At 42.7% G+C, this 288,358-nt stretch overlaps 2 protein-coding genes across 2 annotated transcripts in view; one reads left to right on the top strand and one right to left on the bottom strand.

Moving 5' to 3' along the window:
- CEP83 (centrosomal protein 83) overlaps window positions 1-102,664 on the top strand; it is a 134,128-nt gene extending 31,464 nt beyond the window's left edge. Inside the window, exons 2-16 of the mRNA XM_052640012.1 lie at window positions 14,161-14,434; window positions 14,848-14,998; window positions 43,680-43,772; window positions 46,433-46,564; window positions 52,660-52,908; window positions 55,511-55,642; window positions 61,388-61,502; window positions 62,731-62,875; window positions 62,989-63,138; window positions 72,403-72,478; window positions 74,564-74,721; window positions 77,525-77,654; window positions 99,349-99,452; window positions 101,422-101,611; window positions 102,560-102,664. Coding sequence (XP_052495972.1) covers window positions 14,262-14,434; window positions 14,848-14,998; window positions 43,680-43,772; window positions 46,433-46,564; window positions 52,660-52,908; window positions 55,511-55,642; window positions 61,388-61,502; window positions 62,731-62,875; window positions 62,989-63,138; window positions 72,403-72,478; window positions 74,564-74,721; window positions 77,525-77,654; window positions 99,349-99,452; window positions 101,422-101,611; window positions 102,560-102,664 — 2,103 coding nt within the window. The 5' untranslated portion in view covers window positions 14,161-14,261. The remainder of the gene's footprint in view (window positions 1-14,160; window positions 14,435-14,847; window positions 14,999-43,679; window positions 43,773-46,432; window positions 46,565-52,659; window positions 52,909-55,510; window positions 55,643-61,387; window positions 61,503-62,730; window positions 62,876-62,988; window positions 63,139-72,402; window positions 72,479-74,563; window positions 74,722-77,524; window positions 77,655-99,348; window positions 99,453-101,421; window positions 101,612-102,559) is intronic.
- A 3,612-nt stretch (window positions 102,665-106,276) lies between these two features.
- Window positions 106,277-258,838, bottom strand: PLXNC1 (plexin C1). The gene is made up of 31 exons (XM_052640383.1): window positions 257,768-258,838; window positions 234,742-234,882; window positions 222,934-223,068; window positions 218,446-218,546; window positions 195,725-195,839; window positions 186,812-186,959; window positions 183,352-183,439; window positions 180,981-181,083; window positions 180,737-180,838; window positions 170,174-170,313; window positions 167,146-167,325; window positions 164,637-164,718; window positions 161,035-161,238; window positions 160,733-160,918; window positions 158,239-158,341; window positions 154,777-154,878; window positions 154,373-154,476; window positions 151,024-151,062; window positions 150,681-150,805; window positions 149,508-149,706; window positions 144,604-144,750; window positions 130,616-130,793; window positions 128,115-128,218; window positions 117,543-117,597; window positions 115,189-115,220; window positions 114,982-115,089; window positions 113,682-113,845; window positions 111,297-111,444; window positions 107,625-107,765; window positions 107,467-107,541; window positions 106,277-106,381 (listed from the first exon to the last, which is right to left on the bottom strand). Exons 1-31 carry the CDS (start codon window positions 258,836-258,838, stop codon window positions 106,277-106,279), a joined length of 4,725 nt encoding a protein of 1,574 aa, XP_052496343.1.
- Between the last annotated feature and the right edge of the window lie 29,520 nt (window positions 258,839-288,358).

The raw sequence follows: 288,358 nt of genomic DNA, 5'->3' as shown, positions 1-288,358 counted from the left end.
ATCAAATTGCCAACATCAAATTGCTGGTTGGGACCAGCCCAACAACAAACCAACCTGAGGGACTGGTGCTGCATAAGAATAAGGAAAAATAAGGCTCAGAAATAAAGTGGGGATCGGGGCTGATGCCATTCATAGGCAAAAGACCATATCCTAATCCTGCATGCCTTTTATTTTTAACATCTACCTGTACATGCTCTAGAGATATCTGTTCTATAATATCTGATATCAATATCTGTTCTTTGATACTGATATCTGATATCAGTCTCAGATTGGGGATAAAGATATACATTGCACAGTTCTTAATGTCAAACCTTCAGGCCTTTCAGTACTCTGTTTAGCCCTTTAGTGATGCCCTTTCTCAGCAACTCCCTCAAGGCTCTGGTTACAGGAACAGTCACTAATGGTTTTCCATCAGTCACATCAGTACTTCAACATCTTGTTTTCAAGATGTCTTTCCATGATGTACTTTTTACTGCTCCCAGCCCTTTGCCTGGGGGTAATGAGAAAGTCATTCTTATTTTTCAAAGAAGCCCTATTAATTATAGTATAGGCATAACATATTCCCTACATATCTCCCTTTTTTATTTTTTTAGGCTTACTTTTTGTGGTTACTGACCAAAGTGATAGTCATAGAAGCCAGAGCTTCTATGCTGTTTGCCAACTGCTAATTTGCTTGTCGCTAATTGCTGTTGTTGTCTGTTGACTTTCTTGGTGAGTCGCCCGCAGACTATGTAGAAACAGAAAAAAAGACATATAAAAATTAACATAAAACCAGCCATTGATCCTCCGATAGTTTTCAAGTGAGGAATGGGGTTTAATTGAGAAATCCCATCTGCTGCTGCATCCAGCAGGTTAAGATCCTTGCAAAAGGTGTAGTTTCTGAGAGAACGTTTCCAAGATGTCTTTCCATGATGTGCTTTTTACTGCTCCCAGCCCTTCCCCTGGGGGTGATGAGAAAGTCATTCTTATTTTTCAAAGAAGCCCTGTTAATTATAGTACAGTCCTGTGCATAGCATATTCCCTACATGTTGGATCATTGAAAAAGCAAGAGAGTTCCAGAAAAACATCTACTTCTGCTATATTGACTATGCCAAAAAGCCTTTGACTGTGTGGATCACAACAAGCTGTGGAAAATTCTTCAAGAGATGGGAATACCAGACCTCCTTACCTGCCTCCTGAGAAATTTGTATGCAAGTCAAGAAGCAACAGTTAGAACTGACATGAAACAACTGGTTCCATATAGGAAAAGGAGTACGTCAAGGCTGTATATTGTCACCCTGCTTATTTAACTTATATGCAGAGTACATCATGACAAATGCTGGACTGGCATGAAGCACAAGCTGGAATCAAGATTGCCGGGAAAAATATTGATAACCTCAGATATGCAGATGACACCACCTTTATGGCAGAAAGTGAAGAAGAACTAAAGAGCCTCTTGATGAAAGTGAAAGAGGAGAGTGAAACAGTTGGCTTAAAGCTCAATGTTCAGAAACTAAGATCATGGCATCTGGTCCCATCACTTCATGGCAAATAGATGGAGAAACAGTGACAAACTTCATTTTTTGGGGCTCCAAAATCACAGCAGATGGTGACTGCAGCTGTGAAATTAAAGGACGCCTGCTCCATGGGAGAAAAGTTATGACCAACCTAGAGAGCATATTAAAAAGCAGAGGCATTACATAGCCAACAGAGGTCCATCCAGTCAAAGCTGTGGTTTTTCCAGTGGTCATGTATGGATGTGAGAGTTGGACTATAAAGAAAGCTGAGCACCGAAAAATTGATGCTTTTGAACTGTGGTGTTGGCGAAGACTCTGGAGAGTCCCTTGGACTGCAAGGAGATCCAACCAGTCCATCCTGAAGGAAATCAGTCCTGAATATTCATTGGAAGGACTGATGCTGAAGCTGAAACTCCAATACTTTGGCCACCTGATGCAAAAGATTGACTAATTTGAAAAGACCTTGATGCTGGGAAAGATTGAAGGTAAGAGGAGAAGGGGACGACAGAGGGTGAGATGGTTGGATGGCATCACTGACTTGATGGACATGAGTTTGAGCAAGCTCCTGGAGTTGGTGATGGACAGGGAGGCCTGGCGTGCTACAGTCTATGGGGTCGCAAAGAGTCAGACAGGACTGAATGACTGAATTGAATTGAATTGCTATGGAGGGTTCCCCCGGTGGCTCCAGATGGTAAGGAATCTGCCTGTAATGTAGGAGATCCGGGTTTGATCCTTTATGCTCCTATAAACTTGAAAATTTTAATGTGCCTCAGTTTTTCTTTTAACAACTGACAACACCAAATGTTGGCCAAAATGTGGAGGAAAGAACTCTTACGTTGGTTGAAATGGAAAACAGTACGACTACTTTGAAAAAGATTTGTCAGTTTGCTATAAACATATACTTCATAATCTTGCAGTTCCGCTTATATATTTACACCTCTCCCCAACTGAAAATATGTCCACAGAACGTCTTGTTACAAGCAACTTTATTCATAATAACTGGAAACAATCCAAATGCGCATCGGTAAAAGAACAAAATGTGCTTTTGTTTAAATATAACAGTGTAATACTCTTGGGTTCTTCCTTTGTGAGCTCATGGAATTGTATACTTAAAATTTATGCCTTTCATTATATGTAAATTTTAACCTTAAAAACAAAAACTGTAAAGAAATTAAACAGAAGAGAATTAGTAAAAGAAATAGTCCTTCACACATGTTATTGTGTATCCATGTGATGTCTGAAGTTGTGGTGCTGTCACAGCTGTGAGGATAATTAAGACAACATTATGCTGGCAGGGCAGCGGAAAAGACCAGGGTCCTTGGCGATGCTGAGACCAGGTTTTGAATGAAAGTTAAGAAATTTGAGTTTTAAAATTCAAAATTAAATCTGTTTAAAAAACGTTGATTATAATAAAGTTTAAAAAAGATAAGTACACAAAAGTACACATCTGGGTGATTTACAAAGCAAACCCCAGTGTAACCACAACCGAGATCGAGAGTTAGATTACTAGCAGCCTTCCTCAGGTAACGTTATCCTGACTTCTGTGTTAATCACTTCCTCTTTTTTTTTCCCCCTGAATTGTTTCACAACCCAGACATGTCTAAGTGTATGTTCTCTAAATCTCATTTTGTCCTCTTTTCATTTTTTCTGAACTTTGGATGTCTGGAATAGACGAGTATATGTTCTTTTGACTCTCTCTTGTTTGGATAGTGTATTTGTGATACCTATGTAGAGTGTATAGCTTTCATTGCCATATAGTGCTGATTCCTTTATATCACAGTTTGTCTCTTCAGCTGTTAATGGCAGTATGATTTGTTTCTAGGTTTCAGTTGGGAATAATACTGCTGGGAACAGTATCTCGTGGTATACTTGTATTAATTACTCACATTTTAATTAGATATATATCAAGTAGCGAATTGCTGTGTCATAATATATATTCATTTCTTTAACTTTAGATATTGCTTTGTGGTGCCGTCACTTGGTCGTGTCTGACTTTGGGATCCCATGGACTGCAGCATGCCAGGCCTCCCTGTCCTTCACCATCTCCCAGAGTTTGCTCAAACTCATGACCATTGAGTCGACGATGCCATCCAGCCATCTCATCCTCTGTAGCCCCTTTCTCCTCTTGCCCTCAATCTTTCCCAGCATCAGCATTTTTTCCATTGAGTCGGCTCTGTGCATCAGGTGGCCAAAGTATTGGAGCATCAGCATCAGTCCTTCCAGTGAATATTGAGGGTTGATTTCTTTTAGGATTAACCAGAATGATCTCCTTGCAGTCCAAGGGACTCTTAAGTGTCTTTTCCAGTATCACGGTTGAAGGGCATCAATTCTTCAGTGATCAGCCTTCATTACTGCCCAGCTCTCACATCCATACATGAATACTGGCAAAACCAATGCTTTGGCTAGACAGAGATCTTTGTCAGCAAAGCCTGGCTTTTTAATATGCTGTCTAGGTTTGTCATAGCTTTTCTTCCAAAGAGCAAGTGTCTTTTAATTTCATGGCTGTAGCCACTGTCTGCAGTGATTTTGGAGCCCAAGAAAATAAAGTCTTTCACAGTTTCCATTCCACCCCCCCACCCCATCTATTTGCCATGAAGTGATGGGACTGGATGCCATGATAGTAGTATTTTGAATCTTGAGTTTTAAACCAGCTTTTTCACTCTCCTCTTTCACCTTCATCAAAAGGCTCTTTAATTTCTCTTTGCTTGCTGCCATTAGGGTGGTGTCATCCGCATATCTGAGGTTATTATTATTTCTCCCGGCAGTCTTGATTCCAGCTTGAGCTTCATCCAGCCTGGCATTTTCCATGCTGTACTCTGCATATAAGTTAAATAAGCAGAGTGACAGTATACAACCTTGACGTACTCCTTTCCTGATTTGGAACAGGTCTGTTGTTCCATGTCTGGTTCTAACTGTTGCTGCTTGACCTGCATACAGACTCCTCAAGAGGCAGGTCAGGTGGTCTGGTATTTCCATGTCTTTCAGAATTTTCCATGTTTTGTTATGATGTCAAAGGCTTTAGTGTGGTCAGTGAAGCAGAAATAGATGTTTTTCTGGAATTCTCTTGCTTTTTATGTGATCCAGTGGATGTTGGCAATTTGATCTCTGGTTCCTCTGCCTTTTCTAAATCCAGCGTGAACATATGGAAGTTCTTAGTTCATGTACTGTTGAAACTTAGCTTGAAGGATTTTGAGCATTACTTTGCTAGCATGTAAAATGAGTGCAGTTGTGTGCTAGTTAGAACATTCTTTGGCATGGCCCTTTTTTGGGATTGAAATGAAAACTGACCTTTTCCAGTTCTGTGGCCACTGCTGAGTTTTCCAAATTTGTTGGCATATTGAGTGCAGCACTTTAACAGAAAAGATAAATACACCCATCTGAATGCAGAGTTCCAAAGAATAGCAAGGAGAGAGAAGAAATCCTTCTTAAGTGAACAATGCAAAGAAATAGAGGAGAACAGTAGAAGGGGAAAGACTAGCGATCTCTTTAGGAAAATTAGAGATATCAAGGGACCATTTCATGCAAAAGTGGCCACAATAAAAGACAGAAACTGTATGGACCTAACAGACGCAGAAAATATCAAGAGGTGGCAAGAATACCCAGAAGAACTGCACCAAAAAGGTCTTAATGACCTAGATCACTACAATGGTGTGATCACTCACCTAGAGTCATTTTTTGAGTGTGAAGTCAAATGGGACTTAGGAAGCATCACTACGAACAAAGCTAGTCTATTTCAAATTCTAAAGATGAGTTTTTTAAAGTGCTGCACTCAGTATGCCAGCAGATTTAGAAAACTCAGCAGTAACCACAGGACTAGATACTACTTGTTTTTCCCAAAAGTGGATATACTATCACTTGTCTCTTCTGTTTTCTCCAAACTTATTATCATCAGTCTTTTTGGTTTTCTCATTGTGATTTTAATTTTATAAGAATTCTTACGCATATTCAGTTCAGTTCAGTCACTCAGTGGTGTCTCACTCTTCGTGACTCTGTGGGGTATAGCTCATCAGGCTTCCCTGTCTATCACCAACTCCCAGAATTTGCTCAAACTCATGTCCATTGAGTCGGTGATACCATCCAACCATCTCATCCTCTGTCGTCCCCTTCTCCTCCTGCCTGTTATCTTTCCCAGCATCAGGGTCTTTTCCAGTGAGTCAGTTCTTTGCATCAGGTGGCCAAAGTATTGGAGCTTCAGCATCAGTCCTTCCAATGAATATTCAGGACCGATTTCCTTTAGGATGGACTGGTTTCATCTCTTTGCAGTCCAAGGGATCTCAAGAGTCTTCTCCAACACCACAGTTCAAAAGCATCAATTCTTCAGTGCTCAGCTTTCTTTATAGTCCAGCTCTCACATCCATAGATGACTACTGGAAAAACCATAGCTTTGACTAGACAGACTTTTGTCGGCAAAGTAATGACTCTGCTTTTTAGTATGCTGTGTAGCTTGGTCATAGCTTTTCTTCCAAAGAACAGGTGTCTTTTACTTTCATGGCTGCAGTCACCATCTGCAGTGATTTTGGAGCCCCCCCAAAAAAGTCCCTCACTGTTTCTGTTGTTTCCCCATCTATTTGCCATGAAGTGATGGGACTGGATGCCATGATCTTAGGTTTCTGAATGTTGAGTTTTAAGCCAGCTTCTTCACTCTCCTCTTTCACTCTCATCAAGAGGCTCTTTAGTTCTTCTTCTCTTTCTGCCGTAAGGGTGGTGTCATCTGCGCAGCTGAGGTTATTGATATTTCTGCTAGCAATATTGATTCCAGCTTGTGCTTCATCCAGCCTGGCATTTCACATGAGGTAATAACTCCTACACATTAGTACATTAAAAAGATAATTCAGAAGAAATAGGACAAAAGATTCAAAGAAAGATTTCATAACATAAAAGGAGATATCAAGAGGACCCATGAACAAAGACTATCTTTTAAAATATTCTGTTGCTGGTATGTAGAATACAGTTAGTTTTTTTGTGTTAATCTCCTTAGCAGTCCTTCTTCCTTCCTCTAATCATTTCTCTATAAATTCTTCTGTACTTTATATACATACTATCAGAACTTCTGTATATAAGTTTTTTTCTCTCCTTTTGTTTTTGACCTTTTATACCTTTGTCTTTTTCCAGATCTTCGGTACAAAGTTGAGTAAAATTGGTGATAATGGACATCCTTGTCTTATTAATCAGATTCTCAAAGGCAAGCATTGAAGAGTTTGAAATCAAGCATGGTTTTTATTATATTCTTTTTGAACACACCTTGTATCAAATTGATGTGCCTTTCAGTTCTTGGTTTGCTTTAAGGTTTTTAAATTGAGTTGAAATTTATATAACAAAATTAGCCATTTGAAAGTGTGCAATTCAGTGCAATTTAGTACATTCATGATGTTGTACAACTACCATTTCTGGTTTCAAAACGTTTTTATCACCTTCAAAGAAAACTGTGTACCCATTAAGCAGTCATTCCCTATTCCCTACCCCAAGCTCTTTGCAACCAACAATCTACTTTGTCTCTGTGGATTTACCTATTTTGGATAATCATATAACTGGAATCAGACTTTGACACAAATGGTAAATGTTTTATTTTCTTACAAGTCCCTGAGCATCTGTTATTTTAATCTGTTGTCTTTTCAAAGTGAGTAATTTCTTTTCTAGTTAATTCTTTGTTCTTTATCTTTTCATACGTTGAGCTCATACTTAGATTTTTATTTTGGTCATTGTATTTTTAATTTCTAAAATTTCCACTTGGTTCTTCTTTATATCTTGAATTCTTTGTTGAGACATTTGTTTGTTGTGACTTTCTCTTTTTTCATGTATTTCAAGCTCGTTTGTGATTGCTCACTGAAGCATTTTAATCATAACTTCTGCAAAATCTTTGTCAGATAACTTTAACATCTCTGTCATCTCAGTGTTGGCATCTTGCAGTTGTCTTTTTACATTTGAGATCTTTCTCATTCTGGATATGACAGTGATTTTCTTTTGAAACCTGGAACTTTGAGGTTTATGTTAATGAGACTTTGGATTCTACTTAAACCTGTTTTAGCTGGCTTTTCCGGACATCTCTTTGATGGGGGGAGAAAGAGGGGAAATACTATCTCATTATTGCCAATTGGGGATGAAAGTCCAGTTTTTCCATTTAGCCTCTGTTGGCACCTGAGTTGTGGAAGATTATCACTTTATTGTTGGGTGGCGAGGCCTCTGGCTTCTCAGGGGGTCTCTACTGACACAGCAGAAAGGGTGGCCTTGTTATTGCTGAGTGTAGTGCCGGTCCTCACTCTCCACTAGGCCTTCTCTGACAGCAGTTAAGCAGACTGAGGGCTGTGCTAATGCTTACTCTTGGTGGAGTGAAAGTTCAGGTGACCCACGTGGTCTCCATTGACATTCAGGAACTTGAGGCTTAACTACTTTTCAGCAGAGATGAAAAGTGCCAACCTCCTGATTGCTTGTGTATCATCCCTGATAGGATGTTGGGATTACAGCCTGGCTTTGGCTTTTGCTTGTGTGGAAGTGGTACACGACTTTCTCCATAGTATTTGCTTGTAGTAGGTCATTATTGTCTTAAATTTTTTTTTTTTTAATCTTGCTGGGCTTCCCCTTTCTTGTTAGTTTGGCTAAAGAAGAGGGTTAAAACATTTTGTGGGATTGGGAGAGGGGTCTGAACTCACTGCCAGCTTCTTCACCTCCAAGTTGGGCATAAATGAGGAAAAAAGAAAATCCAGGAAGCCTGCCGCTGTGTTGGTTCTTTTCTCCCAGGGTTCTTAGCTGATTTTCCTTCTAGTCTCCATTTTTCAGAGTCATGTTATATGTCATATCATAACATAACATTTGAGACTTTTGTTGTATTACTGGGCTTAGGGAAATGTACATCTGCTCCATCTTCCTGGAAGCAAATATCTTTATCCCTCAAGTTTTAATAATCGATTTTCCTTTGGTTCTAAATATTTTCTGACTTTTACAGTCACTTTTCTTTAGTTTGTAAGTTATTTAGAAATGTTTTCTTTCTAAGCATATGTAACTTTTCCAGTTACCTTTTTGTATTGAGTTTTAGTTAAATTATAGTCAGAAGACATATTCTGTATAATTTTTTAATGTGAGATATGTATATTTTTAATGTGAGATATCCAGCATGTTCAGTTCAGCTCAGTCGTGTCCAGCTCTTTGCGACCCCATAGACTGCGGCACGCCAGGCCTCCCTGTCCATCACCAACTCCCGGAGCTTACTCAAACATATGTCCATTGAGTGATGCCCTCCAACCATCTCATCCTCTGTCGTCCCCTTCTCCTCATGCCTTCAATCTTTCCCAGCATCAGGGTCTTTTCAAATGAGTCAGCTCTTTGCATCAGATGGCCAAAGTATTGGAGTTTCAGCTTCAACATCAGTCCTTCCAATGAACATTCAGGACCGATTTCCTTTAGGATGGACTGGTTGGATCTTCTTGCAGTCCAAGGGACTCTCAAAAGTCTTCTCCAACACCACAGTTCAAAAGCATCAGTTCTTCGGCACTCAGCTTCCTTTATAGTCCAACTCTCACATCTATACATGACTACTGGAACAACCATAGCCTTGACTAGATGGACCTCTGTTGGCAAAGTAGTGTCTCTGCTTTTGAATATGCTGTCTAGGTTGGTCATAACTTTCCTTCCAAGGAGTAAACGTCTTTTTATTTCATGGCTGCAGTCACCATCTGCAGTGATTTTGGAGCCCCCCAAAATAAAGTCTGTCACTGTTTCCACTGTTTCCCCATCTGTTTGCATGAAGTGATGGGATCAGATACCATGATCTTTGTTTTCTGAATGTTGAGCTTTAAGCCAACTTTTTCACTCTCCTCTTTCACTTTCATCAAGAGGCTCTTTAGTTCTTTTTCACTCTGTGTCATAAGGGTGGTGTCATCTGCATATCTGAGGTTATTGATATTTTCCCTGGCAATCTTGATTCCAGCTTGTGCTTCTTCCAGCCCAGCGTTTCTCATGATGTACTCTGCTTAGAAGTTAAATAAGCAGGGTGACAATTTACAGCCTTGATGTACTCCTTTTCCTATTTGGAACCAGCCTGTTGTTCCATGTCCAGTGGTAACTGTTGCTTCCTGACCTGCATACAGATTTCTCAGGAGGCTGGTCAGGTGGTCTGATATTCCTCTCTCTTTCAGAATTTTCCATAGTTTATTGTGACCCACACAGTCAAAGGCTTGGACATAGTCTTATAGTCATTTATAAATGATCCAGCATGTAATTATTTATAAATGTTCCATGCATGCTTATAAGGAATTTATTCTATACTTATTGGGTACAGTTTTCTATAAATGTCAGGTCAGGTTGGTTAATTATGTTGTTTAAGTTGTTTGTATTTCTTACTGATAATTTTTTTCTGCTTGTTCTATCAGTTACCAACAATAATGGTTAAATTCTCTCCCTAATATTGTGAATTTGTCTGTTTTTCCTTGTAGTTCTGACTATCTCATTTGTTGTATGTAAATTAAAATTATGACATCTTGTTGGTGTACTTAACCTTTTGTGATGAAAGAATGTGTCTTTTCATCTTTACTAGTATTTTTTTGGTCTGAAAATCAACTTTGTTTGCTATTAATATTAGTTCTAACATCTCTTTTTATTAGTGCTTGTATTATTTTCTCTGATTTTAATTTCAACTTTTCTGCACCCTTGTGTTTTAAAAATGGCTTATAAAAAAAGCATATGGCTATATTTTTCCTTTTAAACTTCTCTTTTATGTTGAGAAACCGTTTTTTAGAGTGTTTTAGTAATTTTAATTTCTCCACCCTTTTAGCATTCTTTAATGCTTCATGGGAAATAGATGGGGAAACAGTGGAAACAGTGTCAGACTTTATTTTTTGGGCTCCAAAATCACTGCAGATGGTGATTGCAGCCAGGAAATTAAAAGATGCTTACTCCTTGAAAGGAAAGTTATGACCAACCTAGATAGCATATTCAAAAGCAGAGACGTTACTTTGCCAACAAAGGTCCGTCTAGTCAAGGCTATGGTTTTTTCCAGTAGTCATGTATAGATGTGAGAGTTGGACTGTGAAGAAAGCTGAGTGCTGAAGAATTGATGCTTTTGAACTGTGGTGTTGGAGAAGACTCTTGAGAGTCCCTTGGCCTGCCAGAAGATCCAACCAGTCCATTCTGAAGGAGATCAGCCCTGGGATTTCTTTGGAAGGAATGGTGCTAAAGCTGAAACTCCAATACTTTGGCCACCTCATGCAAAGAGTTGACTCATTGGAAAAGATCCTGATGCTAGGAGGGATTGGGGGCAGGAGGAAAAGGGGTCGACAGAGGATAAGATGGCTAGATGGCATCACTGACTCGATGAACGTGAGTTTGTGTGAACTCTGGGAGTTGGTGATGGACAGGGAGGCCTGGCATGCTGTGAGTCATGGGGTCGCAAAGAGTCGGACACGATTGAGCGACTGAACTGAACTGAGAAGTGAAACAAAATTTCTGACTGCTGATTTGGCAGTGCTTTGGTAGACTAGAGAGAAAATATTGGAAACAGGGACAATAAAAAGTTCTAGTAGTCTAGGTGATACAAGTCTGGCTTTTTGTAGTCAAGAAGGAATGGAGAGAATGGAGTGCATTTTAAAGAGAGTATTTGTTGTCTGTGCATGGGAAATTGAGTGAGAAAGCAGAGAAGACTTTGGGGTTGTAAGTTTGGATGAATGGTAGCATAATACTGGTATCAGTACCAAAAGCTGGAAAGTAAGGATGTTGAAGGTAGAGTGAAAGCAAAGTAGTTGAATTTGGTTGAAGGTAATTTGAATATAGTGATAGAATTGTTCATTACCTGAAAAAAAAAAATTTGTAACTTTTAAAAATAAAATATAACAATAAAATTGAAAGTAGAAGTTTTCCTGTCAGAGAGTCTCCCAGTTATTATTTCCCCAGAAATTACCACTATTCTCAGCTTGCTGTACCACTAATTGACTGTGTGTATGTAAACACGGGTGTGTATCTGTCATTCATGCTCTTCACCGTACTGTGGAGCCAAATCTTCACCATACTGTGCAGCCAGATCTAACTTACAATGATAGGGTAGATACACCTTCCTTTATTTATGGAAGTTTAGCTTATTTCTGATTTTTTCATTTTTTTAATTAAAAACAATGTCACAGAGAAAATTCTTATGTCGTAATTACATTTGGGTACTCATCCAGCTATTTTCAGAAGATTGGGCAGGAAATAAGCAGATTTGGGCACCTGATGCAAAGAGCCAACTCATTGGAAAAGATCCTGATGCTGGGGAAGTTTCGAACAGCAGAAGAGGGTGGAAGAGGATGAGATGGTTAGATAGCATCACTGACTCAGTGGACACGAATCTGAGCAAACCCTGGGAGACAGTGAAGGACAGGTTAGCCTGATGTGCCGCAGTCCATGGGGTCGCAAAGAGTCAGACATGACAGCCACTGAACAAAAATAACAGCTTTCCAGAAAGCTTAGTATAGATTCGTGTGCGTGTACATGCATGTACATGTGAACATATATGCACACATGGAAATTAGCAACGTGATTTTTTTGTGTTTCATGTAGGTTTGGTTAGTTGCTCAGGTGTGTCTGACTCTTTGTGACCCCATGGACTGTAGCACGCCAGGCTCCTCTGTCCATGGGATCATCCAGACAAGAATACTGGAGTGAGTTGCCATTTCCTTCTTCAGAGGATCTTCCTGGCCCAGGGATCGAGCCCATTTCTTCTGTGTCGCCAGGATTTGCAGGCAAATTCTTTACCACTGAGCCACCTGGGATAGCCCCTTCGTGTACGAGGGGAAAGTGTATCGTGTGTTTCGGTGTGGTACTTACTGGTAATGTGTGTTGGTATATTCTAGCTTTATTAGTCAATAAAGTTTAAACATATAAAAAGGTAATGAATTTGCAAACATCATCTTGGAGCAGAGAAATCCTCCTGGTTTGGGAAAATATAAGAGGGCAATTATACATATGTTTGCATAGAAGCTAGAATTGGAGATGAGGTAATGTGGTGGTGAATGAGAATGGGATTTTCTAAAATTAGTTAAATCCTAGAAAGTAAGTACTTCTAGTGAATATTTCAATTCCCAAGAGGAAAGTTTTATTTCTGTGAGGACTTAACTAATTTTTGGGTAGGGGATCAGTGAGAGTATTTACCTTACTGTCAAGTTAACTGGAATACAAAAAAAAACAAAAACAAAAACTCAGTTTGGAAATCTTTCTTTCACTAGTAGTAGGACTAAAGGGTAGCCTTTGATTTTTCTAATATAGTTTAAGCTTTTGGCTATTTAAAATCAAAGCCTTATAATGCATTTTGGTGATATTAATAGAAAATACGAGATACATTTATTGTATGCTTCTGTCTCTTAAAAACTAATTTGGATCAAAGAGCAGAATCAAAATTACATGCCAGTTTTATGATCTAGTTTATAAATTCCATGGCAAATGTAAAATATATACTCGTAACAGGATAATGTCGAGGTAGCTGCTACAAACAGTTCACTGTGCATTTTCAAAGGTTGAATCCTTGTGCACATTAAACCTAAGAATAAGAAGTAAAGCGTCCTTGAAAGACTTTTGTTGTTCTTTCATTGCTAAGTCATGTCTGACATTTTTGTGACCCTGTGAACTGTAGCCTGCCAGATTCCTCTGTTCATGGGATTTCCCACAAGAATACTGGAATGGGTTGCCATTTCCTTCTCCAGGGTATCTTCCCAACCCCAGGGATTGAACTCATGTCTCCTACATTGGAGGCAGATTCTTCATAGACAAAGCAGGAAACCAAAGTGACCTCATTTTTAGTTTAAAAGTCTTCTTATGTAATATGTAGACATCACATTAATTTATCAGAAATGATGTATTTCAAGCAAGATTCAGCAATCGAATGGTTGGTTTGTGTAGGCTAAAGATTGTCTCTTGTAGTAAGGAAAGGTAATTCATAATTACCCATGACTAAGAGAGAGAGGAAAATATATATATATATATATATATATATAATAGTCTTGAGAAAGATAAATGAAGTTAAAAGTAGCAGAATTATTTTGATTAAAATTTTTGTTTTTATTTACAGTAAGAACACTGTTGTCAGTTTTTTACTTCTAGATAAAGCACGCATTCAGTTACTTTCATAATCCTGAATTGGTGATTGAGTTTCCTGTCCTTAGCACAGTGCATAATACATAGATGATCAATATTTATGTGTCAGCTGATTTCTCCTCTGAATCTGCTGCCCAAGTGCAGTCACCTTGTGTCAAGTAAAACACCCTTTGTAACATTAATCACAGACATAATTACATGTTCAAGCTCATCTTTGTGAAGACTGTGACTCTCACTAGTCACTTACCAAGATCCAAATGGCTTTTCCCCTGGTTTCAGAGTATGGATTTTGTGCCAGAATCCACCCTTGAAATTTACCTCAGTAGCTTTAGAAAATGTTGGTGATATGTGAATCTAGGACTACTTATAGTGGAAGAATCAATACTTCTAGTTAGGTTACTACTTGGAGATGTGACCTTGATAGTCACAGAAACTGCATGGAAGTAAAGAAAATTTAAGGTATGATTCAACTTTATTTTTGAATTTTGTTTTATGAACAATTGAAAATGTGAAAATTGAGTTTTGTTATAGAAATGATAAGGAGGATAGTAAGTGATAAAAATATATAACACTGAAGAAGTTCACTGATCATTAAGTGTATGTCTCTCTACAGGTATAATTTGACCTCCTGAGATTCTGTCTTAGCAAGAAGAAAGTGGAAAATACTCTTGGAAAGAAAACTAAGACATTAAGAAAGCCAGAACTTATTTTTACATGGTTGTCCACTCAGTTACCAATATGGACACTTTTCCCACCATTTTTCCTCCTGGTGGAGACAGTGAACTGAGACATTCTCAATCTGAGCTCCAAAAAATGTTAACTGATGAACGATTACGATGTGAACATCATAAAACTAATTATCAGACTCTGAAAGCTGAACACACAAGGTAATTATTTAAATTTGGAGGTGAGAGGCTTGACTACAAAGTTTTATTTTGTCTGAATATTTGCCCTGGAACATACAGTATAATTTTGTTATAATGTACAATATACATTTAAAACTTTTTGAATACAGTAAATGTTCTTTAAATCAAGTGGATTATAAATTTATTAAAGTCTTATTTTGAAAGTGGGATATAAAATTTATGTATCTCAGTGGCTAAATATTTTTTCCTTCAAAGTAAAGTTGTATTCAGAAATTACAGTGTTAATAGTTAAGTGACACTTGGTAAAGCAATGATATTTGGAAGTTTAAATAGAATCTGTGGTGTTGATCTTGTTCTGTAGTGTTGGTTGACTTTAAGGTCATACAATTAAAAGGCAATGGATACACTTAAATTCTTCTTTTTCTAAAAATTAGGTTGCAAGATGAGTACATAAAGTTGCAAAATGAACTCAAGCGCGTTTTAAATGAAAAGCAAACTCACCAGGAAAAATTTCAGCTGCTGCTTGAAGAGGTACGAGGAGAATTAGTTGAGAAAACTAAAGACTTAGAAGAGATGAAGCTGCAGGTAAGAAAATACATTCAAATTAGTATAAATTAGTCAGATGTTTAATGGAGATACATATGTAATTTTGGTAAATTTGGTAAGTTCTCTCTATATCCATAATGAGTATTTTGTTGTATCTCCAGTGGTATAATTTAATCTTCTTTCATATGCTTTCGAATGTTAGCTACTCGTACAATTCAGCCACAAAACTTTTATTTTATGTAAATTTTAATTATATTTTCTGTTCTGATTTAAATAATATCTTACTCTTTAGAATAATTGGAGGAAAGGCCAGTCCGAATTGATAAAAATTCACAATTAAACATACTTTAAAAATGAAGATTTTTTGAATTTCTGAGGAGTTGCTCAAGTAACAGATAGTTGATACTAAAGTACTAACTACAGTTTCTTTTGACTTTTTTTTTTTACACTATTCACATTTCTATTTGCTCAAAAAGTAGAGCAAAGCTACCTGTCAGATTTTAAATTAGGTATTAGTTGAGATATCTTACTGTAATCGCTCAGTAGCACTAGCTGTTTATTTCTGCTTATCTCACGCTTGTCACTTAGACCAGAAAAGATGTCCATTCCATCTTAGGGGACAGGAATGCAAAAGTAGGAAGTCAAGAGATACCTGGAGTAACAGGTAAGTTTGGCCTTAGAGAGTACAGAATGAAGCAGGGCAAAGGCTAACAAGAGCTTTGCCAAGAGAATGCACTGGTCATAGCAAACACCCTCTTCCAGTAACACAAGAGACAACTCTACACATGGACGTCACCAAATGGTCAATATCGAAATCAGATTGATTATATTCTTTGTAGCCAAAGATAGAGAAGTTCTTTACAGTCAGCAAAAACAAGACTGGAAACTGACTGTGGCTCAAATCATGAACTCCTTATTGCCAAATTCAGACTTAAATTGAAGAAAGTAGGGAAAGCCACTAGACTATTCAGGTATGACCTAAATCAGATCCCTTAGGATTATGTAAGAGGAAGTGACAAGCAGATTCAAGGGGTTAGATCTGATAGAGTGCCTGAAGAACTATGGACAGAGGTTTGTGACATTATACAGCAATCGTAAAGCAAAGGAGAAAAGGAAAGATATACTCATTTGAATGCAGAGTTCCAAAGAATAGCTTGGAGAGAAAAGAAAGCCTTCCTCAGTGATCAGTGCAAAGAAATCGAGGAAAACTATACAATGGTAAAGACTAGAGATCTCTTCAGGAAAATTAGAGATCCCAAGGGAACATTTCATGCAAAGATGGGCTCAATAAAGGACAGAAATGGTATGGACTTAACGGAAGCAGAAGATATTAAGAAGAGGTGGCAAGAGTACACAGAAGAACTGTACAGAAAAGATCTTCATGACCCAGATAATCACGATAGTGTGATCACTCACCTAGTGCCAGACATCCTGGAATGTGAAGTCAAGTGGGCCTTAGGAAGCATCACTATGACCAAAGCTAGTGACAGTGATGGAATTCCAGTTGAGCTGTTTCAAATCCTAAAAGATGATGCTGTGAAAGTGCTGCACTCAATGTGTCAGCAGATTTGGAAAATGCAGCAGTGAGAGAAATCTCACATGCTAGCAAAATAATGCTCAAAATTCTCCAAGCCAGGCTTCAGCAATACGTGAACCGTGAACTTCCAGATGTTCAAGCTGGTTTTATAAAATGCAGAGAAACCAGAGATCAAATTGCCAACATCCACTGGATCATAGAAAAAGCAAGAGAATTCCAGAAAAACATCTATTTCTACTTTATTGGCTGTGCCAAAGCCTTTGACTGTGTGGATCTCAATAAACTGTGGAAAATTCTGAAAGAGATGGGAATACCAGACCACCTAACCTGCCTCTTGAGAAATCTGTATACAGGTCAGGAAGCAACAGTTAGAACAAGACATGGAACAACAGACTGGTTCCAAATAGGAAAAGGAGTACGTCAAGGCTGTATATTGTCACCCTGCTTATTTAACTTATATGCAGAGTACATCTTGAGAAATGCTGGACTGGAAGAAACACAAGCTGGAATCAGGATTGCTGGGAGAAATATCAATAACCTCAGATATGCAGATGACACCACCCTTATGGCAGAAAGTGAAGTGGAACTAAAAAGCCTCTTGATGAAAGTGAAAGAGAAGAGTGAAAAAGTTGGCTTAAAGCTCAACATTCAGAAAACAAAGATCATGGCATCTGGTCCAGTTACTTCATGGAAAATAGATGGAGAAACAGTGGCAGACTTTGTTATTTTGGGCTCCCAAATCACTGCAGATGGTGACTGAAGCCATGAAATTGAAAGACGCTTGCTCCTTAGAAGAAAAGTTATGAGTAACGTAGACAGCAAATTAAATACCAGAGACATTACTTTGTCAACAAAGGTCTGTCTAAGACTGTAGTTTTTCCAGTAGTCATGTATGGATGTGAGAATTAGACTATAAACAAAGCTGAGCACTGAAGAATTGATGCTTTTGAACTGTGGTGTTGGAGAAGACTCCTGAGAGTCCCTTGGACTGCAAGGAGAGCCAACCAGTCCATTGTAAAGGAGATCAGCCCTGGGTGTTCTTTGGAAGGAATGATGCTAAAGCTGAAACTCCAGTACTTTGGCCACCTCATGCGAAGAGTTGACTCATTGGAAAAGACTCTGATGCTGGGAGGGATTGGGGGCAGGAGGAGAAGGGGATGACAGAGGATGAGATGGTTGGATGGCATCACTGACTCGATGGACATGAGTTTGAGTAAGCTCTGGGAGTTGGTGTAGGACAGGAGGTCTGGAGTGCTGCAGTCCATGGGGTCACAAAGAGTCGGACACAACTGAGGAAATGAACTGAAGATGGCAGGAAAATGATACTGATAGAAAAATGTCTCCACAAAGGAAAAAACAACACTGAAATCGGTCTTGTGAGGTCTCTAACTGTGGTTAAAGACTACTTCATAAGCAACTTATTAACAAGCAGACACATTAAAAAAAAACAACTATCTTCCTTCCTTCTCCCTCTTTCTCAAAGCCGACATACACCAAAGACAGAATTAGAGGGTTAAAGTGATACCAAATTAGGAGGAAATTATGCTGTGTTAGATTTTTAATGGGATTACTGCTGCTACTTGTCTGAAAACAAACCTAAAAGAATGCTTCATCATACAACCATCGATGTTTCATTACCTACATAAAGTCTATAAAAGCAAATCTTCAACACTCCAACATTTGTCCTATTAAATATTATAATACTATACAGACCAGTTTTTTCAAAGAATGCTTTGATTTAATGGGGCAAATATCTCTGTACCAGAGATTCTTAAGAAATTAATGACAAACTGAGTAATAAATTTTGCTCTGAGCTTCCTAGCAGGCAAATAATATGGGAAACATGGGTTATACAATTTGTATTACCAGGTGCAAAGAAAGCATATATGTTTGGTAATTATCAGAAATATATAAAATGACTCCCACTTTTTTAAGAAAAGATTTTGTTAACATGTTACATGATAACAGTGTAATAGCTAACTTCCTCTAACCACTCATGACATCAAAGCACTGTATGAACAATTTCTATGCATTGACTCTCTGTACCTTTAAAAGTATCCTATGAACTAGGCACTATTTTCATCCCCAATGACTACAACTACACTAGTGATGCAGAATGTTCTTTAAATGAATGTCTTTTATATTGTTGTTCCATGAAAGCCAAAGAGATAATAAATCTTAAATCAGAAAAGGCATTTTGTAAGTAGACAATGTAATACATGTGTATTTTTAAAATAATCACCTTTCATAAAACCTTCACTGAAGTATTTCTTGGTGATTTTACTTGTTGAATTTACTTACCTTTACTCAACTCACAATTTGTACAGATTGCAAATATCCATTAAGCAAATAGCTAAATTGCTTCAATATTGTGTTTATGTATAGATGTTTCTTTCAGTTATTTTTCCCAGGTAGATATCACACAGAAACCAGATATGTTTATCTTGAAGAACAGAAACTTTACCAGATAAATTTTATTTATCAGCAAACATTTGGGAAGTTATCATGTGGATAAATACCTAGAGTTTTTTTGTGTAAATGTCAACCCACTCCGGTACTCTTGCCTAGAAAATTCCATGGATGGAGGAGCCTGGTGGGCTACAGTCCATGGGGTGGCAAAGAGTCGGACACGACTGAGCAACTTCACTTCACTTCACTTCACTTCAAGGAACACAGGTGGCGCTAGTGGTAAAGAACCTGCCTGCCGATGCAGGAGACATAAGAGATGCAGGTTCATTCCTTAGTTTGGGAAGATCTAGTGGAGGAGGGCATGGCAACCAACTCCAGTATTCCTGCCTGGAGAATCCGCTGGTCGGGGGGTCCTGGTGGGTTACAGTTCATAGAGTTGCAAAGAGTTGGACAGGAAGGAGGCGAGTTATCACACACACACGTAGGCAAGGAACACTGCAAGAAGCAATAGGAAGGCTATACGGAGGATGATTGTATTTCAATCTGAAAGAAAATGCTTAACATACTCCAATCCATACATGGAAGTGGGTCACTTTACAAGTTCCCTAGGTTCTCTAACACTGAGAGCAGTGAAGCACAGAACAAAGAGCCCTGTGTCATAGACGTTTGAAATAGGAATTCTGCTTTGAAATTTACTGCCTCACAGTTCTGGAGGCCAGAAGTCCAAAATCAAGTTGTCAGCTAGGCCATGTTGCCTCTGAAAACTGTAGGACGAGTACTTCCCTGCCTTGTCCTAGCTTCTGTTGATGTGCTGACAGTCCTTGGCGTTGCCTGGCAGCTTGCAGGGCTTCAGCTGCTACTTCTGTCATCATGGGACATTCTCTCTGCCCCACCCGACTCCCCACCCACCTGTTTCTGTCTACCCGCATCTTATAAGGACATCAGTCATATTTGATTAACAGGCCATCATACTTCAGTATTACCTTTTCATCTGCAAAACTCCTTATTTCCAAATAAGGTCACATTCTGAGGCACTGGGAATTAAAACTTATCTTTGGAGAGGACACAACTCAACTCACAGCAGATACGAAAGAGAACTAGACTATCAGCTCTAAAATACTAAGGCTCTGTCTGTCTCAGTACCTATGGAACAACAAGTGCAACATACATGAATAGAACAATTCTGACTCGCTCATTTGTTCATTCATGTCATTCATATAAAAAATGCTTGCTAGGCACCATCTTAAGCACTACAGAAACACTAAAAACAATTCCTGCCCTCATGGAGTCCATATTCAAACAGAATAAAAATTGCCATCGTTTATGAGTATCTACTATGTGCCAGACACTATACTAAAAATATACAGGTTATTTTTATCTCATCAGTCTTTAGAACAATCCCTGTTAGAAAACAACATTTATGCCCTTTCAGTTCAGTTCAGTTCCTTAGTCATGTCTGACTCTCTGCGACCCCATGAATTGCAGCACGCCAGGCCTCCCTGTCCATCACCCACTCCCGGAGTTCACTCAAACTCACGTCCATCGAGTTGGTGATGCTATCCAGCCATCTCATCCTCTGTTGTGCCCTTCTCCTCCTGCCCCCAATCGCTCTCAGCATCAGGGTCTTTTCCAATGAGTCAACTCTTCGCATCAGGTGGCCAAAGTACTGGAGTTTCAGCTTTAGCATCATTCCTTCCAAAGTACACCCAGGGCTGATCTCCTTCAGAATGGACTGGTTGGATCTCCTTGCAGTCCAAGGGACTCTCGAGTCTTCTTCAACACCACAGTTCAAAAGCATGAATTCTTCGGGGCTCAGCTTTCTTCACAGTCCAACTCTCACATCCATACATGACCACTGGAAAAACCACAGCCTTGACTAGACAGACCTTTGTTGGCAAAGTAATGTCTCTGCTTTTGAATATGCTATCTAGGTTGGTCATAACTTTCCTTCCAAGGAGTAAGCGTCTTTTAATTTCATGGCTGCAATCACCATCTGCAGTGATTTTGGAGCCCCCCCAAAAAAGTCTGACACTGTTTCCACTGTTTCCCCATCTATTTCCCATGAAGTGATGGGACCAGGTGCCATGATCTTAGTTTTCTGAATGTCGAGCTTTAAACCAACTTTTTCACTCTCCTCTTTCACTTTCATCAAGAGGCTTTCGAGTTCCTCTTCACTTTCTGCCCATAAGGGTGGTGTCATCTGCATATCTGAGGTTATTGATATTTCTCCCAGCAATCTTGATTCCAGCCTGTGCTTCTTCCAGCCCAGCATTTCTCATGATGTACTCTGCATAGAAGTTAAATAAGCAGGATGACAATATACAGCCTTGATGTACTCTTTTCCTATTTGGCACCAGTCTGTTGTTCCATGTCCAGTTCTAACTGCTGCTTCCTGACCTGCATACAGATTTCTCAAGAGGCAAGTTAGGTGGTCTGGTGTTCCCATCTCTTTCAGAATTTTCCACAGTTTATTGTGATCCACACAGTCAAAGGCTTTGGCATAGTCAATAAAGCAGAAGTCGATGTTTTTTCTGGAATTCTCTTGCTTTTTCCATGATGTTGGCAATTTGATCTCTGGTTCCTCTGCCTTTTCTAAAATCTTTATCACATGAGAATGAGGGCATAAAAATGTAACTATTTGCTGAAGGTCATCACCTTCCTGATGAAATGACCTTTTTGGGGTTATAAAATATTCTTTTTATCTTTATTAATAATCTTTGTCTTGAAGTCTATTCTATCTGATAGTAATATAGCTACTGCAGTCGTTTTAGGCTATTTTGTATGTGCTTGTTACAAATAAGCATGTCTGTATTGTTGCTTTCAAGAAACAGAGTTATTACATTTTCAATGTCTGAAAACAGTAATTTGAATACCTTTGGTTTAGTGCCCACAGATTGCATTCATGTAGCACTCAATCTTTGCAAAACAAATTAATCTAACAATTGTAAAGGTTCAAATTTTATTTCCCTCTTCAACTCACATTTCTGAGGTTTTAAAATACTACACCAAGGAATGAAACAGTAGGCATGGTGGAGGCTAAAGTGGTGGTTTTCCCGACAATGGAAGATTTCAAGAAGATACGGAACAACAAACACTGCTGTCAAAGGAAGCCATGCATTTGATGATACTGGCATACTGTACTGCGTGATTTGAAAGATGGCTTTTGCCTCTATCAACCCATGCCTCCAACATTAATAAAACCTTACTGTAACAAGCACTAGAGAAGCAGAAATAAACAATTGGTGCTATTGAGTGATTGCAGGAAAATATCACAACTAATACCTACTAATTTGAAATCTGATGGGTGTTGTTACTGTGTAGCTGCTCAGTTATGTCCGACTCTCTGCTGTGCCATGGACTGCAGCACGCCAGGCTTCCTTGTCATTCACCATCTGCTGGAGCTTGTTCAAACTCAAGTCCCTTAAGTTAGTGATGCCAACCAACCATCTCATCCTCTGTCGTCCCTTTCTCCTCACAGACTTCAGTCTTTCCCAGCATCAGAGTCTTTTCCAGTGAGTTGGCTCTTTGCATCAGGTGGCCAAAGTACTGGAGCTTCAGCTTTAGCATCAATCCCTCCAATGAATATTCAGGTTGATTTCCTTTAGTATTAACTGGTTTGATCTCCTAGCAGTCCAAGGGACTCTCAAGAGTCTTCTGCAACACCACAATTCAAAAGCATCAAGTCTTCGGTGCTCAGCCTTCTTTACGGTCCAACTCTCACATCCATACATGACTACTGGAAAAACCATAGCTTTGACAAGATGGACCTTTGTCAGTGAAGTAGTGTCTCTGCTTTTTAATACGCTGTCTAGGTTGCTCGTGACTTTTCTTCCAAGGAGCATCTTCTAATTACCTGGCTGCAGTCACCATCTGCAGTGATTTTGGAGCCCAAGAAAATAAAGTCTCTCTCAAGGTGTCTATTTTCCCCCCATCTATTCGCCATGGAGTGATGGGACCAGATGCCATGATCTTAGCTTGTTGAACATTGAGTTTTAAGCCAGTTTTTTCACTCTCTTCTTTGACTTTTATCAAGAGGATCTTTAGTTTCAATTCGCTTTCTGCTGTAAGGGTGGCGTCATCTACACATCTGAGCTAATTGATATTTCTCCCAGAAATCTTGATTCCAGCTTGTGCTTCATCCAGCCCAACATTTTGCAAGATGTACTCTGCATATAAGTTAAATAAGGGCAACAATACAGAGTCTTGACGTACTCCTTTCCCTATTTGGAAACAGTCTGTTGTTCCGTGTCTTGTTCTAACTGTTGCTTCTAGAACTACATACAGGTTTCTCAGGAGGCAGATCAGGTGGTCTGATATTCCCATCTCTTTCAGAATTTTTCAGTTTGTTGTGATCCATACAGTCAAAGACTTTGGCATAAAAGCAGAAGTATATGTTTTTCCGGAACTCTCTTGCTTTTTCGAAGATCCAATGGATGCTGGCAATTTGATCTCTGGTTCCTCTGCCTTTTCTAAATCCAGCATGAACATCTGAAAGTTCATGGTTCACGTACTGTTGAAGCCTGGCTTGGAGAATTTTGAGCATTGCTTGACTAGTGTGTGAGATGAGTGCAGCTGTGCAGTAGTTTGAGCATTCTTTGGCATTGCCTTTCTTTGGGATTGGAATGAAAACTGATCTTTTCCAGTCCTGTGGCCACTGCTGAGCGACATACTGAGTGCAGCGCTTTCACAGCACCATCTTTTAGGATTTGAAATAGCTCAACTGGAATTCCATCACCTCCACTAGCTTTGTTCATAGTGATGCTTCCTAAGGCCCGCTTGACTTCACATTCCAGGATGTCTGGCTCTAGGCGAGTGATCACACCATTGTGGTGATCTGGCTCATGAACATCTTTTTTGTACAGTTTTTCTGTGTATTCTTGCCGCCTCTTCTTAATATCTTCTGCTTCTGTTATATCCACAACACTTCTGTCCTTTATTGTGCCCATCTTTGCCTAAAATGTTCCCTTGGTATCTCAAATTGTCTTGAAGAGGTCTCTAGTCTTTCCCATTCTGTTGTTTTCCTCTATTTCTTTGCATTGATCACTGAGGAAGGCTTTCTTATCTCTCCTAGCTATTCCTTGGGACTCTGCATTCAAATGGGTATATGTTTCCTTTTCTCCTTTGCCTTTCGCTTCTTTTCTTTTCACAGCTATTTGTAAGGCCTCCTCAGACAACCATTTTGCCTTTTTGCATTTCTTTCTCTTGGGAATGGGCTTGATCCCTGTCTCCTGTACAGTGTCACGAACCTCCATCCATAGTTCTCAGGCACTCTGTCTATCAGATCTAATCCTTTGAATCTATTTCTCACTTCCACTGTATAATCGTAAGGGATTTGATTTAGGTCATACCTGAGTGGTCTAAGTGCTTTTCCCTACGTTCTTCAATTTAAGTCTGAATTTGGCCATAAGGAGTTCATGATCTAAGCCACAGTCAGCTCCTGGTCTTGTTTTTGTTGACTGTATAGAGCTTCTCCTCTTTGGCTACGAAGAATATAATCAATTTGATTTCGGTATTGACCATCTGGTGATGTCCATGTGTAGAATCTTCTCTTGTGTTGTTGAAAAAAGGTGTTTGCTATGACCAGTGCGTTCTCTTGGCAAAGCTCCATGAGCCTTTGCCCTGCTTCATTCTGTACCCCAAGGCCACATTTGCCTGTTACTCCAGGTATCTCTTGACTTCCTGTTTTTGCATTCCAGTCCCCTATAGTGAAAAGGACATCTTCTTTTGGGTATTAGTTGAACGTCTTGAATGTCTTCATAGAATGGTTTAACTTCAGCTTCTTCAGCATTACTGGTCTTGCGCACAGATTTGGATTACTTGGATACTGAATGGTTTGCCTTGGAAACGAACAGAGATCATTCTGATGTTTTTGAGATTGCATCCAAGTACTGCATTTTGGACTCTTTTGTTGACTATGATGACTACTCCATTTCATCTAAGGGATTCCTGCCCGCAGTAGTAGATATAATGGTCATCTGAGTTAAATTCACCGATTCCAGTCCATTTTAGTTCACTGAGTCGTAAAATGTCGATGTTCACCCTTGCCATCTCCTGTTTGACCACTTCCAATTTGCCTTGATTCATGGACCTGACATTCCAGGTTCCTATGCGGTATTGCTCTTTACAGCATTGGACTTTATTTCCATCACCAGTCACGTACACAACTGGGTGGTGTTTTTGACATCTTAAGGACTTAAAAATTTCATCTAATACAGAAATACTGGTGAGAATTTTTGCAGCCTCTGTTATTTGTTTGACTGCAGTGACTTTTCATTGCTTAGTGCAGGCTTTGTCTGCTTGCAGAGAGCAGGGGTGACTTTTGGTTGCAGTGCTTGGACTTCTCATTGTGGTGGCTTCTCATTTTGGTGGCTTCTCTTGTTGTGGAGCACAAGCTCTGGGCACATGGGGCTCAGTAGTTGTGGCCTGCGGCCTCTAGACCTCAGGCTCAGTATTTGTAATGCATGGGCTTAGTTGCTCCATGGCATGTGGAATATTCCTGGAATAGGGCTCGAACCCGTGTCCCTTGCCTTGACAAGCAGATTCTTTTCCATTGCACCACCAGGGAAGTGGTGTCCTTTATCGAGCCCATCTTTGCAAGGGAACATTTCATGCAAAGATGGGCTCGATAAAGGACAGAAATGGTATGGACCTAACAGAAGCAGAAGATATTAAGAAGAGATAGCAAGAATACACAGAAGAACTGTACAAAAAAGATCTTCATGACCTGGATAATCATGATGGTGATCACCTAGAGCCAGACACCCTGGAATGTGAAGTCAAGTGGGCCTTAGAAAGCATCACTACAAACAAAGCTAGTGGAGGTGATGGAATTCCAATTGAGCTATTTCAAATCCTGAAAGATGATGCTGTGAAAGTGCTGCACTCAATATCCCAGCAAATTTGGAAAACTCAGCAGTGGCCACAGGACTGGAAAAGGTCAGTTTTCATTCCAATCCCAAAGAAAGGCAATGCCAAGGAATGATCAAACTACCACATAATTGCACTCATTTCATATGCTAGTAAAGTAATGCTCAAAATTCTCCAAGCCACGCTTCAGCAATATGTGAACCGTGAACTTCCTGATGTTCAAGCTGGTTTTAGAAAAGGCAGAGGAACCAGAGATCAAATTGCCAACATCCGCTGGATCATGGAAAAAGCAAGAGAGTTCCAGAAAAACATCTATTTCTGCTTTATTGACTATGCCAAAGCTATGCCAAAGCTTTGACTGTGTGGCTCACAATAAACTGTGGAAAGTTCTGAGAGAGATGGGAATACCTGACCACCTGACCTGCCTCTGGAGAAATCTGTATGCAAGTCAGGAAGCAACAGTTAGAACTGGACATGGAACAACAGACTGGTTTCATATTTGAAAAGAAGTATGTCAAGGCTATATATTGTCACCCTGCTTATTTAACTTCTATGCAGAGTACATCATGAGAAACACTGGACTGGAAGAAACACAAGCTGGAATCAAGATTGCCGGGAGAAATGTCAGTCACCTCAGATATGCAGATGATACCACCCTTATGGCAGAAAGTGAAGAGGAGCTAAAAAGCCTCTTGATGAAAGTGAAAGAGGAGAGTGAAAAAGTTGGCTTAAAGCTTAACATTCAGAAAACGAAGATCATGGCATCCGGTCCCATCACTCCGTGGGAAATAGATGGGGCAACAGTGGAAACAGGGTCAGACTTTATTTTTTGGGGCTCCAAAATCACTGCAGATGGTGACTGCAGCCATGAATTAAAAGACGCTTACTCCTTGGAAGAAAAGTTATGACCAACCTAGATAGCATATTCAAAAGCAGAGACATTACTTTGCTGACTACGGTCCATCTAGTCAAGGCTGTGGTTTTTCCAGTAGTCATGTATGGATGTGAGAGTTGGACTGTGAAGAAGGCTGAGTGCCGAAGAATTAATGCTTTTGAACTGTGGTGTTGGAGAAGACTCTTGAGAGTCCCTTGGACTGCAAGGAGATCTAGCCAGTCCATTCTGAAGAAGATCAGCCCTGGGATTTCTTTGGAAGGAATGATGCTAAAGCTGAAACTCCAGTACTTTGGCCACCTGATGCGAAGAGTTGACTCATTGGAAAAGACTCTGATACTAGGAGGGATTGGGGGCAGGAGGAGAAGGGGACGACAGGGGATGAGATGGCTGGATGGCATCACAGACTCGATGGACGTGAGTCTGAGTGAACTCCGGGAGTTGGTGATAGACAGGGAGGCCTGGCGTGCTGCGATTCATGGGGTTGCCAAGAGTCGGACACGACTGAGCAACTGAACTGAACTGAACTGAACCAGGGAAGTCCTCAACTTTTATATATATAAAAGAAATGGTGTTTAAAGATACTTCTGTTGAGCTTTGAATTCTGGGTTGACAGTTTTTCCCTTAATACTTTAACATGTTTTTCTTCTGTCTTCTCACTTAAGTGTTACCTAAGACACTTTTGCTGTCATTTTTATCTTTGTTCTGTTTATCTAATATATCTTTTTTTCTTGTCAGCTCTTAAATTTTTTTCTTTATTGCTGTTTTTCAGTGATTTGGTTGACTTCCCGTTGAACATTTCTCCATGTTTCTGGTACTGAGGTTTATTGAGCTTCTTGGGTCTGTGACTTTATAGTTTTCATCAAATTTAGAAAAATTTTAGATACTGCTTTTCGAAATATTTTTTTCTGCCTCCTATTTGATTTCCTTTGTGAACTGCTTTTAGTCCTCTTAAAGTTCTCCCATAATGCACTGATGTCTTTATCTTTCATCTTTCTTGTCTCTCTGTTTCATTTTGGATAGTTTGTTTCCATGTCTTTCAAGTTCTCTGATCTTTTTTCCTGCAGTGTCTAATATGCTAGTAATTTCACAGTGCATTTGGTGTCCCAGAATTCGTAGTTTTTATCCTGAAGTCCAATTTTGATCTTTTTCATGTTTTCCTTGATATGTTTATTCTTTATTGTAACTTTATGTGGAATTCAGTTATAATGACTGTTTTAATGTCTTTGTTGATGTTAAGATCTCTATCACTCTGTGTTGTTTTGATTGGCTTTCTTTTCCTATTGTAGGTATTATTAGACTGGTGCAAAAGTAATCGCGGTTTTGCATTGTTGCATTTGCTGTTTGATATTGGAGTACATTCTTAAATGTGGTTATGTTATACATTATTGTGCATTTCTTGCTTAATGTTTATTTTAATGAATTATTGCTTGCTGTTTATTTTATATGTATTTTAGACTATGGAAATAATGTTAGACAAAAACAAATTCCAGTGATTTTCTTATTCAAGTTCAAAATGGGTCATAAGCAGTGGAGATAGGTCACAACATCAACAACACATTTGGCCCAGAAACTGCTAATGAACATGTAGTGAAGCAGTGATTCAAGAAGTTTTGCAAAGATAATTAGCCTCTTGAAGATGAGGAGAGTAGTGGTCAGCCATTGGAAGTTGACCAACAGCCAGATGAGAGAATCATCCAAGCTGATCCTCTTACAACTACACGAGAAGTTGCCCGAGAACTTAGCGTCGCCCATTCTTTGGTCGTTTGGCATTTGAAGCAGACTGGAAAGGTGAAAAAGCTTGGTAAGTGGGTGCCTCATGAGCTGACTGTAGATCAAAAAAATTGTCTTGAAGTGTCATGTTCTCTTGTTCTAGACAGCAACAAACTATTTCTTGATCAGATTGTGACGTGCAATGAAAACTGGATTGTATACCTCAGTTGGTGACGACCAGCTCAGCAGTTGGACTGAGAAGAAGCTCTAAAGTCCCTTCCAAAGCCAAACTTGCACCAAGAAAAGGGTCATGGTCACTGTTTAGTGGTCTGCTGCTGGTCTGATTCACTACAGCTTTCTAAATCCCAGCAAAACCATTACTTCTGAGAAGTATGCTGAGCAAGTTGCTGAGATGCACCAAAAACTGCGGTGCCTGCAGCCAGCATTGGTCAACAGAAAGGGCCCAGTTCTTCTCTGTGACAGTGCCCAATCACATATTGTACAACCAATGCTTCAAAAGTTGAACAACCTGGGCTACTAAATTTTGCCTCATCTGTACCTGTATTCACATGACCTCTTGCCAACTGACTACCACTTCTTTAAGCATCTTGACAACTTTTTGCAGGGAAAATGCTTCCACAACCAGCAGGACGCAGAAGATACTTTCCAAGAGTTCATCGAATCCTGAAGCACTGATTTTTTTTTGCTGCAGGAATAAGTGTATTTCTCATTGGCAAAAGTATGTTGATTGTAATGGTTCCTGTTTTAATTAATAAAGACGTGTTTGTGCCTTGTTATACTGATTTAAAATTCAGGGTCCAAAACCACAATTACTACTGCACCAACCTAGTGTGGTTTTTCAGGCTTCTTTACATGTCTGCTAAATTTAAAAATATTTTTTATTTGTATTTAAGTTCCACATGTACAACATTATGGTTCAACATCTGTTTGCACTACAAAGTTATTACCCCCCACAAGTCTAGTTACCATTCATCATCATACAGTTGATCCCCTTGGTCCAAATCACCCATCTCCCAACCCCTTTCTTTTCTGATAACTAGTAATCTGTCCTTTGAATCTGTTTGTTTTTGTTTTGTTTACCCATTGGTATAATCCAAGTCTATGCCCCAACCAGTAACGCTGAAGAAGCTGAAGTTGAACGGTTCTATGAAGACCTACAAGACCTTTTAGAACTAACACCCCAAAAAGATGTCCTTTTCATTATAGGGGACTGGAATGCAAAAGTAGGAAGTCAAGAAACACCTGAAGTAACAGGCAAATTTGGCCTTGAAATACGGAATGAAGCAGGGCAAAGACTAATAGAGTTTGCCAAGAAAATGCACTGGTCATAGCAATACCCTGTTCCAACAACACAAGAGAAGACTCTACACAAGGACATCACCAGATGGTCAACACTGAAATCAGATTGATTATATTCTCTGCAGCCAAAGATGGAGAAGCTCTATACAGTCAACAAAAACAAGACCAGGAGCTGACTATGGCTCAGATCATGAACTCCTTATTACCAAATTCAGACTTAAATTGAAGAAAGTAGGGAAAACTGCTAGACCATTCAGGTATGACCTCAATCGAATCCCTTATGATTATACAGTGGAAGTGAGAAATAGATTTAAGGGACTAGATCTGATAGATAGAGTGCTTGATGAACTGTGGACAGAGGTTTGTGACATTGTACGGGAGACAGGGATCAAGACCATGCCCGTGGAAAAGAAATTCAAAAAAGCAAAATGGCTGTCTGAGGAGGCCTTACAAATAGCTGTGAAAAGAAGAGAGGCGAAAAGCCAAGGAAAAAAGGAAAGATATAAGCATCTGAATGCAGACTTCCAAAGAATAGCAAGAAGAGATAAGAAAGCCTTCTTCAGTCATCAATGCAAAGAAGTAGAGGAAAACAACAGAATGGGAAAGACTAGAGATCTCTTCAAGACAATTAGAGATACCAAGGGAACATCTCATGCAAAGATGGGCTCAATAAAGGACAGAAATGGTATGGACCTAACAGAAGCAGAAGATATTAAGAAGAGGTGGCAAGAATACACAGAAGAACTGTACAAAAAATCTTCACGACCTGGATTATCACGATGGTGTGATCACTCATCTAGAGCCAGACATCCTGGAATGTGAAGTCAAGTGGGCCTTAGAAAGCATCACTACGAACAAAGCTAGTGGAGGTGATGGAATTGCAGTTGAGCTATTTCAAATCCTGAAAGATGATGCTGTGAAAGTGCTGCGCTCATTATGCCAGCAAATTTGGAAAACTCAGCAGTGGCCACAGGACTGGAAAAGGTCAGTGTTCATTCTAATTCCAAAGAAAGGCAATGCCAAAGAATGTTCAAACTACTGCACAATTGCACCCATCTCACACGCTAGTAAAGTAATGCTCAAAATTCTCCAAGCCACACTTCAGCAATACGTGAACCGTGAACTCCCTGATGTTCAAGCTGGCTTTAGGAAAGGCAGAGGAACCAGAGATCAAATTGCCAACATCCGCTGGATCATGGAAAAAGCAAGAGAGTTCCAGAAAAACATCTACTTCTGCTTTATTGACTATGCCAAAGCCTTTGACTGTGTGGATCACAATCAGCTGTGGAAAATTCTGAAAGAAATGGGAATACCAGACCACCTAACCTGCCTCTTGAGAAATCTGTATGCAGGTCAGGAGACAACAGTTAGAACTGGACATGGAACAACAGACTGGTTCCAAATAGGAAAAGGAGTACGTCAAGGCTGTATATTGTCACCCTGCTTATTTAACTTATATGCAGAGTACATCATGAGAAACGCTGGGCTGGAAGAAACACAAGCTGGAATGAAGATTGCCTGGAGAAATATCAATAACCTCAGATATGCAGATGACACCACCCTTACGGCAGAAAGTGAAGAGGAGCTAAAAAGCCTCTTGATGAAAGTGAAAGAGGAGAGTGAAAAAGTTGGCTTAAAGCTCAACATTCAGAAAACGAAGATCATGGCATCCGGTCCCATCACTTCTTGGGAAGTAGATGGGGAAACAGTGAAACAGTGTCAGACTTTTTTGGGGGGCTCCAATATCACTGCAGATGGTGACTGTAGCCATGAAATTAAAAGATGCTTACTCCTTGGAAGAAAAGTTATGACCAACCTAGATAGTATATTCAAAAGCAGAGACATTACTTTGCTGACTACGGTCCGTCTAGTCAAGGCTATGGTTTTTCCTGTGGTCATGTATGGACGTGAGAGTTGGACTGTGAAGAAGGCTGAGTGCCAAAGAATTAATGCTTTTATCCTGTGGTGTTGGAAAAGACTCTTGAGAGTCCCTTGGACTTCAAGGAGGTCCAACCAGTCCATTCTGAAGGAGATCAACCCTGGGATTTCTTTGGAAGGACTGATGCTAAAGCTGAAGCTCCAGTACTTTGGCCACCTCATGCAAACAGTTGACTCATTGGAAAAGACTCTGATGCTGGGAGGGATTGGGGGCAGGAGTAGAAGGGGATGACTGAGGACGAGATGGCTGGATGGCATCACGGACTCTATGGTCGTGAGTCTGAGTGAACTCCGGGAGTTGGTGATGGACAGGGAGGCCTGGCGTGCTGCGATTCATGGGGTCGCAAAGAGTCGGACACGACTGAGCGACTTAACTGAACTGAACTTGGGTAGCATGCATATTTTAACTATTATTTCAATCCATGAGCATGAATTATCTTTCCATTTTTTAGTATCTGCATTTTTTCTCATCTTTGCCTTACAGTTTTCAGTGTACAGGTTTTTCAACCCCTTGGTAAAATTTATTCTTAGATCTTTTGCCTGGTAAAAATTTATTGGTTGCTAGACAGTATAAATTTTATTTTGTTGAATGCTAGATATTTTTGTATTCTGGTAAATATTCTTGATCTTTGTTTTGGGACACAGTTCTTTGGAAACAGTTTTGTCATTCTGGGTCTTGCCCTTAATATTTGTTAAGGGAGAGAAGTTTAGTGTTTAGTGCTGACTATTTGTCACTGCTGAGACTCTTCTGAGTACTCTGCTCATATCTCTGTGAAATGAAGTTTTAAATGTGCCTTCTGGGAAAGGGAACTCTACACAATCTCTGAGTACTCATTCTTCTAATCCTTTCAGGTGGGTTTCTTCCTGACCTTAGGTATTTTCCTCACATGCATGTACTGATCAATACTGAGTGAGTCGAGAGGGTCATTTTGCAGAGCTCCATCATTTTCTTTCCCTGCTACCCTCTTCTCTGTTACTCAGTCGTTGACTCTAGCTACACTAGTCTCCCTGGAGTCTTGCTTCTGTCTCCTTAAGTTGGGGTCCATCAGACTCTTCCTTTGTCACAGCCTGGAAGCTTTTACCAAAGCTCAGCTTCTGTGTTTTCTGTCTCTTGGGGATATCTGTTGCTTCATCATGTCCAGCGTCTTGAAAACCATTGTTTGATTTTTGTTCAGTCTTTTATTTGTTTCAGACAAGGGAGTAAAGTTGATCTCTATTCCATCTGCTGGAAGTGAAAGGACTTTTGTTTTAATTAACTTTTAATTATAGAAATCTGAAGCAACTACAAAAATATAGAGATTGGGGTGATGCATCCCCATGTACCCATCACCGATTACAGATGTAAGCATCTGTAATTACCCTCTCAGAGCCAGTGTTGTGTTGTCTTCTAACATTTTTCCTCTCTCTCTCAACCCTTCTGAATTATTTTGAACCTAATCATATCATCTCAACCCCAGATATGTTAGTACATATCTCTATTATATACCCGAGCAGTTCCTCACAGGTGTAGCCACAATACTATTTCCATACCTAAAAGTGCTTATTTCTTAGAACCTTTTAATGTTATGTTTTCTTTAAGATATTCCCAATAGTCTCACAGTTTTGCTTTCTTGTTTTTAAAGTTGGTTTGTTTGAAAAAGGATCCAAATAAAATTTACATATTCTTTTTAAATTATTGGGCTAGCCAAAAAGTTCATTTGAGTTTTTCTGTTACAACTTACAGAAAAACCTGAATGACCTTTTTGCCCAGCCCTACAGCAAGATGTTAGGAGGGGTGAAATTGCATTTAGAAGCAAACCCCATACCTGCCAGAGATGCTCAGAGGGCTCAAACAAACCCCAGGACCCAGAGACTGAGACAGAACTGTGTTTGAGTGTCTCCTGCAGAGGTCCAGGTCAGCAGTGGACTGCCGCAGAGGCAGGGGCTCTGGGTGCAACAGACCTGGGTGTGGCAGAAGCCCTCTTGGAGGAGGTCACCATTAACCCCACCATAGAGCCTCCAGATCTTACACAGGATTGGGGAAACAGATTCTTGGAGGGCACAAAGAGAAACTTGTGTGCACCAGGACCCAGGAGAAAGGAGCAGTGACTTCACAAGAGACTGACTCAGACTTACCTGTGAGTGTCCAGGAGTTTCTGGCAGAGGCTGGGGTTGGTGGCAGCCTACTGCAGGGTTGGGGGCACTGAGTGTAACAGTGCATACATGGGACCTTTTGAAGGAGGTCACCATTATCTTCATTATCTCCACCATAGTTTGGCCCCAGGTAAATAATAGGGAAAGAACACAGCTCCACCCATCAACAGAAAATTGGATTAAAGATATACTGAGCGTGGCCCTGCCCATCAGAATAAGACCCAGTTTCTCCCTCAGTCAGTCTCTCCCATCAGGAAGCCTCTTATCTTTCTCCATCAGAGGGCAGACAGACTGACAACCACAGTCATAGAAAACTAACCACTCTTATCACATGAACCACAGCCTTGTCTAACTCAGTGAAACTATGAGCCATGCCGTTTAGGGCTACCCATCCAAGATGGACAGGACATGGTGGGAAATTCTGACAAAACGTGGTCCACTGGAGAAGGGATGGCAAACCACTTCAGTATTCTTGCCTTGAGAACCCCATGAACAGTTTGAAAAGGCAAAAAGATAGGACACTGAAAGATGAACTCCCCAGGTCAATAGGTGCCCAATATGCTACTGGAGATCACTGGAGAAATAACTCTAGAAAGAATGAAGAGATGGAGTCAAGGTAAAAACAGCACCCAGTTGTGGATGTGACTGGTGATGGAAGGAAAGTACAATGCTGTAAAGGGCAATATTGCATAGGAACCTGGAATGTTAGTTCCATGCTGCTCCTGCAGCAATCGAGGCAAATTGGAAGTGGTCAAACAGGAGATGGCAAGAGTAAAGGTCGACATTTTAGGAATCAGCGAACTAAGATGGACTGGAATGGGTGAATTTAACTCTGATGACCATTATATCTACGACTGTGGGCAAGAATCCCTTAGAAGAAATGTAGTAGTCATCATAGTCAAGGAAAGACTTCGAAATGCAGTACTTGGATGCAGTCTCAAAACCGACAGATGATCTCTATTCGTTTCCAGGGAAAACCATTCAATATCACAGTAATCCAAATCTGTGCCCCACCAGTAATGCCAAAAAAGCTGAAGTTGAATGGTTCTATGAAGACCTACAAGACATTCTACAACTAATACCCCAAAAAAGATGTCCTTTTCATTATAGGGGACTTGAATGCGAAAGTAGGAAGTTAAGAGATACCTGGAGTAACAGGCAAATTTGGCCTTGGGGTACAGAATGAAGCAGGGCAAAGGCTCATGGAGCTTTGCCAAGAGAATGCACTGGTCATAGCAAACACCTTTTTCCAACAACACAAGAGAAGACTCTACACATGGACATCACCAGATGGTCAATACCGAAATCAAATTGATTATATTCTTCGTAGCCAAAGTGGAGAAGCTCTCTACAGTCAGCAAAAACAAGACTGGGAGCTGACTGTGGCTCAGATCATGAACTCCTTATGGCCAAATTCAGACTTAAATTGAAGAAAGTGGGGAAAACCATTGACCACTCAGGTATGACCTAAATCAAATCCCTTATGATTATACAGTGGAGGTGAGAAATAGATTCAAGGGATTAGATCTGATAGAGTGCCTGAGAACTATGGATAGAGGTTTGTGACACTGTATAGGAGACAGGGATCAAGACCATTCCAAAGTTGAGTTCAGTTGCTCAGTCGTGTCTGACTCTTTGCGACCCCATGAATTGCAGCACGCCAGGCCTCCCTGTCCATCACCAACTCCCGGAGTTCACTCAGACTCATGTCCATCGAGTCAGTAATGCCATCCATCCATCTCATCCTCTGTCATCCCCTTATCCTCCTGCCCCCAGTCCCTCCCAGCATCAGAGTCTTTTCCAATGGGTCAACTCTTCTCATGAGGTGGCCAAAGTACTGGAGTTTCAGCTTCAGCATCAGTCCTTCCAAAGAAATCCCAGGGTTGATCTCCTTCAGAATGGACTGGTTGGATCTCCTTGCAGTCCAAGGGACTCTCAAGAGTCTTCTCCAACACTGTGGTTCAAAAGCATCAATTCTTCGGCACTCAGCCTTCTTCACAGTCCAACTCTCACATCCATACATGACCACAGGAAAAACCATAGCCTTGACTAGACGGACCTTAGTCGGCAAAGTAATGTCTCTGCTTTTGAATATGCTATCTAGGTTGGTCATAACTTTTCTTCCAAGGAGTAAGCATCTTTTAATTTCATGGCTGCAGTCACCATCTGCAGTGATTTTGGAGCCCAAAAAAGTAAAGTCTGACACTGTTTCCCCATGATTTAAAGACTCTGATGCTGGGAGGGATTGGGGGCAGGAGGAGAAGGGGATGACCCAGGATGAGATGGCTGGATGGCATCATGGACTCGATGGACGCAAGTCTGAGTGAACTCCAGGAGATGGTGATGGACAGGGAGGCCTGGTGTGCTGCGATTCATGGGGTCGCAAAGAGTCGGACACAACTGAGCAACTGAACTGAATGGGACCAGATGCCATGATCTTCGTTTTCTGAATGTTGAGCTTTAAGCCAACTTTTTTAGACTCTGCTTTCACTTTCATCAGGAGACTTTATAGTTCCTCTTCACTCTCTGCCATAAGGGTGGTGTCATCTGCATATCTGAGGTTATTGATATTTCTCCCGGCAATCTTCATTCCAGCTTGTGCTTCTTCCAGTCCAGCATTTCTCATGATATACTCTGCATATCAGTTAAATAAGCAGGGTGACAGTATACAGCCTTGACGGACTCCTTTTCCTATTTGGAACCAGTCTGTTGTTCCATGTCCAGTTCTAACTGTTGCTTCCTGACCTGCATATAGGTTTCTCAGGAGGCAGGTCAGGTGGTCTGGCATTCCCATCTCTTTCAGATTTTTCCGCAGTTTATTGTGATCCACACGGTCAAAAGGCTTTGGCATAGTCAATAAAGCAGAAATAGATGTTTTTCTGGAACTCTCTTGCTGTTTCCATGATCTAGCGGATGTTGACAATTTGATCTCTGGTTCCTCTGCCTTTTCTAAAACCAGCTTGAACATCTGGAAGTTAACGGTTCACGTATTGCTGAAGTCTGGTTGGAGAATTTTGAGCATTACTTTACTAGCATGTGAGATGAGTGCAGCTGTGTGGTAGTTTGAGCATTCTTTGGCATTGCCTTTCATTGGGATTGGAATGAATAGTGACCTTTTCCAGTCCTGTGGCCACTGCTGAGTTTTCCAAACTTGCTGGCATATTGAGTGCAGCACTTTCACAGCATCATCTTTCAGGATTTGAAATAGCTCAACTGGAATTCCATCACCTCCACTAGCTTTGTTTGTAGTGATGCTTTCTAAGGCCCACTTGACTTCACATTCCAGGATGTCTGGCTCTAGATGAGTGATCACACTATTGTGATTATCTTGGTTGTGAATATCTTTTTTGTACAGTTCTTCTGTGTATTCTTGCCACCTCTTCTTAATATCTTCTGCTTCTGTTAGGTCCATACCATTTCTGTCCTTTATTGAGCCCATCTTTGCATGAGATGTTCCCTTGGTATCTCTATTTTTCTTATAGAGATCTCTAGTCTTTCCTATTCTGTTGTTTTCCTCTACTTCTTTGCATTGATCGCTGAAGAAGGCTTTCTTATCTCTTCTTGCTATTCTTTGGAAGTCTGCATTCAGATGCTTATATCTTTCCTTTTTTCCTTTGCTTTTTGCTTCTCTTCTATTCACAGCTATTTGTAAGGCCTCCTCAGACAGCCATTTTGCTTTTTGCATTTCTTTTCCATGGGGATGGTCTTGATCCCTGTCTCCTGTACAGTGTCACAAACCTCCGTCCAAAGTTCATCAGGCACTCTTATCTATCAGATCTAGTCCCTTAAATCTATTTCTCACTTCCACTGTATAATCATAAGGTATTTGATTTAGGTCATACATGAATGGTCTAATGGTTTTCCCTACTTTCTTCAATTTAAGTCTGAATTTGGCAATAAGGAGTTAATGATCTGAGCCACAGTCAGCTCCTGGTCTTGTTGTTTTTGACTGTATAGAGCTTTTCGATATTTGGCTGCAAAGAGTATAATCAGGCTGATGTCGGTGTTGACCATCGGTGATGTCCATGTGTAGAGTCTTCTCTTGTGTTGTTGGAGAAAGGTATTTGCTATGACCAGTGCATTTTCTTGGCAAAACTCTATTCGTCTTTGCCCTGCTTCATTCCGTATTCCAAGGCCAAATTTGACTGTTACTTCAGGTGTTTCTTGACTTCCTACTTTTACATTCAAGTCCCCTATAATGAAAAGGACATCTTTTTTGGGTGTTAGTTCTAAAAGGTCTTGTAGGTCTTCATAGAACCATTCAGCTTCTTCAGCGTTACTGGTTAGGGCATAGACTTAGATTACTCTGATATTGAATGGTTTGCCTTGGAAAGGAACAGAGATCATTCTGTCATTTTTAAGATTGCGCACAAGTACTGCATTTCGGACTCTTTTGTTGATCGTGATGGCTTCTCCATTTCTTCTAAGGGATTCCTGCCCGCAGTAGTAGATATAATGGTCATCTGAGTTAAATTCACCCATTCCAGTCCATTTTAGTTCGTTGAGTCGTAAAATGTCGATGGTCACTCTTGCCATATCCTGTTTGACCACTTCCAATTTCCCTTGATTCATGGACCTGACATTCCAGATTCCTATGCAATATTGCTCCTTACAGTATCGGACCTTGCTTCTATCACCAGTCACATCCACAACTGGGTAATGTTTTTGCTTTGGCTCCATCCCTTCATTCTTTCTGGATATTTCTCCAGAAAATCTCCACTGATCTCCAGTAGCATACTGGGCACCTATTGACCTGGGGAGTTCCTCTTTCAGTATCCTATCATTTTGCCTTTTCATACTGTTCATGGGATTCTCAAGGCAAGAATACTGAAGTGGTTTACCATTTCCTTCTCCAGTGGACCACATTCTGTCAGACCTCTCCACCATGACCCGCCCATCTTGGGTGGCCCCACGGGCATGTCTTAGTTTCATTGAGTTAGACAAGGCTGTGGTCCTAGTGTGATCAGATTGATTAGTTTTCTGTGATTATGGTTTCAGTGTGTCTGCCCTCTGATGCCCGCACAGCCACCGCTCCTTGGACGTGGGGTTGCTCTTCCTGGCTGCCGCCCCTGACCTTGGGCGTGCGGTAGGCCCTCCCCTCCACTGCCCCTGACCTCGGATGTGGGGTAGCTTCTCTTGGCTGCTCCTGTGCTATGGCAGCCTGGCACTCTCGGCCGCTGTCCCTGACCTCGGAAAAAGAAATGCAAAAAGGCAAAATGGTTGTCTGAGAAGGCCTTACAAATAGCTGTGAAAAGAAAAGAAGCGAAAGACAAAGGAGAAAAGGAAACATATACCCATTTGAATGCAGAGTCCCAAGGAATAGCTCGGAAAGATAAGAAAGCCTTCCTCAGTGATCAATGCAAAGAAATAGAGGAAAACAACAGAATGGGAAAGACTAGAGATCTCTTCAAGACAGAGATACCAAGGGAACATTTTAGGGAAAGATGCGCTCGATAAAGGACAGAAATGGTATGGATTTAACAGAAGCAAAAGGTGCTGAGAAGAGGTGGCAAGAATACACAGAAGAACTGTACAAAAAAGATCTTCATGAGCCAGATCACCACGATGGTGTGGTCACTCACCTAGAGCCAGACATCCTGGAATGTGAAGTCAAGCAGGCCTTAGAAATCTTCACTACACACAAAGCTAGTGGAGGTGATGAAATTTCAGTTGAGCTATTTCAAATCCTAAAAGATGATGCTGTGAAAGTACTGCACTCAATATGTCACTCAGCAGTGGCCACAGGACTGGAAAAGATCAGTTTTCATTCCAATCCCAATGAAAGGCAGTGCCAAAGAATGCTCAAACTACTGCACAGCTGCACTCATATCACACACTAGTTACGTATTGCTCAAAATTCTCCAAGCCAGGCTTCAGCAGTATATGAACCGTTAACTTCCAGGTGTTCAAGCTGAATTTAGAAAAGGCAGAGGAACCAGAGATCAAATTGCCAGCATCCATTGGATCATCGAAAAAGCAAGAGAGTTCCAGAAAAACATCTACTTCTGCTTTATTGACTATGCCAAAGCCTTTGACTGTGTGGATCACAATAAACTGTGGAAAATTCTGAAAGAGATGGGAATACCAGACCACCTGACCTCCCTCTTGCAAAATCTGTATGCAGGTCAAGAAGCAACAGTTACAAGTGGACATGGAATAACAGACTGGTTCCAAATTGTGAAAGCAGTCATGGCTGTATATTGTGGCCCTGCTTATTTAACTTCAATGCAGAATATGAGAAGCCCTGGACTGAATGAAGCACAAGCTGGAATCAAGATTGCTGGGAGAAATATCAGTTATCTCGATATGCAGATGACACCACCCTTATGGCAGAATGTGAAGAGGAACTAAAAAGCCTCTTGATGAAAGTGAAAGAGGAGAGTGAAAGAGTTGACTTAAAACTCAAAATTCAGAAAATGAAGATCATGGCAGCTGGTGCCGTCACTTCATGGCAAGTAGATGGGATACAGTGAGAAACTATTTTTGAGGGCTCCAAAATCACTGCAGATGGTGACTGCAGCCATGAAATTAAAAAAGACGCTTGCTCCTTGGAAGAAAAGTTATGACCAACCTGAACAGCATATTAAAAAGCAGAGATATCACTTTGACAACAAAGGTCCATCTAGTCAAAGCTGTGGTTTTTCCAGTAGTCATGTATGGGTATGAGAGTTGGAGTATAAGGAAAGCTAATTGCCAAAGAATTGATGCTTTTGAACTGTGGTGTTAGGGAAGACTCTTGAGAGTTTCTTGGACTGCAAGGAGATCCAACCAGTCCATCCTAAAGGAAATCAGTCCTGAATATTCATTGGAAGGACTGATGCTGAAGCTGAAACTCCAGTACTTTGGCTACCTGATGCGAAGAGCTGACTCACTGGAAAAGTCCCTGATGCTGGGAAAGGTTGAAGGCAGGAGGAGAAGGGGACAACAGAGGATAAGTTGATTGGATGGCATCACCGAGTCAATGGATAAGTTTGAGTAAACTCCGGGAGTTGGTGATGGACAGGGAGGCCTGCCATGCTGCAGTCCGTTGGGTCCCAAAGAGTCTGACATGATTGAGTACCTGAACTAACTGAAACAATTCCTTCGCACTTTGGACTCAATTACTAGTCTCTTGACATCATAAACCATATTGTAAGAGGAACTTTCTCTTTGGTTTCTCTAGTCCCATTCATTGCTTCTCCTTCCCATAGCCACCAGTTTTCTCCTACGAGCACTTTTGATCCATGTTGCTTCTTCCTAAAATGTATATGTGGTGATGCCAATCTTAAGCTCAAAAACCTTCAATGAATAAACAAGGTGCAGAAAAATGTGTATGGTATGCCTTTCTTTCTGTAAAAATTTAAAGCAGTATATGTGCTTATGCATCTATAGACTGCCTGAAGAAGACTACGGAAGTTACTGACACTGGTTGCTTTCTAAGAGGGATGCTAGATGACTGAAGTGAGAAAAGGACAGATTTTTCCTATTATATTTTGTTTGAATTCTCTTATTTATGTAATTATGTTTATTCATTTTAAGTAAAAAAAAAATTTAAAGTAAGTACTGAGTAAGTTATAAGAGCATGCACTTGGTATTCAGGAACCTTCTACTCTGTGGGTCCCCTTTCCCTTTTGTTTCCAGCCAGGATGCACCTCACCTGGGCGGTGTTTAACAGGATGTTTCAGCGTGGTCTTGGTTGTTACAAAGTCTGGAGATTACTACCAGTATTGACGCAGGGTCCCAGGATTCTGAATTTCTTGTAGTGCTTAGTGTGGTTCTGCCTAAAATGCCTTTAGGCCACCTTTGAGGATCATTTTTCTCCCCAGGGAATCTAATATTTTATCCATTCTTTGATTTTGTGTTCTGCCTCAGTTTTAGTTTTCCCATTCCTTTGATGTGCCATTCTTTCTATACTAAATATCTTTTTCATTTGTCTTTATCTGTCCGTTAAAACTATATTGCCTGTTTTTAGGTGTTTGTATGTATAAATTATTTTTCACTTGAGATTTGAGCTATTTGGGGGGAGAGATATATTTCCTGGAGTTTTTGTAATCTTTATGAAGTTTGACTCTGTGTGTGTTTTGATAAAAAGGGATATGATAATGTAGCTACTCAATATATTCTGGATTGTTGTGGCAATTAAAATTAATGCTTGTAAGGAATTTAAAACAGTATGTAATGTAGATTACAATGTGTTATATGATGCTTTATATGTAGTAGGCATTCATTCAGTTAAGTTTTTGAAATATTTGGAGTACTGATGAATAAATCAGTGAACATTATTCTTAGTTTTCTGAGATTAATGTAAATACAAACTAGGTTTTATTTTTTTTTCACAACCAGTATTCATTAATCCATTCAAGAAATAATTGTTTCGTGTGCACTAGCCGTGGTGTGAGTTTTCGGAAACACATGGTGACTAAAGGCCGTGTTCTTTTAAGAAGTTTACAGATATACTTCCTTATGAAAATGAGTTCTGTAAGAGTAGAAGAGGGAGGAGCCTAAATTAATTTTGCTGGAACAGTAAATGTCAGCTTTATCTGATTGAAAATAAGTCTGAAGGATGTCCTGTGGTATACCAAATTATTATAATTTATTTTGCTTGCCCTTGACAAAGACTTGGCCACTGTATCCAACATGATAATCTTAGCTGCCAACATGGTTTTTCCTAACAATAGCAATAATAATCAGTGATTGTCTTTACCTCATGTTAATGGGATTTTGTTAATATTTTATCCATTCTTTGGTTTTGTGGTCTACCTAAGGTTTAGTTTTCCCATTCCTTTGATGCACCATTCTTTCTATACTAAATATCTTTTTTGTTCATCTTTACTTGTCTGGTAAACAGTGTCAGACTATTTTTTTGGGTTCCAAAATCACTGCAGATGGTGATTGCAGCCATGAAATTAAAAGATGCTTACTCCTTGGAAGAAAAGTTATGACCAACCTAGATAGTATATTCAAAAACAGAGACATTACTTTGCTGACTAAGGTCCATCTAGTCAAGTTTATGGTTTTTCCTGTGGTCATGTATGGATGTGAGAGTTGGACTGTGAAGAAGGCTGAGCGCTGAAGAATTGATGCTTTTGAACTGTGGTGTTGGAGAAGACTCTTGAGAGTCCCTTGGACTGCAAGGAGATCAACCCTGGGATTTCTTTGGAAGGAATGATGCTAAAGCTGAAACTCCAGTACTTTGGCCACCTCATGCGAAGAGTTGACTCATTGGAAAAGACTCTGATGCTGGGAGGGATTGGGGGCAGGAGGAAAAGTGGACGACGGAGAATGAGATGGCTGGATGGCATCACTGACTTGATGGACATGAGTCTGAGTGAACTCCGGGAGTTGGTGATGGACAGGGAGGCCTGGCGTGCTGTGATTCATGGGGTCGCAAAGAGTCGGACATGACTGAGCGACTGAACTGAACTGAACTGAACTGAAACCTACATTGTCTGTTCTTAGGTATTTATATGTGTAAATTATTTTTCACTTGAGATTTTGAACTAATTGTAGGGAGAGATTTACATCCTGGTAAGTTTTTGTAATCTTGATGAAGTTTGACTGTGTGTTAGTCTGTTAATCTCAGAGAGCTTGAAATTGAGTTTTGTTGTTTCAAGTGATGGTTCTGTTTATATAATGATTACTGTAAAGTTAAGTATATTGCAGCATTTCTCTTAGTTTTTGAACTGTGGTGTTGGAGAAGACTCTTGAGAGTCCCTTGGACTGCAAGGAGATCCAACCAGTCCATTCTGAAGGAGATCAGCCTTGGGATTTCTTTGGAAGGAATGATGCTAAAGCTGAAACTCCAGTACTTTGGCCAGTTTAAGTTTTGAATTTCACTGTTATTAGGAGAGAGGCTTCAAAATTTGTCTAATTCCTGAATTTAATATTTGTGATTTTATATTTAGAATTGTTTGTATTTCTCTACGTATTAGGTATTAACTCCACAGAAGTTGGAATTCTTACGAGCCCAAATACAACAAGAGCTGGAAACTCCAATGAGAGAACGTTTTAGGAATCTAGATGAAGTAAGTAATTTGTATTTATATTTTCATTAGACTGTGAAAGGCTTGATGAGAAAAGCATCATGTTCCTACTCAAAAGCCCTGCAGTGGTTTCCATTCTTACTCTCAGTCCTTATAGTGCCCTTCAAGACTGCACAGGATAAGATCCTGTTCCTCCGTCCACATTAACCTTGTTGGTGTTTCTTTGGTACTCTAGAAGTGGTGCAGTTCGAGACTTTGCCGTAGCTGTTACTCCGGCTGTATATCTCTTGGTTAACTTTCTCATCTTCAAGGCAGCTGAAATTTCACCTTCCCAGCAAGGCCTACTTTGACCTACTGCCTCCATTTAATATTGCAGCCTGCCTTTCCTATCACTCTTAAGATTTTTGGATGCCCATTTACCCTGCTCTACTTTTAATTTTTCTCTAATATTGATAATCTTCTAAATATGCTATATATTTATTGTATTTGTTTTACATTTTTTCTCTTTACAATTGCTAGAATGTAAGTTGCATGAGAAAAGGTAACTTCATTTGTTTTGTTTGACTGTTATACTCCAAATTCCTGAAACTCTTAGCATGCAGCAGGTGCTCAATTAATATTTGTTGAGTAAAAGAATGAAATTCAGGCAACCTCAGAAAAGTGAAAATTTATTAGTTTTTCTTCAAATTGAGATGTTGCGCATATGTAATGTTAGTATAATGTGACTAATTGTTTGGTAAAGGAACAGGAAAAGATGGCAAATACTACCTATATTAGGTACTATGCTAGACATTTTATATATTACATTATTTGATAATTATACTGAACCTTATACATGGAAATGAATATTGTCTCCTTCACAATGGACCCCTTTGGAAAGTTGGAGTCTAGTGATACTGCCATTGAGCAAAATAGTTGTGGAATCCTCTTTTCCTAATGATTTTCTGGCTTGATAAAGTCATTTTTTGAATATCATCCTCGTTGGTAACCAAAGCATTACAGTTTAGTGATAGTAAACTATTTTGGGGGCTCCAAAATCACTGCAGATGGTAACTGCAGCCATGAAATTAAAAGATGCTTACTCCTTGGAAGAAAAGTTATGACCAACCTAGACAGCATATTCAAAAGCAGAGACATTACTTTGCCAACAAAGGTCCATCTAGTTGAGGCTATGGTTTTTTCAATAGTCACGTATGGATGTGAGAGTTGGACTATGAAGAGAGTGCCAAAGAATTGATGCTTTTGAACTGTGGTGTTGGAGAAGACTTGTGAGAGTCTCTTGGACTGCAAGGAGATCCAACCAGTCCAGTCCTAAATATTCATTGGAAGGACTGATGTTGAAGCTGAAACTCCCAATACTTTAGCCACCTGATACGAAGAGCTGACTCATTTGAAAAGACCCTGATGCTGGGAAAGATTGAAGGCAGGAGCAGAAGGGGACAACAGAGGATGAGGTTTCTGGATGGCATCACTGACTCAATGGACATGAGTTTGAGTAAACTCTGGGAGTTGGTGATGGACAGGGAGGCCTGGTGTGCTGCAGTCTATGGGGTTGCAAGAGTCGGACATGACTGAGAGACTGAACTGAACGGAGTAGATTTAATTTGGGGGTATAACAAAATCACTTAACCTGAGTTAGATGATCAAGTTAAGTGAGAGGGTTTTTTGTTTTTTTTTAACTGAGGTATGTCAATAATAAAATCATGAAACCCACTTTCTTGGTCAATAAACTGGCTTAGAAATCTTTCAACTAAAGATGAGCTGAGTATTTTAGAAGATGTGCTTTCGTATTAATTCACTGATGCATGTTGAAATAGTGTCTCCTCCTTGCTCTTTTACCTAAGTTTTTCTTGAGATTCAGAATGCTATCAACTTTTTAGCGTTAGGGAGCAGAATTGGGTCATAGGTATTGCATGTGTTGTTGGTTAGTCAGGAGGGTTGAAGTTATACTTCAGACTGGTGTGTTGACTTGGACTATCATTATAACATTTGATTGAACCTTAGGTTATTATGCTAAGCATTCAGATAACCATTTACATACTTAGAATTCGTCCTTTTTGTCTTTTAAGATGGCATTTCATGTTATAGAATTAGTTTTTATTTTTATTATTTTTAAAAATTTGAATGTAATTGCTTTACCATATTGACTGTACAACAATGTGAATCAACTGTATGTATACACATATAGCCTCCATTTTGAGCCTCCCTTCCACCCCCAGCCCCCATTCCACCTCTTTAGGTCATCACAGAGCACTGAGCTGAGCGCCCTGTGCTGTTTAGCAGCTTCCCACTAACTAGCTATTTTACACATGGCAGTGTAAGTATTTCAGTGCTACTCTCATAGAATTAATGTTTAAAATCTATTTTGAAAGGTGTGCTACATTCTTAAATATTATTTTATTAACCCAGGAAGTCAAAACTCCTGACATGCTACACATTTCTATTACGAAAATCAATGAGGAAATGAGATTAATGATAATTTCCTTTATTAAAACCTTTTCAGGAGTGTGCTAATTCTGTTTGTAGCATTCTTGTCATGAGGACTTTTCCAAAGTTTGTTTATGCTTCTGTTAAGCTTATTTTTTACTTTTAGAATGGCTTTCAGTATAAAACAGTTTAAATTTTTTGCAAAAGTGATTTTTTTAAGTAACTATAAATTTCATTTTAAAATTTGTGATAAATTACAATCTTTTTAAATTTAGGAAGTGGAAAAGTATAGAGCTGAATATAATAAGCTTCGCTATGAACATACATTTCTCAAATCAGAATTTGAACACCAGAAAGAAGAATTTGCACGTATTTTAGAAGAAGAAAAAATAAAACACAAATCAGAGGTGAGTGACTGATTATACTGGTTTAGTCATTATGCTACTAATCAATAAAATTTTATGATTATATATTTTTTGTGAATCTCAACTTAGAGCTGATTGCATAATTATTTTATTGGCTAATAATTATATGGCTAATATTTGTCATTATTTTCATCTGCTCTATAGCAGCATTTTTCTTGTGAATGTTCTTTTTCGACTGTTAATTTTTCTTCTTTCCCTCTTTCCTTTTGCCCCAGTTAATGAAGATGCATAGCCACAGAGACAGACTTCTCTTTGCAAATACAGTTTGTATGATTGCTTGGTTAGCAGTGTCCCCCTCTACTTATTAAAATCAAACCATATTCAGGAGAGCTCTGGCTGTCAGCCCATGCGCCTTATTTCCACTGATAAAAATTAAGGAGTTTATACCTTAGGGAGTGCCTATCACCGTTAACATTGTGCCCCTCACCATCACTGTGTTCTTTCTGAGATCTACAATCGTAACAATGCCTGTAGTCTACAACTGTATTCTGTGTCTGTTGAGTTAGGCGGCCTCTTTTACCATTTTGTGGTTTGTCTCCTAAATTTGCCAAAAATGAAATTTGTGTTTCTTATTCCTCATGGTATTTTTAGGTGATTTTTCAGGATGGAAAGAGAAATAACCGTTTTATCCTGCTATGTTATCTGCTGGCTCAGATAGGAAAGAACCAGCTTGCAATGTAGGAGACCCAGGTTCAATCCCTGCATAGGGAAGACCCCCTGGAGAAGGAAATGGCAACCCACACCAGTAGTCTTGCCTGGAGAATTCCATGGACAGAGGAGCCTAGCAGGCTACAGTCCATGGGGTCACAAAGACTGGGACACAACTGAGCAACTAACACACTTTCATTCAGATAAGAAATCTAATGCTAGTTGAATTTATTAAAAAGAAATTGCTTGCGGTCTGTTGTTATGGGGAGTGTTCTGTGTACAAACACATCTTCATCATATATTTATTGCATTGTCTTTATTTGGAATTAAGAGCCAAAATATACTCTCCTTCCTTTAACATTTACTAGTTAGATCAAACTGATTTCTTTTTATCAGTGAGCAGATTGCTCCATGATTATTTGAAATGTAAGAAGTTGAATGAACCTCAGATCATTTGAGTCCATTAAGAATTTGGTACTGAAAAAACTAAAAATAATTATAATAGTCTTTTTCATTAAAAAATTATTTATGGCCTTTTTTTTTTTTAATTTGATCTCACTTCTATTATGGTCAGTGAAATGGGGCAGGACTGTCTTATTTTCTCCATTTTAAATGGAAACACTGAAGCACAAGATAAGGGACTTGCCCAAAGTTTCACAGAAACTCATTAGCCAAGTTAACTGAACTCCAGTACCCCAACTCCCAGCCCAGAGTTTTAAATTTGAAATTACTAATGATTCGAGGTTGCCATGTTAATTAGGGGCCATCTACCACTGTAATGTTGTAGAGAAATGAATTGACTTATATAAGATTTTGAATCTATAATAATGATAGATTTAAGGGGACTACATATAAAATTTTTCCTCTGGGAAAAGGAATGATAAAAATTTCAAATTTAAAATGTAGATTTAGTATGTTGAAGAGTAACTACTGAGATTAAAGATAATGGTGCTTTATTTTATATTTTGCTTTTAAAATCTAATGTTGGTTGATGTTTATCTGGTAATGATTATTTGTGCTCTCTTAGTTTTATCTTTTTTTTTTTTTAAAAGAATGAAACGTGCATCTGAAATCTGATGGCTATTCTATTTTTCATCGATGAAAGACCAAATGATCATTAAAAATTTTAAGATGCCAGTGGCAAATTAATTTTCTAATTGGAATGTGTTATGACGTTCTTAGAAATCTGGAGATAAATGGCTAGCTCTATGCCATGATTAGTAAAAGCTGGAAAAGCAAAACTTTCTAATAAGGCTGAAATTCTCTCCTTTCTATTTCCCAGTTGATTATGCAGGAGCAGTATTAATTAGTGGATAATTGGTGTCTGCTTTCATTCCATCACTTATCTTTACACTCCAGTTTCTCTATACAATTAAAGTAAAAACTAGTGAGATGATGTGGATTGCAAAACAGTAGTAAAACTTCAAAGTAAGGCCTACCCTTGCCATCTATCAATTTTACAACTTTAACTGGTATATAATATATTATCTTGGTGTATTAAAAATAATTGGATTTTCTTGCATTAATTAAGGACTCACACAATAAGTGTACATTTTCACTTCTACAGATGAAAGAAGTTTTGGTTCATATGGTAATACTTCAGGAAAATTTTGTTATTAGTGTTTTCCTGAGGAGCACGCTAGGAATTCACATTTTCCTCGTTATACTTTAAATTTTAAAAATTACATGAAGGAAGATATCTTATGGAAAAGAGATGTCGTGATTTCTTAGTGCATTTGACTGTAAGCACATATTAAGTGTGGGGTTTTATACAAATGAGATTCTGAAGTTGCATACATTCTTATTTGGAAGTGGTACTACTGTGTTTTCATTTTATTAGGACTCTGATTTTATATTATTCTGCAAATAGTAATGAAGAACAATACAGAGAGTTTTAGGTTCAGGTGATTGTAATGTAGGCTGAATGAGTGAAAGAGTAATCCAGTGCAGAAGTATTAAGATCTTGAGAGAGGGCAGTGAGCATTGCACCATATGAAAAACTGATATAATACATAATGACAGGTCTCTGAGACTGTTCCATCATGTGTCCCAAACTGGCTGTGCTCTGCCTTGGATTATGTAGGGATCATGAGAAGCCAAAGTTCCTGTGGCAAAAAGGAGAACTTCTCTGGGTCTCTGTTACCACACGCTGTTTTCCTTATAGCACTGGTAGCAGGAGAACTGATCATGCCCTCCTTGGTTGGGTCCTTACGCTGACATGTACATAATCACATTGGTAGACATCATGAAACCTCTCAGAACACTTTTGTTCTGGTGGGTTCTAAAGTTCTATCTGAAGTGCTGCTTTAGGTCCAGGTGTTTCCTTTATTTATTATTACGTTTATTATTATTTATTTTTTTAAATTTTACTTTACAATACTGTATTTGTTTTGCCATACATCAACATGAATCCGCCATGAGTGTACACGTGTTCCCAATCCTGAAACCCCCTCCCACCTCCCTCCCCATACCATCTCTCTGGGTCATCCCCATGCACCAGCCCCAAGCATCCTGTATCCTGCATCGAACCTAGACTGGTGATTTGTTTGTTATATGATCTTATACATGTTTCAATGCCATTCTCCCAAATCATACCACCCTCTCCTTCTCCCACAGAATCTAAAAGACTGTTCTAGACATCTGTGTCTCTTTTCCTGTCTTGCATACAGGGTTATCATTACCATCTTTCTAAATTCCGTATATATGTGTTAGTATACTGTATTGGTGTTTTTCTTTCTGGCTTACTTCACTCTGTATGATCGGCTCCAGTTTCATCCACCTCATTAGAACTGATTCAAATGTATTCTTTTTAATGGCTGAGTAATACTCCATTGTGTATATGTACCACAGCTTTCTTATCCATTCCTCTGCTGATGGACATCTAGGTTGCTTCCATCTCCTGGCTATTATAAACCCTAAAGTCAGGAACAAGACAAAGGGCAAGCCCACTTTCACCGCTGCTATTCAACATAGTTCTGAAAGTTTTGGCCACAGCAATCAGAGCAGAAAAAGAAATAAAAGGAATCCAAATTGGAAAAGAAGAAGTAAAACTCTCACTGTTTGCAGATGACATGATCCTCTACATAGAAAACCCTATAGACTCCACCAGAAAATTACTAGAGCTAATCAATGAATATAGTAAAGTTGCAGGATATAAAATCAACACACAGAAATCCCTTACATGCCTATAAACTAATAATGAGAAAGTAGAAAAAGAAATTAAGGAAACAATTCCATTCACCATTGCAACGAAAAGAATAAAATACTTATGAATATATCTACCTAAAGAAACTAAAGACCTATATATAGAAAACTATAAAACACTGATGAAAGAAATCAAAGAGGACACTAATAGATGGAGAAATATACCATGTTTATGGATCAGAAGAATCAATATAGTGAAAATGAGTATACTACCCAAAGCAATCTACAGATTCATTGCAATCCCTATCAGGCTACCAGCGGTATTCTTCACAGAGCTAGAACAAATAATTTCACAATTTGTATGGAAATACAAAAAAACCTCGAATAGCCAAAGCAATCTTGAGAAAGAAGAATGGAACTGGAGGAATCAACCAGCCTGACTTCAGACTCTACTCCTTTATTTGAAATATTCCAAAGTCTCTAACTTACACCCTTCTCAGATTACTCTGAACTACATTATAATAGACAAAAGTGATGGGACCAGTGATGGGACCAGTAATGGGGTCGTGATACCATGATCTTCATTTTTCAAATGTTGATTTTTACGCCAGCTTTTTCACTCTCCTTGTTCACCCTCATCAAAAGGCTCTTTAGTTCCTCTTCTCTTTCTGCCATAAGGGTGGTGTCATCTGCATATCTGAGGTTATTGATATTTCTCCTGGCTATCTTAATTCCAGCTTGAGCTTTATCCAGCCGGGCATTTCTCATGATGTAATCTGCATATAAGCAGGGTGACAGTATTCAGCCTTGATAAATTCCTTTCCAAATTTGGAACCTGCCCATTGATCCATGGAGAAGGAAATGGCAACCCACTCCAGTATTCTTGCCTGGAGAATCCTGTGGACAGAGGAGCCTGGTGGGCTGCTGTCTATGGGTTGCACAGAGTTGTACACGACTGAAGTGACTTAGCATGCATGCATGCATTGGAGAAGGAAATGGCAACCCACTCCAGTATTCTTACCTGGAGAATCCCAGTGACAGAGGAGTCTGGTGGGCTGCCATCTATGGGGTCACACAGAGTCGGACATGACTGAGGGACTTAGCAGCAGCAGTAGCAGCCATTGTTCCATGTTTGGTTCTAACTGTTGCTTATTGACTGCACTTCTTAGATTCATTTATAGCAATGTGAGCAGTCAGTTGTCTCTTGGGCCATTTTGGCCCAGGCTGCAGAGCATTACTTTAAGTCCTTTTGGCTTAAAGTGAGCCTTCTAAGCTCATCCTGGCTAAAACAACCCCAGTGATGTTTATAGCTGTCGTTTTTAACTTTCTTTCTCTCTCTCTCTTTTTTAAACGACTGAATTTTTTTTTAAGTTAAATCATCTAAAGAAACCCCATATATAAAAAGAGGAGCTGGTATAGTTAACAACAAAGATTTGTTAGTAGGGGATAGGGAGTTGGAGAGATCAGCAAAGGGAAAGAATGAGTTTTACTCTGATTACTTGGACCCTCATTCCTGGAGGTGAGAGACCTCTGAAGTGCCTTAGAGGTTAGGAAGCAGCTTGAAATCTCCTGATGCTGAGGTGTGTGGGATCCAGTCGCAGTGGTTGGCATGAATAAGAAGACCATTGGTCTTTCTGTTCAACAAGTTCCCTGGTGATTTGTCATTACCCTGGGGTAGTGATTTTCAGTTCTTTCTTGCATCTGAGAATTAAGAACTAGGCCATCACTACAACTGGGGCTTTAATAAACTCTCAGCTATCATTAAAACTCTCATCAGTCACATTTGTAGTTAGTAATGTGGACAAGCAGCTTTTTTTAATAAATTAATTTGCTTTGGAGTAGATGATTTTATTAGTGTAGATATAGCCAAAGAATTACTGTCAGATGAGGAAAAGCTTAGGAGTAATCAGCATATTGATCTTGCATAAGTCCCTGTAATGTTCTGATGAATTTTAAAAATACTTGACATTTTAAATTATTCTGTAGTATTATTTTTAATTTTGAACTTTAGCCAGCATCTGATGAAGCTCTGTGCTAAACACCATGAGGAGATGGAGGGAGAAAACTAGGACAGGGTCCTTGCCCTCACAGTTCAGTCATGCCAAGTACAGAATGAAGAACGTGAAATTTTAGGATTTTTTTTCCTTTCCTTTTTCATTCACCACCTGAGCTTTTCTGTTTCGTATTGTGCAATTTCAAATTTTAATTTGCTGACTTGTAAAGCATGTTTATGGCTGAAAATTTGATAATTTAAGGTTGTATGTTTTCTTTCAAATTATTATTAGATTACAAGATTGGAGGAAGATAAAGAACTCCTTAACCAGTTGCACAGTGTTGATCCCACAAGAGAGAGCAAACGAATGGAGCAACTTGTTCGAGCAAAAGCCCATTTGCATCAGAAATTAAAAAGTTTAGAAGCTGAAATAGCAGAATTAAGAGCTGAAAAAGAGAATTCTAGTGCTCAGGTAGAAAATGTCCAAAGAATTCAGGTGCGGCAGTTGGCTGAGATGCAGGCTACAGTCAGATCCCTGGAGGTAAGGTTTTAATTGCTTCCCGGTAGACTATGGCATCCTTTTTCTTTTTTTATTTGAAGTGCAGTTGACAGACCTTTGATTTTTAGAGCATAAATATGTGCTCACCACTTTAATGCTGACGCATTTGTGGAATCCCAAGAGTAGATATACTTTCTGTAAAGAAGAAAGCTCTTGATTGAAGCAATAGCTATGCTACCACATTTACAAAGGGATTATTTATTCTTTCGGAGTCATGTCATCTAGCTGAAATGTTTTAACTCTTTTAATGCCACAGAGTAGAATATTAAAAAATATTTTTAAAAAATTGAGTTTCTGAAGACTAAAATCATCTCGAACCAGAAAGAGCAATTTCTTTCTAGTCATTCCCTTACTCTGTGATTTACTATCTTAAAATCATAACTCCTGTTTCAACAGAAATACTGCACTTATGTCTTATGGCAGCTTCGTGCCAGAGTAACAAAATTCAGCTTGGCTGCTAATACATATAAAGCCTTTACTGAAGTATTCCTAAGTTCATTAGGGAAAGAAAAGAGCTGTCAGAGCTACATTAGTACTCTTAGGTATTCTTCTATGAAGTTCTTGGTTTCCATTGTTGGAAAGGAAAAACTTTTACTTTATCCTCTTAGGTTCAGTGTTTGAGGATTGTGAGTTAAACTGACAACAGACAGATTAGCAAGAGAAAAGGCAGATTTTTATTCATGTGTGTAAACAGGAGTTCACAGAAAAATGTGACTCAGAGACAATTTAATTTGGGGCTTATACACCATTTTAATGAGGAAAAGAGATGGGGAGAAAGGACAATTATAGGAAAACAAATGACTTTTAGGAAAGGTAAATGGGCCCTTAGGAAAACAAATGGGAGATGTGACAATTTTGTGATGATGTTTGTGTAGGTGATGTCTTATCTTGGTGATGGTGTCTCCTGTGGTAGAAATTGATCTTCCCTAGTTATGAAACTCCTGGGGAAGGGAATTCTAACACTTAAATTCTTTTTAGAGGCTCTGCTTTTAGACAGATAAGAGGAGTTCAAGAAAAAAGTTTTTCCTGTGTCTCCTGATTCTCAGAAGACTTCAGCTCAAAGTAATTTTTATGTTGCAGTGGCAAATTCTGGACCCCTTTACCATTTTATTCAGATAATGCTTAGTGTCTTACGTGAAGCAAATATACTAGTTTCATAGTTTTTAAAAGTTTATTTATTTGGAGCAATCTGAAATGTTTTGTTTTCAGAATGTTTCAAAATAGTTGTGAAGTGATTTGAACTGGAGGGAAATTAGTGTGCACAAAGTTTTTATTTAAAATCCAATATCCAAATCCAAAATAGTGAGTTTTTTTCCAGGCTACCAACTGGTAAAAGAAGTATATTAGTATGTTTTGAAGAGTAGAAGTCACCTTTTTGTTTTCCGAATGAAACTCCTGACAGTATTTAGTGGATTCCTGAACTAAAGTTGTTATTGGACAGTATCATTGGACCTTAGACACGAGGCAGTTCAGAATGAAGTGTTTATGTTGCCAACCTTCCATCCTTAACGTATCTCCTCAGTGACAGATTAAGTGGGATGATTGTGATTTGAGTATGGTATGTGATCTCTGTGTGAAACTTTGTGTTGAGGTCATTTAGTGATTATTTTTAGGACAAGTTGAATGATGACACAGGGTGGGAAGTTTATTTGTGATGTTTTCAAAAAAGCCTATGTTTTTATTATTTGTCAGATGAAAATAAGTAAATGGCAGTAGCATGCCTTTCTTTGTTGCTGGGTTTTTTGGTGTTTTTTGGCTCTCATTGTGTCTGAAGAGTATCATTTTATATGTGAGGAAAATAAGTTTTTGAATTATTTTTAATGTACTCCTTATCATATTTAAGATATATAGGAAATGAGATGTTATAGAACTGAAGCTTATCCTTTAATTGCAAAATGTTTTCATGTTAGCTATTTTGAATAGAAATATTTTTTAAAAAGTATTCATTTTTCCCTTTCTAATTAAAGAGTACTATGAGTATTACCAACCAGGAATTTTCTTGACAACTTCATTAAGAATTTTTATTATGTGATGAGGTCAGGAACTGTGGAGTTCTTTCCCTGTACTTCCAGAAGCTCCAGATTAGTTGAGGATTTTAAAATTTTCATCTCTTGGGTTTTTTTTTTTTTTCTTAATCTCCATTGATTTTAGATTTTCAGTTCTCACTTCTTAATACCACAAATGAGCCCTCCTGTCTACCTGGTAATATATTTTTTTCATATCTTCTCTGCATTTATAATCCTCCAGAATGTTTATTTGAATTATGTTCACAATAATAGTAAAGAGGTATCAAATGCATGTGTTAGGTATGTATTCTCTGAGAGAAGTATATGAGTTTTAGCTTGGTGGTGGGGGCTGTTGATAAGTAAGTTGTCTAGGTAACCTTGCATATTTCCTGGAACAAATCTCTTTCATTTGAATTCTTCTAATTGCTTTGAGAAAACTTGTTACTTTGGTATATGTTAATGTTGAAGTTTTGAATATTTGAGGTAGTATGATGATTATATTTATTAGCGCTTATTTTATTTTTATATAATTGTGAAAAATCATCAGCAAATTTTAAAATATTTTGTTTTAATAAAAGGCTGAAAAACAGTCAGCTAAACTACAGGCTGAACGCTTGGAAAAAGAGCTACAATCAAGCAATGAAGAAAACACTGCGTTAATTAGTAAATTGCATAAAGCCGAACGGGAAGTAAATACGTTGGCCAGTAAAGTAAGTTGTCCTCAGTATTTACTTTATTCTTTAGAATGCTTGAGACTGTATAATGACAAAGGAATTTTGTGTTTAAGTAGCTTACTTTTCTACGTTGAAGTCTCTTTTTTGGTCTTATTCTACCTTCTAAATACATGTAGAATTTGACCATTCTAACCGCCTTTATTGTGACCACTCTAGTCCAGTTTTTAGATCAGTCTCCTAACTTGGTCTCTTCACTCTACCCTGTCAGAGCTTTGTGTGATCTGGCCTCTGCAGTCTTTCCCCAGTCCTCATAGTCCGTTTTCCCTCCTGTTCACTTTGCTCTAGCCTCACTGGTCTTCTCACTCTTCCTGGATCAGGCTTCTACCTCAGGGCCTTTGTGCTTGCCTGTCTTGCATGATCTTCCCTCACATATGTATATTGCTTTCTTCCTCACCTACTTCTGATGTTGCCTTATCAGAGAGGACTTTGGTTTCTTCACTTAGTGAAATACCATCTTCCCTCTTCCTCCACCTTACTCTCTGTCTTTTTTATCTGCTTTATTTTCCCTCATATGTCTTAATGCCAGGTGATATATTTGTTTATTTTTGTCTTTTCTATCCCTTTTCCTTCAATCAAATATAAGCTCCAGAAGAACCAGGACATTGCTTTTGTTACTGTTAGATCTTAGCTCCTGGAACAGTGCTGGTACAGTAGACACTCAATAAATATTTGTTAAATGAGTGAATCAACAGCATGATCTGCATTTTTTTTAAAGAATATAGTGGTTTGAGCATCTTTAATATACAGTATTCTCAGAAATTTAGATGTTTTTTCCTCCTCCAAAGGCAGTGTATATAAGGAATCCAGTAACCAGAAGTAGGATACCAATGATGAAAGTACTTTATAGAATACTGTAGTGAATATCAGCACTGGGGGGAGTCAGACATATTCAAATTACATTTCTTCCCCTTACTAGCTGTGTGATCTTGGGCAATTTACTTTCTCTGTGAAGACTTTAGCATTTTCTTTTATGAAAGAAGACTAATACTTTATAGAGTGTGGCAGAGATTAAATTCTGCACTGAAATATAAAGCATTTAGCTTTATCACCTGAATATACCTATATTAGCAGTACTTGGGGTAGCTCTAAGAACTTGAAAATAAAACTGATTTCTGTTGATGAGATCATGTATTATATTTCTATTAGAGTAATTAAAATCACCTTGAAAGTTTCTAGACCATAGGGAACTTATCTAGAGGAGTAATGTATTCATCATAAATTCCTTGTCCAGAGTCAAACGGTGTTTATGACAGAAGAAAGAGATAGTTTTAGTTGGCAGAGTGTGAGTATTCTGGTCCCACTGAAGAGATTATTCTTACTGTGGAAAGGAATACCTCAATCTGTTTTAAGTTGTGGCTATGAAATAATCAATTCCTCCCATTCCTTTTGTTCTGATTGCATTATCCTAAGCAGCTTTCTCTGAAATTTTTTGTACAGGGAGAGAATGCACTGGTCCTTCAGGATTAGAATATTCATAGTCCATTACAGTTTTTTCTCATGATTAATAAACTGACCTTCTGGTTTTATAGATCACTTTCTGTAAACTGCAGTAGTGTGAACTTTGTAAACTTTAGTAACCTCTCTCTGACCTTGAGAGCTGTCTTTAAGTGCAGTGACAGAATTGGATTTCTGCGTCTGAAAGGCCAACGCTGTGATATTAGATATATCAGATGCCATCCTTGGAAGAGAGTCTACCCAGTTTTTTCTGTGGCAAATGCATATATTTTCCACTTTCAGACTGTATGTTTATTAACATACATTGCTAAGAGTTGCCTGTTTTGTTAAAGGCACATTTGCATTATTTTGCATATAAATGGTCTATTAGAAACCACCCATCAACTTTAGGCAAATCAAGTTTTCATTTGAGATCTTGCATTATAAAAATATTTTGTTGGAAGGATAAATTTTAAAATAATGTTTTAAGCATTCTCACAGTTTTCTTTGCAACTTGAAATTTTCATCAACATTTTACAGTTCTCACAAATGGTTGTTTGCAATGCAAAGGAACACCTGGGGTGTTTTTGTCTAAATTATTCAGATTTGTAAATGTTTGTTAGGTTTTGAACAGTTATATCATGTAACTATCAATGTCTTGAATTAAAAAGTATTACCAAAGATGGCCTAAAAATAATGACCTTAAAAATATTTTATATTCAGTTAGATAAATTCTTCTGTTACCTCTTGAGGTGTTTGAGCTTTAGGACTCCAATAAAATGTACAGTTTTAAGGAAGTCATCCCACAGAGTTATCCTTATTATGTAAGTTAATAAGGTCATTCCATCTCTGACCTTTGAAAAAGATCAGTTTGAATACTGTCTCTTTGGAATTTACCTGAAGAGCTGCTTGAGTAATACATTTTTTCAACTATATTTGAATTTCTTGCTTATGCATATTGTTTTCTTGTGTGTGTTTGTGTAATTTAACAGATTCTGAACCCTTATAAAATGCCTATTCTTGCTACTTTGTTATACTTCTTAAAGTTTTATTAATACTAGCTAATATTCTCTGAATAGTAATACTTCTGTTGTGTCAAAAACATAAAGCAGATTCACAAAGACTAGAATCTACATGGAAAACACATTGTGGAAAAAACAAACAGGGTAGCTTGGCCCTGGGAAGCTAAGAAGACTGTAAATCTTTTCAAGTTATGTGCAACATTTTAACCCTGTACATTTTATTTAAGAAAAGATTGCTGGTTTTCCTAGAGTTTTTGATGTTTGATTACAAAAGTTAAAAACTAGGAATCTAGAGGCAAAAAGAAACTATTATACCCATTTGGGATTTGGTTCATATTACTCATAGAAAGTACTTTTATTTGTCATATCTCAGTAATTAATATTCATACAGGTTTTTCCATTTTTAATCAAATAATTCCTTTTAATATTTTTTAAGAAGTTAATTAACTGTTAGTATGAGTGCAGTCACTTTAGGATTTTAAAAATGTGGCAGTAAAGGAAAACAAACTCACCAGGGTCCTCAGATAAATTTGAATGCCTATTGCTTGGGCATATACCACTAGTTTAATAATAGTAGTAGTCTGAAGATAACTTCCTGTCCTTTGTTGAAGCTGAAACTCCAATACTTTGGCCTCCTGATGCAAAGAGCTGATTCATTGGAAAAGACCCAGATACTGGGAAAGATTGAAGGCAGGAGAAGGGGATGACAGAGGATGAGATGGCAAAACTGGGCTCTTGTCTAACACTCGGAAAAGAATTGTCCGAGGAGACACGTGCTGACAAAGCAAGAGATTTTATTGGGAAGGGCACGCGAGTGGAGAGCAGTAGGATAAGGGAACCCAGAACTGCTCTGCCGCGTGGCTCACAGTCTCGGGTTTTATGGTGATGGGATTAGTTTCTGGGTGATCTTTGGCCAATCATTCATCTTTCCTGGTGGTGCACACATCACTCAGCCACTATGGATGCTAGCGAGAGGGATTCTGGGAAGTGGACGGACTCCCGATGTTTCCATTCAACCTTTTGGGAACTCTTCCAGTTGGTGGTGGCTTATGAGTTCCCTATGCCTTATCAGGATCTCCTGTCATAAAACAGCTCGTGCAAATGGTTACTATGGTGCCTGGCCAGGGTGGGCGGTTTCAGTCGGTCTGCTTCCCCTAACAGCATCACTGATTCAGTGGACATGGGTTTGGGTGGACTCCAGGAGTTGGTCATGGGACAGGGAGGCCTTGGCATGCTGTGGTTCATGGGGTCACAAAGAGTCGGACATGTCTGAGTGACTGAACTGAACTGTTTATTCCGTTTCATTGATTATAGATTAATTGAAAAATATTTTCTAATTTCAGTAAATCTCTGAATGAATTAAAAATATGATTTTATATATTTTGTAGTTCTTCTCATTGAAATGAAAGATTCTGCAAAATAACATGGCTCTGATTTTCTACCTCATCTATAAAGCAGCTACAATGTGATTTGCTAATGAAGTGTATGTCATTCTTAACCTTCTGCAGTTAGTGTATAATAGCAGGTTATGATTACATTTGTCATACAAATTGGACTTTCGTTATAGCTGTATTTAAATTTTAAAGCATTTATGAATTCTATCCATGAAATTATAAAAACTCAAATCTATAGCAAATTTGAATTTTAAACTGAATACAATTATTTAGCTGCTCTGAAAGCATTTAGAAACAGCTTTGTAAATATTGTTCTTTGAGACTTGCTTTCATAGAAAAGAACCTCAGGAAGATTTAAAAATGCAAATCTGATGTCAGCACGAGGTATTCATTTTGTATAGTGTCATTTGCAAATCTGTGGGTTAATTTGGAGGGCTGTGTCTTAGTGCACAGTACTTTCTTAATTTGTTTCTTTTCAAAGTGAAGATTTTGCGCGAAACCCTGTTACAGTTCCAGGACCTTTCATAGACAGAGTCTTTTCCAGTAAGATACTTCTATTCCTCATCTTTGCTCTCTTTGGCTCTGGCACCTCTTCCTGATTTATTTCTAGCTCCCTTCTCTAGTTTTTATAGACTTTTATTGCACTCAAGTAAATTATCCTTTATCCTCCTATTACCACCATCTTATATTTTACATATTTGCCTTTCTATAGTTGTGATTTTTCTCCTCTAATTTAATAGTTTTATACAATAGTATAATATGTGAGAATGCAGGCTTATCTAACCTTTATGTCTGTATGGTTAAATCCTCAATCTAGCGCTGTACCTAATTTTGGAAACACCTCACCAAAGGGCAGGGATATGGAAACTTAGAGAGTAGTGCAGATGATGAGAGAGACAAAACTTTCTTCTTTGCTGCTGTGTGCCCAAGCTTCTCAGACAGTGCTTGGGCACATAATAGGCGCTCAAGAAATATTTATTGAATAAACAAAGCAATACTACTAATGAACTATAATCATTCAACTTTCAAAAGGAATGTCTCAGAGAAAAAGCTGTGTTGGTTAACTGTATAGAAAATATTAGTTACATTGACCTTGGGTCTTTAAAAGAATCAGATTTTGGCAGTAAAGGTTTAAATTAGATTTATACATTTTGTACTTGTTTAACCTACTAACCAACCTGTGCACACGCACACACACACACACGCAATTTAGTCACCAGATTCAGTAGATTATTTTTTCTTGTCCACTTTGTCCGTCCTTTGCCTCATAATTGGTTCATTTCTTTTCAGTTTCTTGATCCAACACACTTAGAGTTAACTTTCTGAAATAAAGATGATTATATCACCTTTAACAGCTAACAGGATAAACAGTCCTTTTGTATGGCATATAGGTTTATTCCCTGACGGATTTCACACCTTCCTATGCTGTATCTGTAACAAGTTGGTTGTTGTTTTCCGAGCAGACTGTTGATATTCTACTTTTATAATATTTTATATGCTGTGTCTTATACCTAAAATGCCTTCTTGTCACCAGCACTCTTTTTTGGAAGAAGGCATCAATATTTCTTCCCTGAGGATGTTTCAGTCATTGACTGTTAGATTTTAGGTACTTGCAGTTAAACTTCTAAAGGCCAGATTAAGCCAGATGACCCCACCCAGCTATTTAAAGAAGTGACTCGGTTCTGTTATAAGCAGACTGTTTCCTCAGTGCCAAGTACTGTTCTAGGCAATGAAGCATCTCCCCTCCTGGAAGGTGCCTACTCTCTGTACTCTGCTACCAAAGGTTTTCCTCCTTTCTCCTGATGTTTTTGGGTTAGCACTTAGTGGCAAGAAAATGACCAATAGTAATTTCAATTTCTGATTATCAACAGGTAAAGGAGCTTAAGCATTCAAACAAACTAGAAATAACAGACATCAAACTGGAGGCAGCAAGAGCTAAGAGTGAGCTAGAAAGAGAAAGGAATAAAATTCAAAGTGAACTGGATGGTAATATATGATTTCCCGTGCTTTTTACTGTTATTGTCACATATAAATTCAGATTACTAAAATAGATCAAACTGAATTTTTATTTCCAATTTTAAGCTTAATTGAATTTTAATTTTAGAGCACGTATGTACTGTTTTCGTTTGTGTGTTAAATGTCCATTCTGTGATGTAACTTAAAAAATCAATCTTATGGTTATATCATAGTTATTTGATTAGTACGTATATTAAGTGAAACTTTATGGATAGGATTCCATACTTCCAAGGTTTATAACTTAAAATCTCTTTAGATCATGTGATTATTAGTCTCAGATCATTTTAATTCTAAAGAATGTAAGGAATGTAGGTGGGTTTCAGGCCCAATTTTTAAGTCAAAATGTTTTTTAGGTAGATGCTAGGCCAGTTGTTGGGTCTAGTTCAGTCTCAGCTTATTTTTAAACTCCAATTTAGCATCAGAATGTCCTTATCATCAAGATTTCTCAGAATTTATATTGTTCCTGACTTTTCTTCGGTATTTAAATAAGCTGCCTGGACCTGCAGCTCTCATCAAATTGGTCTTTAGTTGAACTAGACTCCAGTTTCAGACAGAGCTTATGATGAATGACTGTTTTCATTATTCATTTCTGCTTGATGTTGACTCATGGATTTTCATAGTGTTAGGGAGCAAATTTTCTTTGGAACTTAGAGTTTGAGAGCCAGCTTTGCATTTTTTTAAACTTTGAGTTAGATATGAATTTGTTTTAATCATTCCATGTACAAAATACTTGTCATTTCATTACAAGGAAAATTTGTGAATTCATTGGACACACTTGAAAGCTTCCAATTTATATTAGAAATCTAACAGTTCTAATAGGTTTTGATTTTATTCACTCTGCTTCCCAGCTAGCTTTCTGTGGGATTTAGATTACAGACCCTTTTAGAAGTATTTAAACCTCTTTTGATATTACCCAGGTCAATGTCCCCAGCTCTCAAGATCCAAATGAGTAAATGTATATACCGTTTATTAAGGCTTTTTTCTGTGCATGCTTGATAAAATGACAAATGAAGTGAGAATGGTAGTCTTTTTCATTAAGAAAAACTTGTCAACGAATGTAAAGATCTTTGAGATGTGTATCTGGAGAGACTTTCTATGTTCTTTTGTCTTACTGACTTACGAATATTTGCTCCTAATTACAATTTTTCTTTTTAATAACATTGAATATAGTAGAGTGTTCTTCTCTAAAAAATACTAGGATTACAGTCAGACAATGAAATTCTCAAATCAGCTGTTGAACACCACAAAGTGCTGTTAGTAGAAAAGGACCGTGAATTAATACGTAAAGTACAAGCTGCCAAAGAAGAAGGTTATCAAAAACTTGTGGAATTACAAGATGAAAAGTAAGTAATTAATTACCTTATTTTGTGTTAAATCTCCTTGCAGATGAAAATGTTTTGCTGTCATATCATGCTTATTGTAGTTCTTGTAATGTAATTATCATTTGTTGTTTTAGGCTAGAACTTGAGAGCAGATTAGCGGATTTAGAGAAAATGAAAGTGGAACATGATGTCTGGAGGCAGTCTGAAAAGGATCAGTGTGAAGAGAAATTGCGAGCTTCACAGATGGCAGAAGAGTCAGCCAGAAGGGAACTACAGAGTATTAGGTTATATATGCACATGTTTTTTAAACTTTATTTTGAAATAATTTCGTAGCTAACAAAACATTGTAAAACTACTGCAGAGTATTCCCATATAATCTTTGCCCATATCTCTCATATATTTGAATTCTTTTGATACCTTTGTTGAAAATCAGTTGGCCTTATATATGTGTGTGTCTGTATTCTGCTCTGTTCTGTTTCATTGATCTGTATGTCTGTCTTGACACCAATATCACTCTCTTGACTACTGTAACTTCATAGTAAGTTTGATTCAAGTAGTGCCTATCTTCTACCTGGTTCTTTTTGTTCAAGATTGTTTTGGTTTCTCTGAGTCCTTTGCCTTTCTACATAAACTTGAAAATCAGTTTATTGCAAAGACTTGTTAAGATTTTGATTGGCATTTCATTGAATCTGTAGCTCAGTTTAAGAAGAGTTGTCATCTCAAGTCTGTCCAGTCAAGTAATATGGCCTATCTCTCCACGTACTGTATTTCTGTTCTAAGTTGCTTCAATTGTGTCCAACTCTTTGTGGCCCCATGGACTGTAGCCTGCCAGGCTCCTCTGTCCATGGAATTTCCCAGGCGAGAATACTCGTGTGAGCTGCCATTCCCTTCTCCAGGGGATCTTCTCGAACAAGGGATTGAACCCCACATCTCTGTGTCTCCTGCATTGGCAGGCGGATTCTTTACTACTAGTGCCACCAGACGATTCAGGTATGACCTAAATCAAATCCCTTATGATTATACAGTGGAAGTGAGAAATAGATTTAAGGGACTAGATCTGATAGATAGAGTGCCTGATGAACTATGGAATAAGGTTCATGACATTGTACCGGAGACAGGGATCAAGACCATCCCTATGGAAAAGAAATGCAAAAAAGCAAAATGGCTGTCTGGGGAGGCCTTACAAATAGCTGTGAAAAGAAGAGAAGTGAAAAGCAAAGGAGAAAAGGAAAGATATAAGCATCTGAATGCAGAGTTTCAAAGAATAGCAAGAAGAGATAAGAAAGCTTTCTTCAACGATCAGTGCAAAGAAATAGAGGAAAAGAACAGAGTGGGAAAGACTAGAGATCTCTTCAAGAAAATTAGAGATACCAAGGGAACATTTCATGCAAAGATGGGCTCAATAAAGGACAGAAATGGTATGGACCTAACAGAAGCAGAAGATGTTAAGAAGAGGTGGCCAGAATACACAGAAGAACTGTACAAAAAAGGTCTTCACGACCCAATAATCATGATGATGTGATCACTCATCTAGAGCCAGACATCTTGGAATGTGAAGTCAAGTGGGCCTTAGAAAGCATCACTACAAACAAAGCTAGTGGAGGTGATGGAATTCCAGTTGAGCTGTTTCAAATCCTGAAAGATGATGCTGTGAAAGTGCTGCACTCAATATGCCAGCAAGTTTGGAAAACTCAGCAGTGGCCACAGGACTGGAAAAGTTCATTTTCATTCCAATTCCTAAGAAAGGCAATGCCAAAGAATGCTCAAACTACACATAATTGCACTCATCTCACATGCTAGTAAAGTAATGCTCAAAGTTCTCCAAGCCAGGCTTCAACAGTACATGAACCGTGAACTTCCAGATGTTCAAGTTGGTTTTAGAAAAGGCAGAGGAACCAGAGATCAAATTGCCAACATCCGCTGGATCATGGAAAAAGCAAGAGTTCCAGAAAAACATCTCTTTCTGTTTTATTGACTATGCCAAAGCCTTTGACTGTGTGGATCACAATAAACTGTGGAAAATTCTGAAAGAGATGGGAATACCAGACCACCTAACCTGCCTCTTGAGAAATCTGTATGCAGGTCAGGAAGCAACAGTTAGAACTGGACATGGAAAAACAGACTGGTTCCAAATAGGAAAAGGAGTGCGTCAAGGCTTTATATTGTCACCCTGCTTATTTAACTTATATGCAGAGTATATCATGAGAAACGCTGGACTGGAAGAAACACAAGCTGGAATCAAGATTGCTGGGAGAAATATCAATAACCTCAGATATGCAGATGACACCACCCTTATGGCAGAAAGTGAAGAGGAACTAAAAAGCCTCTTGATGAAAGTGAAAGAGGAGAGTGAAAAAGTTGGCTTAAAGCTCAACATTCAGAAAACGAAGATCATGGCATCCAGTCCCATCATTTCATGGGAAATAGATGGGGAAACAGTGTCAGACTTTATTTTTGGGGGCTCCAAAATCACTGCAGATGGTGAGTGCAGCCATGAAATTAAAAGACGCTTACTCCTTGGATGAAAAGTTATGACCAACCTAGATAGCATATTCAAAAGCAGAGACATTACTTTGCCAACAAAGGTCCGTCTAGTCAAGGCTATGGTTTTTCCTGTGGTCATGTATGGATGTGAGAGTTGGACTGTGAAGAAGGCTGGGCGCTGAAGAATTGATGCTTTTGAAGTGTGGTGTTGGAGAAGACTCTTGAGAGTCCCTTGGACTGCAAGGAGATCCAACCAGTCCATTCTGAAGGAGATCAGCCCTGGGATTTCTTTGGAGGGAATCATGCTAAAGCTGAAACTCCAGAACTTTGGCCACCTCATGCAAAGAGTTGACTCATTGGAAAAGACTCTGATGCTGGGAGGGATTGGGGGCAGGAGGAGAAGTGGATGACAGAGGGTGAGATGGCTGGATGGCATCACGGACTAGATGGACATGAGTCTGAGTGAACTCCGGGAGTTGGTGATGGACAGGGAGGCCTGGCGTGCTGCGATTCATGGGATCGCAAAGAGTCAGACTCGACTGAGCGACTGAACTGAACTGAAGGTTATGAAAAGTCTAAAGCATATAAAGCAGAAGTATCCATTTATTTACAAAGTGGGATTAATCACTTTGGCAGATGCTTTCAACTATTAATTACATTCCAGTCTCTTGTCTTCATTAACATGGTTTCTTCATTGCTGGGCTAAATAATAAAATGATTATTCTAGTTAGGATTCTGTATTTCAAAAGGCTACCCCCCTACAAGTTTGTAAAATTTATAAAGCTACCTGTAAATTAAAAACATGTTAAAATTACACAATTTTAAATAAGATCGCATACCCAACCAACTTTTGGCTATGGCAGTAACCCAGCTTCAGCTAACTCAGGCATAACAAAAGGTGGTGGTGGGGTGGGGGGGTTACTTTATTGGCTGAGATATATTGTGGACAGGACAGGGATTGTGCTGGTCTCACGGAGAGCTGGATCCAGGAACTCAAATGTGCCAGCTGAGAGTAACTTCTTCCCTCCTTTCACCTGCCTCCTCCCTTTTTCCTAACTCCTGTATCTGCTGCTCTTCTGCTGCTTTCCCTGTGAGGACGAGACTGTCTTTTGAGGTCAGAGGCAGAGTTCTCACGTGATGATTCAAATTAGGAAAGTCTGGAAAGACTTTGTGTATGGTTCATATGCCTGTCCCTGGGCCCACCACTGTGGCCAGAGGGTTAGGGCACTCTGACTCTGCCAGAGTTTTCTTGCCTGTTTCTGAGTGCGTGGGCATGGTGGTGGTATATAGAAGGAGAGGTGGTAAAGTGCAGTTTGTTAGCACAAGTGGGAAGAGGTGTGTTAGAGAAATAGCATCAGTTAACTAACTGAGAGAAAGAGAACTTGATCATTTAAAATTTTTGCAGTGTAAAGCCAGAGCTGTATTTTTCTGTTTGTGGCTTTCTAATTTTTTCTTAAGTTTTTTAGAAACATTTTTAAAAACTTCTCTCCTAATATATCTTCCTTTCTACTTATTATACTGTATCTTGAGATGAATTATCTATTGCATATCATCTTAGTAGGGAGCAGGAAACTTAGACTTGGCCAGTTGAACAAGTTCTTTTACAGAATTTGAACAGCAAAATAAGGGATGGAAAAATACGTGGCAGCTGTTAACAGACCAGACAGTTTGTGTGACATGTCCTTGGTTGTAATTCAGGCCAATTACTCTAGCCCAGTTCTGGCTCTCTAGTTCCCTGTCTATTCATAGAGTCTCGTATATCTTCCCAGGAAGGTCCTTTTCTCTTTGCTAATAATGATCAGAGACGATTTCCATCACTCAGGGCAAAAACCTTGGCTTTCAGGAAAAACTGCCTGTCTCAAAAAACTGATTCTAAGGATCTTAGACAATAGAGAAATCACAACTTCTGTGTGGCAATTGAGACTGACATCAAATGAAGCCAAGAGTTTAAAGTCTAGTTTCTCAGTCATACTAGCCACATTTCAAATGTGCAGTAGCCACATGCAGCTAGGAACTATCACATTGGATGTGCAAATTATAGAACATTTCCATCATTAAAGAAAGCTATCAGACAGTGCTGTTGGGCTGTAAGTTCCTTAAAGACGGGATTTTGTCTGTTATTCTCCAGTGTATCTGCAACACTTAGGACTGGGTTCTGCGTTTGTAGGTACTCAGTAAATAGTTATTGAATGTTGAAATGACATATATCAGCTGCCTGTCGTAGAAAACATAGGCAGTAGTCAGCACAAGAGAACTTCGAAGAGAACTTAGAACAGCTCCATCTCACTGTTACTCCAAATGTTTCCCATTGAACTTTTCTGTAGCTGCATACTCTGTACTTTGGTCTTCCAGTCTGCTTACCAAAGATAGTTTCTTTCATAATTACTTTCAAAATGTAAAGTACTTGATCTCATAGTTTCTCATTCCTCAACTTACCCTTTACCTACAATTTTTGCTGTAGTTTCTGAAATCTGTCCCATTATCAATAAATTTTTTTATAGTCTCCGCATTTTTAAAACACCCCCCCTCACTGATAACTTTGTCCTAATGGTATATTGCCTGGCAGCATTTTTAAGTAGAAATTATTTCTCATCCTGTCTCCTACAACTAGGGACCAAGAAGAGAAATCACTGTTTGTGAATCCCACTCTTGCTTTCAGACCATTGTTTGAGTCAGTTCGGTTCAGTTCCTCAGTTGTGTCCGACTCTTTGTGACCCCATGGACTGCAGCACACCAGGCTTCCCTGTCCATCACCAGCTGTCAGAGCTTGCTCAAACTCATGTCCATCGAGTCGATGATGCCATCCAACCATCTCATCCCCTGTCGTCCCCTTCTCCTGCCCTCAATCTTTCCCAGCATCAGAGTCTTTTCCAGTGAGTCAGTCCTTAGCATCAGGTAGAGTTTCAGCTTCAACATCAGTCCTTCCAATGAATATTCAGGACTGACTTTCTTTGGGATTGACTGGTTGGATCTCCTTGCAGTCCAAGGGACTCTCAAGAGTCTTCTCCAACACCACAGTTCAAAAGCATCAGTTCTTTGGCGCTCAGCTTTCTGGCTCTGCTGGTAAAGAATCCGCCTGCAGTTGTTCGACTAACTTTGGTTAAAATGGCCTCTCCTTTGATGTTCCTTGCATCCATCTCATGCCTGTCTTTTTTGCTACCAGTTACTGACATACAGAATATTCCCCAATGGTCCCTGAGGACCTTCACTTCTGTTTCAGTGTTTCTCTATTTTCTGTCCTTTCCTATCATTCTTATTGACCATACTATTCATATTCTTGACTCTTCTAACACCTTAGCCTTTTGTTTATTTTATCTTAATTCTGGCATTCTTCATCTTTATTCTAAGCCCTTTCACTTAGCTGTGGTTTGGAGACCTTGTCAACTCTTAGAGCCAGTCATTTCAGACACCTATTTTTTTTTTTCCTCTTTCCACCCCATTTTCACTGAAGATAATGAAACTGATAGTTCTTGTACTTAAAAAAAAATTCCTCCAGTCTCTTAGGCTGGTTCCCCTGCTGCCATTCAGCTTGGAAACTGTGTCCACTGTCCCACCGTGCTCTTACTTGTCCCTGAGCAAAGGATCCTAGATATGAATTTTTTCCACTTCCTCCTATCTGAGAATTCCTGTATCTTTATCCATCCCTTCCTCCCTTTCTATTAAGATTCTTTTTTCCCTTTATATACAAAGTAAGTAGTGCTTTTCATCCCACCCTTTATTTCCTCTGGCATCTTGCTTTGGCAGTTACCTTCTTCTTCACCTGTACCTTCTCCTCAGACTCTTATTTTGCCTGAAAGGTTCAGTTCAGATTGCATTTCTCTTATGTAGCCTTTAGTGATCCTTTTATGAAAATTAATTGTACTTTCTTCTGTAGTTTGTACTTTTAAAACTTATTTTCTTTTGGCTTGTGAAACCCTTTGACTATTCAAAACCTTCTAATCATCTTCAGCACTTTTTCAAAATAATATCTTCATGTCTTGAAGTCTTACTGTTACTGAAATTTAAGACCATTGAATTTATCCCTGTTAAGGTTACTTTTTGTTAAATGTAAATATCCCTTAGAATCCTAACTATAATGATCTTAAATCAAGGACTCATTTTCTCCTTAAAGAAATAAAAATCTCCAATCAGTTGTGAATTCTAAGCCAGCACTGCTTCAGCAAAGTGAACTGGAGAGAATTATGTAGATCATCTTTTATAGTCTACCAAGTGATAGTCTTACCTCTTACCTCTTTCATGTTTAATGATTGTCAGATACTCTATCATTTTTTGGTTTCTTTGGCTTTGGTTTTTGTATGTAGGGCACTTTTGTTTCTCTTCATGTCTACATAATTTATTTAGAAAGCGTCATGAGAAACTCTGGGCTGGAAGAAGCACAAGCTGGAATCAAGATTGCTGGGAGAAATATCAATAACCTCAGATATGCAGATGACACCACCCTTATGGCAGAAAGTGAAGAGCTAAAAAACCTCTTGATGAAAGTGAAAGAGAAGAGTGAAAAAGTTGGCTTAAAGCTCAACATTCAGAAAACGAAGATCATGGCATCTGGTCCCATCACTTCATGGGAAATAGATGGGGAAACAGTGTCAGACTTTATTTTTGGGGGCTCCAAAATCACTGCAGATGGTGATTGCAGCCATGAAATTAAAAGACGCTTACTCCTTGGAAGGAAAGTTATGACCAACCTAGATAGCATATTCAAAAGCAGAGACATTACTTTGCCAACAAAGGTCTGTCTAGTCAAGGCTGTGGTTTTTCCAGTGGTCATGTATGGATGTTGAGAGTTGGACTGTGAAGAAGGCTGAGTGCCGAAGAATTGATGCTTTTGAACTGTGGTGTTGGAGAAGACTCTTGAGAGTCCCTTGGACTTCAAGGAGATCCAACTAGTCCATTCTAAAGGAGATCAGTCCTGGGTGTTCTTTGGCAGGAATGATGCTAGAGCTGAAACTCCAGAACTTTGGCCACCTCATGCGAAGAGTTGACTCATTGGAAAAGACCCTGATGCTGCGAGGGACTGGGGGCAGGAGGAGAAGTGGATGACAGAGGGTGAGATGGCTGGATGGCATCACCAACTTGATGGACATGAGTTTGGGTGAACTCCGGGAGTTGGTGATGGACAGGGAGGCCTGGCATGCTGCGATTCATGGGGTCACAAAGAGTCAGACACGACTGAGCGACTGAACTGAATGCTTTCATAACTGGGTCTTATTTCTTAACTGATTTACCAGGTGTATCCAAAATCTTGACAAGAGCCAAGATATATCTGAAGCCGCACTTTAACTCTGGACCTGAGAGAGGACCCACAGTGTTTTCTCCTCTGTTATCATCTTCATGGTTACATAGAAAGAAACCTTTAATAACTCAGTAACTTGGGCTTCCCTGGTGGCTCAGAGATTAAAGCATCTGCCTGGAAGGCGGGAGACCCAGGTTCGATCTCTGGGTCAGGAAGATCCCCTGGAGAAGGAAATGGCAACCCACTCCAGTACTCTTGCCTGGAGAATCCCATGGAGGGAGGAGCCTGGTAGGCTACAGTCCATGGGGTCACAAAGAGTTGGACACGACTAAGCAACTTCACTCACTCACTCAACTTAAAAGTGCCAAGTTAATAACACCATAAACATTTAAGGGAAAAATGCACAAGTTTGAGAGCGTTACGTAAAGCTAGACTTACAGAATCAGAGTGTGACTGGTTCTGTCAAAGGAGCACAGGCAGAGCAAGACTGGCTCTCTTCCTTTAGAGCAGTTGTTTCTGGCTTTGTGTGCACCTATCTCAGGAGCAGTGTATTTTATGGTTTCTTCCATGTCATATTGTCCAGCCACCTTGTGCATTTAAATATTTAATCCAAGATTTGAGTTGGTTCATTTAGTCCATCAGCAAATACTTACTGAATCTTTATTAGTGTTTAAAGCACAACTCTAGGCCCTTGAGAATGTTGTCTTCCCAAGAAGCAGTTTTAATTAGGTTGAAAAGGCATGCTATTAATGCTAAACTATAAAGAGTATGTGCCAAACAAATTATATTTGAGGTAAGTGTTTGAAGGATTTTTAAAAGGGAGGGTTGAGAGCTTATCCTGTCAAAGCTAATTAATGTAAAGTCTTTCTCATGAGGTTAGTCCTTTGGTCACCAGGGATGCACTGTGTTTTTAAGGGTTTGGCTGAGAATGTATCATTCCTTTTGAAGAGGACACAAATTGTGTAAGTGTTCTTTCATCTCAGGGATGAAAACTCAATATATTTTACAGAACATAGCATGTTGTCTTGTACTAGATAGTTTTCTTTTAAATTCTGGATTTAAAATCAGTATAATTGCGGCATAATGAAGTGGGTCACAGAAATATTTAGGTATGAGAAGACCTTTGTCCCATCTTGATTTGACTGCTTGGTAGCCATGTGATTTGGGCCTGACTTAGCTAAGCCTCAGTCTGTCTTTCTGTATTATTTGGAATTATAAAGATAACTTGTTACTTCCATAGAACTATTGTGAGAAATTACTAAACTGACCAACCTTAATTAAAGGTTGTCTGTTATACTCTAGACATCATGGTAGGCTTTAAAGATACATTTAGAAGCTGTATAACCTAGTGGAATGAAAATGAAGAAGCAGTATGTCTGAAAGCATGTTGTAACTTGTGAAACAGTGCCTAGCTGTAAGATGGCTCCTCCTGAACTGGGCTACTTTCTCTTGCCTTACTAACCCATTGTGCTCTTCTCCACCAAAGCCTTTTGTTCAGGCTGTTCCCTGTGTTTGTCAGAACCATACCCATCAGAGTTACATCTCCATGTAGTAATCTCTCATCCTTCTAGATAGAATTGATTTCTCATCTTCTCTGTGCCCATAGTTCATAGATTTTTTTCATAGCAGAAGTAGAAATTTGTTACATTTTACTTATATATGAACACAACTTGGTTGCTTGAAGTCAAAATCTTTACCTTTGAATCTACCATTTTGCATAAAGACAATGGCATGTGTCAATATGAGCACTCAATAAGATGATTGTCTAACTCAGTGAAATATATGAATTATGGATTTTTAATAATATCTTTTGTTGGGTTGTGACTTTTAGGTTAAAACTTCAACAACAAATCGTGGATATTGAAAATGCAGAAAAAGAAAAAAAAGAAAATTCTGACCTGAAACAGGTATTATTTTAGCAAACAAATTGCTTTTATTTTTTTAAGTGCTTCTTTAAATCTGTGTTTTGAATCTATGGGCATTTTATATGTAAGAATTCTGAAAATATTTCAATTGATAATGAATTGATGAGGTTGATATGTAAAGATAAAGTGTTTAAACCTCTTTAAGCTCTAGCTTATTAAGTTTCTTTTGCTGATTGCTGTTTTTCTTAGAATATTTCTATGCTGTGGCCGTGATCAGTCTTTATCACTCTTTACTTCCTTATGGCTGTGCCGAGTCGTCATTGCTGCACACAGTCTTTCTAGCTGCAGTGAGCAGGGGCTGCTCTCTGGCTGTGGTGTGCAGGCTTCTCATTACTGTGGCCTCTCTTGTTGTGGAGCATGGGCCCTAGGGCGCTTGGGCTTCAGTAGTTGTGGTGTGTGGGCTCAGCGCTTGTGGCACGTGGACTTAGTTGCCCCATGGCGTGTGGAATCTTCTGGGACCAGGGATTGAACCCTCTGCCCTGCATTGACAGTCATGTTATTAACCACAGGACCATCAGAGAAGTCCCAAGATCAGTTTTTTAAAATTACATTTTAAAGGACAATATTTTGATATTATGAATTTAAAAAATGAATTAGAAAGATCATCCCTGTTTTGAGTTACTTGGGTGATTGACTTGTAACTTTGCATTTCTTATTCCATGAGCTATGTTTTTATTACATCCTTGTGAAATCTAGAGTCGTATTTATGGAAGGAAATTCATATTTTAATTAAAGTTGTTTGGGTTCAGGAAAGATTTATATGGGCAAAACATATTATGAGAAGTGAAAATTCCATTTTTAGGATTTATGCTTTGCATATATAGTTATGGTTTCTGAGTCTGAAGTAGAAGGGCATAATGTTTAATACTCAGAAGTTATCTAGTTTCATTGGCATTGAGCTTTCTGTCATCCTGAAGATATGGAAAAGTATTAAGCTCTTTGAAGGTTACTTGTTGAGCCATCTATAATGCAGATTTAATATTTACAACTGCAGTTAAAAATACTGAATAGTTCTTCTGGAGAAATTCATTCTAAAATAAAAATCTGAAACATAACCTTTTTACTTTATTTTTCTGACGATTGCTTTTTGTACCTATATAATTCTGTAGGTGGCTTTGCTACCATCAGAAAGTAATGGAATTATTTCTTCTTTATTGCATAAAGAATCTGGTTTCTTTTGACTCTTGAGTCTTATAATGGATTCTTTTGATCTGAAATCACTTAAACTGTCTGCCTCCTAACTTCTCTCAGAGAATGGCTTTTAGAGGTAGAAGAAAGTGAAAGAAAAATGAGAACTTGTTTTTATTAATTGGTAAAAAGGCTTTTGCAAGAAGTAGGTATAAATATGTCCCAAATGTGTTATTTGGATAGAACTTAAGAGCAGTGATGTGAATCTCCTAGCCTGTTAATTTGTAACTAGGTAATCAACTACTTTTCGTGAGAAGTACTCCCAGATAAAGGTAAACTGGGACAGTTTGATAAATGGTTCTAGAGGCAAAGGAATCCCTACCATTCATTAGGTTTCTCAAATTTCTTTCTTCTGCCCAACACCTGATGTATAGAATGCTTGAAAACTACTCAGAAACAATGTGAGAGTGAGCCTTCCTGTATTTATGTTTTTTGACTGTTCAGAAAGCAGAACCCCCTGATGGAGCACTAATCAAAAGGTTTGTGGGAGTATGAGACGGTTTTCTTAGCAGCTTTCCCAGCTCACCTTTTAAAATCTGTTCTTTCCTCGGAGACTAGAAGACTCATATTTGGATTCTCTTTACTCACATTGCTGCTGTCTTTCTAAGGACCCTTCTCCCCGTTTCTAGTACCTCTTCTGGCCTGCTTATTTGGGCAAGAGGAGAGAGGACTCAGTTGCAGATTGAGGAATAAGGTTCTTTATAGTCTCTGGTTATATTAAGAAATGATCCTAATGCTGCTGCTTTTTATTATTTTGTTCCAGGGTATCCCCAAGGGTACGTCAGTTGGGTGGGACATTTGTGAGGGAAGATGCTTAGTGTCTTCTATGTCTCTCATATTCTGTTGCATTTGCTTATGTTTCTCTTCTCCTCTTTTAAGCAAATCAGTGGTTTGCAGATCCAAGTGACCTCACTGGCACAGTCAGAAAATGAGTTGCTGAATTCAAACCAAATCCTGAAGGAAATGGTGGAGAGGTTAAAACAGGAATGCCGAAATTTAAGAAGCCAAGCTGAAAAAGCACAACTAGAAGTTGAAAAGTAGAGTTTGCTTTTTTTATGTACAAATTGTTTCTTCTTTATGCTGTATTCTTTTAATGACGATTCCAGTGTTGAATGTATTTTGATAATTAGTTAAAATACCCCATTGACATGTACAGTGGTTTTAGGAAATGTATTTTCTGTTTCTAGAGATGAGCTTTTAGAACTCTGAGATTGGTTTTTTAAAAAAAGAAGACCTCTTAAAATTCTGCCTGACCACAGTATTCTGAAAACCTTCAGAGAAACACTTCTTTATTCATTGAGTAAATCAATATATTTCTTAGTACTTCAAGTATATAAATTCTTCAGAATGCCAGAAATCAGAAACAAAATTTTTGATGTGTACAGTTTACTTCCTAGAATTAGAATCTTTTGGATTTTCTCTTTGAAAAGCTCATTTATTTGTTTATATTTTTTGATCTTGGAATCTCTTAGTAATAGACAGTCTAGTAAACTGTAGGGAGATGATTGTGGTGATCAAGATTTCCCTGGAAAATTCTGTTTATATATGATAGAAAACTACTGTTTTGTATTTGCTTTGTTATTATAACATGTCATTATAAGCTTTTGAATCTATAAAACATTATTCTTTTCACATTTTTTCTTCTGAAGGCTGTTTGCCCCATAAAATTTTTTTTCTTATTTTCAGTTTTTCATTTTTTAAGGCTTGTCCATGGCTTCATATATGTGGTTGAATTTCAAGAAAAGTAAGGAAGATAATTGTCCATAATGTGTTGTGACATATCACAGAGTCCAAATTATTTTGCTTACATTTTGCTAAAAGAAAAATAGAAATTTGTATCTTGGTATCCTTTAAGTGTTTGTGGAATCCGTTAAATCTTTAAGTGTTTGATTTCACATGTGCTTAAGAATTCTAATAACAGGATAGCTAGCAAATTTAACCAACTTATCATTGGTTTCTAAATGTTATTCATAGGATTGTTGTTTAGTTGCTAAGTTGTGTCCAACTCTTTGCAACCCCATGAATTATAGCCTGCCAGGCTCCCCTTTCCACAGGATTTCCCAGGCAAGCTACTGTCGTGGGTTGCCATTTCCTTCTCCAGGGGATCTTCCCAACCCAGCAGTCAAACCCTCTTCTTCTGCATTGGCAGGCGGATTCTCTACTACTGAGCCACCAGGGAAGCCCATTTATAGGGTTACATAGCAGAAAATAGCTGGACTAGGGGTCCATTGATGTGATTTTGGTCCCAGTGAAGACACTTAAAATCTGTATGACCTTAGTCATGCAGTCTTGACTCCTCAGGGTTTGTATATCTCATTTGTACTGCCTATAGTGAGGATACAAAAAAATCATAAAGCATACCGAAAAGCTTTAAAGATGTAAGTTGTTATGATGTTACTAGAAAATAGCATGTATATGAAATTTACTCTAGCTAGAAAACATCACATTAAGACTTGATAACAAGGCTGATTGCCATCTTTACTGGGCTCAGTTTTTAATAGCTTGGTGGTATCAAAGTGAAGAAGAACTAAAGGCCCTCCTGATGAAAGTGAAAAAGGAGAGTGAAAAAGTTGGCTTAAAACTCAACATTCAGAAAACTAAGATAAATGGCATCCAGTCCCATCACTTCATGACAAATAGATGGGGAAACAGTAGAAACAGTGGCTGACTTTATTTTTCTGGGCTTCAGAATCACTGCAGATGGTGATTGCAGCCATGAAATTAAAAGACGTTTACTCCTTGGAAGGAAAGTTATGACCAATCTAGATAGCATATTGAAAAGCAGAGACATTACTTTGCCAACAGAGGTCCATCTAGTCAAGGCTATGGTTTTTCCAGTGGTCATGTATGGATGTGAGAGTTGGACTATAAAGAAAGCTGAGTGCCGAAGAATTGATGCTTTTGAACTGTGGTGTTGGAGAAGACTCTTGAGAGTCTCTTGGACTGCAAGGAGATCCACCCAGTCCATCCTAAAGATCAGTCCTAGGTGTTCATTGGAAGGACTGATATTGAAGCTGAAGCTCCAATACTTTGGCCACCTGATGAGAACTGCTGACTCATTTGAAAAGACCCTGATGCTGGGAAAGATTGAGGGCAGGAGGAGAAGGGGACGACAGAGGATGAGATGGTTGGATGGCATCACCGACTCAGTGGACATGGGTTTGGGTGGACTCCGGGAGCTGGTGATGGACAGGGACGCCTGTCGTGCTGCAGTTCGTGGGGTCACAAAGAGTCGGACACGACTGAGCAACTGAACTGAATGCATATATATGGAATCTAGAAAAATGGTATTGAAGAACTTATTTACAGACATAGAGAACAGACTTATGGACATGGAGAGAGGGTAGGAGAGGGTCAGATGTATGGAAAGAGTAACATGGAAACTTACATTACCATATGTAAAATAGCTAGCCAACAGGAATTTTCTGTATGGCTCTGGAAACTCAAACGGGCTCTGTATCAACCTAGAGAGGTGGGATGGGGAGGGAGATAGGAGGGAGGTTCAAAAGGAAGGGGATATATGTATACCTATGGCTGAGTCATGTTTAGGTTTGACAGAAAACAACAAAATTCTGTAAAGCAATTATCCTTCATTTAAAAAATAAAAAGATTTTTATGAAGTCTAAACGATGTAGTACATGCACTCTTTTAATAAGCACAGTGGCTGGCTCGTAGGAAACAGTCACTAATGGTGCTGTTAGGAAATATGTGGTCATGCAAGAATGCCTGTGTTGGATAAGGGAGGAGGTGGTGAAGGAGGAGGTAGTGAGTTTGATTATACTTGTGGTAATATCTATTTAATTCTAAGGGTTAATAGGTTTTGCATACATTCTCTGACAGGGCATTGGAAGAGAAGCAAATACAATGGTTGGAAGAAAAGCATAAGCTTCATGAACGTATCACTGACAGAGAAGAAAAGTATAATCAAGCTAAAGAGAAATTGCAGCGAGCTGCAATTGCCCAAAAAAAGGCAAGTGGTTCTTATTAAATTATTTCTGTAGAGTAAAAACATAACTATTTTTAGGAGAATATAATACATAATTAAAGCAGACTTTAGTGGTATGTTACGTTTGATATTTAAACATGACATTTTGCTGTCAACTTTGCAAAGATAAATTGGGAACGTGCAAACTACTCAACAGGTTTATTTCGAAATATGTGTACAAGTCAGTTTTTCAGAACCCACATACGTTTTTCCACAGAGATAGTAGTTTTCATTGATAGTTTCTAGACCAGCCCATACAAGGCTCATTTAACTCATTCTTCACTTACAGTGTGCTTAGGTCTGTTTCAGCTGTACTTAACCAGTTCTTGTAACATTGTTTTTGTGGTTCCAATACTTTTTTGTTTCCAACTCAGGAATATAGGAGCAAGTATCTCCTTGCCCCAGCAGAAGGAACTAGGACTCCCCTGGCTTCTGAAACACCTGTGATAGTTCTCACACTCATGATCTTTTTAAAACTTCATCTTTGCAGGCGTATTTTCTCCAGAACCTAAAAATTTAGTCCAGGGCATCATGGAAGTAATGTAACCAGGTGATTCATCTAAGTCAGTGGTTTTTACAACAGCAGACCCAAGGAATGCAGCATAGCCCCATTAGTAACCATGGCTCACTATGGCAGCAATTCAGCAGTTATTTTTAGCAAGATTGGCACATGTATGTTGGGTGAAGGGGAACGTAGTTAAAAAAAAAAGTCCCATAAATGAGTTGTTATGTCTTCATTTCATAAGTTCCCTTAGTACTGGCATTGGTGTGAGAAAGTGAGAAGGTCTAAAGTGAGACGAAGGTACTTCAGGACATATACAGACTGGTGTCTTAATGTCTGTATGTTTATTGCTAAGTGTAGTTGTTCATATTTGCTTAAGAGAACTGTATATTATATATTCTGAATTTGGAAATAAAGGACGCAGTTCCTAGTGACTTGTTTATGTCATTAGACTTAACTGCCAAATTTGTCCTGATAGTTGGAGTGACAACATGAGAAGCCTAAACATTGTTACTTCCCCACTTTCTTGGTTTATGAATATTGCATTTCTTTTTTTTGTATGCTAAAAGTAGTATAACAGTGAGATTATGAAACAGTACTTAATTATATAGGAATACCAGTGTTTTATACTCAAATATACTTATGTTGCTTCATTGCTTTTTCCTGAGTCTATCACTTCTCTTTCTCTTTCCTTCTGCCCATATGAGTACTGAGCAGTGTATGGGTATTGATGGGGTTTTAGTGAAGCTATTTCACAGCTTGGGATGATTTCAGAAATCCTACTTATGCCTCCGTGTATTGTTTGAAGCCTAAAAGCATCTGAAGCCAGATTTTAGCTGGAAATCATTAGAAATTACAAGGGCTGATTTTATCTTTCACAGAAAAACTTTTATATTGAGGCTTTAGAAGTAAGTATCTTAGAGATCAGATTCTAATTATTGAGGTTAGGTTGGGTTGACTTCCTTTGGCACAAAAGTGACATCCAGTGGTGAGAGAGATTATCAGGTAATCATAGGTAAGAGATACCAAGGGAACATTTCATGCAAAGATGGGCTCAATAAAGGACAGAAATGGTATGGACCTAAGAGAGGCAGAAGATATTAAGAAGAGGTGGCAAGAATACACCGAAGAACTGTACAAAAAAGATCTTCATGACCCAGATAATCATGATGATGTGATCACTCATCTAGAGCCAGACATCTTGGAATGTGAAGTCAAGTGGGCCTTAGAAAGCATCACTACGAACAAAGCTAGTGGAGGTGATGGAATTCCAGTTGAGCTGTTTCAAATCCTGAAAGATGATGCTGTGAAAGTGCTGCACTCAATATGCCAGCAAATTTGGAAAACTCAGCAGTGGCCACAGGACTGGAAAAGGTCAGTTGTCATTCCAATCCCAAAGAAAGGCAACGCCAAAGAATGCTCAAACTACCACACAATTGCACTCATCTCACATGCTAGTAAAGTAATGCTCAAAATTCTCCAAGCCAGGCTTCCGCAATACGTGAACTGTGAACTTCCTGATGTTCAAGCTGGTTTTAGAAAGGGCAGAGGAACCAGAGATCAAATTGCCAACATCTGCTGGATCATGGAAAAAGCAAGAGAGTTCCAGAAAAACATCTATTTCTGTTTTATTGACTATGCCAAAGCCTTTGACTGTGTGGATCACAGTAAACTGTGGAAAATTCTGAAAGAGATGGGAATACCAGACCACCTGACCTGCCTCTTGTGAAATCTGTATGCAGGTCAGGAAGCAACAGTTAGAACTGGACATGGAACAACAGACTGGTTCCAAATAGGAAAAGGTATATGTCAAGTCTGTATATTGTCACCCTGCTTATTTAACTTATATGCAGAGTACATGAGAAATGCTTTACTGGAAGAAACACAAGCTGGAATCAAGATTGGTGGGAGAAATATCAGTAACCTCAGATATGCAGATGACACCACCCTTATGGCAGAAAGTGAAGAGGAACTAAAAAGTCTCTTGATGAAAGTGAAAGAGGAGAGTGAAAAAGTTGGCTTAAAGCTCAACATTCAGAAAACGAAGATCATGGCATCCGGTCCCATCACTTCATGGGAAATAGACGGGGAAACAGTGGAAACATTGTCAGACTTTATTTTGGGGGGCTCCAAAATCACTGCAGATGGTGACTGCAGCCATGACATTAAAAGACGCTTACTCCTTGGATGAAAAGTTATGACCAACCTAGATAGCATATTCAAAAGCAGGGACATTACTTTGCCTACTGAGGTCCGTCTAGTCAAGGCTTTGGTTTTTCCAGTGGTCATGTATGGATGTGAGTGTTCGACTGTGAGGAAGGCTGAGTGCCGCAGAATTGATGCTTTTGAACTGTGGTGTTGGAGAAGACTCTTGAGAGTCCCTTGGACTGCAAGGAGATCCAACCAGTCCATTCTGAAGGAGATCAGCCCTGGGATTTCTTTGGAAGGAATGATGCTGAAGCTGAAGCTCCAGTACTTTGGCCACCTCATGTGAAGAGTTGACTCATTGGAAAAGACTCTGATGCTGGGAGGGATTGGGGGCAGTAGGAGAAGGGGACGACTGAGGATGAGATGGCTGGATGGCATCACGGACTCGATGGTCATGAGTCTGAGTGAACTCCGAGAGATGGTGATGGACAGGGAGGCCTGGCGTGCTGCGATTCATGGGGTCGCAAAGAGTCGGACACGACTGAGCAACTGAACTGAACTGAGCCTGAAAGAGGGGAGAAGGTGGTATTTTAAGAAACTTGCAAAATAACCTTTGATCAGTATTGACCTCGGATGAATGTTTTTCCTACTGAAATAACTGCCAAATGATGCGTATGAATATAGTAAATACCTATTTTACTTTAAAAAATGTAATATGTGGATTATGATTTTAAGTTGTAAAAAGTTGTTAATTCAGTAAATAATTATGACCCAGAGCTGTCCCATCATGTGGAACACTACCCTGTAGGCTTACAACTGTACCTCAGTTAAAGTGAAAAAACAGACAATATATGTGACATGGCAATAGTCAAAAGTATGCAAGTGTGTGTAATTTTAGGGCTGGAAGGTCTTAGTATTCAGATAGAGTTTTGCAGATTAGGAAGCTGAAGTGGCAGGTAGCCAAGATCACGTGACTAGTTAGGAACGCCATGACTGAGACCTGCATCTTTCTATTCTTAGTTCTGTGTTTCTTCTGCACTGTTAGTCTTTTCGTTTCCCCCTTTCTTTGATTCCAGATACTCTACTGCTCTTCTCTGCATTGTAGCCATAATGCACATGAGTCTTATTTCTTGTGGCAAAACAGTCACTATAAAATTAATTTCTTTAACTCAGACCCTTTTCCCATTCAAATTAATGTTTCTGTATGAAAATTTTGGCTTATAAGATAGCATAAAGAGGATTCGTAAAATTGCAGTAGACTTTTAAAATTTCTTTAGATGACAAAAGTCACAACTTTCTTACGTGGTAAGATTTAAAACAGGTCAAATATGTATTAACTCCAGAGCAGAAATCATAATCCTTTAGAGTTACTTTCCTGTGAGAGGTTCTTATAACTGGGGAGTAGCAGCTTGATCTTTTTCCTACAGGCTAGGTGAGATGGCTCACTGCCATCTGACTGTGTTCATTTACAACTCCAACCTCTTTAACCACAAAGCTTATGTCCTTTCTGGTAAGTGACATTACATGAAGATGTAACGACAGTGTGTAATGATATTTTGTTGATTGTTTGGAAAAGCTTGACCAAGTGTCTTGAGTTGAAATGCCCTTCTGTAACTGATGACTTCTCTATATTTTCCTCACATATTCTTTAAGTGTGAGTATGAAGAGCAATCTCTTGGTAGGAGGACAATGATTTGTGCTTTTCCTTTTGAGGCACTTGAAATAACTTGTGATTTTTATTCTAAGGTATATGTCTTTGAAATAATTCTTGGTTGGAGGTTATGAATGGTTTAGAAAAAGAAATGAACCGTAGTCTTAAAGTTGTAAAATATCTATTTAATATGTTTTGTGGCCTGGCATTATGTTATACACTGAGCAGAACATAGAAGCCATGATTGATTCCTGTCCTTTTTGACCATATAATCTAATTGGAGAAATAAAATAACATCCAATACCTAAAGAATCTATTAGTCACTTCCATGTGATCTGTATGGACACTAAAATTTGAGAACCACTCTCTTAGAAGAAAGCTTGAAGACAGACTAGTTAGAAAGCTATTACAATAATCTTAAAATGACGTAAGAGGTCTGGAATTTGGGCTCTCAGTATAGAATGAAGGTGAAGGATGACTCCTAAAAGTATTCCAAAAGAAAAAAAATTACAGACTATTACAGCGCTAAATAAGAAAAAGGAAAATAGGAAGTATTTTAGCTATGAGGGGATATAAGAAGAGTTGTCATAATGAAATAAAGAGCATGTGTCAGTTGAGTACAAAGAGAAGATGTATTTGACTAAACACATGTCCAGTATAAACTGATAACAGTGCATCCATGTAGACAAGTCCTGGACTCTCAAGTGAAGGTATTGTGTAGGTAACCAGAAATAATGGAACGTAAAGCATGAAGGTCAGTAGTTCAGATTAGAGATGTATAATTAGACCCTTCAAATTTGGGGAATGGCTGACAAATAAAAGGACTATGAACTAAGTTGACTGAGAAAGTAGCTGATTTAGTAGAGGAATGGTCAGATGGTCATAGAGGTAGAAGCTCTAGTATGTTGTTATATAAGCCACAGGAAAGAAAGATATCAAAGATAAATGCTCATGATTGTTGAAGAGAGTTCACTGAATTTGGCTAGAATGTGGTAAAAGGAAAATTTTAGCTTTGATTCTTGCATCAATATCTTTTGATTTGTCTTTTCTCTTTTGTGTTGTAATGTTTATAGCACTAAGGCATCCATTTGATTATCCTGTGATTGTATCAGACTAAAATCAAAATTAAAACCATTTCTTACAGCCACTTTCCCCTCTGGACTTTGATTTCTTTCAGTGGAGCACCATTCTTCCAATCACTTATGCTTCAAACCTGTGATTCATCCTGAGGGTTCCCTTTTCCCAAATCTAGTCAATCCCTGTATTAGTTTCCTAGGGTTGCTATAACAAATTACTACAAATTATGTGGCATAAAGCAAGGTGGTTATAACTAGGTATTACAAATTATGTGGCTTAAAGCAACAGAAATGTGTAATGTTATAGTTCTAAAGTTAGAAGTCCAAAACCAAGGTGTCCATCGGGCCATGCTCCCTCTAGGGGCTCTGGGGTAAGGGTCTGCTCCATGCCTCTCTCCCAGCTGCTGGTGGATGGGGCCTCTGTCTTCACATGGTGGTCTCTCTGCACATCTGTCTGTGTGTCCAGATTTCTCCCTTTGTATAAGAACACAAGTCAGTGTTGGATTCAGGGCCTACTCTCATCTTAACTCTACCCTTTTTTAAAAATAACACTCTGGAGTGTTTTCCAGGACCAAGAACCAATTACATAATTTTCTGTATACCAACTGGGTGTCTGACTGTTCAGTTAAATTCTGACACCGCATCAGCTCCTGCAGATTGAAGGGTCCCATCTCATAAGGCTGCCCGCATGCCAGATGACGGGTTCACAGTCCTCTCCACTGTTGACCGAGAGCTGTTAATCGGGGTCCCTGTAAAACCCCTGCCCAGATTCTATGAAAACACTTTATTCATATTTACTGGTTTATTATGATACGACTCAGGAATAGCCAAATAGAAGAGATGTGTAGGGCAAGGTATGGAAGGGATGGGATGTGCCACCTTTCTAGCAAATCAGTGTACTCACTGTGCTGGAGGCTTTCCAGGTATCCTTGTTAAGCCATTTGATAGCTGTTGGTCTCAGTACCCAGCCTCTCAGAAGCTGAGAATGGGAGGTGGGAGGAGGGCTGAAAGTTCCTACCTTCTCACCACTTGTTTTTTCTAGTGACTAGTCCTATTTTAAGACTATCTAGGGATCTCATCCTAAGTTAACTCATTAGTATTAACTCAGAGGGCTAATATTGAAAAGGGCTGATTATGAATAGCAATAGGAAAAAGACCAAATATGTTTCCTTTTATATCACAGTCACATTCTGAGTAAACATATTATGGAGACATTCTTCTAGCCAGTACAGTCACTGGAGCCTGTGAACTCTTCCTTTATAATATATCTCGCACTGTGCCCACCTCATTTCTTTTTACTCCTGTTGCTAACATCTGAGCTCAGGCTCTTCTCTACACAGTTTCTCTGTATTCATTTAGTCAGTTTACTTAACAAATTTATTGAGAACCTGCTATATGCTACGTATTGTTTTATTTGCAGCGATATACAAACAAAGACTGTACTAAGGAGCTTATATGATAGTGGATGGGAGACATGGGGTAAAGAAAGAAATACATATCAGGTGGAGATGTGTGGTAAGAGGAAAACTAGTAGAGATAGAGGGTGGTGGTTTATATAGGTGATCAGGGAAGGCTCTGATAAAGTAACATTGTGCAGAGACCTGGAGGAAAGAAGGGAGAGGCCATCTTTTGTTTGTGGGGAAAGAATGTTCCAGAGGAAATAGAAAGTAAAAGGTGGAGGCAGGAGTTGACTTGGTATGTTGAAGGAATACAAGAAGGGAGACCTGATTAGCTGGAATGGAGAGAAGTAGGAGGAGGCTACGTGATGTTGGGGCTTTTTTTTTTTTTTTGCATTTTATTCTGAATAATAGGAACACACTAGAGAGTTTTGAATTGAGACATGATATAATCTGAATTATGTTTAAAGAGAATTTCTGCCTGTTGTGTAAGCAGGGCAAAGAGGATTCAGGAAGACCACTTTTCTGTAGTCCAGATGAGAGCTGTAGAGAACTAGTAGTAGACTGGTGGTAGGATTCTGGATACATTTTTTAAGGTGGAGCTTACAGTGGTTATAGGGTATTAAGGAGATATATCAAAGGTGACTAAGATGTTGGGCTTGAGTACCTAATTAAAGTAGAATTGCTGTTTACTGACATGGGAAAGACCTTGGATAGGACAGATTCAGGGATAAAACAGAGATGCCCCCTTTGGACACATTAACTCTTTGAGGTGCCCACTAGACTTCCAAGTGGAGACATTAAGTAATCTGGTGATTACATGAATCAGGACTTCAGGGAATAGGACTGGGCTAGAGATAAAGATTTGAGGCTCACCAATGTGTAAATGGTATTGAAAGCAATGGGACTAAATGAGGTCACCTAGAAAGTGAAGGAAGACAGAAAAGAACAGGTTTGAGGATTGAGTTTAGAGGAATTCCAAACTTCAGAAGTTGGGAAGTTAAGGCAGAGTGGCCGGTATGATAGGAAAATAACCAGTAAAGTACTGGATGCCAATTGAAGAAAAATGCTTCAAGAATAATTAGCCATGTCAAATGACATTCATCAGATCAGATCAGTCACTCAGTCGTGTCTGACTCTTTGCAGCCCCGTGGACTGCAGCACACTAGGCTGCTCTGTCTGTCACCAACTCCCAGAGCCTACTCAAATTCATGTCCATCGCATCGGTGATGCCATCCAGTCATCTCATCCTCTGTTGTCCCCTTCTCCCGCCTTCACTCTTTCCCAGCATCAGGGTCTTTTCCAGTGAGTCAGTTCTTTGCATCAGGTGACCAAAGTATTGGTGCTTCAGCTTCAGTGTCAGTCCTTCCAATGAATATTCAGGGTTGATTTCCTTTAGGATTGACTAGTTGAATCTCCTTACAGCCCAAAGGACTCTCAAGAGTCTTCTCCAACACCACGGTTCGAAAGCATCAATTCTTCGGTGCTCAGCTTTCTTCATAGTCCAACTCACACATCCATACATGACTACTGGAAAAACCATAGCTTTGACAACATGGACCTTTATCAGTAAAGTAATGTCTGCTTTTTAATAAGCTGTCTAGGTTTGTCATAGCTTTTCTTCCAAGGAGCAAGCGTCTTAATTTCATGGCTGCAGTCACCATCTGCAGTGATTTTGGAGCCCAGAAAAATAAAGTCTGTCACTGTTGCCACTGTTTCTCCATCTATTTGCCATGAAGCGATGGGACCAGATGCCATGATCTTAGTTTTGAGTTATAAATGTTGAGTTATAAGCCAACTTTTTCACTCTCCTCTTTCACTTTCATCAAGAGGCTCTTTAGTGTCAATGAAAAATTAATCAGTCAATATAAGAAAGAATTGTAAAATATTATTCTAGACAAATTTGAGGATTATAACCGAAGAGCATCTCAGAAAGCTCTGAGAGCTGTTTCCCCCATTAGAAGTCAAGATGCAGCTTATTATTTAAGTTTTTTTTGAGACAGCTGTACATTAAATGATGTATTATTGACAGTTTACACAATCCAGAATTAACCACCATTGTTATATGGGTCGTGTGACCCTTTACAAGATCAAGAGGGAATGTTATCTTTCAAAGAGTTGTCTTATTGATGCTAGGAGAATGTTGCCATTTATGGTTGAGCAGATATTCCTGCTGATGGGGGAGATTTGGTCAATGCATAATGACAGATAACACAGTGAGAGGAGATGAGGCCAAAGGCAGAGAAGAATTTTTATGTTTAAATTTTTCTTGTCTTCCCATAATGTGAAATTTATTTCACAATGGTAAGATGATAAAATAGTAAGATGAAGACAGATTTTCTTTGGCTATGTGAGTATTAAAAAGAAAACTAGAGGAAAACAATATAATGGGAAGGACTAGAGATCTCTTTAAGAAAATGAGAGACACCAAGGGAACATTTCATGCAAAGATGGGCACAGTAAAGGACAGAAATGGTATGAACCTAATAGAAGCAGAAGATATTAAGAAGAGTTAGCAAGAATACACAGAAGAACTATACAAAAAAGATCTTAATAATCTGGATAACATGATGGTGTGATCTGTCACCTAGAACCATATATCCTGGAGTGTAAAGTCAAGTGGGTCATAGGAAGCATTACTACAAACAAAGCTAGTGGTGTGCTTAGTTGCTCAGTCATGTCCAACTCTTTGTGACCCCCGTGGACTGTAGCCCACCAGGCTTCTCTATCCATGGGCATTCTCTAGGAAAGAATAAGTAAGTATAAGTGTGTTAGTCGCTCAGTCGTGCCCAACTCTTTGTGACTGCAGCCCACCAGGCTCCTCTGTCCATGAGATTTTTCCAGGCAAGGATACTGGAGTGGGTTGCCATTTCCTTCTCCAGGGAATCTTCCCAACCCAGGGATCGAACCTGTGTCTCCTACATTACAGGCAGGTTCTTACCAACCCAAGGACCAAACTCAGGTCTCCTGCATTGCAGGCAGATTCTTTACTGTCTGAGCCACCAGGGAAGCCCAGAGCTAGTAAGGGTAATGGAATTCCAGCTGAGCTGTTTCAGATCCTAAAAGATGATGCTGTGAAAGTGCTGCACTCAATATGCCAGCAAATTTGGAAATCTCAACAGTGGCTGCAGGACTGGAAAAGGTCTCATTCCAATTCCAAAGAAGGGCATTGCCAAAAAATGTTCAAACTACTGCACAATTGTACTCAATCTCACACGCTAGCACGGTCATTCTCAAAATCCTTGAAGCTAGGTTTCAACAGTACATGAACCAAAAACTTCCAGATGTTCAAGCTGGATTTAGAAAAGGCAGAGGAACCAGAGATCAAATTGCCAACATCTGTTCGATCATTGAAAAACCAAGGGACTTCCAGAAAACATCTATTTCTGGCTCATTGACTACACTAAAGCCTTTGACTGTGTGGATCGCAACAAACTGGAAAATTCTTCAAGAGATCAGAATACCAGACCACCTGACCTGCCTCCTGAGAAAACTGTATGCAAGTTCAGAAGCAACAGAACTGAATATGGAATGACAGACTGGCTCAAAATTGGGAAAGGAGAGCATCACGGCTATATTTTATCACCCTGTTTATTTAACTTCTATGCAGAGTACCTCATGCAAAATGCTGGGCTGGATAAAGTTCAGGCTGAAATCAAGATTGCTGGGAGAAATATCAATAACCTCAGATATGCAGATGACACCACCCTTATGGCAGAAAGCAAAGAGGAACTAAAGAGTCTCTTGATGAAGGTGAAAGAAGAGAGTGAAAAAACTGACTTAAAACTCAACATTCAAAAAACTAAGATCATGGCATCCAGTCCCATCACTTCATGACAAATAGATGGGGAAACAATGGTAATAGTGACAGACTTTTATTTTCTTGGGCTCCAAAATCACTGCAGATGATGACTGCAGCCATGAAATTAAAAGACGCTTGCTCCTTGGAAGAAAAGCTATGACAAACCTAGACAACATATTAAAAAGCAGAGACATTACTTTGCCAGTAAAAGTCCATCTTATCAAAGCTATGGTTTTTCCAGTAGTCATGTATGGATATGAGAGTTGGACCATAAAGAAGGCTGAGTGCCCAAGAATTGATGTTTTTGAACTGTGGTGTTGGAGAAGACTTCTGAGAGTCCCTTGGACAGCAAGGAGATCAAACCAGTCCATCCTTAAGGAAATCAACCCTGAATATTCATTGGAAGGACTGATGCTGAAGCTGAATCACCAATACTTTGGTCACCTGATGCTGGAAAAGATAGAAGGTGGGAGGAGAAAGGGACAACAGAGGATGAGATGGTTGGATGGCATCACTGATTCAATGGGACGTGTTTGAACAAGCTCCAGGAGATGATGAAGGACAGGGAAGCCTGGCATGCTGCAGCCCATGGGGTCACAAAGAGTCGGCCACAATTGAGCGACTGAACAACAACCTGTGATCGTTGTTGGTGGCTTTTTCCCTAGTTGTTCCTGTGGAATAGTAGGTATGCAGGTCTGATTGAAGTAGAACATAGTTTGTCCAAGGACTTTTGTTGTGAAGAACAGAGAGCTGGGGTGGGAGCAAAGGCTTCTTTTAAGAAGAAGTCATAGGATGATTCAGTTGCAGGGGGAAAACTGATAATGCGGGAGAAAGACGGCCAATGAAGGGACAGTGTGTTTTAGTAGGCAGAAGGGCACTAGATTCAGTTCAGAGAGGGAAGGGATTGGGACACAGTGTCTCTGTTGTAACTGGAAAGACGACAAAATATTTAGTTGTAAATTCCTGATAAATTGATGGATGTAATGGGAATGTGTGGAAATTCTCTACTGATTGCTGCTATTTTCTCAATGTGAAAAAGAATCTGGGTCACCAGCTCAGACTGTGAAGAGTGGAGGTCTAACAGATTTGAGGAGAGACCAGAAGTTGTGAAAGAATACGAGTTTGGGAGAGTGATTGGATTAAGGGAATTAATAGAAATCCCAGGTACCCTCTGGGGCCCATTTGACGTCGTTTAGTCACTAAGTCATGTCTGACCCTCTGGGACCCCATGGACTATACCCTGCCAGACTCCTCTGTCCTTCGGATTTCCACAGCCAAGAGTAGTGGAGTAGGTTGCTATTTTCTTCTCCAGGGGATTGTCCTGACTCAGGGATTGAACCCATGTCTCCTGCTTGGCGGATGGATTCTTTACCACTGAGCCACCTGGGAAGCCCCATTTGAAGTTAGTGCCGGTTAATTTGAGACTAGTCAGCATAATTTTGTGTATGTGTGTGTGCACGTGTACATGCCAGCTATATTTCAGTTGCTATAGGTCCAACTGTGCAGTCAGTAGAGTCGTATTTAACTAAGGTCAGTTGCTCCAGGTGAGTTTGAAGACGGAGACTTGAGTCAATATAATGAGGGATCTGTGAGGAAATTAAGATAATGTTAGAGTCTAAGGCATTCATTGAGTCTACTAGTCAACCAGCCATGCGGCTCTTTTATAACATTCCAGCTCAGTTCCTGGCAAAGAAGAGTGCTCAGTAAATGGCTGTTTGTTTTTACAGTGATGAGGATAACAGTGTCATGACCCTATCTATCTTCAAGAAGCTTATCTCCAGATTTTCCTCTAAAGAGGCAAACTTCAGGGTCCATCTTTTACATTGATGCCATATTAATCTTTTCAAAACAATGTTTTTACCCATCAGTCCACTGCAGGAGAACCTTCAGGGGAATCCACATTCTTATAGAATTATAGATTCTTCTTATTCAATTCTTATCCTTTCTAAAGAGCTTTTTCTCATGTTTTTTGTCCTTATTGATTGGAGTTCCCTCAGAAATCCCTACAGTTTGTATTCCTATGATTAAAATAGGGCCCAATTAAGTGGGTACTCTGTATATGTGTGTGTATATAAATATACATACTTGGTTAAGATTTGGTGAAAGTGAAACATTGCTACAGTTTAAATGAGCAGTAAAAATGGAGAAATATAACTAGATTTTAAGATTAAAGTTTTATATAATCATATAATAATGAAGTATTAAGCATTTCCATCTTTAAAATGTCTCCTGATAGTTGAACTAAAATACCTAAAAGGAGCATATGCTTTTGATAATAACAGACTAGGAAATATGTGGATCAGCTCTCCACATGAGAACTAGAAGAAGCAGACAAAATATTTTTAAAAATATCCCCATGAAGGGCAGTGAAGAATTAAAGAGGCCAAGGTCCTGGAGAGAGAGAAACCTAGAGAGGTGAGCACGGCATTTGGCTGCTTTTCCCTTAGAGGAGACTGCCAGTTCTAGAAGAGAGAGCTGAGAAGTGAAGCAGAGCTTTTGACAACCTCATAGGGGAACAAAAATCAGAGTTCAGAATCTGCTAGAGAGAGGGTCTCAGGTCTGAGTCCACTAGTGCTTTGGGTTGACATTGTGAAGGAATATACCCTTGGACTAAGAGTGAACTGAAAATAGCTTGGTCCTTGCAGGTATTGAAGCACAACTTCAGATAATCTGTCCTTATAACTAGATTAAATTAACCCCTATTTGTTAGTGTTCCTAGCTGCCTGCCAGAAACAAGTATAAATCTTTTCTAAGGGAAACTAACATTGTAGGCTTCAAGTTACTTCCTCAGTTTTTAAATTATAATATCTATCCCTAAATAAAAAATAAACATAGACATCACTGCACATTTATTGGAATGACTAAAATTCAAAACACTGACAGTATCAACTGCTGGTAAGGATATGGAACAATAGGAACTTTTTTACTGGTGGGATTGTAAAACTATACAGCCATTTTGGAAGATACTTTGGCAGTTTCTTACAAAGCTGAAATAGTCTGGCCATACAGTCCAGCAATCACACTCCTAAGTATTTATTCAAACAAGTTGAAGACTTACGTTCACACACGCACACGCACAACACTATGCACAAACATTTATAGCAGCTTTGTTCATTATTGCCAAAAGTTGGAAGCAAGAAATACGTCCTTAAGTAGGTGCATGGTTAGAAAAAACTTTGCTATATCCACACAAGAGAATATTATTCAGTGATAAAATGGAAATGAGCTATTAAGCCATGCAGAGATATGGAGGAACCTTAAATGCATATTACTAAATGAAAAGAGCTGGTCTGAAAAGACTGTTTGCTATGTGATTTCAAATACATGACATTCTAGAAAAGGCAAAACTGTGGAGACAGAAAAAATATCCATGGTTGCCAGACTGTGAGGTGAGGGAGTAGGGATAAACAGGTAGAGCACAGGGAATTTTTATGGCAGTGAAGCTGTGTGTGTGTGATGCCACAGCAGGGGACATGACTGAACAATTAACACACAGTAGTGGATACATGACATTATGCATGTGATGGAACCACAGAACTGAACTACACAGAGGATGACAGTGAAAACTGCGGACCTCAGTTAATAATAATGTATCAATACGGGTTCATCAGTTTTAACAAATTTCTATTAATAATGGTTTAAAAATAGCTGCATGAGGAAATAACACTGAAAATCAAGAGAAGTAACAACCAATGTAAGCAAACCGCCCCCCTCCCCACAGGGGATCCAAGTAATGGAGTTATCAGACATAGACTTTAAAAGTACCATGTTGTGTACGCTCCAGAATAAGTGCTTGAGAATTGGACCAGAAAACTAGAAGACATTTTTTTAAATAGCAAGTTGAGAACTAAAAAACACTGAATTAACTGAATTATGAACTCTGTGGGTAGATTTAGCAGAAGTCAATGAAGAGAAAATATACAATAGAGAAAATTTAACTTGCCAAGGTTGATCAGTCTGAACAGATGGTGATAAAATTGATTCTCCCCAGACTCCTCATAGGTAGATAAGTAAATAAACACGAATGGACAATATAATGGGCCCTGGTAGCTCAGACGGTAAAGATCTGCCTGCAGTGCAGGAGACCCGGGTTCAATCCTGATGAAAGGGGGATATCACTATCCATCTTACAGATATTAAAACAGAATATTATAAAAATAACTATGTTAATATTGCAATTTAGTGAACAAATTCCTTGAACATCTCAATAAAACTAACAAAAATTAGGAAATCTAAATAGTCCTGTATCTATAAGGGAAATGGAATCTTTAATTTAAAACCTTCCATAGAGAAAATTCGATACTTGTATAATAAAATAATTACCACAGTAAGTCTAGTTAATAGTTAACATCCATCACCATACATAGCCACAGAATTGTTTTTCTTGTGATGAGAACTTTTAAGATAAGTCTCTTCAGTTCAGTTCAGTTCAGTCGCTCAGTCGTGTCCGACTCTTCACGACCCAATGAATCGCAGCACGCCAGGCCTCCCTGTCCATCACCATCTCCTGGAGTTCACTCAGACTCACAACCATCGAGTCCGTGATGCCATCCGGCCATCTCATCCTCAGTCGTCCCCTTCTCCTCCTGCCCCCAATCCCTCCCAGCATCAGAGTCTTTTCCAATGAGTCAACTCTTTGCATGAGGTGGCCAAAGTACTGGAGCTTCAGCTTTAGCATCATTCCTTCCAAAGAAATCCCAGGGCTGATCTCCTTCAGAATGGACTGGTTGGATCTCCTCGCAGTCCAAGGGACTCTCAAGAGTCTTCTCCAACACCACAGTTCAAAAGCATCAATTCTGCGGCGCTCAGCCTTCTTCACAGTCCAACTCTCAGGTCCATACATGACCACAGGAAAAACCATAGCCTTGACTAGACAGACCTTAGTCGGCAAAGTAATGTCTCTGCTTTTGAATATACTATCTAGGTTGGTCATAACTTTTCTTTCAAGGAGTAAGCGTCTTTTAATTTCATGGCTGCAGTCACCATCTGCAGTGATTTTGGAGCCCAAAAAAACAAAGTCTGACACTGTTTCCACTGTTTCCCCATCTATTTGCCATGAAGTGATGGGATCAGATGCCATGATCTTCGTTTTCTGAATGTTGAGCTTTAAGCCAACTTTTTCACTCTCCTCTTTCACTTTCATCAAGAGGCTTTTTAGCTCCTCTTCACTTTCTGCCATAAGGGTGGTGTCATCTGCATATCTGAGGTTATTGATATTTCTCCCGGCAATCTTGATTCCAGCTTCTGTTTCTTCCAGTCCAGTGTTTCTCATGATGTACTCTACATAGAAGTTAAATAAGCAGGGTGACAATATACAGCCTTGATGTACTCCTTTTCCTATTTGGAACCAGTCTGTTGTTCCATGTCCAGTTCTAACTGTTGCTTCCTGACCTGCATACAGATTTCTCAAGAGGCAGGTTAGGTGGTCTGGTATTCCCATCTCTTTCAGAATTTTCCAGTTTATTGTGATCCACACAGTCAAAGGCTTTGGCACAGTCAATAAGGCAGAAATAGATGTTTTTCTGGAACTCTCTTGCTTTTTCCATGATTCAGCGGATGTTGGCAATTTGATCTCTGGTTCCTCTGCCTTTTCTAAAACCAGCTTGAACATCAGGGAGTTCACAGTTCACGTATCGCTGAAGTCTGGCTTGGAGAATTTTGAGCATTACTTTACTAGTATGTGAGATGAGTGCAATTGTGTGGTAGTTTAAGCATTCTTTGGCGTTGCCTTTCTTTGGGATTGGAATGAAAACGGACCTTTTCCAGTCCTGTGGCCACTGCTGAGTTTTCCAAACTTGCTGGCATATTGAGTGCAGCACTTTCACAGCATCATCTTTCAGGATTTGAAACAGCTCAACTGGAATTCCATCACCTCCACTAGCTTTGTTCATAGTGATGCTTTCTAAGGCCCACTTGACTTCACATTCCAAGACGTCTGGCTCTAGATTAGTGATCATATCATCATGATTTTCTGGGTCATGAAGATCTTTTTTGTACAGTTCTTCCGTGTATTCTTTCCACCTCTTCTTAATATCTTCTGCTTCTGTTAGGTCCATACCATTTCTGTCCTTTATCGAGCCCATCTTTGCATGAAATGTTCCCTTGGTATCTCTAATTTTCTTGAAGAGATCTCTAGTCTTTCCCATTCTGTTGTTTTCCTCTATTTCTTTGCACTGATCGCTGAAGAAGGCTTTCTTATCTCTTCTTGCTATTCTTTGGGACTCTGCATTCAGATGCTTATATCTTTCCTTTTCTCCTTTGCTTTTCGCCTCTCTTCTTTTCACAGCTGTTTGTAAGGCCTCCGCAGACAGCCATTTTGCTTTTTTGCATTTCTTTTCTATGGGGATGGTCTTGATCCCTGTCTCCTGTACAGTGTCACAAACCTCATTCCATAGTTCATCAGGTGCTCTATCTATCAGATCTAGACCCTTAAATCTATTTCTCACTTCCACTGTATAATCATAAGGGATTTGATTTAGGTCATACCTGAATGGTCTAGCGGTTTTCCCTACTTTCTTGAATTTAACTCTGAATTTGGCAATAAGGAGTTCATGATCTGAGCCACAGTCAGCTCCCGGTCTTGTTTTTGCTGACTGTATAGAGCTTCTCCATCTTTGGCTGCAAAGAATGTAATCAGTCTGATTTCGGTGTTGACCATCTGGTGATGTCCATGTGTAGAGTCTTCTCTTGTGTTGTTGAAAGAGGGTGTTTGCTATGACCAGTGCATTTTCTTGGCAAAACTTAGTCTTTGCCCTGCTTCATTCCGCATTCCAAGCCCAAATTTGCCTGTTACTCCACGTGTTTCTTGACTTCCTACTTTTGCATTCCAGTCCCCTATAATGAAAAGGATATCTCTTTTGGGTGTTAGTTCTAAAAGATCTTGTAGGTCTTCATAAAACCGTTCAACTTCAGTTTCTTCAGCGTTACTGGTTGGGGCATAGACTTGGATAACTGTGACATTGAATGGTTTGCCTTGGAGACGAACAGAGATCATTCTGTCGTTTTTGCGATTGCATCCAGGTACTGCATTTTGGACTCTTTTGTTGACCATGATGGCTACTCCATTTCTTCTGAGGGATTCCTGCCCACAGTAGTAGATGTAATGGTCATTTGAGTTAAATTCACCCATTCCAGTCCATTTTAGTTCGCTGAGTCCTAGAATGTCGACGTTCACCCTTGCCATCTCTTGTTTGACCACTTCCAGTTTGCCTTGATTCATGGACCTGACATTCCACGTTCCTATGCAGTATTGCTGTTTACAGCATCGGATCTTGCTTCTATCACCAGTCACATCCACAACTGGGTGTTGTTTTTGCTTTGGCTCCATCCCTTCATTGTTTCTGGAGTTATTTCTCCACTGATCTCCAGTAGCATATTGGGCACCTAATGACCTGGGGAGTTCCTCTTTTGGTATCCTATCATTTTGCCTTTTCCTACTGTTCATGGGGTTCTCAAGGCAAGAATACTGAAGTGGCTTGCCATTCCCTTCTCTAGTGGACCACATTCTGTCAATAAATAAATCTCTTAGCAGCTTTCAAATCTGCAGTGCAGTGTTATTAACTATAATCACCATGCTGTGCATTACCTCCATAGGACTTACTTATTTTTTAACTGAAAGTTTGTACGTTTTGATCTGCTTCACCCACTTCACCCATCCCTCAACCCCTGCCTTTGGCAACTGCCCAGCTGTTCACTATATCTTTGAGCTTATTTCATTTTAAAGATTACACATATAAGTGAGATTACGTGGTAGTTTTTCTCAGTCTAGTTTATTATACTTAGCAAAATGTCCTCAAGATCCATCCATGTTGTTGCAAATGGCAAGATTTTCTTTATAATGGCTGAACCATATTCTAATGTGTGTGTACCACATTTTCTTTATCCATTTATCCATTGATGGACACTTGCTTCCATGTCTTGGCTATTGTAAGTAATGCTTCAGTGAACGTGGGGTGCATATGCCTTTTCAAGTTAGTATTTTTGTTTTTCTCAGATAAATATCCAGAAGTGGAATTACTGGTAGTTCTACTTTTGATTTTTTGAGGAATCTCCGTACTGTTTTCCATGTGTGCATGCTAGTTGCTAAGTTGTGTCAGACTCTTTGTAACCCCATGCACTAGAGTAGCCCACCAGGCTCCTCTGTCCATGGAATTTTCCGGGCAAGAATACTGGAACGGTTTGCCATTTCTTACTCCAGGAATATTTCAACCCAGGGGTCAAACTCGGGTCTCCTGTGCTTGCTGCATTGGCAAACAGATTCACACTGAGCCACCTGGGAAGCCCACTGTTTTCCATAGTGGCTGCATTAATTTGCATAGTGGCTGCACAGTCCTACCAATAGTGCAAGAGGGTTCCCTTTTTTCCACATTCTCACCAACACTTGTTTCTTGTCTGAGAATATCCATTCTGACAGTTGTGATATCTCATTGTGGATTTTACTTGCATTTCTGTGATGTTCAGTTCTTTACATAGACAACAAACAGAAAATAAAATATTTAAATGCATTTACATTAGCATAAGGAATACAAAGTAGGAACAAATCTAATGAAAGATATGCAAGACTGCACTGAAAACTACAAATATTGCTAAGAAAACTAAAGACCTAGCTAAAGGAAACTATACCATAGTTGATTTGAAAAACTCAATATTATTAAGATGTCAGTTCTTCCCAAACTGACCTACCAATTAAATGCAATTCTAATCAAAATTTCAGCAGTTTTCCTTGTGGAAACTGGAAAGTAGATTCTAAAATTCATATGAAAGTACAAAGGACCAGAACAACCAAGGCAATCTTGAAGAACAACAAAGCTGGAGGACTTAAAGGATGTGGGGTCAATTGGTTATCCTTAACCCAACCTAATTAGATAAAAATGAACCACAGACCCAAATGTGAGGGTAAAAAAACAAAACTGCTAGAAAGAAGCCTGAGGAGAAAATCTTACAGATCTTGGGATAAGTAAAGATTTCTGAAACAGGACATTAAAAAAAGAACTAGTCCTAAGAGATATAATTGATAAAGACATTAAAGTGTCACTTTTTTTTAAAAAATAAAATGACACTCTTAAGAGAAAAAATATTACCATACACTGGGAGGTCAATCTGCCACACATATATCTGACAAAGTATTCATATTCTGAATATGTAAAGAATTCCTACAAATAAACAGATTACTCAAAATATTTTCTTAAACAGGGAAAAGACTATGACAAACATTTTATTTAAAAAGGATATCCAGATTGCCAGTATGCATAAAAAGATACCCTCATTAGACAACAGGAAAATGCAAATTAAAGGTACAGTGACATATTATCCTATTCCACCAGAGCAGCTAAAATTTTAAAAGACTGACCATACCAAGTGTTGGTAAGGATGCAGAGCAGTTAGAACTCTCATATATTGCTGGTGGGCAGGTGATGACTAGGCTTTCCTGATGGCTCAAACGGTAAAGAATCCACCTACAATGCAGGAGACCTGGGTTCAGTCCTTGGGTCAGGAAGATCCCCTGGAGAATGGCATGGCAACCCACTCCAGTATTCTTGTCTGGAAAATCCCATGGAGAGAGGAGCCCGGTGGGCTGCAGTCCATGGAGTCACATAGTCAGACACAGCTACGCATGCACACAAGATGTGATTAATAATTTGTTAGAACCACTTTAGAAAACGGCCAGTTTATTAAAGTTAAAACATATATATTCTGTATGACTCATTCCTGAATATGTACTCAAAGAGAAATGAGGACATATGTCTACCAAAAGCATATTCAGCAGTGTTCATAAAAACTTTATTCGTAGCAGCTTCAAACTAGAAACAATTCAAATTGTTATCAAGAGGAGAATGGATAAAATATGAGGTATTTGTAAAATGGATAATGGGATAACAATAGAGAACTGTGCAATAAACACAACTTAATCATAGAGATGAAATGTTGAACAACAAAAAATCGAGAGATGGAAGTATATACACTGTATGATTTCTTTGATGTGTGTGGGTGAATAGAGTCCCGAATCACCTGTCAATACATAAATATATACTTGCGCTAATAAAGGACAGAAACGTGGTTTTAGTGCCAGGGTAGGCAGTGAGGGAACTCTGCCTATAAGCAATACCATGAATAAATCTCCCAGTATTGAGTAAAAGAAAAAAGCCATCTGTAAAAGAATGTGCGCTATGATTCTGTTTGCATGAAGTTCAAAAACAGGCAAAACTAAACTGCAGCTTTAGAAGTAGATTAGTTGGTTATGTTTTCAGAGGACAGGGAGAGTAGAGATTCAAAGGAGGGAATGGTAGGGGCCCTTTTGGTATGCCAGTGCTCTTGACCTGTGAGATGACACCAGTGTTTGCTTTGTGGGTTTACATTCTGCTGTACATTTATATTCTACTCATTCTTCAGTAAGCCTGTTATCCTTTAGTAAAGAGTTAGAAACCAAAAACCTAAAAGGTCTATAGCTACTAAATGAGTGTCAACATTTATAGGTGTTTTTCTGTTGGTTTTTTTTTTTAAGGCAAACTTTTTATAAAATTAATAAGGTATTACCTTTTTCATTTACTTGTTTTGCATTATACATAGATTTTTCCATATTATTAGAAAATTTTTCCGTTTAGAAAGGCATGCTTTCAAACTGAGATGCATCCATAATCAGTCTTAGCTGTCTGATCCTTTAATTTACTACTTTGGTTGTGATTTATCAATTGCAAACTTGCTTTTAATTTTAAATTTATAGTTATTTTAAACCCACGATATCTTCTGGGAGAATGAAGAGCTCATGATTATCAGGTGACAGGCAAACTCATTAGTAAAATTTGACTTCTTCCCTTCTTAGAATTTTTATCTGCACAGTTTCCTTATTGATGCTAATTTTCTGGTTTGGCATTTGTAATAGTTCTGTTTGTTACTTTGAGGGTATGAGCTAGATCTGTGCATTATTATCTTTGCGATTTTCAATAAGCATTGTATCCAGTGATCTTTGCTCTGATTATTCACTGAAAATACTTATCTCTAAGTAAAATTTTTTTGGTCGAGTAAAATATTCACTATATAGCTTTGTTCAAATAGGAGAGTATGTATTACCATACTTGTTCATATTAATTGTTTCTCTTTTTTTAGAGAAAATCTCTTCATGAAAACAAATTAAAGAGACTACAGGAAAAGGTAGAAATCTTAGAGGCAAAGAGAGAAGAATTGGAAACAGAAAATCAGGTGTTAAATAGGTAATATGCTTGTTTGTATATATGCCCCATGTGGTATTTTGATGTTATAGAGCTTTGTTTCTGAGTATAATGTACTTGGGTTGCTTTTAAAATATAAATTGAAAACAATCCTAAAACTTTATTAGACTCCTCATTCATTATCTTTGCTATTTTTTTTCCTGATTGAATGTTTCTTCAAACCAAAAGGTCTTTAACATATGCTTTTCTGTTTTGTATGGTTGGGACTGACGGAAAGGTCAGTCCCTGGCTTTGGTAGCCAGGAGTGGTGTAAATCCTTGCTGCTGAGACAAGACCGTTTAGTGATTACAAGTTCGAAATTGTGGCCACTTTGAGAACTTTGAGTTGTCAAATTGACAACTCAACAAGTTGTCTCAAATTGACAACTTTGAGTCAAGGCTCAGTTTTTTACTGTTTTGGTGTGGAAAATATTATTGGGCAGTAGTTTCTGGTTTTTATTTATATCCAAGCACAACTAATAATCTGCATCATTAGCAGTTTTGAGCAGAGATTTACCATTTTAATTTAGTAGTAGTGGCATTGTATGACCCATGTGATTTAAGTTAATAAAATCTTTTCAAATTCAGCTAATTAGTGGAAGTCTTCAGCATTGTGGAGAAGGAAATGGCACCCCACTCCAGTATTCTTGCCCGGAGAATCCCATGGATGGAGGAGCCTGCTGGGCTACAGTCCATGGGGTTGCAAAGAGTCGGACACGACTGAGCGACTTCACTTTCAGCATTTAGACAGTATCAGACTTTTCTGTAATGGAAGTTGCCTGTATATCAAGCAGTGATGCTTTACAATGTGCACTGGTCTTTTGGGGTATAATTAGTACTAAAATGTGAACAGTTGTGTGTGGTTTTTTTTTTTTTTTTTTTTTTTTTAAGAACATCCAGGAGGTTTCCAGACTGTGGAATAAATGCCAGTTTTACAAATACTCTCTGTTCTAAAGTGAGAAGCCACCACATTCATTCTAAAACAAAATTCAACTTATTTCAAAATTAATGGTTGTGGAGGAAGTGTTATCAATTCAAGAGTGGGCAGCTATGGCACAGATCACCTAGAACTTTAAATGGTTTTGAAACTATATTTGATTACTTGTGATTATTAGGAAATTAATGTCCAAAAAAGTGGTGAACTGTGAAGGCCTGAAAAGTTTTTTTTAATCCATGTCATTTTCCCTTAAGTTGGGTAGTTTGACCTTTGTCATTAGGTACATTAAAAAATAGGACAAAATTAATTAGCTATGTTTGACCATAGTTTGGAGAAGGCAGTGGCAACCTACTCTAGTACTCTTGCCTGGAAAATCCCAGGGACAGAGGAGCCTGGTAGGCTGCAGTCCATAGGGTTGCTAAGAGTCGGACACGACTGAGCGACTTCACTTTCACTTTTCATTTTCATGCATTGGAGAAAGAAATGGCAACCCACTCCAGTGTTCTTGCCTGGAGAATCCCAGGGATGGGGGAGCCTGGCGGGCTGCCATCTATGGGGTCGCACAGAGTCAGACACTACTGAAGCGACTTAGCAGCAGCAGACCATATTTCACCTACAAAATTCATAATATTCAACCTGGTATTTTCTCTATTTCTGTTTGATTCCTGAAGTAAAATAAGGCACTTTTTTTTTTTTTGAGGAGTCCTTTTAGTTTCAAGATTCATGGGTTGGGGGAGTAGAATTAAAGTAAAAATATCAAAATGTTTTTAATCTCTGTTTTTATTGTCAAATAAAACTTTAAGTTGACAGCCTACAGGGCCAACAATAACACATATAACTAAGATGCCATGTCATGTTTCTGTTTATCTTTCTAGGTAAACCGCATTTTATGTATTGCCATTTCCTTCTCCAATTTTAAGTATTATATATTGGTAAATCTTAAAAATCCTTCCCTCCCAATTATGTTCTGTGACTCATACTGTTCTTCAACAGAATATAACTGTATTAAGCAACAGAAATGCTTTTCCTTTTTAAGACAAAATGTTCCATTTGAAGAGTATACAAGGCTTCAAAAAAGACTAAAGGATATACAGAGAAGACATAATGAATTTCGAAGTTTAATTTTGGTTCCTAATATGCCTCCATCAGCATCCATCAATCCTGTTAGTCTTCAGTCATCAACTGTGATTCCAGGCATGGAATTGTCCTTTCCTCCTCACATGCAGGTATGGGCATTTATTTTAGGAGAAAAAAGTTAGATAGATACTTCTGTAAGTTTTATGTGTTTAAATAGTTAAAAACCTAAATCTTTACCAGAAAAATTGCTGAGAGGCACAGTGGATTTGAATCTATCCTTCAATGATGCTGCTAGGAGTAAAGTCTCCTACTGGGCACCTGAAAGGAAGAAACTGATAAAGTCTTTGAGTAGACTGTTGAGTTTGTAGGTCACTCATACAATTCTGATTATTACCAGCATTTATGCAAAGGTACTGTACTGTGTGCTTTCCGAACAATATTTAATCCTAATGAAAAATGCTTTGAGGGGAGATATTAGTATTCCCAGTTTGCAGATGAGGAAGCTGAGTCAGAGAGGTGAAGTGACTTGTTCAAGGTCATAACTGAGAGCCGAGTTTCATACCTAGATCTGTCTGTTTCCAAAACTTGAGTGAGTTTTACTTTATCAAATCCCTGAGATGTTGAGGGAACCAAATTGATCAGATGACTTTCAGAAGATGAACTGTTAATAAGCAATGACATTTTGTAATGTTGTAAGCAAGGAAGATTTTTAATGTTGTAAGTCCCTGAATTGTACTTCTGATGAAGCGCTTTGTTTATGTAATAAACTTCTGTCAAAGTCGTCTTGTTGGAAAGTTGCCACATTAGTACACCTGGGCCCTGCATTACTATTATCTAATTTATTCTGTGGTGAACTTTAAACCTAGAGAAGAACAGACTCTGGGTGGCTGAAGGCTACAGCCTGAGGCAGGAGCAAAGGGAGGACTAGTTGGTAGTCTAGACCGTGCTGGTGGTGGTAGACTGCTGAAATGGTCGTCCTTTTCTTGCCACATGTTGCAGACCTGAATAAAAGAGGCACTGAGGCCACTGCCTAACGGTTATTTTTCCACCAGTTTTTCTAACAGCCTTTCTTGCAATGCTTTTTCTGTGCTTTTAAGGAGGAACAGCATCAAAGGGAACTCTCTCTACTTCGCAAAAGACTAGAAGAACTTGAAACAACACAAAGGAAACAACTAGAGGAACTTGGGTCTCCTGGGGAATGATTTGCTTGGAGAAAAGGCAGATCAAAAGGGATGAAATCAGTGACTCAATAAAGCTTGAAGTTTTAATGTATGTGGCATTTTAGATACTTTATTACTGTTTGCCAAAACACTTGAGTGTGCCTCAAGAAAAGGTACTAGCTACACGCTGTGTTGCATGAATGTCAGGATTTTAAGGTTATGGTAATAAGTGAAGCCCTAAGACAGCGTCAGAGATATTTAGAATATTATTGACAACCCTTTGAGAATGTAAAATAAATGAACAAATAAAAAGGAACTAAATAGGGAATCAGGTTTTTCAGTTATCAATTTTACTTTGTTGAGTTTTTTTAGGGGGGGTAGCATTTTGCCTAAATAGGACTATGTTGCATTCCCTCTTCTTTGAGGTGCTTAGCAATCACATGGTCAGAAACGTTTTCTGGTTTACTATATGTAACAGTTACAAACCTCTAGTTCTTGAAAAAAGATGACAATTTAAAGTCAGCATAAAACTTAAGATATCTATATATATTACACAACACTACCTTTTCTAAAAGCTGTGTGCACATAATTTATTAAAAGCTTAATAAATATTTTTCTAGTTATATTGTTTTGTGTTTAATTTTGTTTTAACCATACAGTGTAGAAGATCTCACTAATTTTGGCTTCACTGAGTTAGAATTAGTAGAAAATAACAAAGTACAAATAATTAAATCCTGTGGCTGTATAACAAAACAAGGGCCATTTATTGTAAAACTTGAACCCAGTGGGGTCCCTTTAGAAATAATGTTGGTATTTAACTTTGTCTCCTACTGTTTTGGATCTAACCAAATTGTTATAAATGTTTTATTTCTCTGTGTCCCTAAGTATGCCATCATTTGCTTTTTTATGTAACATCTTTTAAAGGCATTCTGCTGGAATAACTTCATGTCAACAAGGCAAGGCTAAAGTCTGCTGGACTAAGTGAAATGTTCATTATCTAGACGTCATCACATTCAGAATTCCAAGATGACAGTGGAGGCCAGGAGTAAGATTGCATAGCCTTAACATCATTTAGAAGAATTTGAATTCTTTTAAATTCTTTAAACATCATTTACTTACTATAGAATATAGCTGCTAATTTACAAAGCATATACAGTGACACTTTGTTCTTGAAAAATAATTTCTCTGGAGCTACTTAGAATGAAAAAAATCTATTACTAGAAAATTTGAAGGAAGAAAAAGACAAAAACAGTCCATATTTACATCAAAATGTTTATTTTTGGATATAGACATTTAAAACATTCATCTCCAAGAACTGCTTCAATCAGGTATACAGTAAGAAATAGACTTTAAATCCCTAATACAGAAAAAAGTAACAGAATTAGTTTTTAAATGCTGCTGTAGACACTAGTGTTAGAAAAAAGAAAAGTTTATAAATGGTCTTGCACCAAAAAAATATGCAAAGAAACTTGAAAATAGAAATTGTTTGCCATTTGTTTCTCTGGTTGCTGTTTAATATAGACCCAGTGACTGATTGTCTTCAGCACACATCTAATTTGGCCATGTACTGCGTTTGGCTAACGTGATCCCAAATGTGATCTAGATGATAGTGCTTTTCACTGGAGGATTGACAAACACGCTACATACATTAGTGAATCTTCATACCACCTCAGTGAGGTAGGTTAGAAATATTATACAGAAATTGAGGCACAAAGAGGTAAGTGACTTGCCCAAAGTTCCCAGCAGCACAGTCCCTGGAAAAGGAGGTACGTCTCCACACAGGATTCATGTGCCAGAGAGCTGGACAGGGACACCCTCATGTAGCATTTACTAAATACCGAAATAAAGCTGTAGCTGATCCTTTGAGATTTCTTAGCATTTCTGTACCCTAAAGAGGGGAAGTCTTTTGGGCAACTCTCCTACCCTTGGGTCTCAACTCTCCAGCTGTTCTCCTATGAATGTCTTCACATCAAGGCTGCAGCAGCCTTAGATGGGGACAAGACTTTTCATATAAAGAACCTCTGTGGTAGGATTTTTGAGGTGTGTCCATTGGAAAGACAGTGGTCAGAAGTGACAGGATTGGGAAGGCGCCTATAGGGCAATAAATGCTTATCTTCTCTGATCAGTTTGTTGAGGTGTCATCTCTCACTCTTTACCAGATAGTGAGAAGCAAAAAGAACTGATTCATTTAAGACAAATGTACTTTAAAATCCTGCTATCTCATAGATTGTTGTTGGTAAGTGATTTTAAGGAATATATGATCAATGTTTTATTTGCTACTTGAAAATTTTCCTTTCCTCGGTCTGGGATTTGGAGCACCAAGGGTAAAGGTGCCACAAAGAAAGTTTAAGAGTTGCCAATTAAACTTTTTACTTCTGGTTTAATAGAAGGAAAACACAGTGGTATTAAAATTGGTCATGAGCAGCAAAAATTCAGGAATAAAAAATCAGCAATAAAAAGACTACAATATAACTAGATAGGGAATTCTTTTTTAAAAAAAGGCATGAATAAAACAGGTATTCTTAACTCTTTCTCTTGTGAGGAATACTTTCAAAAAGTACATAGTAAGACTAAGATACCAAGTTGTATACTAATATTTCTCAGGCCACGGGCCTCAAATATATATATATTCATATATAATACTCCAGTGTGAACAGCAATTTCATGAAATGTAAAATGTATTTTTTTAAATCACACACAAGTATTTATAACCACAGGGCTCACCAGAAGTCTAAAGCAAGGAGATAGTAGTATAGAAGTGTAGGATTAGGGGACGGAGTTACTCTTCCAGAGACGGTTCTGATCGAAGTTCTTAGAAATAAGCTAATGATTTTTTTTTTTTTTTTACAATAGCCAACATGTCTACTATTGAATACATTTAATATGGAAAAACAAAATGAAGAAAAGAGAGGTACTTTAAAGTGTTTGGGTAAGATGCTGTCACGTTTAACAAAGCCTACTCCCTCTCCTTGCTTTAGAGCTCTCTGGTGAAATGGAGGTGAGTTTGATGGAGTACAGTCGGTGACCACTGAAAAACACGAGCCCTTTCAACAATGTTGCAACACTGTTAGTTTTTGGTTTAAACACACACACACACACACACACACACACTCACAAATGCTAAGTGTACACACTACCAAATTCTGCGGTCAGCTTTTCCAGGAGCTACTGGGGAAAGTCAATGCTGCAGATCCTCGAGGGTGCCCGCACACCCCCACCTTGTTCCCAGATGACTCATTTCACAGTTTGTTTTGATCATTAGCAATGTCCCTTGTCTGCAGAGGTGCAGTGTAGTCACAAGTGCTACATAGCTGTAGTTTTCAAACAAAACCACTTATATCATTGTGCTTAAGTGGAGAGTGTAGTTAAACAATACTGACCCTTGCTTACTGGCCCTGTATTCTCTGTAAACAAGGAGGCTGTTTGAAACAACCACTTCAGCTCTATTTACAGAAGGGTTCCCACAGTTCACACACAGGCACAGTGGTTGATAACGCTTTCTAAAAGCTGTGCATGTGCCTTGGTCTCTTAAAAAAGTGCTCAAAGTGGAACCCACGTGCAAACTTCAGTTCACAACACAGAGTAGCTCAAGCAGCCATTTTGCTCCCAAGTCATCTGAAGAACTTTACCAGATTAAGCCAGGCCCCAGAGTGCTTACATCCACTTGCATTTCTTCTTTTCATCAAATAAGACTTTTACATGCAAGAGTTGTTTCTGAGCTTCTTCCAGCCCTCGTTCTCTTTCTAGTTTATTTAGAATCTGTTGACAATTAGAACAGTTATTTTAGATATTGTGGTTTTAGCATTACAATTCTGTTTTTTTTTGCATTCCTGATGCTGTGAGTGGTAAATCTGTATGAAACAGATGCCAAGATTTTCTTCGATCATTTACATACTCACTTTGCAAGTTGTTTTGCTAAGTCATTATCACAGGATCAACAACACTTCGGCTTAAAATAGAAACTCAGCAAGAAATACCGAACTACTTGCTTACAAATATGGGGCCAGAATTCCAAGGCCCTGTTTTATGCATTATGTCACAGCCATTCCAAGCACAGCAAGCATTCCTGGGCAGCCAACATGCAGGCAAGTATTTCTTCTTAAATGCAGCAGGCAGGGGGCATCCTGGTCAGAGATGTCTACCTCCCTTCCCCTCCCCTTCCCTCCCCTCCCAGTGCTTCCCTTCTAACCCCTGACCCCTGGAAAGAGGGATGCTTATCATGTTTAAGGAACTCATTGCCTCTACCCTACCTTAGTGCTTCACTTGATCTTCAAGTAGAAAATGGAATTGGTGAGCTATTCTCACCATTGACATGGATAGCCTGTCCCAGCATGACTGAGTGGGGGGAATCAGGGAAGGGGGAATTAACATATATTTGGAAACAGCGCATCTGATGACTGTGTCTGTGTGAATTCCCAAAGAAAAAAATCCAGATTAAGGAGAATTAATCATAAAGGAGAATGGTTTATTGAAATAGTTGCTTAAGTTAGAAATATACTTTTAACTACTGAATACAGAATCTAGGCGATTTAACAAGCTTAGCCTTCATTTTAGCAGATTACAATCAAGCATAAGCAGGTCCCTTTTATTAGGACCACTACTTACTCATCCAAGTTAACTGTGTCCATAGGCCCCATTAAATCAAATGGCTGGTCCAAAGGTGGGCAGCCACACGCAGGGTCTGGCTTGATGCCAGGATCCTGCATCTCAAGACAGGCTTCCTGGCCTCCCTTTCTGGCCATGTGGGATGCCAGAGCCATCCTGAGACCTACAGGACGCTTTATAACCAAATTCTGGTGGCTGATCCATATCTGTTTTTTTAAAAATGTTATTGAAAATCTTACCTCATCAAAATACTTTATGATGTATTTGTAGATTTCTGTCAAGGCCACTTCTTCATTAAATTCATTTTCGTGTTTCTTAAAGAGAGAGAGCCTTGTTGAGAGATTCTGAAATGGCTTAAGCACCCAAATGTAATCTTAGTCCTACTTTCTAGCAATACCTTAGATTCCTGAGTTAAGAATTCTTCCATCTCTGAAGATGACAGTGGAGGCAGATCCCTGATTGCTTTGTAATAAGACTTCACTTCCTCTTTGTAGGTTGGGATATCCTTGGCATAGAGAAGTTTATTAGTTGGTGCTTCCTGAAAAAAAAGCAGCAACCATCAAGAGTTTAAAAAACCATCAGGAAATTATAGCAGTACCAATGTAGCTGAACCTCCACCACTATTACTAATCTTATCTCCTGGTAACAAGGCATCTTCATGCAATAGGCCTTCATGGAAATGTTATTGACTGAATGACTGACTGCTATCCAGATAGTTCTGGTGAGTCACTGTTATTTTCAGGCAGATTAAATGCTAATATATTCTGCCTTCCTCTCATAAAAGAACTAAAATTATTATTTTTGCATGATTTTGAGTTACTGTAACAATGGAACTTATTTCAATCATAGTTCGTTACTAATAGTTGTAAAAAGCCTGAATTAAAGCATTTGCTCTCATCCTCACCCACCAGTGAATTTTGGCACTTATAAAAGGTTTGACTGTAGGTCTGATTGAGCCCTTTATATAACCATGAACGTGGTAAGTAATTGGCAATGGCAGATTTTTCTGCTTTTCCCTATTTTATTAATGATAAAAATCTCAGTGTTACCAAGAAAGAGCATGGTCATTAGTATTGGTGGCTCTGAAGTCTTGATTTTGGAAAAATTCCCTGGTAGTTTGAATGTTTTCATGTAATTTTAACTGATGTTAAAATGTAAGGGAAGGTTTTTTTAAGTTATAATTTTGACAGAATTAACATGTCAAAGAAAAATCACAGCTAGTCTAGAAAAGAGATGGAAAAATTTATTCAAACCAGCCTGAGGATTATGACCTAGGAGACAGCTTCTCAGAAAGCTCTGAGGACTGTTGTGAAGAGGTAAGGGAGGTGGGGCCTGCATACATGTGATTTAGGGGAAGGGGGCTGTGCAATCAATCACATACTGCTATTTGTGAGGAACAGATATCTTAATGGTTTTAGTGCATTTCTAAGTATGGGAAGACTCAAGAAACTTGAGTTCATGAAATTTTCTCTGGAAAATTACTAACCAAAGGCTAGCCATTTTTTACCCGCGTGCAGACTGCCTCATCCTGATCTTCGGCCTGAATTCCTTTCAGGGTGTGTCATAACAGGTGATGGGCAACATTATTTTGCAATCCCCTCCCTTTCAGACTTAATGTTCACCAATGTTGGGGAGGCCTTTCATGAGCAGGAATGCTCATTCTCAGGTCAGACAAGGATTTCATTGATAGGCCACTCACTGTGCTGTTACTGAATGAGGTAGGCCCTATTAACAGCAGCCAAAAGCCTCTGGACGGCCTGTCTTACTAGACTCTCATGGTCCAGGAAATGGTTCCTTCCTGTTGCTTCTAGCCACATCTAGAATTACACTATTCCAATAATTGATATTTGGTCAAATTGTTTGAAGTCATCTAGTCACCATTTTTATTGGAGGTTCAGTCATATATTTGGTAATGCACAAAATACAAATAATGTAGGAACATTAATAATTAACATTAATAAAGTATTTAAGAGCTTCCATTATGTGCAGCCCAGTATCTCCCCAGGTCATCTGATGAGTCACTATCTTTAAGGGAAATACTATGTTGGCATTGTATATAAAGTTCACCAGAGTAGTGTGTACATATACAGTGTGTGCTGGGTCACTGTGACCGCTTACAGGATTGAGAGGGGAATATTATCTTCTAAGGAGTTACACAGCTAGTGCCAGAAGAAGAAAATGGGTCTTCAGAGTTCAGCGGCTACTTCTGCCATTGGAGCGGGCTGATAAATGCATAACGGGGGTGCACACTTCACACTAGAGGGGAGGGAGGAGGCCCAAATAGGTGAAAGTTCTGCCTAAATTTTTCTTGTCCTGAAATAGGAATTTTTATTGTATTGCTACTCAGGGAAGACAGGTGAGTTAATGGTAGGGGCAGTGCCCCACCCAGTACATTTTTAAATGTGTTGCTGGCTTGAAGGAGGCGTGGACTGAGAGATTTTTTCACCTGTCAACTTTACAAGTTTAAGTAGAACCTACAGCTCTTGTGATCATTCACTCAAGTTTTATTTAGCCAGGCACTGTGGGTAGGCACTGAATGTAAGCTTCTTAAGGGCAGGCGCTGGCTGGTTTTCAATCTGAGGTCAGCAATTAGTAGCAGTGTAGCACAAAGAAAAGGACGTAGAGTTAGATGTATGATCTTAAGACTCGTGACCTCTCATCATCAACTCCTCATCTAGAAAATGAGGGTAGTGGTTAACTGTGTGGTTCCTGTGAGAACTGAATTGTGCCAAGAACATAGTAATCAATAAACAGCCATTTTTAGTATGGATAACTGTGTCTGTGTATTGCATGCTAGGGAGAACTTTACTGGTCAAAATCAGCACATGGGAAATGCATCAGGGGAACATTCACAGAGTAGGTATATTTAGACTAAATCTGAGTCTAATACATTTTCTGGTATACATTAGGAAGTCACATTTGCTGAATGAATAAGTAGGGTTTTACTAGACAGAGGTAACAGGAAAGGGACGAGCAAAGTGATGTGAAAACAAGCTCGTGGTTAAGTCTGGGAAAACTAAAAGCTGTAGCATAAAAGGTAGGTAGATGGATTGGGGAAGAAAATGAGGCCAGAAGAGAGACTTGAAGCCCAGTGGGCAAGGGCCACGTGGCGCTGAAGATTGTATCTGGGAGGTAATGGGAAGTTATTTACAGTGTTCAAGCAGGAATCTGACAGGATCAGAGTTTTGTTTTAGAAAGCTAGCCTGAGACACAGCGAACGAGGCACCGTAGAAGCCAGGACAGCAGGGGAGGGACGGAAGTGAGGAGTAACCAACTAGATACAGAGGTGGGAGGAAGGAGAAGGGGACGATAATGCCGAGGATGTTACCTTGAGAGACTATAGGCAGTGCTGGGAAAATAAACGTCAAAAACAAGTTTGCTTTCTAGAAATACTGGCGATAGTGAGTCTGGATTTAGACCAGGAGTCTCAGGTGCCTTTAACATGTCCACCACACTTGATTCCAGGCACGTTGAACATCCTTCCACCAAAGACCCACTGCGCAGCATGAAAAGAGTTCTAAACCCATTAGGCACAGATACTGCCCAGTTTATTGCGGAGTACTTGCATTAAGACCGACACATCTCTTTCAGAGCTTCCTCTGTATTTGTACCTTTTCCTGCCTTACAGAGTTTTTTGCTCAGCAAAGGACACCATAGGACAAACGATATTGATTTGATTATAAAATGACAAAATAGAGGTATTTGAAACCTCAGGCAAGATTTACTTCCCCATAAGAAATTTGTTGTAATCAAATAGATGCTTTTAGGTTTATTCCGATGGAATTAACATAGGCAAATTTCAATAATTACATCCTTTGGGTTCATAGTTTAATAGCATCTATATTAGCATCTACATAAGATTTTTCTAGGAAACAAAAGCTAAAGGTTTTAACTTAAACTAGATTAAAAATAGAAATAAATGAACAATTTTATAGAAAAGCAGGTGTTCAGTGACCATCAGTTACTTTTTCTTCTTAGCTGATGTTGTGTGTTACTTGAATGTTTACAAGGAAGACAGTGCTTCAGACTCACATAAACACGTACAGGAAATCCTAAAGCTGGGCCTTACCTTCCCAAGTTGCTGCTCTGTGAGGGAAAACGCGTCCATGAATGCCTGGGCAATCACTGACAGACAGCCATCTATGTGTGGTGTCTTCTTAATGTCAAAGACAAACTGAGGGTTCTTCAGGATGTTTACCCAGAAGCGAAGAGGAAGGCTGTTCCGAAAGAGAGAGACCTCTTTTCAAGTACAGCTTTTCATGTGAGGCAGACGCTGTGTTTATCACAGTTTGTAAATGGGTGTTTTTGTCCTTGTTACTGAAGTATGCAAGTCTGCCTTGCCAAACATACCAAGCAACAGATGGCAGAGTCACTCAGAACAAGAAAGGGTTAAACTGTCAGAGTTCCTGAAAGGGAGGCCTGGAGAAGTCTGAAACTGGCCACTGACAAAACAAGAATTTTCTCCACAAATTTTTCAATTATATCAGATAATGGTTACCAGTGAGAACATCTCATCAGACCTCTTCTCACCCCCTCTAAGTGCTACACCCTGGCCTAAGGCACCAACATCTCTCACCAGGATTATTTCCCACCAGCTCCCAACAGTAAATTCTGCCACAAGGGCCAGCAACCCTCTTAACACAGAATCAGGTCCTCGTCTCTCCACTGCAGCTCTCCACCCCTCTGGAGAAAGCCCTGCATGATCTAGGCCTGGCACTCATCTACTGCGCTTCACCTTACTCACCCCAGCTCCACCAGCCTCCTCGCTTCTCATCACACGCACCAGGCAAGCTGGTGCTTCAGGACTTCGTCCGTCCCTGAAACTGTCTTGCCCCAGACAGTCTCAGGGTTTATGCCTCTTTTCAAGACCTGACTCAAATATCTCCACCAGGCCTCTGACCACCCTGTCCTGTTGGTCTGTTTTCTTCCTCATTCTCTGCATTAGTATTGCCTTCTAACATACAATTTACCTATTAAAATACAAGCTCTATGAGAACATGAATTTCCATCTCTTACCTTCAATGCCTAACAGTACCTGATACATAGTTGCTACTCAAATATTTGGATATGATCTTGGGAGTCACTCAGAGCCCTCTGGCCTAGCTACCTCCCTCCATCAGAGGGGCTGCTGGGCCTTTCAGCATCTCTGCTGTCCTGACTAGTGCCCCTGTTCACACGCTACAGTCTTCCCAGTGAGATGGTAGCCTGCAGTGCCCAAGCCTGATGTGGGAGTGGCAGGGTCTAGGAAGCCAAGGCTAGAACAAAGCGGGGAGGGAGCCACAGTAGACAGGTAAGGTAGGCCTGGAGCTTTTAATACTTCTTTAAAATGATCTGCTGCTGCTCCTGCTGCTAAGTCACTTCAGTCGTATCCGACTCTGTGCGACCCCATAGATGGCAGCCCACCAGGCTTGCTTGTCCCTGGGATTCTCCAGGCAAGAACACTGGAGTGGGTTGCCATTGCCTTCTCCAATGCATGAACATGAAAAGTGAAAGTGAAGTCGCTCAGTCGTATCCGACTCATAGCGACCCCATGGACTGCAGCCTACCAGGCTCCTCCATCCATGGGATTTTCCAAGCAAGAGTACTAGAGTGGGGTGCCATCGCCTTCTCCGTTAAAATGATCTGGCTAACCTCAATGCTTAGAAGGGCTTGAGCTTGCACTGAGAAGTTCTGTTACATAATAACTGAGTCTCATTCAGCTCATGCACAAAGTATTTGAATGAGAGGTAATGAGCTATGTTTCTTTAGTGAGGAGAATTTTTAATTTGGATACCTTGCCTCAGCTCGGAGAAGATGATGGCACCCCACTCCAGTACTCTTGCCTGGAAAATCCCATGGACGGAGGAGCCTGGAAGGCTGCAGTCCATGGGGTCACTGAGGGTCAGACACGACTGAGCGACTTCACTTTCACGCATTGGAGAAGGAAATGGCAACCCTCTCCAGGGTTCTTGCCTGGAGAATCCCAGGGATGGGGGAGCCTGGTGGGCTGCCGTCTATGGGGTCACACAGAGTCGGATATGACTGAAATGACTTAGCAGCAGTAGCAGCAGCATGGCATTTGACCCAACAAAAGCAGAAAATTATACAATAGACAGCTTGGAAAATGCTAAATGATGAATCCTCTGAGGGACAAATTTAAGACTCTTCTCTAATTGAAAAGTATATGATAAAACCACAAAATATTTCTTATCATTTACTGGTCAAGCTAAACTTGTTTAAAGATAATAAAAATAATAGAGTTTGTTTACTTTGCCCTAAAGAATAGGATTCTCAGCACAGGAATCATTTTTATTCAAAAAACAGTACCTACCAGTAAGAAACTGCTTTGACATGATAGCTTGCCAAGCCAAAAAATTCAAATATAGGGATAATCCTGTAACTATCCATGCCCTTCTTTTAGTTAAGATTCTGTCCCAGATTCTTAAAGTCGGTAATCACCTATTGTTGTTCCCACCTGTTTGTTTTCCAAATATGTACAACATCAGGATCTGTGATTTTTTTGTTTTCAGCCTGGGCATCCAAAAAGTCGAAAAAGTATTTTATAGCAAACGGGGCTCTGCTGTTGGGTAAACTCCAAATGCTTCTAAAAAGTTTTTCAAGCACAGAGTGAATTGCCACCTGAAAAATAGAACACATCAGACTTGGAAGATTAAAGAGAAAATAGGATAGAGGTTTTTGAAAACATGATGAAACATGAAATCCAAGTTCAGAGATAATGATGAACAAAACAGAAAAGCTGAAGAGAGCGTATGTACAGTTGTCAAATGAGGCCAGCACTCAGTGTTGAAGACAAAGGTCCTGAAAATCCATGCCCAGGTCTAGACTGGGTGCATAAGCTTCTTGCTGATAATGACATTGTTTAGGCAACAGCCCCTGTCTTTGAAACTGCTAGTAGTTGAAATGTCAGTTATAGGGCTGTATACGCAAACCAAGAAGCCCCGATGTTTGGCTTTTATTAGTTATGTTCAGCTTGGAAAAACTCAAATGATGTTGCTTGGTTCCCAGAATTTTTCCTGTTGCATGTATTTCCATCATAAGGTTTTACTGTGTACTTTCCAGAGCATCTGACTGTTTTATAAAAAAACAAATAGAGTTCTGTGGGATAGATGAGAAAAGCCAAGAGATTCTGGCTGTCCTCTACCCACCAAACAAACCTAGTAGCTTTGTTTAAGCTCCAAGCAGACATCTGAAGCCGCATGCCCAGTGGAAGGCGAGGGCCAGGTGTAGATAATAGCACTTACAGGATCACTACAGACTTCTGTTTAATCCCACTAAGAACCAGATAAAGGAAAATTTGCTTTCAATTTGGTATTCCTATTCCACTGGCTTTTAAAACATCTGACACTTGTATATATGAACAGAATTCTTAATTTTAAAATGACCACCCCCTCTTCATTTTATTTGCAATTTAAAGAGGGAGTTTTATTGCTCATCTATAGTAACAAGTAAACAAAAAGGAATAATTACGCTGTCAACCTAAAAAATAACAGTGCAGTGGTGGGTAAAGGGCTTGGGAACAACATTAAATCCTTGACTGACGATGCTATGGTAGGCATTGGTAAAGTGCTTTATCTTTGCAGTTGGTGAGGGAGAAGAAGAAGCGGGTAGGAAGTGTTTACAATTTAAACTTTCATTTTGCTTTGCCAAAAGGCACAAGGGATTTGTAACATTTTCACACTTCAGTGGAAATTAAGTCAAACACAGCATACACCCCCAAGGTAGCCGTAAAAGTGCTCCCAGAATGGTAAGGGTACCTTGGTCGACAGCAGCTTTGTCAGATACATTTCTTTCACTTTGAACTTGTGCTTCCCTCGATGTCTCTTTCCCTGCACATCTTGGAATGCTTCTGAATCTGGTAAAATCTAAACAGAAGACAGAGCAGAAGCAGCGTTACCCAAGGAGACGCGCTGCGCTGCAGAAGGCATCCGATTCAGCGGAAGCACAAGCAAGCCTGGACTCACCAAGTGGCAGTGATCTTCCGTGTATTCCACATCTGAACGCCACGGAAAGAGGGGGAGAAACAGTGCATTAAAAAAACAACCACGGGCTAACTGGCTTTCCCCACTCGTGTTATAAACAGAATAGGTTCCTTAAGCCCTCCCACCCAAGCTTTTCATAGCGACATTCTGCGCCCTGCCCCCAGCCTCGCTTGGCTGCGTCTTAAGACTTTAGGAACAGTGTGAAGATAGGACGGGCCAGGGACTGGAGTTGTCCCTGAAGTGTTGCAGCAGAGGCTGAACCATCACTTGGGGGTGGGGTAGGAGAGGTTCAGTTCTCATTCATTTAACAAATAGAGCTGGAGCACCTACTGTGTGCCAAGGGCTACTAGGCAGACAACAATGAGTAAGACCTAGCTCTCACCTAAAGGAATTCACATCCTAGCCCCTGAGAGACTCCTCCTAATCACACAGTTAGCTGTTTAATTTATTTGTGATAAGGATTGTGGAGAATTATATGCTATTATAATATAGCTAGGAAAGTATCTAACAAGGCACAGACCTAATCAGTGAGGTTCTCTGAGGAGGGATGTTGGAGCTGGACCTAAATGAACAGATAGCGAGCAGGATCAAATGGGGAGGAGGGTGGGTGCAAAAGCCCTGAGGTGGAAAGGAAGGTGACCTCTTCTAGGATCGGAGAGAAGGGCAGCAAGGCGGAGGTCACAGAGTGAGTGATGGGGCAGCACAAAGCGGGCAGTCTGAGAAGAAATGTGGCTGAAAAGGAAGTGGCAAATGTAGGGAGAGGAGGAAGCAGGCAGTTGGCTTTTGTTTTGAAGACGAGAGAGACTAGAACACCTTAAAATGCTGGTGGAAAACTACAGTAGTGGGGATGCGAAGCCCAGGTGGGAAACGGGATTTGGCTGGGAGGAAGGGCAGCCCTGGCATGTCTGGGGAGCCAGGAGGAGGGACTGGCCGACGCAGGGAGGGAGGCAGGGTGGGCGGTGCTGGCTATTGAAGGCATTCTGATCTCTTTTCTCTGTGAGGTACTGAGTGAAGTCATCTGCTGACAGGGAAGCCTGTGGGGATCAGAGGAGAGAACGCGGGATCACGGAGAACGGTCAGCTGTCTGGAGAAGCACAAAGGGGAACAGGGTATGTTGAGGGTCTGGATCCAGATGGGAATTTACAGTAACTGAGCTGTGCTGTCACAGGCCTCTCCCACGTGGTGGCCCAGCCTGAGGTTCAGGAAAGGGGAGCAGTTGGGTTCACCAGGGGACTGGCTGGGATGTTCAGAGTGCGTGATGAAAGGACAGAGGGGCAAGGGTTTTGTAGAGTAAGGAGAGACTGGACTGGGAGGAAGCAGAGGCGCTGACCACCTTTAAAGCCCATGAAGTGATCCAAATGCAAGATCTCTAAATAACAAGCTCTCAAAAGACTATAGTCTTTGAAGCCTAAAATACATAGCTCCTCCACTTATTACAGCATAAAGACACCAACCCCCACCCTAGACCAGAAGGACAGCCGCCCACTGCAAGATGGCTTCTCTCAATATAGCTTGACTTGGGATAGATGGAGGCTTGGGAAGTGGGGACGTCCTACAACCTACCAAGGGGTGTCCTCCAACATTCCCAGTCATCCTATCCATTTCATTGGGAGCCCTGCATTCCTCGTTTGCACTCACTAGGTGTTGGGTCCTATCAGGCTGCTCCTACCACTGAATCTGGGAATAGGGAAGCCCCACCTCCAGCTGTGCGTGTATGAGCAGGCCCTGTTGGTGAGGCCCAGGGCCGAGGAGGACTGACTGTCTTGGCCTGGATATAATTTCTCTAGAGAGAAGCCCGGGATAGACCTCAGGATTTTCTCAAGGCGCTGTCACAGTGTCTTCCTGCCCCTAGGCTATCAGGGACACAGAAGAGAGTTTCAAGACTGGCCAATTAACTTTGCCCACAAAGCTCCCTCTGTCCTTGGTCCATCAGTAGGAGCTTTGGACTAAGTGAGTTATCTTGTTTGTTCAGAGCTGGCAGGGCTGTGTGCTAATCTGCAGGCTTCCCTCAGTTTGCCAGAGGGGTCCCCTCTGTCAGCCCCCATCCTACTGAGGAGTTGGGAAAGAGCTGCAATGGCTGATTCTGCCCCGTCTTTAGAGGTGGCTAACGATAGCAGCTTCCTCAGCGCCGGCAGTCACGGCAACCACTGTTCACCGTGTCCTGTCCCCCTTTGCAGAGCTCGCATTCTTAGGACCAGAAGCGGAGCAAAATGGCTTTCCTCCAGTCAGGGAATCACACAGCAACAGCTCAGTCTCGTCTTTGTGGCAGTGCATCTGAGAGGCAAAAAGCAATACTTCATAGACTGAGAGCAAAAGGTTAACATGATTTTGGTTACCTGAAGTAAAATTTGCTATCTTCTTAAAGACTTTTATAGTGGATCCATTAGATATCTAAAAGCAAAGATAAAAAATAGATGAGTTTTCAAAATTTAATGTATTTCTCAACTTCACTCAGGAATTAGATGGCTGGATGGATCTTACATTCTCTCACTTATTCAATCAAATATTTATTTAAGAATTCCTACATTCTGAGCATTGCAGGCTGGGGCTATAGTGATGAGCAAGAAGACACTGTTTCTGCCCTCAAGGAGCTTGTGGTTTTGTGAAGGAGGCAGGCAAGGGGAGGAGGCAATTGTGTTGAGGGGCACCCCAGCCTCTTGGGAGTAGGGACTGTTTAGACCACTTTCTTTTTTGAAGGGGGGGGGGGGGGGGAGGTCCTACTATATAAAGAAATGCTGAAACAAGTTTTTAAAAACTGGCCTATAAAGCTGGTGGCTACCCTATGACAGCAATTTCACAGTGAGGTATACACACGTGCATATCCTTAAGGTAAACTTCCTAAGTGCCCCATACTGGCATTTACAACCCCAATATCCATCAACAGAAGAATGAGTAAAGAGTTTGGGGCATATTCATATGACAGGTTACGATAAGACAGTAACAGTGAGCAAATCACTGCTCCATGCCACATGGATGAACCTCACAGTGATACTGGTGAACCAAAATCCTGACAGAATGGAATGCACACCATGTGGTTCCATTCACATTTAGCTTAAAAAAAAATAGAAAAACAAAAAAACCCAGTCAAAACTAAGATGTAAATGTTTGCAGAAGAGAAAGTGGTGATTAGGCGAGTCCATAAGGGGGCGTCTGTGGGGCCCATAACACTCTACTTCTTGATCTGAGTGGTAGTTGTGAGATAGGCTCACTTTGTGATAATCTATCCAGCAGGACACTTAATTTGTTCTCTTTTTTTTGCAGGTCTTTATCTTGTTAAAAGAAGCTTGTAAAAATCATAAAATTACATACACTTTTAAATAAAAACTTTAAAACTTAAACATGACTTACAGGAATGTTCTTGTATGAAGTGTACAGCTCAAGAACATTCACTTCAGTATACACCCGTGTAGCCACCACCCACATCAAGATATAAAATTATATTTCAAGGTTCCAAGAAGTACCCCTATTATGCTTCTCAACCAATAACCACCCCATCCTCATCCAGGGGTAATTTTCTGACTTTTTTGAAGGTAATTTTCTGAAGTTTTCTGACTTCCATCACCACCGATTAGTTCTATCTGTTTTTGAACTTCATGTACATGGAATCATTCTGCGTACACTTGTGTCTAGCTTCTTAGGGTCCATATAAAGTCTACCACGTTTATATTTATCTGCATCGTTGCAGCTACCAGCAGTTTGTCCTTTTAAAAGAATTTTCTAGTGAATGAATACACTAGAAAAAAATTGCCATACAGTAAAAGGAAAGAAGTGTTGACACATGCTACAACATGAATGGGTCTCAAAAACATGGTTAAGTGAAGGAAGTCAGTCACAAAAGATCACGTATTACACAATCATAGTTTGTCCAGAATAGGCGCATTTATACAAACAGAAGGTAGATTACTAGTTGCCTTTGGAGGAATGAAGAGTGACTCTTAATGAGTTCAGGGTTTCTATTTGAAGTAATGAAAATGTTTTAAAATTAGACTGTTGTGACGATTGCACAACTCCACAAATGTTCCCAAGAACCCACTGAACCACTTTCACTTTGAAAAGGTGACCTTTAAGATATACAGATTATATCCCAACACAGCTGTTTTTAAAAACTGTCATGGATTTTAAATGTACTCATTTGACAAATGCTTTCACCATACTGATGTGATTTCAACCCCAATGTGTAGCCTCTTTTGGAAATAACGTCAAGAGTTCTGAGGGATGAGAACCTTTGGGGACCATGGACCCTTTAGGTAACCCTTCCCTACTCTTAACCAGAGGAAGAAGGGCCCATCAGGCTAAGGGGGCCTAGATGGTAAGAGAAAGAGGGCAGGCTTTGCTTGCTGGAGGAGTAAATTGTTCTGAGGGGCTGGTCCACAGAAATGCTAGACAAAGGGGCCATGGAGAAGTGACAGGGCGGGGATATACAAATCCTCACCTTTATTCTGGGATGTGACTGGAGGGTTAACCCTGTTATTTCTGAACACTGTCATCAGCCAAGTGATTTTCCCCTCCACTTGAAAGCTCTAAGGCTTTTCTGAATTCTAATATTAATTTGGACCTGGCCTCCATTTGGGAAAAAAAAGTAAAAACTTAGACTGTCTTTGGCCTGTGGCAAGTTGGTTATCAGAATATACAAACCGGCTCAGCAAACACCAAAGGATTAAAGCCTAATCTCTTGCAGGTTGTCCCCACAGGGGAAGAAACACGAGCGAGAGCCAGCCCTGGAGGAGGCCCCTCAGCACAGGGTCCAGCCAGTCACTGAGTTTAGGCCAGAAGCCTCCACCTACTGGTGCTCCCGACATCCTGTGGGGGAAGGGGGCCCTGGGCAGGGCTGGTGGGGGCCTTCTGGCCTCTGCAAAGTGTCTTGTGCATGGATTCTAAACTCATACTGAGCTCCTGGACTCTGCCGCTATTACCAAACATCCTCTCCTTTCCCCTTGAGCCATTCATTGTTTTCTAGCTGATTTTTCAATTCTCCTCCATTTTTGATGCAATTAAAGTCAACGCTCTGTGCAGGCACCCCCTTAGCAATACTCAGACACTGAGTTTATGAGGATGTCTGAACATCATTACAAAATCCCTCCCCATGCAGAGCTGGATATGCTCTGTTTCTAAGCCAATAAACACCTTTGTTATAAAAGGAAGCTGGTGATTCATTCTGGGTAATTGTCAAAGAATGAATCCCAAATGGATCCCGTTGTGTGTTGAGCCAATACTCTGCTACTGTCAGATGCTTTGTTTTGCCAAAAGCGAGCACCCTTACTCTATAATCACAAACACCACGGATGGGCTTTCCGATAAGGAGCACAGCCAAAAGTTCAAATGTCTTTTCGAGAGCTGGCAATGACTTGCTGCTGGCGCAGTACTCAGGCATTAAGACAGCGCAGACGCAGCTTGTACCGGGGAGATTTTACTCTGAAATTATCTCCTGAGAGCAAGTGTAAAAGCATTTTATTAGCGGATGAGTTGTGTGTGTGTGTGTGAGCGTGTATGTGTGCGAGGGTATGTCTAACTTTCACAGCTGCTCTAGGGCTGGCACGTTTTTCCCTCCACGTGACACGTTAACACTGTTATAAAGACAGAAAACTAGTTTAGTTACAGATGTTGTTGGCGGGGGGGCGGGTGGTAAAGGGTTCCGTTTTCTGTTTTGCAGAAAAGTCAGCTGCTGCCGAGTGAAGGACAGAAATGCCATTTTGAAAAGTGCCACAGAATCCAAGGTGTTAAATATGTGATGCTGTTTGTTCCATTTGAGGAGCTCCAAAAGCTTTCCTAAGAGTGGCTCGTTAATCCTCCCATACTCCTGTGAGGCCAGGAGCATCCTGTGGGCCCGTACTTTAGGAATGAAAACCAAATTAAATCAAAGAAAGATTAATGTCACTAGATGGATCTGTGGCAGGAATGTTTCTCCAGCCCAGAGCAGAGTTGGTACACACAGCAATTTCACAGTAAGTTCCTTCCAGTCTCATGGTGCTCCAAGGTTCAAAATGACATCGAAGCCACACCCCTCCAGTGAAGATAGCTGGCCCTCACTGGAATGAGGCAAAGATGACCGCAGACTTTTCTACCATCAGAATTAGGAGCTGAGACCACACAGGGAGAGATGGACCCATGTCATCAATTTAAAGTTGCTTCAGGACTTCCCTGGCGGTCCATTGTGACAAAGGCACCGGCCAGTGCAGGTCTGGGAAGATCCCACATGCCTGGGGGCAACTAAGCCCGAGTGCCGCAAATACTGAGCCCATATTCTAAACCCCACCAGTCATAACTGCTGAGCCTGTGTGCTGCAGCTGCTGCAGCCCGTGCGCCTAGAGCCTGTGCTCGCGACAGAAGCCACGCAGTGAGACGCGCACGCGCCGCAGTGAGACGCGCACGCGCCACAGCGAAGAGCAGGCCCGCTCGCTGCACCTAGGGAAAGCCTGCACAGAAACAAAGACCCAGCTCAGCCAAAGCACAGAAACAAACAGCCACCTCTAAGGTACACTGGACTAAAGCGCATCAAGTGGGGACTACTCACTAAACGGGGCCTAGTCCGTCTAGTCAAGGCTATGGTTTTTCCAGTGGTCATGTATGGATGTGAGAGTTGGACTGTGAAGAAAGCTGAGCGCCGAAGAATTGATGCTTTTGAACTGTGGTGTTGGAGAAGACTCTTGAGAGTCCCTTGGACTGCAGGAAGATCCAACCAGTCCAACCTAAAGATCCGCCCTGGGTGTTCACTGGAAGGACTGATGTTGAAGCTGGAACTCCAATCCTTTGGCCACCTGATGCAAAGAACTGACTCAGGGAAAAGACCCTGATGCTGGGAAAGATTGAAGGCGGGAGGAAAAGGGGACGACAGAGGATGAGATAGTTGAATGGCATTACCGACTCGATGGACATGAGTTTGAGCAAGCTCTGGAAGTTGGTGATGGACAGGGAAGCCTGGTGTGCTGCAGTCCATAGGGTCACAAAGAGACAGAACTGAGCAATTGAACTGGACTGAGTTACTAAAGAACATCTTTTAAAAAATAAAATGAGGTTGCTTCTGAAATAAACAAAAGCAACACACCCTCACATTGTAAGTGAAGGTGAGTTTTCTTTGTGGTAAAATACTGTCTTAATGCCACAAGTTGATGATTATACCATAAAAACAGATTTTCTAAAAATATAAGGTTGAACTTATACTTAACCTGATGAAACTGCCATTTTGTAAATAAAAAATGGTCAAATGTTGGCAATTTCTTTTCTTTTTTTTAATGTCTTTTTTTTTTTTTGGCCACACTGCAAGGCATGGGATCTTAGTTCCCTGACCAGGGATCTAACTTGTGTTCCCTACACTGGAGGCATGAGGTCTTAACCACTGGTTGTTGTTGTTGTTCAGTTGCTTAGTCGTGTCTGCCTCTGCGACCCCATGAACTGCAGCGTGCCAGGCTTCCCTGTCCTTCACTATCTCCTGGAGTTTGCTCAAATTCATGTCTGTTGACCTGCTGATGCTATCTAACCATCTCATCCTCTGCTGCCCCCTTCTCCTTTTGCCTTAACCACCAGGGCGCCAGGGGAGGCCGAGATAGTGTCCATTTCAAATGGCTAGCCTAAGAGGAAAGCTGGAACTTTAGCCTAAGAATTTTATGGAAAATTATGAGTAGAGTCTGAACCACCATGACATTTTCTCCTTAAGTCTAAAAACACAATAGTCACTGCAAAGCTCCATGTGGAAACCCTTACTGGCCTCTCTCATTCCTAAAATGGTATTTTGTGAAAACAGAATCCTATTCAACTAACGTCCCAGCCACCACTCATCAATACTGCTCTCCCCGCCTTCCTCCGCTCTTCTCGCTGACACCCCAAGGCTGGAGGCAGACGAAAAAGGAATCTCTTTTCTTTCTCAGAGCCCAAGCGATAACCTTGCTCAGTCCTTCCGGAGAGGAGGCTCAGGGCTCAGCAGAGCATCTGGAAGGGGCCATTACAACATTCTCAACAGACACATCAAATCCCCCAAGATGCTCCCGCCGCCCTGGACAGAGCTCTGGAGGGTTCCTGAAACTAGTGACGATGAACAACACAGCTCCAGCTTCTTTCTGGTGTGCTTGGAATCAGCCCTGGGCCAGACACAAAGCCGCTTTGAGGACGGCTGGAACCCCGAGCTAGTCAAGGAGGGAGCCCGGGCTCCACCAGTGAGCATGCGATGAGGAACCTAAGCTCCCCAGGCTTTTGTTGCGCTGGAGTTGTCAGCCCTTGGATACCTGAAAGAGGCTTCCCTCTGATGAAGGTAAACTTCTGTTGCCTTCAAGGAGTATTGGCCTTAAAGGATGTCAAAGAAGGATCAGACGTAAGGAAGCATTCTGATAAACTCACAGACGTGAGATTCAGCGTAAGATCTGAAGAGAAGTCACCCTTTTGAATTTGACATCAGAGAAGATGACTACCAGAATTTCTCCTAAGCTCTCCAGCCAGCCTGCTTCAGAGGCTAGAAGTGTGGGCTACAAGCCCGGCTCTGAGCAAGGTGACCCCTCTGGCGCTGAGCAGAGGCACAGCCTCTGTGCAATCCCTTTTTCATCTGCTTCCAGCCTTGGGGCATCAGTGAGGAGAGCTATGGGAGTGTGGCCAAGTTTCTTAGCCTCCCTGGGCCTCAGGATGAGAATAATGACAGTGTCTACCTCACCGGGCTACAAAGAGCACGAAGCAGTCACTGTTCGTGAAAGCTCCTAGGACAGTGCCCAGCACACTAAAAGCTCTCCGTTTTTCTGTAAGTAAGAATCTAAAGTCATCCGTGCCGTAAGAGACCCTTAGAGACAGTCCAAAGATGCAGTCCACAGTCTGTTACAGATGCCACACCTGACTGAACAGACCACTGACCCTGGGGACGTTCCTCTGAACTTTAAATGTCATGTGAGTGACAACTCTGGTGTTAGCAGTGACCACTTGAGCACTGGCACGCTCCCATCAGGAGGAACGTTCCTCAGCAACACGTTGGTTAAACATCTCTTCTGCCCTCAAAACCTCACAGCTCAGAACGAGAGGTGTGATCTGTAGAGCACACTTCCTGCTGGACACAACACCTGCCCTGCAAACTTGATGCCACCCAATGGCTGGATGTGGGTGCAGTGAGAGGTCACACGGCAGGGGCGGGGGCAGCTGCAGAAAGCCTGGACCGGGAGAGACCATCCTGCCACAGTCACATGGGACCAGCCGCCCACATCCTCTATAGACTCACACAGACACGCGCGTTGGCTCCAGAGCACAGCACAGCCCCCTTCGTAGTAAACACACACAGTGGGCAATAGTGAAGGAGGCATTCGGGAGGGTTTAATTATAGGCGAGAAGATGCCTCTGGCTTCATGGGTTTGTAAGGGCGTCTCTCCACCCCTTGTCTGCACAGGACTGAATGAGACTGGAGCAGAAATTCCTCCTCTTTCTGATAGAGAACGAGGGTAATAAAAGCACCTTCGTCACAGGTTGTGTGAACATCAATCACGTCTATGCCCTCCAGCAGTGCTGGGCACCGGCTGCCACTATCGTCAGTTGCTGCCACAGTTGTGCAAACCAACTGTGCTGACCCCCAGGGTGGGCCAGGATGCCATCCTGCTGGTGATAGGGCAGTGCTGGTAATTTGGGGCTCTGGAGGCTGCATTGGACCCATGAGATGCTATGTTCTCGCTGCACCTTCATGTCCCTTCGAGAAATTGGTTCTTCAAGAACACGGACAGTAAATCATTTGGAGGAGACCAGCTACACTCTGTTCGCCCTGAGGACAAAACAAGGCGAGAGAAGAAACGGGCTCACACTCCAGCAGCAGGGACTTTGTTTAGATAGGAGGAGGAACTGGCCTTCGCTAAAGATTAACTTGAAAACCTCACTAATTTGGGCTAATTGGAGGGAGGTGAGTCTGAATCAGTTAAGACTCCAAGCGAGATCCTATTTTTAAATGAAATATAGTTTTTCGCTTTCAAGCACTTAAAGTGACTCAAACGAGAGCGCTTTAGTAAATGAATAAGAGTGATAATTAGCGCCCTGTCTCTTTGGAGGGAAATATAAGTGTTCCAGGAGAAAATTTTTCTTTAATGAAAGGGCAAAAGGAAGCTTTAGCTCAGCCCTGTCAAATGATTCCAAATTTTGACTGTGCTGTAAAGCAGGTGTAGATTTAGGAGGCTGGATATTCGATAGTCTCTGAAAACCAGGGCACATGTGATGGTCCAGGTACAGAGGGGCACAGGGCCGTTGACCTCCCCAGTTTCCTTCAAGCTCTCTGCGTTTATTTGCCTTACGGCTTAGCTCTTTAAACACAAGGAGAATCCTTTAAGCCCTTGTGTCCTAGTCTTGTCATTTATTACCACCATGTGGCAACGCTAGGGTATGAGGCCAATAAATCATTGGGACGGGAAGTGACTACAGGCCAGATTAATTTCATTATCATCCTTAAGCAGATCGGTGTCTAGCACGGCTGGTGTCTACAGTGGAGACTGATGTCCCCTCTCTCCTGCCAGTCTTCCCCTTGCCTTGCAGACAGCGGTCGTGGATCTCCCCTCTCCCTGCTGGAGTGTCTTGCCCTGCCTTTCCCTGTTAATGCCAGTGAGTGGCCACACCCTCTTCCTTTGGGGCCCACTCCATGCCACACAGTGGCCAGGGCACGTTGAGAAGCCTGACCAGGGTGGGCCAGCCCTCCCTGCACAGCTGAGCAAGGCGAGCACGTGGGTCAAGACCCCAAAGGAGGGCATTTGTGGCTGTGTCTCTGCCAAACTCACCCAGACAAGCCCACCACCCAGAAACTGGAGGCGGCGGCAGCGGCCAGGTGCAGCTCCCAAACGCAGACTGAAGGCGGAGTAAGCCTGATTCTAATTTTCCCAGCCCTAGATTTCCTCTGGAAATCTTCTCCAAATGTGGCCCACCGACAGGAATAGGTACTTGCAGAAAGTTCCTTGTGCTTTATAGAGTTTTTAAACACTCGAAAGGCACTGCAGCTTTTGGCAAGATGATACCAAGGTTGGAAAGTCTAAGATGCAGAAGGGCGAGGACAGGGACAGACTGTTAACCTGGCACATTCTCTGCGGGGCGCCCTCCAGCAAAGGCTGCAGGGGTAACACCAACCCAGGGATTACCCAGAGCAACAATTTCTCGCCTGGCTCTGAGACCTACTCAGCCCAAGAGCCCAAGGCTGAGGGGGTCCTCTGCTCCTGGTGGTTGTCCAGGAAACCCTGGCAAGGACTGGTCTCAGATTCTGTCTGGCTGAGGGGAGTGCCCATCCCAAAGGCCTTCTTGGTGCACACACGTCTCCATGGGATTTCAGCCTTGAAAGACGGGGCGCTACTCTTCAAGGGCCTGGGAAGCTGCTCCCCTGCTTCTCCAGCTCTGCAAGGGCATCCGTGCATCTACCCAGCCATCCCCATGCCTTCCTGACCCCTCCCCCCGCCAGTATCTCTCCCACCCACACAGCTCACGGTGTGCACCTTCACCCATATCAGAGTACAGCTGCTCAGCCCATCTCTGAATTCATCTGCTTGCCTCATTTTCCAGAGCCACAGTGTCATTCCTGGTCAACATTCCTTACCTGAAATCCTTTGAAGAGCCTCCCTGGTGGCACCTCCTATATCCATGCTCCACACACAGCCACAGTCATTTCCCGAGACACAAATTTCTGCTGCTTAAGATCCTCCAATGGTGTCCCACTGTGCTGGGCATAACAGTCAGACTCTGGACGAAGCCGCAGGGCCTGCACGGTCTATACTTCCCCGCTCCCCTCCCTCCCACTTCTCCGGCTTTCTACTGTGAGAAGCCATCCTGTACTGGTTAAGCCATGGGCCCTAAAGCCCAACGATTCGGGTCCCAACTTCTCTCTGCCACTGAGTGGCTACCGACTAGCTCACACTTCCCTGAGCCTCAGTGTACTCATCTATAAAGTGGGTTAGTAATAGTCCCTACGTCATAGGACTGCTATGGATAGAATTTGCAGAAATAAAGGGAAAGGCTGAGAACAGCAACTGGCAAAGGCGAGGAGGTCCACACACACTGGCTGTTACTGGCTCTCACTGCCACCTGTGCCCCTCTCCAGTTCTAGCTAGTCTAAAAGTCTTTCTGTGGAAGAGCAAGCATGTGCCCCTTCCCTGTTGGGAATGTTGGCCTGGTTAAAGTTCTCACTCCAGGTCTCAGATGAGTCACCGCTTCCTCCAGGAAGCCTTCCTGGATGCTCTGAGTCATAGCACTACTAAACTGTAAGATGTTGCCTCCCGACTTGGCTCCTTTTTCCTTTCCACCCCCAACCCTGGTCCCAGGGCTGTAGGCTCTCTGAGGTCAGGGACCTAGTCTTTGTTCCACTTGCATGCCATCCCAGCTCTTACTTAGCACAGAGTGGATATTCAACAAAGATTCGGGGAATTTACTGAATGACTCCCAGGATCCCGTGGTGTTCAGGAACCTCCCCTGCCTCCCCTCCTTGGTTCTGAGCACGCTTCTCTGGCACTCAGCTATCTGCTGGGTCACATGTTCCCGTCACCCACCTCAACACTCACCCAGTAAGTGGGTCAGAGGCCAAGGAGGTATCACTGAATATTCAAACAAACGGGAAACATAAAACTTCTTCAGAAACAAAGGACGCTACACAGAGGTCACCAGGTCAGTAATGAACAGCGGTGCATCTTAGAACTCCCATAGCTTTGTTCAGTGTCAAGCTCAACATGCCTCACTGAACAGGCCAGAGGACCTGGTAATGGTGAAGTTTCTGACCTAAACCACAGGATAGAGAGTGACTGGACCCCATGAAAATCGCAGCTCCAGGAAAGGAGATCCCAGACCACGAGCAAGTAAGGAAAATTCCTACCCCTGAAACAAGCAATCTTCAAATGATTCCAGAAAACTGGTGGGAATCTTGTAATTTTCAAAGAATTTGCATGGTCCTGGACAGGATCTCATCCAGTTTGGGCTGGGGATGCCCTTGTTCTTACCTCGTAGTGGCCAATGGTATTGAGCTTAGTGATTCCGTCTTCGAGAATCACAGAGGAGCTGTCAATATCCAGAAGTTCTTTGTGTCGTGTGCCGACTTGAAGCTCTGGGAAAAAATTTTTTAAAAGAGCATTTTGTTTTCTTTTAAAATGACTCTGAGAAATGTAACATACTACCATGTCACTTTTGCAATTACTTACAGGAAGACACAGGTTTGATCCCTGTCTTCTGTAAGTAAGACAGGGTTTGGGAACATCCCCTGGAGAAGGAAATGGCAACCCACTCCAGTATTATTGCCTGGAGAATCCCATAGACAGAGGAGCCTGGCGGGCTACAGTCCATGAGATGGCAAAGAATCAGACATGACTTAGCAGCTAAACAATAAAGCTAAAATAAAGTGGTTGTGAAGGTTTGGAGATGTTATCAGCCAGACCAGTAGCCTGCGTTCTCTTCTGTTTTATGTTTAGGGCTCTGATACGTAAGATCACTTTTTCCTGAAGCTTTTACTCTGAGGCTAAGCCTGGAAATAAAGCCAAAGGAAGACAAAATAATGCATCCTCAGAGAGATTAACCTCTTCAGAAAATTCCAAAAGCAAATCTGCATGCCCACCACCTGTGTGTTCACAAGCAGGTGCTCTGGGAACGATCTGCCCGTCCCCGGGTTGGGTGGCTGGTCGGCTGGCACCCGGGCATCCGGGCTTCATTTCCTTTAAAAGGTCACCAACTTGTGCCTGAGGGTTAGAGTGTGGCCCATGGGTGTGGTTTTTTTTTCGTTTTGTGAACCTGCACCATGTTTTATTATATTCTAATGTCAATTCAGAACCAACATTTAAAGATTGGAAGATTGCACATAAAAATTAGGACTTGTGATTTCTCTTTTGAATAAAACTGGATCATCTGGTAACACTGATCACACTGCCCCCTTACCTGGCTGCTGGCCTTCACCAATTAAGTTGGGTCCCACCAGTTCCCATTATCCCAGGTAGGCCGACACCCCTTACTTATGATGGCCTCCTGCCCCTCTGGGGATCTGCCTGTGTGAGTCTCTGCTCTGAGAGGTCTCCACGCAGCTGCTTCCGGTATCGGATTTTAATACAATATATCGCTGGTATCTAAGGATATGCCTTAATTTTCTGAGGCTAGCCAAGGAGCTAGTTTGGAACATCAGCAGACATGCAGAAGCCACTTGCCATCAGACTGTAACGGGAAGCTCCCAGGGGGCTTGTCCTGCTCCCTGTCCCACCCCCCACATCAGAGGCCAGGACACCTGATGGGCAGAAACCCTGGATGGTGTGAGGATGGTCCTATGGGCCTGGCAGCACCAGGACTGAGGCCACGGGGCCATTTCCCCACGGGCCTTGGCTCCAAGGGCCTTTGCAGTCAGAGTGACACTTGAAGGCGCAGGTCCAGGAAGCTGATGGTCCTGGGTTATGTCATGGTGGCCTGACCGGAGCTGCCCTTTGACCCCGCCTCCAACCAAATGAGCTCACACGATCTTGAAGGGCCCACAGTCCAGCCAACAGAAGGAAGCAGAAGACAGGTGGACGAGAGAGCTTTAGTGGCCTTGCTTCCCTTGAAGCCAGGCCTTGGAACTGCTATACATTTGCATGGTTTCACTCATGGGGCCAGACCCCGCCCCCAGGTTTCTCTCAATGGCCCTTTAGCAGGGGTTCTGCCTTGCAGGGCCAGGTGGGATGAATTTAATTGCCTGCTTAGTGGAGGCTACAGCTGCACATGCAGGAGAGATGAACCTTGTTACGCTGTCTGTCACCGCTGCGATTTGACTCTTTTCTCTCTATCCCATTATCTGCTGTAAAATCCCACGACAGTCTCCTGGGAGGGCTGCGTGGAGCTCAACTTTAAAATGTTGATGAACATTTGAGTGAAGAGGAGCCCTGTTAGCTCGCTCACGCATATGCTCGCCTTTGCAGTATACCAATAGAGCCCGAAAATGAATTCAGAGCAGATGCTGCTTCGTGGTGGGGGAGGATGGAGACTATACTTAATGCAGGATGCGATTAGCAGAGAGGAAGATGACCTTTCTAGCCTGCTCGGGTTCACACCCAGAGTCTGAGCCACCCACTAATGACACACTCGGTACCACAACAAACAAATCAAATGCCAACATGAAATGCAACACATACAGGAGGCCTGAGGTTGACACCTTTTGTACTTCTTGATGCAAGGTGAATTCACTGGGTCTCAGGGTTAGCAATCTCATGAATCTGATTTACAAACATAATATATATATATATATATATATATATATATATATATATATATATATTAAAGAACAGCTTCTTTGAAGGATCCTGGTTTTGTAGGATAATACTTGTGAGAGAACAATGCAATCTCCGGGCCCCTAGACATGCCCTCTGGGAACATCCCAGGCTGGTAAGCTTCAGCAAACAGAGCCACAGCTACATGCTGGGGGCCCAATGGGAGGGAGGGTAGGTGGGAGGGATGCTCATCAGGGAATTGGGACAAAATAGTATTGCCTTACCAAGTCCTATTTCATTCAGCTGAAGTCCATAAGGAGAGCCATTTTTGCTTAGGAATGCTTGGAAAATCTTTTCTTTGGCTTGACCTATGGTATCGCAATCAAGAACGTTGACTGATATGTTCCGACAGACATCTGCACTCTCATTTTCTGGGATTTTTTCAAAGGTGACAGTTAATGCCTGCAAGAATACAAACAGGTTTCCAAGTCTATTAGATAATTGCAATCTGAAAAGCATTCATAAAAGACACAAACCTTGGCAAGTCCTACTAATACTTCTGATAGCACATTAGCAAATACCATATCGCGTTGTAGCCACTTTAATCTTTTTTCCATAATCCATTCTTTTCAGGGATAATGGAAAGGAAAACAGAAAGTTAAAACTCTCATTATAGAGCAAGCATTGAATAAATATATTTGAGGGTAAAATATACATACACACATAAATATTCTAAAAATGGTGATTACTAATTTCATCTTCCAAAAAGAAAAATATATATTGGAAAAGTTTCACAGTAGATGAGGGTAGACTGGGGACTATCTTTTTTATTAAAAGGACTACAGATCTTGGAAGCAAAGTTCCAGGTGACAGGAAAGGTTATGAGGTCTCCATATTGATCACGCCAGAGGTCACTTTTTAACATGCAGCAGTGATTATGATTATGTTCCTGTCCCCCTCCACTTTCAACCAGCTTCAGCCAGGCAGTTTCCTGAGCTCTCATTAAAACACCGAGATCCCCACTCTGTGCTATTATTCCTGCATTAATTACTTTACAGTTCAGCGCCATTACTTGTGGCTTTTGTCAGTTAACATTCTCCCCGTGCAGCGAAACCTCAGAATCAGCCTAATGGGAGAAGTAAGGCCTTGGTGAATGTGTGAAAACTCAGAACTAGGGAATATTTCAAAAGGAACTTTAAAGCAATTTCAGGTTTACGTTGCCTAAGAATAAACCGATCTAAAACAACAAAGTTACATACTTGGGATTCCCAGTGGAGCTGATTCAGGCAAGTGCTGAGTGTTTTGTAATCAGCACAACACACAGTTCAGATTCTAAGGCACCCTGGTAATCGTGGAGCCAGACGACCTGGGTGTGGTGGCCAGTGTGCAGTTACTTTGAGTTATTGAGCCTGGATACAGTGAGGGCATGTAAAATGATTAGCTGCTGGAAATGTTTAAAAGATGAAAACACAAATAATGTGGTAAATGGGGAGCCTTAGGGTTAACTCAGCCTTAAAATAGATGAAGTGAAGTGAAAGTCTTTGTGACCCCATGGATTATAGTCCACCAGGCTCCTCTATCCATGGAATTCTCTAGGCAAGAATACTGGAGTGGTTTCCATTCCCTTCTCCAAGGGGTCTTCCCAACCCAGGGATTGAACTGGAGTCTCCTATATTGTAGGTGGATTCTTTACCATCTGAGCTACCAGGGAAGAACAGTATATAAGCATAGCACTCGCTCTTAGCATTGTTATTGAGATTAAATAAAGTAACTCAGGACGTCCCTGGTGGTTCACTGGCTAAAACTCCACACTCCCAATGCAGGGGGCCAGGGTTCAACCCCTGGTCAGGGAACTAGATCCCACATGCCTCAACTAAGACCCAGTGTCGCCAAATAAATATTTTTTTGAAAAAGATAATATGGGTCAAATGCTTGGCATTAGCTGGGGTGCTGGGAAAGGCTCAATGATGATGATAATAGTAAAAGTAACAGGCAGATTATTATTTCATGTAAGTCATCACTATGATTATCGTTAGTATCAGTATGCCTTCACACGGAAACAGAGACAGCCGGCCTTGAGCAGCTGGGACCCTGACTCCACCGCCTGGAAGGAGAACAGGGCAGAACACCTGCTCGGGGTCAGCTTCCTGGTTCAAGCCCAGTTTACCAGTAACTAGCTGGGCAACCTCCCTGCACCTCGGATTTCTCACCTGCGAAGTGGGAACAGCAGCAACTGCCTCCCAGGGCTGCCAAGGTGATGAAATGAATTAATCGCGTCACGCTTAGAATGGTGTCTGGCGCGGGAGGCAGCCCTTAAAGGGCCCAGGCGAAGGGAGCGGGGGGCCGCCACAGCTCTGCGTGCATGGGCGGGGCGTGCTCAGAGGCACGCTCACTGCCGTTACATCCTCCCCCACAGTCCTGCTCACAGCTGTGCGAGAGTAAATCTCGGTCAGGCCCTCACCAAGAGACTGAAACTCCGAGCCCATGCCGGCTGGAGTCGGCGGTGAGGGGATGGTCTTGGTCTGGCCTGTGAGAGTTCCCCTTTCCTGAGACAGAGAGCGGCCCCCTTGACCGTTCTCAGGGCATATTCCTGCTCTGGGTCCACCCCTCACCAGGCAGGGATGCAGGACCCTGACCCCTGACCCGCTGGGCGGGTGAGAAGCAGCAGGAAGGGCGAGAAGGAAGCCCAGAGTCCTTTTCTCACCTCCCTTTTTAGTGACATTTACTGGGCTTCCCTGGTGGCTCAGATGGTAAAGAAAATTCCTGCAGTGCAGGAGAGCCAGGTTCAATCACTGGGTTGGGAAGATCCCCTGGAGAAGGGAATGACAACCCACCTCAGTACTCTTGCCTGGAGAATTCCATGGACAGAGGAGCCTGGCGGGCTACAGTCCATGGGGTCACAAAGAGTCGGACACGACTGAGCAACTAACACTTTCACACTGGCAACCTGCCAAACGCACTTTCAAGACCTGCTTCTTCTAATCTTCCCAGTATCCTGGGGCAGAAGAGTGCTGTATTATTATAATTATCCCCACTTTCTGAGTGAGGAAACAGAGGCCTCGGCCTCTAGGGAGATGGCTTGTGAGTGGTGAGTCTGAGGTGGCACCTTGAACGCCTCAGCTTCAGTCCCTCGCACCCAGGGACCCTCCCTCCTCCTCCTCCCCATCCCACCTACAGCCCAGGAGCCCTCTGAACCACCAGGAATCTGTCTTAGGTCAGGCCATGTCCAAAGACCTAAGCTGCGTTTTCTGCACACACAGCGTTCCTGGAGGGGCTGGAGGGGCAAACGGCAGCCTTGCCCTGCACGGTCGGTCGGAGTGGCCTTGCCCACGTCTCCCTGTGTTTCTCCAGCTGGTCTCCTCCCCAGTAGCAGCAGTGGTTGTGAAACCCATGTCATGGAGCTTCCAAAGGTAAAGACGAATGAAAAGCCCATTTTAATCAGAGCTCCAGGGATCCCAGCTTGTTTAACAGTTTCATAAGTATTTGTGAAATAACATCCTATGACTACCTTAAGGGCACTATTGCCTTCAACAAAAACACCTCTTTATAGACAATAAACATTCTTCTTAAAAACATAACCAAAAGGGGGGAAAAAAAAAACCCTTAACTGGATGTAAAATCATGTAAATCCACCACTGCTTCCACAGTCAGATGGGTGGAAAAAGGTAAAATGGCATTTTATAGAGTCCATGGGGAATTCAGAGAGTAAATTCAGAGACAAATTGATTTGTGTTCATTTTTTATGCCACTAACGCTTAGTACTCCAACAGCAGTTTCTGAATGTGCAAGTGTAGCTGGGGGACCTCAGAGCAGACCCTTCCTCATAATCCCATCCCCCGGCTTGGAAAGCTCATGCTGGGACTCTGCTTCTCAACACAAAAGACTCCCCATGGAATCTCCCCTTCAAAACCCACTTCACCAGAGTCCTTCGTAGAGGCACAATGTTAGGGGCCAGGGCTAGGAGAGATCTTAAGACAGGGTTCCCAACCCCAGGATCATGGACCAGTACTGGTTGTGGCCTGTTAGGAACCGGGCCAAACAGCAGGAGGTGAGCTGAGGGCAAGCTAGTGAAGCTTTATCTGTAGTTACAGCCACTCCCCGTCACTCGCTCACATTACTGCCTGAGCTCCGCCTCCTGTCAGATCAGTGGCAGCATTCAATTCTAGCAATAAAGTGCACAATAAATGTGATGTGCTTGAATCATCCCCAAATCATCCTCTGCCCTACCCTGCTCCTGGTCAGTGGAAAAACAGCCTTCCATGAAACAGGTCCGGGGTGCCAAAAAGGATGGGAACAGCTGCCTTAAGACATAGTCCTCATTCTCAGATGATCCACAACACACTTGAGAACCAAAGCATCACTTTTGAAACAATATTCAGTCACCAGATATGACTCTTCCACTCTCAGGACACGTTCAGAGAACTCAAGCAGAGAGGACAGGAGGGCTGAGAGCCCACGGCACTGGCACCGGGCCCCCTGGATCATCCCCTTCTGCTCCCTAGCCGTGGGAGCATGGGCAAGTCCTCTAGCTTCCTGAGTCTCAAAATTCTCATTGCCCCTATCTCCAAGAAGTGACAGGATCACTAAATCAAGACAAGTAATAATAGAAAATTAAGGAGTACTTCCTGTGTGCCAAGCACCACGGTAAATGATGTGTATTAGTATATATAAACTCATCTCAGAAACAACCCTATGACATAGATTCTATTATTATCCCATTTTCAGATGAGAAACTGAGGTACAGAGGGGTTAAGTACGTTGTAAAAGATCCCCTGGCAAGGAAAAGGTAGAAGCAGGCACTCGAGCTCCGTGTTCTTAAACATTTGCTGATCCTGCCTTTCAAATTTTGAAAATGTTTTGAAAAACAAGCACAGTTCAAATCTATGGGGTGGCAATTAATTTTCAAGACGCACAAAAGGCTAAAGTGCTCTAAAATGCACCTGGTCTCGTCTCCAGAAATCTGTCCCTCTGTTGAGAGGAATTACTCTGGCTATGAAAGTGTCAACAAAGCTGGGGCAATAGATATGGCTGGCTATTCATTCAGCAGCCATTTTCTTCCTTCTTTGCTAGACAAAAGCCAGGTATCAACAGCAGTGGGTCCAATCTAGGCTAAGAAACACGACTGGTGGTGACTCTTCTCCTCATTCACCAGGGACTGGCCATGTGACCCAGCTGTGGCCAATGAGACATTAAGGGAAAAGGTTTCTGCAAAAGGGAAGAGCAGTGCTTAGAGCTGTGGCAGCTATTTAGTGACTAAGAGGAAGGGCCAAGAGGAGCATGGAGATAGTGACCCAGAGCCCTGACACTGCTGAGTACAGGGACCTGCCTTGTGGCTGCTTACCTCCAGATTTGTGGCTCTGAGATGCAACTCCATGCTTCGAAGATTTCACACACCATTAGTCATGTTTTCTCTTACTTACATCTGTCTGCATCTGTCTTACATCTTACCCAACCTGACAGAGCTTACTTTGTTGATGCTGAGGTTATAAAGTCATTCATTGACACCCATCTACTTGACACATACTGTGTGCAGGGCACTGCAAATGATCACAAATGGAAGCTAGCACTGATCCTGCCTGGGAAGTATTTGAAGACTGATACAGCTGTGGGATATACACACGAATTCAAATACCAACAGAAAATAGTAGTCATCAATGAAGTGCTTTAGAGATTCAGAGAGATATTGTCTCTACCTTGGAGGAGGGTTTTCGAAGGGGGAGAAATCAAGGAAGGCTGCATGGAGGAAGGGGCATTTGAATTGGGTCTGGAAAGGTGCTACATGTGCAATGGCAGAGAAGGAGGCATCTAGACTTTGGAGACTCCTGGCTTCAACTCTAATTAGACGGATGTGCAGCAAGCTTCAAGCTTTTGCTCAGGGTAGTAGGTCAAGAAGTCTAGGTAAAGAATCTCACTTCCTCTGGGGAAGAATGGGGGGTAGAGGCTTGAAGAACCACGCTTGCCTTTCCAAAGCCACCATCTGGCGCTTGAGGGAGAAGCCCTGTACTATTTACAGAAACAAAGTCTGAAGACAAGAATGCTGGTTTAGGTTTCTACTAATAATAGCCAGCACAGACTGAACCCGCACCACGTGTCAGGTATGCTTTGCTAACTCATTTAATCCTTACAACTGCTGTCTATAGTGGGCACTATTATTAGCATCGTTTAACAGATGAAGAAACTGAGAGAGGGTCAGAAACGTGTCCAAGATCGCAGAGCGGCTGCAGGTCATAACTAGGCCATATTCACACTCCTAACTGCAGAGCCAAAAGGCCAGTGAGATAATAAACCTCTGAAGGGAAGGCCCCACCTGCCTCGAGTTCTTAGTAAAGGCTGTCTGAGCAGACAGGCTGGACACAGAAGAGGAGACTCGATCTCCTTACCTTGGCTGGCACGGGGCCCCATGGAGCCCACTCAATCTGGAGCAGCCTGTGGCTCAGGGCCCCTGGCAAACACTTTTAGGAGCCTCATGTTCACCCAGAATAAAGATGACCTTTCCCAGCCCCTGTTGCAGCTGGGTATGGCCATGTGATTCAGTTCAGGTCAATGAGATTCAGCAGATGCGTTATGTGGCAGCCCCTGGGAAACTTCCTGAAAAGACAGCTGGTGACCATCTGTCAACTTTTCTGTGGCTCAGCATATGTCCTGCTGGTTGGGCTGTGGAAGGAGGCTGGTGGGGAGCAAACACCTTAGGTCCTGAGGTCACCTCAGGATAACAAGAGAGGAGCTAGGGTCTGCGAGGACGTCCCAGCAGAGGCACCCACCAAAGCTGGCCTGCCCACCCCAGAACTTCATGTGGGTGAGAGAGAAATTCCCCTGTGGCTTAAACCACAGGTATCTTGGGTCTCAAGGAACCATGGATTCAGGAACAATGCCTTAGCTATTATCAAGAAGGGGTCTTAGAAGAGCAAGGGGATTTGGAAGGCACAGGTACCAAACCCAGAGAAAGGACCAGACTGGAAGGATCCTGGCCTTCACTGCAGGTCACAGTCCAGCCCCTTGGGGTATGCAGGAGTGTCACTGTGGCCTCCTGTTCACACCTGTCCAGTGAGATACTGCATGCTACAGGTTGTAAAAGTCCACGTATAGGGTTATGGGTAACATCTTCAATAGTAACATAAGTGTTTAATGACAATGGATGCAGCTAATCAACTTCCCTGTATCACCCATCATCAGTAAATGACCAACCAGAAAGAACAGCGAGGGGGCAGTTTGTGTTTCAACATATAATGAGGACTTCCCTGGTGGTCCAGTGGTCAAGAATCTGCCTGCCAATGCATGGGACACAGGTTCGATCCCTGGTCTGAGAAGATCCCACATGCCGTAGACCAACTAAGCCCAGGAGCCACAGATACTGAGCCCACACTCGAGAGCCCACACTCCGCAACAAGAGGAGCCACCGCGATGAGAAGATGGCACACCGCCCCAGACAGTAGCCCCCACTTGCTGCAACTAGAGAAAGGCTGTGTGCAGCAACGAAGACCCAGCACAGCCATAAATAAATAAAAATAAATGAACAACAAGCACACGCTCTGCAGCACGATGGCTAGCCATCTTACAGATATCATGTCCTGACCTCGTTAACAAATGTACAAGACTAGGGTTTAAAGTCTACCTGGTTAAAGATGAGGAAACAGGTTTAGAGAGGTTGGGTGACTTGCCCAAGGTCACACAGCTAGTGCGTAAAGTGGCTGAGCTCAGAGTCACACCCAAGACGGTCAGACTCCAAACCCCACCTCTTCTGAGCTGACCATCATGGTGCCTAGACACCTAATACCGCTGCTTTGCTAGTAGCTTTACCCATCAGCCCTTAACCAACTTGGTGGTTTCGGGTATTAGGGAGGTAGAAAAAATAAGGAGGCAGAGGGCTGAGAGGATTCAAGCAGGGGGAGAGGCACTGTCCCCCACTTTCCCCACAGTTTGGTGGGAAAAGAATGGTCCTTCCACCTCTTGACCTCGCCAGCCATATTCTTGGCTAATGATGGCAGGGACATTGCTGCATCGTTTCTGGAATACCTTCTGATACCTAGAAACCAATTTCAAAAGAACTTATTACAAACCAGCAACTTTATTGTAAAAGGTCTTAGGCCAATAATTGCTTTCATTAAATAAAACCTATAAGATACATTTCTAATTTCACTGCAGAACCAAATGAAGGTCAAGAGAAAATCTGGTTTTTACACTAAACTGAATGAGAGAGAAGAAAACCACTTCCAGAAGTTCAGCAGGAGCAGTGAGAGTGCAGAATTAGACGTCCAAGTCTCAGAAAAGTTTTTGATCTGAGGTTTATCTCAAACTGGCGTTGGCCCGGGGACATCCTACCAGCCGCCCCCTCTAATGATGCTCTCGCTTGCCCGAAGACCCCTCCCCTGCCTCCTTTTCCTTTCCCCACCAAAGACTGAGGGCCCAATGCTTCCCGTGTCAAGGTATTTGACCCCCTGACAGAATAATGAGGAGGAAAAGTCTTTTCCATTTTGAAGAAAAAAAACCAAGTTAACGGAGAGAATTTCCTCAAATTTAAGTTTCTCTCACAAGTTTTTCTACACTTGCTAGCATTTACTAACACTTGTTCATGCAAAAATCAAGTGAGAATCTGTCTGATTCAGCCCAGAACGATTGATTCCAGTATTTTAGGTTTGATGTGTTTCACAGGTTTTTGGTCTTTCTGGCAAAATGCCCATGAATTGTAGCTTTGTGGACAGTGATGAAACATTCCCACTGCTGTGTCCCTCTAAGGAGAGGAAACAGGTGAAGGTTTTTGGGGTTGAGCAGGAGGATGGATTTTAGTTCTTTTCCTCTATTATGTCAAGCTCTAGATTAAGGGCTGGTGACATTTCTGTAAAAGGCCAGACAGTAAACATTTAAGACTTTGAGGTTTGTATCCTCTCAACTGCAACTACTCAACTCTGCCATTGCAGCAGCAAAAAAAAAAAAAAAAAAAAAAAAAAGCACAGACAAAGTAACTGAACGGGCATGGCTGTGTGCCAATAATACTTTATTTATAACAATCAGCAGAAGGGCCACATTTGGTTCACAGGCTCTTGTTTGCTGATTCCTGCTCTAGATAACAATAACATCAAATGGGATGTTGACTTTAACAATACAAGACTAATCTAAAAAATGTCTTTATCTCCACTATGATTTCCTATAAAAGTTACCATTCTCTGAGGAGTACAAATATAAATTTAAGAATCCTTAATGATGAAGTAATAGAGTCACATTTGAGCCATAAAGAAGAAAATTAAGTACTTTTGTATTTAGGTAACTAAATTATTTTCTAATCCCATGACTATGGATGTGAGAACAAAGAGTATGAAGAGGAAAGTCATTTAAAGCACTCATTTAAGGTTAATTTTTCATTTTCCACTGCCTGCCATCAAATAGGATGACTTAACCTCAAATGATTATAAAAAATGGTTTTGCTTCTGTGATCAGAAAGCTCAGAATTGTAACTATGGAGTTAGTAGTGGTTTCAGTATTATTGCAAGTCATAATGGAAATGATTTGCACAATGGGAGAGAGAAAAAGGGGGGGGGGGAGCTTAAGAACTGTTAATTAACTTTACTGTTTGGCCACAAATGCTAGGAGTGTTAAAAAACAAGATTGCTGAAGAGCAAACATCAGGATTTAATGAACAATGGGATGTAATTGAAGTAACAGAGAATGACTTAATCGGGACAGTGGGTTGTTTAATTATGGGGATAATGGGTCTTCTGAAAGGACAAACTAAACGGAAGAGAAGGAGCTGGGGCAGAGCCACTGTGTTGAAGGAAGCCTGTCGATGAGCAGCTCTTGCTAGAGACAGTTAGAGCTGTATCAGAGATGAAGTGGTTCATGAAACATGACTGTCCCCAACATGCTGACTATTGTGGAGAAAGGGCTGGTGTGGGCTGGCAGAAACCTGCAATAAATCATAGCAGCAGCATTAAGATTTCTGAAGGTAAGTATCTGTGCTTTTTCAAGATTTTCTAATAATCTTAAAGACTTTCTCATAGATATGAGAATGAGGGCAATAATATGTTTGTCGGAACAGTGTCTCCCAGGGCGCCAAGATGCTATCTCTCAGACACAGCCGACTGGCAGGCTCATTTCCTGGGTTTAAGAGTTCAAAAAACCATTTCTCGCTGAACTTTGATTGTAAGTCAAGCTCCTCTTGCTAATTCAGCATGCTTGCTACGAGTTATTGGGTTTTCTCATCTCCTCCTGAAAGTGAAGCAAATGTCCTTTCTCCCATGCGGTCCACTTTCCCGGAACTGAAATCCTCATTCACTCCCTCCTCAGAAGTTTCAGGCGATCTGCTCCAGAATCTCTCTCTAGACACAGACCGCCTTGAGGGAGGGCCCCAGAGGCTCCAGCCGCAACCTCAAACGTGCCTAAAGGAGGTAAAACCACAGAGCAGCAGGCTTTACTCCTCGTCTAGCTGTCAACTTGGAATGCCTGGATGTTCGAGTCATGTGTGTGTGTGTCTGTGTCTGTGTGTGTGCGCCTGGATGTTAGAGTCATGTGTGTGTGTGTGTGTGTGTGTGTGTGTGCCTGGATGTTCGAGTCGTGTGTGCGTGTGTCTGTGTGTGTGTGTGCCTGGATGTTAGAGTCGTGTGTGTGTGTGTGTGTGTGTGTGTCTGGATGTTCGAGTCGTGTGTGTCTGTGTGTGTGTGTGTCTGTGTCTGTGTCTGTATGTGTGTGTGCCTGGATGTTAGAGTCACGTGTGTGTGTGTGTGCCTCGATGTTCGAGTCGTGTGTGTGTGTGTCTGTGTCTGTGTGTGTGTGCCTGGATGTTAGAGTCATATGTGTGTGTGTGTGTGTGTGTGTGTCTGTGTCTGTGTGTGGGGTATGTGTGCTCCCCTGATTCTTCCATCCGGGAGCTTGAGAACATTATGGCGGTCTGCCTCATTGAACACCGGTCTGCGGTCCCCTGGTAGAGGAGAGTGGGTTTCTCCTGGTTCTAGAGGAAGTGACTTTATGGGGCTTTGCTTACATCTAAGAAAGGCAGAGGAGTTTTTCTCCCAGGGCACAGCAAACAAAGAATTACTTCTTGGAGCCCATGTGTTACTATAATGATTTCACGTATAAGCAATTGGTAGGATGTCTTTAATGTTCTAGAAAACACTCCACACATCAGAAGAACACATTCTAATCTTTAGAGGTGTCAAACCTAACTTATAGGCTGTTGGACAAGGTGCTGTGTTTTTGAACATTTGCCAAACAGGAGCTTGGGGGCCTCTTTTTAAATGTGCCCCTGACATGGCACCAACCTCTGCCATTTCAAACCATTCTGGTGGCTGCTCTTCACTTTTCCCTCTGACTTTTCTTTCCTTGAAAAAATGTACACCGCACAGACACACACAATTGAGTTTGTTCACCACACCTTGGTTTTCAATTACATAAACCACCTCAGGCAAATTTAGAAAATCAAGACTTTAAACCTCCGGGTGTATGTACAAGCCTGGGGAAGTGGGGGTAAAGTGAGAAAGAAGGGGAGGGAGGAGGAGAGAGGAAGGAAGAAAATTTAAAAGATGATGGTTAAGGCTGAGGGGACTCGCCTGAAAGGAAATGAAAAACCTTAAATTTTTTATATTGACCTTTTGCTAACATTTTGTCACACAAGCACAGACCAGATCAAGCCTCTCTGGAGCTCCTAGTATAACCATTCACCATGAAAGAGGTTTGGGGCAGCTCCAATAAAAGGTATTAAAAATCAATCTTAAAGTCAAGGGCCCTAGAAACAAGAGGCCCGCCCCTTCCTCAGTCTCAATGCTATCTACTGGCAAATCCGTATTCAAAAAGGAAGATTTATGTGGATTTCGGAAAGCATAATTTTCCATCAACCTTTTCCCCAGGGGCTACAGAGGAAAAAAGAAGCTAAGAGTCGACACAAATTTCAACATCAAGAAACATTTTGATGATGAGTTGAGTGTTAACAAATCAGAAACACATGGTCTTAATTGACTGTGAAATAAATAACGTTTCAAAATGAAAGGGGGAAAAGTGTTCAGATGTAAAGCATCAGAAAGGACTCAGGCCTTGAAAGCTGCTCCAGGCATTGAATCCTCCCCACTCCCAGTTCCGTCTTCGTCTGCTCTCTTTCCTGTCAGGGGGTTCTGTTTTCATGAAAGTGAGACCCTGCTGGCTTCCCCTGACCTAGATTCACTTGTAAATATTTCTCTTTGGGAACCTGTGGAGCTCCTAAAATGTTCCAAAGCAAAAGCATGAACGTCTTCAGGGTTAGGATCCAGGCCCTGGGTCTGAAGACAAAACCCTGAATCAGCTAAAGGAGAGTCAATGGGCCCTGATGCAAGTTCATCTTTCATTCTCCCGACATACCAGGGGGCTTCTTCCTGCAGGATGAACATCAGGATCACCTGGAGCAGTTAAGACGTCTGTCTGTGCCCTGGGCTCCATCCCCAGAGAGTCCAACGTGGTTAGTCCCGAGGGAAGGCCCAGGTGAGGGTGTGTCTGGATCAGCATTTCTAACAAGTGCCTGAGGATATTTGAATTACATTTAATAACTCTACACGGCACTCCTGTGTCCAGCAATGGTCTAAGTGCTTTCTGCCTGTGTATGGTGTGTGTGTGTGAGTTGCTCAGCCTTGTCCAACTCTTTGAGACCCCATGGACTATCGCCCTCCAGGCTCCTCTGTCCGTGGAATTCTCCAGGCAAGATACTGGAGTGGGTAGCCATTCCCTTCTCCAGGGGATCTTCCCCACCCAGGGATCGAACCCAGGTCTGCTGTATTGCAGGCAGATTCTTTACCATCTGAGCCACCAGAGAAGCCCAGAATATCAACCCTTAATCCTTGTGACACTCATGAGATAGGCAAGCAACATGATCACCATCCTCATTTTACATGTGAAGAGATGGAGGTACAGAGAGGTTTCCAAATTTGCCAAAAGCCACACAGCTATCCAGAGGCAGAGGCAGAATTCAAATCACCTTGCTCCTGAATCTGCACTGAGTAACCACTCTATCAGTAACTGCAGTAGCTGCAGAAAGCTCTTGAGAAATGTTAAGTTCTCTGGTCACACCCCCAGACCTACTGAATTAGAAACTCTGGGGTTTAATCAGCTCTCTAGGGGCCTCTGATGCACGCCAACATTGGAGAATCACTGCATCCTTCGGGTAAAGAGGGGAGCAGGGACAGAAGTTAGAACTGGCGACTCTCTGGCCAGCCTCCCACCTTGTGGAGGGAGCTGAACATGTGTCTTCAGTGGAAGGTGAGCTCCATTTGGCAATGACCAAGAACTCTAAAAAGCTCCCCGAGGGACTATTATCCCACCAGAGGACACAACCAGAACATAGTCTACAGCACCGTGGTGCCTGCTCCAATTAAGGATAGATTCTTCCAGGATGACACTGCAGTGCTCGCCATCCACAGCAAAGCCACAGGAGACTCAGCCCTTTCACTGAGAAATACCAAAACCCCACTGTAATTTTTTCCCTCCTTCCCCACTCATGAGATTGTGAGCAGCTCAGACTTTCCATAAAGCCAAAGATCAAAGCCAAAACACAGCCATCTCTTTTCCAAGCCTCTAATAACAGAAAAGCACAGAAAAATCCAAAGTGATTTTGGAGATACTTGCCACGCTTGACTCTCTAAAATTCCTGACTGTGAAAACAAAAAAAAAACCAGCCTCTTTTCCTTTAAGGAAGGGAAGAGGGTGGGTGGGTGGAGTGGGGATGGGAGAAAAGGAAGTTCTTAAATGGGTGAAACCCTCCAGCAGCCAGGCAATCATCTTACTGTCATGATTTACAGCATTCCTCTAAAAATATCTATGAGATCACAGAACATTAAGTGCATGACACCAAACATTTGTAACTAATCCATGAAAATAGAGTAAGGGCGTCAGGTTGCAGGGGAATACAGTGGAATTTGTCTTGAGTTATCATTCTAAAATAAGATGGCCTCAATTTGGTTGAAATACATCTTCACACATTGTCTTCCAGGGCAGAGTCGTTTGAGAAATTCTGATTGCAATTCTAAATGCTGAATAGGGAGTACTTTGCATTTCCTTTGATGATGCTGAAGGCTATAAGCAATCCTGATATTAAAATCTTTGGAAATTGATGAGTTCCTCAGGCATCATTATAATACTTTTCTCCCCAGTCAGAGTAATTAAAATCTATTATGTGAACACGTGTTAATATTTTATCAACTACTGTTTTTAATTAACTAAAAGTCGGAGGCCTCTCAAAGTAGTAATGATATCATTTCAAGTGACACTCTCCCCCCACCCCCCACAGACACTGTCCACCCCACCAGCTTCATTGCAAACTTACCACAGTACTGAATTCTGGAACCTGCCACAGCAGCCAGTCCTCATTAAGGGTGTACAGCGCTTTGCAAGTGATTACATCGACGGGGCCCTTGTTTATTTTTTGGTTCAGAGTTGTCACCAGCAAATAGAATGGCTCCCCAACAGTCTCCTTGGAAAAAGATGCAAAAGTAACAGTTTTTGCCAGAATCCACTGTACTTTCCAAAGAATGAAAGTTTCAGTTTATGGCACCATGACAAGAGACAGGAGGCAGTGTTTTCTAACAATCAACATGAAACTCTCAAGAAAATACACATTGCTCTACTTAGGACTGGGAGCAAAACTCAGGAAGCTGCCTCCTCTCCGTAGCAAACACGTGTTCACACACACATAAACACATACACACTTTCTCTCACTGCATTTACAGTTGATAACAGCAGGCAGTACACAGATTGATCATTCTTTTATGCGTTAAGCTTCTCTACTTCAGCCTCACTCTCATCAGTTGGCCTAAGAACAGTTCGCAGAGGTTTAACCTTTGTTTACATTCCTATTTAACTGCCCCGGGTTTTTTTTTTTTTTTTAGCACACTGAAAATAAATGGCAGGATGATTAGCCTTGGTAACTAGAATAAACATAAGAACATTTTGTAAATTTATTCAGGAGGAAATTCTGGTGTTAACAGCTTCTCATAAAGGAAGTGGCCTTTAGTTACACAATCTGCAGCCTCTCCTGCTCATGAGCAAGCCAGCCCCCAGTGGTTCCTGGACCCAGTCATCATGGTCCCACCCGGGTACCTTTGCTAGTACAGGCCGCAGAGGAACCCCGTCTCCTTCCTCAGGCTAGATCCGATTCCATTACTCTAAGGATCTTCCCAAGCATTCTGATAACTTCCTCCTGCACTTGTTTTTTTTTTTCTGGATCAAGGGTGTCCACCCTTGCTGTTATAGAAATGCTTCAAATCTACAGCTACTTTGTGCTTGAATGGACTCAGAGCAGCCCCAAAGTGGGAGGCTTGTGTGCTGTGCTCTCATGCAGCCTCCCAAGGCATGTAGCCCTGGGTTGACTATCGTGTAGAAAATAAACGAAGTAAAGAAGCCATCCGTGATCAAAAGGATATTATTAAACTGAATTTGAGGGGGAGGAAAGAATCAGGGCCACAACCAGGAAGTCAGACTGCCTCGGTGATGATGAGCAGCCAACCACGTGACTAGGGCCTGAAGCCCCAGTTTACAAAGTCAAGCTTCACAGCCAATGCATCTGGCCTGGAAAGGAAGATTTCACCGAATCTCTCACCTGCTTTCCCTTGAACAGGTAAACCAAGACATCTTTGAAGTCTCTTGGGATCCCACCCCACCGGCCCCCATAGCATTCTCTACACTGCCGGCAGGGGCGCATCCCTCCTCCGTCCCTGTCCCTGGCTTCCTGTCTCTCCTGTGCCGCCACACCCGCCCCTGGGCCCCTGCACCACTTCCCTCTCCCCTGCTGACAGAGCCTCTAGTCGCTTCCTTACTGTAGGACAGGGCTGGAATGTTCAAAAATTTCCCAGGTGGGGAGAGCGCTGGGACTAGAACACGGCATTTCAATTCTCATGAGAAACTTCCTTTATTTAGAGGTTCACAGCCACACGGCTCTCTTCTCTCTCCCTCCACCCCCTTAGGTAATATCCTGACCGCAAACCTAGAACCTCACTTCTCTTTGCTTCTAGCCCACATCAGAGATGGGGATAGGCACCCTTGGGAGGGGGCTGGGGGCTTCTGTAGAGGTCGGTGTTTGGGGGCCAGTGGGCTCCTCTGGGCTGTGCAGAGCGACAGCTTTAGACTCAGTGGCCCTGTAGTCAGAATTCTCCAGAAGACTGCAGCTAAACTCAGATAAATAACATCTCATCTGGCATTGTTATCCACACCCGTGGTTCGAAACCTGGAGAATCATCACCAGAATCCCTTGGAGCCGTTATAAAAATAACTCAGACATCTGGATTCTACTTTAAATGTGGGATCTCTGGAGAAGAGGTCTGAGCGTTGGTAGTTTTAACACCTTCCCAGCAGATTCTGGTGCATGGCCAACTTAGGAAAACATGAGGCCATGGGGTTTCTTTGTCACCACTGAACACAAGTTCTAAGTTGTGTTAGAACCTACTCAGACCAGGATGCACACAGCTCCTGGGGAGCCGGCCTTCAGAGCTCCCTTTATGGAACTGACCCCACCCTTCCCATCCCGTGATGGGAATTAAGGTTGGCCTTTTCACCGTCCTTTCCTTCAGGAGACCAGATTCTCTGGCCATAGCTGAGCTTGAGGCTTTTGCACCTGTGATCTCATTCACCATCCTACCCTACCCCACCCCACCCTGAATCCTTTCCTAGGCCTGGAAGAAGGTGGCCTCCCCCTTGAGGAAGCAGTAAGCGGGGTGGCTAAGATCTCTCTGGTGTTGTCACAGTGCTGTGGGATCTGTGAGCAGAAAACTCTCGTCTATCCTGTGCATCCCAACTCTCCGGAATGCAAAATGGTCATAAAGGTCCTCACCTCATGGGATTCAATGAGAAAAAGGAAGCAAAGCTCTTAGCACACTGGCTGGCACATTCAATAAATGGCAGTTATTATTAGTACTTGACCCACACGGCCTTGGAGGCAGAGAGGAGGAAGTTACCTGGAGGTCACAGAATTCATGGCGCCCAAGCAAACGTTTGGGGCGGGATGGGGAGATAGGGCGGGCAGGAGGACTAGGCCATCAGAGCCCTGTGCCCTTTGGGCATGTGCAGGGGGAAATCAGGCCCTCCACGCCAGAGGGAATTGTTCCCCTGAAAATGAAAGTATCACTCAACTGGCTGAATGCCACTTCCTCCCCAGGGAGCACGCTGCCCCCTCCCTACCCCAAGTGCTCAAGACACCCATGAATCAGCACTGCAAAGTCCTGATGCAGAATCCTCTGCTCAGAGGGGCCGTTTGGGCTCTCAGCCCAGACTTTGGGGACTCCTGACCTCTTTAATGGCCAGGCCCCTCCTTCAGTGGGAAGATGCCCAGATGGGAAGGACCATGCCCAGAGCCACAAAGTGAGCTGGGCTGAGATGAACGTCTAGCCAAGACTCCTAGGCCAGGGTTCCTTCTGCTCCCTTCTCCCACATTCTCAAAGGCAGGGTGATGGGATCACCTGCAGGAGCCTGGAAACCGGGACTGCCAGACCTCGCCTTGAGTTTCTGAGTCAGTGGCACTAGCGAGTGGTGGGGCAGGGCTGCCTTTTGAGACTAAGAGCCAGGAACTAGGTGAGGGCCCTGCTACCTCTTTCGAAGCAGCTGTGGCTGAAGCTAGGGAGCCAAAAATATTCACCCCAGAAATAACTGCTCCCCATCTCCCCAAAGCATATGATGATTTATACCAAGTAAACAGAAAAGAAGGTAGATTTCATCAATCTTAATAAATGGGTATTGCCTTGGGAGAGAAAAGGGTTGGTAAAGAAAAAAAAAAATGTTGTGCCTCTACTTGTAAGATTGCGTTAAACTCTAAGCATAGTCTATTTAAGGCACTGCTTTTTGGATCTAAACTTAAGTAGCACTGTTAAAACCTGTGGCATAGCAGTGTATCTTATTCAAACTTTAATTAGATTTCGGAACCAGCTACAAATACACAATTATGCAGTTTTGCTGGAATCTGGATGGCTGGTAAAATTAAAGAAGGATAAGAACCTCCTGCACCAGGGGCCTCAGAGGGTTGAATGGAGACTGGGTTCAACAGAACACACTTCTTTTCCTATTAACATTTCATAATAATAATGGGCACAATTTATGGAGTGCTTCCTCAATGCCAAGTAATTGCATACATTTTTTCATTTATGCTTCAGAACAGCCCTAAAACGTTCTTCCATTCTGCAGGTTATAAACCCAAGGCTCAGGCTGGTCAAAAAACCTGCTGGGGGCCTACAGTAAGTGGTAGAGTCTAGATTCAGACCAGGCAGCAGGCTCCAGAGCACTCCCTCTTACCTATGGCATCTGTGGAAACCTCACGTAAGAAAAGATTTCAAGATTCGACTAGATTACAACCATATTTCCATAGAAACTCTCACAAAGTCAACTCAAGGGGTGGAGGGCTCTTTGGAGACTTGCTTTCACATGAGATGACCACTTGGATTTGAATGTCATTAGCTCATGTGGTAAGTAAACAGCAATTTCCCAGATGCTCAGAGGCTCTGAAAAGAGTGTGTTTTCATCAGTATTTGAAATATGGGGACTTCCCTGGCAGTCCAGTAGTTAAGACTGAGTTTCCAGTACAGGGGCATGGGTTCGATCTCCGATTGGGGAATTAAGATCCCATATGCCACACAGCACAGGCATAAGAAAAAAAGAGAAAGGAATGTTCTCTCCATTCAGTTCAGTTCAGTTCAGTTGCTTGGTCGTGTCCAACTCTTTGTGACCCCATGAATTGCAGCATGCCAGGCCTCCCTGTCCATCACCAACTCCTGGAGTTCACTCAAACTCAGGTCCATTGAGTCAGTGATGCCTTCCAGCCATCTCACCCAGCATGTGTTAATTAACCATGTGAAGATGGACACAAAAGCCAATGGGTTTAAAGTCTCAGTTATGTAAGGTAAGCTCTAGAAATCTATTGTACCACATTGTGGCGATAGGTAACACTTGTGTACACTTAAAAATCTGTGTGAAGGGTCTCACATTGACTGTATTTCTTAATCCAATTTTTAAGAAGAGAGAGGTCTTACCTGAGGAAATTCTAAATGAATTACACTTGCACAGGCCAGTCAGAGCCAAAGCAAATTTTCTCTTCCCCTTCATGTGCCCCTGGTGAGGACCAAGACTAAAAGCAGTTAAATACTGACACCACGGAGTACGCAGGACTTATCCTGGCAAAGACGTTAGCATCTGCTGAAAATAACTGCTTACCGTCTTACTTCTGACACTGCCGAGGGATTCGACACTTACCCGCAGAAAACCGGAAAGGCAGACAGACATCCAGTTTGTGAGGAGCTTCTCCACCACGGACTCTGTGCGTCTGAGCATGAGTTTAGGTTGCATGTTGCTGCACTGCTCCATCAAGTCCCTGGTCAGCACCTCCAGGATGCTGGTCAGGTAGACCAGCTTGGTTTGCAGGGCAATCGTTAGGAAGGAAGCAAACAGACACCTGTGTAAAAACAGAGCCTGGGTTACAAGAGCCAAGACATGGAAGTGTCTGCAACAGATGAATGGATACAGAAGATGTGGTGCCTATATACAATGGAATAATATTCAGCCATAAAAAGAAGGAAATCCTGCCATTTGTAATAACATGGCTGGATCTCGAGGGTGTCGAGAAAGAAGTGAAATAGAGAAAGAAAAATACTGTATGAGTTCACTTAAATATGGCATATAAAAAAAAAGACTCAAACTCAGAAAGAGAAATCAGATTGTGTTGCTCAAGCTGTGCACCTAAAACCTCTACAGAGCTGTATGTCAATTATATCTCAAGAAAAAAAAAAGACGATGGAAAAAAAGCACATTAAAAAAAAAACAGAAAAAACCAGAGCCTTGGTTAATTAGGGTTAACCATCATCTGTGGTTTGCTTGGTGTTGATAGCCGTCTCCAGGGAAACATGAGGGGCCCAGCAATCGGGTATTAACTGGATGCCTCCCTGTGGGTGTTTTTTTTAACATCTAGGTTTCAACTACCTTAGCCTTCGATCCATAAAAACCACATATCAATGTTAACTTCAGGTCATTTTATATGTTTTCAGCTCTAAAACTTCAAACTAGAGCGGTAACAAGAAGTGAATGTCTTCCCTGAATTTTCAGTGTTTTAAAAATAGAAAACAGCACTTCTGCTTTTGTGACTCAGGATTCATGTTTCTTTCTTGGTGTTGGGGTTTTTAGGGTACTTTTTTTATGGGGGGGGGGTCACATGTGTGTGTTTCTTCAAAACAGAATTTGTGTGAGGGCACTGTGATCTGAAGTGGAGATGCTAAGACTGCATGGCCACCCAAACAGCCAGCCAATCTCTCAAAAGAGAGATGCGGGCTCTCAGACACCAAGTCCAGGCTGTAGTTTGGAAAGGAAATAAGAGGCGCAGATTTTATTCTCTCTCCTTAATCACTTTCAAAATAGAAACAAATTGCCGGATACCTGTCCTTCACTGAAAAGTTCTTCTGCTTTTCAAGAGTGTGGATAACAGTCACAAGGAAACTTTTATTACAAATCAGGGCATCCAAAGCTATGAGGCTTTCATTCTTGTCGCTGGCATCTCTGTTCTGAAAAAATATATAATATAATATAAATAAATAAACTAACAGTTAGAAAGTAGATCCACAATGGGGTTTCAAGACAATGAATTATTTAATATCAAATTTGTGATCCCCAAATGCCCACAATAACAATTCTAAATAATAATGGAGATGATGATGATGGTGATGACGACACTATGAAAGTCAGGCAGTCATGGGCTAAAAATGAAAACTTATAGACTTACATGCATATCTTCAGTGAAGATGTGGGTGAAGCCACCTGACTGAGAGGAAGGAGACACTTTAATTATTCATAACATCCAAATGAAATGAAGAGTGTTTTTTTTTGTTATAATACCTGAGTTCGTTTTAATAAAGTAGAGACACTATTTGCTAATCTGAAGAGCCCCTGGGCGTATGCTCACTGCATGTTCTCTACATAATAAATAATTATTCAGCTCTCAAGAAACACCAGTGATTTCCGAAGGCCTCCAAGAATAATTATCATTGCATCAGTCCCATTTTTTGACAGATGAAGGTATTTAACAGAATTGATTCAAAAGTTAAAGAAGTGGTGGTGAAAAGATTATGCAAATGTACAGACCACTTCTCAAGCAATTTAGCTTCTAAGGATAAATACTGAGTTGTATTGGTAAGTTTATGCAAGTCCTCGCTTAAGTATTTACTGTCTCAATACACAATGTTATTCAAGACCAAATGGAGAGGGGTGGCTAAAAGCTAGAATCTGGAGTCAAACAACTTGAGTTCCAGTTCTGGTTTCATCACCTGCTGGTCACATGACTTTGGACAAGTCATTGAACTTCTCTGAACCTGACTTTCCTCATCTGCAAAATGGAACCAATAATGACTCCCACCTCATGGGTTAGGTGTGAAAATAAAATAAACGAGTGCATAGTAAGGTTTTCACATCAGCTATCATTATTGGTTTTTTTTTTAATCACTAACAGCATACTAAACCACAATGCCATTGCCCTGTTGGTTTCTAAAAATATTTTAAACTGTTATGCTCTGTAGCCCCTGAATATAAACTTTGAAATTTGAGTTTCTGTTAATGTATCATAAATCATATTGGAATTAAATGATTAAAATTTAAAAAGCATGATGTGTAACACTGAGTCAATGGGAGGAAAATATAAATTTAAACATTGTTATTTTTAAATGTTTTGGTAATCATTGAAACTATTAAAGTGAATTTCTTCTGTAGAGAATTTTTGCCTTATATTTTCAAATTTGTTAGCCCAAGCAGAAGACCTCAGACTATTTTGGTTATACTCTCCACTAGTAATAAGCAGAAAAACTGGACCCCAGGTTTGCGTTTTCTAGTTCCTAATATTTTTCTGCTGAACCAACCTTATGTCAATAGGCAATTTAAACAGATTAATTCTTGACCTCAAATAGGGAAATACTGCTCTGGCTCCCTGGGTTCAAAGGCTCCTTCCTCCTTTCATTCAAATTCCTCTCCTCCAGGTGGTTAGATGCTCTGCTTAGCCTTATGTCTTTCTTCTATTTACAGCAAAACAAAGTTGCCGATAAAGTTTAAAGCAAGGCTTTTACATCCAAAAAAACCCAACTAGCAGGGCAAAAAACTGGGAGCTGGTAATGCCTTGGTCTCTGAGAAGCTACCATTTCCTCTGGGTTTTGCCTGTTGTTATTGAGTAGGTATTCATCACTCAAGTTCTCTCCCCACTTCCCAACTTCCAGGCCTAGAGGATGTTGGTCCAGATTTATCAGTGAAGGGCCTATTCATCACTGGGACTTCAAAGTCTAGAATGCATTTCAACTGGTGTCGTCACAGAATACCTTCCCCTGTTCTCACTTCTTTTCTTAATTATTATCAATTCAATTTTAACTCAGGTCTTCACAGTGGGGTTCTAACAAATGTATGTGCTTGCTTTTCCTGGGTCTCCCCGGCTCCTTTGAGATGCTACATAACCCTGAGTTAAATCATTTGCCTTCACAAATGTCTTTAAGATAATACAGCATTGTGTCTGGGATTTTTTTTTTTTTAAACACTCGCAACAGTGTTTTTTACATTCCTCAACTCAATCTTGCTCTTGATTACCGAATTTAGAAGACAGGAAAACTTTTTTTGCAGGCCACAGATTACTCTCTTCAGCACTCTAGGGCAATTATTAACTATAAAAGCCCATATAGTACTCCTGTAGATGGTAGAAATCTCTTATTTTACTGCTATTAAATTCTTAATGGGGATCTCAGATAGCTGGGAAATAGGACTCATGGTGCAACCTTTGCTGAGGTCAGGCACAGTCATCCTGACTCAGGGAATTAAACTCCCCTCCCCAGGCGGTGCTCTGCCGTGGAAATGGAGGAGTGCCAAACGGTAAGTCTCGGTGCCTGATATTCTTGGAGGATAACTTTAAAAAAAATATTCAAGTGCAAAAAGTTAAGGTCTTATTTCTAGCCTCCTTGATTTACTACACTAAGACTTGGACCAAAAAATATATGTATATATATATATATATATATATATGGTAGGTGTTTTATAGAGGTACCCCAGCCTCCAGACACAGCATCACGTATCATGGTGTCTGCTTCTAGAATGATAGAGAAACTGAAAATTGCTTACTGCCCGTGTCTGGGTTTCTGAACTCTAGGCTTCTGGCCAAATGAAGCTGAGAAGTTGCTGGTAAAGTAATACAGGCCAAATCTCTCTTTTGGCCTGGAGAGATTTCTGGCTTTGCTTAGGAATCTAGATTTAAATCTGATAATTGGTGTTGATGTGCTCCAGAGGCTGAGCCTCAATATGGTCACCAGTTCTGGACAAGAAAAGGGCAGTATGGAAGAACTGGGGTATCAGGATGTTCAGGCAATGGTAGGAGGATGAGCATACATTGCCAAAGACTCAGGAGGGTGAATGAGGAAGGCTATGGGAGTGGGTGAGAAGATGGAGGTGTGAGAACGTGAAAACCCAAAGGCTTAAGGAGACTATTCCTCGGAGTCCTAGAACAAATTAATTAATCATCTCATGCAGCTCTTTCTGCTAAATGAGGGTGACACCGTCGGATCAGCTGAAGAATAACTGCTGAAGAGAACCGTAAAACCCTACAGTGCTAAAAACGGCTGCTATTAACTCAAACCCTACGCGTGTCTACGTTCCTCCCTCTCGGCCAATGGCACTTTCCATCTCCAATTGCGAAGTAATGGTGAATAATCCAGTGGCTGCAACGGAAGTCATGCAGATAAACACAACAAATTGGCCAGCCCACAATTTATTGATTTTTAAATAAACTAGCTCACTTCCCAAGCTACAAATTCAGTTCTAAACTGGTAGTAAAATAAAGCAAAAATCATCACTCTGAACTTGTGTCCCTCCTAGGGTTTTGTTACTGGACAAAGAGTAATTGCCAGCGACCCATCACTGCTTTCTACCCTCATCAATCCAATTAATAGTTCTCCTCCTCCCCGCTCTGCTCAGATTTGAGCCATTATTCTGTACCAAGCACATTATCTGCAGCTGCCTTGGAAGCAAACACCAGTTTTTTGACAACAGCAACAAGCACCTTCATTATTATTCAAGTCTCAACCTTAGGAAGATGATCAATGCTCTTTTACCTCGGGGAAGAAAGTTCTCAGAGCAAAATGTTTGTAGTCAAGGAAGGGAACAGTTCCAAAACTATCAACCACATCCAATTTATCCATCTGCAGCTCAGCAAAGCCTGCGAAACAGAATCCCAAGAGCAATATTTTAACTCAACCAACAATGGATAAGATCTGCTGCTGTTTTGTCTAACACAGAGTATGACCTTGCTTTTCATTAAAGAAGAAACAATAGATAATTACTTGGTTGGCTGCGAAGAAACTGAAATAAAATACAAAGCCAGGCCTAGACCCTGCTGTTCAGTTGTCTTCTATCATACAAATGGTTCTCATTAACGTGGCTGGTTCCATTTAAGGGTAAAAAAAAAAAGACAAATAAAAAAGGCTTATTTTTCTACAAACACAACTTTGGAGCCTACCATCACGTATCTCTTTCCGGAGCTCGCTTTCAAGGAGCTCCAATTGTTGGCTCTGCTTGCGACTCAGCTCCTTCGATTTGTGCCTGGTCACCCCCACGGCCACTGCAGAGAAAGAGAGCCAGCCAGAGATTGACAGGTTAAAACACAGAAAGGAAAAAACAGAACCAACTTTCATAGTTCTTGTAACAGAGGGAAAGCAAGGAAGACTAGCATGGAAGAGGCAGAATCTCTAAGAAGAAAAATTCCTAGTGAAGGGGCACTCTAGACAGGAAGATGTTCACCTGTAACAGAAAAATTTAAAAAAAAATTACTCATCTTCAAAGTAAAAACTAAATCAAATAACCTTCACTTGTAACCAAAGATTCCAGCTGGCTGAAAAGTAATGAAACAAGCCAAGTCTCCCTACAGCCACAGGCCACTTATATTGTTCTGTTCTGTTTTAATGTTTCTAAACATCCCCGGAGAAATAAAGTTGGAACCTTAAATGCAGAAAAAGCCCCACAGATCCACAGTGAGCTACGTGAGTCAAACTTGCATAGATCAAATGGGTGACAGGATGAGTGGTCCGCAGAGAAGCCCCCTGTCTGGATATTGCTTCCTTCTCCACTTCACTCTGCTTCTAACCTACACTGCAGAGGCAGCACACTGAACAAGTTCGGCACTGGTTCATGTCCCCGCTCTGCTATTAACTAGCTGTGTGACCTCAGGTAAGTTCCCTGGCATCTCTGCGCCTGGCTGCCTTATGTTAAAGTGCCTGCCTCCTTGTGATATTGACAGGGTTCCAATAAGCAACTCACAGAAAGCATTTGGAGCCTCTTTTTAAAAAAGAATATGTAACAACTGTCCTTACTATTGTCAACTGTCCTTATTCTTCTAGAAATTTTTTCTTCTCTTAATAGAAATTTCACGATAAAAGGATCACGTTACCAGTAGATGCGAATGGTGCTGGAGGAAATAAAATTCTACACAGTAAGTCACCTCCTTACCATCGTGTTCCATTCTGATGGTGGGTTTTTAAGTGCACTTTGTTCGTAAGTCCAACAAAGTTAGCCTAGGTTCCCAGCTAACACAGTACTGTACTGTAACAGGTTTATAATACTCAACAAAAATAACATGTACATAAAAAACCAAAATTAAAAAAAAACATTTTCAGCAGTACAGTACAACAACCATTATTCAGGGGCTGACATTCATATTCACATGTTTGAAAGTTCACAACTTGAAGGTGTGTATGTAGGGACATACTATACAGCTCTGCACTGGACTACTTCACAGTCAACAGTCTTAAAGATAACATGCATCATGCATCTTCAAGAACGGTGGAGCAGGCAGTGATTCTCAAATTGACTTGACTGTGGAACCCTTTTCCCAGGAGCATCACTGGGGACCGTTGGTCCGCAGACCACCCTATAGGCAGCACCAGCTCACTGCTTGCAAAGGGAGCTAGCAGGCCACATCCCTCCAGTCACGGCTTTTTCCTGGCTGAAATCTCCAGGGGAAGCCATAGTGGGGGGTGTTTCGTAGGTGGCAGCCCTAGGCCAGGTGTGTTTAGTGTTTTCACTAATGATATGATTGATGGACTGAAGGGTACATTTACTAACGCTGCTAATGACACATGGTAAGAAGGGGAGGAGGACTTTGAAGGGCTTTTCAGGCACCAATGAAATCAAGAGCCGCACGTCAAATGCAGCCCCCTTCACCTTAAAGAGCATCAACAGTTTTTACCAACAAAGTGAAGGGAGAGGAAGGAAGAGTCACAGGGAGCCCAGGAAGAGATCAGACCTTCCTAGGGAGTCACAGAGTTTACTGACTCCATGATGAGACTGTTCTATCGAGAGCTGCCTGACAGCGGTGGATTTCTCAAAATGGAGCTCAGCATTTAGAATTTACTAGTAATCTTCTTATTCAAAGCCAGCACCAGCCAAGACCTTATTAATATATCAGGCCCAATTCTGGATTCTAGACGCATACAAGTGGTGGCCAACTTGGGAGAGCTTAACAAATACCTGACATGATCATCAACAAACAGTACAGAACAAGGTCTCTACAGAATGAATTCATTCCATTAGGCTAGTTAACAACACATATAAATCTTTTCCTCACTGGACCGGGAATTCCCCAAGAGAAAGGACAAGGACTGAACTCACCATCCCAAGGTCCAGAGTCTTGCACAGTTATCAGCAACATAACAGGTGCTCAATAAACATCAGGTATACACATGCATGGATGGATGAGTGAGTGAGACAGTGAGTACAGGGAAGGAAGCAATGAGCAGTTATTAACAGAAAACCATCAGAAAGACGATGCCTGTACCAAGACAAGAAATTGAAAAGGCTCCATAGCTCTGGAGAAGAGTTCTCTCTCTCTCTCTCTTTTTTTTTTTTTCAGGAGGACAAGAGGAAACAGACTTAAAGTGAAAAGCAGCTCAGAAACACGGGTCAAAAACTGAATGGCTACAGGGACCAGGCCCTCAGATGAGTTAAATGGCCTGTGTGGAGCCGTAAGGGAGCGGTGGGAAAGTGGAAGTCACTCAGTCATGCCTGACTCTTCGCAGCTCCATGGACTGTAGCCCACTAGGCTCCTCTGTCCATGGGGATTCTCCAGGCAAGAATACTGGGGTGGGTCGCCATTCCCTTCTCCAGGGGATCTTCCTGACCCAGGGATTGAACCTGGGTCTCCTGCATTTCAGGTGGATTTTTTACCATCTGAGCCACCAGGGAAGGGAAAGGTCAAGTCTGTGGCAAAAGCGTGGTGAACATAAGCCCTCCCTCCAGGCAGAGCCGCGCCCCAGCTCTAGCAAACCCATGCTATAGAAACATCAGGATCCAACGATCCAGATCTTTACAATTTTCAAGTGGTTATAAAGAATGAGAAGCATCTCATTTTAAAATGATGTCAGTGACTTCAAAGTTTTAAAAACGCTACTTGAGCCAAACAAGACACCTTGGTGGGCTGGAGTTCATCCAGTGAGCAACCACATGGGATCACTGTACCTGGATGAGCCGCGGATCATCTTAATAGACCTTACAGATCACGATTCCAAAATACAGTTCTGCCAGAAAGGAAGGGCTGGGGTCAGGGGTGTGGATGTTACTGGGGGGAGAAGGCAGGATGAGATGATCAAGTCCCGGGAGCCCCATAGCCCAGAGGAATTCTGAGGAAATCATGTAAATGGGACTTCTGTCATCATAATTCACAAGTTTAGTGAAGCAGAGTGGATTATATTTCTCAAACACCAAGGTATCATCTTTGTAATTCAGCCTTTTATTAATGAAGCATCCTAAAAAAATATTTAGGAAGGCCTCGGTGTGAAACTATTAGTCCTCTCCCGAAGTTTTGATTTGGGTTTTCATCCACTGATACTCAACTGAAGCAAACTGCCCCTGAAAGCAGGAAAGTTTTCCTGCCCGCCGAGAGGCCCCTGGGAATAATTTCTCTGACAAAATTAAACAGGGCACTTACCAAAAATGACAAATACTAGCAAGATGGGAAGCCCAATCAGAAAATACCAGGGTGAAAGAACTGATTCCCGTTCGACAGAGAGCTTCAGGTTTCCCAGTTTGACCTAATAGGACAAAGAGTGTCATTAGACCCAGTCGAGGTAAGGAACACATTTCCCCCCCAACATGGTTTTCTCCAAGATACAAAAAGAGGTGGCAAGCTAGGTAGGATAGCTGAGTAGGTTAGCTATGTGCACGCACGCGAAGTCGCTTCAGTCGTGTACAACTCTGTGCGACCCTATGAACGGCAACCTGCCAGGCTCCTCTGTCCATGGGATTCTCCAGGCAAGAATACTGGAGTGAGTGGCCACGCCCTCCTCCAGGGAATGTTCCCAACCCAGGGATCGAACCCATGTCTCTTATGACTCCTGCACTGGCAGGCAAGTTCTTTACCACTAGACCACCTGGGACCACCAGGGAACTCCCCAAAAGTCATCTTTAGAGGCAGCCCTTTGCTGCTCACCTTCAGAAACCTTGCAACTCTGTCCCCTACCTTCCACTTCACTTTTCTTTATCAGTTACCACCATCTAACACATCTTCAGTTTATTTTCTATACTATACTGCATGCCTCATTAGGTAAGCTCCATAAAGGCTGAGTTTCTGGGTGGGGGGGCGGGTTCCGTTTTTTCTCTGCTTCATCCCTACGTCCCAGTGCAGGCATTCAGGGATGAGTCATGAACTATGGAGAATGCTAGCGTTTGCTCTTTTTAACTAACTTGACACATGGGAGCACTTGTGGGTTTAGCTGTTGTTATTCATTTTATAATTATTATGACCCTCTTTACCACACAACTGATGCACCAAGGGAGGCTCAGTTAAAGCCAAGTTATCTATGGTCACACAGCTATTAACTGGTGCCCCTGGGACATGAACACATTTTTTGTTTTGCCTTCCAGTCTGATGTTCTCTTTTTTTGTCCTTTATCCATTTGTTTATGACTCTAGATGATAAAGCATTTTGGGAGGGACAGAGACCATGCAGAGTCTCCTATGGCATGAACGCTAAAAGTGGAGGTCTCCAATGTTTCCCTTCCCTATGGTCTCATGTCTTTATCATGAGACGTAAACACACCAGTGATGGGGCCCTCAAACATGTCTGGGAGAAGATTACATGCAGGGAGCATGACTTCGCAGTAGAGGAAGCAGCCCATGACTCATAGACTACCTGGTCTCCACTAGCCTCTACCGTCACTTTCAGTGTGCTGGGGAGACCCCATCCTGGGTTTCTGTTAAGACATGTCACCTCTGCATTCAGGCAAAGAATGACAGCTCATTTGTCAACCGGGTCTAGGGATTCTGCTTGCAGATGCTACAGCCTAGAACAAAAGACTGTTCTATGGCTAGAACAAAAGCTATCAAGACATTATTATTATAAACAATGGTGTGCTCAATGCTTTGCCATTCCAAGAGGCACATGGATGGATTCTGCAAGCTATTTTGGGGAAATAATGCTTGGGCCTGAGACACCAGCTTTGTTTATCTTCACTTGAAGTGAAGACCCAAAGATCCATAAAAGATTCTATCTTGGCTTCTGGTTTAGCCAAGGAATTGAGACAGTTAATTCTTAGATAGGGTGATAAGGAGTCCAGGGCCCCCAAGGAGAAGAGGGGTCTGGGACCCTTAAGGAGGAGAAAAGGACAAACTTTTTTCTTTCTACATTCCTTCGTCTTAGTCACATAAGACTTTATCCCCCCCTTAAGCTCTGAGTTGTTATGGTAACAATCTATTTCTTAAAGAAAGTTAGTCTTTTTTTAAGGCCAGCGCTAATGATTATACAACAAAGCAACTTATCTTGCTCAGGTGTATGTTTTTCCTTAAGTTCTGTACCAATGATTTTATGGCCTTCCCTGGTGGTGCAGAGGTTAAAGCATCTGCCTGGAATGCGGGAGACCCGGGTTCGATCCCTGGGTTGGGAAGATTCCCTGGAGAAGGAAATGGCAATCCACTCCAGTACTCTTGCCTGGAGAATCCCATGGAGGGAGGAGCCTGGTGGGCTACAGTCCATGGGGTGGCAAAGAGTCAGCCAGGACTGAGCAACTTCACTTTCACTTTCGATGATTATATAACAACAATGTATCTTGCTGGAAGACATGTTTCTCCTTAACAGGAACCTTCTGACTAATCCTGCTATGTTCAGATGTATGTTGTGAGAGTGGGTCTCGGAAGACCTTTCTATTGTTAGCAACCAATTGAAAAAGTACATAAGACGTTGAAAAGACTAGCAAGTGGGGAACTCTCCACTCCTTTCTGATGTCTATGTCAGAAGCTTTCTCTTGCCCTTTTTCACTGTAATAAAATTTCTGCCACACGAAGTTCTGAGTGTCTGAAGCTGAGTCCCTGGTCCTGAAGCTAACTCCTCTGGTTAGGAGATCAGGAACCTGGCATTGTTCGCAGTAAGCTATCAGAATCCCTCCAAATAAGGTGAAACTGACAGGTAGGACTGTCGGGCGGCTTACGTGGACTTTCTTGGAAGAGGTGGCAATGCTGTTTGCAGCAGTGATGTGTTTAATTTTGCAAAAGATGGTGGTAAGATCTTGATTTCTAGTAATATTTTCAAAGCTGCAATTTAATGACTTATTTTTTCCATAGAAGAGAGTAATTTCAATGTCTTCCTTGGAAATGTTGAAGTTATCATTTTCTTTCTGTGAAGAAAAAGATGGAGAAATCTGGGCACATGTGGAAACTCACAAACATAACACACCTTTTTGGTTGAGGGGAGCACATTCCCCCCACCACACCTTGAATGAGAGAGACATACTTGAATTTTTACTTCCAATTCTGTGTCCACCTCAGACTCAGCTCGATACCCCGTGAATCTGGGGTCATCAAGGTACTGCAAGCTTCCACAATCCAAGGCGGTCTCCTGGACTCTGAGCTTCACAGTGACATTTGTAGGCCCTTTCGAACTCTTTAAACTGGGGGCTAAAAATCTGCAGTAATTTGCCATACAATATTCAGAGACCTGAGGGAGAAGAAAAAAGCATTTTGACAGCTTCATTAATGAATCTCAGCTCTGGGATTGAAGAGCTAAGTGGCCTGGGCAACTGAACCCCTTTGTGCCTCTGTTTTCTTCTCTGTACAATGGGGATAACAGTACTACCTACCTCATGGGGTTGAATTAACTCTAAATGAGAGGAGGGCTCACTAAATTAAATGTGACTCTCCATGTGAAGATGCTTACACATTCATGCAAAAAAGCCCTCAACAAATGCTAACACGGTTATTAACACTATCAGTAATACTGAAAGCAGAAGATGATACAATGAGGGGAAAAGGGTACTTGGAAAGAAGTCAGTGAGAGAAAGGGGAAAGCTTTGCCCCAGCGAGCCTGTGTGTCCTTCAGGGCATCAAGGCTGAGTCCTGGGAAACTGCAGGAAGGGAGGAGCCAGTCCCTCAGCAAGGCCAGCTGCTGGCCTGCATGCTGCTGGCTTCCCTGTGTTGGGTAACGTCTGTGCTTTAGCAGACATCACTAACCACAAGGAGGAAAATGCTTTGCAGGCCTGACAAAAAAATAGAGGAAAACAAAAGTAAAAGGGAGAAAGCAGCCCCCATGAAAGAAAGAGCACGAAGATGGGAAACAAGGCAGAAAGGATGGCCTGCTTTACAAACTTGGGCTTCCCTGGTGGCTCATTGGTAAACAACCCACCTGCAATGCAAAGAGACGTGGGTCCTGGGTAGGGAAGATCCCCTAGAGGAAGAAATGGCAACCCACTCCAGTATTCTTGCCTGGAGAATTCCACGGACAGAGGAGCCTGGCAGGCTACAGTCCATGGGGTCATAAAGAGTCAGACACAACTTAGTGACTAAACAACAGCAGCTTTACCAGCTTCTTTAAAACAAAGAAGCAAACATAAATACTGTCATTTTCAGGAGTATGAAGAGATGGGCAAGAGAAAGCTGCCGGGAGAGGGGAGGTTGACAAATATTCTAAAGCAGAGCAACTAAAACTCACAAAATGAAATCTGCTAGGTGGGGAGTTTTCCTCTTTATTATTTGCTGTCTAATATTGGAGTTTTGAAAAGAGGGTAGGAAGAAGCAACAGGTGAGAAAATCAGATGCAAAGCGCTGAGACCTGGACAAGCAAAACCTTCCTTCCCCTTTAAGCCCCTTTCCAAACGACTGCCCTGAATCTCTCCTTCACATCTCTGGCAGCACGAAGAAAACCACAAAACCCACAGCCTCTCCCTTCTCAACAGCGGTAACCTCAGCAGGCTGGCTTTCTGCTGAAGATACCTTCCAGGAAGATGACTGGTGATAGGGTCATCCTAACCTCATTATTCCCAGCTCTCTAGGTTTCCATGCCTGTGACCAGCTCCCGTCATCTGAAACACTCTTTTTCTGCAGTTCCGAAGAAACTTTTTGGCCACCTTCACTGGCCATCTTATTTTCTTTCACGCCTTCAAATGAAGCTGTTCTGTAAGACTCCGTCTTAGGCCCTCTTTTCGTCCTTCCCTCTGCCCTCACTCCCAGGATGTCATTCACATACTCCCTCCAAGGACAATGCCAGAGAAATGACCAGTCGTCTCTAGCTCCACCATCTCCCCAGCATCCCTGGATACTTGCACGAGCATCCTCAGGGACCTCCCAGGCTGTTTTCAGTTACTCCTCCACATATGATCCTACGCAGCATTGCCAAACTCATCCTCATAAAGGGTACTTACCTCACACCACTCTCTGCTCAAAGATCTTCAATCCCTTCCCTCACCTACAGAATTAAGGGCAACATTTTCAGTCTGATCCTTTCGTACGGCCCAATGTGGTTTTCCAGCCATCCCTCTGGCTCATTCCCAGCCCATCCTCTTGGTTCCAGCAGGGCTGGAATATCACTGATATTCCCACCAGGGGCCTCTGAGCAGCTTTGTCTCCTCTGTACCTGAAATTCCCTTCCTGCTTCCACCTGCCCAAGTCCTAGCATCCTGGTCCACACCACAGACCTGCTGAAATCTGCCCAGTTTTAATTACCCTTTCCTTTAGAAACACACACTGGGGTGTCTGAGCCAGAAAAGAGTCAGCAGACCTAGAACTTAACGATACCCTGAGCTCTCAGCATTGCATCCCAGTCAATTAGCCATCTCCTGCCATGAAGGCAATGACTCTCTTATTTCTTTTGTCCCCCAGACCTGGGAAAATGTTTTGCCCACAGCAGGTGCTCAATGAATTCTACTTGATTCAGGGACAGCAGTGGGAGGAGAGCAAGTTCACTTACAAACGCAAGCAAGGCCTCTGGTCAGAGGGTCAACCTATACGACGCACTCAGCAGGAGGTGTTGACATCACGGAGACATGACCTGGAGTCAGATACAGCGTGAGGCTTGGAACTGGCTCTGAAGGGGATCAGGACGTGGATGTGTGTCCTGACAAGGCTCTGGAAGGACTTAGGAAGGCCTCCTGGATCTAGGCCAGAAGCCACACTGGTGCCAAGCAGAGGCCAGGTTTGCGGCCACTCACACGCCTGTTAGCTTGGGCAGGAAGTGGTCTGACTGGGCCTCCGAGAGGCTGTTATCACATCTCTCATGAAGGAAGAACAGAAAGAGGAAGAGAGAATGAGGAGAGCATTCGAGAAGAGCTGATACGTGTACTCAGCAGCCCCAGCCTGCTTCTGAAATCCATCAATTCCCATGACAAGGCCTGTGTGTGACTTGTGATGGGGCAAGAACTGAGCGGGGATGGGGGCCAGACCTCTGGGTGGGGAGATGAAGGGCAAGAGGCGGTGAGGTCAGAAGGAAGGTAGCAAATCAGTTCAGAGAGACAGGGCGAGAGGAGAAGCATGTGACAGGCTCTCTGGGAGCTTAGCAGGTCACTGCATCTCTGAACAGCACGCTAAGCACAGTGGGACCACCACCACCTACTCGTCCCAGAAACACTCATCTTTACTTCACACCTCAGCCACTCAGAAGGCATGTTCACACATGTTCATAAGCACAGTCTCATTACAGGGCTCGCCACAATCCCACAGGGGGAAGATGGCAGCTCTTGTCACACCAAGCTCATTCCTCTTCCCCCTGTGCCGCAACTCGCAAACTCCAAGTCTGAGGTCTTAATATTTCCATTAGAGTGCAGATGGTAATATCGTGCAACAGGTAAAACCTTATAACAGCACAAAAGCACAGAAACCAAAAGCATCCCCAACGTGTCATTGACTCAATGGACATGAGTTTGCACAAACTCCAGGAGATCGTGAAGGACAGGGAAGCCCGGAATGCTGCAGTCCAAGGAGTCACAGAGAGTCAAACACGACTGAGTGACTGAACAAGAACAAATATTTTAGTGTGATGAAAACAAAAATCATCCTTGAAGATTATTAACTACAACTATTATCACAAAGATTATAACTATTATTACAAAGCAGCTGAAGACTTACGTTTCCTTTCACCTCCTGAGAAAAGATTAGGTTGTCAATTACATCAAAATTTCGGCCCATGATGGTTATATTTTGACCACCACTGCAAGAAAAAAAATATGAGTTTCATAGATACACACACAGGCATTTTGCATTTATGAATAAAACCATCATTTTATTCATAATTAATATTAAACTCAGTTATGTTTGAGAGCAAATTAAATTTTGATTTCAAATGCATGATATTTTTATGTCTTTTCATGATACTGGCCACAGATCATAGTTTTTTAAGAAACATAAATGTAAAAATTTAGGTTGGATCCTGTTTTAATTCTAGGAAAATGCCCAGATTCTTTTCTAGAATTCTGAATTTTATTGTATCATGTTACCCCATATAATTAGATCATCAGCTGCACCTTGAAAAGGTTTCACTAAACAGAATTTTGTTTGATTGCTGTTTAATCTATAGGAAGACTCTTCAATCTAACAATTTTCAAAATCAAACTCCCAACCTACCAATTACATTTTATGTAGGAAGACAAGGAGTACTTTGGACAAGGTAAAATTATAAATGACATTACAAATCTAAATTCCTATTTGGTAAATCGTATAAACAACAACTATGTCCTAGCTCTCCAAAACTAAGCCAAATGATTTCACATATTCTTAGCACATAATTGCATTTCAGCAGAATGGCCATTAGATGTGAAATAAACAGCTGTCCACAGCTCTGGCGGCCCTCACTCCCCTGTTCACTTAGGTCACTAGACACTCATTCCAAGGGACAGGAGTCTGAACAGGTCAGCTCCGTCGGCCAGCCAAGCCCATGATGACAAGACCAGGAGGTGGGCATGAGAAGGCCGATTTGTGTAGGGCAGAGGGAAGGCTTTAAGCCTGGAACCTTCCAGCCACTAGGGGGAAGGCCGAGCTGGCTTCATGCCAGCCTGTCACCATTACTAGAAAACCAGGCCAAGTGTGGTCTGCCAATGGCCAGACTGCAGAGCTGTGTTCTTGCCCAGGAGTAACCGAGAGACACTGGCTCAGACTGTCACAGGTGATGAGACATTAGGAAACCTCCTATCTTACAACAAAGCACGGAGCACAGCAAGCCTGGGCCAGGCTGCCCGGGAGCCTGGGCAAGCTGTCTGACTGCCCCACACCTCAGATGACTCATTGGCAAAAAGGGGTATGCATAGGGGACCCCGTAGTCTTGGGAGGGTTTCCTGAGTCAAAAGATCTGACACCCTGGGCATATGGGGAGTGTTGCATCACCGTTTGCTCCTATTTATAGGAAGGACTGAGACGCACGGCTGGGAGAACCATGCTAGTGCCCTGGTTTGGAAACGTCAGCTTTCCTCATGCTGCTGTTAGGAGTGGAACTGAAGTCCCACCTCCAGGACCTCAGCACATGAATCTCTTTCGAGATAGGACCCTGAAAGAGGTCATTAAGGTTAAATGAGGTCATTAGAGTGGGTCCCAATCCAATATGACAGGTGTCCTTATTAAAAAAAAAAAAAAAGAAAGAAAGGAGATTGTAACACAGACAGGCACAGAGGGAAGACCGCTGTGAAGACACAGGAAGAGGATGGCCCTCCGCAAGCCTAGGAGAGAGGCTACGGGATAAATCAACCCTGACAGCACCTTGATCTTGGACTCACGGCTTCCAGAACTTTGATTAAATACATTTCTATCATTTAAGCAGTCCAGTCTGTGGTACTTTGTTATGGCAGCCCTAGCAGCCTAAGACATCCACCTCCCACTTCATCTGAAATAAGAATATTAGAAGTGATTTTTTTTCATTTTCCTTTCCTTTTTTTTTTTTAAACAAAGCTTCATCTGTAGTTTTACCTAGACAGTACTTTGAAAGTTAGTTTCATGCTGTGTTAGGTGGAGAAACTATCTTTAGGTTTATATTCCCAAATCTTAATGTGAATTTAAATTCAACTAGGGGGAGAATTTTTTTTTCTTAATATAACAGAGTCATCTGCAAGAGTTTTCTTTGGAATTTCCATTTCTCACATAGGGAGTATCTTTGAAATGTAGACACTGCTTCTCATTTAGATAGTTCCCAATATTTCTTGAACTTATTCAAAAGAGCTTACTCTAAAGGTTATAAAATGAAGGCTATACGAAGGAAGAAGCTTTGGGGCATACGCAGGAGTGAAATGTAGTGAAGAGGATTATGTATTTGTATCAGAAACCTAGGCTTAGTTACTACAGTTGAACACACATTGAAAAACACAAACATGATCTGAAGAGAAACCAGAATTTCAACACACATTTCAGCTGGGAGTTTCCTGGCAGCCACAGCTAAGAATAAAACAAGATGTACTCACAGTATTTACTGTGATGCTGGGAGGCTACCTACTTCTCAGGTATGGCTTTGTTTTCTAAGAATAAATCCTAAAGAGGAAGTCTGTGAAAATTAAGTTATGACAACTATTTCTATATTTATTGGAGTGAAATCCATGATCTTTATACATATGGCCTTGTTAACCGCAACAAGAGGAAAACACACTCTAGAGAGTACCTGACCCAGGTGGTAGCAGGATATATGAGGGAGCAGTGGGGCAGCGCAATATAAGACAAGGATCCCACCGAAGCACAGGCCCCGCCATCGAACTGGATACACACGTCCTTCATTTCTCTGCGGCTCGATGGAAGAGAGAACTGCATATGGGTAGCATTGAGCACGTGGCTGACCTGTATCCTGTAAAGGGGAGAAGAGAGCTCTTTGGTGACACATAGCTAGCACCGTTGATTACCTAAGGAGACAGGATTTGAACTTCATTTGAACTACAACAGCTCGTAAACGATCAGAACAGCCGCAGGCAGCTACTGATTAATCAGGGCCCACTTACCCAGCAAGGGTATTATCTGGGGCTGGGTTCCTTTCGCTTTTGTGCATTTTAATGTTTTTATTTACATTTCCCTTAGATGTGGGGAGAGAAGGAAACGCAACCACTGCCTTTAAAAAGCCCCAGTGTAATAGGAAGTGCCAAGTGGACTGGGTGTCAAAGTTTATTAAGGAATTGCCACTCGTTTTGAGTGTGCTAATGGCACCATCCTTATCTGTTACACATACATACTGAAGTAGTCATGAGTCAAAGGATATGGTGAGATATCCGGGGATATGCTCTTAAAAACTCTCGCCTCCATCTTTTCATCACTCTCAAACATGTGGAGGAGACAAATGAAATAAGATTGGTAAAACGTTGACTTGGAAGTTGGAGGATATGAAGAGGTTCTCTGTTGTGTATGATTGGAAATTTCCATAATGAAAGGCTCGAAAATCAATCAAGCACTTGCAGGGAAGGTGTGGCAGAACCCAACCCTGGGCAGAGATGGATTCTGCCATTCAAAGAACAAAGAGTTCAAACTAAAGTCCATGCCAGGAGCCCAGGGGCCTTGGAATCAACCAGCATCAGAACTCCTGACGATCTCCAGACAGGAATTTAGCTGGGACTGTCCTGGGTGCTCTTGAAATCTGCAGAGCATGCCCTCAACACCCTTTGGGAGTCAAAGCAAAGCCTTCTACAGCATTCCCTCTGCAGCTTCGTCTCTATATCACATCTACAATGAGCCTCTAAGGCACAAGTCATGAAGACGGGGTTGTGTCTGGATAATGCTCAGTATAGTTATACCACATGAGAATCTACTATTATTACTTAAAGGCTTTGTACATGATTATTGACGGTAATACCCACAGCCTTTAGGCAGTAATAACAGATTCTAACAACAAGGCAAATTCAGAAATATTTGAGCCAGTCTGTACTGACACTTGCTCAAATTTACATTCTAAGATTTTATATTCAGAGCAAAGCTCTAGGAAACTCATTGTAAACTGGCCGATCATTAAAATTCAAACTTGTTTATCAATTTTGGAATGAGAGAGGCAGAAATATGGATCATTCCATTACTATTCTTATATTTTTCTCCTTGGAATAATTAGGTATTTAAAAAATGCAGTATTAAGAGAGGTTAGGATTATGGCATGAACTCTGATACAGAATTAACTGGGTATTATGTTTACTGCTCGTGAACTTGGGTTAGCTACACAGATGTGGTTACTGAAATGCTACATGCAGAAAGGTCTCTCTTAGTCATTTAATTTAATAACTGCAGTATCTCAAGACACACTCGGAATTGAAATGAGAGCATAAAGAGTCAGAAACAGGGTAATGCTCTAAAAAACGACTTATTTTCCAGTGAAGCTGATTGCCTTTCAGTGAACACACAGGTGTCTAACTTCACTACACAAAATGAAAGATTTTTGCAGTGAGGTATTTAGGCAGGATAAACGATACAAAAATACCTATGTTGCATAGATACAGCCACTAATGTGTGCTGGATAATTCTGGTAAATAGCAGAACAGAGAAGAAGAGCATCCAAGGAGTAGCTTTTTCCATCAAAATGACAGACATCCCAAATTTACTGCTAGGAGGGGAAGGGGATGACGGTTAGATGCAGCAAATGAATTAAAACAAAGAACTCAGTATGTAAGTGTGGCAAATTAAAATGCTGTACAAATCTGTTTTAGCAGTTAAGAACCAAAACACCATGCTTCAGTGGATGGTCTTTGACACATTTCCATGGTGAGAACAAACTCACTATTCTACAGCATGTAAATGGCAACATCTTTCTGCTTTAAATTAGCCAACACCTCTAAAACTAACAAGCAGAAAAGTCAAATGGTTTATTATGTTATTGTTACTTTATCTCATTTTGGAGAGTAACATTTACACAAGAGTGTTAGTAAAATACCAGACTTTCTTCTCTCAAAAGTTGCATTGAAAGAATGTGTTAGGGAAAAGAGGTCATAGAAATAATGGTGTTCAAATGGTACATCATTGACCAGATATCTGTGTTGGGGTGTTTTCTTCTTTTTAACACTAACAGATGTTTCATTTAGTTATTATTTGAGCCTGAAACCATTCCAGTACAGCTACTGCTGTTGCTAAGTCGCTGCAGTCGTGTCCGACTCTGTGCGACCCCATAGATGGCAGCCCACCAGGCTCCTCTGTGGGATTCTCCAGGCAAGAACACTGGAGTGGGTTGCCATTTCCTTCTCCAATGCATGCATGCATGCTAAGTTGCAATACAGAGAAGGCAACAAAAGAATGAAATGGATCAGAAAATTTGTCCTCTCAACTTTCAGTAATACATTGGAAGAGTGGCCCTATTTTCCCATCAAATTCTAAGGTACTCAACTATTTTTCTAAGTGATCATCTTAAAAATGATGTCTGTTTCTCAACTTACTTGATTTTGTTCATGAAAACAAATCAGGACCCCAATAGGCAACATCCTGGAATTACTGTATTTTGAGGTGTCGGGGGTTACATGGCACAGATTCTCTCAAAATTAACTTCAATGTGGTGCTTAAATTATTTTACTTCTTGAAATCATGTTATATCAAATATACAGAGTAAGTGGCTCACATTGGCACATGGAAAGAAATTAATCATAAAAAGATTATAATCTCAGTGTTATTCCTTTGGTATAAGCTTTAGCTTTTCAGTATGTTACCAAGAATAAATCACTAATATTTCAACTCACACATCCTTATCACAAGTACTGGTTCCTTTCAGGATCATTGTGATGTTCGATGCCTCGGTAAAGTTTGCCCCCGTGACGGTCACATTACTTTTCCCTAAGGTCGATATTTTCTGTGGCTCAATGGACTTAACAGAGAAGACCTATTTATTGGAAAGAAAAGATTAAAACACAAGATCAAAGCTAAGAAATGGCATTGTTCCAAAAAATCTGTTTATGCACCGCCGTTCGAAGAAATCACTGGGAAATTACAACATTTTGCAAACACAAGCAGACAGTGTTTAATGAAATCAATGTATTCAGGGAGGAGTGCTGCAGATTCACGTCTCTCAACATGCGACAGCATGAGGTCAAAGCAATTAGTCTTTGTCTCACAAGACAGTTGAAAATACAGTTGAAGAGTCTGATATTCTGTCTGAAGAGTGAGATATCACTAGAGTTCTCAAACATGCTTGCAGCCTCTGGAGGCTCACAACGTAACAAAATGAAGTAAAAGATGAGGCGTCCACTGACTGTAAGTCAACAACAGATTCATCATTAAGTTGGAATAAATGTCATCCAGGATAACTTAAATTCCCAAGAAAGCAGTTCCTATTTTTTGTTTGTTTGTTTGTTTCAGTATGCTATTTGATTCAAGGAATATACAGCAGGGAAAAAAAACTCAAGAAACCAACTAGTTAAGTCACCTAATATCAAGTAGTTGGATGCCTAAACTCCTGGAGCCACCCATTGTTATTCCACATTTGTAGGTACCATCTCTTCCTTGGAACCCATTACAAGCTTTATCAGGTTTTTTTCTATCAAGAAAGTTTCCCTTGGAATAACCCGATAACTGGGGCCCCATATCATGTAGATTTTATGCACCTTACTTCTCTATTTGCAACATCTAATCAAATTCCCCTTTAAAAAAAAAAAGACCTTTATTTGATGGCAAGAATCATTTTCCCTTTCAAAGACAAACCAATCTTGATCTCTTTCACTTTTCTCTACAGATGCCATTGTCTATCTTTTTGCTCATTGAGTAGTTGTTTTGTAGACTATTTCCAACAAGTCTATATTCTTCTATAATATGGACCAAACAGAGCAAGATTCTAAGATTCTAGCCCATACAAAGCTCAGCAGATCTTTAGTATGAGTGAATTTTCACACTCACACTCCTAATATTTGAAAATGACCCCCAGGTCCAGAGATGCTTAATCATGTGGAGTTTGGCTAAGTCATAAATACCGAGTGTATCCACTTAGAGGATAAAGTCTAGGAGGAAGCCACTTAAGGCACTGGGGGAGCTCATGTCCAGCACCTGCCTGCCACCTGCTTTGTCGAGTACCCCAGTATCCACTGCTCCTTTGTATATATGATGCTCATCAGGATGGCCTTGCTGTGCTGCCCGCCCTGCTGAAAGGATATTTTATCATTCTGCTCCTTGACAAACACAGGTGCTATATGGTGGAACAGTCACCATCACTCATGGTCACTGTGGATTGATTTTCCAGATTGAGGTAAATTCATTGTTAATGTCATCACAGCAATGATGTAATGCGACAGGGAATTGATTTCGGTGGCAGAATTTATTTTAATCACTTAGTAAAGGACTTCAGTCCTGTATTTATAGAATCACAGAGGGCCTGAGAGGGTCACTTTAATTATTCTGTTAGAGTTGACTGCATTTTATGGGGGAAATTATCTGCAAGAGTGGTACTTGGAATGGGGGGGATTAGCAAAGACATGGAAATAAATCCCTCGCAAATGTCAAGTGTGTGTTGTATACCAAAAGGCTTACTCTTTTCTCTGACAGGATGCCAGCTAAGTGAACAGGTATTTGTTAAACACCTACAGGATCCCTGGGGTGGCACGGGGTGCTGTGGGGGACACAGGACCTCTGGCTGCACTAGATCGGGAGAAAGTAAATTCCTAGATTTGCCTGGAGCAAGTTAAATTCAGTCCACTGCTTGTTCCTGGACAGCCTATGGGGAAAAAAAAGCCAAAAGAAGAAGAATATTCCAAGACATGTGTAAACACATGAAATGCAGATTTCAGCATCCATAAATACGGTTTTTTGGGAACACAGCCACACCACCATTTATGCATTGCCTGTCACTGCGTCTGCACTATAACGGCAGAGCTGAGTCTTTGCAACAGAGATCACATGGCTTGCAAAGCCCGAAATATTTACTGTCTGACTTTTTGAAGAAAAAAATCTGGCTGACCTCTGCACTACTGGGTCCACTGTCTTCTTAGGGAAGCAAGAGGCTTTAGGTAAACCTTGATGCAGACTCCACATTGATATCCAACTCGGCTCTGATTCTTGGGTTTCTTTGCAGATAGCCCTTCTCACTTCTTCTACTTAGACAGTTGATGTCTGCTCAAGTGAAATTTCAAACACGCCAAGTAAATGCTACTTCTTTGCTTTCAGGAGAGGCTAAAAAGAGAGCCTTCTAACTAACCTAAAACAGATTTTCTAAAGGGGGTTATAGTTTGCTCCTTAAACAGCTCCACAAACACCATCAGAGGACCAGCCATGTCACCTGATTAACTTTTTATTTCCCCCTGAGTAGAGATAGTCCTGCTATTTTCAAAAGGATTTTGTTTTAAAACCTTATTGTTGACAGAGGTTTCCATTGGCTGTCTAAGAGGATGGAATCTAGCCCTGGTCTATCTTGTGAAAGCAGATGCTTCAGATCTGCTTACAAAGAGGGTCAGATTAGTTGTCCTTTGTCTGCTTGGAGAACCTCTTTCAAGTGAGTTAAAGTGCTACCAAGCAGACCTCATTAAATAAACAGCTCAGATATACAAGAAAAGACAGTGTGCCTATATGGCTGTACTATATGCCTACAATTCTTAGAAATACAACACTTGCTATTTTTACTGATAAATAGTCTTTAAAAATCCAGTACATACAAAAGGCCAAGAATGATCTTGCCACACACTCAGTATTCTACATCTATTTCTGTATTTGAATCAAGACTTCATTCATAACCTGAAATGAAGTAGCAGGTCCCATAAGCTGACACATACAAGGGGTTAATTTAAAAACATAATCTAGCTTGATGCAAAGAGATCATTCCTTACAGCCCTATGGAGTGAGATTCCTCCCTCATCCTATGCCCAAGGATTTCCATTTAACAAATCAAAACACCATTGGCTCTAACCCTTAGAACCCTGGGTTGCCCAACAATTAACCTCAGAACAGTCTACTTCCTGTCAGTTACATTTTAAAGACTTAAGAGTTATTTTTAAATGGCTGTACAATTTTAAATTATTTAATAAAATATTTGGAACTCTGGCTGCTCACAAGTTTAAATCACTGCCTATTTGATATTAAAAAAAGCACATTAGAAACTGGTTAATTAGGTGATTGCAGAATACCCAGTTATTTTATTTTTTTAAAAAACAGAGTCATTATAAGACACTGGAAATAGCACAACCACTAAGAACCAGTTATCTTTGGAAAGGTCTAAGAGGATTACTCTTGACAGGAAGAGTACCTTTTGTGAAACCTGACATCAACACAATGCCAATTACCATGACATTAATGGAGAAACTACCACTATGATTGAAAAGAATATTAGCAAGAGGTACATTAGGAAGGCTCAATTTATTAAGACCAAATTGTACTCTATTAATCTGTTTCCAAAAAAAATCTGAATACAAGAAAGCTCTCTGCAGGCCTGGACCTGAATCAACACTCAGTAAAACGTTTCTCAGATTTTCACTCGTGAAATTAGTTCAAACGAGACTGGATAAAAAGTCACATGGATTCAAAAAAACCAGCTGGAGATCTGCAACCAAAGGACATTAGAGAGATGAAAGGTAGCACAACTAATTAAAGGAAAGTGCCTTATAGGGCCCTACAGGGGTGAGAATTTGGTTCAGAATTATTTAACATCTTTATTAATGACCAAAAAGGATGGAAGTAATATATTAATGAAATGTATAAATTGAGAAGAGTGGTAATCAGCAGTGGAGATGGTAAAGTGTAAAAAGAGGTGAGATGTAGAAAGAGAACACCAAAACACAGTCCCACCAGAGGAAAATGAGAGCGTTAATTGGAACAAAAACGTTGTGTCCATCTGATGCTCAGCCCCCAGCTGAATGCTTCTTCGTGGCCCACCCATCCGTGAAGGGACTGGTCCTAGGGAGCTTGAGATGCAACCGCCACTTGGTCCTAGCAATTATCAAGAGTTAGAAGGCCAACTGAGATGGAGCAGGAGGCCTCCAAGTGGGTGACAGACCAAAGCCTTCTGCAGAGAGATCAAGGCTTGCTTCTCTGACCTGGGGGACTTGAAGGGGAGGCTGCCGAGGCCAGTCCATCAGGCAGCTACTCTCGGTCACTGAACCTTCTGAATGTGGTTCCTCAGACCTGGTCGAGGCGCCCAGGACTCTGTGACCAAGGTGGCAATGCCTCCATTCCATTAGAGACCCCTGCTTGCAGATTTAACCCCACCAATCAAAACCCATCCCTCTGTTGAGTTTCAACTTCAATACGAGATGCTTGGTGCTCCCCTCTCCCGAGGGCTTTGGTTTCTCATCTCAAGCCTTCTCTGCTCTTCCCATCTTGGGGGAGACACCAGGCTTGCCTGAGTCTAACTCCTTTTCTTCGACTATGCTCCAACCTATCACCCCATCCCAAGCCTTCAACACTAACGCACACGCCTGACAGCTTGCCCAGGCCACCCAAGAGAAGTCCCTTCCAGACTGACTCTTATCATTGATACTACATTGAGGTCATGCAATGTATGTGGTTTAGTTGCTAAGTCATGTGCAACACTTGTGACCCCATGGACTGTAGTCCACCAGGCTCCTCTGTCCATAGGATTTCCTAGGCAAAAATACTGGAGTGGGTTGCCATTTCCTTCTCCAGGGGATCTTCCCAACCCAGGGATTGAACCTAGGTCTCCTGCATTGCAGGTGGACTTCTGCACTGCAGGCAGATTCTTTAACAACTGAGCTACAAGGGAAGCCCCATGCAGTGTACACTAGTGGTTAAAGCTGCGGCTTACACTGCCTGGGTTCAAACCTCGTGTCTATCACTCACTACCTACTGACCCTGTGCAAACCAACATTTGTCTATCAGGTGGGGAAAACAGGTCCATCGTAGAGCTCCAATAAAGGGGCACTTTGAGCTCAGGATATAACCCCAAGCTTCACAAATACGGGCCACCCCTAGTCAACTTTGCACATTCTGGCATTCCTACTTAAAGCTTTTTCTGTTGTACACACTAAGAAGCTTCATAAAAATGCATCCCCAACTATTATAAGTTCTTAACAAAACTCCACGAGGGCACATATTTTGCTTCTCTGCCCAGCACATAGTAGGTGTTCAATAAACATGTTTCAAATGAATGAATACGAGAGCAACTGGCAGTGAACCCCACAGCATGCAGCTCAGTGCTAGGCCCACAGAAGCTACTCAACAAGGCTCATGTTAAACTTGACTTTGCTTTTTAAGGCAGGGACCCTGAATGAAGTGATTTGGGTTGACTGTGAGGAATTAAAATGCACATCATACGTGATGGAGGAAGAGAAGAAAACTCACAAGAAAGAGAAGGAATGTGAATCTCCCGAGAGCAGGAAGACATGGCTTTGTACTGTGCGTTTCTATCCGGCAGTGATAAGTATAACAAATATTAGAACAACCTCATATCACAGACCTTCACAACCTTTCCTTGAGAACAGGAAAGACAGGGCAGTCATCTCTTCTCTTGGCAGGTGGAGGCCCCAGATATAAGATTTTTAAGAAAAGGAAGGAAAAGAGGTTAGGGCAGGGTGACAAGGCCAACTGTTTCTGACAGAGACTGGCCCTGACCGTTGAAAATACTTTCCATCCAAAGGGCAAATATATTGATAGATTTTTAAGTTATTTGCCCTATTCCTGTGAAGCGGCTCCTAATGAAGCCCCCTGGGGTTCTTTCTGGTTTGACATCATTAAGTCCGTTCCTGGTTCCCATGGGGGAGCTGCCATGATACTAAGCTGTGTTCAAGGGATGGCTCACAGGGTCATGAGAGAGCATGAAGACAACAGAGCCAAACAGGGAGTCAGCCAGGAGCCCTCTCTCGTAAGTTCCACGTGCTCACACGCACGCTAAGTCGCTTCAGTCGTGTCCGACTGTCTGAGGTGCTATGGACTGTATAGCCTGCCAGGCTCCTCTGTCCATGGGATTCTCCAGGCCAGATTATTGGAGTGGTTTGCCATTTCCTTCTCAGATGAGTTCATTCATGCATTAAAAAAAAAAAAGAGTCTTGAAGAGCATTCTACTGCTGCTGAAAAACAAAATGTAAGGCTCTATAGACGCAGGCTCCAGGGTCATTTCAACCTTGTTCTGTCCCTTAACTTCCTGCATCCTTCTGCTCCAGCCAAACTAAATCACTTGGGGTCTCCCATAAGGGGTGCACTGGAATTTTCTGTGATGCACTATGCTTTCACAGTGCCCAGGCCCTATGCTTAGAAGACCCACCCTGTCTCCAGGTGTCTCTTCCCTTAACTATCGGCTGCATGCCATCTTGCATCAATCCATCCATCCATCCATCAAAGACTTAACCAACTGCACTGATGAAGTGTTTTTAACTGCCAGGCCCTGGGCTTACATAATCAGGAATGACTAAGACAAGGCCCCGGGCACAGAGAGGCTCTCAGGGTTTGTGTACTTCCTGGTACCTTTCCTAGGCTACTATTTTCTATATTGTATTCTTATTTATGTGCTTATGTACATATAAGATTCTTAAGACTGATGACAAGAGATGCTCCTGATTCACGTGTGTCCTCCTCATGGCATCCATGGAGCTCTGCGTATTGGTATATATTCGGTGCACAATCAACACCTGTAGGGATCATCAATCCAAGCTCAGCATTAGGACACCCAAGACTGTGTACCATTCACTCACATCTCACGTCCCCATGCCTGGCACATAGGAAGCACTCAGTATGTATGTGATGTGGAAGACGCACTGAAGGAAAGCCTTCGATGGCTTCTCTGCTGGAATAGTGTTCAGTGCTTCATTCAAAGCCAACCTGAGGGCCACACTGGAAATCTGGATTTACACATTCCACGTGATAAGGAAAAGACAGCCGTGTATCACAGAGCATGAGAAATCCATCCGGTGACAATCCTCCATTCCCAATAGTCCATTCTGAACTGAGTCATTCATTCATTTCTGGTCATGCCATGCAGCTTGCCAGATCTTAACTCTCCAGCTGGGGCTTGAACCCACACCCCTTGCAGTGGCAGCATGGAGTCCTAAACACTGGGCAGCCAGGGAATCCCCACGTATTTAAAGAAAACATTTCAGCATCAGAAAGATGTCTTTCACCAGAGGTCATGCACGGAGAAGCCCTGAAGACAGGTCTGGGCTTTTGTTTATTTCCAGCTTTCTCCTATTTCCTTGGTGACCCCAGTTCTTTCAACCACATATGTCGAAAGGTTCAAGAAGACATAATACAAGAAACCAGGATGCAATGACCTTATTTTTTTCTTTAAAATAAAAATGTAAAAAGTCACTGCCTGAACCATGACTTAGCAATAGAAAGGGACACATTATTGATGCATAAAAGGATGTGGATGAATTGCCAGAGAATTGTGTTGAGTTAAAAAGACCAGTTCACAAAGGGTGCCTCTGGATGATTCCATTTATACGAAATCTTTGAAATAATAAAATTACAGAATGAAGAACAGATTAGTGGTAGCCAGAGGTCAGAAACAGGCAAGGGGGAAGGGGCAGGGATGACCACAGGCAGGCAACATGGGGGGACTTGAGGTGACAGAGCTTATCTGTATCTGGACTGTTGTCACTGTCAAATCCTAGTTGTGACATCGTGCTGTTGTCTGGCAAGATGTTACTGCTGGGAGAAACCGGGTAAAGGATATATGAGACCTCTCTGTATTATTTTCTCACAGCTCCATGCAAATCTACATTATCTCAGAATAAAACGTTTTCTTTCAAAACAATCACAAAAAAGAAGAACAAAATCTCAGAATGCACACTTTCTGATTTCAAAACTTACTGCAAAACAGTATTTTATGGGTATAAAGACAGACCTCTAGACCAATGGAATAGGATATACAGTCCAGAAGTAAACCCTTGCATATATAGTCACATGATTTTTTGATAGGGGTGCAAAGCATATTTAATGAGGAAAAGGACAGTTTTTTCAACAAATTGTCTTGGGAAACTCGATAGCCACAGAAAAGAATGAAGTCGGACACCTATCTTATACCATATATGCAAATTAACTCAAAACGGATCAAATAACCTAATTGTAAGAATTAAAACTATAAAACGCTTAGAATAAGAGTTTTATGACATTGGATTTGGCAATGATACCTTGCATGTGACACCCAAAGCAGAGACAACAAAATTTAAAAAAATAAATTAGACTTGGACAAAATGTAAAACCTCTGCGCATCCAAGGATACAATCAACAGAGTGCAATGGCCATCTATGGAATAGGAGAAAATATTTGCAAATCATATATCTGATACATGGCTGATAGCTAAAGTATGTAAAGAACTCCTGCAATTCAACAAAAACAACAAAACAAGCAACCTGACTATAAAATGGACAGAACGCTTGAATAGACATTTCTCCAAAGAAGCACACAAATGGCCCGCAAGCACACAAAAAGAGGTTCAATGTCGCTCAACAGTAGGCAAACGTAAATCAAAATCACAGGGAAATACCACCTTATACCAAAGTAAGATGGTTACTATTTTTTAAAAAGTGTTGGCAAGAATGTGGGCTCAAACGCTGTTGGTGGGAATGTAAAAAGGCTGAGAGGTAAGGAAAACAGAACGGTGCTCCTAAAGAAATTAAAGACAGGATTACCATATGATCCAGCAATTCCACTGCTGAGTACATACCCAAGAGAACTGAAACAGGGTCTTGAAGAGGTATGTGTACACATCCATTTATAGAAGTATTAGTTACAATAGCCAAAAGATGTCTGCAATCCAAGACATCAATGGAATGATAGACGTGTCCATCAGTGGATGACTGAATAAACCAAATGTAATATATACAAACAATGCGACATTATTCAGCCTGAAAGGAAATCCTAACACATGTTACAGGATGGATGAACCTTGAGAACATTATAGTAAGTGAAATGAGCCAGTCGCAAAAAGACGAAGCCTGTTTGATTCCACTTCATCTGAAGTACCTAGAGTAGTCAAATTCACAGAGAACTGAAAGTAGAACAGTAGCTTCCAGGGGCAAGGGGAAGGGAAAATGAGGCGTTACTGTTTAATGGGGATGGGCTTTCAGTTTTGCCAGCTGAAACATGTTCTGGGGATAGATGGTGGTGATGCCTGACAACAACGTGAAGGCACTTAACACTACTAAACTGCACACTTAAAAGTGGTGCATTTTGTGTTATATGCACTTGACCAATTAAAAAAAAAAAACTGAAACAACAGCAAAAGAGAAGTTTAATTTTTTTAAAAGCCACTGCCTTTTTGATTTAAACACCTGTCACTACGCCTTAGTTTCATCAACCAATGAGAAGAGTCAAGTGGCTCATCATTTAATAAAACCTCAAAGACTTAAAAAGTCTGAAGAGATTGGCACACCAAGCTTTTCTAATGCCTCTAATTAACTTCATAATCCATTTTGATTCACATTCCCTCTGCTTGTTACTGAATTCACCTACATGTACTCTCAACTGTTTGGTGGTGATTAAAAATGTGTTACTTATTTATATTGGCACTTGACCTTAAGTAGCAGCAAATGGATGTGTCAAAGCCACAGATTAGTCAAGAAATAGAAAACTGAGCCTTTAAGAACAAAACATGCTCCTGTGTTTGATTTGTCTGCTCCCACTAGACCCAAGGTTAATGAGAATAAGAACTTGTCCTTTTTCGGTTTTCATTGCATAGTAGATGCTCAATTAACTTCCCTTGACTGAATGGCGCCAGCATTTGTGTGCTAACTGCATCAATCTGCCCAGAAATGTTTCCTTGGTTATATTCTCTCTTTCCAAACACGTCTGTCAGTTGAGCTTAGTGACTTACTATGAAGAAAATAAGAGGAATTTCCGAAGAAATTTTCATGAAAAGTATTTTTTCATGAACGACAGTTTTGAGACATGAAGAGAAATGTATATTTATTACATAGAAACAACTCTTTGGTTTGACACTATTAACTACTGGTCAGATTGTCTCTACAAAGAAAAGCAGTTCAAAGAGATTCATTTGTACGGTTTGCATAGACACGCCCAGCCCTCGTATACCCCTCAGAAATGCAATCATAAATGTGGTTAAAAACTGAAATCCCCTCAGTGCTATGTGCTCTAGACGTCCCTCTAACTCTTCCTGAGATCACAACATCAGATTTAAAATTTGACTTCTACCAGAACATCATTTTTCACAATTATAGATTTTTAATTTCTTTTATGTGAGTGTGCAGCCTCTGATGTATTGAGCCAATTAAATGAAACTTGGTTAAAAACCAAAGGTAAAACGGGAATTTGGGTAGAAAGCAAAATAGGGAATTTTCAAAAGGAACCCAAAGTAGCAGATGTTACTGTCATTTAAGGGGGATTTTCCCAGCATCAATACCAAAACAGGGTCTGACCTGCAAGCCCCAAGTGGTTCTGTTACTCATATTCTCCTTGACTCTTCCTCTTCCTGCTGTTTTGGGTGGTGTCCATTTTTGAAAAGCCACTGGACAGAGGTCCTGAAACGAAGAACATTCCTTCAACATCCCAATGGATAGAAATTCAGAGTTTGAAATAAACACAAAATACAGGCTAGGGCTGGGTGGTCACAAACATTTATTTTTGGTGAAACTCTGTAATACCAAAAAAATGTCACTTTACCTGGTTCCTCTTGTAATCTGAAGGGTCACAAGCTGTGAAGGGGTGGATGCATTTTCTCTCACTTTTACACCAGGCACAGCCAGTTCGGATACATCCTGGACATCTGGCAACACAGAAAACCAATGTAATTCCTGCATTTTTAGGAAAACACACATCCTAGAATTTCCCTCTGTGATGCTGTGTGTTAGGATTAAAAAAAAGAAGAAAAAAGTCCCTAGATAGACTGTGATGAACCCAGGGGAGACAGGACCGTTCTTTCAGGCTAGGGACAGACTACTGACTTTGCGCCCTGCTCTGGGCAGCCCTCGCGGCTGACGGACCATCCTGACGCTTGCTAGGAGGTTGCCATGGAAACCTGAAGCTGGGGTCACCAGCTGCATTGGAAGATGACAGGAACCCTCTGAATCTGTTTCTGCATCCGGTTCTGCTATTCATCTACCTTCAGGTAAGCTTCCCTCTGGACGCTCATTTCCCCATCCCCAATAAGCCCACCCTCACTGGAGCAGGAACACCGCCCAGTGCCTGGAAGGTGGGAAACTAAAAGTGCTACCTTGGCAAGCAGAGAAAACAGGGTGCCACTGTTTGCTTTTTAATCAAATTAAGGAAGAATTGTGTCTACTAATCAAACAACCATGCATGGATAACAGCGGAAGACTTGAAAAGCACTTAATAGGATAATCAGTGTTAAAGCAAGAATAGTAAAAATGGAAATTGAAGTGGGTCTGGAAGTGTAGCTAAGGGAAGCAAGAGAGAGCTTTGGCCTCTGGGACGGAGAGGACCAGATCAGGCAGAGGGGGACACATTCGCATTTCAGATATGCTTCCAGAGATGCCAAGGCAGTTTTGGTGCCTGACCTACAGAAACTGCAGTTTTGGTGGGAGAAAGCAAGCAAGCACAGGCTTGCCTAAGTGTTTATCAGGCCACTGACGTGCACTCAAAGCAGGCCTGCGCCTTGCGCCCCACTTGCTAACACTCAGGTGTGATGACCTTACTAAGTGCTTTCCAAAAGGGAAGTAGGTACCCTGGGAAAGGGCAGGAAAGGGTGGGCACTCACCCTCTGGGGAGCTGTGGGTCTGAGATCTGGTTCTTAATTACCTCCTTGTGCACCGGAGGCAAGTCACTTCTTTTCGCCAGGCTTTACAGTTGTAGGCGGGGAGCTGTATCATGTTTCAACTCTCCTTGAGCTATACAATTCTGTTTAACTCTTTCCCTTTTTCTCCCCCCCACCCATTTTCATGGACTTTTGAGGCTTTCTGTAACAAGCTTAGCTTTTCCCCTCCTTGAATTCATTCTGTTTGTTAGAAATCACTGAACTCACTATCAGAACACTGAGGTGGTAAAGGTAAAGTCCGGCAGCTCCTGTCCATATAGGTGTAGGGTGGCCTCCCTACTCAGCTTCCAGTTTGTTGCCTTTTCCCTGAAGAAACAATGGTTCCCAGGCCAGACCCACAGAAACCTACATTTGGCACTCATCCAGTTGGTCAAGCATACCACTGAAAGAACTACGGAATCACTAATAAGACAGCTTCCTATCATTTCCATGGAAACGTCCATCCCATTTTCCAGTTGGAAAACCAGGAATCTGGGAAACATCTTTTCTCTGCCTTCACTCTGCTTTAGAAGCAAGGAGGGAAGTGCGGTCCTAATTCAGGGGGGTATGCAGCTCAACAGGGCCAAACATGGTACAATAATGTGGGTCATGATTAATATGTTCTTTTTTTAAAAATTATTTATCTGTTTATTTATGGCTGTGCTGGATCTTCATTGCTGTGCACAGGAGCTTTCTCTAGTTAGGGTGGCTTCTCTCATTGCACAGCGCCGGCTCGGTAGTTGGCGGTACATAGGCTCAGTGCCTCCAAGGTGTGTGGAAGCTTCCTGGATCATTGATCGAACCTGTGTCCCCTGCATTGCCACTTTACCACTGGACCACCAGGGAAGTCCTAACTTGTTCTTTTGATGACAGAGACTCCTGCCTTTTCTTGTCTTTTAACTGTGACTTCCTTTTACCTCATGCTCCACTCTCTTCCTTGACTCAAATTCTCAAAGTCATTCTGATCTACAGATAACCTAGCTGCACCCTTTTGCCTATTACTTCAAGGCCACCTCTGGGTCGGGGGAAGATGTATTTCCCTGTGGGTAAAACACACCCAGGCATAGTCGTTTGCCTCTTGGCTGCACCACCTCACTTAGTGGGGCTTGAACAAGCCAGCTGATTAGCTCAGGGGCCCTCCTATCTCCCATTAGGCCACGGTCCAAAAGGCGCCTTGGTAAGTTCTCCTCCACAAAAGAGTTCTTTAGGAAATCGGAGAGTAAAGCAAATAAATTAATTAAAACCAATGAGAGGATATTTACATTTCAAATAAAATCTTACTCTCTTAATGATGAGCAGTTGGTAAAGTTGAATCTCTTTGACACATGCCAGGAACCGAATGAGAACGTCACGTTGACAATTAAAACATCTGGAGCAAAGAGGGAAAAGCAGTCACTGACGGCGAAGCCCTGCTATCATCAAGCAAAGCCGGAAATACAGAAAATAAATATTTTTTGCCTCCTCCACATACAGGGTGGAGTGTGCCAGCTGTTTGCTAACATTTCCGTCAGTATGTGGCCTCTTCCCCGGGGCCATTCCCATCAGGCAGCCGAAGTGCACAGCACAAGCCTCCAAACAGACCCCAGCCCACCTCGTTCCAGGCCTCCCATGGATAATCACTAGGAAAAAGCCATTTCACAGCCCATTTGCAGCTCATCCTCTCCCCAGAATCACTATCTCAGCTTGTAATTGGCCACAGCATAAGAATAAAACAAGTCACTGAGCAAGAACTGCCTAGAACATGATAACCAGAATGTTAGAGAAGAAAGAAACCCTGCATCTTCAGAAGAACCCACACTACAAATGTGTACACAACACACTCCGAAGTGTGGCTCCGGTGGGCTGGGAGCCACGATCTTCTTGGAGTCAACTGTTGCCAAATCTATGAGGAAGGATTTCCTTTTTGCTTTTGAAAACCTACCCATCGGTTAGAAAACCCCCAAAGGATAAAGCAATATGATCAACAGTGTGCTAAATCACCATGAGAGAAACGGCCTATTTCCTGTATCACTGTAACTTACATCCTCTATCCAAGATGATTCCTAAATCTGGTTGCATATCAGAATCACTTGAGAAACAGATGAAAATACAGATTCCAGGGCTACATTCCCAGATACTCTGACTTGGCAGGCCTGGGGTGTGTTGGGAATCTGGGTTTGTAATCCTCCCCATGTACTGTACTGACTGTGTATTGCCAGGTTTGGGGGCGGCAGCCCAGGGTGGTGCCTTTCAAATCCCGTTGTGTCCAGGCACCAAGGCACCATGTGATATTTTCGTTGTCCCCCATTTTGGTATTAGTATCTTCTTCCTTTTAGGAATTAATGGGGAGAGCAGATGATACTTTAAAAATGAAAAGTCTTTCCTTGACAAATTAATAAGTTGGCCTAACTTTGTCGGTACCTCTAGTTTTCCTGCTGAAATATGATCAGTGCTTGATTCCAAAAGTCTGAGAATCCTTACTTTAAGAGGCTTCTCTACAACAGGAACATTCATTCTGAAAGCCAGGATGCCACATAAAATTCTGCTCACATAAAGTGGAAATGATAATGCTCGGTTCCAAAGACAAGGAGGTTTGGAGGGCTGGCATGACCTCTCAGCAAGAGCATTTGAATAAGACACTTGATAACTGTTAACAGAATGAATGTATGGACAGTAAGCACTGAGGGACTCCCAGTGAAACATACACATCATCGGGATCTACAAGTGTCCAGTGACAGAGACTAGCAAGAGTTGTACTTTCCTGCGTATCAACTGTGCAAAAAACACTCCTGGGAAACCTCACAAGGAAATGAGTATATATGATCTCAGCCCTGAAAGCATTCAGTTATTCTAGAAGAGACAAAAAAAATTTAGGTGAAACAGCACCATGAGAGGATAGCCAAGGAAATACCTTATGAGTGGTTCAAGTTCCATGCATCACCTGGGTACCAAGACTGGGGTGCATGTCGGGGGGCAGAGGGAACTGGAATGATTAGGATGATTAGAGCAGAATCCATCAAGGCTGTTATGGAAGAGATGACTTCAAAGCAGAAGGGAGACAGAATTTGGTGAAAGGCATGAAGCTACTACAGACTACAGACAAAGGTTTGGTAATGGCCACTGACTAGCTGCGTGCAGGAGGTAGGAAGTGTGTCTGTTTGCCAGCTCCGAATATATAAAGCATCCAGAGAAAAGGGCAGACGAACGGTTGGGTGAAACTGACAGAGGCTTTAAAAACAATTGACTACACTATAAATCAACTGCATTTCAATTTAAAACAAAGATTAAAAAATGTTAAGAATGCAATCAATTAGCTTTTCACGGTGATCTCAAATACTTCAGAAGCTTATGTTCCAGGTGAGCAAGACCTGCATTTTAATAACCGTGCACTTGACTCCACGTGTTTCTCACCCAAAGGAACTCATGAATCCTCAGTTCATACACTGTAACTCCTAGCCATCTTTTTTTAAAACTTAATTTTTATTGGAGCATCGTTGCTTTACAATATTACGCTTCTACTGTACAGCAAAATGAACCAACAAAACATATACATACACCCCTCTCTTCTGGATTTCCTTCCCCGTCAGGTCGCCACAGTGCATTAAGCAGAGGTCCTTCTGCTATACAGCATGTTCTCATTAGTCATCTGTTTTATACGTAGTATCCATAGTATATATGTATCAATCCCAAACTCCCAATTCACCCCACCCCTGACCATCCTTTGAATCCACCCCTTCTCTTCATCCTGATCTGCCTCCAGCTACTTCCACTCTCAGTCCCCTCAACCTGAATCACTGCAACAGCTTCCCTTCTGTCAGACTTTTCCAAATGCAGCCCTTCCCTCCTCCAGCCCTGTTCTCCACCTGTGGCCATTCATTCAACAAAAATGAATTGATCATCAATGGCTACTTTGAGCCAGACACTTTGTACCTTCTTTGGTATCCGTTTTCTGTCACTCCACTCTCTACCCCATTTGACTTGGCCACATAGAACCTTTTTTTGGCTCCTCAGACAAAGCTTTTTCCTTCCTTTGGTGGGTCACACTAGCTGGGCTCTGCCTGGAATACTCTTCCCCTTTTTCTTCGTCCAGCTCAACGCTACTCATCCTCCAAGAAGCTTTCCTCGCCCTCTCGCTGTTCCCCCGAGTCTAGTTAGGTGTCCTCCTTGTGTGCTTCTCACACGTGTTCCCTGCATGCTGCACACGGCTCTGTCAGGTGCTGGTCACTTGCTGCTATCCCAAGAGGCTCTCAAGACTGTGAGCAAAGAACAGATCAGTCTCTTTCAGTCATGCTGTCCCTACCACCTAGCACAGTGTCTGGCTCACAGATGCTCACAAATAAATATTTGTTTGAATGAACGAATGCAATGAATTTAAGATGGTAAAATATTGGCCATTTCCTTTTCTCATCTCACCACGGGCATTCCCAGCTTTTCAGATCCCTGAACTATCTGAACCATCCAGGAAGGGTCAAGTTCAACGGTCTCTGGCTTGCCACTCACCTAAGCAACTTGAGGGGGGATTTGCCAGCCTCCATCCTTCTCCAGCTACAGGCGACAGTGGGGGCCTGCGGCCACAGAAGGAGAGGAGCAAAGGCGAGGGGGACTGAGGGCGGGTGCAGGGAGTGGGGAGAGGGAGTCTACAGGGTGAGGCTGTTCAAATCCTGCCATTTGACCTGTTTCCCTGGGCACTCTGGGCTCACGAGGTTCTCTTGACTTCTTCGTTCGCTAAGAATGCTGATAAAAACCAGTGGCGCGCACGTGCCTTTGTAAGCTGTTCTGGTCGGGATGTTGCAGGTACAGGTCTCATTGTGCACGCTTTTGCCCTTGCAGAGCATCCTGCCTGTGTCCACGTTCTTCACCACACACTCTGAGTGCCTTGGAGAGAAGCTCCCCACCACCGTCACTGTCGTCTGTGGGGAAGAAAATACAGGAACCAAATTATGTGGTGTTCTTCCGTCATCTCTATGCACCCTAGAGCTTGAAAGGAACTGACCTTCTGATTTGCCACAAGAGAGTTTCTTGGATTGCTGACGCAAAGAAAGAGATGTTTTATTGGCTATTTAATTTTCTCTATTGTGAATCGCATATTCATATTCTTAGGCCATTTTTCTGGTTTGTATTTTTTCTTATCAATTCTTAAGAGCTCTCTGTATAGTATAGATATTAATCCTTATCTGTCATATTTCTGACACATTTTCTCCTAATGTACTGATGTCTTGCAGTTTGTATGTGTTTTACCCTATATAATATGTTTTTATGATCAAATACAAAGTTTATTGTTATAAAGTTCTTCACAACTCTTGCTTGTGGACAAATATAATATTGTTTCACCATCTTTGTTGTTTTATTTTTTAAACATATCTTTAATCCATCTGGAATTTATTTTTAATCAAAGGATAAGATATGGGCTCAACTTTATTTTTACACAGATGGTTAATCAGCTAGGTCACAAGCATTTATTTTTAAAAAAGTTCCTTTTCCCAACTGAATGGAAATACCACTTTTCTCATGTATTAAATCACCATATACCTACAAGTTATTTCTGAACTTTGCCCTGCTCCAATTATCTATTGATCCACTTCTTTCCCAATGTCATCAAATTTTCAAGACTGTGGATTTAAATATATTTATGGTAAATCTATTTTTATTTTCGTAATTTTCTTAGCATTTTCTAGACATTATTTTTTCCATATGAACTTTAAGATCATTTTACCCAAATAGGGTGATGGGACTGTGAGTCTAACTGGAAATGTACTAAATATATGCATTAATTTTAGGAGATTTTATATCTTTATGATATGAAGCATTCTCATCTAAACACAAATTATTTTGTTTATATTTAGGAGGCAGAAGATGTGGCGGGGAGAGCAGGAAAAGGGAGTAGAAGGAGGAGGAGAAGAAAGCAAGCAAAGAAGAAGGAAAAAAGAAGAAAGTTAAAGAAAACCATATGTCAGTGGGAGACCCGTTTTGCATCAGGTGCATTCAGGGGGTCTGGTGGGGAGGTGGGCTAAATATTAGGGAGGTGGGAACACAGGCAGCGATCAGCTTATCCGCGATGAAGAGTGACAGTCCCTCACCACTGGGAGGTGTCCATCTTCTGTTAGACTCCTGATCTCCGCCCAGAGTCTGCACGGCCAGCTAAGAATCCACTGTCTCTCATCCTTGGATAAGCTCTATCTATTTTGCTCTGGGGTTTGTACCCTTATCTTTTTACTTTAAAAAAGTTCTGTTTCTGAGCCACAGAATCATGCTGGAAGAACACAAGTTCTTACAGTCCAACTTCCACTGAGCTGAAGTCCAGCCATCTCCAGGGGCCCTGAACCCCCAGCCATCCCCACCAGCTCCTCTTCAACACCTGGCTGAAGTCTCCCTCATGCTTCACCCCTGCATTTCTCCCTGGACTGCACATCTCAGCGTACGACCGTTATCACCCGTTACCCTGTCCACAAGTATGTGTTAAATGGAATACATTGGTCAAACACGATAGTGAAAGTATCAGAAACTTTGTTAAAGTCCTATTTTCAGTAGCTCCTTTAAGTTTTCCACATTGCCTTCAGTCCTCATATGCGCAGCATTTACATAACTGTAATCATTGCATTAATTTATTTCATAGTGAAGTGAAGTCGTTCAGTCATTTCCGACTCTCTGCGACCCCATGGACTGTAGCCTACTAGGCTCCTCTATCTATGGGATTCAATTTATTTCATAAACATTTATCAAACGTTAAAGATGTGCCATGTAATACACAAGGTATTTGCTACTTCAGTGAAGCAAGCAGCTATAGTCCTTACCCTCAAAGAGCTTACAGTCTAGCAGGAGTGTGCAAAATTTCACTAGACTAAAACTGGAAGGTCACACAGGATTGAGATCACTGTTGGTGGGAGTGCAAATTGATACAGCCACTATGGAGAACAGTATGGAGATTCCTTAAAAAACAAGGAATAAGACTACCATATGACCCAGCAATACAGCTACTGGGCATTTACCATAAGAAAACCATATTTCAAAAAGACGCATGTAACCCAATGTTCATTGCAGCACTATTTACAATAGCCGGGTCAGGGAAGCAACCTCTATGTCCATCAACGGATGAATGGATAAAGAAGCTGTGGTACCTATATACAATGTAATACTACTCAGCCATAAAAAGGAATGCATTTGAGTCAGTTGTAGTGAGGTAGATGAACCTAGAGCCTACTATACACAGTGAAGTCAGTCAGAAAGAGAAAAACAAATATATATTAACGCATATATATGGAATCTAGAAAAATGGAACTGATGAGCCTATTTGCAGGGCAGGAATAGATATGCAGATATAGAGCACGGACTTGTAGACACAGCAGGGACAAACTGAGAGAATAGCATTGGCATATTTACACTATCATGTGGCAAAATACAGCTAGTGGAAAGCAGCTGAATAATATGGGGAACTCAGCTCGGTGTTCTGTGATGACCTAGATGAGTGGGATGGAGGGGTGGGAGGGAGGCTCGAGGGAGGGCATATATGTATACTTATAGCGAGTCACGCTGGTGTACGGCAAAAACAAACTCAACATTGTAAAGTAATTATCCTCCAATTAAAAGTTCTAAAAGAGAGAGAGAGAGATGCTAGAAGCCTGGGCTAGGATGGTGCAGCAGAAATGCAAAGAACTGACAGCTCCAAGACACCCTTTAAAGGTATCATGGGCCAGGACTGGAAGCGGGGTATCTGGTTGTGGAGGCTTTGGTGAGCTAATGAACATACAGAGGTACCATATGCTGAAATGGGACACAGGGAGCAGGAGGCAGACTCTGGATGGAAAAGTCAAGACTTCAGCTTTGGTTGAGTTCAGTCAAGTACTTGTGTGATAATTGAGAAGAGATGAGTCTGGGGCTCAGAGGCCATCTGGGCGGGAGATGAGGGCGACGTGGGCATATGATGGCATGTTAAGCCACAGGAGTGGGCAAGACTGTGGGCAAAGCAGAGTCAGCTGCAGGAAGAGCCAAAGCTGGGGCTGAGCCAGCTCGAGGAGTCAGAGTCAGGGAGAGAAGGAGCCAGCACAGGAGGCCGCGGCAGCGTCAAGAAAGAAGGAAGAGGCTATGGAGAGTGTGTGCCGCGGAAGGCAACGGGGGAGTTTCAAGAACGCAACCAAACGGCCATATTAAGATGAGGACTGACGGTGTCTCCTGGAATACCTCTATGGAGTTTAGATTCAGGGGAACAATGGGGCAGAAGTTGACACTGATATGAAAAAAGGAGGCAGTTTTTTGGGTTTTTTTTCAAGTGCAGTGGAAGAAGGGCATAGTCAAGGAGTTGAAGGTATTTTAATGTGATTTTAGGATTCCTTTGTAGCTCAGATGGTAAAGAATCTGCCTGCAATGTGGGAGACCTGGGTTTGATCCTTGGGTTGGGAAGATCCCCTGGAGAAGGAAATGGTGACCCACTTCAGTGTTCTTGCCTGGACAGTTCTATGGACAGAGTCTGGTGAGCCAACAGTCCATGGGGTCACAAAGAGTCAGACATGACTGAGTGACTAACACTTTCTTAGGTTCCATGCAAGAATGGTTAAAAAGCTGATGCCTTGGATTAAGGAACCCAAAGTAGGAATGCTTACCAGGTAATAACTCTTGAATTAAGCTGGATAAAGTGGGAATGAAGACCCGAAAAGTCAGATGAGATACAAAGTTTGAGTGTCAATTAGCTTGTAATGTCCATGGAGCCAAAGAAATTCTTGTCACGTGACATTTCTATCATTCTATCAACAGAGCTTATTTTGCTTAACCTTACCTCTTATTGACAAATAGTTTGGTATTTCCAAGTTTCTAAGTCTATACATGTCACAACAGTAACATCCATACACAAATGGTTTTTTTTTTTAAATTACCTCTCCAGAAGTCTAAGCCTGGAAGTAGTGCTTCAAACAGAATGAATATATTTATGACTATTGAAATGTTACTGTCAAATTACTTTCTAAAAAGGTTGTGTTAATTGGTATCGCCATCACTAGGTGTCAGCAAACCTTATTTACACTTTAATTTGTATTTATTTGATAACTGGTGAAGCTGAGCATATTTCCATATCTATATCTAACTCTCTAAACATCCTCTTGTGAGAATATACACTTTTGCCTGCTTATATTTTGGTGTCTCTCTATATTTTTTTACTTTCTCCTAGCTTTCATATCTTGCAGCTAATATTTTGCCTGTTGCAAATGTTTTTCCTGAAGCATGAGCTTTAGTCATCACTTATTTTTTGTGGTATAGATTTTTTTAAAAGTCAAGTATATGAATATTTTTCTCTTGCTATTACATGATATATTGTTTCATAGCCAAGAAGATTATACTTCCAAATTATCTGACGCTCAATTATTTTCTGTGTTAGGTTTTTAGATGAATTTCTTAATTAGCCTAAAATTTATATTTCATGTAAAAAAATGTGAATTAAATTACATTTCCGTAATGTAAGCCAGTTATTTCAGCAACTTTTTATGAAATAATTCTTTTGTCTCCTCTTAATTCATGATAAACAATCTTTAAATTTTTTACATCTATTTCTGAGCTTTGTAGCCTATTCCATGAATCTATATTCCTATTTTTTATTTATGTTTTTAGGCTGCACCACGAGGCATGTGGGATCTTAGTTCCCCAGCCCATGGGGATCACACCCATGCTCCCTGCATTGGGAGCATGGGGTCTTAACCATTAGACTGCCAGGGAAGTCCCTATATTCTCATTTTTAAGCAAGAGTCATGGGCTAAATTATTGCCACTATATATGTGTTTATAATCATATGGAAATGGTCTTGCTTAAAGATTTTATTTTTCTCAATATATATCTTGGATATTCTTGACCAATTCACATTAGTATTTCGGATGAATTTCATACATTAATTTCAGGGCTTCCCTGGTGGCTCAGACAGTAAAGAGTCTGCCTGCAGTGCGGGAGACCCGGGATCGGTTCTTGGGTTGTGAAGATCCTGTGGAGAAGGAAATGGCAACCCACTCCAGTAGCCTTGCCTGGAAAAGTCCAAGGACGAAGGAGCCTGGCAGGCTATAGTCCACGGGGTCTCAAAGAGTTGGACATGACTAAATGACTTCACTTTTAAGACAAAAACTATTCAAATTTTTACTGGGATGACATGAAATCTAGACAACAGATTGAGGAAATAGTGACATTTTAATGATATTGTTCCACCAAGAAACATAGTATATGTCTGGATATGTTTAACATGCTTTTCATATCTTTCAAGAAAATACCTGTTTTTATATTTATTTACACTTTTAATTGATAAGATTTCCTTATTATGAATTATAAGTAGCCTCAATAGACCACTGCCTCACTATCTAATTACTATTAGAAAAAAGAAAATTGGAAAAATTATTGCACAGTCAAAATCACTGTTTTGGTAGGTGGCTTCAACACATAACTCCCAGTAAAAAGAATTTTAAAGCACAATGTACATGCCTCACTTTGCGGGTTTGAGCCTGAGTATTTCCATTGTTTTTAATGAATGGGATCTCTTATTAATGTGTTAACAGTTTATCTTACATGTCATAAGGTTATTGATACTTGAACATTTACTGAACCTTAGCACTTTATTTGACCTTTATTAATTTGAATAGTTTTAAAAGCTAATATATTTAGATTTTACAGATATATCAATATACTTAAGATGAGCAAATAATATTTTTGTCTATCCCATTCCAATAATTATTTCTATTATTAACACTTGTTTCTTGCATTCGTGCATGGGACACGACTTTGAAAACAATATTGGTTGTCTCAGTGACAGAATTCCATGTTTCTCTTCTGATTTGTAAAAAGAATGTTTCTCTTTTCTCTTTTAGGAACCATGCTATTTGTGGGAAATACTTTTATTCCTACATCTTTTCTCTTTTTATTAGTATAAACCATTTTTACTGTTAAAAATCTCTTTATAGTTACTGCTGTTCAGTCGCTCAGTCATGTCTGACTCTTTGTGACTCCGTGGACTGTGGCACACCAAGCTTCCTTTGTCTTTCACTATCCCAGAGTTTGCCCAAACTCATGCCCATTGAGTCAGTGATGCCATCCAGTCACCTCATCCTCTGTTCTCCCCTTCTCCTCCTGCCTTCAATCTTTCTTCATCAGGGACTTTTCCAATGAGTCAGCTCTTTGCATCAGGTGGCCAGTGTATTGGAGCTTCAGCTTCAGCAACAGTCCTTCCAGTGAATATTCAGGGTTGATTTCCTTTAAGATTGACTGGTTTGATCTCCTTGCAGTCCAAGGGACTCCCAAGAATCTTCTCCAACACCACAATTCGAAGGCATCAATTCTTTGGCACTCAGCCTTTTTTATTGTCCACCTCTCACATCCAAACATATAATTTTACATAATGTAAAAATGGGGTGCCATGCATCCCTTTTTGTGTGTGTCTGTGCATATGAGGATTTCAGTTGCGTCTCTTTTTTTAAGTCTATCTCTGACCTTTCCTCCACCATACGAATTATTTCATCATGGGAGCCTATGTTTACAGCCTAGTATGAATTCTCACGTTTTTCTCCAAGCTCAATCATATAGAGACATAGACATAAACATATAGAGGGACAGTTTTGGATCAATATAAGACCACGCTATATACACTTTTCTGCATCTTGGTATTTTTATTCAACAAAATCTCATAATATTCCTCCAAGGCAATTAGAATTGCTCTCCTCCTCTCTTTTTAATGCCAATTTCATAACAAGGATGAGAATACACTACCTTCTAATTGTCTTGTGTAAACAAGAGGCTCTGGATTATATGCATCTTTTTTTTTTTTTTTTTGTACCAAGAAAGTTACTAGAATGTTATTTGCAGTGAGCAAACACGCTTTGAACCAAGTTATTGTGATAGCTGGAACTGGAGAAGACAATAGACTTCCAGCTCTATAGGTTCAGGATAAGAAATTACTTAAATAACCAAGGATTTGAGACTCTCAGCAAGCCACAGTTAACCATAAAGACGGGAAATATTTTGAAATAATATGACCAAGAGCTGGAGACAGACATCTTATCAATGTCACTAAAATAATCAGCCCAACGTTGGCTTCAAAGAACAGCTTTACTCAAATTGCTAAAGTCTTATCTCCTTTACCTTGAGGGTGGTGGTGAGCTGGAGAAAGCGAGGTAACGGTTGCGTGGGAAGACTCTAGAGGGATTAGGGTAAACCACACTGGGACTCAAGGTGGGGAAGAAAAGTACCAGTGGTTCTCTGGGTGGTAAACATGTTCCAGACTAGATGTGAATGGTGATTAATTTATGCTGGTGAACCCAAAGATAGGCAAGCAAACCGTGTAAGCGGCTCTTGTTCGTCAATGCGCAGCTTACTTTTCCTCACCGCACTTTGCTTAAGTACTCCCCTTAACATTTTCAAAATGATAAAAGAAAAAAAGCCATGTGTAATCATAACCACTTATCAGAGTCCTGGGTATATTCAATGATCATGGTGTTTTCTAGCAGTCTCTATCAGCACTAAAGTCAGCTATTTTTCAGACTGATAACAGAAATAAAAATTTGGCCATACCTATACTTAGATACCTAAGCATCTTTTTCCGCAGAATCTGCTCATGCTAGTGCAGGTCTGGTGGAGGTTTGGATGAAAGCTTTGAAGGGTGTTTTTGGGAGGGTACCCCCCCAACCCATCCTCCACACCCTCACCCTCAGGAGGGCGATAGAAAGTAACAACAGCCACATAAGTTGAAATCCATGAGTTCTGATCAGTTATGACTTGAAAGCTTGATTCTTTTATTATTTATCACTCATTAAATGCTCTGGCTCTCTTTTATTAAATGTTAAATCATCTGAAGTGGTACAGTTCTTGCTATTTGAAATGGCAAAGTGTAAGGGGAAAGAGAAAGTGGCCCATCTCCTTGTTAATGTGGCATTCAAATAAAACAGAGTGAGCTCAGCAGACAGGTCAACTGGCTGCTGATGGTGATTCTGTATAGTTATTCATAATACAAGAGCTGTAATTAGGGAGAAAATGTCTCCTTACAGCCCCTGAGATTGCAAGGCAGGAATTCCATTCTCCCATGGGGCGAGGCTGGTGTGTAAATCTGAAAATGCATGAATATGCTCACATCGCTTCACTTCTCTCATCCAATGACAGGCCTTATGTGTTGCCAAAGGCAGAATAGTACTGTCACAGCAAGAGCCCAGGCGCTTTTCAAGGGACCGCCCCCCTTGCAATATTCACTGCCCATATTGCTTTCTCTCCCCATCAATATCACCTGAAGGCATGCACGCAAGACAGTTGTCAAAAGCCCAAACACATCAAGAAAAGGAACTAAAAAACAAAATAAAATTCAGTACGTAAGTCGCACTTAAGGAATCTTGTAGACCATGAGTCTGAATTTTTTTTTCTTTCTTTTTTAAATCAATGTTTTTCAATGACATTAGTCCATTTTTCCCTTAATTTCAACAACTGAAGGTCATCTTCAGCTCTACAAGATGACAAACTCCATGAGGGCAGGTTCACGATGCATCTCGTTCTCTGCTATCTCCCCGTCACCTTGCAGAATGTACAGGAATTGATGCTCACACAGTGTCAGTTAACTGAGTGAATTCTCATAACTAAGTTTATTCGATCATTAATAGGTATTTTACACACAGAAGGAAGTTGGCATCAGTTGACTAAAATGAGACAATAGAGACAAATTTAAAATCTTTCCTCTTACCTTATCTTTACTGCTTCGAAATAGGTGAATTTGAGGGCACTTTTTAGCTCCAGATAAAATATCCAGCCAGTTTTCTGAATTATTTAAATGCTCACAATCTTCTTTAAAAGTACACCTATCAAAAAAACAAAAAGGGAGGGGGCAGCAAAACAGCAACCCCAAACATGCATCATTAAAACTTTCTCATACTTGGCTTCAGTACAAAATGCCAGACTTTGTGTGAGGATTATTGATTTCGAGTGAGAATAAGAACATGATGCTAAAACCATGAAAAGCAACAGGAAACTAGCAAAGCATTTTTTCCATCATGTCTCAGAGCTGAGAACAAATGTGGACATGTTGAACTTAGACTCCTGAGCCATCTCTCAAGATGACATTGCAAATACATCCAAAACACATCCTCTCCTGGATTCTAAAATTAAAGCACTACCTTGTAGAAAAACTTACTATAGAACAGCCCAAAAAAAGGTTTACACATCATAAACGTTTTAGGTTTGCCATTCTTTTCCAGAATACCAACCTACTGTGTAACTTTTGCTGTTGTTTAAAAAAAAAAAAAGAAGTGACCATTTTTGTGCTTTGCAGTATGATAATCAAATAAACATATTGCAAGGGCAGAGTCTTCCCAAGAATCTGATAAGACATTCCAGAACCATCTGCTACATAACATTTATTTAGACAGATACCAACTTACATCAAAAGCTATTGGGTGAAACATTTGCCAGGGCCACCTCCCCAAGTCAGCCAGCCCAGAGGCTGTCCCCAAAGAAATCTTAAGCTGTGGTCCGGGCCAGCTACTTTGATAAACACCACCATAAGCTGAAGGCGAAATCACCGCTTCGCCTACGCCTGTTTTGGTCACTCTAGGTCACGCGAACTTGGGAGCTCCTGCCTCACCAGCAGGGCGGCCAACTCAACAAGAATGAATGCCAAAGGTCACTTGGTTTCCAGATGGTGTTAGACTCCACAGACATTCTACTGAATGGTATCAAGGAAAGAACAAAACCTCTGTTACCTCTGCCTTCTCAAGGTCCAAGGTTAAAACAGAGCGGTGGAGGAGAACCAGTAAGTTTTAAAAGAAGCTGAAAATTCATGAATCACATGAGATTGAAAGCAACTAAACAATAACCTCACTCAACTCTGGGGAGTCCCTGAAAGGAAGTGAGTGGAGACAAGTGTGGTCCAAACAGCATATTTGACAAGCATTTTATTTCTTTTTCTTCTTCTCTTTTTTTAAAAAAAAATTCTTAAGAATAAATTTAGGCCTCACGGCTTCATCTTTGAGCGCTGCGCTAATTTGAATATGACAGAAATAGAACAGGAAGCCAGTGAGTTTCATTAGACATCACCCCCAAGTGCAATTCTTACAGCGTGTCATCATATGCTTGCATCTCGGGGAACCCTGCTTCCAGGCAGCACATCTGTGTCCAAGCTCTCCTCCACCTGTGTCGGCTCCTTCTCCAACATCAGGACCAGGGGGATTTTCATCAGCAATTCTCCACAGTCATAAATTTATCTGACCCTTGATGGCTAGCTCGTCCGTCACGGACATTAAGTTCAAATTAAACCTCCTCTCAATGTCAGGGAGAGTTTTCAATGGAGGGACACATACTGCTGGATTGAAACACACAGAAGGACAAGGCTGGTTCCCCATTTTGTATTAGAAAGCAATGATGACTGTCAAAAACAACCTGCCTCTCTCTCAGGGGCATTCCAGTTTGTATAAGGCACTTCCTCTGTCTAAGAGGAGGCCAAAAAAAAAAAAAAAAGCCAGTTCTAAAGAGAATGGAGTACAAATGTTTTTGTAGGCTTTTAATACTGCCTGGGAGTCAAGGCCTAAGGCTGCCAAAAAAACAAGTGTAAAATATTTCATACAAATAGTGCTACAATTTGCCAATTTGTAGGCAGAAAACAGTAGTGCCACTGAATTATCACTCCCTTTTCTGAACTCCTATAACATTTCTTGTTGGAACCACACATTTTGGTATTTAATCATATGCTGCCTTGAATTACAACTGTTTTACGTGTCTATATCACGGCCCCCAGTAAGCTGTAAGCTCCTCAAAAGAAGGGAGAATATCTTTAATATTTCTTCTGCAGATCTTTCAGTGTCTGACAGCATGATATGCAAATACTAGGGTTTCAACAAACATTTTTGAATGAATGGATGAAATATGAAATCTCTATAGGTCCTTTCTGTAGGTGAGTTTTCTTTCTAGAGTTTCCTTAGGGTTAATGTCTGACTTGTACTTATAGTGAAGAGACTATTTTTAATATAAGCCAAAAGTTTGAATCGGGGGCCAGAGAGGGGACAAATTAGAAACTAAGGTTTTCAGTTTATCTTTTGGGGAAAAAATACATATGTTTATATATATATAGGTTTCCCAGGTGGTGCTAATGGTAAAGAATCTGCCTGCCAACGCAGGAGATGTAAGAGACACGTGTTTGATCCCTGGGTCAGGAAAATCCCCCCGAAGAGGGCATGGCAACCCACTTCAGTATTCTTGCCTGGAGAATCCCATGGACAGAGGAGCCTGGTGGGCTACAGTCCATGTGGTTGCAGAGTCAGACAGGACTGAAGCGACTTAACACTGAAGCATATATATATTTATATATGTGTGTGTATATATATATGTAATAGACCTTTCACTTCCTATTTTGTATAAGGCGAAAACAAAATTTAACCATGTTAAGCAACTGAACATAAACTCCTGGTTTATAAAACACCTTTGAGATCTCATGCCTTCTTTCTCGCCAGCTGAAAAATAAAAATTAAAAAGCAAACCATAACGCCAAGAACGTATAACCAGATGGTCAACCAACAACAATATCTTATTATTTCTTCAATATTGCAGATGATAAAATCTTCATGACAGCACGTTACCCACACAAACTTTCTCCAGGAGGGGGAACAGACCTCAGAGTTCCCACGTTTTAGTAAACCAAACCAAAATGGTCCCTTTTGAAAGCCATCACTCTTGTTCCTATACATCCACAAAAGCAATGGTCAAGTGCATAGACACTTAAGCCTTTGCCCAGATAAAAATCTGAAAATCTCATTTTCAGACTCAGGTCTCGGCAAGGCTTATCCTCAGTGAAGCAACCTCAGATAGGCTGCTTTCTTAACTGACTTCATGATAATTTCTTCCGATACGAGGAAAGACAGGAAGAAAATGGGATTCAAATTAGAATGAGCATATTCTGGGGAAAAAAAATGGCAGACATGTATTTGCTTTTCTTATCTTATGCTGTTGCCCCAGTCTCCATGGAGGGTCTTTCCCAAAGTTCTAGGACTCCCAATTAATATTTTTCTGGCCCTTACGTCCAGCTAGATTTCATGCCTACAAAATAAGGCCAACATTAGCAGACACTGGCCTACTCGCAAATTAATAGAATCAGCATTAATGGGGGGAAAAAAAAAACTGCCTGAAAGAAAAAAAAAAAAAAAGCCCCCAAACCAAAAGTTAATTAAAAGAAAAAAAAACTTTTGCTAGGTGAAAGGACCATGAAATCAATTTAGTGAATTAAACAACTTAAGAAGGCTTGTTCATAGTATCTACTGTAGAGCTTAATCTGTTCAAAATAATAAGAGTTAGAGATTGTTGCTCAACTATATACAAATGTGGACCTCCCCTCCCTTCCCCTTAACTCTTAGTTTGTTCAAAACTCACGAACAGGGAGATTCCAGAAACTTGTCTAAGTTTGCTGTTTCAAATTCAGAAAGTATCTGCCGACAGTGTGTTTGCTTCCTGAGCTTGTGGAAATCTTTCCAAACCCTGATGTCCCTCAGTCACCACCCCACCAGGTATCTACAGGGGGGAACTACCACCGTTCTGAGTGTTGATGGTCTCTCCTCCTCTGTTAGCCCTCACGGGCTTCCCAGGTGGCCCAGTGGTAAAGAACCCACCTGCCAATGCAGGAGACGCAGAAGATGTGGGTTCAATCCCTGGGTTGGGGAGATCCCCTGGAGGAGGAATGGCACCCAGCTCCAGTATTCCTGTCTGGACATTTTCATGGACAGAGGAGCCTAGAGGGCTACCAGAGGAGCCAGGGGTCACAAAGAGTCAGACAAGACTGAGCATGCATATACTGCTGCTGCTAAGTCGCTTCAGTCGTGTCCGACTCTGTGTGACCCCATAGATGGCAGCCCACTAGGCTCTCCCATCCCTGGGATTCTCCAGGCAAGAGCACTGGAGTGGGTTGCCATTTCCTTCTCCAGTGCGTGAAAGTGAAAAGTGAAAGTGAAGTCGCTCAGTCGTGCCCGACTCTTAGCGACCCCATGGACTGCAGCCCACCAGGCTCCTCCATCCACGGGATTTTCCAGGCAAGAGTACTGGAGTGGGGGGCCGTTGCCTTCTCCAGAGCATGCATATACATTAGTCCTCAAAACCACGTTGCTTTATAGGGATGGAATGGAGGCTCAGAGAGGTGTTTACAATGTGCCAAGGTTTCACAGGTTCAAGCGTCTGAAGTTTGCTCTCAGAGCCACACACTTGGCCACTCAGCTGCACGGCCATCTGTGAGCCCTTTGTGTTACGACATGTCAGTCATGTCTGACTCTTTGCGACCTCACGGACTGCAGCCTGCCAGGATCCTAACTGCCATTTAATAAGCTGCACAAAAATAATGACATTTAGAGTTCCCCCTGGTTTCCTTGGGCCCCATTAGTGGTTGGAGGGTGGGGCTGGGCCAGGACAAGGCGACAGAGATGAAGACGCCAGGAGCATAGAATGAAGAAGGTGAGACAGAGCCTCCAGAATGAAGAGGGGAGCATGGATCTGGGAGGGAAACACAGAGCAGGGTTCTGAGAGGCCTTGCATGTTCACCCATCACTAGCCCTGAATACAAAACACCCAATTAGAGGTTAAGGTTCCAGGAAGCCCCCCAACTCGCAAGTCTATTGTAGTCCAAAAATTGGCTTGCAAACCCTCGGTTTGTAATATGGAATACACTTTTCTTCCCCATAGAAATAATGTTGTAAATAGTGATTAAGTCTCCAGGTTTTAACCTGAAAAACCTATTTATTTGTGATGTAACTTCGATTCTATATATTTGCAATATAAGAGTAGCAGAAAACAATGAGATTGAATCCATTTGCATTTTGTAGCAGTTTTTCTTCTTTACTTGTGTTTCTGCTTGGCTGGTAGTCTGGGAACAGTGCCCAGCTGGATCGACTTTTAAATTTATTATTACAGTATTGCATTTATACAGTATTTCTATTTTTTAATGGGGATGACTTAAATTATTAATTGTTTTCATGTCGACATAAAGAACTGGGAGACCCACCTCTAGAAATGAGCCGAAGTTTCCAGGCATGCAGGCAGGTGAAATGCCCAGGGGATGGGCTGGGGGACCTTGAAAATCTGACTCTATTAGGCTAGAATCTCTGGCTAAGAATTTACTACTTACTCAACCTTGAAATAGAAACTCTAAACTCAGAAATGTAACTTGTACTTCCTGCCACTCGAATTTCATCAGCATCCTCTAATCTAATTGTTCACTAAGAGCAGACAGTCCCTGAAGTAAACTGACAACTAAATATCAGGTAATTGCTTGAATGGGAGGGTTGGTGTGATCTGTTCCAAAGATTCTCTACTGATACAGTATCAGAAAACTTTTAACAAGGAAAGATCCAGCCTCTCTCTCAGAACAGGAGACTGTGTCTGTGACTGGAGGAAGATTTTGCTACAAGAGCATCCCAAGGTCTTCTGCTAAGTGATTTGAAACAGATGTCTGCATTTTTTCAGAAGGGCACGGAGCCCAGAGGAGGGACCAGGTGGTCCCGAGAATCAAGGGACTTTCATTAACGTTGGTAGTCCACGAGATGGAAAAACCAATCTCAACTGAAAAGGAGAGAATGAGAAGTCACTGTGACAAGCTCCACTCTGAATTCTAGGCCCCCAGAGTCAGCCAAGAGGGATGCCAAAATACAAGACCAAAATAACTTGCCAGGAAAGCTGAAAAACTGCGTTTCAGCTCCAGTGATGAAAAGCCAACCTACATAAGAAAATGATGCTAATAACAGAAACAATTTAGAAGATTTTTTTTTTTAACTGAAAACATCTAACATGCCAGGAGATGTTCTTTCATATGATTTGATTCACTTATTCTTCACAAATCTATGAAGTAGGTATGACAAATTCCCTTGCTTTTATCAGCTGGGGAAAACTGGAGGCAGAAGGCTCCATATTGCTTCCCAGGGTCACAGAGTTTGGAAGCAGAGGGGCTGAGATACCAAATCAGACAGTGCTGCTTCTAAGTCCACGGCTCATCTCCTACCCCCTACTGCCCCTCCCCAGGGCCCTCGTCTATGGAGCCCTTTCCAGGGGCAAGGTGCTGTTTCTAGGACTTTCTGGGACTTGTTGATCCTATAGCTACCTCAGGAAGTAGGTATTATTGTTATCAGCTCCATTTCAATGATGAGGAAACTGAGGTGCAGAGATTAGACAGCATGGTATGGATCTCAGCAGTCTGGCAGTGGTGTTCATACTCTTAGGACTGTGCCAAACAGCTCAAAATTTTCAAAGGTTTCCAGATTAACAACATCATAAAGGCCAAAATAAAAATAGCTACATCCTCCCAGAGCCTGAGCCCTATGGGAAAAATACAGGTTTTATTCCATTTCTCAGCAATTCTCCAAGTGTGTTCTTCAAGCTGTTTTAGGTGTTAGTATTAAACGAGGCTTAAGAAATTTGGGAAACACTAGTTAAATAAAATTAAATGATCTTCCCTATTGCAGGAATTCTCAGAGCCTTCAATATTCCGGTATACTTTGTAACTTAAAAGATAGGAATGGATAACGCACGTCTTCTAACGTTTTTACTGAAGGATTAGAAGTCCTAGCCATGCACACTGAGAAGCACTTAAATCTTGGATAATGAGCAATAATAATCCAAGTGGAATATCAAACTGGAAACCTTGAGGCTTCTTTTGGCTCTTTTTTCTTGTCTCTCATACTCAGCTGATGATGACCTATTCTTTCCAAGCATTGCTCTATGCTATCTCCCACAATCTGCCCTCACCGGGGCTCCTGCGGCAGGCTTCTGAATGGCCTGCCTCTCGTCAGCTCTCCACACCAGTGCCTAGGTATTCTCAAGTCCAGAACTGATTACACCGCTTCCTACTAAAAAATCTTCAATGGCACCCTTCCACCTACACCAGACTCCTCTACCTACATCCCTTTCATGACCTGGAGCCTAGAACACATGTTTCCACGCTCATCTTGGTACCCAATACTATGATAGAGCCTCTTCCTTCTTTTCCAAACTCATCCCCAGGCAATCGTGGGTTGATAAGTCTATTTAACTTACAAGCTCCTAAAGACATCCATCACTAATAGTTAGTACATGGCACTTCGCAAAGAACAATTACTTAATAAACACATGTGGGGAAACCTGCCTGGCTCTTCTCGGCATGTGCAGACTGTGCGAGGGCCTGCAATATTGGTGAAATGGTGCTCGAAGTTCAGAATCACCTCCTCCATGTCTGCCCAGCCTTCAGGCAAAGTAGTCATGCCCTCTGCTGTGTCCGAATGGGTACCTTACACATGCATACAGCACAATGTGCTGGTTGCTGACTGCCTGTCTCTCTGACCACACTGTAAGATCCCCAAGGGAAAAGCCTGCCTTATTCACCTTGGCACCCCTAGGGCCTAAGGCCACATCTAGGATTCCTTCCACAAGTATTGTCTGAGTGCTCCCCAGATACCAAACACCGAGCACTGGGGATGTATGGATGTTTAAGCCAGTTAAAGCTCCCCTCTTAATGAGCTTATATTCTGGTGAGGCACATGGACCAAAACCAAATAAGCAGACAATAATTTAAATAGTTTCAAATCAAGGCTAGTTTTCAGCAGAAATTAAAAAAATATAGCAGTGAGGAACTACTTTAGGTAAGCTGGTCAAGAAAGATGGCATTTCAAGGAGTTCCTTGGTGGCCTAGTGGTTAGGATTCCAGCCTTTCATTGCCATGACCTGGGTTCAATTCCCGGTTGGCGATCTGAGATCCTGAAAGCTATGTAGCATGGCCAAAAACTTAAATTAAAAAGAAAGATGGCATTTCAGCTCAGATCTCAAGGATGAAGACAACCTAGCCACATCAAGAGCAGTAGGAACAGCATTCTCGGCAGAAGGAACAGCAAGTGCCAAGAACCTGAGCTCACTTAAAGTCTGGCCTCTGCAAGGAACTGATTAAAGACCAGACCAGGCTAGAACTTAGTGAAGAAGTGGTGGGTGGAGCTGCCAATTATAAGCAGGTGACGATGGGCAAATCATACCTTCTCTCTGTTTCAGGCTTTCCAGCTGCAAAAATGCAGATAATAATCATTTCTATTTCATGGAATGGTTATAAAAATGTACATCTAGTTAACACACACCTACAAAACCATAGATCGAAGAGTTATTTCAGAAACGTCCATCTATTTAACTGAGGCTTCCAATAATGCCTCAGTAAATATTAGTAGCTGTTACTATATTTATTACAAAGGCAAATGAAACAGAGCTTAGGTAAAAAGTTTGAATGACATAAGCCAAACACATATAAAATAATACTGATGTGACAGGCATCTGGGCAACAGGGGTAACTGGTCTGCCCTTTGCATTGCTCACACACACCAGATCAACAAGCAGCCTGCCCTTTCCACGTAAGGAGGCAGACTCAGCTCATGGCTTCTTGGAAGGTTCTTAATCATAACCCTTCTCCTCTTCCTGAGGGTTCTCTGGGGTTTCCCCATGCCTTGAATACTAGCTCTGAGGGCATTTTTTCATGGTGTATTGGCTGATACTTGCTTCCCACGCTAACCTGTGAGCTTCCACTGGGCAGAGCCTTATTCATTTTTGTCTCCCTAGGGCCGGCACCCCACTCCAGTATTCTTGCCTGGAAAATCTCATGGATGGAGGAGCCTGGTGGGCTGCAGTCCATGGGGTCGCTGAGAGTTGGACACGACTCAGTGACTTCACTTTCACCTTTCACTTTCATGCATTGGAGAAGGAAATGGCAACCCACTCCAGTGTTCTTGCCTGGAGAATCCCAGGGACCGGGGAGCCTGGTGGGCTGCCGTCTATGGGGTCGCACAGAGTCGGACACGACTGAAGCGACTTAGCAGCAGCAGCAGCAGCAGGGCCTAGTACCGGACCTGGCCCATGGCTGGTATTCAACACACGTTCACTGAACTGGATTAAGAATTAAATGTTCAAGTGACTAAATTCTTGTCTATGTCTCCACGATACCAGCAGAAGTTGTTTCACAGATTTTCGTTCACTGGGCTGGCCAGTGCCTGGCGTGGTGGGAAACCGGCCTTTGTCTGGACACTTGGAGCTATTCAGCACACGTGCACCGCATCTGCAGACTGAAGCACTCACACAAAAAAGGGATGTGTGGCCTTCACCTCATGTGGCTCTTTGGTGGGTGATGAGGGTGTTTTAATTCCAAAGGCATACCCTGAACTGGCGAATTTAAGGGAGGTGTTCGTAAAGAATAGGTAGCCTGGAAATAAAGATGGGAAATGATGTCTCTCAAGTCAGGAAGATCTGGGTTCCAAGCTGCTCTCCCACACATTTGTTCTGAAATGGGAAGCACTCTTCAGCTTCTCAGGACCTCGGTTTCCCCCATCAGTAAAAAGCTGGCAGCAATAAAACCCATCTTCCTAAGAGTAACATCGAATCACACATGGGGTGTTTCAGAAATGGTCCAGTCTCCCTAAGTGGGATACAAGGGCCCAAACGCTACAAAACCTCACTGGTACTCAAGAGCAAAAACACCAAAGCCTGGCAGGAAGGCTTCCAATGAAGACAGGAACATTGGTTTCAATGTGGAGTTATTGTTGGGAACAGGAAAAGTACCAGGTCACCAAGATGAGTGAAAACATCTGAGGAATTTTTAAAAGCCAATAGATACATACTTATGAAAGTGCCTGCTGAGATAAGGTCATTTCAAAAAAAAAAAAACTATTCCATTAAAACATATGTTTACTAAAAGGGGTGTTCCTAATGGTACCTACTCGAGCTACACAGCGTCAATTAAAAAGATGTGAGGATAAGTAGTTTGGAGACTGAAGCTGGACCGAACAAAACTGGCTTCTGAGTATGGTAAGCATTCCCTCTGTGCCAGCCACTGTCAGCTGCCTGGGTACCAAAAGCTGGGCGCCTTCATGGTTTCATCCCCTCTCCACCTTCTGCTTTGAAATGTTCACGGCTCTTCTAACAGCTGACAAAGATGATGAAGAACCCAGGGGACTTGGGTCCACCCAAGACCCACCTCCAGCATGAGAAGGCCCCCATATCCCTTTCAGCCTCCTTGGTAACCCCGATGCATGGGTTCGGCTTCTGCCAGGGTAATTCAGTGATGCCCTGAGGCCCGAATAACATATTCCTCTCTGCTCCCCACTGCTTCCACCCCACAGACAGTTGTCCTACTTGCTTCTACACAATTAGTCAGCACGATGGGGTCCTCACACAAGGAGGAGGGGCGGCCCCCAAATCCCATTATTCTCCCGATCGCTGCCGTTAGAGCCTCACTGGACCATAAAGGAGTGTCACAGCACAGAATGCAGCATGAGGACACGCCCCGGGTTGGAAGGAAAGGGGGGACGGATGCAGAACTGGGAGCCGTCTTCTGTCGTGAATTGACTTCCTGGCCACAGCCTCCAAAGGGGACATCCCAAAGTGGAGTGCGCTCCTTTGGGCCTTGGCTCAGCTGCCCTCTTCTCTGTGAGGCTTCCCAGGACCTTCTGATTGAAACTAACCTCCCCTGCCTCCAGCTGGCAAGCCCTACCCGCTCCTCAGCTTTATTCTTCTTCCTAAGGGTGATCACATCTGACACGCTATGTTCTTATTTATTTTCACTCTTCCCTCATGTAGTTGGGTCAGTAATGTTCCACCCCTAATTCATGTCCACTCAGAACCTCAGAATGTGACCTGATTTGGAAAAAGCGCCTCTGCAGATGTCGTTAGTTAAGGGTCTCAAGATGAAGTCATTCTGGATTTAGGGCGTTCAATGACTAGTGCCTTGACAAGAGAAAGGAGAAGACAATTTGGACACATGAAGAGGAAAAAGGCCACGTAAAGATGGAGGCAGAGGTTAGAGATATGCTGCCACGAATCAGGACACACTGGAAGCCACCAGAAGCTTGAAAGGGAGAGGAAGGTTTCTCCCCTCGAGGTTTCAGAGAGATCATGGCCCTGCTGATACCATGATTCTGGATTTCTAGCCTCCAGAACTGTGACACAATAAATCTTCACTGTTTGAAGCCACTGAGTGTGTGCCATTGGTTATGACAGTTTTAGCAAACTAATACATCTCTAGAAGGACCTGCATGGGGGCAAAGACATGGGGCTGAGCTGTTCATCGCTAGAAAACCTAGATGCTTACTGAGAACAGTGTCTGACACACACTAGGTGCTCCATAAAGATTTGTTAAGTGGGACTTCCCAGAAAGTCCAGGGGTTGAGAGTCTGCAGAATCCACCAGCCAATGCAGGGGACATAGGTTTGATTCCTGGTCCGGGAAGATCCCACATGCTGTGGAGCAACTAAGCCCATGAGCCGAAACTACTGAGCGTGTGCTGGACAGCCTGTGCCCCACAACAGGAGGTCACTGCAACGGGGAGCCCCTGTACCAAGCTAGAGAGTAGTGCCCGCTCTGTGCAACTGGAGAATGCCCATGAACAGCAACAAAGGCCCAGCACAGCCAGAACACACACCCAAATCTGCTAAGTGAATGCATGGATGCTTCAACTCTCAAGCTGTAGAGGGGTTCCCATAACTCAGGTTGACCCAGATGTGTAACCAGTCTTCCATGGTGGGTCCATCTGGAGCAGGCTCTCCTTTCTCCCCACCACCACCAGGAGGGATAATGTCTCTAGGTTTCTCCTCCCTTTCACTATGGTGGTAGGTAAAGGTACTGGCTTGGGAGTTAGAGCCTAGATCTAAGCCTAGACTTTAATCCTATTTCCACTGCTTATACAAGCTGTAGGAAGCAGATGAATGACCCCAAAGATATCTATGTCTTAATCTCTTGAAGTTGTGAATGTGTTGCCTTACTTGGCAAATAGGACTTCAAAGATGTGATTAAGAATCTTAAAATGGGAAGATTCTTTTAGATTATCTAAGTGAGCTTAAAGTAATCTCAAGGGTCCCTGTAAGAGGAAGCGGGAGGGTTAAAGAGGGAGATGTGATAATGGAAATAGAATTCAGAGCCAGAAAGGTCTGAAGAGGCTACACTGCTGACTTTGAAGATTCAAGAAGACGCCACAAGCCAAGGAATGTAGGTGCCTCCAGAAACTTGAAAAGACAGGAAATGGATTCTCCCTATGGGCTCCGGAAGGAACACAGTCCTTTCTACACTCTAGTTTAACCCAGCAAAACCCTCTACAGACTTCCAACCTCCAGATCTGTAAGATAATAAATGTATGTTGTTTATGCCAGCAAGGTTGTAGTTATTTGCTACAGCAGAAGTAGGAAATGGATACAGAAACCTAAGGCTGTTTTCTCATCTTAAAAGTGGGTACTGTAATAAGTGCTTACTTCACAGGGTACCAGGAGGACTAAATGGAACACGCAGGGGACATTCAGAGGGCATAGCATCTGACGTGTGGTAAGCAGATCCTCCTCCGTGCCTGGGGACCCTGTCTCCTGGCTGAGCCTAGGCTCAAAGCAGGCTTCCTAGGGAAGGGGCACTGTAACTGCATTCTGAAGGAGAAATGGGCATATCCTGATGGATTCCTCCACTGAAAAGCCCCCAGTGGCCTTCTCTGCTGCAGAATGCCCGCCTTTCACAATGGTAGACCAAACCAGAGTAACTCAAACTTCAGAGGAATGTGTTTATGGGTTACCATGCACCGTGGGTCACCTTGGTTGAATTCTCAGGCAACAGCAGCTCCTAGGCCTTACAGGTGATGCTTAGGGGAGACTTGAGAAAGCAGTGTCTCTTGGGAGAGGGAGGGAAGGAAGATCTCAAGACAGGAGAGCGATGTAGGGGACTGAGCGCGTCCATAAGCAAATCATTGAATTCTTTGTGCTTATTACTCTGGGGTGTTGAGGATGAATATGTTTAGCAGGCTGACTTTAGTTTTTCTTACCAGCATTCAAATCACCTCTGTTACCCCAACCCTTTCAGCAAGTCTGTTGTTACGCCAAGTTGAGAAATGACCTCTTTCACAGTGTCATGTGTCAAACAGCCAACCAGCAGATGAAAACCTAAAAACTGCCACCAAGGGCTGCTTGGAAGTCTTCCAACTGCCACCGTGGAAGAAACGTAGAGGATATGAGTAAGTGCTGCACTCATACAAATAAGTGAGGGGAGTCTACAGATACTTTGAAATTAGCATGCCTGGGGGCTTTGTCCCCATCCTGTACACACGCTCTGGAGGCGGGGCTTTCCAGGACAGGACCATAAAGATGAGTGTGGCTTTTCTGACATGTACGTTTTCTGAAGAGGACCCAGCCTTGGTTCCATCACGTGACTGGGACCCCAGGTGGAGACAGTGACGGTGTTGGGAGAGGTGGTGGGCTACGTGAAGTTTGGAGAAAGGGCTGCTAAGTAGATGACTCAGGAAGAGGCAGGAGGTAAACTCACTCTTCATAAACATACTGGAAGGCAGCAACCCTAGAAGGGGGAGGAGTGGCAAGTGTGGCACGGTTAATGCTTGGCTTAATGCACTTCATCTTCTTCTCTGCCATCAGGATTGTCTTTTAAGAACACAGATATGATTGTTTCAGTCCTCTGCTGAAAACTCCTAAGTTCCCAGAACCAGCTAATAAAGTCCAGATTCAGAAACCTTTCCTTCCCGGCCCCTCCCCATCTACTTCCTCCTTCCAGATAAGTGCTGGGGTGAGATGATTCAGTTGGAGCCCTTTCCCTCAAAAGATCTCCTACTGTCAGGACTGCCCCTGTGGCCCAGCCGTGCTGCCACTGCAGGGGCCATGGGTTTGAGCCCTGGTTGGGGAACTAAGATCCCACAGGCTGTGCAGCCAAAAAGGAAAATAAAATGAAAAGATCAAACCCTTATTGTTCTGGTTCTGCTGCCTGAATTATCCCTCGCCCCCCACCCTTGGTGAAATTCTCCTTAGGCTTCAAGACCCAATATTCTCCTCTCCCTCAAGACCCAATTTTAACGTGACCTCTTCTCTGAAGCTTTTCCCAGCCTTGGTTACAATCAACCGCTCCTTCCTCTGGGCGTTCGCCATCATACTGCTAACATCACTACAGTGCTTACTACGAAAAGGAACTGTGCCTAGGACTTTACGCACATCGTCTGATTTCATTCTCTCAACAACCCTCCAAGAGAGGTACTGTTACTACTCTGCTTTATGAAAGTGAAAGTCATTCAGTCATGCCCCACTCTTTGCAACCCCATGGACTGTAGAGTCCATGGAATTCTCCAGGCCAGAATACTGGAGTGGGTAACCATTCCCTTCTCCAGGGAATCTTCCCAACCCATGGATCAAACCCAGAACTCTTGCATTGCAGGTGGACTCTTTACCAGCTGAGCCACCAGGGAACCCCAAGGATACTGGAGTGGGTAGCCTATCCCTTCTCGAGGGGATCTTCCTGACCCAGGAATCAAAGCAGTGTCTCCTGCTTTGCAGGCAGATTCTTCACCAGCTGAGCTACCAGGGAAGCCCCTGCTTTATAGAAGAGGAGATTTGGCACAGAGATGATAAGAAACACAGGGGCCTGGATTCGATCCCAAACACACTGACTCCATGTCTGCACACTTCTTTCTCTGCTGGACTCCTCCTTCCAGTGTGGAAGTCATCCCCTGCATTGCTGGGCATCCCAAACTGGCTAGTCTTTCTAAACTCCTGCTCAGTCAATAATACCTCGGTCCCTTGGTACCCAAGCCAGATACTTGCACTCTTTCCCCTATCATTTCAACAGCAAAGTCCCAGGACTTGAGACCCAGCTTCACATCTCTCAGAAGTCCTCTTCCATCTAACTTAGGTACCCATCCTTTGGGTTCCCACCCAGAGCCAAGTACAAGGCCTGAGACACAGAAGGAATCCAGTGTAGGCTTGGGTATCATTACTCTTTTCGTGAGGACTTAGATCAAGAGAGAAAGAATACATCTTCCAGAAAAACAGTGGCCACCTTGATATTTTATTTTTCATTTTATGGCCCTATTTTTAGTGTGTCAGACTCAAGGGAGGAATCCAATTAATCACTAAGTCCTGTCACTTCTGTCTTCCAGCCAGCCCTTAAATCCACCTGCTTCTCTCCATCCCCACGATCATCTCTCTAATTCAGTGTCCAGTCTCTTGCTGGTTCACAGCCACCTTCTCAGTGATCTGCGGGTTTCCAGCGGTGTCTTCCCTAGACTGCCTCGTGCCAGGATGCTTGTTCTGCACCACACAAGTGATCCGGTCTGCCTTCTGATCGAAACCCGGAATGGCTTCCCAAAGCCTTCCCAGGAAAATTCAGACCTTTGACGCGGGCTATAAGAGTCCTTCTCCCCCACCCCGTCTATCCGCACTAACTAACACTCCTCAGACCACACCCTTGCGCCATACTGCCTGTCAGGCCAAGCGCTCCTCCAGCTCCCAGCCTTCGCATGGCCTGTTCCCTCAGTTTCCTCTACCTCCTCTCTCTGTACCCGGATGCCCTCTGCTGCTCACATTTCAGGCTCAGTTTAGACATCCCTTCCTCCAGGAAGCCTCCTGTGACCTAAGTTTAGGTTGCTTTTCTTTGATTGATGGATTCATGTCCACTGAACCTGTGGTTGTCTTTTTAACTGAAGTATAATTGACCTATAACACTGTTAGATCCAGGTGCACAATATAGTGATTTGATGTTTCTATACATTACGAAACAGTCACCAGGGCAAGTCTAGGTGCCATCTGTCACCATACAAAGTTATTACCATATTCTCATCATTAATCATTATTCCATTTTATAATTACTACTACTAATTGTTATTAATTATTACCATATATTCTCCGGCTGTACATTTCACTCCCATGACTCGTTTATTTTGTACCGGAAGTCTGTACCTCTCAGTCTCCCTCACCTATTGCACCTCCCCATCCCCCTCCTCTCAGGCCATCACCTGTTTGTCTCTGTACCTATGACTCTGTTTCCATTGCTATTTTTGTTCATGTTTTTTTAGATTCCCCATTCAAGTGAAATCCATCCAATATCTGTCTTTCTCTGCCTGACTCATTTCACTTAGCTTAATACCCTCTAGGCCCATGCACGTTGCTGTGAATGGCAAGATTTCATTTTTTAAATGTCTGAGTAGCAGTCCATTGTGTACATACACCACAACTTCTTTACCCACTCATCTATCAAAGGATACTTAGGTGGCTTCCACACCTCGTCTATTGTGAATAACACTGCAATGAACATGGGAATGCACGTCTCTGTTTGAATTAGTGTTCATTTTCTGAAGAAAAATACCTAGGTGTGGCATTGCTGGATCACGTGACGGTTCTAGTTTCAATTTTTTTGAGGGACCTCTACAATGTCTTCCATAGCGGCTGCACCAATTTACATTCTCACCAACAGTGCACAAGAGTTTCATTTTTTCCACATCCTCGCCAACATGTGCTATTTATTATCTAGATTTTTTTTAACTGTGCCTCCATGGAATCCTCCACTTCCTCTGTGCTAAACGTTATTACTCTCTATTCACTTATCAAGAGTAATAGATTGGAAACCCCTCGGCGTGTTGGGGTAGACTGAATTGGTGTTCCCAGCTCTGCAGTCTCTCCTGTACTAGAATGACACTAGAGCAGGTGGAGTGTGTACCCCTACCTCACTGATGCTGGGCTTGGCTATGTGGCTTGCTTGCCAATGGAATATCAGCAAACGTGACATGAGTGGAGGCTCTGCATGCACCACAGAGTTTAGCTTGGGTCCTTGCACTTCTGCTGTCTGCCTTGCGGAGAGTACATGCAGACATGTGAAGCAGATCTGAACCAAACTTTCCACCTACAACTTGACAGAGAGTCCCCTTCCCACCCCCACCCTCCACTGGAGCTGAACCATGAGCAAGAAAAACAAATTTTTGTTCTTGTAAGCCACTGAGAATCTGTTGGCTAACACAGTATTACCGGAGCAGACCTGACTAATAACACTGTCTCTATGACTCACTGGGCTTCCCTGGTGGCTCAGATGGTAGAGTCTGCCTGCAGTGCGGGAGACCCGGGCTCAATCCCTGGGTCAGGAAGATCCCCTGGAGAAGGCAATGGCAACCCACTCCAGTACTCTTGCCTGGAAAATCCCATGGATGGAGGAGCCTGGAAGGCTGCAGTCCATGGGGTCGTGAAGAGTCAGACACGACTGAGCAACTTCACTTTCACTTTTCACTTTCATGCATTGGAGAAGGAAATGGCAACCCACTCCAGTGATCTTGCCTGGAGAATCCCAGGGATGGGGCATCCTGGTGGGCTGCCGTCTATGGGGTTGCACAGAGTCAGGTACAACTGAAGTGACTCAGCCGCAGCAGCAGACTGCAAGCTCAATGTGGGCAAGAAAGAACTGTATCCCAAGCACACAGTAGGTGCTCAGGAAATCTGTTGACGTGATGTATGACTGAATGAATGAACCTTGGCCAGTGATGGGTCTGTCTCTTTAGCTGGCATGTAAATTCTTTAAGGCCAAGAATGGCATCTGATTTCTCTCAATATCACCTAGTTATGTCACTTCCCACATTGGGTTCTTGGTAGATATTCAATAAATATTTATTGAAATTAAATAAATTGAATTTTGTGGGCTGACTTGGGAATCAGCCCTTAATTTATGACATTATTTCTATGGGAAAAATGCATTTGGAGTGCCAAACAAATTTGCAAATGAACTTTTGGAACCTCACCCTTTCATTGGTTCAGGATTGCCAGTTTTGTGGAAATCCATAACTGAACACATGTGCTATGCTTTGCAATATGGGAGAAACTGAGAAGCTGCTTTCAAACCCAAGATATTCAGCCTGCAAAAATTCACTTTCCACCCACACAGAAAAATTCAGCATAGGTTGGATTTGAGGTTCCAACAATAAAATACTAGACTTTTTTGAGCTCATTGTTTGTCTAATTGCTTTTTATCAGCTTATTCTGGATGCCCATTCTTCGTACTCGATCCAAAGGAAGCTAAGATCATTTTCTTGCACACCACCCCCCACCAACACATCCACTTTCTAGACATGTATGTAATAAAACTCAACCTTCTCAAAAGAGAAAACAAATAATTTTTCTAAATAAATCTGTGACATTTAAAATAAACACAGTGGGATGCGCTACAGTTATAAGAAAACATCCCCCTTTAGAATTCCTAATTTTGAATGGTACTGGGAGCTTAACATGAGTCACAGATATGAGGCTTAGTTTTATTTCATCTTAGGCCAGAACCAAGCCAGTTTGAAACCAAGTGATCTGACATGGCTGGGAAGGGCCATCAGTTCACAAACCTGGAATGTTTTAATCATACTTAACACATCTCAGCCTGCCATTGGTAGACTTTCCCAACCACTCAATCTCCATTCATTTAACATGCATTTTTAAAGCACCTATCATGTGCCAGGCACTGTTCTAGATTCTGGGGATATGGTCACGAACAAGACGAGGCTCCCAAGCAACTCACATTTTAATAAAGGAAGAGGCAGAGAAAGAAGATCATTCAGGTAGTGATGGGTGTGTGTGTGGGGGGGTAGCTGCTCCGTCATGTCCACCTCTTTGTGACCCCACGGACTGTAGCTCAGAAGGCCCTTATGTCCATGGGATTCTCCAGGCAAGAATACTGGAGTGGGTTTCCATTTCCTTCTCCAGAGGATCTTCCTGACTCTGGGACTGAACCCAGGGAAGCCAGGTAGTGATGAGGCCAGGAATAAAATAAAACAGTGATGTCACTGGGAGTGAGGTGAGGCTACTTCACACTGGGTCATTAGTAGAGGGGAGATGTGCGTGCTGGGACCTGAGGAGTAAGAAAGCACCAACTGTGGCAAGATTTGGGGAAGAATTTTCTAGATTGAGGAAACAGCTGGTGAAAAGTCCCTGTGGGAGGAACAAGCCTGGCATAGTCTTAAGTTAGAACGAAAGGGCCAAGTAACCAAGGGCCTGATTCTTAGAAGCTCTGTATTCAGGTCCTATGAGTAAGGGAGTCAGACTGAATTCTACAATGGAGGCCAGTGGAGGTTTTTAAGCTGGGGAATAAAATGATCTGGTTGAGATTTTTAAACGCCCACTCCTCTTGGGGCAGGGGTAAGGGAACAAGAGCAGAAGCAGGGGAAGCTATGAGCAGCCTTTTCTAGCAGGCTGGAACTCCTTTATCACAGCCCATCATCAATAAAATCCCTGGAGTCTTCAGCTTCTCCAGCTGTTCCCTTCACTGTTTTGTTCATCCTGAAACCAGGCTCTCCCTGAGGATGCCGATTCCTGCAGCCCACCAAGGGCTGGCTGCTTCCTCTCCCTCATCATAACGGTCCTCCTTGTTTCTTGCTGCCTCTTTAGAATGATTCTTCTTCCCTTCTTTCCAAGCCTGCTCCCCACACCCCAGCTCGGAAGCTCAAGCCATTGGGCCATCTCTCCAGAGGCCCCCAAGGCCCACCCTGTCACGACCATCCACAGACCATGCAGCCTGCAGGCAATTCCTTTCTTTTTTTTGAATATCTTGCTCCTCAGTTCCTCCAAAATTGTTCCATAGTCCTTCTTGAAGACTGGCCCAGCGAGCACTGTGACCCCTAAGTCGCCCACCCTCTCTGCCAATGATCTCGTCCTCCACCCTACTTCAGTTACAGAATCCCACCCCAAACCCTGTCAGGACCAATAACTCTGCCCCCTCCGTGACCTTAATTTCAAGTTCCCCATAGTCCAGGGGACTTCTCCAGGTCTCCAGCTCCCCAGGTCCCACAAGTCTTAAACCCCAAAACAATCTCCCCTGCACAGAGCTGGCTACCTTTTCCCATCCCTCACGCCCATCCTCACCTCCCTCCTTAGAGCTCACTTCCAGCTTGGAGCCCAGGGTCCACAATTGTAAGTATCCAAATCCATATCATCAGGCACCCTCAGCTCCTGGACCCCTTTCCTCTCTTGAAAACTCCCTGCTGCTGCTTAGCCGCTTCAGTCATGTCCGAGTCTTTGTGACCCCATAGACCGTAGCCTGCCAGGCTCCTCTGTCCATAGGGATTCTCCAGGCAAGAGTACTGGAGTGGGTTGCCATGCCCTCCTCCAGGGGATCTTCCCCACCCAGGAATTGAACCTGTGTCTCCTGTATTTCAGGCAGATTCTTTACCACTGAGCCACCAGTCCCATCTCTGGCTAAATCTAACTCTCCCCTATCCTACCGCTATGCCCACAGTGCCAAACGTGGCCTGTGAAAGCAGAACCAGGCATACTGCTCTCACTTCAAAAGCAAGACCATGGGCCTCATGTGCACCCTGACACTGTCTGGCAACTGCTCATTTCCCAGCTCTGTTCTCTCATCCTCTCTGTTCTGTACCTTCTCTCACTTCTCCCTTCCAACTCCAGGGCTTCCTCCCTCACCTCACTCTCACTCATCATACATTCCTGGAAATAATGCAAAGTCACATGAAAAGACACTGCATACACTTCTACCACTGACCTGCTCCTAAGCCCGTATTTTCCTCCTGCCCTCCCAGGACTAAGGATGGAGGGTCCCATGCTGCTGGCTGAGGCTGGCAGAAGCTGGCTGAGGCTGGCTGAGGCTGGCTAAGGCCTGGCCCCCACTGGCACAGAAGATCGTATTTTCTTTCATCTGCAGAAAGACAACACCCCACAATTCTCTTCTCTCTCCTGTATTGTCAGTTTCTCCCACACTACTAGAACTTTCCCAGCCACACAAAAACACAGCTATTTCATGTATCTTAAAAACCAACTCTCTGGACTTCACACTTTCCTGCAATGTCTGCTCCATGTTTCTGCTGTCTTTCTCAGCAAAGCTCCTCCAAAGAGCTGTCTCCGCTCCATCCTCTTCTCATTTTCTCTTTACAGTTTTATCACTACTTCCTGTCCTTGTCACAATTGGCAGTAATCACCTGCTAAGTCCAGTGGTTCAATTTGCTTTTCTTGCTCGACATCTCAGCACAATCTGGCACGATGGACCACTCCCCTCCTCCTTTCTTCCCTGGGCCTCCAAGAAGCCACCTTCTTTAGTTTTTCCTCTCGCTTCTGGCTGTTCTCTCAGATCTACTTCTTCTTCATCTCCCTGACCCCTAAACCCTGCACCAATGCTCACTGAACTCAAAGCTTAGTTCTCCAACTACTCCTCTCCTCAATCTACGCCCCCTCCCTCACTGGTCTTACGACTTCACGACGTGTATCATCTGAACACTACTAACTCCCCAAATTCACATCTCCAATTCAGACATCTCTTATGAATGCCAGACCTGTGTTTGCCCATAGAGTGGCCACTAGCTACATGCGGCTATTTAATCACATCTCCACAGTGACCATCACCACCAGCTCCACCACTGTTACTGAATTAACTCCTGCACAGAGCTCTGCAAACCCAGAGAACCTACATCAGTGGAAAGGGTTGCAAAGATTATAGCAAAACTGCTTAGTGGGTGTGCGGCGATACAGGTCTGTTCGTGATCAGTTCATTTTCTTCAAGTCTGGTCTTAGGCAAGCCACAAGAAGAAAACGTTCCTACCCAATTACAATTATTCATGAGACTCTTCCTGGCCCTGCTTCTTTTGTCTGCCGTTGATTCTGACGGCAACAGCCCGGTAAGGAAGCTCAGTGAAAGGCAAGGGCAATTATGCATCTTGCTGCATCTCAGCTTCAGACTTCCTCCATGAACTCTTAATTAATTCCATCCCCATATTTTTATTTTGTTTTCTGAACCTCTTGCGTATATTGCGTTTCCCCCCTCCCCTTCATTCCTCTTGCCTTCCTCCTCCCAAAAGCCTCTCAAATTCTCTTTCTCAGCCTTCTTTTCTTTCCCCAAATTGCCCCTCGTTTAGCCTTCAGCTTCTCTGCCCCTGTTCTACTCTTTCTTATCCTTTTTCACCTTTAAAAACTGAAAGCACCAACCTGACAGACACTGTTACGGTGTGTGTGTGTGTTTTCCTCTGCCTGAGCTGCGGCAGGCTCTCCTCTCCTCACTTCTATAGCAGAGCCTGAGTACTGGGTTGCCATGGCAACAGTGAATCCAACCAGGCCGGTCCCAGCGACACTGGGAGCTGCCATGGCGAGGAAGCTGCTACAAGTCGCCCTGAGCCTAGATGGGTCGTGAACATCGTAATTCAAGACCGAGCCGGGCAGATTCTGCCCGGAGACTGCAACTGCACATCAGGCCTGTGCACGGCTGTACCGCACACCAGGAGACAGCATCGTCGATAATCAGGCTTCCGCGGAGCCAACCGAATGCGTGACATCGTGAGGATTCATTTGAAACATTTCAAACATGCCTATTCTTTTATCTCCGCTGAGGAAGAACCTTCTGTCTCTCTCTCTCTCTAATCTTGGAGAACTCTGCAGAAAGTAAAAGAAAAACTGACAGCCCCAACTTATCCCCTCTCCCCCACCTCCAACTCCCTCTATCCTTCCAGCTTGGGGACCCTCTCAGCCGTCCAGGTCAAATGATTTCAGTAACACCATTGTGGCTGGGAACATCCCCGAGAATGAATTTGGATTACACAATGATATTTTAGCGGGTGCCGAGATCAGTTCCCCCAGGTCATTGCAACGGATCCTGAAAGTAGGGCAACAAGTGTGCAGCCGCATCACACTGTTTCAAAATTGCAAGTCGGTGAGAAAACTCAGGAAATACCTTTGTAGCGAATGGCACCAACCGCAGTGAGGGTCTGTTGCTGCTAAACACTCCCAACAGGATTTACGTTTACCGCAGTTCGCAACACGAATTCTCCTCACCTAAAAATAAAGATGATGGCAGCTCAGATGGAATTACAAGCAACATCAGAAAAACTCCAACACCTTATCTGATGAAGGGCCACGAGGAGTCATTTATCAACTCAAACGCTGAATGTCTGTGTAATGACATTGGGCAGTGGTTCTCAAGTCCTAGTGTATGGAGCAGTTTATCACCATCTCCTGGGGGAGCTTTTGAAAGGGCAGATTCCCAGACCCCCTGCCGCTGAGACTCAAGTTGAGCAGGACTAGGGCAGGGGCCCAGGAATCTCTACTTTTAAAGAGTTCTCACAGGTGAACCTCTGTTAACCTCTGCTAACAGGTACATAGTTAGCTTTCTGATCTGCTAACAGTGATTTCCATGATCATGGACTCAGGTCACCTGGTTTTCAGAGAGCAACAGTCAACAGCACCTTGGAGATGAGCATCAGGGGAAAGCAACAGGCTCTGACCCCAAGGGTCAGCAGGAGGTTGACCCATGGCATGGAAATGAGGACCACCCCCACCCCACACCCCTCTCAGGGGTGTCCCATCACCTCAGCTCCCAGCTCACTGCTCACACTCCCTCCACTGAAGGCAAAAAGAAAAGAAATAGGAGTTTTCCAATCATTCTCAGCCCCTGGAGCTGCCTCTTCCAGTTGTCAGGAAATAGCAGCCCCCAGAGAGGGAGATGGTGATGGGCAAACCCAGGCCCCAAAGGCAGGCCGAGCCTCCAAGCAGGGCCGGGGGAGGCAGGGAGGACCTGAGCCTCACACGGCACATTTTTTGCAGGCAAAATCCCACAGCAGGTAGTCAGGAAACCTGCAGAACTCAGAGCCAGGAAGTCGTACCTGCTGGAGACCATAAGTAACTTCTTAAATCACACAGAGAAACGGAGTTCTAGAAGGAGTTTGTGAGAAAAGTTGGGTCCATTCTAATGAAAAGTCCATTCTAAGTTGACTTTGTGAATAACCACACCCATCATCTCACAGTTCCCAGGGTGGCTGACAGATGCAGCAGGCAGGCCACGAGCCTGAGCCGAAATTAATCAGAATGTGGATATTTCCTTGTAGCTCACAGGACATCTTTGTAATTCTGGGGTGTTTTCCCAAATGTCACAGAATCTCTCTGACCTTGTTTTCTCACCTGTGACATGGTAATGGTATTGCTGACTTCACAGGGTTATTACCAACATCGCCCAGCACATAATACACACTCAATAAATGCTGGCTCTTGCAACTACATTGGAAAAAGTTTCCACGGTCCAACAAACATGTGAAATCTCACAGGCAAAAAGCAGCTTCCCTGGTGGCTCAGACAGTAAAGCGTCTGCCTACAATGCGGGAGACCTGGGTTTGATCCCTGGGTCGGGAAGATCCTCTGGAGAAGGAAATGGCAACCCACTCCAGTACTCTTGCCTGGAAAATCCCATGGATGGAGGAGCCTGGTAGGGCCCAGTCTATGGGGTCGCAAAGAGTCGGACACGACTGAGCGACTTCACTTCACTTCACTTCACTTCAGGTTTACTCAGCACAAGGCTTCTGAGAGTGTTTGAATATTCTGGTTATGATACTCGAGGGCGGCCGTCTATGGGGTTGCACACAGTTGGACACGACTGAAGCGACTTAGCAGCAGCAGCAGCAGCAGCAGGAGGGATATAGTAGGTAACATCTGCTCCCAGGACCACTTTTGCTCAGAACATTTAGTACAAAATGAGTCTCCAGAACATTCTATGAGAACTACTCTGAAAAAAAAAGTGAAAGTGTTAGTCGCTCATTGCTGTCCAACTCTTTGCAACCCCATGGACTGTAGCCTGCCAAGCTCCTTGTGTCCATGAGATTTCCCAGGCAAGAATACTGGAGTGGGTAGCCATTTCCTTCTCCAGGGAATCTTCCCAACCCAGGGACTAAACCTGGGTCTCCTGCATTGTAGGCAGATTCTTTACCTTGTGAGCCACCAGGGAAGCCCATGGTAAAGAAAGGCCACCTTAACTACTACATTGGACCTGCTTCTCTAACTTAACACACTATAGGGGTTATTCCACAGCCATGTGGCTATCCCCATGCAGTTGTTTTTAATGACCTGGTGTTCTATGGATGTACCAGGGCATTTCAGTTTGTCTGTTCCTATCTCCCCAAGAGTTGAGGAAGGATCTTCCTTGGGTTTTGCCTCTGTAGGGCCTATCTTGGCTCAACCAGAACACCAGAGTCTTACTAATAGGAACTCCAGCAGTGAATCTAAGTGAAGAGAGTAAGAATAGCCAGCTTTGATGCCCAGTAGAAAACCCTTCCCAGGTCTTCAGGCTTTGAATGGCCAGACTAGAACTCTTCACCTTCAGAAAGTGAGAATCTATCAACTACTGGTGGTTCTCACTGTGGTTCTCGGCCTACAGTCTGGGATTTGGGGGAAGGATTTATGAGCTGTTTGCAATGTTTCAAAAAGCTGATTACAAAAACATGCACAGACTAAGCAAGGCTACAAGTGTCTTTGCTTTGAGCTGGAATTTTATCAGCTCCCTGTGGTAGCAGAGTCAGCGCTCTGAGTGGCTCTTTTGAGATGCCCTTGATAAATAAAGCCTGAGAATGGGAACTGTTCCTTAATAAATGCAGTTTGTTGAGTAGACAAAAATCTTTCAACTATGGGAGCCCTGGGGGAAGAAATATAATAGACAGTGTTTAAATGTTGAAGCAAGCTGTTTGCAAAGGTTCTGTATGGTGAAGAACAAAGGTATATGAGATTCACTGGCCATCTCAGTGTGGTCATTTTGAATAGCTGCCTTTTCAACATGCAAAGGGCAATATGGCCTTTTTAGGAAAGTCAGAAGCTCTGAATGGCTTGCACATCATCTCTGTGACTTGGCTAGTACATGGAAACTGATGTCTTTGCTGTTCTGCTTAGAATAATGGAGAGGAAAAGAATGAAAAATGGGGGTGGGCTGAGAGCATGTGACATTCATCATGTAATTATGTAAGTCTCAGTTTTCTTTGCACTTTGTATGTTCAAATGGTCATGAGTCAAAACAACCATGAAAGAATGTTTGGTTTTCACAAATTTGGGGTTGATCCCACTTATTATGGGCTTTGACAGTGTATTAAAAAGCAGAGACATCACTTTGCCGACAAAGGTCTGTATAGTCAAAGCTATGATTTTTCTAGTAGTCATGAATGGATTTGAGAGTTGGACCATAAAGAAGGCTGAGCACTGAAGAATTGATGCTTTCAAACTGTGGTGCTGGAGAAGACTCTTGAGAGTCCCTTGGACTGCAAGAAGATCAAACCAGTCAATCCTAAAGGGAATCAACCCCGAATATTCACTGGAAGAACTGATGCTGAAGCTAAAGCTCCAATACTTTGGCCACCTGATGTGAAGAGTTGACTCACTGGAAAAGACCCTGATGCTGGGAAAGACTGAGGGCAGGAGAAGCAGGGGGTGACAGAGGATGAGATGGTTGAATGGCATCGTTGACTCAACAGACATGAGTCTGAGCGAACTCCAAGAGGTAGTGAAGGACAGGGAAGCCTGGCGTGTTGCAGTCCATGGGACTGCAAAGAGTTGGACGTGATTTAGTGACTGAACCACAACAGTCATGGGCTTTAAGATCAGGGTAGAATTTAAGTCCTAACCCTAACAAGGCCCTGTATATACATATATCCATGAGAAGACATTTAGCCTGAGTCCTAGATTCTTCATATACAAAACAAGGGTAATTCTTATCTCACTACATTATTGACAGATTTTGTTAATGCTGTTTATTATATTTGGGGGTTGGTGTGTTTGTGTGTACAATTCTATGCATCTAGAGAGACTCCCTTTGGAATAGTAACTAGTACAGCATCGGTAGGATGCTAATAATTAGTTCCCCTCCTCTTTCCCTTGGTGAAAGCACTTTAAAACTGAAGAAAATGTAAAAAGGCATCCTTTTTATTTCAGTAAGCAGAAGCAAGAAGAAAAACTAAAACAGCCAGATAAATTAAGAGAGGGAGGGTGGGTGCCATATATTTCCTGGTTCATGAATGTGTATAAGACTGGCCTGACATTAACCCCAAATTCCAAAGCCAATCCCATTGGGCATATTCATAAATGCATCTAACCATTCAATGCCCACATGATAAATGTGTAAATTCAGTTACCTTGCTGATTATCCACCCATTTGCAAGCATACACTTCTCTGAAAAACTTGGCATTGGAAATATAGCCAATAATAAAATTGTCTAAATAGGTAATATTTCTTGCTTACTTACTGACAGTAAGGTTTTTAATTCCATGCCTGTGAACCACTGCAGGTCTTCCCAAAGCTTGCAGCAGTGTTTAAACTCAGTAGTCAAAGTACAAGCCTTACCATCAGATAATGACATCAATCAAACAGTTTACATTCATAAATACAGAAATGGTAACCAGTATTTCTGCCTACCTCTTTTCCAGCTGTTAGATAGATGTAGATATTCTTCTTAGGATGAGGAACAAGTTTGTAGAAAACAGGTGTTTCTTCTTTGATTTCATAGATAACCTCTGGACAATTTGAGGCCAAATTTTCACCAAGAATAACCTGTTTTTTTTAAAAAAGAAATAAAACTTCCATTAAATAATTTGAATTTCAGGGTGGCAAAACTTAGTGCTTAATCCTAAGACTCCATCCTTTCTTCCTCACTATGCACCAGCTGAGGTGCTCCTTTCCTTAATCATCGGCTCGTGTCTCAGCCTTCAAGGCCAGTGATGACAAGCTTGGTATTTCTGTTTTTGTAGGGGACAAAGCCGTGCCTGCACACATACAAAAGGTCACTCTTCAGTGCTGGGGCAGCATCCTTACACGTGGAAGCCCACTGTCCACAATCTCTGACCACATGGGCCTTATGAGACGCTACAGTGACAGCTTCATTCGTGCTATGCCAAGTGATCTTAAAACTAAAGGCAGTCAATCTGACAGATATTTTCATGGGTTACTCTGATTTGCCTATGTGAGTCTACATGGCTATGTGTTTTAGAGTAACCAGGACAACTTAGCAGGCCTACACAAGTAGGTACTTGTTTACACATCAAATATAAGTCTGGCTTTGAAACTGGACATTCCTGAGCTTCATTCATCTTTTGTCAATAAATATCTACTGAACATCCACTGTATTATTCTGGCACATTCTAGATGTTTGCAAAATGGCAGTGAACAAATGGTGGGAAGATTCTGCCCTTATAGAACTTATATTCATGTGCATGCATGGGGTGAGGGCCAAAATGATAATTGACAACAAATCATAAAGTTATAAAATACACCAGCAGGCAGTTTATATCATAGGCAACTACATTTAATATCTCATAAAAATCTATAAAGAAACAGAATCTGAAAAAGAATCGATTTATATATGTACGATGGAATCACTTTGCTGTACACTGGAAATTAACCCAAAGTTATAAATCAACTATACTCTGATATTTAAAAAATATGTTAGCAGGTGATACAGGTCCAAATAAAATGAGATGGAAGATGCATGTTCAATGTAAGCTTCATTAGAAGGTGACGTTCATTTACAGTCTTGCAGGAGATTCTGGAGCAAGTTACTTAGGTATCTGAACAAAACATACTCTTAGAAAAATAATCCATTGGTGCAAAGGCCCTAAAATGAGACCAGACCAGTATGACCTGAGCAAAACAAGCAAGGTAGGAGGGAGTGGACAGCAAGGTAATAAGGTGGATCACATAGGTTCTTGTTGGCCTGTGTAAGGATTTTGCCTCTTACTCTGGGTAAGGGACAGGGAGCCATAGTAGGGCTTTAAGCATAGGAGTGACATGGTGAGAAGGTGTGGTTTGAAACATGGATAGGAAGGCTGCTCAGGAGACTATTACCCTAATCCTGGGGAAACAGAATGGTAGTTCGGTCTCAGGTTTGCCTCCTGGCTCTACCCTCCAGTAGCTGTGCTACTCTGAGCTAGTAGTTTACTGAAGCTCCCTGGGCCTCAATCTCCTCATCTCTAAAATGGAACTCATAATGCCTTCCTTATACAACAGTTGTTGTAGGACCAGATAAGAATTATGAGCAATGCTTAGCACATAATCAATACGTGATGGATAATAATCTGTTACTAGATTGCAAGCTCCTCTTGGGTAGGCACCATGTCCTAATCCTCTCTGTACCCACCCCTTTGCCCCAAACAATACAATGCTTTTCAAAGTGAAGATGTTCAGCACTTTGTCAGTTTGAAAACATCCAGATATAGCATCTTGGAGAAGGCAATGGCATCCCACTCCAGTACTCTTGCCTGGATAATCCCATGGATGGAGGAGCCTGGAAGGCTACAGTCCATGGGGTCGCAAAGAGTCAGACATGACTGAGTGACTTCACTTTCCCTTTTCACTTTCATGCATTGCAGAAGGAAATGGCAACCCACTCCAGTGTTCTTGCCTGGAGAATCCCAGGGACAGCAGAGCCTGGTGGGCTGCCGTCTATGCGGTCGCACAGAGTCGGACATGACTGAAGTGACTTAGCAGCAGATACAGCAGCTATATTCATTCAACTCTCTACCACTGTGGACATCAGTTACACTGGGCATATAATTGGAAAAAAAAAACAAACAAACTGGCACCCGAGATTCTTTTCAAAGTCTACAACACATCTACTGGGCTATAACATGCCTGTGTAGCACATCCTGATGGCGAGCACGTTTTTGCTATTTAACCATAGGCTCCTTATCAGTTTGGCAGATGGAACTGTATCCTGCATGCACTCAGGATCTGGACCTGTCCTGTGATGGTGATTTCCTTCCATCATCTGTTCTGAGTCAAACCTGGGTGGATTTGGTGTAACTGGTAGCTCATGAGAAGCACATGAACTGCTAAGTTCCGTGGCAGCTCTGGAAAAAATCAATGTAACTAAATACATTAAATATGACTTTTAAAAAAGGAAAAGCAAGATTTAGGTCCCAAGGGAGTTGGGAAAGGTCTGTACCCCAAGTCATTGAAAAATGATGCTACAGCTGTACCATCCAATATGGTAGCCAGTAGCCACACAGGGCTACTTTTTTTTTTTTTAATTTTTTTTAGTAAATTCTTTTTTTTAATTAAAAAAAAATTTTTTTTACTTTATTTTACTTTACAATACTGTATTGGTTTTGCCATACATTGACATGAATAAATTTAATTAAAAATTCACTTTCTCAGCCACATGAGTCACATTTCAAGGAATAACTATCCACATATAGCAAGTGGTTATCATATTGTGAGTGCAGATAGGCAGCATTTCCATCTTCAGGGAAAGTTCTGTTAGAGACTCTGGCCTACAGAGAATGGTGAACCAAGGGAGACCTCGGGGAGGCACTGACCAAGTGTGGACTTGCCAGGCTCCTGTCTTCCCATCTGTAATTCACATTCCTTATTAATCAGCTCAGGTGTAAACAGCTGATCTGGTTCTTGGAAAGTGGTTGTATAGAAGGAAAGAGATAGAAGTCAGATGAAAATAAAAATAAGATTGATAGAAGTTAGAGTCAGGAGAAGATAAAACCCATCATTTGGGAGGAACACCTATGAAGCATTCTTGCCAATAGAGCTGAAGCCAAATCTGATAACCCTTTAGTGCTAACATCCATTTAGCACTAGGAAACAGAAGGGGTAGAGGAACAAGCTAAACGGTACCACCAGGATGTGAACAGCCAAATCCACAATACGAGACATTCCACAGGACCAGAGACTTCCCTTCCTCAAAAAGCCAGTGGAGGTAAACCAAACGACAAGAGGAGGCCACACAGATTCGGAGAAACAGACCAACCTCAATGTCATTTTAGGATCTTGCTCAGATACCTTGTTCAAGATCTTGTTCAGATATCCTGATCAGATACCAATTTGAAGAAAACAAGTTTAAAAAGACATTCTTGAGACAATCAGGAAATTTTAGTTATATGGACTTGTTATTAGATAATTCTAAAGAATTATAATTTTCCTATTAATATTTGTGATAACAGCTTTATGGTTGTGGTGATATAAAGAAATGATCATAGTTTCTTCGACGTGTATAATAAAATCTGTATGAGTGAAATGACATAGTGTCTTGGATTTGCTTTAAAATTTAAAAATAAATAAAAACATACTTTCAATTTACTCATATCACTCATCCACTTTCAGTGAGTTAGGAGCTGCCGTGTAGTTGTTACTGGAGCTTATTCATTTCTGGAGCATGGTGGATGCAGATGAGTAGGGGCTAGAAAGATCTTATTTGGGTCAGTACAGATTTGTTTACTAGATCCCTTGGAGATAAGGCATCAGTATTCTCTCTAGAACTTGGAACTATGTCAGGGAAATTGCTGTTTTTTTTTCTCTTTAAATTACCAATGTATATTTGTGCCAGGATTTGCCAGTTTCTTGAACAAGCTACCTTGAGTGTCCAACACTGAAGCTTGTCCCAATAACTAGAGATGCTGGGTTTAAAGGGACATGCTTCATTGTTGGTGAGAGCAAGACTTCTCTGGAAGGTAATTTGGCATCATCTATCAAAATTATAGAACACATATCCTTAGACCCTGCAGCCCTTAGTATATATGTGAAATGATGCATGTAATGGGTACTTACTACAACATTGTGTGTTCCGACAAAGGACTGAAACAACCTAAGTGTCCAACAATAGGGATCCAGGTAAGTAAACTATAGTGCAAACAATAAATGCTAGTTAGCAATAAAAAGAGTTAAAATGCTTTTTATGTATTATGTGTTCAAATATATTATGTATTATATGTTCAAAAAGCTATGTTAAATATGTATATCTACATGTATACACATACATAACATACATGATTAATAAATGGGGAAAAGACTATCCTCCCCCTTTTGCTTGTAGACATATATAAAATATCTCTATTTTATAGAGATATTTGGTTGCCCCAGAAGTCAAGAATGGGTGACTTAACACTGCATGTTTTCTTGGTTCTTTGAGTTTTGAACAATGCTAATACATTGTCTTTAAAAATACATACATACAATCTAAATTTCAAGTGTTTGAGGATGAGTGGGTCAAATGGTTTTTCTTTTTGCTAGATTATGCAGAGAATGCTCTCCATAGCCCCAAGGAAGGAAGTTTCCACGTTCATCACATTTTCACTAAACCACGAGCTGCACAGAGAGCCTGGGGTCTCTGTTTCAGCATGATCCTCATCTCTCTCAGATGACTCCAGGAGAGGATGGGGAAGGCTCTCCTTCTCCTCCGGATTTCTATTAATATCACCTCTGACCCCACCCAACCCCAGCCCAGCACGTGGACGCTGAGAGAACATTTAGATCTTCTAACTGCAAAAGTCACATCCACTTCAACAGAGAAAAGCCAGCCAGCAAGACTGGGGCTGGGCAGCCTCAGAAAAGAACACGATCAGTGAGGTGATGCAGGAAGTAATGGTGAGTCACAGAAACCCAAAATGGGCTGAGTTTTGCATAAGAGGAAATGTATCCAATACACACATACTCCCCTTGGGCATGATGCAGATTTTCATCTGTTGCTTCCAGGATACACGCTTGTTATAGATCTAACCTGAAGTCAATCTGAGTCTCTACCATACATATTCTCATAAGCCCCTTCATCCTCTGAGTCTCAAAAGTCACCTCCTCTGAGAAGCCTTCCCTGACCACCTCTCTATGGTGCCCCTCTGCCCCTCTCTACCCATCACTCTGCTTTCTCTGTGGTATTTATCACCCTGTGAAATGCCCTCACCACTAATCAATCCATTTACTTGTTTCCTGTCTTTCTCTTCCCACCAAGAGTGTGGGGCATTGTCGGTGTTGTTCACTTTTGTATCCTTGGCACCCAGAACAGGTCCTGGCACATGAAAAAGGTACCCAATCAACATTAATTAAACGAAAAACATACTTCATTAGCATTCAAGATTTTATAGGACTCTTCAGATTTTTCCAGCTGCAGCCTGTGTAGAAAACAAATTTTTCCCGATGGAGGATTTCAGTTAGTGTCAATATATTGTTTTGGTTGACATCTTCCTGAAGCCTCATGGCAGCCTATTAACTAGCCTTGGGATTTTCCTTGCATGCAAAAATAAATAATAAAAAACAAACTATAGTCCTGAAATGTACAGTGTGTGAGACTTCCACATCACACAGTTAGCTATATAACAGGGACAACACCATCCACGGGAAAGATAGCCTGGGGAGGAAAATGAGGGGGAGGAAAATTAAATGAAAGACTGTTTTTTTCTTTACTATGACAGTGGGAAGCCATGGGTGTTCAAGAAGTTAAACTATTTTTCACCAAATTTTTTTTCTTATACCTCACTCTGTGAGGCTAACCAGTTAAGTGTAAACAAGCCAATCTTCTCGCTTTTTTTTCCATCAATAGTTTCTGAGAAATGCTACAAAGGAGACTTAAACCACACACACACACACACACACACACACACACACACACACGAGAAAGCAAAGTAATTATACAGTAGCCTTTACTGTGCTTCAGTAGGTAGGGGTAATAATAAGTATGAAATAGAAAGATTAAAGCAAATGCCTCTCTGGTTTCCTGTCTCCTGATTTCAGTGTAAGTAGTAAGAGAGGCACACAGCCTGAATCACGAGTTCTAGATCTGTGGATTACACAGGAGAATTTGTTCTGAATCAGGGAGTCCCTACACACTCACAAACTGGAATGAATGAGATGGGGGTAAACTTGAACATGACGTTCTCAACAGCCGACCATGGAGGCCACTTCCAAGTTTCAACAGTTCCCACCGTCTTTACTTTTTGGTCTGTTAGCTCAGCCAGCCCCACCACCCCCACTTCCGGCCCAGGTCCTGTCCTGGGTTCCTCATGGCCTCCTTTTCCTTATTTGAACATTCTGTAGGAGTATAAACAGAGCTTGACATTATGAAAGACTTCTCTTATTTTTCACTCAAAAATTTTAAAAGCCAGGGTCCAGGCAAACTCTTCAGAGGTTACTCTGGGTGGAGGCAGGAAGAACTTTCTGGAAATGGGTTGAATTTCCCTCCACGGTAGGAGCAGAGTTTGGAGAGCTACACAGGGAATCAGTCCTAACCAAGCACAAGAGTGCTGCTTCTCTGCTGGACCTGGGGAAAGGGCCGGGTACGGCTTCCTGTGTCCTGAACTCTACTTGAGGCCCAGGGACGTTGGAGAAAGCCAACCCTAGCCTCTTACTGCTGGAGCCATCCTAAAACTCAACTGGAACAGATTTCCTACCTTCCCTCTAAAGGAGTTCACTGGGGAAAAGCCAGGCCTCCTAAGGGACTTCAGAGGCTCCCAGGAAATACATGCAGCCCCAAGAGGACAGGGCTCTGCCTTTTTCTAAAAGAGAAGTCTGCACCAGCTGGGCTGAAGCAAGCTGTCCCTAAATAGGAACAAACTAGAACCACAAAAGCCAGAGCCCTTTCTCATGAAACCTCAAATACGTGCATCTTGATATTAACCTAGATATTCCAATATTAGAAAAAAATAATAATTTTAAAACCAGTTCCACAAACTCTACAGAACACATTTGAATTGTCAGTGCAGTTTTTGGGGAGGCTGGTTGCACTGTGCTATGCTCAGTCACTTCAGTCGTGTCTGACTCTATGAGCCCCATGGACTGTAGCTCACCAGGCTCCTCTGTCCATGGGATTCTCCAGGCAAGAATAATGGAGTGGGTTGTCGTGCCCTTCTCCAGGGGATCTTCCCAACCCAGGAATCAAACCGATATCTCCAGCATCATCCTGTACTGCAGACAGGTTCTTTATCCACTGAGCCACCTGAGAAGCCCAGAAGATTGGTTGCTTCAGTTCAAATCCCCTTGAGCAAGTTACCTATCATCTCACAACCTCAGGTTTTTTCATTTATGAAGCAGAGATGAAACAGCATTCAACTAGTTAACCCATGAAGACACTGGTCCTAATGCTGGGCACACAGTATGAGCTCAGAAACATTAGCTGTTATTATTCCTCACCCACTGCCTTTTATGCTTACAAGAAAGGCATGGGCATGGGTAAGGCTAGAGATATTAGACTTCATGCATATTTCTTTATTACTTGTTTTACCACCCAGAAAAGCTCAAAATATTCAATTCTGCCCCTGAAGTAATCTGCTATTTGCAACAGAGTGAGCTCAAAGGAATCCAAACTGCACCCGAGCACGTACCACAGTCTGGAGAAAGAGCTAGCCCATGTTTGTAAGAATGAGCACTCATTGCAGCATCCTGGCCATGTAACACATGGGGTATGAATTCCCAAATACTGAGTTCAGCATGGCCCTACTTTCTCAGCTGATCTCAGTAGAGACGCTGACAACTGAAAAATTATAACATGCAGTCATACTCAGAAAGGAAGTAAAATGAGGAAATAACCAGAGAGAAAAGTGACTGGACATAACTTGTCTCACAACCATGAGGATGGCAAGTCCTCATGGAAGGGGCAGAGTAGACAATCACAAGGACATGTTCAGTTCCAAATTAGTTCAGTTTTTCTAACACCTTATAAAGGAATTTTGGAATAAAAGCAGGAGGAAGAGGGTAGTAAAAGTATTGGCATATTGTGAGGTCTTTAATTTTTCCACTTTATCATCAATAAAATCTTCCCTTCGGAGATAGTACTGGCTAACTTGAAAGACTGCATGCCTTTCAAGACATGTTAAAAATGCTTCACTATCTTAAACTCAAAATGTTTCCACATATTAGAACATGATATTTAAAAATACTGTTTACAAGTGTGCTGTAACATTTCAATATAAGCATTTCTTTCCTCATTAACTGAGGAAAAAAGGATGCAAAATAGGATAGAGTCTGACCTCAACTATGTTAAAAAAAAAAAAAAAGGTAATATGCTGACAGAGGCTGCTTCCATGTAAGAAAACTAGGGACATTTTTTCTTTGCTTTCCCCTCATACCCCGATACTTGGAAAGTTTCTCCATAAGCATGTATTCCTCTTACAATAAAACAAAATTATTTAAATAACATGACATTTTAATGGCACCAAAGTATATTAAAACTCCACGAAGTTTTCAGAGATTTAGGAAATGGGAGTGGGGGTGGGGTAGATGTGTGCGTGTGTGTGCGTGCATGTATGTGTGTGTACATGCGTGTGTGTTGGTCAAAAACAGCAACGGGCTCCCAAATGCTAGTGCCTGCCTTTCATCCAACCAGGCATATACTACCGCGCCTGGCGTCTGTCAAAACACTGTCGACTCTCGATCACCGGGGAAACTGATGAGTCAGGCTGTGGGTGATCCAAGCCCTTTCTTCTCCTCACCCCCTCAGGCTGCCTTGGGTTGGGTTTTGTTTTTCTCTGCTCATTAGTAGCTCTGCTCTGCGGCTTAAGAAGCCAAGCTTGTGTCTATCAATGTTCGTCTTTTCCAACAGTTCCAGTGACAAGTCTGGCAAGGGACAAGCTTGAAGTTTTTGAATGAAGGATTTGGAGGTTCTCCCAAAGCACCTGCCCAGTGCTGGTTCCTCAGGACTCTGGGTGGTTTAAGGGGCTGCAGCAAGCCCTCTGTGCCCAGGACTCCTGGGGGAGTCTTGGAGTGACCGGGCTGTCCTAGGGAGCCAGGGAGGGGGTGGGCAGGTGAGCTCACAGCCTCCTCCCGAGGGCAGGATCCTCCTAAGGGGGAGCTGCGGGTAGAGTTTAATTCCTAAGAAGCTATCCTGCCAGTGAGGTAGTCCCTCAGTCAGATGGCCTCCTTCTTCTCAAGCTGGGATTCTTCCCTGAGCTTCTAAGAACCCGCCCCACCCCAGTCAGCATGACCTCCTGTCAGCCGCCTTCCCACTCTCCCCAGAGACCCTTCATGGAGTGGCTGCCCACACCCGAGGCAGCAGCTCCCAAGTCAGAGCAACCTGAGGGATACCAGTCAGTCTCTGAAGTGGCTCCTGGCCCAAACCCCTGCTCTGCCACGTGTCCTTGTTCAGTAGCTAAGTCGTGTCTGACTGTGACCCCATGGACTGCAATGCCAAGGACTGGTTTCATGGGAGACAATTTTTCCACAGACCTGGGGTGGGTGGGGGGATGGTTTCGGGGATGATTCAAACTCATTACACTTATTGTGCACTTTATTTCTAATCTAATGCCACCACTGACCTGACCCAGAGGCACCAGTCCTCAGCCCAGAGGGTGGGGATCCCGATCTACCTCACCGAGTGGTGGAGAGGACTAAGTTAGTCAGAACAGGTAGAGTGTTGAGCAGAAAACAAGAAACGGAAAATGGACCTGCCCCTGTTATTGGAACCCTACAAGCAAGGCTACACACGCGACTCTTGAGGGTGAAGCCTGGACAGATGCCGAAGAAAGTGAGACTTGGGTCAGCCACCTCTTCCTCAGCAGCTTGAGGCTGCAGCTCAGTTCCACCCCTCAAGTACCCACCCACCACAACATCAGTACCCGCCAACCAGGTACACATGAACTGTGGGGGTGAAAGAACAGGACAGGCAAAACCAGGCTGTCCTATGGGAAACTATTTATAGCCAAGTGTTCCTTCACCTCCGATTTACCATCTAACAGTTTGGTTGGCTCAGCTTTGGGGAAACGGTGTTCTTGTCAAAACACTCGTCAAAAATATTCCACATCTGAGGAAGATAATTGGTGAGGAGACCCAGTAAGGGTTGGCGGAAACGTTTTCTGCCAGGTGAAGGGGTCTAATCAGTCTGACCAGGTCACAGTGGCTCCAGACACTGCCTGATGACACTGAGATGGTGCTGAGCAACTTGTGCACAAGGACGGGTGGGTATTTACCTTTTGCCAGGAAAGACAGCTAACACAACAGGAAAGATGATCAATGTATATTTTAAAAGAATGTGTATACAAACAAACCCCCTCCCATATGCTACTGGGTTTCCTCCAAAGAAAACAGATTAAATCAAATATCTACCAGGCACTCAGCCCTGTATTGGGCTGTGGGAATTCCCAGCCTCCTTTCTCAGGAAGCTTAAAATCAAGTTGGGAAGGCAAGACAAACACACGAGGAAAGGTCAGGCATCCAAGCAAGACATCTGTAACAAGCCAAAAGGATGATATAGACAACAGGTATTTCGGGAGATGAGGGAGAAACGTGAACACTCCAGTCTTAGGAGGGCTCAGAGAGGAGGTGGAGTTTGAGCTGAGCCAAAGCATAGACTCACAGGATTCAGTAAAGCAGAGGGGAAAATACAAGAGCAATACAGGGAAGAGGTGCCGTGTAAGCAGAGGTATGGGAGCAGTACACGGGCGCATCTGGAGGAAGCCGGCCAGCAGGCAGGCTTGGCTACAGCAGGGCATGACTGCACAGAAGACAGACCACCAGAAGAAAAAGGGGCTTCCTAGGTCATCCAGTACAATCTCATTTTACAGATGAGGAAATGGATGCTCAGGGAGACTGGGTGATGGACCTCAAGTCACACAGCTAGTTGTCAGTGGGAAATCCTTTGAGAAAACAAATCTGTTAGTATTCAGTTCTGAATTGGAGTAAATTAACTGGCTACAGAGAGACAAAGGAGAATCAGACAAAGGTGAAAGAGACAGTGCCCTTTCGAACCATGAATGTTGGTGGTCACAGGAGGTGCACAATAAATGCTTACTAAAGAAATTGATAAGATAACTGCTATATAATTTCAGAGTCATATAGTATCTGAGTTTTTCTCTTCCTTCCTACTGCCCCTCTCCCCCAGTGAATAAAAATCTCAACTTGAGCAGTAGTATACCCACCAAGTGGAAAAAAAGTCCTCAGAGATAAAAGTCAAGGGGAGTCTCAAAGGGTTTCAGATCTCTAACCTCTCTGTGGTGGGTGTGGGTACAAAGGGCAGAAAGCAAACCCCCTATGTGGGTGGCAGGTGGGCCGGGGAGAAGGAACATCTGTTTTTTGGGGTTTTTTTTTCCTCTTCTTTTTAGCCCTACAATCCCTTTGAAGCTATGAGAAATCAGGTGCTTTGTACATTTCCATCATAAAGGAGACAGAATTGAAAGGTTAAAAGTCTTAGGAAGGTGAATCAAGCATGGGGTAGGGCCAGACCCCCATATGCTTCACCCAGGCAGTTTATGAGTAAGGAAAAGAACTGCCTTGACAAGTTCCCAGGAAGCAAGGGGGCTGTCACTTTCACACATGGGTAGGGAGGTTATTATGAACAGCTTTCCGGAAATTTCTTTCAGGCCATTTCAGGGGGTGGGGGTGCTCTCTGAGCAGTACATAAAGCCGTTGGTATGGTCTTGTGCATAAACCAGAAGCAATAAAAAATAAACAAAAAAGGAGCCAAAAGCACAAAATGGATCAATATTAAAATCGACATTGAAGAAGGCACAGAGAACCAACCTTAAGTAACTGGCCATCTCCAGTCCCCAAGAATAAAACAGTCCTGTTCATTACCACGGTGCCGTAAACGGATGTCAGGTCGGAATGGATCAAGGTAGATGATGCGATCGGTTCGACTCTTTCAGGTTCATCCCCGTTTTTCTGAACATGCACACAAACGTACAAATTAAAAAAACAAAAAGATAATTTTTAACAGTGATAATTCTCATGATGATAAAATGTCACTCATGCCCACCTGGTAAGGATCCTACTGGAGCCCCCAATACATTTGTTTAGACAAGATCCCCAGGAGCAACCTTTTATCCCCTTTATCTGCAGAATCACTGTGCTTGCCCAGCCTGTGGAAAGCCATTTGTTTACTGCGTATTAACATGTATTGATTGCCAGCAGTGAGTTAGCCATCCACTTAACACTCCACCAGCAGATATATGAAACCGAGGTCCACTTTATTGCCAAGAAAGAGCCCACCACTGAATTGGGAAGGAGACAGTCTTATACTTGGCTATTTGCAGGAACATGCGACAATTTATTTTGGTGAGGATTTGGCTTCTGTGAGGTTAAACAAGCCATTTCCTAAGGTGTGAGATGGACCATCCTATTTGATATAATGGCAGAGAGGAAGGAATCTGGATTTATAAGAAGGCGGCAGTGTGTTAGCCCAGAGACGGGGTAAGTCATTCAGAGGGTAGAGAGGGAAAGATAGAGTCATGGATGGTGGGTGAGAGAGAGCCACGGGGCTAAGGAGGAACCAACCACAAGGACTGGACCTGGTGCTGATGTTCCTGAAGAAGAAAGGAAAAACCTAACTCTGAACCTGAAGGCATCTAAATGGCCTGAGGTTCTGAGCACATATAATCACAGGCCCACTCCTGACCATTAAATAAAGCCCCTCTAAGCCAGAGCAGAGAGTGCATCACCCCAAATGCCTTTTTTTTTCTTGTTTAAAGGCATGAAGTGCTTCATGCTGCTTCCTGCCTTCAACGACAGGAAACGGAGTTTGTTATACAAATCTCTGGAAGATATGGAGCTAGAAAGAGCCGTTGCCCTCTGTATGCTGCACACGGTGTGATAGCCTGCATTATCTGCCGGAGCTCAGTTCCCAACTGCACTCAGGTTTGCAGAGGCACATTTACATCTCAGCCAATGCGAAAGCCCACAGACTTTTGTAAGCATCAGGGCAACTCCGAAAACCACCCCATTTGGGGCGCAGGGAGAGGGGCAGAGGGAGGCTGAGACTTATTAACTTCATTATATTATTGCCGACAGTGTTTATGTATTTCAATTTATGTCTTATTAAACATTCATTATTTTTAAACCCACCAAGTTTCATTAACATCTAAACTAAACGGATTCATGGACCAAATTGATTTCTGAAGCCTTTAAAGTACCGTCTATATTTCTTTGTTGAAGTTGTGCTGGGAGGAAAAGATAAGCTGGCAAGGGTTTCTCCAATGCCGTGATCTCTTTTCAAGTAAGAGATGTCATAACCTAAGAGAAAGTGACTTATTTGCATAAAATATTCCATAGTGAACTCAGTTGAAGAAGATTTTTAGAAAGCTCATTAGAGATTTTTTTTTTCCTGTTAAAAATTACTTCTAATACCATCAAAGATGAGGAACTATCCTGTGAAAATGAAATTAAGAAAAAAAAATGTCTATGAGTCTAAAATCAGAACAATAGATCACTGTTTAGATAAGGATCCCTCGTGACTATGAGTAGAAAAAGAAAAATCGGTGACCTTTAGATTAAAAAAAAATAAAACCACACCACACATCTTGCTTTAAAATAAAACCAGAATTGTTCAAACTTAAGATCAGCTGACCACACTTTTTATTTTTGTTAAATATTTGAGCATCTCAGAAGTGCTTCACTCAGAGAACTGGATGTCATCTTTGTCTGAGCTTCGGAAACGTTCTAACACTGATCTTTTTGGCTGGAGGACTCCATTCTCCCTCCTCCTATGACACAGGGTAATGACTGTGGACTGTTGATTGTCCATCCACAAGGGCCAACTGAGACAATGGAAGTCATGTCCAGCTCTTACCACCACATGGACTGTAGTCCACCAGGCTCCTCTGTCCATGGGATTCTCCAGGCAAGAACACTGGAGTGGGTTGCCATTTCCTTTTCCAAAGAATCTTCATGACCCAGGGATTGAACCCACGTCTCCTGCCTTGCAGGCAGATTCTTTACCACCTGAGCTGCGAGGGAAACCCATATCTGGTATACTGCTAAGTTGCTTCAGTTGTGTCCAACTCTGTGCGACCCCATAGACAGCAGCCCATCAGGCTCCACTGTCCCTGGGATTCTCCACGCAAGAACACTGGAGTGGGTTGCTATTGCCTTCTCCAATGCATAAAAGTGAAAAGTGAAAGTGAAGTTGCTCAGTCATGTCTGACTCCGCGAGCCCATGGACTGCAGCCCACCAGGCTCCTCCATCCGTGGGATTTTCCAGGCAAGAGTACTGGAGCGGGGTGCCATTGCCTTCTTCGCTGGTATACAATAGGTGCTTAATAACTGCAGTAATTCAGATTAGCCAAGAATCATGATATCACAGTTAGCCCTTGCTGAGGTGGGATGAAATGCTCTGTTTGTGAAAGATTGACTCCAAAAAACCCAGAAGTGGCTCAAAAGCTGGAAAGGGACAGGGAGAAAATTGCTTCTAAATTACTGTTTCATCTTCTCTAACATCTTTCCCTGACTTCTGACTGTTTCTCAATAATTGCATTTTTCTAAATTAAGTCCTGGATCAACAGCACAGGTAACTAGCATGGCCATTAAATCAATGTTCCCAGAACGTGAGAGCTGATGGCATAGAACAAACAACCCGGGACTAGGGGTCAGAGAGGTTAAGCTTACAATTCAAGTTTGGTTCTCATCCTCTGGATGATCTGGGCAAATTATGGAACACTGTTGGGAACTGGTTTTCTCAGCTGTGAATAAGGCCAATGGTGCCTGATTGGTAGGGTAATTATGAAGGAGAGAGAATAATGACTGTAATAATAATGACACATTAATACATGCTAGCGGCTATTATTATTGGTGGCGATTTATTTGCTAAGTCATGCCTGACTCTGTGCGACCCTACGAACTGGAGCCCACCAGGTTCCTGCCCCTGGGATTCCCCAGGCAAGAACTGGAGTGGATAGCCATTTCCATCTCCAGGGGATCTTCCTGACCCAGGGCTGAACCCATGTCTCCTGCATTGGCAGGCAGGTTCTTTACTGACCGAACCACCAGAGAAGCAGAAGCGTGCATTTACTGTGTTTTCGCGGAGTATTTTATAATACTCGAACGAATAAGGATTCCCGCAGGGTGGTGAGACAGAATTTCAGGCTTTCAGTCATGGCTCTGTCACTTTCTAAATAATTTTGTACACATTATGCAGCCTCTCTGTGATTCAATTTCCTCCTCTATACAACAGAAGTGATGATTAAGAGGCATTTGTGCCATGGACTTTTCACGAGGACTGAATGAGTTAGGACGCAAGTCTCAGGAAACTGAGTAAAATCTGGCATGTGATAACTTATGACCCATGTCTGCTATCATTACTTTATTTAAAACACAAAAAAGTTGCTGCCATGCCCGTGGCAGTTAAGGCCATCTCCTTCTTTGCCACAAAACCCTAGTTTTGTTCAGGTCACAATAAACCCAAGCCTGGGAAAACTATGATTGGCCCGAGCTTCATGGTTATCCTATTCTCCGTTGCCTGGTCACTCACGTTCCTACTCCTTAGAGCTAGAGGTGGCCATGTGGTCCAATCTGGACCAGTGAGATGCCAGAAATCCACTAGGGGCACTTCCGGGAATGAGCTTCCTCCTTGCTAAGAGAAGGCTCTTGAAGAAAGCCCTTTGTTCCTCTTCCCACACTTCCTCCCTCTGGACTCTGATGTGAGGCTATCTGTGCAGAGAGGTGGCAGTCATTTTGCTTCCATGAATTCCAGATGGGAGATGAAAACCAACAGATTGGTGCAGGGGAAGGGTAAGAGACACTCGACTCTTGAGGACACCACTGAGCAGACTTCTACCCTTTAAGCTTTTTACTATCAATAGATGTCATGGTTTAAGCTGCTACTTGATTGGGTTTACTTGTAACCCAAAGGAAGTCCCTGTGTAAGAAATGAGAGCCATATCTGTTGGACACGGCCCTAGACGCTAGGTGTTTCTCAGCCACGAGGGCTCAGAGCTGCTCGAGTGTTATCCTCTCACCCTGGAGAACCCTGGCCATAGTCAGGATTGTGCAGCCAATTACAACAGCGAGTCTGGAAGAAAATAGGAAAAAGAGGGCTTGGACTTCATGTAAACTTGAAGGGCTGCTCGTGTTGAATGGAAATGGATTCTTTTGTGTTGGAAACACACAGAAATGGACAGGTCCCTGTGAATGGGAAAAAGAACCCTCTGAATGGCTTTCTTTTGCTCATTTCAGCAAATGAAAACAAAAGACTCCAGAGAAGGCTGCTCACAAAAGTGGAATTAATACCTGGGGAGTCAAGTAGGAAAGGGGGCGAAATTATGCTGTGGCCCCCCATGTCCAGAGATAATTTTCACTTTTGTGGGTTTTTTTTTTTTTTGTCTATTTTCTGTCTTGCCCTTCTCTCCCCCTTAGGGCATAATCGGTAATGTTGAGGCCTACTCTGACTAGTTTATTATGTGTAATTTATTTCTGAATCCCAGCCTCTGCTTGTTCTTCTGTGTGTAACAAGGTTAATGCCTTGTAATGATGCTTTTGCCAGTTCTGCTTTTCATGACAAAATCCAATCTTGATTTAGCTCTAAACCTTGTCTCCCCTTTGGGCTTTCTCGGTTCCCTCAGAGTTGTCACTCCGTGTCTCCTTCGTGCCATGTCTAACCACACGTCCCGCCTACACTTTAGCCTGCTCTCAGAGGGAAACCTTTTTCGGTTTGTCTCAAATGATGTTTGGGCTGAAAAAGAGAGTGCCTGGGCTTGACACACCAAAGTGGGACCAAGGCTACTGGGAAGGAATGCGTGTGTGAGCATATTCAGGAAATACTGGGCATATCATGAGGGAAACAGCTTGACCTTGTAGCTCCTTCGTATAATCTTTCAAGGACCATAAACATCCTCCAGTGTGCACTGCCCACCTCCAGGGGACACGGCCTGTCTTCTAGGATGTGAATGGTACACTCTGGACTTGAGTACCAAGGGGCCCTGCCCCTACCACGTGGAAGATGATCTGACTCAGTGAGAGTCACGCGGGATGCTCACAGCCCTGCTGCAGTTATTATGGGAACAGCTGGAGGAAATGCACTCAAATGTGGTCTCTCAACTGTTGGGGAAACAGAAAAAGTCTTTAATCCCCACAGTGCTGAAAAGATTCTCTTATTTTGGTTTTTCCCCTATGGGGCCAGGGCAAGAAAACAACTGGATGTCTAGGAACTTCTGCTCAGATGCTCAGTCGTGTCCAACTCTTTTGCAATCCTATGGACTGTAGCCCACCAGGTTCCTCTGTCCATGGGCTTCTCCAAGCAAGAATACTGGAGTGGGTTGCCATTTCCTCCTCCGGGAATGATCCTGACCCAGGGATCGAACACACGTCTCCTGCACTGGCAGGCAGATTCTTCACTGCTGAGCCACACCTGGGAAGCCCAATGCCTCTCTGGCAGTAAATCTTGTACTTTGCTCCTCATTGGCATACACTCACCTGAAGCAGTTTCTTCATCATTACTTACCCAGGGGCCCACTTGCAGTTAGGAAACCTCAGCAGGAGCCCTATGCCCAAGATCTGGCCCTGCTCCATCTCTGACCTGCTGCTTGATTTGGGCAAGCCCCCAAACCCCAACAACTGAATCTGTAAAATGGACACAATAATACACATGTCCTGCCTATTAGCATTGTTGTGAAGCCCCAATGAAATCACGTGTGTGAAAACAATTGGAAAACTATGTTCACCAAATTAGAGAATGGAAAGAACAACTATTTACCCATGTTAGATAGTGATAGTTTTTAAGCCAGCTTTTTCACTCTCCTCTTTCACCTTCATCAAGAGGCTCTTTAGAGAGCTACTGGAGGTGATAGAATTCCAGCTGAGCTATTTAAGATACTAAAAGATGATGCTGTTAAAATGCTGTACTCAATATGCCAGCAAATTTGGAAAACTCAGCAGTGGCCACAGGGCTGGAAAAGGTTAGTTTTCATTCCAATCCCTAAGAAGGCAATGCCAAAGAATGTTCAAACTACTGCACAATTGCACTCATCTCACACATTATCAAATTAATGCTCAAAATTCTCCACGTGAGGCTTCAACAGTATGTGAACCAAGAACTTCCAGATATTCAAGCTGGATTTAGAAAAGGCAGAAGAACCAGAGATCAAATTGCCAGCATCTTCTGGATCATCAAACAAGCAAGAGAGTTCCAGAAAAACATCTACTTCTGTTTTATTGACTACGTCAAAGCCTTTGACTGTGTGGATCACAACAAACTATGGAAAATTCTGAAAGAGATGGGAATACCAGACCACCTGACCTGCCTCCTGAGAAATCTGTATGCAGGTCAAGAAGCAACAGAACCAGACATGGAACCACGGACTGGTTCCAAATTGGGAAAGCAGTCCGTCAAGGCTGTATATTGTCACCCTGCTTATTTAACTTATATGCAGAGTACATCATGAGAAACGCTGGGCTGGATGAAGCACAAGCTGGAATCAAGATAGCAGGGAGAAATATCAGTAACCTCAGATAGGCAGATGACACCACCCTCATGGCAGAAAGAGAAGAGGAACTTAAGAACCTCTTGATGAAAGTGAAAGAGGAGAGCGAAAAAAACTGGCTTAAAACTCAACATTCAAAAACTAAGATCATGGTATCCGGTCCCATCACTTCATGACAAATAGATGGGGAAACAATGGAAAGAGTGAGAGACTTTATTTTCTGGGGCTCCAGAATCACTGCAGGTGGTGACTGCAGCCATGAAATTAAAAGACGTTTGATCCTTGGAAGAAAAGCTATGACAAACCTAGACAGCATATTAAAAAACAGACATTACTTTGCCAACAAAGGTCCACCTAGTCAAAGCTATGGTTTTTCTGGGAATGCAAAGTAAGAAGTCAAGAAACACCTGGAGTAACAGGCAAATTTGGCCTTGGAATATGGAATGAAGCAGGGCAAAGACTAATAAAGTTTTGCCAAGATAATGCACTGGTCATAGCAAACACCCTCTTCCAACAACACAAGAGAAGACTCTACACAGGGACATCACCAGATGGTCAACACTGAAATCAGGTTGATTATATTCTCTGCAGCCAAAGATGGAGAAGCTCTATACAGTCAACAAAAACAAGACCAGGAACTGACTGTGGCTCAGATCATGAACTCCTTATTACCAAATTCAGACTGAAATTGAAGCAAGCAGGGAAAACCGCTAGACCATTCAGGTATGACCTAAATCAAATCCCTTATGATTATACAGTGGAAGTGAGAAATAGATTTAAGGGCCTAGATCTGATAGATAGAGTGCCTGATGAACTATGGAATGAGGTTGGTGACATTATACAGGAGACGGGGATCAAGACCATCCCCATGGAAAAGAAATGCAAAAAAGCAAAATGGCTGTCTGGGGAAGCCTTACAAATAGCTGTGAAAAGAAGAGAAGCGAAAAGCAAAGGAGAAAAGGAAAGATATAAGCATCTGAATGCAGAGTTCCAAAGAATAGCAAGAAGAGATAAGAAAGCCTTCTTCAGCGATCAATGCAAAGAAATAGAGGAAAACAACAGAATGGGAAAGACTAGAGATCTCTTCAAGAAAATTAGAGATATCAAGGGAAGATTTCATGCAAAGATGGGCTCAATAAAGGACAGAAATGGTATGGACTTAACAGAAGCAGAAGATATTAAGAAGAGGTGGCAAGCATACATGGAAGAACTGTACAAAAAGGATCTTCATGACCTGGATAATCACGATGGTGTGATTGCTCATCTAGAACCAGACATCCTGGAATGTGAAGTCAAGTGGGCCTTAGAAAGCATCACTATGAACAAAGCTAGTGGAGGTGATGGAATTCCAGTAGAGCTATTTCAAATCCTGAAAGATGATGCTGTGAAAGTGCTGCACTCAATATGCCAGCAAATTTGGAAAACTCAGAAGTGGCCACAGGACTGGAAAAGGTCAGTTTTCATTCCAATCCCAAAGAAAGGCAATGCCAAAGAATGCTCAAACTACCACACAATTGCACTCATCTCACATGCTAGTAAAGTAATGCTCAAAATTCTCCAAGCCAGACTTCAGCAATACATGAACTGTGAACTTCCTGATGTTCAAGCTGGTTTTAGAAAAGGCAGAGGAACCAGAAATCAAATTGCCAACATCCGCTGGATCATGGAAAAAGCAAGAGAGTTCCAGAAAAACATCTATTTCTGCTTTATTGACTATGCCAAAGCCTTTGACTGTGTGGATCACAATAAACTGTGGAAAATTCTGAAAGAGATGGGAATACCAGACCACCTAACCTGCCTCTTGAGAAACCTGTATGCAGGCCAGGAAGCAACAGTTAGAACTGGACATGGAACAACAGACTGGTTCCAAATAGGAAAAGGAATACATCAAGGCTGTATATTGTCACCCTGCTTATTTAACTTATATGCAGAGTACATCAGGAGAAAAGCTGGGCTGGAAGAAACACAAGCTGGAATCAAGATTGCCAGGAGAAATATCAATAACCTTAGATATGCAGATGACACCACCCTTATGGCAGAAAGTGAAGAGGAACTCAAAAGCCTCTTGATGAAAGTGAGAGAGGAGAGTGAAAAAGTTGGCTTAAAGCTCAACATTCAGAAAACGAAGATCGTGGCATCCGGTCCCATCACTCCATAGGAAATAGATGGGGAAACAGTGGAAACAGTGTCAGACTTTATTTGGGGGGGCTCCAAAATCACTGCAGATGGTGACTGCAGCCATGAAATTAAAAGACGCTTACTCCTTGGTAGAAAAGTTATGACCAACCTAGATAGCATATTCAAAAGCAGAGACATTACTTTGCCGACTAAGGTCCGTCTAGTCAAGGCTATGGTTTTTCCAGTAGTCATGTATGGATGTGAGAGTTGGACTGTGAAGAAAGCTGAGCGCCAAAGAATTGATGCTTTTGAACTGTGGTGTTGGAGAAGACTCTTGAGAGTCCCTTGGACTGCAAGGAGATCAAGCCAGCCAATCCTAAAGGAAATCAGTCCTGAATATTCATTGGAAGGACTGATGCAGAAGCTCCAATACTTTGACCACCTAATGTGAAGAAGTGACTCATTGGAAAAGACCCTGATGCTAGGAAAGATCAACGGCAAGAGAAGGGGATGACAGAGGCTGAGATGGTTGGATAGTATCACCGACTCGATGGATGTGAGTTTGAGCAAGTTCCAGGAGTTGGTGATTGCCAGGGAATCCTGGTGTGCTGCAGTCCATGGGGTCTCAAAGAGTTGGACATGACTGAGTGACTGAACTGGTCATCTGAAGGAAGAATTTACTTTTGAACTCAAAGGATCCAAAGGGAAAGTTCAAAGTGTGCAGGAGGAATAAAAGGGAAGTTTAGGGACACACTTGGATATTTCATATCCACCTGCTTCACTCTCTCTAAGGACCAGAGTCCTCCAGCCCTGCAGCCCTCGTAGTGTTAGTCGCTCAGTCGTATTCGACTTCTTGTGACCCCATGGACTGGTTTGGGTTGCCATTCCCTTCTCCCATGGATCTTCCTGACCTAGGGATTTAACCCAGGTTTTCTGCATTGCAGGCAGGTTCTTTACCATCTGAGCCTCCCGGCTCCAGCCCTACAGCCAAAGTCTCACTATCCCAGGTTTATCCTTCTTTATTCCTGTTTTGTGCACCACCCCCATCTAAATCTCTATCCTTTCCATGTGACTACTTTCAGTCAATTATCTATGAAAAGACAACCTGACTCAAACAATCCACAAAAGTTTCTGAATGGCTGACAGTGTAAACAAATGCATTTCCCTAGATTCTTAGAGTTGGAAGAGACACAATCCAACAACGTTTTCCATGAGGAAGCTACTGGGATTCTAAATAGGATATTTTTTCACTGTGGGGGCTGGCCTCCATGATGCAGGATTTTTGACACCTGCCCATGTTATACCAGTACTGCCCTCACTCCTCATTTTGACTACTGCAAAAGCTCCCTCCCCAAATTGCTAAATGCCCTCTAAATAAGTGGCATCATCTTCTTTGAGAACCAATGGACTCTGTCATCAGGTTTCAGAGTTGCTGCAAAATGGTTATTCAGACACTTCTTCCTTCCAACCCTCCTCCTCTCCTCCATCATGGTGAATGGCACCACCATCCATCCTCAGCTCCCCTCCATCACTCTCCACACCCAACACATGAACAATCTCAGCTGAATCTCCCAGTCTTAAGTCTATCTTAAATTGCAACCCACTCCAGTATTCTTGCCTGGAGAATCCCATGGATGGAGGAGCCTGGTACTCTACAGTCCACGGGGTCGCAAAGAGTTGGACAAGGCTGAGAGACTTCACTTTTTCTCCATCTCCATGGTCCCTACCCATCATCTCCCTCCTGATCTACTGCAAGAGCCTCCTGGTCTCTCTGTTTCAACCTATAATTTATTCTCTATCCAGTAGTCAGAGTGATCCTTCAAAATATAAAATAGGCTATGTTACTTCATTGCCTAAAATTCTTCAGTGGCTTACCATCACATTTAGAATTAAATCCAAATGCCTCCCCAGGTCCCACCTGATCTGGTCCCTGCTAACTTCTTAAAACTCAGCCCTTCTCATACCACTCTTTTCCTTCACTCTGCTTCAGTTCCCCCTCAGTGTCCTTCCTTCAGACACTTTAACATGTCCCCATCTTTCTGCCTCAAGGCCTTTGTACGTGCTATTTCTTCTAGTTCCCCTCTCTTCACTTCTTGCAGGCTGGTTTTTTTGAAAAACAACTTTCAGATTTCAAGTTCAATGTCACCTGTTTATGGTCATGTGACTATAGATCGTCCTATCCCTATGCCAATTGTTATTTTGAATTTTAACATTCCATTCATTTTATTGAAAATAATTATATTGCTTAAATTTTTAAATTCAATGTCTGTCTCCCAGTAGACTCTAAGCTCTACAATAGCTTATCTTACTCTACACTCCAAATGCAGCATATACCTCAGCATCTAGCATGTATCAAGTTGTCAATAAACATTTATTGAATGAATAAATAAATATACGGATCAATGTTTGAATGCTTTCAGTCAATATCTAGCCAGGCAACTCTGGTACATTGCTAAATAGGTCTAATCGTTACAAAGTTCTTCTATTGAGGCAAAATTTGTTCCCTGCAAGCACTGGGCCTTGGTTCTGCCTGGGGAAACACCACCAAACTACTCCATATCACCTGCTTTCATGTATTGGGTTGGTCAAAAAGTTCGTTAAGTTTTCTTGTAAGATGAAAAACCTGAATGAGCTTTTTGGCCCATCCAATACATTCATATCCATAGTTCATTGATGCTTGGAAGAGAGTTTCTGGGTCTTTTGCTATCTCTGTCTATAGACAGTCTACAGACTTGGTGTACTTAAAATGAGGCTCTAAGAACTAAACAAAATACATTTAGGTATTTTGGTATCCTCTAACCAAAGCAAAGAATAATAGCACTGTTCTTTCCCCATGATTAGAACAGCATAATTCATGAACATTGGGCTAACTTTAGGAATAACATAGTAGCAGCATGGACAAGTAGAAAGAAAGAGCAGGAGATTCAGGGTAAAAAATAAAAACACTTGGGTTTAAGTTCAAGCTCTATTGCTTATGAGCTGTCTCTAAGCAGTCATTTAACCTTTCTGAGGCTTCTCCACCCACCCACCTGCTCCATCAAGGCCATTGATAAAGCTTTTGGCTCTTAGCCAAGTGCTTGACCTGTAAAATACAGATGGGATTAAACCCCCTACTGTCAAAATAAGCCAATCAAATGAATTCTAAAACAAAATGCAACATTTTGCCATTGGTTTTCTGACACACATAGTAATAGAATGAGCGTCTGGAGTATGGGCTCCACTGACATCTGGTTCCTGCAAAGAATTTAGGGAATTCACGAAACTGGATGAGAAAAAAAAGAATCCTGTATTGTGAACTCTGACTGAAATTTAGTATTTCCTTTAATTATTAATGCAGGCCACAGTCATATTAACTGAACCTGTGACTTTGTCATCAAAAGAAATCAGATATTTTCACATCATTTTATAGTTGTTGCAGGTATCTCAAAATATCATTTGTGCTTATCTCTGCTTGGAAATGATGGCAGTTACTGCTGTTAGGTCTCACTATTTAATGTGTTAAGATATATTACTCTATCTCAAATTGGAAAAAAAAACATTTGGATATATCTGTAGATCAATATAATTGGTTCATTTTGCAGCACTCTCTCGTTTCATGTGTTTAAAACCATGAGGCTTCCCCGGAGGTCCACAGCACAAGGGCTCCACAGGGCAAGGACCCCCGTATGGAGGGGCACAGAGATGCTGCTAAGCCCAGGAGACTGAGGCTGCTCTGGGTGTCCCAGGCCTGCGGAGGCTCAGAGAAGCAAGGACCAGCACTTGGAATCCAATTTCTGAAATTGATCACTGATGAAAAAGGGGCCTCAGGAGGATGTCAGTGCAGAGTAATTAGGAAGAGTTCATGGGTTAGAAGACGTGCTTCTCAAGTGGACGCTTCCAAGACCAGGCTGGAGGGAAAGACCAGGAGTCGGGCCTCACTGGTGAGGGAGTCGCACAGAAATGCCCTTCCCTCTTGGCCACCTGGCTTTCATTCTTCCTATAAACACAGCTCCAGGGGCCTGGGCTTCTCTTGGAAGCTCTTACCTCTATAAGCTGTAATCACATCTTCTCCACCAGATGGAACCTCCTTTTCAGTTCAAATATTTATTGAGGGCCCACTGTGCCTTAGGTGGCATTCTCGATGCCTAGGAAGCACTGATGAGACACCCCTGGCTACTCCCCACTGGCACCATCGCCATGTTGAGCCCAACACAGAGCCTGGCACACGGCAGGCTCTCCATTAGAGGCTGACAGAGTGGGCCTCACTTCATGGCCAACTGAATGTTTAGTTGCCCTCTCTGGCAAGGAGGTCTCAAAGATATCTAAAATCTATGACAATTAAACTAACTGGTCACCAATGCCTCTCAATTCAATATCTTCAAAAGCTATTTCACTTGATCCCTTGTCTCCGCCCACACTGCCACCTCCGTTCAGGTCTCCACCAGGCTCAGCTGGATTACCGCAACCCACGTGATCCATCTGTCTCCCTGCGCTTCCACTGTGGCCACCACTCCAGACCAAGGCGACATCATCTCTTGCCTGGACTAATAAAGGAGCCTCTTGCCTCTTCTGGGGCCAATCTCTCATCCACGACCCACAGGGCAGCCATTATTTAGGAATTCAAATCCAGTCATTTCACTTCCCTTCAAAGGCTCTTCTAAGCTTTGAGGAAAAAAAAAATATAACCTCCTTCCCACAGCCTGCCAGGCCTACGGGGTCGGCTACTGCTTTCTTCCCCAACGCTCTCCCCCCTCCACCTCCCTAAACCAACCACACTAGCCTTTTGTGCTTCAGAATGACTAAGTCATTTCCCCTTTTGAAGCCTTACTCTGCTCCCCACTCCCCATGGGAGACGCCTACAACTATCCTTTCTCATCTTCCTGGGGTTGACTAACTTCCTTAAAAAGAACTTTCCCCACCAGCTCAAAAAACATGGCTCTATTACATCCTCAGCTTTTTCCTGCTCGTAGCTCCAGTCTCAGCCTGGGCCTCAGTTTCCTCATCTGTAAAATGGAAATCACACTACCCATCTCACAAGGCTGGGGTGAGGATTAAATGAGTTAATATTGGTAAAGTGCTTACTTAGAACAATACTTGGTGCAAAGTGAATGCTTTAGAAGGGCTAGATATCATTTTACTGCAAAGAGAAGCTCTTTATTTTCTGCCTATTTATTGTCTACTCTATACATCACTGATAGAAATATTTCACACAGTGCTTGACACAGAGTACAGACTCAAGAAGTATCTGACTGAACTAGTGACTGTCCTTCTAATCAGCAGTTTTGCCTCTCGTCTCACCTCATTCATTCTTCTGAACGATTGCACTAAAACACAATCAGCTCACATCTGCTTAGAGCCCTGCTTTAGTCCTCTCTAAACCAACCTCCCTAAACATGGAGGTTGAGTCCTAGAAGAGGACTAGAAGCTCAGTAGAGTCCTAGAAGTTCCTTTGAGATGCTGCAGGGACCAGCAAGGGGTGGGGGAGGCTGAGTTGCAGGATTCTGGGAGTCTCCCCCAACCTCACCCCACTTCACCCTGAGCCTCAGCACTTGGCAATGGCCTCACCCAGAATAGCAGGTCAAAGATGATTTGTTAGCCTTTTTCTCACACTGAGCTTCTGGTTTAAGATTTAGGAACCTTGTTGAAAACAACTGACCATCAGGATAAAATCCAGTCATCTTGGCCAGTCTCGTTAAACCCTTCGCCATCTGGCCCTGCGTGCTCATTTCTGGACACTCCCCAGCCAGGGTGAGCTACCTGTGGTTCACAAGCTTATTCAACTTCCCGCTTGTGCACAAGCTGTGCCTTCTCTGGAATTCCCTTTCTGCCTCTTCTGCTTGGCTTCAAGATACAGCTCCAATATCACCTCTCTAAAGCCTTCCCAGTTCTCCCACGTGAGTTTGATGCTCCTTCTTGGGGTTTCCACATCACCTTTTTGCTAAATTTCATACGCTGTCTTAGGGCAATGCAAAGGTTTGTTCTACTCTCACCCTTTCCATTATAGCAGGGGTGGGTAAACTACCAGCTGTGGACCAAATCGAGTAAGCTGCCTGCTTTTTGCAATGCGCCTCCCTCCCAAGCCAAGAATAGTTTCTACATTTTTTAAATGGCTGAAACAATCTAAAGAATAATATTTTATGACAAGTGAAAATTATACATGAAATTCAAATTTCCGTGTCCATAAAGTTTTATTGGAACATCGCCACGAGCGTTCATTTATGCATTGTCTACGGTTGCAGTCACACTTCACTGGCAGTCGAGCAATTGCAGCAGAGACTGCACGTGGCGGGCAAAGCCTACGATATTGACAATCTTTGCAGAAAAAGTTTGCTGACTTCTGCAGAAACGCACTGGCCAGAGTAGTGGAGTGGGGATTACTGGGGTCAAATCCTCTTTGTGACTCCTCCGAGGAGACACTAAGTGTAACTATTGATCAGACAGTCAAACCCATCAACTATAGAAACTGTAAAACAAATCACAATTCTCTTTGGTTTTCTGACAGTATATAAATTAGTATTAATTTTCCATCTTGATGAAAATGCTAACAAAAACTATGAGCATAACTGATAAGTCTTAACCACTACCATGCCTCTAGGAGGCCTCCCAAGTGGTTCAGATGGTAAAGAATCTGCCTGCAATGCAGGAGACCTGGGCTTGGTCCCTGGGTCAGGAAGATCCCCTGGAGAAGGAAATGCAATCCCCTCCAGTATTTTTGCCTGGAGAATCCCTGGTGGGCTACAGTCCATGGGGTCACAGAGTCAGACATGACTGAGCAACTAACACTTAGCTCAGTGACTTTTTTCACCATGCCCCTGCTACCACAAACAGGTTAGATTCAGGATGCCTACAAACTGCCCCCCAGCAACTGTGGGGGTTCTCAGAGCAGCCCTCAGTGATCATCAGCTAGGTGCCACCTCGTAGGTGCCTACCTCAGGGAAGGCAGAGGTGGGTCATGGAGAAGCCTGAAGGGAGGCAGAGATGGTTCCATGCTGCTGTAGTCAACATGGTAACCATGGTGTGGGTCTCCCTCCTTTGCATTCCGAGGCAACCTGCCTACACCACCTACTGGGGGCCATCACGTGATGGTCTTCCTTCCTCTGACTGAACCAGGACTCAGTACTTGTCCCAACGGCAACAAACCCCTACCCTGAACTTGGGTTCATAATGTGGAGTCAAAGGATGGGTTGGACCCCATTCTATTTCCTGGTCATTTGAACTAAATACTATAGAATGCTGTTGCCCGTTGGTAGCTGGTGCAGAAGGTTAAATGCTACTGGGAGGCAGAGTGGGGATCAGGTCAGACTGAGGCACATTCAGGTGAAGAGGGAGAGGGACAGATACTCGAGGAAGCCGAGGTGGTCATTTGGTAGCAGGACTGAGGGAAGCCGCCACCCTGTCAGGCTGACAATGAAACCTTCGAATGAGGATCCTTCACACTTTCTGCTGCTGAGCATCTTTCCGCTGCTCTGACTGCAGAAGCTTCCTCTCACTCCACACCATGCTAAGTTGCTCTGTTGTGTCCGACTCTGTACAACCCCATGGGCTGTAGCCTGCCAGGCTCCTCTGTCCCTGGGATTCTCCAGGCAAAAATACTGGAGGGGGTTGCCATGCCCTTCTCCAGGGGATCTTCCTGACCCAGGGGTCGAACCTGGGTCTCTTATGTCTCCTGCATTGGCAGGTGGGTTCTTTACCGTTCATGGCACCTGGGAAGCCCACCGCCCCCCGCATCAGAGAGCCCCAGCCTGTTACTACTGAAAATCACGACAGTGATGAAGGAGATACATACACAGTGTTTACTCTAGGTCAGGTAGTGTTTGTACCCTATACATATGAAGTCATTAATCCAGACAAAAATCCTATGAAGCAAAAAGGATCAATACTTCTAGGTAAACAAGCAAGCACAGAACGGTTAAATAATTTGCCCAAGGTCACACAACTGGGAAATGGCAGCTATGGCCCCTGTCTACCTGGATCCAGAGTCTGTGCAGGTGACCACCTCTCCTCTTCCTAGGCTTCCATGTAATCCCACATGTTCCTACCCACTAAATTCCCCATCTCCTTGTTGGAGCTTACTTATGTAGATCTTGGTTTCATGCAACCAACTGTGCCTAATTAGAATAGAAATTGGTATCAAGATTGATGCTGTAAATAGTAGACCCTTAGAATTCTGGTGTGCAGCTTGGAAATCTCTAGAAATCTCCTCCTGCCCTGCCCACACCCTGGAATGAAATGCAAACAGACTGTTGCATGAAAGGGTGAAGGAGCTAACTAAGACTTACAGGTTCTTAAGACTCAGACTCCAAACTCAAAAACAGTAAGACTTTGGAAGTTTTTCTAGGTATTTCTGTTGAGCAACTAGAAGAGGATAAGAAATATAAGGGGAGTGGGATGAGTTGGTTACTTTCTATGACCTGAAGTAAAACTGCAATGAAAACAATGGGACAAGTTCTTATCTCAGGTGTTGGAGCTGCTAGGGAAACAGTGATACCTTGCAGCTGTGGTTCTAAAACCTGAATGTAGAGTAGAATCACCTGGAGAGATTGTTAAAACACAGATTGCCCATCCCACGCCCTACTCTGAGATTCTGATTTAGTAAATCTGATGTGGGGGCCCAAGAATTTGCATTTCAAGCAAGTTCCCTGGTGATGCTGTTGCTGGTCCAGAGACTACACTTTGCGGATCACTGCCCAACAGCACAAAGCCCTCTCTTCTTGTCTCCGGAAGGCATGAGCATGCACATTATTAAATTATACCAAAGAAGTGCCAACCAGGCTGGGTTTTTATGGTCAAAGTTAATGCTCAGGTTGGCAAGACCGTAAGCCTGGCAAGCCCAAAGAATGGGAATTTCTGGGGAAAGCCAGAGGAGTGGAGGATGTCAGGGAGGCTCGGACTAGAGAAGAAAGAGGCCCCAGCACAGTAGACATCAAGAAAAAGACAATAGTTAAGGGGGCATGAGGGCTTCCCAGGTGGCTCTGTGATAAAGAATCCACCTGCCAGTGCAGGAGATGCAACAGATGAGGGTTCAATCCCTGGGTTGGGAAGCCCCCCTGGAGGAGGAAATGGCAACTCACTCCAGTATTCTTGCCTGGAAAATTCCATGGACAGAGGAACCTGGTAGTCCATGGGGTTGCAAAGAGTCAGACACGACTGAGCAACAGAGCACAGCATACATAAGGGAGCATGAGGTGGCCAGACTCAAGAAAGTGTGGCTGCTAAGGACAGAAGACACCCCCAACATGAGCCCCCAACCCCTCTCATTTATTAATTTAACAAATATTTCTTAGGTTACTATGCTAGGTACTCTGGCTTCAACAGAGAGCAAAATGTTACAAGGTTCCTGACCTCCTGGGGCTTGTATTTTAATTGTGGCTGCCAATAAAGACAAGAGTTCCTGTAACCCAGATTTAACAGGCTGAGATCTTGGGATTGAGTTTATGAGCTAGTTCTTATGTCTGAAAACCAAAAACTTAGAGCAGTCTTTAAAGGTCCTATATGTCTCTCTGAGGTTGTTAGAAGTCTGAATACAAAGAGTGCCAGTGCTACCTAGAAACCGACCATTGAGGAACTACAACCTCCCCAAAGCCTGAATTTCAGGTGCTCAAATATGCAGATCCAGAAACCCAGTTCACACTCAAGAATTCTCTGTTCTACTGTCTTAAGTCCAGCTTAAGTCAATCCTAAAGGAAAACCACTCAATCCTAAAGGAAATCAGTCCTGAGTATTCATTGGCAAGACTGATGCTGAGGCTGAAACTTCAACACTTTGGCCACCTGATGTGAAGAACTGACTCCTTGGAAAAGACCCTAACACCGGGAAGATTGACGGCAGGAGGAGAAGGGGATGGCAGAGGATGAGATGGTTGGATGGCATCACTGACTCGATGGACATGAGTTTGAGCAAGCTCTGGGAGCTGGTGATGGACAGGGAAGCCTGGAAGAGTCAGACGCGACTGAGAGACTGAATGGACTGAAGTCCAGCTTACAGCTGACCTCTGAGTAGCAGCAAGAGCCTAGCCTCCTCATGGAGGACAAGATTGACACCAGAGTCCAATGTCTGTGATGCTGAACTGTTCACGGCTGTGTGTTACAAGCTCAAGTCCTCAATGCTCTGTCATTTACCAGTTATGGAAATTAACCAAAGCTCTCCAGGTCTCAATGTCTCATCATAAAGCCATAACAACAACTACGGTCCTTGCTGCATATGGGGAATTACAACCAACCAAATGTAAGGCATGTGAAGTGCTTAGCTCAACGCCTGGCCATAGTATTCATCTAACAGTAGCAGCTATGGCTGCTTTTTCCCTCTAAGTGGGTGTTGGCCTTTTTAAATCCCTGCTTGAATATCAGACGTATGTATGGGGGTAAAATTCACCACCTAGTCTATAGACTGCAAAGTGGCCAGACACAATCATAACAGAAACTAAAGGGGAAATAAACATCACAGGAAGGCTGTGGATTTTGAGGTCAATAAGGCTGCACTGCCGAGTAGCCCTGGGACGTCACTTCTGCACGCAGTAGCTAGAAGTGTCTTGGGTTACTGTCTGTTGGAGAGCATGTGAGTGTTTTGTGGTTGTCTGCATGACAAATACTTATCAGGCTTTGGAATTATGTGAGTGTGGAGGAAGGGGGTGTATCTTCCTACAAGGAATAGAATGAAATAGAAGAGTCATTTCGTTGGCCAACACAATAAGAAAACACACTACCCTCAGTGTCTACAGAGGCCACCATGTTTAAACCACAAGCAACCCCAGGACCCAACCACAGTAGCCAAATAATCTGGACCAATCAGACTTCAAAACTCAGGTACACACACTTTTCTATCAGTGTATTGGTATGCCAAGGGTGGCAGGAGTTCAGAGATGAGAGGAAGTTAACTTGTACATAATTTAAAACATTCATTTTTATGTTGATCCAAGCACACAGATATGTTACGGAATAGAATGAAAAAAAAATCACATCAAGTTTTAAAAACACTTCAAGGGGTGTATCCTAGGGGAAGCTGGTTGCTGCCTCTAATTAGGGGACTTTGAAGGCAAAGTTTGAGAAGAACTAGAGGGGTGGAATGAATACAGAAGTAGATATTGCAAGACCTGGGTTTAAGCTGGAGGCTCTGATGCTTACTTCGTGTACTATCTTGAGCAAGTTGCTTTAGTGATCTCAAGCTTCCTCATCAGGTAAATGGGAAAGTTCCTCAGAGAAGCGACCTTAGAGTGGATGAGGGGCTCAAAAGAAGTAATATATGAGGAACTGCATACAAATACTGATTAGGATTACTAGAGAGGGTCTGCAGAATCCTGGGCACATTTGCAGGCTGGAGCTAACCTGCCACACTTGTGAAAGGGGACTCAAAGTTGGAGGCAAGACAGAACAAAAATCATGGCCCAGTGTGTGAACGGCTGAGGACGCAATCATTGCCCAAGCATCTCGTGAATGAATCCTTAGCGAGAGAAGCTGAAGGCAAGAGAATCAGCTCACAAGAGATCAGGAGAGAACCTAGACATGAGAAAACACAACCCAGTCATTCCCGTCACTTTCCTACCCACGGCTGACTGAAGATGGAAAGGAAGAGAGACATGCGGGAGGGGCAGGGGAAGGCAAGCCAGTCTATGTTTGTGCCCCGCTGCCTATGGATTACTACTACAATGCTGCGTCTGCTCTGGGGGAACCACTGTTAGAATCGACTGAGGCTCCCTCTAGAGTGGTTTTTCAAGTTTCGTCTGCTGTCGTAGGTGCCTTGTAATTCAGCATGGCTTTTCCAAAACACACTGAAAACCTGAAAATAAAATGCAGAACAAACGCAACCCAAATGACATCATTGTTCTGAGCGACAACTAGGGGCACACTGATCTCATAACCCCATTAAATGGGGCTGCCACCTGCTATTGTCCTTTCGATGGCAGAATCAGTGGCGCTGCCAGAGCACTGCCTGCACTAGCAGGCATCAAACAAATATCTGTTCAACTATCTCATCTGCCTATTTAATAGGTTATAAAATTGTCAGCTTTTTCATCAAAACTACCGCCTTTCCCCCCCTCCCCATTCAAAGTCTCTCTTGAAACTCAATTCCATTAAGGCTTTTTAATACATACGAGCAGCAAGGAATTTACTTACATATTTTTTTTAAAAAAGGCAAAACTCCAAGTTCCCACCTGGGCAGCCCTGACAAGCTATTGTTTGAACTGGAGTACATTATTTAACTTGGATGACAAGCTCAGGGGGTAGAGACCCCGTCTTTCAGAAACTGCAGCTCTGAGCACACTGGGAGCTTTCGACAAATAACAGCAGCAAGACATGCTGTGGAGGGACCTAGTTTAATTATTTATTTTCCCAATTCCAGATTTTTGGCAGCATGTGTTTACCCCTTGCTTGATTTCTAAGGGGGCAGCCACCTCCCAGAAGTGCCCCACACAAAGACGGATAAGCAGCTCTCTGACTTTTCCTTTAACACCTGATCGAGCCAAAAACATGGAATCTGAGTGCATTCAGGGTGCCTGCTGGGTTTGGAAGGGAACTAAGTCCTCCAGGACTCAATGGGTAGAGCGAGGCAGTCAAGAGAAGTGTTTTGGCTCCCACACATCTACACAGCTGTCAGATGGCGGAGCTTGGATTTCCACTGTTATCACCTGCTGCGGGCCTCCGAGCTGTCTCGACATTGACCCGAGAGACCAAGTATGCCTAAAGCTGCACACTAAGTGCCATGTGGGGGTACTTTCAAGTCTTTCAACAGAGAAGTCAAAGATGGTGATTTTTGCCGAACTTGAACTCATAAGGATCTCATGAAGACAGATATTAAATATTAACTTATAATTGTATAGCCAGATGAAGTCATGTAGGAAGTATTATGCATTATATACATTTTAAAATAACTATAACAGTAACTAAATGAAGACATTATGTGTGTGCCCCAGCACACAAGTAGTGGGCAAGGAGGAGGAAGCAAATGACCATTCTAAGAGGCCTTGCAAAAAACCTGGTTTTTTTTTTCTTTCTGGGTAATAAGGCTAATATTTGGTAAGATGGGCTCTGCCTGGGTGAGGGTGGGAGTGTCTTTCCATACACTTCTCAATAGACCTTAGCGCCAATGTCCTCTCTATGCTTACACAACAAATGTATCAACACAGCACGTTTTTCCAAGTGAAGACTTCTCGCCTTGCTCTCTGACGCATTTTATACCAAAACAATGGCAACACCTGTAGCCGTTAATTTCTGCTCTTTGATTTCTGTCCAGTTATAAAGGAGGCGCTCAGCAGGCTCCCCTCTCAGGAGCCATATGTGGAGTTGATGTGCCAGCAGCCTTGGAAGGAAAAGAGCCTCGGAGAAGCGCACAATGGCTCCATAATCCCCATCCACTGGACCCTCTTGAACCGCGGCTTTCTTTCCCAGTCAAAGAAACGCCAGTTTCAAGAGTCAAGCTGTGGCTGTCCTGGGAACCCTGGGGGAGGTGGGGGGGGAGGGGGTGGTGGTGAAAAACTCTGCCATTTGCCTGGGTGGGTGGTGCCCCTGAGCCCCGCCATCTAGTCAGACAATCTGGAGCCCAGAAACTGCCTGTGGCACCCCCAACACTTTCTCTCGCCCTCCCCTCTAGGGTGAGGCTTTTTACCCACAAAGCCACCTCCGCGGGCCCAGCCTCTCCCGCGAGCTGTAGACCACAGCGCACACCCTCCACAGAGCCACAGCCCCGCCCCCTTGCACCGGGTCGCGCAGAGGGTTCTGTTCCCCCCAAGCCTGAGCCTCTGTTCCAGCCTAGCGCTGACCGGTGTCGAGCAGACCAACTCTTCAGACCACATCACAAGGGTTACGGGGGGTGGGCACAAAGACTGGGGTGTGGCAAGTCCTTTAGGTTCCACGGCTTCTCAGCCCAGGGCACTGCGTTTGGTAACCCTGGTGAGGACAAGGGTCAAAGCCGCAGGCCAACCCAGACCACACACCGGGGGAAGCGTTTAGGGGAGGGCGGGGGAGCTGCCTGGGGAGGCTCAGACCCAAACAAGCGCCCCTGTTTGGATAGGCAGGGATGGCAACGGGATGCAGTCACCAGAGTTTTGAGCTTAACTCCTACCCTCTCCACCTCCCTTTTTTCACACTCCCTCGGGGACCTCTGGTCGTGCTTGAGAGTAGCCCGAGGTCCCAGAACGGCCGTCGGGCGGCCACAGGGCTGCGTAAATCCGAGAACTGGAAAAGGTCAACCCTCTCTGCCTGCGGCTCTGCCTCGCCCGCGGCTCCGCAAAGGGAGCGCTCCCCTACCCAGGAAGGGGCAGGACTTACGCAGTTGTTCTCGTTATTATCGATCTCGAAGTCCCAGCGGCAGATCTTGGTGCGCGCCTGGATCTCACTCATCCTGAAGAGGCAGAGTGCGGTGGTGGTGGGCGACCGCTTCTCCTGGTCCTCCCCGGTGGCTGCGCTGAACACGCCCGCCCAGACGTCCAGGGCCTCCACCAAGCTGGAGGAGAGCAGCAGGCGGCGGCCGTCTGGGTGGCCGTGGCCGCAGTGGAGGGCCGCCTGGCCCTGGAACAGAAGCATCTCGGAGCTCTTGGCGATGCGCGCCATGCTGGGCCAGCCGGTGGCGGCGCCTCTCGAGTAGTTGTAGGGGTAGTAGGGGAAGTAGACGCTGCCGTTCCAGAGAAAGGCGTCCACAAAGTGCAGGCTACTCCCGCCGTCGCGCAGCTTGAGGCGTCCCGTCTCCTTCGTGGCCAGGCTGCGCTTCCCGGTGTCCTTGAGCGCGATGGCCGTTTCGCGGTCGGACGCCGCGGGGTTGCAGCGGCTCGCCGTCTCGGACTCGGGCAGCACATAGGTGGCGGCCACTGCCAGGTACCAGCTCTGGGTGTCGTTCGCGTAGTACACCACGCCGGCCGTCGAGCCCTGCGGGTGACAAGACACCACCTCGGTGCCGTTGCGCAGGGAGCTGCGGCTCAGATTGCCCAGGGGTCGCACCTCGCAGGCGCCCCGGTCGAAGGTCCAGCCGGTGAGCAGCAGCCCCTCGAGGCCGGCCGCCCCCTCGCGGTAGGGCAGCAGCAGCTTGCTGAAGCTGCTGCCCGGCCGGGGCCGCGCGGGGGGCGTCAGCGGGACGGGCTCCGAGCAGTTGCCCGCTTGGTCCCGGTACAGGCGCGAGAGCCTGTGCTCCAGGCTGTAGTCCAGCTGGTCTAGGCAGCTGCCGCTCGCCACGAACACGCCGTCCTCCCGGCTCACCGCGATGGCTCCGATAGCTTGCTGCGACCGCCACACGGGCTCGTCCGCGCCCCGGCCGGGCGCCGCGAGCGCCAGCAGAGAGGCAAGCAGCGGCAGCAGCGCGGCGGGGCGCGGGGGGCGCGGCGGTGCCTTCCTCCGGGAGACCTCCATGGGGCTGTGGCGGGGGCGGCCGCCCCCGGGCAGGGCGCGCGGCGGCGACGGCGGCTCAGGCGCGCGGCGGGTGAGACGCGGGCGGCGGCGGCTCCTGCGCGCGCTCGGGCTCCCGCGGCCGCCCCATCCCTGCGGCTCGCCCGGCAAGGAGAGCGGGGAGGGCGGCGCGCGGCGGGCTCGTTCCGGCAGCCTGTGCCGCGGCGGCGGCGGCAATCCCTGCGCGCCCCGGCGCCGCTTCCTCCGGGCCCTCCTTCTCCGGAGAGTGCCTCTGTGCAATGCTGGCGCTCGAGGGGAGGCGCGGAGGGGAAGGGAGGGGACGGGCGGAGGGGAGCGAGGCGGGCGGGGAGGGCTGGAGAGGTTGGGTGCGCTTGTGCGTTTCACTTTCCCATTGTGAAAGTGGGATGCAACTGGCCCCCTTCCTCATCCTCTTCCTCCTCCTCCCTCCGCCTCCTGTCCGCCCGCCCTCCCTCCACGCCCATCTCCCCTCCCCTCTTGATTCGGTGAGATAGGGAGGAGGGAGGTCTCGTAATTTGGGTTACTGTGTAGGTGGCCTCTTTCGTCTATTCATAACAAAGCTGAGCCGCCTGCCGCCGCCACCACCGTAGCCCCTTAGCTCGCCCGGGGCTCCCGGGGCGCGCTAACCGCGCACCAAGCTGGCTCCAGCGCCTGTCCGCCCGCGGGGCTGCTCCGACGCTCGGGTTTTGTTTACGAGAGCGGCGCGGAGAGAGGCGCAAGGCTCGGGGAACTAGGACCCAGGCCGCCGAAGGGTTGCAGCTGAGGCCCGGGGCTCGGGCCACTGGGAGGCTGCGAGGGCGGCTGACAGGTGTGGAGCGGCGGGAGGGAGGCCCTGGGGAGGAGCGCGAGAGAGGGAAACACTGACAAGCCCGAGGCTCAAGGAACCAAGGCGCCCCTGTGACAGGCGCTGGGTTTCCCCGGGTCAGAGGAGTGAGGTGGGGGAAAGGCAGGCGCCGAGCTTCTGGTTCTGGACAATTCCTGGGGCCGGAGCTCCCATACTTGAGGAGGTTCTCGCATTTCCCTTGGCAACGGAGTCCCAGGCTTTCAAACCTAGCACTTAGAAAGTTCTACTCATCATCTAACCTGAATGATCGTGGCTAGTATTTATTGAGAACGTACTGCGTGCCGGGTCCCGCTTGAAATTCATTTCGTGGATTAAAACTCATTTAATACCCATAACAACCCTGTTAGTGACTTGTTATTATCAGCCCCATTTCGTTAGGAGGGGTGGAGACGTTGCGGAACTTGCCGGGGGTCCTACTGCTGGCAGACAGCAGAAGTGAGATTCGAATTCTCTTCTAGCTCAGGGCCGCTTACACCGCTCCCTCTAGCCAAGTTCCACCTGTGGTCTTTACAGAACTACCTGGAGACCATTCTCAGCAGGTGGGGCAGAAAAGTTCCCCAAGTTAAATGTTCCCACCTACTTCCCAGCCCAGCCTTCAGAGTCAAGTACCCTTATTTCCCTAGAGGCGCTCCGTCTGTTTCCTCCTTTCGCACCTCTTTCCTTTGGACTCTCTGAGGTCTCACCAACCCACCAAGGCGGCAAATACCAGCTGGGCCGCCCCCCAAACCACCAAGAACTTCTGGAGCCCAGTGACTATCTGAATCATTGCACACCTGTTCATGCTTTCTCGGAAGGGAGCCTCAGAGACTGCACAGATACCTCCCAGCCCTGAGGCAGCTGCACCTTACCATCTGGCAGGTGATCCGGGGGTGCAGCAGGGGGAACCCGGTGCACCCCATGAGAGAGGATCTGTGACTCTTTCCAGGCCATTTCCAGACCAGAGTCCCCAGGGATGGTAATCGGTCACAACCCCTTTCTTCCTTCCCCTCCCAGTTTCCCAATTCTAGATGGAATCGGTTTGGGGGTGGGATGGGGTGGGTGCCTGGGCTTCCTCTAGATGCTGAGTCCTTCTGAAGGAGCAGCTGTTGCAGGTGTTAAACTTCTACCATAGTGCCCCAAGTTCTTCTCCCTGGTGCTGAGGGACAGGGCAGGAGGAGATTGATCTGGAAGGCTAAAGCAAAGGAGGGTGAGGGGAAGCAAGAAGCACAAGAGGAACTGGGGTTTCCAATCTAGATGTGCAGTTAAAGGTTCACATCATCCCGTCAGTAGCCCTCATACTTTGAATTCACAAGTGGTCATCTTTCCATTTGTCCTTTCCTTGTTTGAAATTGGATAACATTATCTTTGCCTGCCAGGAGGCAGCACGTGCTTTCCTACAAGCTGTCAGGTCGCTCTTTCTGCTGCGGTGACGGCGGTTGGGGTGCCGGTGAGGAGAGAAGAGGGGCAAGGGAAAGACCTAGAGCTACCAGATCGAGATGAATCAGGAGATCTTTAGGCGAGGCTAATCAGACACGCTCTGCTCCAAAATAATCAGGCGTCACTCCCTGCACTGTCTTCCCACCTGAAATGTTTTAAGAATTTTTGCACTGCTGGCAGTGGAAAAAGTGGTGTCTTGGAAGCATCTGCAGTAGCTCATGGAACCCTTCACAGCATAGGAGAGGATGTGTGTGCCCATATTTTGACAGCGTTCCCCGTGAATGGTGAAGAAACAATGATCACTGCCTTCATGAGCCGGCTGTGGCAATGTTGTTATGAGACGCAACAGTTCAATTCCATTCTGGAGATAGTTTTACTTCACTGGTAACCAAGTAATTTCTTGAAGTCCCGTAGAGTTGGTACAATCAGGAGCAGCCCATCTTGGGAGCTATTTGGATTAAACATACTCTGTGGTGCGGCATTTTGATCACTACTCAATTCATTGCTGCCTCATGTTGAAAAAGAAACAACATCTTAAAAAACACTACCAGCAAGAAGCATCAGTGGCTTTGATGGCTACTGTCTCTTGGCATTCTCCTGGGATCATAAGCCCCGCTCTGGAGAGCAGGCTTCTTTTCTCTCCCATTTAATTGTATGCAGGCTCCTATGGTGAAAGAAATCAGAATCTGTGCCTATTTTTTGGCATGAAAAATGTACAGGACTAGGAAGCATATGAATGCGTTCTTTGCTGATTCTATCCTGTTTGGTACAAACATGTTTGGCCCATTCCAATTTTCCTGTGTGCTAAAGCTCCACCTTCAGGACATAAGTTCACATTTGAAAACGGTGGGAAACATGAACAACCAAAATAAATATTTAGGCATGTGGATTCTGAATGGTTTTGATCGCTTTCTCTTGGACACCGCTGTCTGGCCGAGGATGCGAATCCCACCGGTGACCAGGTTTCCATCTCCCAGTGCTGGAGCCCAGCCCATCAGGTGTCACGTGTTGCACATTCAGAACTCCTTGTAACACAACTGGCTGAAACCCAAAAAAGGAAGATGGTGCAGATTTATCCTCCAGACAGAGACCTGCTACCACGGAAACAAGCAGTTCAGACTGATTCCGAGCAGTTTTTATTTGTAGCATTCACTAGATGGGAAAGTCTTCATAATGAGAAAATATCAACTCCCCCAGGCACCAAAGGCAATCTGGGTTAACCAGATCATCCACAATCAGACTCATTTCTGCTGGACAGGACTTTGTAGATCTTGTGGCTTCCTGCTGAGGTTCAGGACATTAAGAACTGGTCGGTGGGCAACTGGTCACAGTCACAAGATGGCTATCATTGGTGCTTCGGTTTGCTTTCTGACTTAGGAAATTCTGACAGTGGTCTTTGGGAATGACTGGCCCGGCAGAGATGAAAAGCCACCAAGATGATTAGTTCTGGCAGCCAATGAGTTCTCTTTATACCTTATTTATGTAGCTACGACCCCCTTGGTGGCATTTGGAAAGCACCACTCAGGGGGTTGAATAGTTCCAGTCGTGTCCTTCTAGGACTTAAGACAGCTTTACTCAAATCTATGTGGTCTTCCACACCAAGTCCCTTATCAGAGCTTCTAGCCCCCTTTGTGACTGACAGGAAAAAGAAATGAGCCAGGCTTCTTTCTAGTCTGCTGATGAGTAGATGGTTGAAAGCAGATAAGATGAAGAGCCATTTAATAAGTTTGAATTGATGCTGAGAGACAAGTTGAATGCAGTTCAATAAACATGGAAAGTCAGTCAAAGGCACAGTTAAGATGTGGTAAAGGAACATTCATTGGAAGGACCAACGCTGAAGCTCCAATACTTTGACCACCTGATGCCAAAAACCGACTCATTGGAAAAGACCCTGATGCTGGGAAAGATTGAGGGCAGGAGAAGAAGGGGGCGACAGAGGATGAGAGGGTTGGATGGCATCACCGACTCAGCAGACGTTGAGTTTGAGCAGAGTCTGGGACACAATGAAGGACAGGGAAGCCTGGTGTGCTGCAGCTCATGGTGTCGTAGAGAGTTGGACATGACTGAGTGACTGAACAACAAAGGGACACGGTGCCTTGTCTTCCCTGCCCACCCAACATGGCCCCACACAACTGCTGAGCATCTTATACTTTGGTGATGATGCCCATGCCTTTGGTTAAAGTGTTGAAGGCTCAGTGGTGTTCCTTCAGTAGGCAGAATTTGGTTTGCTCCCCACATTGCAATTGTTTTTTTGGACATCACACTGTCCTCACAGTCGTTCACCAGCAGAGATACAATTGAAAGTGCAAGGTAACAATTCTGTACTCCAAGTCCAATAGCTTCCTTTAAGCTAAAAGGAGGCCCTCACTCAGCTCTAGGGATGGATGAGTCATTGCCCTATGGAAGGGATGTCAAATGTCAGAGGTTTTTAAGGGACTGTGGTGTCTAGGACATCACCCTGCCATCCTAGTACCTCCCTTCTCATGTAATACACTCAGTGTCATGAAGTTTCTCTTGAGCCCTTTCTGCAAAACATTCACCAAAACCATCAGTGGTTAGGAGCATGAGGCCATTATCAGCTGAAAGCAAAATACGGTAAATCATCAACCATCACAGTGGTTTTCCAGACCAACCGGAGTTCATCCGACACAGTGCACGGAGTCATCCATTCATTACCCCTCCGGACCTGGGGGACCTCTGTAACTTGTGAGCAGCCTCTCGGTTACCAGCTTTTCTCTGGTTTTACACAAAACCCGGGTCTATCCCTGCTCATGTTTTCCTTACTGCTGTTTTGAAATGTGGAGCCAAAAGGGCATCACGGGCTAGACACAAAATGCCGATCCCTCTTTAATACAGTGTCTTTCCCTGTGTCTCTGTTCTGCCGTCACAGCTCTGAGGCTCCCTGTTAGTGTAATCGTAGGCCCTGAATCCTTTGATAACTGGCAGCCTGGCATAAACCCATTTAAAGAGAAGAGCTGCCAGAAACCAGGCCCTCATATTAATAACTCAAATTCTCGAAACGAATAGCAGAAGATAAGATAAACACGCAGATAACGTCACAGTCACACATACTTCCGTTTCCTTGAGATTCTGATGGGGAGATGCTCTGAGCTGACGATGAAGTTGCTGGACTGGGCAGTGAGCGGTCTGCTGCTTGCCACCAAGTTGGCACACCTTCTCATTTTTAGGCCTTGCCACTCCCTAGAAAATATGTCCACAAAGGTGGATGAGAAGCAACTGGCATCAGCTCTGAACTTGGGTTGTTGACAAAAGGAAGCTCAACAGGTGGTCCCCATGGTGAGGGCAGCCTCACTCGTCACCCATGGTGGGGAAGGCATTGGACGTGCAGACAGCATCATTCAGAGTCCCAAGGGCAAATCTGATGGAAGGCCGAGCATTTACCTCGCCATTCTGCCCCTTCTCTAACCCTATTTGTTTTTCCTTCCCCATTTGTGCTGGGTAGTTTCCCCTGATCTCTACAGAGCACAGTCCCACTCTGCCCTGTCCTGCTGTACGCCCGCAAGTTTGACGTTTTCGGACATCCTCTTCACTTTTTGGTTTCCAGTTAGGTCCAGCCAATCTGAGCCCCCATCAGGAGACCCAGGGGTGATGTACAGATATTTATGCTTCCAGTGATCTGTGCACTGGCCTTGTCCCTCTCCAAGGCCACAGAAGCTATGGTCAGCCCTGTTTTACAACTATATCTGTGGTCCCAGCCTTCCCTGGGTTGTCACCAGCCTCCCCTACTCTTCAGGTCTGCAGGAACCAGCGTCTCCCTCTGTTGCTGGCCCTGGCTTGTCTCCCTTCATCTCATCCACACTTCTGCCACAGTCCCTTCACTAACAAACCCATTTGCCCGTGTCACTTCTTCTCTTTCAGAACCATAACTGATGTACCAGCCCCCCTCCAAGCATGGGTGGAGAAGGGAACGAGAAAGCTACTTAAACCTGTACCTTCTATTTGTCCACTGATGGGGAGCTTGGGACACTGCTAGGCACAGAGAAACTCCTAGTCTTTCTCTCCAAATGATTGGCTCCCCTCAATCTGGATTTTGGAAAATCTCCATTTCTTTCTCCCCTCTGCAACAGGCTTTCCTACACTAGTTCAGCCTGGTGATAGAGACAAATGGAAACCTGACTGAGTAAGATTCTATATATTTTTCCAGCTAAATCATAAAACTAAAAGCTTTACCTTGAAAGTAAACCGAGAACTACTGGGGGCTTAAGGGTTCAAAAGGTGGTGGGGAGCAGGGGTGGTTCAGATATCTAAAACACTGCTGAACATTTGAAGTCTATTTTCAAATAAGACAAAACTGAACACTCTGCTTTTTCCTTTTTAGACATTTTTCCTTAAGTCTGAACTTCAGCAGTCCCTTCAATACAGTCTAGAAATTCTGTTTTTATTCGTGATTCCCCAGAACAGGCTTATGAAGAGACTGCTATCCTCTCTTGTCTCCAGACTTCACCCCACCCCACCCCCTACTAATGTTTAGAGATAAATCAGGCATTCTGGGTTCCTTCATGGCTCAAGGACAGGTGACACGCACAGCGTTCCATGGAGTAGAAATAGAAACCATCTTGAGTTCTAAAGCCACGAGTTCTTCAGAGGGAACTTTATTTTTACTTTGCTGTGACTTCTCTGCTTTCATCGTCTGGACCAGCCAATTTGAAACCAGACTCCCCTCCTTTGTTGGACATTCTTAATGGTGATTAAATATTTACGCTGTCAGAGGCCTTTTTTTCCCCCACCATGAAAGCTGCAATTTGGAACATTCAGGAGCTTTAATTGTGAGGAGAGGCGCACTGACATTCATCGTCAAAATGCTCAAAGATGTGTTTCTCAGTCGCTGTGATTGGAGGGTGGGGTGGTGGGGGTGGGGGTCCTGGCGACAGGATAGGTGTGTGATCCCAGCAAACTAGATTTCTTGCTTAATGAGGACTGGAGATGGAGCTGTTTGAAGCCACTTAGCAGAACTGGGCTGAATCGAGGCCGCCTTGCGTCTGTAGGACCACTGGAAGCCCACCCACTGGGACCCAGTGCTCATGGACCTGGGTTCTCGAATGCCCAACTGTGGAGTTTGGAGTTCGGAGTTTGCAGTCCAGGCTCTCAGACTCCTTTTATGTGCCCTCTTCCTTGCTTGGTGGTATTACCTCCAGCCACCCCAGCCCCTTGGGAAGCCCAGCATAACAATTAAGTGCTTGGGCTGTAGGGTGCGTCACCGTGAAGGGTGAGCCCTGCACCAAGGCATCTGGCCAACGGGGGGCAAGAGGAACTGAAATCCAGCCCACCTGCTGCTCACCCTCAAGGAAGAGATGCTCTTTCTCTTTACAAAGACTTTACAAGGCTAGCGGTAGCCTTAGTCAGGCCTAAGTTCCAAACCTAGTGCCGTCACCCCAAAACTATGTAGCCCTGGGTTGTCTGAGCCTCAGCATCCTCACTGTAGCCGGGAAATCGCAGCATCTAACCTTAGGGGAATTGCAAGCATACTAAATGACACCATCATCGTCACCACCATTACCAGGGCTCTAATGCCTTGCTAACCCATTATTAGTCTGCTAGGGCTGCCATAGCAAAGTACCATGACTAGGTGGCTTAAACAACAGAAGTCTATTTATTTCCCTATAGTTCTGGAGCCTGCAAGTCCGAGATCAAGGCGTGGTGGAGTTGGTTTCTTCTGAGGCCCTCTCTCCTTGTAGCTGGCCGTCTCTTCCTGGTGTCTTCGCCTCGTCTTCTCTCTGTATCCAACTATGTCCAGATTCCCATTTTCCTTATAAGGATGCCAGTCCTCCCTGAAGCCCTCCTTTTACTTCTTTAAAGACTCCATATCCAAATACAGTCATATTGTGAGATATTGGGGGGTCAGGACTTCAACAGATGAATTTTGGGGTGTGTTGGGACACAATTCAGCCCATAATACTCATTTTAAATCTCATCCCTAGAGGAGAATTTTAACTAGTGTTTCCTGGGCGTATGCCCAGTACTGAGCACACTTACTTGAATTTGACCAGCACTTAAGACTTAGGTCATCCTCTGGCTCTAACTATCATTATTGTCAAAACCAACTAATATTTACTGAGGAACTTCCCTCTACAGGGCTTTGTGCTAAGAGCTAGTGATACACTTGGTACCATCATCCATTTTTAGCAACGGGATATTCTTTCAACAAGGCAGACCTTTCCATGCCTCCATCCTCTTGCATACACTGTACTTCTCATCTAAAACATCCTCTCCCTGGGACTTCCTTGATGATTCAGTGGCTAAGACTCCACACTCCCAATGCAGGGGACCCAGGTTCAAGCCCTGGTCAAGGAACTAGATCCCACATGCTGCAACGAAGACCGAGCACAGCCAAAGAAATAAATATTTAAAAGGAAAACTAAAACATCCTTTCTCTCTTCTCTGCCTTGCAAACTCCTATGCATCCTTCAAGACCCAATTTAAAAGCCACTTTCTCCTGGAAGTCTTTCTTGAAAGTATACTAGAAGCTCTCTACTAGACTATTAACTTTAAAAATTGCTTAAAAATAAAATAAAAATCAAGCTCTGATTCATCTTCATCCCCCCAGGAATGGGCACAGGGCCTGGTATACCGTAAATGTTCACTCACTTATTCTAATATAGGAATGAGTATTGCTTCCTTGCCAGACTCCCTTCTAGCAGTGTGCTTAAACTTGCCTATTGAATGTGTTTAACTGATTTCTCCATTTGGTTGTGAATCCCCTTTTCTGAACTTGAACAACACTGCCAGTCTATGAAAGCATTTAAATCTTGCAGTCTACATTATTCATTATACATTAGTCACACATATCGTTCTTCTGTTCAGTTGTGGATTCCTTGAGGTCGAGGATGGTGTCTTATTCAGTTTATCACCACAATTCCCTTTATTCCCTCACACTGTTTGTTTATTTACTTGCTCATTCCTCTAACAAATACTTTCTGAGGACCTACCATGTGCTAAGCATGTGTTGAGAGTTAGGGCAGTGAGCTAGCTTGATGGTTCCCTCCCTGTGCACCTTCTTAAGCCAGACTCAGTAGTCAACAAACATTGGCTAACCTGCATTCTAAACACTGAAGATGCTAGGGACAGGGCGTCATTCTTTGGGGTACCCACAGCCCTAGTTACAATGACAACTTAGCATACATATAATGCATATTTACCAATTTGTGAATTCTTTATCTCTGTAAAGACAGAGAACAGAATTGAGAAGAGCAATAGCCAACTACAAAAATATATATTATTGACAATATGGAGATGCACCCACTGAATTCAAGTATGAGTACAGCATTCAGATTATTTGTTAATTTATAGCATCTTTGAAACTTTGACAATGGCTTTGTGTTGAAAAGAGAAGAGTCTTATACTGTAACTATGTTAGACAAGCTTATAATAATTATCAACGGAGTGCCAATAATACTTTAAGAATTCCAGTGAACATCAAGATCACATTAGTATTTAAACTTAAAATTTGAAATCACACAGGTATTTAAAATTAAGCTCTTTAAAAGTGAAAGTGTACAGATTCAGCATTTTCTGTTTTTTAATAGCCGAATATTCTAACAAATATAAACCCTCCTTTTCATGGTGGAAACTTCTATTTATAATAAAAAACTTTATCTAAAATGCTCAGTGGACCCTTACTAAATCCAGTGAGAGTTTAAATAATCGCCACTCTTTAACATATCTTGAAGGATATTCTCTAATTTGTTTGAAAAATATGATAATATGCCAGATATCTGGACCCTTACAGGGTAGAGGACACATCCATCAACAGACAAGTTTTCAAGGGTATATCATTCCATTATCCTTAGAAAGAGCCGTTTTGATACACGCTAGGATTCCCCCTAGTGGATATAAAAGGTACTTGACAAGAAAAAATAGGTACTTCCTAAGGGGAGTTGCCAGGTGCTGTGGTTTACAAGCTTTCTTTCATTCCTTCCTAGCATCTGTTCCCCTGAAGGTGGAAGTATGTCACCAATTAATGGAGATTTGGACTAGCACTCCTCTTTCTATCCAGTGTCCATAGTAACTATGGTATCTGCCTGCAGGCTTGCAAATGCAGCATGAAATTACAGTCAGCCTTAGAACCAAGCAATAAACTGAACATTCTTTAAAACAACACTACCCGATTTCCGTGACAATCCCCCAATCAAATTCTCACTGTAACTGTTTGGGTCCAAATTGATATGGTGCCTTAATCCAAATCATGAAAACGACTGGCTCTTTTCAGAGAATCTATTACTGTTAATAACTATGTCAGTGGTGGACAACTACTTTAAAAAAGTGCTTTTGTGTGTTGTCCAAATAAGATTTTCTGGGTGTCAGTTTTTGTCATGTTTTTTGAAAAATACCCACTACTTGCCATGTGGAACGTTTATGAATTCATTCCGTCCACACTTGTTGATTATAGACATAGCACTACATATCAGAGGGAAGGAGGAAACAGATCTGAATAAGACACATTTCTCAGCCTCTGAAAAGCTGATAATCTACTCTGACATGTCAATATTTTGTCTCCTTTACTGGTCCCCACTTTCTATCTACCTCTTTAAGTGATGGGTTGGGAACCATGGTAACCATATTTATCTGCCTTGAAAGCTTTACCATCACTGTTCTTCTGGTAATAGAACCTGTTGCTATGTCCCACCCCCAACCAGATGACAATGTGAACTCATGACATGTGACCTAGGTCTAGCCAATCCAAGTGCTCAATAGCTGGCAACGGTGTTCGGTCTAAGGATAGGTCATATGACCCAAGCAAAGCCACTCAGAGTTATTTCTAGGGACTGCTAGGAAATGACAACCCATTCCAGTACTCTTGCCTGGAAAATCCCTGGACGGAGGTCCATGGGGTTGCAAAGAGTTGGACACGACTGAGCAACTTCACTTTCTTTCTTGTTATAGTGTGGTGGGGGGAAAAGGGTCTTACTGGGATGGGCTATTCTGGAGCTACCAGTGACTTTATTCTCCGCCTAGCAGAAAAGACCAGTCTGAAATTGGAGGCAATGAGGCCAATATTCAAAGAGAAGCAGACATAAGACAGACAGACAGACAGACAGACACACTCACTCTCTCTCTCTCTCTCTCTCTCTCTCTCTCTCTCTCTCTCTCTGAATGAAGCCCACCGGGACTGAGTTCTCAGTCTTGGTCCTTTGACTTGAGTTGGCTTGGGTTGAGTTTCTCTCCCTTGCTCCGTGTCTGGCCCTCTCTTATCCCAGCTCTCTTCTTCCTGGTCAGTATCACCAATATTATCTGCTAAAGACTAAATTTCTAGATGAGAGTGACCTCTTGAGCATGAGATCTATGCTTCTAAATGCCTCCTGGTCATCTCCCTTGGACATTCCACATGCATCTCAAACCAAGGTTCTTCTACCTTTCCCCCACATATTCTCAGTTTCAATGGATGATGCCGCTGTCCACTCAAGGCTCTCAAGCCAAAAGCTGTAAGTCATCCTGGATTCTTCCGTTTGTGTATCTCATCAGCTAGCAAGACCATGTCCATTCATTGATTTTTAATCTCCTCAAGATTCCTCTTATCCCAGATCCCTTCTGCTTTTTTATTCTTCCTCCTTAGCGCAGCCCCTCATGGCTTCACATCTGGGCCACTGTAGGTGAGGCTGGTATTCCTGGCCTCAGGCTCATTGTCTACCCCTCCCATCCAACTTTTGCATTGCCTTCTCATTCCCTTCTGAGATGGAAAATTGATGAGGTTTCTTACTGTTGAAAAATCCCTCAATGCCCCCCTCATTGTTTCCCATGTCATGGTCCCATGAGATTCCGCCCTGCTTGGATCCACCTTCCTAGAGCCACACGAGGCTTCTTCAATGCCTCCCCATTGTTTCCCAGTCTTTTTATGTCATGGTCCCATGAGATTCCGCCCTGCTTGGATCCACCTTCCTAGAGCCACACGAGGCTTCTTGCTCCTGGGGGTGACCAGTCTAAGGGCTCTGGCTGCCAGGCCCTGCCCAGTCCCAAGGACTGAGAGGGCAGGGAAGTATCTCAGTGTACCATATGCCATACTTCTGGGGAAGCTCTGGCTTAGAAATTACTGCTCACACTTCTTGTGTGCTAAGTCGCTTCAGTTGTGTCCGACTCTTTGTGACCCCACGGACTGTAGCCCGCTAGGCTCCTCTGTCCATGGGATTCCCCAGGCAAGAATACTGGAGTGGGTTGCCGTTTCCTACTCTAGGGATCTTCCCGACCCAGGGACTGAACCCAAGTCTCTTACGTCTCCTGCACTGGCAGGCGGGTTCTTTACCAGCCTCGCCACCTGGGAAGCCATAAAAGGTCCCTGACTGCCTGTTTTTGCAGCTCTGTTCCCATGCCTTCATGTGCATGTGTAACTGTGCCCTGGGCCGAGCTAACTGGAGAGCAGTCGTGCTGGCTAGTAAACCTGAACTCACGGACATCTGTGGGCACTGGTTGATATGCTTGGGGGCTTTTGTTTGGTTTGGTTCTGCCTAAAGGTGGAGGTTGAGGCTGGGCTTCTGCAGAAAGACCCTAAGAAAAGCAGATGAGAACAGTATGCCTCCTCTTTCTCAGACAATTCCCTGTAGACAGCAGGAGCTAGAAGGTATGCTTTGACCAAAGGCCTATGATATTCAAGGCATTCACACCATCTTGGGATCTAGCGATAGAGTGAAATGGAGGCAGAGAGTCAGACTTTCTTGCCAGCTTTGCAGAGAATACTGTTTAAGCATCAGGGGAGATGCGGAGTAGTAAGGAGGAAGCCACGATCAAAGATGTTCTCCTGGGGGCTCCCAAAAGTGACTGGAGAGACTGAAGAAGAAAGGAGTTGACTCTAGAGGTATACAGATTGAGGATGTCAGCCAGGAAGACTCAGCAGCATTAGCCATGGGATCACATTGGTAATCACTGGAGAAATCTGTGCAAGAAAATGGTTTACAGAAGTTATGCATACAAGTTACAATGTGTTTAGTTATAAGGGGGAAAAAAAGTCTAAATATTTGTAACACGGACAGGTAGGGGTTAATTTTTTTCCCCTACACAAGGAGTCCAGTTGCCAGGATTGGTTGCTATTCAGTGTTACTATCAAAGAGCCCCCCAGGCTCCTATTATCTTTCTGCTGTCACAAGATAGCTGCCACAGTTGCAAACATCATAACAGGTTTCTAGACAAGAGGAGAAAGCTAGTTTTCTCCTAGCAAGACTGTCTTTCTATGTCCAAATGCAAGGCCCCAGGCTGACTTCCCCTTCTATCTCATTGATCAGAAAGCTGGTTATGTGCTCACCCTGGACCAATCACTGGCAGAGAGAAAAGGAATGACCATACTTGGCGCCTGATTGGCTCATGAACTTGGTGGGTCTGGGGAAGGAGCTTACCTTCCTTGAGCCCATCCCAGACTGGAAACTAAGGTTCTATTCGGAGGGAAGGAGGGAAGGAGAGGAGATGGGTATTGGGTAGGTAAAGAATGCTGCTGCAATACCAACGGATTTATGGTTTCTCATTCCCTATTCCTATTGGCTAAAGTCCTACTCATCCTTTGGGTTCTCCGTTTCAGCATCTTCTGACTTTTGTTTGCCAGAACTGACCTTCTCTGGTTTCACCAACATACCTGATTGACACCCAATCTTTGCTCTCATTATACCCCATTGCAATATGTATTGGTCTGAGGGCTGTCTGGCTTTAGACTCCTTGGGAGAACTAGTTATATTCATCTTTGTCTCTAATGTCTAGCATGATACCTGGCACATAGTGTTTAGTATTTGTGGAATAGATGTTGCATAAACAAATCTGAGATAGAAAATAATCATGTTAGCACTGGCAACTTCAAGCATGAAGACCCACTAAATATGCACAGTTGACAGCTGTTCAATTCAGCCACACCTATTTACGGAGGGGCTATTGTCTGCCAAGCACCAGAGGCAACCAAGGAGAAGGACAACACAGGATCCGTGAACTCAAAGAGCGTATGCACCGCAAAGATAACTAACAATACAAAATAGCATCTGATAAGCGTCTCATTAGAGCTACAGGAGTGCAGTGACGGGGGAGCCAGAACACACTGGGACAGTGAATAGCATGGTAATTAAAATCCACAGGTAATCCCAAAATCTTAATTTAATCAATGATTTCAACCTCTGCCCATCAACGACTCCTTAGTGAGGGAGGAAAATTGTCAGATTTGAATGTCATTTCCCCTCGTGCCCTGCCTATCTTTCAGTGCACCTGTGACCCACAGTAAAAGAACCACATGGTAAACAGCCAAAGAGGAAACCAGGAAGAAAAGGGGACCTTGGTAATTCACAGCTCAGACAGTCAGCTCGTGAATAGCTGAAAGCTGATGCAGTTTTCACCAGCGATTTGAGGATCAAATAATTCCATATCTGACAATTGAATGGCATTCGAGGTTTTTGTTAAGGTATGTTATTGGGAAAGAGGTAATTAAAACCAAGTGAAAAGCACAATGAAATGCACTCAATGATTAATTGCGTAGGCCCCTGTCTTCATGGAAGCTGTGCTTTGGCCGTGGGGAATACTGAAATCTCCTCAAGTGAGGGGCACAGTGCTGAGAATCTCCTACAGGGCTCTTAACACGTTTTGTAGGTATGGGAGGCGGAAGGGCATGGACTGCTTTGAGAACCTAGTGAAGTCTACTGACTCTTCGCACAGTATTTTTAAACTTCAAAATTTTTTAAATTAAAAAAAACCCATAGGATTAGAAAGAAAGTCAACTATGTTGAAATACAGTTATGAAATCATGAAATCATGACATGATAACAGATGTGCTTTTTTGGTAGCCTGTACATAACAAGATCTAGCAGCACCTCTGATGTGTAATCATGAGGTGAAGTAGGGATCCGTGTGAATCAACATATTGGCAACAATTCACACAGGATTTGAAAAGATCTGTGATGTCCCATGTCGACAAAGTCACAGGCTCTTCTGTTACTATTCTAATGTGTTGCCCAGGATTGTCATGGAGGGAAATGCTGAATTTCAGTTCGAGAAAATCAAGATGCAATTTTGTTTCACCATCCGAGGTCACAGACCCCAGTTAAAAACTGCTGTTCCGAGACCCCTCAACCACCTGGAGACAAAGCTGAGAAGCAGAGGCAGTGTGTGTTTCCCTGCTGCCAGTGGACAGGGGTGCAGGATGCATTTCCCTCATCGAGTAATTTATTACCATTTATAATTCTGCTCCTTAAGCAATTAGGTTCTTAGGGAGATAGACTCAAAACCAAGAGGAGAAAAAGGGCCCTTAGAGGATGCTAGTTGGAAAAAACCCTGATTAAATTCACTCCCATTGTTTCCTTGGAATGTGGTTCTCTAACACTGATGTTCTTGTCTTTTCTGCTGATTTAGGACTTGCTGGATCCTTGACAGCCTCTCCTGGTATTCTTGTCTTATCAGATGTGGACATCTCCGACACAGGCAAGATAAATTCCCATCCTCAGCCTAGAGAAGCAGTTGGCCTACTCACTGCATCTCTGAAAATGGATGAGTGGCTAGGCCAGGTCCCTCTGGAAGGGCAACTTTGTGCCCAATAAAATACAAATGCGGAACTCCTGAAATTGTGTATGTGTGTGTCGGGGGGTCGGGGGGGGGGGCGGGGTGCAAATACCAAGCTGTAACCTTAGCTGACCCACCCAGTTGCCTAGGGTCTGGTGCACAGTTCCCCTTTCCTGTTTATTTTAAATCCTTACCTAAACAAGAAGAGGAGGCGGGAGCGCAAAGGGAAGTGTCCTAACACTGTTGGGAAGGGTGGATTGCTATTTTATTGTTGCAAAAATGAAGTTCTCTCTCCGCTTGGAAATAAGCACACCAGGCACCAATTCTCTTTCAGTAACTACTGTTTTATTCTCTTCATAAATGTGTCTTCAAAGGTTAGCTTCCACATCTGTAAATTTTTTTAAAGGTAAAAGTATATTTGGTCGTAATCCTATATCTAAAAACTGGTAGATAATTAAAAAAAAACAACTAGGTGATTTGCAGGGGGGAAAAAATCCCAGTCCTCAGACAGACTTATGAGGGCATCACATTCCAAAATACAGAGTTGTTACAGCTTCACATTTGACCGGTGACTCACTTACTATTTTAAAAACAAACAAAACAGTAGCCTAAAGTAAAGAACACATCTGCTGGGTGGTTATCTACTTGAATGTAGGTCATATTTTTCCCAATCAGCAGGCACAGAATGAATCGCTTCTTCATTTGTATTGGCATTTCAATTACAAGACAAGCAGAGCATAAATCCTACCCTATTAACTACTCTTTGCGCGTGTTTCTTTTTGATTTTGAATTTTTGGCTCCAGTCTTGGCATCTCTAGGGTCTTTCTGGACAATTATTAGGCTCTCAGTAAACATTTACTGAACGGGATGTAATTAAAGAAGGTGTTGCTAGCTAGGGAGGATACAGCAAATGATTTGTCTGTAAATCCTGATCAGCAGTTAAAAGATTTTCCACAACCAATAATGAAGAACCGATTTTCAGAAGAGTCTAAATGGGCAGTGAACAGATTAGAAGTGAACAAAATGCCATCTTCCAGGAAGTGGCCGGTGTTTGATATGTCATGGTTGAATAAATTACTAATTTTAATATCAATAGTGGCCGTGACTGCACTCTGCCTCACGCAACGAACGGAACGTCCATCGGGGTTGTTATGAGGATCGAATGAGTGAAAGCATGTAACACACTCACCCTAGCACCTGCTTGTCGTGTTAGCTATTGTGCCAGGAACGGTGTTCGGTGCCTCTCGTACTCCATGAGTAGAAATTACAGAGGAAGCAGGAGGAAGAGAAGCCTGAGGAGCTGGGGAGAAAGGACGGGAGAAACCTATGTTCTAGAGGTTCTCAGTTCATCCTTATATTACCGTCCTTGCTGCTTGGAACACGGGTCCCCAACTCAGTGGCGGGCTCCCTCTTATACATCTGGGTCTCAGCATCTGCCCAGACGTGCCTCTTCTTACTCACAGTCTACAGTAGGTTCCCTTACAGTATTCCCTCTTTCCATTTAGAGCATTTAATATGATGTGTAATTGCATATGTTATTCTTTGTTTACCCAACTCTGAGTGTCCCCACTAGACTGCTCATTCCCTAAATGCAGGAACTGGTTGTATTAGCCTTTATCCTCAACTCCAAGCAGAATGCTTAGCACATACTAGAGGCTTGGTGAATGCATGAATGTTTCAGTGTGCTTGTTGTGCACAAATGGAATAAATGAATGGATCCTTTGTTCACAAATGAATAAATGAACAAATGAATGAATGATGTAGGAGGTTACCTTGCCAACAAAGGTCCGTATAGTCAAAGCTATGGTTTTTCTAGTGGTCATGTACGGATGTGAGAGTTGGACCATAAAGAAGGCTGAGCGCCAAAGAATTAATGTTTTCAAACTGTGGTGTTGGAGAAGTCTCTTGAGAGTCCCTTGGACAGCAAGGAGATCAAACCAGTCAATCCTAAAGGAAATCAACCCTGAATGCTCATTGGAAGAACTGATGCTGAAGCTGAAGCTCCAAAACTTCGTCCACCTGATGCAAAGAGCCGACTCATTTGGAAAAACACCTTGATGCTGGGAAAGATGGAAGGCAGGAGGAGAAGGGGATGACAGAGGATGAGATGGTTGGATGGCATCACTGACTCAACGACATGAGTATGAGAAAACTCTAGGAGATAGTGAAGGAAAGGGAAGCCTGGCGTGCTGCAGTTCATGGGGTCACAAAGAGTCAGACATGACTTAGCAACTGAACAGCAAAGGAGGTTACCACCGCCAGCATGGCAACCACTTGGTCTTACAAGATACTTGCCTCTTGAAAGCACACCTGCGCTTAGTAGAGTGACCCTCCAACACACACAAAACTACAAACCAGACTGTAATGCTTGTTCTCTTACAGCTTCTAAGATCCTAGGAGTTGTGTCTCTCACCTCCAGAGAATTTTGAACCAGCCATATATCACCATATACTTCCTCATTTCGATCAGCTTTACAAAGAGAGGGGGTGAAGATGGAAGGGGAGGGTCCCTTGATAGCAGCTGGGGTGTAAAACTGGAGGGAAAGATAAAATTTGAGGGTCTATCAGCCTTTTACTAAGAAACACTTCCCTTTTGAAACTTCCTTAGGAGGCAGGAAATACATGCCAAAACCTCAAAGTTTTGGGTAATCAACAACACCCTAAAATCCCCCAACAGGGTTCAGACACCCAGGGTGAGACACAGGAATGGACCAGATGTCTTAAAGTTAAAGGCCAGATATGGTGGAAAGGAGAAATAAAAATGGAATCCTCAAGCTGACCGCCTTCATTTATTGGGAAACACAAACAGAAGTTAGGGAAGGAAGGCAAAGAGAAAGAGGTGAACTTTTCTGATCTTACAGGGTAAAAACAGAAAATAATTGGCCCTACCTGGAAACTGACAAACAGGAAGCCAGACTGCCTTTTACGTCATAGACCAGAGTGTGCATGGAGCCTGCCCTGGGGGAGATGGAGGGGCTCTTGGGCCAGACTCACTTTGAATTTGCTGCACAAGAAGTGTGAAAGAGTTGCATCAGGGCCACTAAAGTTTAACTTCCTCTTCCCTGTATCTTTATCAATCTTTTGCAAAATCATGATCCTTAATTCATTCCCTTTCCTGCTATGGCCAATTTGTGATGCACTGAATACACAAAATGTAATTAACAGAAATGAAACCATCTGTTTGTCCGAGAGGTAAAATTATGAAGTTTCAAAAGAAAAGAAAGTATTGTGAACATCTCTGAGTATCTGTGTAAGTCTATAATAAGCATATGGTCTTCCCTGGTGACTCAGACAGTAAAGAATCTGCCTGCAATGCAGGAGACCTGGGTTTGATCACTGGGTTGGAAGATCCCTTGGAGAAGGAAATGGCAACCCATTTCAGTATTCTTGCCTGGAAAATTCCATGGACAGAGGAGCCTGGCAGGCTACAGTCCATCGGGTCGCAAAGATTTGGACACGATTGAGTGATTAACACTTTCACTTTTCATAATAAGTATACAGCTCGGCTTCAATAACAGCCAGGTGTGTGTGTGTGTGTGTGTGTGTGTGTGTGTGTGTACAGCTTGGCTTCAGTAGCAGCCAGGTGTGTGTGTGTGTTGCTTGAAATGAAAAGTAAGTGGGTAGTATCTGTCCTGCATTTCATTTCTCCAGTTAAAACCTTCCCACCTCAAATGGCTGTGGGTTTACCCTGAGTATTAGCTCTGAGGTTGGCAATACACAACTTGTGTACTTCTGCCTCCTGATTCATGCCTGGAACTTTCTAATTGCATGGCCTAAAGGTCTCAAAACAGATAAAACTGAAGTGAATGTCTAAAATTCTTAGGGGCTCTCACCAGCTATTTTGGAAATAAATATAGCTGCTTGCAGGCGAGCTTCTATTTGTCCAGAATTACCTAGCCAAAGTGGAAGCTGCCCACACAATTACACTCTAGTTAAAGTATTTTGAGCTCCACCCACTCCCTGCCCGTTTTTAGCATGGTGTGATGGAGCAAGCTGGCCATGAGAAGCCATGTGGAAATGTCTCCAAGTGACTGAACCCCAGGCCTGTTTGCAGGTGGGGCCTGACCACTAGCTGCCAGCTCCCTCTTGCCATAAATACACAGATTGCTTTTCAACATTCTTTCACCCAAGCTTCCATGCTTAAAACTAATAAAAGGAGGGCAGGCCTCCTATCTCTCCTTTTTACAGAATAGGAAACGGGCTCAGGGACGCAGCCATGTGGGAGAATCAGAACGTGAGTGTCCTGATTCCTGGTCCACCATTCTGCAAGTCTCAGCTCTAGCACTGGAACCATCTAGGGAACTCTGAGAAAAGCCAGATGGCTTTCAGGCTCGAGACCAGCTTCTCAAGGTATGGAACCTGGAATGTGTACTTTGTAAACAGCACCATAAATTCAGATAAACAGCCAAGGTTGCAGACCCTTGGTTTAACATGTACTTAATTGGAACACCTAAGACAAATAATGTGAAAATGAATTTAACTGAAGCATGAGGAAAGAGACCTGGTCTGTTCAACTTAGGAGTAAATCCTACTAGAGCAATACTACTGTGTTGCATATTGTATCGTGTATAAAGGCGCCTGCTGGAGTTGTGTAAAGGGCAGGATATCCTTGGAAAGGTATTTGTTAATAAGATCCCGAATAATACAGCAAGAATCCAAGAGGGATCAAGATGGTGCGGTACAGGTTCTGGGAGGCAGGTATTCCACCTAAACTCCCCTCACTCATCCGCGCTTCTATAGTGCCAGAGAATGAAATAATATGCACTTTATCCAAAATGGCTCCCTGTAGGTCCAAAAGCAGAGCCTCATTAAAGACACGGTCAATCTGTTGGGCTGATATGGTCTTCTCTCTTCTTCCAGCCATGTTCCCTTTCTAATCTTGGCTGATTCAGATTTTCCAATGGTGAGGAGTTAGGAGCCAGAACATCAGGTTCTGGTCCCAGCTCTCTCGTTACCTGCTCTGTGATCTTGTCAGCTGAACGGACTGCCAGTTGTCTTATCCTTGTCATGGGGAGTCTAACTCTTTTGTATGCAGGACGCAATGGCGTGTGTGCATTCTCAGTCGTGTCTGACTCTGCAATCCCTTGGATGATAGCCCATGAGGCTCCACTGTCCATAGAGTTTTCCAGGCAAGAATACTGGAGTGGGTTGCCAATTCCTACTCCAGGGGATCTTCCTGACCCAGGGATCAAACTCACATCTCTTGTGTCTGCATTGGCAGGCCCGGACTCTTTACCACTGAGCCACCTGGAAACCCTATTTCTACAAATACCCCAGTATCGAGCATTATTACTGTGAATAGCACATCTGCATTCCTTAGCGCCAAGTGGGGCAAGTTCATTCTATGAGTCCCCTATATCATTAATATTCCATTGATTAGAGGCATAACCCCTTGCCTATCTCTGTTATGAAAACGTTTATGAAGCACTGAATCTCCTTCCTTTAACCACCAAAGCCAGAACACTCCAAAAGTTGAAAAAAGAAGAGATAGCTAGGTGGCTCAGGTCATGACAAGAGATTGGGAGAGAGTCTGGTGGTAGATCAAACTGATCTGGGACTGAGAGAAGGTCCTGAGCGATGGGGAGAATGGCCAGGCTCTAGGCTCCCCAATACAGTAGCCACTAGCTACATGTGGCTATTTGATTGAAATTAATACAACGAAATAAAACTTAAAACGCAGTTCCTCAGTCACACTTGTCACATTTCTAATGCTTAATCGCCTCATGTGAGAGTGGCTACCATTATTAGTGTGGACAGAGAACTTGGTGATCATAGCAGAAAGTCCTGTTAACAGTAATGTTCTAGGCCTTCTGAGGGGTGGCCTGAGGTTAATCTTCCCCATAATGGGGCCAGATTTCACTTAGAGAACAGTGTTCTAGCATCGGTGCCCTGGGAGGCCTGGACAAACTGTGATAAGTCACTGTTCTTTCTGGCTTGCCCCTTCCCCTCTCTGATTCAGCCTGGGAGGCATTGAGGGGGCCCCTCACTGGGTAAAGCCGGAGCATGGAAGCCCTGGATAGGACTCTCTGAGCTCAACAAGGAGAGTGAGGACCTTCCTTGGACTCTTGGGTACAGCCAGGGGCAAATGGGAAACCTTTGAAGACCAAATTATGATCATAAAGAACTTTCCTTCACATCCCAGTCCTGGAAGGACACTGGCCAAACTCTGCCAGCTCCTGTCATATCTCTGAGCCATTCAGGACCCACACAGTAGGGCTGAGTGGGAAGAGAAGCCTGGAAAAATCAAAGAAGCTCACCTGGGCAGGGCCCTGGAGCCCACATCGTCCCACCCCTTCTTGGGAACCAGCCAGCTTGGTCAGCACAGCACCAGATCTTCTTCAGAAGGTAACAGCAGCCACTAGCAAAGCTGAGCTGCTGAGATTCCTCTCTTTCCCCAGACCCTCACCTGTGGCTGAACTGAAGGTGAAGTTCAAGCCAAGTTCTGCCACACTTTTACTTTCAGACTAAAATTCTTTAGCCACACAGGCATAAAACCTTGAAGAAGTAATCCTGCTGGAGTTCCAGCTCTCTGTCCCTTTTGGTTTCTGAGGCTGTATGCCGTGCCCTGCAGGCACCACGCCATCAGAAATCCCCTACGCCAAGGTCGGAAGCTGACTTGGGATCAGTGCAGGCTCAGTGGTATTGGTCTTAGGGCTTGGCTGGATCCTTATTCCCTCTTCATTCCTAGTGTGTGTGGGTGCCATGGGGAGGTGGGAAGGGGCTGTCTCTGAACCATTTTAGCCCAATCACATGTCTTTGATGAGAGTTATTTCTAACAGGCATCATGCAAATTAACAAGTCACTGCTGCTGCTGCTGCTGCTAAGTCACTTCAGTCGTGTCCAACTCTGTGCGACCCCCATAGACGGCAGCCCACCAGGCTCCCCCGTCCCTGGGATTCTCCAGGCAAGAACACTGGAGTGGGTTGCCATTTCCCCCTCCAATGCATGAAAGTAAAAAGTGAAAGTGAGGTCGTTCAGTTGTGTCCAACTCTCTGCGACCCCATGGACTGCAGCCTACCAGGCTCCTCTGTCCATGGGATTTTCCAGGCAAGAGTGCTAGAGTGGAGTGCCATTGCCTTCTCCAACAAGTCACTAGTTTCCGCAATAGACAACATTAGTTGTTGATTGAGATACTGATCACAGAAGGACTTCTCGCTGCCTCTGAAGGTGGCAGTCTCTGACGTGACACTAGCTGAACCCTCTCAGACTACCCTTCCTAGTAGTGTGACCACCTGGCAGACGTATCATATCATCCTGATTATTCTAAAGCAGGCATCCCCAGCCTCAAGCTGCTCCCCATCACTTGCATTAGGGCCTGCGCGCCTCCTCCTGTCAGATCAGCAGCGGCATCAGCCTCTCATAAGAGAAGACTCTTTGTTATCCCCTGGTGATAGCCCCCACCAGCTTCTTCCTCTGGCTTCCTTCTTCTGATCTAAGTTCAAAATGCTAACGGCCTCTAACTCTTTGGGAGACTGATTTTTCTGGACTGAACCTGGAATAATTCAATTCTTTGTTCTCTATAAGACTCCTACTTATTTAAACAACTGTCACATGACGTTGGCTTAATTTAACCTTATATTTATTTAAAACACTTGTCATATGATGTTTGTTTAACTTAAATTCCAAAGCCAGTAGGGATAGGAAGTTCCTTGAAGAGCAAGGACAGTCTCTCTCTCTCTCTTTTTTTTTAAAATATTTCCAATGTGCAGGGTAATGCCTGACACATGGACAGCAAAAAGAGTTGCTGGATAAAAGAAATACAACTAATATTACCGTATCTATGGCACAGAGTTAAAGCTTATCCTGGTGGTAGTTCATAGAGTGGAAGATTATTACTTATATAATAGATAACATTTTTACAACCTTTACTGTAAGCTAGGCTCAATTCTAAGTACTTTATATAAATTCACTCATTTAATCTTTAGAAAAATCCCATGCAATAGATACTATCAACATCATTCCCATTTTACAGGTGAGGAAACTGAGGTGCTGGAGTGTTAAATAATTTGCCTAAGATCACATAGCCAGGAAATGAGAGAATTAGGATTGGAACTCAGACCACCTGACTTCAAAGCATGTGTTCTTTTTCTTATATGTAGCAAGTAGGAAGAAAATTAAATATTTACTGCTGCCTCACATCCTACACAAAAATAACATATAACGTGGTTTCAAATGATCTTCTGCCAGTCAAATGGCTAAGAGGTAACAACTAATCAGCCTGGGAACTATCAGGGAATTGGGGCCGCCATTCAAGTGACTGTAGCCATGAGAATCAGTTCGGAGGAGACAGAAGTCGGCCTCTGGTATCTGTCTCCAGGAAACGCGTTTATAAGTGCGTGTGTGCGTGCGCGTATGGGTGGGAGGGATTGCCTGGGGAGAAAGAGAAGGTTGAGAAACAGAGGAAGAGGAAACTTATAGAAGAGGAACCCTCTTTCTACTTCTGTTCTTGGGGCAGCCCAGGTCACACAAGTGCACCCACAGTGCCTTGCATCAGAGAGTCGTCATAACTGAGGCCTGTGGTCACCTGATTACTGCCATGCAGGGATGACACCCAGTCCCATCACTTCAGGGCAAATAGATGGGGAGAAGTGGAAACAGTGGCAGATTTTATTTTCTTGGGCTCCAAAATCACTGCAGACAGTGACTGCACCCACAAAATTAAATGACACTTGTTCCTTGGAAGAAAAGCTAAGACAAACCTAGGCAGTATATTAAAAAGCAGAGATATCACTTTGCCAACAAGTGCCTGTATAGTCAAAGCTATGGTCTTTCCAGTAGTCATATACAGATGTGAGAGTTGGACCATAAAGAAGGCTGAGTGCCGAAGAATTGATGCTTTCAATCTGTGGTGCTGTAGAAGACTCTTGAGTCCCTTGGATAGAAAGGAGATCAAACTAGTCAATACTAAAGGAAATTAACCCTGAATATTCATTGGAAGGACTGATGCTGAAACTGAAGCTCCAATACTTTGGCCTCCTGATGCAAAGAGCTGACTCATTGGAAAAGACCCTGATGCTGGGAAAGATTGAGGGCAGGAGAAGGGGACGACAGAGAATGAGATGGTTGGGTGGCATCACCAACCCAATGGAAATGAGTTTGAGCAAGCTCCAGGCGATAGTGAAGGACAGGGAAGCTAGGTGTGCTGCAGTCCATGGGGTTGCAAAGAGTCTGAAATGACTGAGTGACTGACCAACAGCAAGGGATGGAAATTCTGTATGCTAGACCTTCCAGTTTTTAATAAGAACAGAAAACCTGCATTTTATCTGAGATGCCCTCATTTTTAAAACTATATACTTCACCCTGCTGGAGACAAAGTCTACCAGCTTGAAAACTCAGCTTGAAACTTAGACCACAGGATGTCCCAGGATTCAGAATTGTAAAGACTTACTGAGGATCCAGAGGATTTTGCAAATGTGTGCATCTAAGTTACTGCAACAAGCCACAGGCTTTTCTGGCCCTTCCCCAGGAACTGCCTTGGATTTGCAGAATTCCCACTCATACCTTCCAATTGTCATACATGTATGCACCATTTTGCCACATTTGCATACCACTCCTATCATGATTTATTTAATACTTTTCTCTTTATTGGTTCTATATTAATTCACTTTTTAAAACCAGGGCTGCCATTGCCTGTAATAAAATCATGGATTGGATGTGCTAGATACAGTATTTCCTAAGTGTGTTAATAATAAACAGACAACTAGTAGAATTAATGTTGCTTATTCTGCCTATCACTTAAAATCACTCTCTGGTGATACACTTTTCATTATTAGGTAGCATTCCGAAACAGACTATTTCAGACAAGGCTAAGATGAGCTGTCAGGAAAGCAGAAAGAGACATAATTGCACTGGACTGGAAGGGGAGGAAGAGGAGCCTGAGTGGAGAGCAGAAATTCTCTTTCATTCAATAAAAAAGTGGGAGCTGGATGTTTCCCTGTAATAAGATGTGCTGTGGTTTTATTAAAGAACTCCCCGCCCCTTCCACTGGTTTAGAAAAAAAAATCTCTGCCTATCTCCCGTATTTCATTTGCCTGTTATCTCTCTCCTACTAAAAACAATTTGCATGAAAACAATCAGACTCTTTGTTCACAGGAGTCCTTGGGCTCCTGCTGTTTTCTTGCTCACTTGGGCTGGTGCTTTTTCTGTGGTTTAATCATAAGCTTCTACTTTGGGGATGAAGCAGCAGGTAGTGGAGCCAGGCTTTAGGCCTGGGTAGGGGTGGGGGTATTTTCAATTAGAATGCTTGAGGGCTGAGTCCAGGGGAAGAAGCTCCTTGGAAGTGAACCCACAGGAGAGATGAGCCTAACTATGAGCATCCAAGGAGGTGGGAGGTGGGGACTAGATTTTTGAAAGTGAATGGTACAAAGACTGTTCCACTCCAGAGTAATAGATGCTGACAGGAAGGCACCCTTCTTCCCAGCATCTTGCCTTGGGCACAAATGACAAACGGACAGTCATCAAGGTCCAGTCCTTGGCACCCTTAGTGGGTATTATCACCCAGCTGCTGGATGGAGCTCCCCTCCTGACACCGGCAGGAGAAAGCATTGTTATATTCCAGGAATGATGACGGCTATTCCACTCTTCCACCTTGTTTTAAAAACCTTCAAAAAAATAAAAATCATAACAGCAATTCTTCCAGATGGAGACCAGGCTTGCATTCTGCCCATCACTGAATTGCTAGTGATGTCCAGCATGTAATGAATGTTTAATATTAGTTCAATTCAATTAACCAATTTAAAAGATTTATTAATTAGTTAACACATTTGGGGGGAGAAGGTGAAACAGTACAAAAATAGAAATAAAAACTACTAATCATTCCACCCACAGAGATAGCCTGTTAATATTTTTGATAAATTTGCTTCTAGTCTTTTGGCATATATCTTTTTTCCCAACGTAAAATTGAGATCATGCTTTAGGATGAATTTTATATGCTGCTTTTAAATTCATGTTATATCATGAGAAATTTCCAAGATCATTTCAGTCTTCAAAAAACATCACTTTTAATGACAGCATGACATTCTAAAGCACGAGTGCGACGGTTTGTTGAACATCCGCCCTTGTCGCATATTCAAAATGCTTTCCGGTTCTCCCCTGGGACTCAGTACCGTCAGCGGTCATTGCATTCACGGTGCTCCTAGGCAGCTAGCGCTGAACCTGACCCCAGGGCACAGAGGAGGAGGAATTCTCCAAGTTCACACTCACAGGCAAGGGGCAGTAGTGGAGGAGGCAGGGAAGGAGGACTAGTCCGGAAGCGGGAGGAGAGTCAGAACAGCAGTTCTCAGATGCCAAGGGAAGGAGAGGGTCAGGAAGGAGAAAGAAGACCAGTGTTGGAGGGGCAGAGAAGCCCCAGCATCTGTTTGCAAACTGTGCTCGGCCCCTGCATCTTCCGCTAGTTCCGGTAGCGCCGCACACCGCCCCAGCAGGCATCTTGCAGCCCCCCGACCCTGCGCCCCAGCCCGGACTCATCCCACCGCCTTCCTGTCCCAGTCCCTGTCTGGCATCCTCTACTGCCGCCTCCCGACTCAACTTCCTCCCTCAATTATACACTCTCACCACCGATGCTCTTCTTTGTCCGTTTTCTAGCCATTTCTGTTCTCTGCCATCACTGCAAGCCTTCTCCACTGGACACCTCGCAGGTAATAAAAATATACTGAATAAATGAGTGGATGGGACTGAAAGCCAATTCTCTTTTTTGTGAAGCTATGACAGATGTGAGCACATAGAGACATGGACGAAAACACCCAGGGAGAGGTTCTCCTGCAGCCGCATCTGTGCCCAGGGAGGAGGATTTTCTTGGTAGACCTCTGTGCACACAGCAAGGCAGGCTTGGCCCCACGGGATGGGGCCAGGAATCAAACCCGTGAACTTGGCATCAGTAGCTCCCCACACTACTCCTCTGACATGGAGCCACAAGGAAAAGGAAGGAAGGTGGTGGGCACCACTTCTTGTGCCCCCTCCCCACCCCCAGTTTTCTTACTATCAAGGGAGAGGGTGTCTTTGAAAGGGCCTCCATGCATATCAAGCAGCCAGAAGGTAGCCGGGGGAGAGGGAGGAGGTCCGTGAGTGCCGCCGATGAAATGACGGAGAATTCAGGGACCTGTCTGGTGGCAACACGTTCAGCCATGGAAGAATCCATTGCTGATAGCTCCTTCTTATACATTATTCATGAAAACAGGAAGACAGAGCCGATAATATCAGAATGATGCCGCTGTCCAGCAAATCCAATGACTGTAGCTCGGGGGCATTTTAAGTAGCATGGAAAAAACAATGATTTTTGCCAGTTCGAGGTCTGGGAAGCTTAGAAAGCTCACTCCAACCTGAAGGGCTGGTGTGAGTGTTGTATTTGGAAAAAGGCGTGGCCATCCATCAGCAGCATCTGTTTCTTTGTGGTTGCTGGGTGCCCCCCTACCACTATTTCTTCGATTCTAATGGAGAAATTAATGCTGCTCTAGTTAAATAGCCCTAGGTTTTCAAATCAGTTTCTATTTTCATATCTGTCAGTCAAAAGGCAGGGACAAGCACTTGGACTTTGTGGAGGGCTTTGCAGGATTTCAACATAAATTATTAGCTTCTAATCTTTCCCAGCCTCAGGGACGGGGGCTTTTTAAACACTGAGAGTATTCTGCTGTTGCTGAAATCTGATTTCTCCTCCCCAGTTTTTGATTCATTACAACTGCAAGATTCATTCCATCCTAAATTCCCCTCCAACTTGCTGTCAAATAAGCCAGTAGGTTGGTTTGTTGAAGGAGGAGAGAGAAAATTGGGAGGGCAGGTCACTTCATTGTTCCCAGGGGGTAGAGGTGGGGAGACGGAGAAGGCAGCTCACTGCAATTCTTTTTAAATTTACTTATTCTTGATTTGCCTGTTATTTTCTATCCTTTGTGTAGAACATTCTGGCTTCTTGAATATAGGTTGATACATTTAATTACACTCATTCATTCATGCCACAAACAGTTATTGAGGGTGTACAAATTGTCATGGGTGCTTACAAACTAAAGCATGAAGCAAGCATAGTGTCTGCCTCCATGCAGCTTATCATCTCTGCAGGCAGATGGACGTGTGATCAAACTGCTGTGCAGAACAGTGTTTCTCCAGGTGTGGCGGGAGAGGAAATGATTGTGGAGGGTCTTCAGATGATCAGGTTTTATTTCAATAATTATTTTATTTTCATGTGTATTATAGAAACGTAACTAGCTCTTCCAACCTATAATTTCACAGACACCTGCTCAGGAGGCTGGTGGATTTAAAGAAAATATTCATAATAGACCAAGCGGTATAAGGATATGGCAAAATCACGAAGTTGGATAATAATAATAATATCAAATACTTAAAAGTGCTTAGGATGGGCCAAGTACTTTTAGTAAGTGTTTCACAACTTTTTCTTTTTTCTACAATCTCCTCTCTTGATTCCTGGAGAAACATTGCAGTAGTTTGAATGAATGAAATGGATGGATATTCAAGAAGACAGAACATTCCAGCAGAAGGATAGAAAATAACAGGTTCACCCTCTCACTGGCTGCTCTCGTTCCTGCTCCCTACAGGGGATGAGATAGCCTGGTACCCTTCCTGGGACTGTTTGGATGTCAGTCTACAGACCCACTCTACCCACAGCCAGGTCCCAGGACTGGATGGGTAGGCAGCTGGGGTGGGGTAGGGAGAGTGGACGCAAGAAGTCCAGTTTTAGCCTGGGTACTATCTTATTCAGCAATCCAGCTGTATGGATAATAAGCTGGTTCTGTCAAAACATTTCAATCTCCATCTGGTTCCTAGTCTGGT

This window comes from Budorcas taxicolor, chromosome 5, assembly GCF_023091745.1.
Source record: "Budorcas taxicolor isolate Tak-1 chromosome 5, Takin1.1, whole genome shotgun sequence".
NCBI lineage: Eukaryota > Metazoa > Chordata > Mammalia > Artiodactyla > Bovidae > Budorcas > Budorcas taxicolor.
The sequence above is the reverse complement of the archived record's forward strand: the minus strand, read 5'-3'. Positions and strand labels throughout refer to the sequence as shown.

Excerpts from the sequence above, each read along its gene's own strand:
- PLXNC1 (XM_052640383.1), bottom strand. The coding sequence starts at position 258,838 with ATGGAGGTCTCCCGGAGGAAGGCACCGCCGCGCCCCCCGCGCCCCGCC. Across the intron at positions 115,221-117,542 it reads GATAGCAAATTTTACTTCAG|ATGTGGAATACACGGAAGAT; the intron begins GTAACCAAAATC and ends CGTGGCGTTCAG. Across the intron at positions 113,846-114,981 it reads CAAAGCTGCTGTCGACCAAG|GTGGCAATTCACTCTGTGCT; the intron begins GTACCCTTACCA and ends TCTATTTTTCAG.